This window comes from Apodemus sylvaticus, chromosome 4, assembly GCF_947179515.1.
Source record: "Apodemus sylvaticus chromosome 4, mApoSyl1.1, whole genome shotgun sequence".
NCBI classification, from domain to species: domain Eukaryota; kingdom Metazoa; phylum Chordata; class Mammalia; order Rodentia; family Muridae; genus Apodemus; species Apodemus sylvaticus.
Window position 1 is genome coordinate 62,406,709 of NC_067475.1, and position 262,516 is coordinate 62,669,224.

Consider the following 262,516-nt stretch of genomic DNA (forward strand, 5'->3'; position numbering starts at 1 on the left):
TTGTCCAGTTAAGATTTGCAATCTTTCAACTCCATAATGAAGTGGAAATGAGATCCACTCAGGAGAAACCACTCTGGAATTTCTGACCATTGATCTTTGGCTGTGTGACTGGCCAACACCATCATAGTCTGAAATGGTGGGCAGAAACCACACACCAGAGTTGCCAGCTAGTCCCAGTATCACAGGTAAGACCACAGTGCAGTGAACAGCTAAGCCAGAACTGGGAAGGGTAGGTGTGGTGCGGTATTGATGTATATTTTCAACATATTATGTGGGGTTTTTTTTGTTTGTTTGTTTGTTTGTTTGCTTGCTTTGGGGGGAGGGGAGAGGAGAGTACAACTCCATCATAAGTCAAGGACCATCTATCTAAATTGCCTTAAAATACAATTGTTTGTTTAGGTCACGGAGCCCTCTGTCCTGCACTCCCACTCAGAACCGTCGTAGCTCTGTGTGGTCTACCTATTAGCACGCACATCCCAGGGTGCTCAGCTCCCTCTGTAGAGGGAGGCCCCACGCCAGCCTCAGTGGGCCCAAGGTGCCCAGCTGGAGGGGGTCTCTGCTCCCCCCCCCCAACATGGCTTCCTTTCCCTGTGGCAGCTGAACTTCCAGTACTCGACTCCGCCTTTGCTTCTTATGCTCCTGTCTAACCTGGCTTTGCGGTCCCCGTAGGCGGGGCTTTCTCAGTTTCCTCGCCCTTCCACCCATGACAAGCCTGCTTTACCCTGGGAGGAACTTTTCAAGGCCTGTCAGGAAGTTCTGTAACCTGGGCAGGAAAGGACAGGCCTCCTGGCTCTTATCCTGTGGGAAACAGATTTTAATCTTCTACAGATGTCTTCTGCCTCCTTCCTGAAGTGCCAACCTCACAAACAGGCTGTAGAGCCAGATTATGAGATGTTTATTTGCCTGGATGACTATGGAGGTCACATCCACCAGACACAGTGTCTGTACCGTAATCCATGACCGTTTAATTTAATTTAATTTTGATTTGGTTTGGGTGTTCCCTTAAGATTTATATATACATTCAATTATTCTTATTGTTTGTGTGTGAACCTATGTGAGTTTATGTATACTACATACATGAAGTAGCCTACAAAAGCCAAAAAGAGTGTTAGATCCCCTGGGATTGTGAGCAAGAGCAGGAGATACTCTTACCCTCGAGCATCCTCTAAGCTCTCCCTTTCCCTGTAAGAGAGGGCATCTGACTGTGCTGCCCAAACCAGCCTCAAGGTCCTAGATTTAAATGATCTTCCTGCCTCAGCCTCCTGAGTTGCTGCAGCTACTGGTATGTACAATCACAACTGCACAATTCAGTGAACAACTGCAGAATTGCACAAGTACACACTGTTCGCATACAATGAACACCCTGGTGAGATGTCACATTGACCAGCTGAATAGCCAGTTGTGGACAGAACTGAGGTTAGACCTGAGGTTTGACCATCATGTCTGTGTCCACACCATCATGTCCACCCTACCCACTGCTGCAAAGCAACTGGACATGGGCCAGCATCGAGGCTTTAAAGTAGAGAATTGAAAGCTCCAGGAAGTCCAGACAAGATCACAAAGGCCCAGCAACAACTCGCTCCCCCTTTCCTCTCCAGTCTGAATTTACTCCAGAACTTTTTCTCCTATTCATCTGAGAGAGGCTCTCATAAATCCCAGTTCTTGAGGACACTGCTAACAATGGAGTGTGCAGACACACTCCCTCAGGAGACATGCTGATACTACTTAGGCCTGTAATTCCAGTACCACCGGAGCTGGGGCAGAATGATCATAAATTCAAGGCCTGTTTAGGCTACAAATTGATTTCATTGTATGAGGCCAGCAAATGCATGTACTTGAGTGTGCACACACACACACACAGACAGAGGTGCATATCCATGTGTATATCCTCCGTTTCTCAGCTGAGCACGCTCAGAAGCTACAGATATTACTTTCCCAGCCCAGCTGGTAGCACTTGTGGTCCTTGAGCATGTGGAGGGCAAAGTCCTGTGAAGAGGCCATTGTTCTCCTTGCCTTTGCTGATAGCATGATGAGATCAGCTATAGAACATGGCAGGTCTCCAGGATGGAGCAGCAGGGGCAAGAAAGCAGTAGGTATCGGGAAGCAGTAAACTGTAGGAGGAATCTGTAATGTAAGCAGCAGAAGGCTTGCCTTTTCTGGGAAATGCATAGAGTACTGAACGCTTGAGTGCCTGATGGGTTTTGAGGCCCCAGTGTCTGCGGATGGGAGCCAGGAGCAAACAAACCATTGCAGCAATAGGCCACTCTATCCACAACAAGCTCTCTGTTGAGAATGCCTGGACAAGCCTGATGATTGTTACCTGGGAGGTTCTGGGGCACGTCCAGCCTCAGTGGTGCCCGGGAGGCCATATTTACTATACATCTTGCTATTAAACACTGAGACAGGTACCTACACATCGTTACAGTGAGTCATCACTACACACTAATAGAGTCGGTTTGTTGTGCCCCTGTGATACAGACATCGAGAGTGAGACAGGGGAAGGTAAGATCATGCATCTACTAAGACACAACCCTTCTAATGACCCTTCCACAGGGGTCGCCTAAGACCATGGGAAAACATGGTCTTTACATTACAATTTAGGACCATAGCAAAACTACAATTATGTGGTAGCAACAGGAATAGTTTTATGGTTGGGGGTCAGTACAACGTGAGGAACTGTATTAAAGGACCACAGTATTAGGAAATTTGAGAACCACTGGTTTAGGAGATAGGACAAATTCAAAGTCTGTTTTATCTGTTTCCAGAGCACTTCTTTTTAAAATTGTATATATTCAGTATTATTACTTGTTTGTTTTTTCAAGACAGGGATTCTCTGAGTAGCTGGTCCTTGAATTTACTTTTGTAGACTAGGCTGTCCTTGAACTCGAGATCCACTGCCTCTGCCTCCCGTGTGCTGGAACTAAAGGCATGTGCCACCACCACCCTGCTCCAAACACTTAACTACTTATCAGCACATTTGGGCACCACTTAATACCAGGTGTCCTTAGTTAGAAGATGCCCTGCCTTGAGACAAGGAAAAAGAGCCAGAAGCCCCCATTCTCAGGAAGCATCCCGAGGAGGCTCCTTGGTAGAGGGATGAGTTCTTTGTGCATGCCGGCCTTCAAGTTTAAGAGGCTACTGACATATTCCTACAGCCTTCATGCAAGAGGTCCGAGTGTATAAATCTCATAAAAGTTCTAACAGTTCCCTCATGACACATGAGGGCATTGATCTCCAAAGAAACCAAATAATTAGACCTGGGTCACATGGCTAAAACGAGGCAGCCCTAGAAAGTGTCAAAGGTGAGTTGTTGACATTCAGAGACACGTGACCAACTTGTAGCCTGGCTTAGCCCTCTGCCTTAAAATAAAGAAAGTGAGTAAGGACAGGAAGCGAGAACGGGGAGTCAGGTCGGGAAGGCAGGAAGACAAAGTGGAGGAGGCTGACTATCGTCACCTCCTGCAGGTGACAGAAATACAGCCACTGCTGTCAGAGCAGAACAGGATCCTGTGCTGCCACCAGCCAAGGAAACCAGGGACATCTGTGGCATCTCCAGGATTTCTCAAGCTATTGTGGGAGCTCATCCACAGCCAGTCCCTGGCCTCCGGAGCGAAGTCCTAATCACTTCCACTACACTGCACCACAGAGCTTTTGTCTCCTTAGTAACCACAAGGCTATGGTCAGCGTCCAGCTATTTAGCACATGCCACCCTGCAGCCATCTTAGTTTTGTGACTTCAAGGAAACACTGCCCTAGTCATGTGAGCTTAAGAGGAATGGAAAATTCCAGGTCAGTGAACAACACACCCTCCAGGTATCCTTTCCTCTCCAGCCCTGCCTTCTGAGACTCTCAGGTCCTTTAGCCCCACCACCTGTTAATATTTCACTCTGGGGAGACTTTAGGGAACAAAGAACACGGAGCTGGCCTTGAGGGGCCAAAGGTAGGCAGCCCAGGGTTCAGCTCATAAATTGGAAAAGCACAAATGTACTTTGGATGAGAAGGCACCAACTCAGCCTCCAGGGAACGACTGGGCAGCTATTCATAGAAAAGCCTGCATGTGCCTGGCATTTGAATTAGGCTCACCTAACTGCCTTCCCCACAAAAGTGAGTCACACTCCTCTTTCACAAGTGGGGAGTGGTCAGGGGGGGAGCAAAGTAGAATGCTTATCTGGGTGGTGCTGAGGGAAATGTGGAGGTCAGGAAGGCCATGCACAAGAATGTCTCCTTCCCCCTGGCAAGGAAAGCCTTTGATCCAGAGATTCGTTTGAGAGTAAATGCAGCCAATCCCGTTTAGGTGCCTCCCTGGGCCCTTCTGAATGTTACTCCCAGTCCAGGCTTTTGATAAGCATGGGGGAGGATCCACAACCCTCCCCAGTAGTGATGTGGGCCTCCACTCTACTAACCCAGCATTTCCTGTTCCCAATACAGACTGCTGAGCTCAAATCCTGAAGACTGAGGGACTGAGGTTGCATGTGGCCATTCCTGATCAGCCCTCCACCCACAGTCCTGCTGCCTGGAGAGTCACAGCGGTCCTAGTGTGGTCCTGAGCTGAGGGCAGGTGAGAATCTGGGCCCGCCATAGTCCAAAGTGGCTAGGGCAGTGGTTCTCAACTTTCCCAATGCTGAGCCCCTTAAGTACAGTTCCTCACGCTGCGCTGACCACAATCAGAAAATTATTTTTGTTGCTACTTCATAACTGTAATTTTGCTACGGTTATGAATTGCAATATAAATATAGGTTATTTGAAATGTGACCCCTGTGAAAGGGTCATTCGACCTCCGAAGGGGTCACCACCCACAGGTTGAAAACAGCTGGACTAGGTAGGGTATTTAAGCCTATTAAACAAGGATCCTTGGAGGCAATGCTCCCAGGGCCTCACTAGAGACTCAGCTCCACTCCATAGAAGCCTCCTAAGTGATGGTACAGGTCCATCTTGGGCCCAGAAAAAGAATCCCAGCTCTGTACACAAAAGAAAGTGATCTCAGGAGTCTCTGAGACCTGCGCACCAGCATAGCCAAGGTTGGTCTCCCGGGGGCCTCTCTTTTTCCCTGAACTGCCTACTTTACTAACTGTCACCTACCTGTGAGCCCAGAGTGATCCGTGTACCATGATGCTAGAGCCGCGTCTCATACATCCTATCCCTCAGCTGCGGTGTGCTGTGTTTCATCAAGGAAATACCCAGTCTCATGGAAATAATAGTCTCATGGAAATATGCCATGTCTGTATTTTCATGGACCCATGTGTTAATGCACAGCCAACATGTGAGCACAGATTCCATGTGTTCTCTGCCCTTGAACATGTGTCTGGCTGCTAGTGTGATTCTCCAGGGCCAGAGACCGTGATTCTCTGCATTTCTGAAAGGCATTGCACTGCCTCTGACAACGGACTAAGCACGACACCAAAGCTATTGAACTGAGTTTTGAGTAAACTTTCTAAACAAGTCAAGCTGATGGTGTCATAGATATAGATGTGGCCATCTGCTGTATCTGAAATTGACATAAGTGGACAGGCTATGATATATGCTGTGATATAGGAGCTGACAACAATTTCACCCGCAGGAAACAACTGACCCATTTAGAAATGATATTTTTCAGCAGTAAAAGATATCCATTGAGTTGAGACTATGAGATAAAACTTCTCTTCTGAGTCTGGCAAACCACTGTTTCAATCTAAGCTCCCAGGTCTCAGTGTGAGATCAGCGCTCAACTCCATACCGAGTAGTCAAGCAAGGCCCCGGGTAGCCATGTATGAACCTACAGACTTAAGCTAGGGTCTAGTAAGTTGCCTAGGCTAGATTTGAACTCACTCTGTAGCACAGACAGGCTTGAACTCTCAGCCTTCAGCCTCCTAAGTGATGGGGTCATAGGCCTGTGCCGCCAGCTGCACTCCTCCTCAGAGAAGCATCTGCACAGCCTATCCTTGACAGCAACCTTAGAGGAGAGACTTACGCAGAGCTTCACAGAACAGCTGGGATACGTTCCAGAACCATATGTTGAAACCTTGGTCCCCAGCTTGGGACACAAGGGACACAGTAGAACCTTTGGGAGGTAGAGCCTAGTGAAAATGAATCAAATCACTGGGGTGTGTTCTCAGAGAGATGCTGGGAGCTTGGAAACCTCTTCCTGTTTCTGTTTCCTGGTCGCTGTCAGCTTCTCTGCAGCTCTTGCCCTGTTCTACCTCACCATAGGCCCAAAGCCACGAGGTAAGAATGAACCTCCAGGTGCCAGGAACCAAGCTTTCTTCCCTCTGCGCCGATTCTCTCAAGTGTTGTACTTTCTTACGGAGTCACACACAGCTCTAGAAGCCTGTCCCACACTCTCTAGGACCGAAGCGGGAGCAGTGGAAATCCCTCTCAGGTAGGAAAGAAGGGCATGGTTAGGTGTGCTTTTCCAGAGAAGACAGTAGAAGGATGGACAGACCCAGGGAGGCAAAGTAGCCCATGCTGGAAGGCAGTAATGAAAAGATTTGCTCAGTAATGAAGCAACCCCTCCTCGGGCCATTACTGTGGTAGGAGGCATGGTGGAAGTCCCAGGGCAGGGTGACACCTTTGACCAGGCCATTTGCTTCCATCTAAGTCAGTTTGTCCCAAGGACTCCCTGTGTCTGAAAATAGGCACCCAGATTCATTTCTCTATCAGTTCCAGAGGCCAGAGATGTAAGAACAGGCTTTGTCCACGTGCAGGGCAGAAGGTATAGTTGGGAAGCTTGGCCCGGGCTCAGCAGACCGCCTCTGGAGTCTGGCCCCAGGCCAGGCCCGGCCACACCCCAGCATCTGACCAGGAGAATTTAGACAGACCCTCTCTAGCTCTTTCTCCCACGTGACTGAAAACCTTATCATCTTAAAAGTTGTAAAACCACCCAACTTTAACCTTATTAAAGTCCCATTGTTCTGGTCCTGGCAACCCTAATGGGATTTTACAAGTTGGCCTCCACTAGAGTCCTTGACCAGTCCAAGCTCTGCCAGGGTCCATGATGGATGACCTCTGCCTTCAGGGATGGCAGCGCACACCCCCTCCACACACACACGTTCTCAGCCTCCCATGTCCATCCAGCACCAGGGTCACCGTGGCCTTCCATAAAGGCCTTCTATTTTGTTACTCATGGAAACGGAGACAGTTCCAGGATCCTGGGCCCTGGGGAGGCACATGAGTACGCTGTCGGCACTGACCAGCTGACGGTAGTTTCTTCTGGATTAATGAAGCACAGTGGAGCATTCAGCTGCTTCAGAATGATTAATATGTCAACTCAGTTTCACAGGAGGCACAAGCAGGAAAATGAAGTTTGAACTGAGAAGGACTGGCAGAGCCAAAGAAGGAGCAAAGGGAGCAGCAGTGCCGGGGGTGGGGAGGGCACCGTGTTCCTATCCTTAGGCTGGCATCACCAGGCTGAGAAAAGGGAAAGAGGTCTTCTGCTGTCGAAGAGAAGAGTCTGGAACAGTTCCTAGCTTAATCTTCCACATATTGGAGTTTGAGAGGTGTGGACTCCTTGGGCGTTGGGTTTTCCCCTCTCCCAAGGGGTGGGGAACACACAAATCGAAGTTTTGCTTCAAGGGTTGAGGTTCAAAGTCCCTAGCTCTCCAAAACCAAAGACAAAGCAGCTGGCAATTCTTAGGCCATGTCACCTCTGTCAGTAGTAACCCCTCTGTAACACTTTTCAGGGACAAGTTTGGGGAGGTGGTAGTGCTATCCTCTGCTGAGCCCTGTGGGGCCCAGTCCTCCTGTCTCCCCCTTAGGCTGTAGAGGAGGCAGCCCAGGATATTCATGTGCCCATATGAGGCACTGTGTGTGCTGTGTGTGAAGGTACAATAGAGCCACAGACATCGGTGCACTGAGAGACTGACGTCAAACTGCCAATAGGGATACTAGTGATGCCAACAAGTCTTCCAAACCTAAGCTTCCCTTTCCTGCTAATATTACTATCTGGCTACGTTACATTTCACATTCTGTGCAAACAACAACTGGTCCATGTGAATTCCACCGTTTACTGAAATTCAACAGGGCCCTGGACTTCCTTTCCACATTACTATAAGTCTCTAATCATGGGCCAGGATGACAGAGGCTACCTGTGGACATATGATTCTCTAATCAGAAAGAAAAATCCAAGTCCCACATGCCCTTAAATGACCTGTCATGGGAAATTGCACAAAGATCATTAACACTCTCTAGTTTATGTGATATGCAGAGGAAAGGATTGGCCAATTCATGAAATTTATTTCTGATTAACATTTCGTTTTAAAACAATTTTAAGTACACAAAAGATTGCAAAAGATTTACAAGGATCACAATAGCTAAAGGGTAAAAATAAACTGAACGACAATGGATGAACAGATGAAAACAACACCAGTAGAGTCACAGCGGGCTCCGGCTCAGGTTTCAGTGTGCTGACGTGTGCTGACACATGCCACAACATAAAGATATTAACATAAGGAAAAAACCCGCTAGCCACAAGGTTCCTAGAACAGGCAAGATCAAAGAGATGCAAAGCAGAGTGAAAACTGTCAGCAGTTAGACAGAGAAACAGGATTTAATGATTATGAACTTTCAATTTGGGCGGATTAAAGGGTACTGACTGGTACTCTTTATTTCAAAATAATCTGAAGATATTGTTACCCATGTCAGTTGGCTTCCTGTTACTGTAACAAAATACCCGAGAGACTCATACTGGAAGGTTGGTTTTGGTCCACAGCTGTGGGGGCCAAGGATGTCCTAAGTAATGTGTATCATGGACACAGGCACAGCCATGCCAAGGAGACTCCGCCTCAGACCCATGAGACCAGGCAAGGCTTCCTCTGGTCCAAGTCTGAGTGCATACAACCCATTGACCAGTGTGTGAAAACTAGGAAACTAGGACCAACATCTTCCTCCTCTAGATGACTGCAGCCTCAGACTGCTCCCCTGTAGAGACCTCCTACGGGGCCCACTTTCCAGTGCTGTACATAACAAACACACGAAGGCTCTGCATTGTTGGGCCTGGTCGGCATGCTCCATCAGGTTATACGCGGTCCATCTGATCCCAGCTTCTGTGTACATGTGTCTGTGTGTCTGTCCTTCCTTCATTTCCTCGCCTCCCACTCAGCTTTCCAGGGCCAAGCCAAGCTGGACACAGTGCAGGGCATCAGAGCTTCCTTCACGAGACCAGTCCACTTGGTCGCAAGGCTTTGGGCCTGTGGAAAGGTGGAACCTGAGGAGAGTGCACGGCAAGAGGCTGCTCACAAGGCTGGAGAGATGGCTCAGTGGTTAGGGGCACTGGCTACTCTTCGGAGAACCTGAGTTCCACCCTCAACACTTATGTGGTAACTCACAACCCACTGTAACTCCAGTTCCAGGGAATTCATACACTCTCTGGCCTCCATCAGGCATTCGTACAGGCAAAATACCCCCACACATAAAAAAAAAAAAATAAAGAAAATAAAGAAAAAAAAACCTCATAGTGATCAGGAAACAGAAATAAGAGAGGGTTAGGGTCCCAGTATCCCTTCTGATGATACATCTCAGTAACCTAACTTCCTTATATTAAGCTCCACCCCCAAAAGTTTTTCCAAGTACAAGTAGTGTCACAGACTGGGGACCAAGCATTCATCACAGAGGCCTTTAGGGGAATGTCCAAGAGCCAATCGAGGGTGCTATACATGTAGAACTGACTAAAGAGGTAAGTTTTATAGTCTACGTATTTACTACAGACATGCAAAAGTACAGAGACGTCCCTGTATTTTCTTCACCCAGCCCCTCAAATACAAATACATAACTACAGCATGCTTTGCAAACCAGGAAAAGATGTTGCTGTAAAACACAGCTCACTCTGACCTGGCCAGTCTTAACACATACACACTCCCATGTACACACAAAGAAAACAGATTCCTCTCTATGAATGCACAGTTTTCTGAGACTTTATCACTGTGTAGCAGTGGGTAACTACATTCAAGATTCACAGCTGCTGGGGCCATCATAGCGCCAGCTGTCCCATAGCCTCACCCGGCCCCTCTCCACAACGCCTAACTGCTAAGAGGATTCTCCTTCTCCATCTCTAGATGAATTTGAGCATTTCAGAAATATAACAGAATAAGACCATAAAGTGACTTTTTGAGACTGGCTTTCCTTGCTCAACAGAATTGCCAAGTTGCCCAATATGATAATACGTATATGTCATTATTTTGTCTTTTTTTTTATTGTTCAGTTGTATTTGATGAGATGGATGCAAATTTTTAATTATATTATTATATCCAAAATTAGCTTCAAAATTTAATTTTCTGCCCACATACAGGTCACTGGTAAAAAAAAAAAATTGATTCCACATGGCCATTGCAGGAGTCCCAGAAAGTCACCAGCGTGTCCTGGCCTCCACCCATACAACCTTTGCCTAGACCTCTGGTTGTTCCCTTGAAGAAAAGAGTGCTAAGGGGCAAGCAGTCCTGACTGCAGTCTTTCACCTGTGAGGATTCCACGGACAGGCAGCGTGATAGGATGGGAACCTGTTTAGGCGACAGTCTTTACTACCCTGATGACCCCACGTCACCCCCTGTCTTCAGTGGCAGAGCAACTGCCTAGTATGCACAGCACAGGCCCCAGTTCAATCCCCAGCATTTGTATTTGGAAGGAGACACTTTCTCATTCTCAGAACTGGGTTTGTATATTCCCACCACACATTACAGTCTGCGTCTCATTGTGCTAGGACTTAGCTGTGTCCCTTTCTGTGCCCTCCGAGTGCCCAGCACCCAGTGAACTCTGCTGCAGGGGGATGGTATTATTGAGGCAGGCAGGACAAGGCAAGGGAGCAGGGCTTAGAAAGATGAGTAAATCCAGCCAGCAAGACTTCACCTCCTATCAGTTAAAAGCCTGTTCCTCATTCGCGCACAGCAGGCTGGAGCCTAGAGTCCTCCAGACAGCAGCAGCGATGGATGCAGCCTTTCCCTCATCTCCTCACTTGCACCTTGCACAGCTCCCCCACTCCCCGGCCCCAGAGAACCCCATGTTCTGAGTAGTGTGGGGTTTCTTACTGCAGAGCAGATAGCAGGATGGGTGAAAAGGACAGGCTGGGTCGGGGCAGGGACAGAGGTGGAGAGAGGTAGGTCAAGGGACCTTCGGCCACCTGGAAATGCAGCAGCAGAATTAAGGCCCCACAGGCCACGCTGGTGCACACCTACAATCCCTGCATGCAGGGCCCCAAGACAACAGGATTGAAACGAAATAGCCTGAATTAAATAGTTAGATCCTGTCTACACAGGACAGAGGAGGGAGGGAAGGAAGGAGGGAGAGAGGGAAGGAAAGAGGGAGACTGAACACTCCAGGATCTTGGTAAGTTCCAGGCCAGCCTAGGCTACAGCGTGAAATCCTGTCTCAACAACAACAACAACAACAATAATAAACAATAATAATAATAATACACATTTAAATTACCCTCCCCCTAATCAGAGGAGGTGCTGGAGAGATGAGAACTTGTACTGCTTGTCAGGAGGACCTGAGTTCCACTCCCAGCACTGGGTGGTTCACAACCGCTTGTAACTCCAGCTCCAGGGGTCTGACAACCTCTTGTGAACTCTGTGGGTACCTGTACTTACATGTGCACATAGACAGACATATATACACACAATTAAAAATGAATATCTTTAAATGATAGAACGGTGGACATGGTGATACGTGCCTTTAATCCCAGCACTTGGGAGGCACAGGTAAGCAGATCTCTGAACTCAAGGCCAGCCTGGTCTACATAGTGAGTTCTAGAACAGCCAGGGATGTGTAAAGAGACCTTGTCTCAAAACAAAAACAAACAAGGAAACCCCAGAGGTTGCTGGGATCTTTCCTTTCGTCCTCCTCCTACCACCATTCGTCAGCTTCCCAACTTGCGACTCTGCTGTGGGCAACCTGAGAGCTGAGTGTCCAGTCAATATAGGTGGAGGTCCATAAGGGTAGATGCGGGGTTGGTACCACTGATGTCTCCAAACCTATGTGGCACCTTCTGGGTGTCTTTCATGAAACTTTGGTGGAGCATCAGACAATATGGAGATGGAGCAGAAGACCCGACACCAGTAAGGGCTGTCACTGTCCCATTGAGACTTTTAAGACTGTATCCTAGCCAAATTATCCAGGCATTCAACCTAAAGTTGGGTGTACTTGGCAAAGTCCTTTCTATAAACCCAGCTTTTCTTCAACACATTTAATATCCATTGACCACTATCTTGTAGACAAAACATGCCATGCTTCTGGGGCCTGGAGTGGCACGGGTTGGATGTGGCTGTGGGTCCGTGATACAGGGGCACATGGAGCCAGAGGTCAATGCTGGGTATTTTGCTCTGTTACTCTCCACCTCCTTTTTGGGGACAGGGTCTCTTACTGAACCCGAAGCTCACTGACTTGACAAGACTACCACATGAGCCTCAGGGACCCTGCGGTTTCACCTCCTTAGATCTGCGAGTCCAGGTGTGTGGCTCCATGCCTGGCTGTTTGTGGATGCTGGAGGATCTAACTCAGGGTCTCAAGCTTGCTTGGTGACCTCTTTACAGCCTGAGCCATGTCCCCAGGCCCCTGGGGCCTTTGCACTTGTTTAAAAGTCACAGAGCCTTTAGTCTCCAAGGCAGGCTCCAGCAAAGCCAGTGTCTGTCTGCAGCATGTTACCTGCAGAGTCAATTTTCATCCAGAAGAGGGCTTTGCCTGTGCTAACTTGTCTCCAGCGGAATGAAATATGAGCACTACGGAGTCTGGTTGTACGGAAGGTTGAAGGCAAAAGCCCATGGAAAGTCTATGTCTAAATACTTATCAACTCTTTCCTGGTGGATGACAGATCTGACACCCCACTTGGAATGTGTCACTTATGTCCCTGCCTCAGCACGACGAGACCCTCTTCTCATCTTTCAAAGTTTCAGGGTCACCATTTCACAGTGTCTTCTCCAACCGCCTGCTACTCTCAAGCAAGCAAAGGGACCAACGGGAGGAGCAAACACTCTTGACGGGAGGGAGATTGAGCTCCTAGGGACTGGCACAAGACCAGGATGGCCACCAGCGTGAGTGCCAGGAAAAGCTAAATGAGATAAGGCCGGAGAATAGATAAGGACAGTCTGTTCAGAACATGAGCCCTGGCGCACGGCAGCCCCCCCACCCCCATACGGAGCAGAGAATCCTTTGCTTGGGTCTTGGTTTAAGAAAAGCTGTCTGCCTTTGGGCAGCTGTAGCTGGCCTCCAGAACAAGGGGGCCACTGAGAGGAAAAGGAAGTGGTGGACAGAGGGAGAGGGTACCAGAGTGACAGAAGCTGACCTGTCACACCACACTAGGACCGAGTTCCACTCCTCCATTCCCTGGTGGCTGAGGAGGTTCCCAACCTGCCTTGCCCGCCCTCTCCTGCCCTCCGGTAGTCTGCCCTCCCCACCTCCCAGTACCTTGCCTTGTGAGTGGCTGCACTCTCCTCTGGAACATAGAGTCCTCTGTGACTAGATTCTGGGAGAGCTAAATGGCCAGTGGACTTTGTGCAAGATCCAGGCTGCACGTGTGGGATGGAGAGGGAAGTCAAAGATAGGAAAGGGGGAACATATTGTTATAGGCTCCCTCTCAGGCATTCGGGCCCTGAGCTCTGAGGAAAGGGGGGGAGGGGAGCTAAGTTTTGAAAATGGAATGACATCCAATCCTGTCTGTAGACTTGGGCCAGTCCGGACTCACTTAGACTTATCCTCTCCATGGCCATGCCTACAGCTAAGGCCACAATGTCCCTATCAGGCAGATACTATACAAGGACTGAAACACACACACACACACACACATACAGCAGAAGAGGGGATTTTGCTTATTTATTCCAGACAGTCCAAGACAAACTGGAACAACTGGTTACCCCAGCAGAAAATGCACCCCACAGGATACATGAGGTGTGGCCAAGACAGCAGGTGAGAAAGAAACGCCTTCCAGGAGCCTGGTTACCCCTGCTGCATTCAACTCCCTTCTTGATGGTACTGGGTGCCTATGCTGGTGTGTGTGTGTGTGTGTGTGTGTGTGTGTGTGTGTGTGTGTGTGTGTGCGTGCGTGCGCGCGCGGGAGTGTGCTCTATCCCCTCTAATTGCTTCGGTGGCTCTCATTCTGTCAGGCTTCTGGGACCTGTCTGTCAGGCTCCAGGAGTGAAGGTCAGCTAAGGACAGGCTGATTAGCCTGCCCTGTGGGGCCTTTCTCTTGGTGACACAGCCTCTGGCTCAGAACAAAGGCCCCTCATTAGGTGGAGATGCACATCTTTGACCACGAGAGTGCTGCCACCTGCTGTCTGTGTGGCTGTGCTCCTTCCTGCGGCCCTGCACAGTCAGCCTTGTCCTAGTCCCCATCCCACTACAATGGGGACCTCTTGAGAGGTACAAGGAAGAACCCTAGAAAGGCTGGCAGTCTGGGGCCAGAACACAGCTTGTCAAGGCCTTGGGGGTCCCAGAATTCGGACCCCGACTGGCACTCTTTGATTCATGAAGTCTCTGGGCCTGGATCCACCAGAGCCTGCTCCACCACTGTCAATTATTAAGTATTCAGGATTTTTACAGGTTGCGTTGTCAGCTTGAAATGGGTCTCAGCAGCACTATTTACATGATGGAAATTGGCAAATGCCCCAAGTCAGAGCTTTCCCCAACTCCCAAACTACTCCAGCTCATTTGTCAACACTACAAGAAGCCCTGTCAGCCTTCAAACAGGCTGAGGCCTGGGGGGAGCTCTGTGGTAGAAGGGCTTGCATGCACAAGGCCCTTAGCTGACCCCAGGACAAGACAGAAAATGACATTGCTGTTGGCAAGGGTATCTTAGACAACCACCAAGTGTGGGACTCCAATCATAGGAAACGCAGAGATTCCTTCTGATAGGAGGTAGGCAATATCTGTGCTGATTAGAGGGAGTTCACAAGGAAGGAACTGCTCCAGGGTCCTTAAGAATAAACTCCTGTGTAGTTGAGGGCTGTGGATCAGAGGGAATTGGAGTGGTGGTTCTCCTAAATACTAACTGCCACTGGGCAGATGGCCTTACCCTTTTAGCTCCCAGATCCCCTGCCTTGTGTTTGTGTTAGCAGCAAAGTGATGCATTGAAGGGCTAGGAAGTTACCAGGCCTAAATCAAGCACTTAGCACCTGTTAGATGTTATCAGTCATTGACTGGAGCCTCAGAAGCTCTGTAAACAAAGCCTGCCAACCCCCTCCTAAAACCAGTGTCACACCTGGTATAGTGGTGCATGCCTTTAATCTCAGCACTGCAGAGGCAGATGGAACTCAGAGTTCAAAGCCATCCTGGTCTACATAGGGAGTTCCAGAACAGCCAAGACTACACCGTGAGACCCTGTGTCTTAAAAATAAAACGAAAACAAAGATCAAGCCAGTTGTTACCCATAAATGTTTACCCTGGCCTCACACTTGGCTATTCCTTCTGTAGCCGTCATCCCCCATTTCCTCAGTCAGGACTTGGAACATTCTTCAGGACACAGAGATCACATGATATGCCGAATCATTAATTGAGAAACCATTAAGGAGCTTAACGGTACAAACCTTAGAAGCAACTCTGAAGATTTTCTGTACAGAAGCCATTAGTCACTTATGAGGTCCAGCTCACAAAGGGCAGTGCACACATCCAAGTTCAACTCAAGAACCTCTGTGCCCACTTTGAGTAGAGATGGGGAGTCTCACTAAGTAGCCAAATTGACCTTAAACTCACAGTGTTCCTACAGTACCAGCTTGCCTTAGACTCTATTGCTCCCAGTTGGAAGAGAGATTGCATCAGGTAGGGACAGATTGCCTAGGATCCAGGAAAACAGAAGTGTCCATCCAGGAGAAGGAGCCAAGGGGACATAAAGGACATGAGGTTTCCTACAAGAGAGGATGACTTTGTTGTGCACGGAAGAACACTGGAGAACTGTCTACAGGCTGCCATGCCTTAGTGTCTGTAATTCTCCCACCTCCAAGACTCTACACTCACACCTCAGTCTTTGGGTGAGTAACTGGAACTTTCTGGTGCTGAGACCGGTGGAAGATGATGTCTTGTGGACACAAGCATTTCTCTTCTGAGACAGTTTGGATGCGTGTCTGCCCCATTTCTTTGTGCTTTGTTAAATAGACTTAAGACTAGATTAATTTGGTTGAAGAAAGAAGACAGAAGCAAGAACAGCATCTCCATTTATTTTTCTCCCATGTCAATAAAGCCTGGAGCTCAGTACAGACCAGGCCCAGGAAGGCCGCATTTATTGCGAACTGGCATCCTATGGCTCCAGCATTCCAGGCATGAAGTTTTACCTCATGGCTCTAGACAGCTACGGAGTGCCAGCCACCAGCATCTGCCTTCTAGTCTGTGGGAATATTCGTTTCTAGAAGTCAGGTCATGGGCCGTATGTATCTGTGTCTTCATGTAGGTAGGTATAAGGAATACAGGAAGAATGCATATGTCTGGCTAAAATGTAAGGGTTCTATTTTTAAGAGAGTAAAGCAGATAGTGGGTCAGTTCCCCTAAGCCAGCTCCCAGGTCCCTCAGGAACCTCTGTACGACTCACTTCAGAGTTTCCAGGAAGAAAGGCACAGAGAACCAACCAGAGGAAGAGGGAGAGCCAGAAGAAGGGTTGCATGGGGAAGGGAGAGCAAGAGAGGAAAATGAGAGGGGAGAAGGACGGGAGAAGGGGGTGGGAGTGGGGGTGGGGGGAGCCCAGGGGCTCATTCAGGGAAATGCTATACTCAACAAAGTTTCGCCCCCAGAGACCCATTTCCTCCAACTAGGCCCCACCTTCCAACAGGCTATTTAGCTATGACTCATCAAGAGATTAATTAACTAATTGATAAGATTGTACCTGAAAGATTTGATTACCTCGAGGTATTGCTACAAACTAGGGATTAGGCCTCCAATCCATGATCCTTTTTTTAAGGATTTATTTTTAGTGTGTGTGTGAGTGTGTGTGTGTGTGTGTGTGTTAGGAGTGAGTACCTACAAATGCCTAGTAAGGTTAGAAAATGTCTTGGGATACCCTGGAGCTGGGGTTACAGGTGTCTGTGAGCTTCGTTAATATGCGTGCTGAGAACTAAATTGAGATCATGTGCAAGAGCAGTACTTGCTCTTAACAACTGAGACCACTCTACACACACACACACACACACACACACACACACACACACACTCACACATGCATGAGCCATTTTGAGCAGCTCTTTTTTATCCAAACTAACTGATCTCTCCATTGAACTTGATGGCCACTTGAAAAAGGCTCATGGATTGGAGGCCTGGAATTTCTGTAGTGCTGTCCCCTGGATTTTTCCAACTCCACACATGCGTCTTCAAGTGTGCATTACTCTCCTAGGACCCAAATCCCATCACTGTATGGCTCTGGTGGAGACTGCCAGTTCATGGCCCCAAGTCCAAGGTCCTGCAATTCTGGAGACTCTGACTCTGCCCCAACCCGTGGGTCACAGCTCAGCTCCGCCACTCGCACCTCAGCCAGTGGAGCACCTGTTACTTACCAGTGACTTCGCTGCATCTCTACTCCCGTGCCTCTGCCCAGGGCCTGGCACACTCTCTTTGGCAAAAACTCTGAACTCTGCCCACCTCACAAGGCTCAGCAGCAAAGCTTCTTCCTCCCAGAAGTGGCATTTTGTTTTTCTTGGGGCTGGATGGCAAGAACTTCTTTGTTCCCCACTAGAAGGCAAGTGTCCCCAGAGCAGGCTGCGCTCGCTGGCTTTCCCACAGCACCTGTAACAGTCCTGTTAGCACCAGCCTCCTCAGGGACTCAGAGAACATCCGAAGAACTGAGTAGCAGGGTAAAGGTAAGGGCGCCATAGACAAAACAGGAAAAACGTCAAACAGCCATGAGCGTGCATGGCTCATGACTGACTAGAACTCACAGAGTTGGCAAGGCTGTTTCCATCACCATGGGAACAAGCATTTGGGCTCTGTTTGAATATACAAATGTAGAGTCTGCCAACACCAGCCCCTTCTGCGCTTGTGTTTGGGGGAGATGGGAAGCTGGGAAGTGTGGAGTCGGTACTGGTGAGGATGGTTGTCATCTCTCCATAGTATTATTATTATTATTTAAAGATTTATTTATTTATTTTATGTATGAGTACACCATTGCTCTCTTCAGACACACCAGAAGAGGGCATCAGATCCCATTACGGATGGTTGTGAGCCATCATGTGGTTGCTGGGAATTGAACTCAGGACCTCAGGAAGAGCAGTCGATGCTCTTAACCGCTGAGCCATCTCTCCAGCCCTCTCCATATTATTTTTTTAGATCTTGCTTTCCTTTTTGAGAAAGGACCAGCTTGGGATTACAGCTCAGTTAATAGCATACTTGACTTACATAAGTGTAGCCCCAGGTTTAATCCCTGGCAGCACACAGGGGAGGCAGCATGTTCCTGTAATTCTAGAATGTAGGAGATGGAGTCAGGAAGATGAGAAGAAACTTCCTATCCTCCTCCATCATTGAGTGAGTGAAAGGGCAGCCTTGGGCTACACGAGATGTTGTCCTGAAACAAAGAGAGGAAATAAGGAGGGAAGGGAGGAAGGGAAAAAGGAGGGTGGGAAAGCAGGGGAAAGAAAGGGGAGGAGGGGAGGTCTCACTAGGTAGCCTGGCTCTGTCGCCCACACACAGGGTCCACAGCTAGGCAGTTTCAGTTGCGTCTCACCACTATGAATTTCTCTCTAAGGCTCTGTGTGTGAGCAGCCAAGAAAATTAGAGCTTGGAATAGTGGAAATATTCGAATTAAGTGATCAAGTCAAATCACTTTTCAGATGTGGACCCTGTCTTAGAGAAGGAAGATTATACAAGGTCCCATCCCAAGGTCACACAGCCAGAGAGGAGCGTGGACTCACAAGTCCCACTTACCACCTGACTGCTTGTCGACCTACTCCACAGCTCGCCAGGAAGGTATCATCCCACGCGAGATCACCTCTCACCCTGGGAGCTAGATCGTGAAGGTCACACACTGACAAGCATGCTGCTGAGCTCTGCTCAGTGCCTGTGGTGACTGTCACGCTGGAAAAGGAAGACGCGCAGTCAGTCTACAGAGTGGAGCTTTTGGCCTCTTCTGGTCACTCCTGCTTACTCTGAGGGGGGAACTCAACAGTGTCCGTGGTCACCCCTTGGGACCACGGGCTGTAGCAGCTCCAATCTCCCTCAGACTTACAAGGGCTAGATTGGAAGGGAAGAGATAAGATCTTAGGGGTTGAAAGGCCCTTTGTGTGGAGGTCAGAGGCAGGTCACTAGTTTATAGCATCCATCTTAGGGTCCTGCTCTCTTGAGTGGCAAGGTCAAGGCCTGGGGTGAAATGTCTACGGAAGGGAACAGGAAGCCAAGTAGGACTCTGCTTTCATTCCGGCCACTTTCACCTCCCTCCGCTGAAGGTTATAACTACAGCTCCGTTCGCCAGTGACTCACTCCAGGAAAATGACATGTGACAAGAACCTGGCTGTCATGGGACCGCTTGCCAGGGGTGCCAGGACAGTGGTGGCATTGTTCAGAGGAGGCTCAGGAAATCAAACATCTGGAGACAGTATGCAGTCAACTCTCCCACAGGCTGGGAGAGAACAGATTCTCCTCTCCATTGACCAATCTGTGTATTTACTTGTAAAGGGCACATGGAAATTTATTCCCTTAGGTCTCAAGTGTGAAGTTTCCAATGCACTAAGGTAGTAGGTAGAAGGGACCCTTAACCTTGAAGGTATTTTGTCTGATGTCACTTGAGAGTCCCAACAGCACTTGAGATAAGTGCTTATCACCAAATCTTATTTTGTAGCTGAGGAGATTTAAATACGCAGAAGAGAAAGCACTCGTCCAGGCCATCTGGCCACTGAGGATGCCATCCCGGGTCCATGCTGACAGGGAGGCACACTCCCAATGTCAGGAGAGCTCTGCCCTTCCCTGCTGGTGCCTGGCTTCCTCTGAGTGCTGACCCTAGCCACTGCTGGGTACCTGCACTTTCCAGTCTGTCTCTCCCAACACATCTTCTCCTTGACCGCTTTTGTTCGTCTGTCCTTCAGACCCCACTTGAACAGGTTTGGCCAGCCAGTCTCAAGAGAATTCCTGTTTCCTCGCCTCTACCTCTATAATCCCCTCTGATTACTCTCCTGACTTATATAAATGGTACACAATTCATATAAATGTTCATGAACATATGCCATACTCTAAAACACATCAAGGAATGGATAATGCTTTTTTGAGCCCTAGAATTCTTACCATAATGGAAAATACCAAGGAATTGTTGGTTAATGCATACCAAGAGATTACTGCAGAGACCATACGATGGCCCCATGATTCTGTTATCAAGACCCAGCAGGCACAGGGATGGCTGGCTAGCTCACCTTTGGCCATAGAACATAATCCTCTCCCCAGTCCTTCCCGGATAAAGGTGTGGACATTGCCCTGCCCAAAACTTCCCCTTGTCCCTTGCCAGCTTTAGGAGGGAAGCAGGGGCCAACCAAGTATTTCAGGTCTTGAGCAGGTTTATCTCTTTTCTTAGTATTCACAGCTCCTTCCCGGGCTCGCCCCAGACCTTAGTGATAACCATGCTCTCGAATCTCTTCTAGTGGCAAAAGCACCAGAAGTCTCCCCTCATCCATCTTATCCTTTTCCTCTCTGCGAGGTGGATCTTAGGGAGCAATGAAGATTCCAGAGTGCAGTCCCAGCATCCCCTCTGCCCCTCTGAGATCCTGGGACATTTGGTTCTGCCTGGCACCGCCCCTCATGTAGACTTGCCACTTCCTGCTTTTAGTTCTACATAGGCATAACTTTTTTGCAACCTAGTTTTAAGAACGGTTCAACCTCTCTAGCCCACCGCCCAGCAGAGGGAGTGGAGAAGTTGTTAGGATGTGGAGGAAGTGGACCTGCTCAGCAACAGTTCTTTGGTGGCAAGCTCAGTCTTCTTTGTCAGCAGTTCAGTCCCATAGCGAACAGCAAATACAGACCAGTCCTCTGGGCAGGCAGGCAGCACATGTGAACCGGCAGCTCCAGTCCAGTGCTTTCAGGAGGAAGACACCAGGCACGGACACCAACCAGCCGAAGGTGAGCCGCAGAAGTGACAAGCTGCTGCAGGAGCCTCAGGAGCAAGCTCCTCTCAACGGCTCACAAGTTGAACTCAACAATGCTATGTAAGGCGAACCGATTCATGCATGCTGTTAGCGACAAGTAGCAAGGTGGGGCCAACCAAACCAACGCCCGGGGCTCATCTTCCACTGTCTGTGAGGTCATATTTATACTCCTTCATCACAGGTGTTTTCACGTGTCTGCTTTAGCAAGACGTCCTTTCAACTGTGTGCCCCAGCAAAACATTGTTTGACATAACTTTCCAAAGAAACTAGAAGATTCCACTTCAGTCCTAGGTCCACCTAGTATTTAGAGCCACCTTTCCAGCTACTCTCTGTTTACACGTGGATGCCAGCCCGGGTTCCATGGGTCTATCCATCTATGTGCCTTCCTGCCCTCTCCCCATCCTGCTGTGAGGGCCCTATAGGTATGTTCTACTTTTATTCCTGGGGCCTAATATAGTCACACAGGTGGCCAGTCATTATTAATCAAATATAGAGATGATGGATGATCCATGACTCTGCTCTGCTCTGCTCTGAAAACATTTGGAGCTGGGAAAGTGCTCAGGACCTGAGTTCAGATCAAGTTGGAGACAGGAGTGAGTTCCAGAGCCAATGAGAGTCTCTGCCTCAGAACAATAATGTGTGGGCTGAGGCTACAGCTCAGGGGTAGTATGATTGGCGAGCTGCTTGTTTGAGGCCCTGGGTTCAATGCTGAGTACTGGCCGGAAGTAAGTTAAAAACGAGTGCCAAAGAGGAACATTGACAGGAGCAGGCATGGCGGAAACACACGAACACACAAAACAAACAAGAATGCTTTGTTTCTTTTAAAGACAGCTTAAAAGAAATAAAACATTCTGCATGTCAGTCAATTCAATGTGACACATTTTATTCTGTCTAAACAAGCCTCTGTACCAGACAGAACCAGAGCCTGGAACAGTCAAACCACTTCACAACAAGAAGAGGACCAGACCTGGTAGGTGATTAACATGCCTGACTCTGAGATCAACGAGGTGCCTCCTCCAGCTGGGGATCTCAGCCAGCGTGAAGGGGTGCAGCCAATGCACCTCCTCTTCTGCCTTAAGAACCCAAGGCGCTGTTTGGAGGCATCCTCGCCAGCGCTGTCCTTCTGAGCCTATTAACTCGTTATTGCTGTCAGAGCAAACAGCTGAGGCCTCATGGAAAATTTAGGACTTGCTCATCCCATGCTATTTGTCTTTGTTATGAGCAGAGGCTCCCTAGGAAACTAGGTCTCTGTCGCTAGCGGTTTCCTGTGTTGCTTCTGTTATAACCCACCTGGAGTCGCAATCCTGTCTCTGGGACAGAACAATTGGTTGCTATGGAAATGCCTACATCACCCAAAGCATGAGCCCGAGAGAAGCAATAGTGTGTACATGGGGGCAGGGCAGTGTGGGGTACAGTCGAACCTCAGGAACATGCTATAGCCAAGAGGTCTCTTCACAGTGTGTGGCAGAAAACAGAACAGACTGTGAGGAGAAGGAAGGGGAGGCAGCAAGAGGAAAGTTCTAGATCTGCTGAGGTTTCTAAATCAGGTCCAGCTGGACTCGGAGGTAACCACATTACAGGAAAGACTGAAAGGTTAATGTGAAGCCGGCTGATTCCCAAAGAGAACAATTAGGAAGGTTAAGGGCTTAATATTAGATTAGTCGCTATGAGGATAAAGTTCACAGCTTCCAGGATAGAAGTCTGACTCAGAAATAATTTTAGTTGATGGCTCTGGGTCTGGGCTTGTTGATATGCCTCTCTTCCTGGTAACTAAGGGGAAAAAATATCACTTAATCATGTACAATTCATGTTCCCTCCCTGCCCTTTCTCTACTGCTTGGAAATGTCTGGGTTCCTCCGGTCTTAGACAGGAGATCCTACCCATATTGGATCCCCCTGGAAGGGCTCTCCCTCAGTATAATCTGTGATGTCCTGAATCTTCATGGTGGATACATTCTTGGGACAAATCAAACAAATGTTTTCTCACATCAAGAGGTCAGCCCAGGAGAGATTTGGGAGTTAACACAGACTCGGAAAAGCAGCTTCCTAGAAGCGCTTTCATTTTCCTTGTGAGATTTTTCACGTGCAGATTCTTAGGCCAACTGAGACAGAATCTAGCCAGGAGCCGCACGGGAGTTTGCATACCCTGAAGCTCTTTGGATGACATCATGGCCAGCCTGGTTTGGAGAGATGACTTGCTCAGGGTCACGGAGAAGAAATGCAAGGCAAGGAGGGCCAGTGGGGTGTGGCCATTTATGTGACTTCCTAGTTCTCATCCTAGCAAGTGAGCTTCCCTAGTCTCACTTCACACTGTAATCCCCACAAGGGGTGCCACATGCAGTTTGTGGGAGCAGAGTTAATTTTCAAAATCCATTCCCTCCTCAGACCCTGAGCTAAGGGGGGCCATGGCTGCTCCTCCAACTGAACCAGCCCAAAGCAGGCCAAGCACAATTACACAGACCCGGGAACCCGAGGCCGAGAGAGTCCTTAGAGACACTCCAGCCCTGTCAGTTTTGAACTGTATCCCTAGGCAGCGTAGAGCTCCACAGGAACTCTCAAAGACCAGGGCGAGGAGAGAGCAGACGCTCGGTGGGAAGGCTGCTGTAAACGATGAGGGTTTTTTCTGTCACCGGGCTCTCCCAGAATAATGAATGACTTTGAGGCTCGAAATATATTTATAAACACCTTAGCCATAATTTTTGGTGTGTTTTCCGACTAGCTCAGAACTTAATGTCCCATTTATTCTGATCTAAGTTCTGCCACGAGGCAGGTTACCTCCACTCAGGTGCCATTAGTTCTCCTTCAGTTCAGAGTCAAATCCTCCTGCGCCTGGCTCTATCCCAGAATCCTTTCTGCCTACCGGATGTCCCGCCTTCTACTCTACCCTTTCCTATAGGCCATAGGTTCTTTTGTTTTGTTTGTTTGTTTGTTTGGTTTTTTTTTGGGGGGGGGACAGCTGATGCATGCATACAATACACAAGAAAGTCTCTCTACAGACTGTAGGCCTCCTCTGTCTCCATTTCCGCCACTTTGGGTATTGCTATAGTGATTACCTGTTGATCCATTCCCCAGATGCTGCCATTGCATCCCCAGGGCCTGGCTACTTTCCATCCAGTGTCCAACATGGCTGCTTGCAGACCTGAGGTCAGTCACGTCTGTCCAAGGTCGTCACTGTGGCCTGTGCATCCCTACGTGTTCTCTCCTAGCTATCTTGTCTTCAATGACGCAGGTCTCTTCCAGACTCATCTGTACCAAGCAGGCTCCCACCCACCGCCCGGGTACTTCTTCCTTCTGTCCGGAGTCCTCGCCTCACACTAGGCAAGTACTCTATTGCTGGGCTAAGTAGCCCAGGCTGGTCTTGACCTCACTCTGACTCAAGGCTTTGAACTTGCAATCTTCTTGACTTAGCTTCCACACCAGGCCCAGCGCTTTTGGTTTTCCTTATTGCCTTTTAGACAAAGAACCCACTCCAGGCTCACAGGCCTTTCCAAAGCAGGCAGTGAGGTTGGTGAAACGAAGCCCCTAGGCCAAAAACAGCTCCCAGCTCACTGCCCATTGAGCTGCTCATTACACTAAAATAAAGTTTTATTGAAACACAGCCATATTACATATATTGTCAGATCATTCACTGTCTGGCCCCTTATAGGAAGTTTCCCAAGCTCTGCTCCAAGTAATAATGTGACTAACTCAAAATATTACTGTTTAAAGGTGCTTCCCATCTGTGCTGGGTAGTTTCATGCTAACTTGACACAAACCAGAGTTATTAGAGCAGATGGAGCCTCGATTGAGAAAATGTCACTATAAGATTGGACTGTAGCCAAGCATGTAGGACATTTTCTTAACTGGTGGTCAACCGGAGAAGGCCCAACCCATTGTGAGTAGTGCCTGCCTGGGCTGGTGGTCCTGGGTTCTACAAGAAAGCAGGCGAGCAGGCCAGTAAGCAGCATGGCCACTGTATCAGCTCCAGCCTGCAGGTTCCTGCCCTGTTTGAGTTCCTATACTGAATTCTTCAATGATGAATATGGGATGTAAGGAAATAAACCCTTCCCTCCTCAGCTTGCTCTTGGTCATGAGGTTCATTATAGCAATAGTAACCCTGGCCAAGACACCATTCACCTCCATTTCTACTGGACGTCCTTTTGAAATTAGTACCAAGTCTTCTACAGAGGAGGAAACCGAGGCCCAGAAAGGAGACAGCTTGTCTAAGGTTATACAGCTAGCAAGAGGCAATACCGGAAACCCAACCCAGACATCAGCGCTCTGAAGAGGGCTTACCGAACAAGTGCAGCTGTTGCTGGAGCCTGGTTGTGCTTCCCATCTGCCCAGCAGCAGAGCAGCAGCAGCTGTCAGTGCTGAATGGGAGAGAGACACAGGCCCAGGAAGCAACTGCACATTGTGTAGATACCCATGAGTAATCTCAACAAGCAGAGAATTGTCACCAGGAGCTTTCTGTGCATAGGAAAGTAGGCTAAGTGACAGGAGGCTGTCCACTAAAGCCAAGTGTGGCTTCTGTAAACCTCTAACAGGTAGTCACACAACGGATCAAGCCACAGCAGTCTTCCCATCCAGGTTTGGACTGGCCTTTTCTCAGCTTGCCAAGGGGCTGCTCTAGAACCTGAACTGCTGCCACATCACTTGTGTGAGAGGGCCCTCTAGTGTCCATTTCTGGAATTGCCTCCCCTACCATCTGCTCTGCAGACAGCCCGGATACTAATTTTCCTTAGCTGTTTTTATAGGGCTATTGTCTTTGAGGAACTCCCCTAGTACGAAAGACTAAACAGTGTTGCTCTCTTCAAAGCTCTCTGAAGAGGCTGTTCCGTGCATAACCTAACAACGTTACCACTGCACATAGCCTGTTTGCAGGGTTTCCCTTCAGTCCTGGCCCCATGGCCTTTCATGGGCTTTGGAGTTCAGTCTGCAGACATACTTGACCTCCCACAACAACTTGACATTTGGGAAGCTGTCTCATCTGCCTCCGGCCAAGGTTTGTTTCAGAGAGTGTTTTGTGTGGTCAGTTTAGGCTAGTTAATTTTTGTGGAGATTTAAAAAATATTTTTATTCCCTTTTATTAATTTATTTCGTATTGTGGGGGGTATGCACGTGTGCTACCATGCTTGTGTGGAGGACAGAGGACAACCTGAAGTAGTCAGTTCTTGATATATGTCCCAGGGATCAAATCCAGGCTTGGTGCTAAGTGCCTTTTACTTGCTGATACACCTTACTGTCTTCAGTTCTGGGGAGGGTGGTGCTTGAGATCGGGCCTTGCTGTGTTCCTTCCACAGGCCTTGATCGCCCTCCGCTGTACCCGGTTAACTGGTGTGAACCACCACCCAATCTGTCTTTTTACTATAGTTTAATTGTTTATCAATAGCGTATACAGTGGGAGTGTCAGCATGGCTGGAAAGACCAGGTGACACTTGTTTTGAGTCCTGTGCTCAGAAGCACTCAGACATAGCCAAGGCCCAGGATCTGCTGTCTCTTTTGACAGGCAAGGATTCTGTAGGGGTAAATGTCCCCAACTTCCTGTTGCTGATAGTTTCCAACTTAATCACAGAGAATCATCCTTATGAGAGCTGCTGGCCTTCGGGGCAGGACCCTGCAGTGCTGAACCCCGTGTGCTTTGTTTCATGGGCTGAGGCAGGCACCACGATTCTCAATTTGCCAATGGGACTCAGAGTCTGAAGCTCTAAGCCGCTCGCCACAGCCCAACAACGAGCTGTCAGGTCTATGTGTCAAAGTGCCGTGGCCAGAGAGGCCTGGATTTAACCCAGAAACCACAGACATCTCCCTTTGTGCTCAGGGTTGCTCTGAATTCCAGCTATAAACCTGAACATCTTTTGAACAATGGAGTCCTCTCAGCATTTCAGGTCTTATGTGACTGATGCAAGAAGAAAACCCTAGGTTTTCCTTCGTTTCCATATTTGAGAATGGCCAGCCTCCACCTTTACCGTGAAGGAAGGCAATGGCGGATGGAAAACACATGTTCCCTTTGCTTTCTGCTGAACATCTTCTTTGAGAACCTTCTGGTGCTGGATGTCCTGTGCTCTGAGGTCCTCTGAAGGGCCTCAAGGGGCATAGCTTTGACATGGGGTCTAGCTCTGAACTCGAGCATTTTGCCTTCCAGATTCCTCCTCATCACCCGTTTGTCTGCACGTTGTCCACTGCTGTGCCCTGTGCATTTAACGGCTTTCCCTGGTGAGCTATTTGAGAGATAAAATGCTAATGAACTCATTTGATCTCAACCCTCATCTACTGCCATCCCCCTGTGGGAGGACCCATGTACTCCTAGAGACTGAAGGCCCATCTCTTTAAGGCCCCAAAGGCTTCCGGGCCTTTCCCAAGGCCCTTCATCCCTCTCCTACTCTACTTTCTTCCAGTATTTGCCAGTCTGTCTTCTAGTTCTTGAGACACTCTTGTCCCCATCTACTGAGACTTTATTAGTCCTGTCCTTAGCCAGAAAAACTCCCCTCCCCCACCTCCTACCCTCCTAGCCGGTAGCTGTTCTTCTGACCAGAGGCTCTGCTTAGCCACTACCTCACAGTTGTGGATCCCACCGGCCTCACAGCCCAGCTCAGTTCCCCAGAAGCCACGCTGGCACTCCGGGCCTCTCTTCACCTCAGGCCTACAAGCCTGCACTCCTTTATTTGATAACGATATTCTACCCTACCAGGCAATGAGGTCCCAGATGTCCTCAGAGAAGAGCTGTATCTGTTCCTACTCACTCTTGCACCTCTAGTGAGGGGCATAATTCAGTTTTGTAGACAGGGAGTAGACAGGGCGGGAGGGGGGAAGAAATTTCATGGACATGGTCCCTAGCTTATGATGATTCAGCCCAGGACTTTCCACCCACCGTGGTATGTGGTATGAAAACTGTCACAGAGTGGAAACTGGTCTCAGGGGGTTTTGCTCTTTTCTGTGGTACACTGTAGCCCAGAGTACACCATACAGCCGCAGTCCCGATGGATGGAGGTGTGAGTGTTGTTCAAAGGAGTGCACTGCTTGCACTTGGAGAGCCCTGAGGGTGATAAAACCAGTTGGTGTTTTGTTGTTGTTGTTGTTGTTACAATTACACTGTCTGCTGGGCATCCATATTTCTCAGATGACATCCAGCCAACCTAAGAAACTTTCTCCAGGCCGCCATTCCTACTCACTAACTCCTCAATAATTCCTGGGATGTCCACTGGCCCCTGGTTGGCAGGCGGGGTTGATGGGATGGCTTCAGGGGGCCTCCTGACTTGATGGCAGCAGGCACGTGGTCTGTGAGGCTGTCCCCAGCTTCTGCACACCCGGCACCTGCCATGGAAGAGGCCCCCTTCCCTTCACCTGCGGGTCATAGCCTGTGGCCATTCCAGATCTCTCTGCATTTAGTCCTAAGAGGTTCTTGTCATGGGAGAGCTGATGGCAGCAGGGCAGGGAAAGAATGTCACAAGAGCAGAAGCACTGATTACCAGGGCTTTCTGTGGCCTGAGCCAATAATGATGACTGTCTCTTGAGTGCACCACCCTTAAACTTGCTATGACAGTTACCTCCCTGTGATGACCAGCTGAGGGTGTGAGGCAACATCTGGGCGGGCTGTTCACTTCAGCTGACCAGATGTCACTTGATACAGTGACCCTTGCTAACATATGTGTTACCCCTCCCACCCCACCTGAAGCCCTGGGAAGCCTTATATGGCTAAAATCAGCCCTCTGGTCCCTTGAGCAGCCTCAGGAAAGTGCCACACCCAATGTCAGCACCTCTGGTCCTTCCCATTTTCCTTTCAACTCCCACTCAGGCCCAGCTTGGAACCCAGCCGCAAGCAGAGCTCTTACGGGGCCAGCTTAGATCCCACTGGGGACAGGCCTCTGGGTGGCTCTCAGGCTAGGGGCATGGAGTCGGGCACACTGGAGCTAAGTGATGTGTCTACACTAGCCAGATCTGACCTTTGCCCTGCTGCCTCCCATCTATAATTCTGCTTTCACATTGATATCAAGGACTGCTACTGTCAAGGCTTCCATCAGAAGGGCTGAGAGGCAATCAGTACACTTAGCTGGAACCTAGCACACAGCAAACTTGCAGTGTGTGTGTGTGTATGTGTGTGTATATGTGTATGTGTGTGTATGTGTGTGTGTGTGTGTGTGTCCCTTTTGAACTGACTGTACATTTTCATACCATACTAGTTTTTGTCCCATGGCTCATAATTTTTATCTTTGCCCATATTTTACACTTCTTTTATTTTCTAGCCTCTTTTCTACATTGTACACAGACCTTCTAAGGCTTTTTTTTCTTTTTTCTTTTTTCTTTTTTCTTTTTTTATTTATTATATATAAGTACACTGTAGCTGTCTTCAGACACACCAGAAGAGGGCATCAGATCTCATTACAGATGGTTGTGAGCCACCATGTAGTTGCTGGGATTTGAACTCATGACCTCTGGAAGAGCAGTCGGTGCTCTTAACCGCTGAGCTATCTCTCCAGCCCCTAAGCCTTTGTTTTCTGTTTGTTTTGGATGGTTTCTGATAGCAACAGATTAATATTTATTACCACCTAAGTCTCACCCTTCAGCACATATCTAAAAGTTATGATTCTGTGCAAATCAGGTTTTCCCTTCCTGCCTTATTTTCAGTGCTGGGGACAGAACCTGGGTCCTGTGCTAGGTGGTGAGTGCTTTACTACTTTTCTATTTAAAATATAAGATGCACACACCTCCTAAGTATTTCCACAGAAGCAAAAAACCTGTGGCTGTATGCATGAGGTGATTCTGCATTCTTGTTTATGGTGGTACGCAAGCTCTAGACAGAAAGGCAAACACCCTTCAAAAGCAGAGTGCTTGGACTGTTCTTCAGATTTTTAAGAGGATAATTTGGCAATGTCATCAGATGGTTTGAGAACTTTATAAATAATTGAGATCAGACCAAGTGCAGAAAACTTGAGTATAAATTTACTGCATTTATGAAGTCACGGGACCTTCCCCATATGTGGGAAGAATATCAGGATTGAGGCCATATTTCTGTCACGAGCTCTGTTAGCTGGACAGGCTTGGGCAGAGGAGGGCAGAAGGAAAGGAGAGGACAGAATGCACCGAAACATGTGAAATTCAAGCTCTAATCTTATTTATGAATAACATGACAGGTATAGGAAAGCCCATGTATCTATCTGTCTGTCTATCTGTCTGTTTCTTTGTTTTTCGAGACAGGGTTTTTCTGTATAGCCCTAGCTGTCCTGGAACTCGCTTTGTGGACCAGACTGGCCTCAACTGAGAGATCTCCCTGCCTCTGCCTCTCCGGTGCACCACTGCGTCTAGCTTTAGGTTCCCATCCCTTCGCCAAGATCTCAACACAGAGCCCAGATCTTCACTGCGAGCAAGTCTCTTTTGGGTGGGGATTGCAGCATCTCTCCTTTCATATAATGCCACGCCCTGGTGCCTGTGTGCCATTTCTGATTTAGCTTCTGTAGAGGGGGTGAAAGCGTGGAGGGCTCACGACTGCAGCATGGGAGCATCTCAGAGTGTGCTGGCTCCCTTCATCTCTTCGTCGTCTTGCCTACACCCCATTCGACAAGAATCTTTTTGGCATCTCTCCTCTAGTAAGTCTTTGTGAAGCTGTCAGCTCATCTTTTTGCAGAAACAATGCCTCCCTTTCTTTCGCAATCATAACTCACCAGTTACCTGACACGGATGAAAATAGAGGTGGCACAAAAGAGGCTCGGCGCACACGGCAGCAGGAAGAAGTCTCAGCTGCCTGTGGTGCTGATGCGGGCTGACTTCTGGCCTGAACATCCAGCACACCCACAGCAGGCAGCAATGAGTGTGCCTCACAGAGAGGGGGTGCAAGGTCATGTGACCTTGTGAGCCAACACTAGAAGCAGAACGTCACCTGGAAGCCCTGTGTGCTAGGAAGTGAGTCACTCCGAGTTCTCCCATACTGTCATGCTGTCATTGCCTCTGTGGTTGAAATGCACAACCTCCTGCAGTTGCTGGATCTTGACTATCCTCCAAAGGCCCATGGGTAGAAAGTATCGGGGCAGACCGTCTATGGCACTATTAGAAATAATGGAACTCTTAGGAGACAGTGCCTAAGGGAAAGTTGGGTCATTGGAGGTGTACGCTTGAAGTAGATATTAGGACATCCCTACATAGCCAAGACTGACTATGAGCTTCTTCCCTCTACATCATAAATGGTGGAATTACAGATGTGAGCCTCCATGCCTAGCTTATGTGCTGCTGCAGATCAAACCAAAGGCTTTGCATTTGAGGCAAGCATGCGACACAGCCATATCCCCAGTGCCCCTGTCTGCCATTTAAGTTCATTTCTCTTAGGTACTGTGTCATAGTAATGGATAGCTGACAAGCACAGTGGGTGTGGAGCCTGGAAATTCCAGTCTTCTTTTTACAACACACTGCACAGCACTTTGCTGATGAGGTACCTTTGGGGTAGGTGGCCTCGTGTGGATAGGGCAGACAAACTGCTTGCCATCCTGTCTTGGGAAAGGCTATACACAGTATAGAGATGAGACTCAGATCCCAGGTTAATGCTGGGTGGCTTTGGCTAGTCTTTCATACATAATCGCATTTGCCCCCTTGTCTACAGGATGAAATGACTCTATCTGACCCACCAAGTTGTTCTGAGACTCAAGAGAGGCAAGTGTTCTTAAAGGGATATGCCGCAGCAGCATGGCAACTGGGTTATTTGATACTTGGATACATCTGTAGCAATGAGAAGGAGCCAGGGACTCTACCCTGCCATGGGGTGCCATACTCCTGGGGAAGAACCCACAGCATGGGCAGGGACAAGGCTCTGCATATTGCTTTCATGGGGGCTTCCTGTTCTAGGTCTACACACTAAGATCTAAATAAATCTGACACTCCCTAGCTTCCATAACTATTTCTGACCCGAGTTCATATATCTCTCAGCTGGTAGAAAATTGGAGCCCAGACCTTTCTGTCCCCCGATCCCTGTTCTGGCATAGTGGATAAAGCTCTCATGTCATGAAGGAAAGTTCCTTGCCCTGCCCACATCTTCTGCCAGTCTCTATTGCCCCCAGGATATATTTGAAGAATACACATCTTTAATATTAGGAACCAAGAAGGAAATGAGCTCATGGCCACAGAGCAGAGCAGGCCTTGTTGGGAACTGCAGGGAGATGTCCACTGTATTCGACACTTCTCTCACTGCTGCGATCAAATGCCTGACCAAGACAACTTAAGGGAAGAAGGGTCTAGTTTCACTCACAGTTCAAAGGGATACAGTCCATCATGGTAGATAAGATGGCGGCGGGAACAAGAGGACATCTGGTTACACTACACCCACAACCAAGAAGCAGAGAGGGAGGAATTCTTGTGCCCAGTTCAATTTCTAATTTTTCTTTCAGCTAGGATTCCAGCCCATGCAATAGTACCACCTATGTTTAGGTTGCTTCTTCCCACCTGAATGAACCTACTACAGGAAATCCTTCACAGGCACGCTCAGAGGCTTGTGTCTTTGGTGAGTCCGGAACCTGTCCAGTTGATAACATTTGCTACTAACACACTCATCTAAACACAAGTAATAAGAAATGTTCAGCACTGGGGGAGGTGGTTGGCAAACTCAGCATGGTGGCAGAGCCTCCCTCCTCTGTGCTCTGTGGACAGGCCAGGACTGTACCCTCTGCACCCTCTGCAGGGCTTTGCAGGGAGTGCTCATTCATCCCTTAAACTTAGAGTTCCCTGCAGTCACCAGCAAGTCCTTATCCGCTCCTCTAGCCCTCCTCACTGGCTTCCCTATGTCGTTCTTCTCTGTGGAACTTTGCATTGCTGTTTCCTATAATGTTTAGCTTTCCTCACCAAAGGCAGCTCCAAAGGTAGGTTGTTGGTATTGTTGGACTTTGGGTCATTATATCCCAAGGATCTCTAAGAGTACTTGATACATGGTGGGTCCCTGGTGTGTACTGGGCAAAGGGATAGGTGAGTTCATCATTGAACAAATGAATTGGATTCCTTCCATCCCTCCCTGTGACACTGGTGCTAGCAGGGCTAGGGCTGGGACAAAGAGGAACACATTTGTCTTGGGCACAAGATTTAAGGAAACACCAAAAATCCTATGGGTTTTACTTATCTCGTGTTGCCCAGGCTTGTCTCAAACTCATTTTGTAGCCAAGGGTGACCTTGAATGTTTGATCCTCCTGCCTCTACCTCTGGAGTGCTAGGAACATAGATGTGTGTCATCATGCCCAGTTTCTAAGGTTCTAGGGATGGAACCAAGGCTTTTGTGCACTGTAGGTAATTACTATCTGAGCTACATCCCCAGACCCAAATGAGTAACGGTTTAATGCAAGCATTTTCTCAATAGTAGGTTTGAATTTACAGCTTCACATATGCTAGGAAGGCACTTTACCATGAAGCCAGATCCTCAGCCCTCTATCTATATTTTGGCTTGATACAGGATCTCACTAACTTTTCCCAGCTGGCCTTGAACTCAGTCTGTAGCCCTGGCAGCTCTTGAATTTCTGATCCTCCTGGCTCAGTCTCCTGAATTGCTGACAATACAGACATGGCCACCCAGCCTGTTGTCTCAAGAATTTTCTCCCTAGGCAGGAACAAGGCAACTCCTTCTTCCTTCTGTGATTCTAGTGACAAACCCATGTTGGATTCCACCAAAGTTGACCCTGGGGAACCCAAGGGTCAATGGGTTTGGAGCTTCTGGCAGGACTGTGAATGATCTTAAAGCAGCCACACCAGAAGACCTATAGCCAACATGGATGATGGCTCCCTGTGGCTGCACAGGTGGGGCCCCTTTCTTCAGACTCTCCACTCCCCAACCTGTATACTCTAACCTCTTCCCAAGACCCCAAGAGCACGTGAAATTAGGGCAAAATTGAATAAAAACAGCTGGGAAAGGTGGCTGAAAACTTAAGAAAGGGTCCAAAGACACTTCCTAGTCACACTTTCTACGAGGGACCCTTAGCTGTCGACAGCTGAGCTGTAATGATCTTTTGAAAGCAGACACAACTGAACTCACAAAGATGGCTGCTGTTTGGTTTGGAGGGTATTGCTGCATAATACTTGGTCATAATGTAACCACTTTTTAAAAAGGCACAGTGATTGCAATGAAAGATGAAGAAAAAATAATAAAATATCATTCAGAAAACTTGCAGTGGAGCGAAAGTTAATTAAAGACCATTAAACATCAGCACTTGGTCGGGAGAAATCCCCAAAGGTGGCAATGTTCTTAATTGATTAAATTAATTAAACCAAGATAAGCAAAGAAGTAGATATTGAAGTTTTTGTTAATGACTTTTCTTCCATTAATGTCAGGAAAAGTAGTATTTTAATGTATTCTGGTTTTGATTTTTAATAAATAAAATATTTAAATTTAAAATAATGAAGTTTTAATATACTTAATTTCAATATTTTAAAGCTACCTTAATATTCTAGAACAATTAACTATTAATAAGAGGCATAAAGATATGTTCGTGGGGGCATACCTATTTTTCTTTTGCTCCAGACACCAGGAGCTATCTGTGCTGGCTGGATGCCAGATCTCAGCAGCCAAGGGCTGATGAAGTGGTTTAATGAGCTGTCCCTCCCAGAAAGAAGGCCTTGAAGTGCAATGTTACATCACAGATGTAACACACAATCGGAGGAGAGTTGAGGGGACCTCAGAGGCTGGTGAAAGAGACCTTGAGGATTGGGTGCATTTCAGCAGTCTTTACATCCCCACGAAGGCCAGCTCCAACCAGCTCTAGCCTTCCTCTGGCTCGCTGGTTAAGTGCTCTTGGCTGCTCTTTCAGAAGACCAAGGTTTAGTTCCCAGCACACACGTGGTGGCTCAAAACTGCCTCTAACTCCAGGTCCAAGGGATCCAATGCCCTTATCTGGCCTCTGCAGACACTGCATGCATATGGCATACTTACATACATGCAAGCCAAACACTCATACACATAAAAATAACATCTTTAAAATATATATTTAGAAAATTGTTCTCCAAAACATTTTACTCCTTGGGTAAAACTTTTTCAATTGCCTTCTCTAACACTGTTTAGTGGAGAGCCAACAGGCTGATACTGCTTACCAAGAGGGTTCTTTGTGCTATTTATAGCTTGTAATATGGAAACAGTACCTTGGGAAATTACATTCAAGTACTAGTCCTCCCAAATAGCCCCTGTTCAAACCGGCAAGCAGAGATGTCTACACTGACAGACTGTACACCAGCCACCACGTACCACCATGTACCAAGCATTCGAAATGTGTCTATCATAAGACCAAGGACTGAAATTTAACTTCAGATGTGAGTGAGTGTGTGTGTGTGTGTGTGTGTGTGTGTGAGAGAGAGAGAGAGAGAGAGAGAGAGAGAGAGAGAGAGAGAGAGAGAGAGAGAGAGACTGTGTTGTTGTTGTTGTTCTTCTTCTTCTGTTCTAGAGGCAATATCTTACTATGTAGTTTTAGCTGGCCTAAAATTCACCATAAAAGCCAGGCAGGCTTCAAACTCATAGAAATTCACCTGCCTCTGCCTCCTGAATGCTAGGATTAAAGCATTCCATGCCACCATGCCTGTCTAACCAAAATGTAGACTTAAAATGTAAAAACAGGATTGTATTGTCACCACATGTGGCCACTATATAGAAAGGGGGAGCTTGAGGAAGCTGAAATCTGATTCGTAAATATGATCGTAGGATCCCAAAGTGAGGGACATGGTTCTTAGCTGCCGCCCACTACCTCACGGAGAATCTACTCTGCAGTGCTTCCTGTGGAGGAGAATTGCTCTGGCAACTTCTCTTTGGCAATCTTCTCTCCGGTGTGAGTCACCTGCCCCTCCCATTTTCATCCTGGTTGATGCCCTCTAAGACTTAGGGGTTTCTTGGTCAGTGGGGAAGGGCGGGCTGAGACCAGGTCACGGGTTGTTCACGGTGCAGGGCTGCCTCTAGTGCTCCAAGGGGATGGAGAGGCTGGGGAAGCAACGCAGCATAATTACTACACGCTTCAAGTCGGCGTCTGTCCGACTCTGTACAGCTCCCATCCCCCCACCCCCCAGGACCTTCACAGCCCTTCACCTTCCCCTGAAAGTGCAGCAAGTGGCAGGCAGGAGAGAGGGGACCTGGGCAGAGACTGGCTTCCGGCCAGAAGCAGAATATGTGTTGAAACAGACCACAGCCACAGGGAGGTATTGAAACCGGTCCCGGGATCACCAGGCTGTGTTCCCAAGTCTACAGAACACTCCGAGGCTCCAAGCACCGCCGCTCTGAGCAGGGCCCTGGCAACTCCAGACAACACAAGACAAAAAAGCTCTTGTTTCTTTTCAACTGCCTAAACCGTCAAACTTAAAATTCTTCTTTGAGACGTTTATTTTCTAGCCTTTGAAAAGTCAAGTTAAGTTTGAAATTAATTTTCTTCAGAAGCGTTTGTGCCTTTTAAAAACAGAAAAACACTGGTCACAATGACAAGTAACAGAGCAGTTGTGAGCAGCAGCCTGTGCCCTGAATAAACAGCACAAGGAAAGAAATGGAATTAGCCGGACTTATCAGAATAGAGACTGTCAAAACTGGGCAGGCTGCTTGCCATCCCAACCCTGGAGAGACTGAGGCAGGGAGTTACTACCGAGACCAGCCTGGGCTACACAGCAAGACCTTGTTGCAAAACCAAACAAACAAGCCACATATACTGGGGCCCAGAGAGATGGCGCAGCAGTCAGGAGCACATGCTAATCTTCTAGAGGACCTGGTTTGGTTCCCAGTACCCATGTTCTCTTCTGGCCTATGTATACATTCACATGTATACACACACACACACACACACACACACACACACACCACCAGCAGGGTTCCTACTTGAAATTTGCCCCCTTGATAAGATTTGTGTGTGCTGCTTTTTAGATTTATTTATTTTATATATATGAGTACACTGTATCTGTCTTCAGACACAGCAGAAGAAGGCCATCAGATCCTATTAAAGATGGCTGTAAGTCATTATGTGGTTGCTGGGAATTGAATTCAGGACCTCTGGAAGAGCAGTCAGTGCTCTTAACCACTGAGCCATCTCCCCAGCCCCCTTAGCTGTTGTCTTAACAAGTATTGAGGTTACAGTCAATCTATTTAGTGCCACACCTTTTTATATATGTTTATTATTTGTGTGTTGATTTTGTGGTTGTAAAACGTTCCTATGTGTGGTGTGGAAGCATGGCTAGCCCCTAACTGCATGTATGAGGCTAAGAAGGCATATGTGTTAGTCAAGCTTTATCCAGGTGGTGACCGTAGTGTGGTAGTGTGGCTGGCCGTGAGCTCATTACAGTAAGGCAATGTGTGTTTGGGTTGCTTTTCTCATTGCTATGACAAAATACTCGACAAAAGTAACTTCCAGAAGGAGGAGGGGTTTGCTTTGATTGACAGTTCAAGGATGCAGTCTGTCATGGTGAGGAAGGCATAGTATGGGGTGAAGCAGCTGGTTACTTAGCAACCTCAGACAGCCAGGAAGCAGGGAGAGATGAGTGCTGCTTAACTTGCTCTCTCCTTTTAATTCAATCTGAGGCCCCCAGCCCCGAGGATGGTGCCATCTTCAGAGTAGATTTTCTCATAAGCTTTTATGCATGTACTGCCTTAGACATATCACAGAGTTTGTTTCCATGGTGACTGAAATCCCATCAAGTTGATAATCAAGATTATCCATCTTTAAACAGAAGCATGAAACAGAGCTGTTGGGGCTCAGGGGGTGGCAAATGAATATGCTTTGATCGCAGGTTCCTGGGGATATAACCCTTAGGAGCAATGGTTCTGGGCTTACGAATTCTGTGTTCATTATGACTTTATGGGGCACAACTGAGACAGAACAGAGCTGTCTTAGTTAGGGTTACTATTGCTGTGATGAAACACCGTGACCAAAGAAGCCTGGGGAGAAACAGGGACTTGGGGTGGCATGTAACTTTAAGTTTTTCAAGCCTTATTTTTTTTTTAAGATTTATTTATTCATTATATGTGAGTACACCATAGTTGTCTTTAGACACACCGGAAGAGGGCGTCAGATCTTGTTACGGATGGCTGTGAGCCACCATGTGGTTGCTGGGATTTGAACTCAGGACCTTCAGATGAGCAGTGCGTGCTCTTAGCCACTGAGCCATCTCTCCTGCCCTCAAGCTTTATTTTTAATGATGGTTCTTAAACACTTTAACCTCCCTTGTAACCCACCACCCACCAGAGGTAGATACTGGGGAAGTGGACCTGTTTAGAAAGGTTCTTTGGAGCGACTCCCATCTGTGTATTCTGGAAGTCCACAGTTACAGGCAGAGGCAGCTCCATCCACTGGCAAATACTTCGTGGATTCACCAGCAGTCCAGTTCGGTAGGGTCGGATTAGCAACAGCGGTGACAGGACCTAGCAGAGACAGCCAGGCCTCAGCCGTGGCTCCAGTCTGCCGCGGGAGGGACCAACAGAAACACCAGAAGGGTTTTTTGGTGCATTTCTATGGTGTCCCGACGAACGGAGCTCAACAACACAATGTAAGATGGACCAATGCATGCGTGTTAGCCAAACATCCCTTTATCACGTGTCCTTTCACGTGCTTTGTTTAGCAGACCATCCCCTCTTCTGTGTCTGCTTCAGGGAAATGTTCCTTCACAAGTTTGCCTTAGCCTTTCACACTTGTGTCTACCTTAACAAAACACCCCTTCATGTGTTTACCCCAGCAAAACGCCATCCAACTGACTTTCCAAAGAACCCTTAAGTGTCTACTTCAGTGGCAGCTGAGCTGGTCAGCACGCCAGCTCTCTCTTATCCACACACTAGGTGAAGCGCTCCAGCCCATGTAGGTAGCTCAGTGCTACCACTGGCAGGAGGCAGGGTCAGCGCTCCTGCTCTCGTGTCCCCAGGCTTCCACTGTGCTGTCCAGTCAAGGCGCAGGGCTCACTCTCCAAAGTGCTTCAGGTTGTGAGTTCACACTCTCAGGACTGGTTCACCAGTGCCTCTGCCATCAGGGGCAGATCACACTGTGTTGCCCAGGCAAGGTGGAGGGCCAGCTCTGCCCAGTGCTTTAGCCAGAGAGGGGGCAGCAATAGCTTTCCCACTCTCATGTTCTCCGGGCCAGCTCTCCTGACTACCACAGGTGGCAAGTGGGGAGAGGGCATCATTCCTGCACCCATGCCACCTCACAGGCCATGAGTGGCAGAGCCAGCTCTACTGTGCTTATGCCCATGGGCTGGCTTACCTGTGCCCCTTCCATCAGGGCTCTACTGTGTGGAGGTGCAGGTGAGGTGCAGGCTCTGCTCTCCCGAGTGCTGGAGCCATGGGGGATAGGGCCAGCTCTCCCAACTGCTGCAGGTGGTGAGGGGCATGATGATGAAGTACACCACACACACACCACACACACACACACAGACACACACATTCAGACACACACAGACACACACACAGACACACACAGACACACACACAGACACACACACACAGACATACACACACAGACACACACACACCACACAGACACACACACAGACATACACACAGAGACACACACACACACACAGACATACACACACAGACACACACACACACCACACAGACACACACACACAGACACACACCACACACACAGACACACACCACACACACACAGACACACACAGACACACACACACCACACAGACACACAGACACACACACATAGACAAATACACACAGACACACACCACACACACACACACACACACACACACACATACAGACACACACACAGACATACACCACACACACACCACACACACACACACACACACACCCCTGCACCACCTCATTGCAGACAAGTGGCAGGGTCAGCTCTTCCTGACCTCAGGGTTGTCCCACCAGCCCCACCCCTGACTAAGGCTAGCACTACTGTGCTGCCCAGGTGGTATGTGTTTTCAAAGAAAGGGTCTCATTATGCAGCCCCAATTGTCCTGGAACTACTATGTAGACCAGGCTAACCTCGAACTCAAAGAGTTCTGCCTGCCTCTGCCTCTTGAATGCTAGGGCTAAAGGTATGAACCTCTTTATTCTTATCAATAATCTCATGATGCCCACCAAACCAGTCAATCTACCTAGCTAAATAATCCTCTAAGGTGTCCATGGATCATAACTGATTGGCCTGCCTTGGTGAAATGCAGCCCCCTCCCTTAATGGGTGTGGGTGTTTGCCTCTTGAACCACTTGTAATCCTGGTGTCTGAGGAGGACAGAAGAGCATTAGGTCCTCTGCACCCAGAGTTATAGACCACCATGTGAGTGCGGAGAATTGAATCTGGATGCTCTGCAAGAGTGCCCAAGCTCTTCACCACCGAGCTGTCTCTCTGGTCTCTGAAATAGCCCCCTTGTCTCTGGCTTTGTTCGCTACAGCGACTCTGACATAACGCTTCTCACATATGCATGGATTTTGTATGTACAGGATGATGGTCCAGGAGTGAGGCTAGGGTTTGCTGAATCAAAGAGCAAATCAATGTTGTGTTTTAATAAAAGCTGCTGCACTGCCTGCAAAGGAGATGCTACAGTTCCCATTTCCATTAGCGATGTCTGAGACATATTTTCTCTATGCCCTTTGGTTTGTGACTTACACTTAGCTACTGGCTACCGGCAACCTTTTGTTGCTATTTGAAGATATGCTTTTCTGACCTTTGGGCTGGAAGCATCTTCCCTGATGGTTTACATTGCCTTTCCCGAGCTCAATCTCTTCACATCCTTGCCTTGTCTTCTGTCAGACGCTTGTCCTTGTCTCATCAAAGTTCAAGAGCTCCTAGAAGATTATGATTTCTTTCCTTGTTATCAGTCTTAAAATGTTTTTAAATCCAACTCTGCCGGATGACTTTAATAAATGTGTGTCTTCTGCATAAAGTTTCTAAATAATCAAAATGTCTATCTGTTCTGGCTTGGTGTGGGAGATTGTGGGAGGAACAGGGTAAGAGACTGAGAGGCCAGTCAGCAGGTCAGTTGGGATACATAGTAAAACCCTGCCCCAGGAAAAATGTCTCTACAACACCCCCATTTTGATAGTTCATCTTACAAGGACTCATAGTAGAACTGCAATTCAATTTTTAACCTTTTTTATTTAGAAAATATGATTGCTGTTTTTATTTACACAGTTAATGAGTGAGAACCCCTCGGCCCCAGTCACAGACTCCTCTGGCAGTTTTCACCTGGGTCCTGAGGTTGTAGCTGATGGCTGCTTCCATTGCTTTAATCGATCCTGTATGGTACTTACTTAGGGGCAGGCTAATGGGGTTGAGCATGCCCCATGCGTATGTAGACAGTAAACGAGATGGCCACTGTCTTTATACTCATACAGTCTGAGTAGCCCGCTTCTTCCACCCAGCTCTGTAGAAATCCACTGCAGTGGGACTTAGGCTGAGTCCCTTCAGAAGGAATGTTTAACCAAGGAAGCTGCACAAACATTTACAGAGAGCTCACTATGTGCCAAGCACTTGTTCTAAGAGATTTACTTACCAACTAATTTAATCCTCAAAACTCTGAGAGTCAGTCTTATCCCTTTATTCATTAATCAAATGTTTGTGGAGTCCCTCATAGGTGCCAGGCACTAAAATAAGTGCTTGAGGCACACTAGTGAATGAGGATGGCCAACCCCTGTGCTCTTGGAGTCCACATGATAGGGGTCACAGAACACACGACACGCATGATGGGTGGTGTTACGTGCTGGTGAGAAAAACCATGGGGGAGGGTGAATACAAACGAGGGGTGTGTGACTGGGCATGGGTGACCCTCTGTGACTGGGCATGGGTGGTCCTCTGTGACTGGGCATGGGTGGTCCTCTGTGACTGGGCATGGGTGGTCCTCTGTGACTGGGCATGGGTGGTCCTCTGTGACTGGGCATGGGTGGTCCTCTGTGACTGGGCATGGGTGGCCCTCTGTGACTGGGCATGGGTGGTCCTCTGTGACTGGGCATGGGTGGTCCTCTGTGACTGGGCATGGGTGGCCCTCTGTGACTGGGTATGGGTGCTCCTCTGTGACAGGGCATGGGTGGCCCTCTGTGACTGGGCATGGGTGGTCCTCTGTGACTGGGTATGGGTGCTCCTCTGTGACAGGGCATGGGTGGCCCTCTGTGACTGGGCATGGGTGGTCCTCTGTGACTGGGCATGGGTGGCCCTCTGTGACTGGGCATGGGTGGCCCTCTGTGACAGGGCATGGGTGGCCCTCTGTGACTGGGTATGGGTGCTCTTCTGTGACTGGGCATGGGTGGTCCTCGGTGACTGGGCATGGGTGGCCCTCTGTGACTGGGTATGGGTGCTTCTCTGTGACTGGGCATGGGTGGTCCTCTGTGACTGGGCATGGGTGGTCCTCTGTGACTGGGCATGGGTGGCCCTCTGTGACAGGGCATGGGTGGCCCTCTGTGACTGGGTATGGGTGCTCCTCTGTGACTGGGCATGGGTGGTCCTCTGTGACTGGGCATGGGTGGTCCTCGGTGACTGGGCATGGGTGGTCCTCTGTGACTGGGCATGGGTGGTCCTCTGTGACTGAGCATGGGTGGCCCTCTGTGACTGGGCATGGGTGGTCCTCAGCAGGCACCTGAGCAGAGCCTGGAGAAAGCAAAGGTGAATCTGAGAGTATGGGGGTGGGGGTAGAACACCCAGAAGGTGAGAATTATCACATTTTAGACAAAGACTGTCTTAGAGTTTTATTGCTGTGACAAGACACCATGACCACAGCGACTCTTACAAAGGAAAGCAATTAATTGGGGCTGGCTTACAGTTTCAGACGTTTGGTTCGTTATCATCACGGCAGGAAGCATGGCAGTGTGGATGTAGACATGGTGCTGGAAAAGGAGCTGAGACTTCTACTTCCAGGTCAGCAGGCAGCAGTAAGAGAGCCTCTGGGTCTGGCTTGAGCTTCTGAAACCTCAAAACCTATTTCCAGTGACACATTTCCTCTAACAAGGCCACACCTACTCCAACAAGGCCACACCCACTCCAACAATGCCACACCCACTTCAACAAGGCCACACCTCCTAATCTCTGCCAAGTAGCACCACTCTTTAAAGTCCAAACATTCAAGTAGCCGAGCCTCTGGGGGCTATTCATATTCAAACCACCACAAAGACTGAGCTCAGAAGGGCCGTGAAGCTGACTGGACACTCAGCCAGCCAGGGGCACAGTGGATGGCCTGGCTCTGACAGTAGCTTTGAAGCTAAGTGGCTCCTTGGTTAGAATCATCCATGTCTTGGTTTATCATTTTACTGTCTGAGTTGAGAGTTGATGACTTCACTTCTCTCTGATGGCCAGAGGCAGAGATCTGACTGTGTCAGCCATATCACCACAGCCCCACCAGTTTCGGACCGTAACTGCAGCTATCTGCCCTCCTAGTAGGTTCAGACTTCCTGGAAGCTTGCCTCACGTGTACCCTTGGCAGCCAGTCTATTTCGTGAATGGCTTGTGCAGAACTGAGCTAGGAAATCAGTGCCCTTTGTGTTTTCCTTTTCTAAAATATTTAAAAGATTCATTTTATAACTCTGTGTATGTGTATGCGTGTGTGAACACACATAATACACACGTGTGAGCATCACAAGCACAGGTGCTCGAAGAGGCAGAAAGGCGCAGTGTCCCCCAGAGCTGGAGTTACAGGTGACTGTGAACCACCTGATGTGGGTGCTGTGAACCAAAGCCTGCCCTTTGGAAGAACAGTGCATATACTTAACCCGTGAGCCATCTCTCCTGCCTAACTGTCTTCTATCCAACTGAAATTTATTCTTTTTATTTATTTTTTCTTTTCTGTTTGTTTGTTTTTTGAGACAGGGTTTCTCTGTGTAGCCCTGGCTGTTCTGGGTCTCACTCTGTAGACCTGGCTGGCCTCAGACTTAGAGATCTGCCTGCCTCTGCTTCTCTGAGTGCTGAGATTTTGAGGTGTTTCCCTTTAGATCTGCATGGTCCACTGCAGCGGCCACTCACTGCTAGAGAAAATTGGAATAAGGTGTGAATGTGTAGGACACACCAGACTATGAAGGCTTTAACATGAAAGAGCAGACTAGAAAACCTCTCATTAACATTGTCTTATAATAACAACATGTTGAAAGAAAATGTTGTAGACTGATGTCTTAGGGTATCCTTTACTGTGAACAGACCCCACGATCAAGGTAACTCTTACAAGGACAACATTTCATTGGGGATGGTTTAGAGGTTCAGTCCAGTGGGTGGGAGCAGGGCAGCATCCAGACAGGCATGGTGCAGGAGGAACTGAGAGTTCATCTTCATCTGAAGGCTGCTGGGAGAAGACTGGCTTCCAGGCAGCTAGGATGAGGGTCTCAAAGCCAACACCCACAGTGACACACCTACTCCAACAAGGCCACACCTCCTAATAGTGTCATTCTCTGGGCCAAGCATGTACAAACTATCACATTCCACTCCCTGGCCCCCGTAGGCTTGTTTAAACACATGAGTCTGTGGGGGCCATAACTCCTCACAGCATAATAAAAAATATGTTTATTCCAAATTCCAAAGCCCCCATAGTCTATAGCGGTTTCAACAATGTTAAAAGTCCAAAGATCAAAGTCTCTTCTGAGATTCATCCAGTCACTTAACTGTAATCCCCAACGCAAGTCAAGAAACCAACTGGGCAAACTCCAAACTCCACATCTCCATGTCTGACGTCAAAGAAGTCTTCAGATCTCCAACTCCTTTTTTATCTTTGTTGATGTCAACAAACTTCTTTTACCTGGGCTGGTTCCACTCCCTGTTAGCAACTTTCCTCAGCAGATAGCCTACAGCCCTGACATCTTTAACATCCTGGGATCTCCAAGTCAATTTCAGCTTCTCAGCTTCTTGTTCCATTGTCTTGGATTCACACATAATCTTCTGGGCTCCTCCAAGAGGCTGGCATTTCTCCAGCTCCGCCCTCTGTAGCACTCTAGGCTCTGGTTGACCTCATCCACTGCTGCTGCTGTTCTTCATGATCATCCCATGGCACTGGCATCTCTAGTACACTGGGGTCTTCTGCTGCAACTAGGCTTCACCAATAGCCTCTCCCGGGCTCTCTTCATGGCGCCAACCCTCAACTACTTTGCATGACCCTTCAGTCCTGGGCCATCCACTGCAACTGAGGCTGCACCTTCACCAATGGCCTTCCCTGGCCTCTCACAGTGCCAAGCCTCAACTACTCTTCATGACTCCTTCATGCCTTCAAAACCAGTACCACCTGGGTGATTCCTACACATTACCAGGGGTAGCATGAGGTACAACCTTGGCTACCTCTGAAACACAGGTTCTTTGTGCTCTCAGAAAACATTACCCAGAAGATTTCACCTCAGTGATGCTGGTCTCTTCTCAATCACTGCTAATTTCTTAGCTCTAGCTAACCAGCATCAATTGTCCCAGTAGTCCCTTTTATTCTTGACTCTAAAGCCAGAGCTACACAGTAGAAACTGTTGAGTTCTGCTGCTTGCCGGGTCTGGAGCATGTCCCCTGCTCCCTTTATTCTATTAACAGATGTTTTAAACTTCCTCACTGTCTAAGCTTGGTTGTCCTGGAGCTTGCCCTGTAGATTGACCTTGAACTCAGAGATCTGTGTGGCTCTGTCTCCTAGGATTAAAGGCATGTACCACCTGGATTTAAGCGTTTCTTCACCTAGAATTTGTTCTGCCCCAGGCTGACCTTGAACTCAGAAATCCACTTGCTTTTGCTTTCTGGAGTTAAAAGCTTACACTACCTTGTCTGGACCTAAACTTAGCTGTGTGGATCTTGCCTCAAGGTCACCACTCCCTTAATTCACTTTTAATGTCCTTGAATGCAGGATTCAGCTCCATTTCATTTCCTGGTGCCCCTTTAATACTTGAACCATAGATTGTATTTATATTTTTCCTTTCTAAGCTTGTTACGCTTGTTCAAAAATGCTCATGAGACTTAACCAGAAAACAAAGTCCCTGCTGGGCTTTTTTGAGATTTTCTTTGTCAATGCAATTGATATAAATCTCTTTACCTTAACGTCAGGTAGAATCCTCAGACAAGGGCAAAAAAAGCAGCCATATTCTTCACCAAAAAAAAAAAAACAACACAGAAAACAGTCTCTACGCCACAACCTGAAATTCTCCTCTGAAACCTCTTGGGCCAGGTCTGCACAGTTCAAATCACTCACAGCACCAGCCTTCCACATTCCTACTAGGATAGCCCATTAAGCCCCACTTAAAGCATTCCTCTGCTTTCCAAATCCAAAGTCCCCAAATCCACATTCTTCCAAACAAAAGCATGGTCAGGCCTATCACAGCAATACCCCGGTCCCTCACCAACTTCTGTCTTAGGATTTTACTGCTGTGAACAGACACCATGAGCAAAGGTAACTCTTATAAGGACAACATTTAATTGGGGCTGCCTTACAGATTCAGAAGTTCAGTCATTAAGGTGGGAGCAGGGCAGCATCTAGGCAGGCATGGTGCAGGCAGAATTGAGAGTTCATCTTCATCTGAAGGCTGCTAGAAGAAGAAGGGCTTCCAGGCAGCTAGGATGAGGGTCTTAAAGCCAACGCCCACAGTGACTCACCTATTCCAACAAGGCCAGACCTCCTGATAGTGCCATTCCCTGGGCCAAACATATACAAATCATCACAACTGAGGTTAAATAAATGCGTCATTAAAATTAATTTTACCTGCTCTATAATATCTATCAGTATTTGATTGCTCTGTCCCAGCCTGGCCTTTCAAGACACTTAATCCCATCAGAAGGGTCACTTCTGACTCTTCCTGTGTTGGGTGGGAGCGAGCAGAGAGCTACAGCACATTTGGGGGAAATGACTCTTACAGAGCTATTTAAAACTCCATAAGGCTTTTAAACTCTACTCTCCACAGTCTGATAGACGGTATTTCAATACATTATTGATCATTCTATTAAAATCCTATAAAATCCCTGCTATTTTGTAGGTACCCAGTGCCTAGTTGGGAAACTCAATTGCGACTCATCCACGGAGCTCGGCCTTACTACCTTCTCGTTAATCGGAATGCTTTCTTCTTTTCTGACTCTATCTGTGGAACTTCTTGCTCTCTTCTCATTGTTAGTTGTTGTTCAGGGAGCTGAGCACAAACCTACAGGTCAGCCAGCTCAGGAAACCCAGGCACGTGTCGGAGAACCCACAGCCATATTGGAGAACACTACGTGTTTTCCTTTAGTTTGTAGTGCTGGGGAGCGAACCCAGGGCTTTGAACATGGCAAGCAATGTTCTTCCACTGCACTGCATCTCAGAGATGTTGGTAATGTTACAAAAATAAAGCAAAAACTTAGTAAGATCCTGATGCATCCATTTTCTGAGAACAAATCTATCTGGACCCCTCTGATGGACATGGAGGGAGAGTGTAATTTTATGCAGTGATGCAGAGAACAGGCGTGTGGTCATTTCAGTGACTTTAGGCAAGAGATTCTCTTACTTGCCCTGGTTTCAGTTTGATTCAAAGAGCCATAGACGCAGGAGTCATCAGCACAGACCCAAGCAAGAGCCGAAAACGGCGAGAGGTCGAGGTGGCAGGGAGTGTGTGTGTGTGTGTGTGTGTGTGAGTGTGCGTGTGTATGTGTGTGTGAGTGTGTGTGCGTGTGTGTGAGTGTGTGTGAGTATGTGTATGTGTGAGTGTGTGTGAGTGTGTGTGAGTGTATGTGTGTGCGTGTGCATGTGTGCGTGTGTGTGTGTGTGAGTGTGCGTGTACATGTGTGCGTGTGTGCGTGTGTGTGAGTGTGAGTGTGTGAGTGTGTGAGTGTGTGTGAGTGTGTATGAATGTGCATGTGTGCGTGTGAGTGTGTGTATGTGCGTGTGAGTGTGTGTGAGAGTGTGCATGTGTGCGTGTGAGTGTGTGAGTGTGTGTGTGAGTGTGCATGTGTACGTGTGCGCGTGTGTGTGTGTTTGTGAGTGTGTGTGAGTGTGCATGTGTGCGTGTGTGCGTGTGAGTGTGTGTGCGTGTGTGAGTGTGAGTGTGTGTGAGTGTGCATGTGCGTGTGTGCATGTGAGTGTGTGTGAGTGTGCGCATGTGTGTGAGTGTGTGTGTGTGTGTGCATGTGTGCATGTGTATGTGTGAGTGTGTGTGTGAGTGTGTGAGTGTGCGTGTGTGCGTGTGTGAGTGTGCATGTGTGCATGTGTGCGTGTGAGTGTATGCGTGAGTGTGCATGTGTGCATGTGTGCGTGTGAGTGTGTGTGTGAGTGTGCGTGTGTGCGTGTGAGTGTGTGTGAGTGTGTGTGTGAGTGTGCATGTGTGCATGTGTGCGTGTGAGTGTGTGTGTGAGAGTGTGCGTGTGTGCGTGTGAGTGTGTGTGAGTGTGTGTGAGTGTGCATGTGAGTGTGTGTGAGTGTGTGTGTGTGTGTGTGAAAAGAACGAGATCAGAGAAGATGACCGGGGCACCAGGCATGTTCCTCCTGGGCTAGCAGCACAGGTTGGATCACCACACACACGAGCCGCACAGCTCTTTCCTGACATTTTCACGGCCACATGTCATATTCAAACGACTGCGTCTGGATTTCACTCACAGGCTTGAGGTACATGGGTTAATTTGTGACTACAAAATGTGAGGAGCTCCCTCAAGTACAAGATTCCGGTCACCGCACAGAAGCAGCTATGGACAGTCTCCTGCACCCGAGCAGACTCCACCTGGGAAGAAGCCCATGAGAAAAGTGTGTAAAAGTCTTTTCTTGTTCTAACTCTGTCGTGGAGCTCTGGCTTTGGTAGTAAATAGGCTCATAAAATGCATTTGCCACTGAGAGTGTAAGGTCTACGGGAAGCTCCACAGCTTCCATGCGAGTGCCAATTCCTACTGTACAGAAGTTCATTAAGTTGTGTAGTCTTATTCCTACTGTACAGAAGTTCATTAAGTTGTGTAGTCTTAGAGTCTGTTTAATTTTGGTGCATGGTGTTTTTATTTATTCCCAGAGTTTCTTTTCTAATAAAGTTAATAATAATAATAATAATAATACTCAACTGTTTACTGTTTTCTAACACTTGGGGAAGGGTGGATCCTGTAACTTTCCAAACTTTCCTTTCTTCGCTCTTCCCAGGAAGGAATGTTTCAGTTCAGAGGACCCCAGCCCTTCGGCTCACACGTCCCCGCCCCTCTCCACAGTGCTCTAAGGCTTGGAATGGGCAATATAGACGCCTGGTTATTTTCTTTCTTTTAGTTTACAAGTCTCTGCAGCAGACAGAGCCAGCAATCAACGGGTGTAATCACAAATGATCAGAAGGCACATTGACAGGCACATCACATCCATTTAACAAAACGGGAAAGGCCTCCCCACTGGGGCCTCTGACCTCCCTGGCCATGGGCTTTTGCCTTGGTTTACTATTCTAGACTCAAGTTCCCTCCTGTGAAGCAGCCTTCAATCCGACCGGAACGCCACTAACTGCATCCTAACCATCACGCCCATCACACCCCGAAGGCGCATCTTCCTGGCATATGGCAGCACAGCAGCGAGGGCCCGTAGTCAGCTAGTGACCCCCCTCCCCCCACAGCACGTCCAGCACCTTCTCTTACTGCAGATGCCATCCATCAGGGAGGAGGGAGCCATCAGCTCAGTCCCAGTTTGATTTCCCGCAACCAAAACATGCGGTCTCTTCAACAGTCATCCTAGCATAGAAGCAATAACTGCAGCAATAAGTTTTATAGTTTATGGGACTTCAGGGGGCCTCCATGGCTAAGGCTTGCAGAGAGATTAACTAACCCTTGACATCGGGATTCCTGCCTAAATGTATGGGTTTTGAGACTGCCTCTTCCCGCCCACACGGGATGCTTCACGGGATGCTTTTGTTCAAACTCTTTAGCTTCTTTTCTAAATAGTTTTTGCTATTCTTTTTTTTTTTTTTTTTTCCGAGACAGAGTTTCTCTGTGTAGCCCTGGCTGTCCTAGAACTCACTCTGTAGAGCAGGTTGGCCTCGAACTCAGAAATCCACCTGCCTCTGCCTCCCAGAGTGCTGGGATTACAGGCGTGCGTCACCACCGCCCGGCTGTTTTCACTCTTCTTTCGGCTGCTTTCCAAATCTGCAGTGCACTCAAGTGTTAGCATTATGGAATGGAGCAGCTACAGAGTGCGGACGGGACCCTGGAGGCCACTGGTGTGCTCTGAGCAAGCACCTGTTGGTCTTGCATGGCTGACGGTCCAGGGCAGCGTGCACAGACGACGGCCACATGTTTCATCTCAAGAACAATGGGTGAGAGACACTGTCCCCACCCAGCCTTCCGAATCCAGTCTTTTCCCATGATGCATTCTGCTTCCTGTTTCCGGTGCCATTGCTCTTGTAGGGCTATGACGCCTCCCCTTCAGCCCCCCTGGCCTTAGTGGGCCTGGCTTATGTTGCCTAACCTAGCCCACTGTGACCAGCACTGTGCTGGACCCGGATCTGACAGACTCCAGCCCGACACAGTGGCTCTGGCCTTTCCTCTGGCCCACACCTAGCTTGTGGAAGAGCCCTGGTCGGGATGAACAGTCTCCACCCCACACTCCTGTACACTTGCCTTAGGGAAGAAATGTCTACCTCACACTTGCAGAGGACACTTGTCCACTCTTAGGAAAGCTGCGGGTGATTCCAATGGAGTAGCCCCTCTCTTCTGGCACTCACTTCCTGCGTTTATAATCCTGGGGAGTGGCCTTAAAAACCTTGAGTTCCTTCACTTCATAAGTCTTGTAAGTTGTGAGAGTTCATGGAGTCTTATCTGCCCCCTCCCTCCAGGATCGGAGAGGGGAGCCTCACATAGCTAGGCTTGCGTTACTATGACATTTATGTACTGTGTGAAGTTGACCGAGGCAGTTAACCTGTCTGAGCTTTGCTCTCTTTACCCGATAAAATTAACATTAATGTGCAAGGGCAAGCACCTTTAGCCTCAGGTACTTGGGAGGCTGATACAGAAAGACAGCTTAAGATCATAAGTTCAAAGCCAGCCTGGACAACACGGTCAGACTTTGGGGGAAATGGGAGTAGTGGAGGGAAGAGAAATGCATGGGAAGCTAGAGAAACCTTGATAGCTAAGAGCATCACTGGTCCTCCCGAAGACCGCGGTTTGGTCCCAGGACCCACGTGGCAGCCCACAGTCATCTGTAACTCCGATTACGGGGGATCAGATGCCCTCTTTTGACCTCCATGGGCACCAGGCATGCATGTGGTACACATACATACACGCAGGTAAAACACCTGTACACACAAAATGAAATAAACTTAGGACAGAAGATAGTGTCTATACAAAACATACAATAATGAGTCACTGCTACAAAGCAGTACTCACCTGCCCAACCCGCTATAACAGCTTTGACTTAAATTACTATTTCTAAAGAAAAACACAAGGCTGTCGGAATGTGGCTACAGCAAACCATGTGATGTGTGTCGTCTGAGAGTGTGAACTAAGCACAGATGGAGAGACGCTGTCAGACGCTGTCCTCTAACGCTCCCATTGAACATTCGAGAGTGTGAAAGAAAAAAAAAAACAGAGCACATCTGTGAGAGGAAACTTTTGAAAGAGGGAATCAGCTCCTCAGGACAAGGAACTCAGTCTGGACAGGGAGAGCACTGGCCAGTCTGGGCTCAACCAACCGAGTGACTGGGGTCAGCAATAGGCAGTGGCCTGGCGGTAGTGATGTGCACCTTTAATCCCAGTGTTTGGGAGGCAGGCAAATCTTGGAGTTCAAGGCCAGCCTGGTCTACAGAGTGAGTTCCAAGAAAGCTACAGAGAGAGAGAGAGAGAGAAAGAGAGAGAGAGAGAGAGAGAGAGAGAGAGAGAGAGAGAGAGAGAGAGAGAGAGAGAGAAGAGGAGGAGGAGGAGGAGGAGGAGGAAGGAGGAGGAAGAGGAGGAAAGGAAAGATAAAAAGAAAAAGAAAAAATACCCATGCATCAGCTTTATATGTCATATAAGGTATCATTTGGACTCTTCCTGTCTTTTATTTTTTTTAAAAATTATAATATAATCACATCTACCCCTTCCCTTTCCTCTTGGGAGCCCTGCCCATGTCTCCCTTTTTAGGCCCTCTCAAACTTGGGGCCCCCTTTTCTTAATTATATATATGTGTGTATATATGCGCAGGCATAACTATACGGATGCCACCTGCTGAGTCTGCTGAGTCTGTTTAGAGTTGCTTTTACATACGTGATTTCAAGGTGACCACATTGGTTGGTTGGAACCCCTGCTTGCCCCCACACAAGCTGAGAAACCCCATCTGCTCTTCTTCCCCCAACCCCACCCACACGGAGAAACTCCAGGCCAGCATGTGGCCACTCCTTGTCTCTGCCTTTCCAGCAACCCACCCAAGAGTCCCTGCTCAGGGGCTCAGGCTTTTACCATTGTGGCGAGCAATTGTAGCTCCTAGCTTTCACATCATCATCCCCGTGCCCAAGACTTATCAAACGCCGCTGCCTCAGCCCAGGCTGGCAACTCTACTGGTGTCGCCCTGTGAGATCAATAAACTTGCCTGAAGAGCTGCCTCTCAATAAACCTGCTTTTATTCCCCTGATTTGGCTGAATTGGCTTATTGCATTAATGGAGAAACCTATTACACAAGGTATTGGATAACCAATTAGAGGACTCATCTGTGAGGAAGACTAACTCCCCCTTCCTTTCCAGTTTTTAGTTGCCTATAGTTCTGTCTAGGGTGAGATCCCAAGAGATCTCCCCCTTGTCACATTAGGTTAGCATGTTTACTGGTATTGTAATTGTAATTGTCCGTGTCTTATTTAAGCAGCCATATTGTTGCAGCATCCTGAGTATAGCTTCCCTGTCATTTCTAGGAGACGCCATTGTAAGCACACTTCCCATTCCTCTGAACCTTCTAATCTGTCCACCCACTCTCCCCTGAGCCTTAGGTGCAGGGCTTGCTTGTGTTGTAGGTGTTTCTGTTGTGGCTGGGCACCCCAGGATGCCTCTCCTCTGTACTGTGACTGGCTATTATAGTTTCCTGCAATGGTCTCTGTCTGTTGCAAAGAAAACCTCTTTGATGAGGGGGAGAACCACATTTATCATGAAAAGGTGGTTCGTGAACCACACCCTTACAACTCTTAAGCTTTTGTTTCTTGCCCAGTTCAATCTGGGTCCTGTTGGGGTGTTGTGTGTTGGTGTGAAGTCAGTCAGTGCCAACCTGTGCCAGTTCTGCCTTCACAGCAAAGCCAGACATTTCTTGCTTCCTCCAAGGCGGGGCTAAGCTTCTGCTCATTTTGTACCAGCGCTGCTGCTGGGGCCCCTGCTCCTCTCCACAGGCCATTTTCCACTTAGCAATAGATCACACACACACACACACACACACACACACACACACACACACACTTCTTAATACATATTATATTGATAAATCAACATGTGTTCCTCCAGCCTGTTGGTAAAGACTCTGGGTACACGCAGGGTGAGCCCAGGGGATCCTTTGTCTCTTTCCCAAAGAAACCCTGTTCGAGCTCAGGCTGGCCACCTTGGCTGTGTAATGGGGAGAGGGAAAAACAGCAAGCAGCTAAGGTTATTAAAAACACTGTGTCCTTGAGAACAGCTACAAAGGAAACCTTTTCCAGCGGAGGTTACTGTTGCTTATTTCAGGAGATAAAAATGCCTGTGGCGGGAGCAGGGGGCTAGAAGCCCTTCCATGGCATCTCCCAGCTGACTCCAAGTCCATCTGAGAATGAAGTTTAAACATCAAGGAAAAGTACTACCTTAAGTGCATTGGTGTTAACTCTCTCTCTCTCTCTCTCTCTCTCTCTGTGTGTGTGTGTGTGTGTGTGTGTGTGTGTGAGAGAGAGAGAGAGAGAGAGAGAGAGAGAGAGAGAGAGAGAGAGAGAGAGACTTTTATCAGAGGTGAAGATACCAAAGGACACAGGAGTTAGGTAACTTATTCAAGTTTGTGACTAAGATGAACAGGGAGCCAGGGTCCACAGCTGGCCCTGACCACAGAGTTCAGGCCGCTCATAGCTCTGTTCTCGGATTCTGGGAAGGCGGGCTAGGCCCCCAGGGGACACACTTCTCATGGGACCCCAACGCTCAGCTGGGGTCTTCATTTACAGCTATGCAGAACAGATCCTATACACAGGTTTGCTGACTGAGATGACCTGTGAGCAGGTTCATGAATCCAAGGAGACACCATACAAAAGCTTTTAGGGTACAAGATTGCATTCTGGAAATCCCCAAAAAACTGAGTTCAGGCACCCATTCCAATCTGCCGGTGAAGAAGGCAGACAGGAAGGAAGGAAGGAAGGAAGGAAGGAAGGAAGGAAGGAAGGAAATTAAAACAATAAAAAGCAAAGGGGGACTAACTCAAAGCAGTCACACTGGGAAGAGGAACAAATAAAAGGGTCCAGTGACCCCCCAAGTCTATCTTTGGGGGTCCTGACATGAGGTTTAGTTTTAAATAGAAGGAACAGTTAAGCATCTTCAGCCCATCACTGTCCTGTTGACCTGAAACCTTCTCTAAGAGTCCTGTAAGCTCTCTCCTACTGTCCACATCATTTTCCCTAATTGGAAAGAAGTGTCTCTTCTTGACAGGAGAGAGCCTCAGGGCGCACAGGGGCAGCTGTCCTCCATCATCCTCGGTGGGGCAGGCTTTGTGGGGACACACTTGTCTCTGAGGCCCCCATGCTCCAGTAAGCCCTCATCTACACTGGGTGAGCCCCTAAGAAACTCATTCATTCACCAAGCTAGACTAGAGTGGAATTCTTTCTATGACCTACAGCAGGGCCTTGACTTGAGTGCATGTGGGACCAGGGGAGTTGTGGGGCGTCGGGGCGCAGTCCTGGAGCAAGAATAGGGTTGAGGAATGTCCAAACCCTAGAAATCCATCCTGAGATCAGTGGTAGCCGGGTTAACTTCCTTTCTTTCCCCTTCTAAGGCCATGTCTGACAGTATTTGAAATTTTCCTTCTGCAATGAGTCGTTCCCAGCACCATAGCCTCGGCTAGTGAAGTACTCTCACCCCGAAAGCTTCTACCCATTGTCCAAAGCTTGGGCCAGCCTTGTTTCCCCCAGTTAAACCAGCTTCGCAGTGAACCCGGTGGGAAGACCAGGGCGCGGGCATTTGCTCGCATCTCCCTGGGAATACAGCTGCCGGCAGGTGTTCAGGGATCTTCCCTACCTGTTCCCAGGAGAAGGCAGCTCTGAACAGCTGGTCCCACAAGGAAAGAAAACCACTTCTAAGGCTGCATTCATGTGGCCGGGTTCTAAGACTTGCTGTGGAGCCTGAGCCCGGAACAATGACTAGACAGTTGTCCAGTTGGGTGGCTGTCCTGGGGGGTGTGGTGGGGTCATTTGAGAGTCACTGCCTTGGGAACACTTGCTGGAGGATTGAGGTACCTTGGGAAGGATCCCCAGATAGAGTGAGTCCCCAAACAGCACAGGAGCTCAGTCCCTCTCCGTGAGCACACTGTAGCCAAGGGTTTCCTCCATGATGAATAATAGCCTCTCTGAAAAAAGGCTCCTGCCCACTAACCTTCCCTGCCCCTCCAGCAGGGATGGCCATCTGTTGGACATAATCCTGTGACCATCCGTCACACATAGGGCCAGGACCCTAGTGTTCTGACTGGACTCTACCCCCACAGTCACCTGGCTACAGCCAGGTTTTTCCCACCCCACAGTCACCTGGCCACAGCTAAGTAACCCAGCCCACTATAAAGGGGGATTCCAGGCCCACCCCTCCTAGCTCTCTTGCTTTTCTCTCTCGCCCTTACGCTCTTGTGCCCCTGTTCCCCTTCTCTCCCCAGTCTTCTCCCCTCTTTCCACGTGGTCATGGCCAGCTCTCACCTTTCTTTCTATCTCTTTCTATCTTTTCTTTCTCTCTTTACTTCTCTCCCTTTCTCTTCCTATTTCTCTATAATAACGCTTTGAAACTGTGGACTCTCTTCTTATCAAAACTCTCCCGCCGTGCAGGAGCCTGGAATGGACCTCAGCGCAAAGGACCAAGACTCTTCCCAGCCAGGCTTCCTCTACAGGTACAGGAGGCCCAAGCCAGAATGGCACCGCCTTCTGAGCAAAGACCTCCTCCCTGCTAGCCGGGCAGGCTCCCCTCCGCAGATAGTCGGGTGCCCGGCATCCCTACACGGGTATGAGCAGAGCGCGCCGCAGCTGCTGAAGCCAGGCAAGCGTCCCTCTGCAGGCACACAGGCACCCGCCATCCCCACACGGGTACGCGCATGCCCACCCGCTTTCCCTACAGTCATCCAGCGTGAACCCACCCAAACCCACTCACCCAGGAACCTCTTCCACAAGGGTGGATGTCACTGCCCAGGACGAGAGGGAAGTGACCACAAGGTGCCCGCAGGTGCAGCCAAGCCCTAGGCCAGCTGTGACCTTCAAGTCCCTGCTCTGCCCACACTCTCCCTCATTCTGAGTGAACACTATCCAGTCCCCTGCCTCCGCACCTTTTATCCCTAGCCACGGCTCTGTGCTTAGGCCCCACAGCAGGTCTTTAAACCCAGCAACATCTTCCTTTGAGGCCCGCAACTCCAGCATTTCTCCTTGGCCAAATGGACCTAATAAAGGCAACTAGACGTGGGGTCAGGCTGGGGCTGTTTCCCCCAGAGAGCTGTGTCCATGGTTCTTAAACTGACACTATGACAGGACGAAGGGATATATTCTCTTCCCCATTATTCAGTCTGCACAAGATAATCTCCCTCCTATTTTCCTCAACTATTGGAAGGGGCCCTTGGAGACAACTGCTAGAATGTGAGAGTTCCTCAGAATGCCTCATACAAGCTTCTTTTCTTTAATCCCCCAAGCACCGCCAGTAGCCTTGGTTTCTCTCTTCCATTGCCCTGTTACTGGGTCTGTTGTTTTGTAATGAGTGTGTGTATACCATGTGCATGCAGTAGCCCTAGGAGGCCAGAAGAGGGCGTCAGATCCTCTGGAAATGGAATCACAAACCTCTGTGAACCGCCGGTGCAGACGTAAGGAGTTGATCTTGGTTTTCTGTAGGAATAACAAGTACTCTTAACTTCAGAGCGCTCTAGCTCCCTGCTTCTCACATCCAGACAGGGTCTTTGGTGGCCCACGCTAGCTGGGAGCTTGACAAGTCATGAAGGGCCAACTAGAATGCCTGATCCTCCTGTCTTCCTCTCCCAAGTGTTGGGACTACAGACGGTTTTCTTAGTAACCCCATGAAACCCAGGGCAGGCAAGGACTCTGCCTGATGAGCTACATCCCCAGCCCTGTCTCCATCTGTGCTTCGCCTGTCAGACGCACTCTCTCCCTTGGGCTCCCACCCCACCCGTACCCCCTGCACCCCAGCCTGAAGCAGTCTGTTGATTCAGCTTCCACAGGCTTGGACTCGTCCATCCCACTAGACCCCAGGCCAAACTACTATTCTCAGACCTGCACGCGCCCTCAGATCCTTTCTCCTCCCTGGCTGTGCTCTCTCCTGCAGAGAGACGCATCATGCTTGACCCCGTACGGCTGAAAGAATGAGGGAACATTTATCCAGTGAGCAGGACTCGCTGCTGTCCAGGTAGACACCAAAGCACCATGTCAAGTTGTGAACATGAGGCGTGCATCTTGCAATCATCATCCTTACCATCAGGTGGGGGTGTGTGATCCTTGTACCACGTCTCCCCTCAGACTTAAAATCGGAAAGGTCTTTCTGTCAGTGAGTTCCTGGGCATTCACTGAAGCCCTGCCCAGGAGGCCTACTTTACATCACCTGTAGGTTCTGGGAACCAGGCAGGGGCAAGGTGTGGCTCGGAATGTGAGAAACTAATTCTCTCCCCTATCCTTGACAGTCAGAAAGGCAGTCGAGGGGCCAGACCACATGTACCAGGCAGCTGCCGGAACTTTGCCTTGGAGCTGGAAAAGATGTTTGCAGGGAAGGGCTTGGTAAGCATGTGACCTGGCTGGACGGAACAGGGTTGCTGGCTGTCTTTACAGCGAGCAAGCTGGCTTGGAGAAGATAAGTAGCTTGCCTGAGACCCGGGAGAGACCAAGCCTAAGGGCCCCCCTTTGGCCTACCCACACAGGAACGGGCTGAGATGATGGGGTTCTGGGACTGAGCTGCAAGAGCTGTCAGGACAGGCAGAGGCAGGCTGCAGAGAGGTCTGCCCCATCTCCCGGGGTGGGGGAAGGGCCTGGGTCATGCTCTCCATGTAGTGGCTGAGGATGGACGTGTCAGACCCTCTGTGTACCCTCTGACCAGTGAGCAGCGCCAGCTCTTTCATGAGGAGAAAGGCCGCGTTCGCATCAAGCATCTCCAGATGGATGTGCCATGGGCCCCGCCTAGCGGACTTCATGAATCAAAGTGGCTTCCGATGCCCGCTAGTGAATTCAGCAGAGCCGACGAGCTCCCTTCACACGCTGAGAACTGTCTCTACTCCCCTTTTTCAAAGGATTGCTTGGTGTGTGTTCATCCAGTGACTGGCGTTGTGTGGTCCAGCCGTCCCTTCTTGTCACTGTGGGTAATTGTGGATGTGAGAGCTAAGGTGACCCATGGAGCATGGACTACATACACCTTGTGGCATTGCCACTTTCTGCTGCCCAGGGCTTTAGTTTTACTAAACACTTGGAACTATAAAGTATAGGGATCTGGGACATAGTGACAGACATAGCCCTTATGCCCCCCCCCCAACACACACACAGACGGTCATTTTCCTCCTACACCTCATAGGCAGGTACATGTTCACTTAACCAAGGGCTTAATAGGGGTAATCTTACTACACAATACCCTATTTTCCTTTTTAAAATTTAGCTCTTGGTAGATATAGGGCATTTTGGGTGGAGGGAATCATGAAAAAATAATGCATAAGACTTAATGGGAAACTATTTTGTGGGTACCTAAGAAATAAACAGCCACGTTTTCACCTCATAAGCAAAAATAACGCATTTAAGACCGTGGGCACCTAAGGGACAATCAGCTGCAGTTTTAACCTGTGGCCGAGCGAGCAGCTGCAGGGAGGTGATAAGAAAACACAGCAAACAGGGCTGAAAGCAGAGGAAGGCCACGGCAGAGCCTCGGGGAGGCGGGGCCTCGGGGAGGCGGGGCCTCGGGGAGAGCCTCGGGGAGGCGGGCTGGAAAAGGGAGATGGGAGTGGGGGCAGGGGAAGGGAGAGGAGGGAGGGGAAGGGAACAGAGAAAAGAATGAGAGGGGGGACCTCTCCTGCCTTCTGTCCCCCCTCCTCTGTATGTCCTATGAACTGCAAAGACCCAAGTGTGTTCACTTCTGGGGCTTGCAATATTCCAATGTTTCTCAGTTGGCATCCATCAGCCACCAACAGTAGTAACTGGTGCCCAAGTCTCACTGCCTGGGACAGTCCAGCTCCTGTCCTTACGCCTGGCCAGGAAGTGGCCTGTTGTCCACTTCCAATTCATGAACATTAACGGGGTGTGGGCAGGACGGTCGGGTCTCGCTGCAGAGGCTCCAGTGAGCAAGAAGTCTGTCCTCCCTGGTGTCCAATTACCGCAAATCTCCCACCAAAGAAAAACCAGTCACATAACCCATAGTAACGTCAGCTTCCCAGTCTGCCTAGCGGGCCCCAGGGGCACCTGTGTTACAGCTCTGGGGCTGCACACTTACCCAGGTAGGTGTAGGGTTGTGACACATCTCAGCATGTAGCAAAAGTATCTTGAGAAAGTTTTTTTTTTTTTTTTATCATTTGTACAAAAAAACATAATTTAGGCTGGGTGAGGGCATGCATAGAAAAGCTACAGCTTGTAAAACTCGAATCTGGTACATCAGTGCCAAGAGCAAAACTCCAGGCCACCCACCGAGCAGAGTCCTACAGAAAGGTGGCTGGCTCGGAGAGGGGCAGGAGGACATCAGACTCCAGAAAATGTAAACAGCTTATTGTCAACATAATTTACTACAGGTCTCTGCAGTGTATATAAAACGTCTTTGTGCAGCGGCTTACAAATAGCTTCTCCTTTTAAAAAATGAAACAAGCCAACAGTTCTCTACTTCATGCAAGGATGGTCTTCTTAGCCCATCTCTGTCTTCGACGTGAACGCAGAGACACCATTGTTTGAAACAAATATGAAAACTTGCTACAGAAACACCCTGATGAGAAAGGGTGTGGCCATATAGTGTCCTGGGACATGCCTAGCACAGTGGAGATTCTCATAAATGTGACACTGGAGAAGACAGGTCAGAAGTCTCTAGTGAGTACTCTGAACTCAGAGGTCCAAAGCCCCAACAGACAATATGCAGTAAAGCCTTTGAGCCACTGGAGGGCGCCATCACCATTCATCTGACAACACATGTCCATAGAACCAGCCACAGAGGGTCCTAAGGGTTTTTCTTTTTTCTTTCTTTCTTTTTTTTTTTTTTCATAGAAAGCTCAGAGTTTAACCTTTGATTGCATACCCCAGCCCTGCAGAAAATAAACGCAAAAATCGGTTGTTAAAATACTGACATAGATTTCTTTGCTCCTTGTAAAAGTCTTGCAGTTGCTTCACATATTTACTTGAGTTTTCTGCTACTACAGAGCAGATCTGAAATCTTAATCCAGGCCAGCCCTCTGGTGTCAATCTTCCCTCACTGACTCAGCCTAAAACTCAGGAGTCAGCAATTACCCACCAAGAGCCCACACCCATGAAATGAAGGAACAGAACAAAAGACATTCTTTCTTCGTGACTGAGCCAATTTGGTCCCTCTGATGTGCCCGTGCAGCAGAAACGAGAATCAGCAGGGCAGGCACAGGAGGGATTATGGTGGCGCTGCCTGGACACTTCTCAGGGACCCAGAGGGCCGGGAGGGAGCAGGGAGGGCTGCCAGGCTGCATCTCGCCTCCCTCCTCAGCTCAGCGCCCGCCCCGCCCACACCTAGCAGACCCCTCCCTTAGAAGAATCAATACACTCCGGCCCAATGGCCTGGAAGTCCTGCAGCCTCTGGGTTGTGTTTATTGTCGGGATCAGGCTTTGTAGAAATCGCTCCTTAGATTTCCTTCCACAATCTTGGGTAGCTTTTTCCCAGGGGCTCTATCTTGGGACTCAGGATGCAAATTCCCCAGGGAAGGCGTGGCCGCTGAAGGATGGGGAAGGATGGGTTCATAGTGAGCAACCCGAGGCAAAAGGGAGGATTTGCAATTGATGAGGCAGCTAAGCACCTGGCTTAACCGAATGGAATGGAGGCAGTGGGGTTTGGCTTTGTGGGCTGAAAATTAAAAGCCACCAGTACAACCAAACAACCTGAACACACACACACACACACACACACACAGGAAAATGACAACTCCTGTTCTCAGCTGTCTGTTGAAAGAAAGGGAACAACAAGATTGAAAAGGGCTGTGCCGGGCCCCATCCTAGGACAACATCCCCAGGGCAATAAGGACACCCTCACGGCTCCGAGGAAAGGCTCACTGGAAGGAAGACAGAGGTAAGTGTTCCTCCAGCCTCCCAACATCAGGCTCTGAGACCCCCTCCCACTCCTCCACTCTGCTAAGCTCAGTGCAACAGCTCAGCACTGTCCACTGGGCCTGTGCACAGGGGCCACTGTGGCCAGAATGCTCCCTCCACTCAGGGCAGTCCCTTCCAGCTTCACTAGACATGTCCCCTTGAAAATTTGGCAAAGCACCTACAGAAGAAAGCTACAGGCTCAGGGGAAGTCAAGAGACTGCCCCGACAACCAGCCCCTCCCCCACCCCCAATCATTGCCTTTGATTGATACAAAGATAGGTATGCTCAGGGTCACCCTCAGAAACCGGGTGCCATCTGGATAGAGCCCTTGACCCATCCTCCAAGTTGCCTTGTTTATTTTTTTTGGCAAGGATGGAAACTGAAGCCCTGGCTGGCTGGCTGGCCACCGTCTACTCCTAATGGGGTTCTGGAGGGTTTCTTCTGCACATGTGCAGTCCTTTGAAGCGAAACTCAATTCTTTCATCTTGACTATAAAGTGGTTCCAATAACTCCGGCTGAGGGAAGAGATAAGATACAAATTGGGCCCACGCTACACATATTTTTCAAGTCTTGCTAAGAAAGTAAAAAAAAAAAAAATGTTTGGGTGTATTTTGATCCACGGGTGGCATTTTCAAATGTGCAAAAACAAAAATGTCTTGGAAGAGATTCCTTGTTACTATGAAGGCGTCTTCCTCTTGCTTATCAGTTGTGAGAGAAACTCTTCCACAACATTATGGGATCCAAATGGAGAGGACCAAAGGGGCTTAAAGGAGTACATTACACAGAACAGGAAACCCCGTAGCACCGATCTGAGAACAGGAGATAATCTGGCGAGTAGATGCGGCACCTGGAGCTACACACTAAGTTACCAAAACCAAAAACTAGGAACCTAGAAAGTTGGCATCACGACACCTGGGTGTGAATAGCTGACCAGAACCACCGCCCGGAGGCAGTCATCTCTGTGACCGGAAGCTTCCGACACGTTCCAGGTCTGACTGGTTCCTGCAGAGAAACTGCAGAGTTCGGGTGCTGTCGCCTGTCCAACCACAGAGCACGAAGCAATGAGGAGAAGCCCAGAGGGCTCCCCTGACCCGACCCTGCCATGGGCACCGTCTGCTGGGGGGCAGAGCCTCCTTAGTCTATGGCCCCTGGGTGGATGCTGAGCACAGGGGGCTCCAGGCAGGTCGGGGAGTAGTTGAGGTGCGGCTCCTTGATCCACAACAGGGGCACCCCGTTCTTCCCCTCTGAGTTCTTGCTGGAGTTCCGGCTTTTGAAGCGCACCAGCAGAATGGTGATGATGAGGATGCCAAAGATGGGGAAGGGGTAGAAGAAGACAAAGTAGAAGAGGGCATCGTTGGAGCAGATGAGCGACTGCAGTGTAGAACCTGGAAGGAAGGCAGCAAAGAACCGTGAGGGTGCAGCCGGACTCCATGGGCCTGCCCCCTGCTCCCCAGAGCTCACCCGCCCTCATGAAGCTACCCCAGACACCCTCCGAGCTGCCCCTGCCACCAGTGACCGGGAGACTTTTGCCTTGTTCTTTTTCTCACAGCACCCAACCATTCATGACTTTTAAGTCCAAATGGCGCAGTGCCTCCGTTCCCACTGATATCCATAACTGATATCTGCTGGGAAAGCCAGACACCAAAGTTGAGCTTACTGACGGTGAGCATGACTGTGTCTAGGGTCTCAAAGACGCTCGCTCCCACTCCTTCTTACCTCCTACGTGCTAAGAGGGTAGCTGACATGTCCTTCTGTGCCTAGTTCTACTTAGACTTCTATCTCAGGAAATCTAGCACCTTCCTTTCCTGTCCTAGAAAAGACACTCACTGAACATTATCAACCTACATTCCGTTGCGGGCCCCTGACGGTGTCCTGTGTCTGTGGCTCCACAGGGTGGCCTTACCGCTGGGTATGGAGGAGGGTCAACCCTGGAGCCCTGACAGCAGCTCAGCGCTCCTGTGTCAGCCTTGGCCTCTCAGTGATCCCTGTGCTTGTGAAGCTCAGTTAACTACAGGTGACACGGCGTGGGCCACGTGCGGCCTCAATACTCTCCCTCTCATTTCCAACATCAAATGCACATTTCTTTCAGGCTCTCCCCCCCTCCCTTCCGCTGTACAGAGGTAAACCGTCAGAACGACAGAAAGGCAGCACACAGTCTACTCTTACAGCTTGCTAATGTATCTCAAATTTCTGATGGTCAACCACTTTCAACCCATAAAAATTTCAATTTCACTTAACATTATAGTGAGGAGGTGGTATAGGCAAAGGCCAGCTGAGCAGCCCGGCCCTCACGCTGAGGTGGTGGGGTAGTGCATCTTGACTGGAAAGAGGCCGAGCACTTGAGTGTCTGCATTCTGACACTAGTAGACACTGACTGTGTCTACTAGAGCAAACGCCATTTTTTTGGCCTGATCTATATTTTGAAAGTTCCTCACAGGATGGAAACTGAGGTCGGGACCATTCGGACGGAGGGGACAGGTTACTCTTGAACCTCCCCTAGCTCTGGCCTCCTAGGTCCCAGTAACCAGGAAGATCTACTGCAGCCACCCGTGAGTGAGCCTCCAAAATAAAGTGACCCAGAAACAGGAGGGAATGCATGGATAACAGGCTTCACCCCTTTCTCCCTCACCCAGAGACGCTTCACGGCAGACTGACCTGGCATTCTAATGTGCTAAGCGAGGCCCTTGCACAGTGAAATCTTACTGAAATGGCCCCGGGCAGAGGTCAGGCTGATCACAGGGCCATATGGCATCTCATCACTCTAACTCCTAGCCCTGTTTTATTTTTGTTTTGTTTTGTTTTGTTTTTTAGGCCCGGGGAACTGAGGGTCAGCTATGTGGGCTAGTGTGTCAAAGTCTACATCTCAACCCTTGAGAACAAATGCCTATCACAGTTAGGAAAACTGCATATTAACCCACAGCCAAGCTCTGCATTTACGTCATAGACACCTTGGGGACAATGGTGACACCCTTTGTCTGTATCTGGGGAAACTCACTTGTGTCCAGAACCCGGATGCCAATGGGGGCAGACTCCTCCTCCGTCAGCCGGTACCACTCCTTCTGAGGGCTGGGCAGCCATTCCTCCACGTGGCAGGAGTAGTTGCCTGTGTCCTGGAGGCTCGCCTCAAGCACCGTGAGCCGGTACAGCAGGGGCGAGAGCCTCTGGAAGCGCAGCCTGCCCTCCCAAGGGCTGCCTTCTGGACCAAAGACAGCATCAGGCCCCACGCTCAGCAGGACTGTCCTCTCTGTTGGATCTTCAGCGTCCTCCTCTTCCGATACCTCCTCCTCCTCCTCCTCTTGCTCGCCAATGCCAAGGCTGCCTCTCTTCCCCCCACCTTTAGTCCTTAGCGAATACCAGGCCACAGCAAAGCGGGAGTCCTGGCTTGATCGAGACAGGATGCTGCAGTCCAGTTGGAAAGCTGCCTTCTCGGTCACGGTGGCATTGGGGACCACGGTGTCTACCTGGAGGGCAGCGTCTGGGGAGGGACAAGGAACAGAGAAGGAAGAAGGAGCTCATTCGTTTCCTCAGAGCAAACAAAACAGGGCAGAAAGGTGGCCCAGCAGGTAAGAGAGTTTGCTGCACTGGACTGACAGACTGAGTCCAAGCTGCCCCAGCACCCACGTCAGTAACCAGACACCCTGGGTCACGGGGGAAGAGTGGGGGGCCTGTCCTGGAGAAACTCAGGAGCACCTGATCTTGCCGTTTCCAGTATCTAAAGAGTAACCGACAACCACCCTTAACTCCACTTCCAGGTGATTCAATGACTTCTGCTGACCTCTGCAGGTACCAGGCATGTGGTAAACACACACACACACACACATACACACACACACACACACACATAAAATAAAACTTAAAAATTTAAATATACCTTTAATCCCAGCACTTGGGAGGCAAAGGCCGGCAAATCTCTTTAAGTTCAAGGCCAGCCTAGTCTAAAGAATTCCAGGACAGACAGCCAGGGCTACACAGTGAGCCCTTGTCTCATCACCTCCATAAACAAATTAATTAAGTAAATAAATAAAGAGAGGGTGGGTGGGAGGGAAGAAAGATGGAGGGCGGATCTAGACTGTGTACTGGATCTCAGGCTTGGGGCCTCATCGGGGTCACACAGGTGGCAAGATGGCAGACGCTTGCATCCACCTGGTTTCCTTTTGTGTCAGCTGTGAAGCAATTTCCTTCAGGATTCATTTTAGGAAGACTAAACATCAGTCTAACTGGCGGAAACCTAGGTGGTTCTCTATAAATGTCTGTCTCCTCCCATTCCACGGGAGGTGGGGGGTTAGGGGGTTACCCCGGCCATCTGTCAAATGGGTGGGAGTTGGGGCAAGTGTGCTCATCTGCACTTCCACAGGAAGGCAAGCAGCAGTCTCCAGGCCAGCTGTAAAGCAGCAGCAGCAGCAGCAGCAGCAGCACAGCACAGCACAGCCAACTATCACAGAAAATGATAATTCGGGGGGGGGGGGGAGGATGTCTCCTCCAACATGGGCAAGCACAGGTGAAGGCAATCGACGCCCCTCTCCCGAGACAGAGGTAGATGAACAGGACACAGCACAGCTGTGACCCCAATGAGTCACCAAGGGCAAGAACAGCTCCAATCAGACTTGGTGGCACAAGAAGAACTTGCAATGGTATGAGGACTGTTAGCGTGAACATCAAGACGCCCAGAAGACTCGAGGGAAAGCATTCACACTAACAGGTCACAAGTTCAGTTTCACTCCATGTCCTTTCTGCTGTGATAAGGATCAATGGTACTGTGGCGCTGCAGGACTCTGCTCATCTTAGCCCTAATTATATGTTAAATGTAACAATAATTGCACCCAGTAATTATCTGCATTTGCACACTTTAGAAACAGCAATAGAGACAAGAGGGACAAAAGGCCACGTCGAAAGTCATTTGTGCCAACAGCATTACCGGGCATGGGGAGCGGAGGGCGTGGGGGCTGGGGGGTGTGGGGGGTGGGGGGCAGAGTAGAGGCCAGAGGCGCTGCCACTTTCTACTTAAACAATCGATTCTCTTCCACTGAAACCCCAGGCGCATAACTTCTCAGCACATGGGTACGACTTCGAGACTTCTGTCACACCCGCCACCTGCTCCGACCAGAATGAATGCTTTAAAAAGAAAATGTTCTTGGGACCTAGAATAACTAATTGCTGGCTTTTATTCTAATTAAGAAACCTAATCACCTGAGGACAGAGCCAGATGTGCAATTTTCCATTCCTAGGGCAAACAAGCTGAGAAAGTTTAGACTACAAATGTGTAATATAAATGTTCATATGCTTAACTGCAAATAACTTCTTAAATAAACTCACATTCAGGACCGTGAGAGAGAGCTAATCTTCATTCCTGACTATAATGTCTGGAATCGCCTGGGAGACTCACTGTTGAGCATGTCTGTGAAGGATTTTCCAGAGAAGGATCCAAAGAAAACCCACCTACCTGGGATCTGGGCAGCACCTCCCTGTGGGCTGGGGCCCCGGACCGAACAGAAGGCAGAGAAGGAGAAAGCCACTAAGCACACAGTGTATGTGTCCCCAAGCACGACCTGCTGTCTCACTCTGTCTAATCAGCCCTTTCCCCCTTAAGCTGCATGTTAGGACCTTGGTCACTCTAGTGAGATACGACCTAATAGAAGCATCCAAAATAGTCTTAGTGTGGAGACACCGAAGGGCCTTACCAGGTCGCATGACTGTGACGGCCGTCTGTCCGGCTGTGTCCTCGGCCCGTTTATACCACACACCACTGGGGCTGGGCAGCCACTCCTCTACTCGGCAGCTGTAGGTCCCGCTGTCCTGCACGGCTACATTCTGGATAGAGAGCCTGTACACGCCGGAAGATGGGCTCTCCAAGTGCAGCCGCCCCTTCAGGTTGTTTTTGGCGGCCTGTTCGCCATAGTGGAAGGTAGCATCCCGGCTGAGGTGGGCCACCACTTCTCGCTCTGGGTGGTTGGGCTTCCACACGAACCACTCCACCACGAGCTGGGAGGCCACGCTGGTACGGTTGAGGACTACACACTCCAGCTGGATCTGCCGCGTCTCCAGGATGGACAGGCTCCCCTGGGCTTGACTGAGCTTCAGGCGGCTGTCTGAACAGGAAGGAAAGAGACATTGGCAAGACAGCAAGCAGTGGGCGGTACCCTGGAGATGGCGGCTGGACAGGCACTCCTGGAGCACAGGGGAACATCTCAGATGCTTCTCAAATATGGCAAATGTGTGTGTTGAACCCCTGGCCGTGTGGGAGCCTAGTGTCTGGCAACAGCTATCTCTGGTTCAGAACCCTGGGGTGGGGGTGGGGGGTCAGATGTTGGGAGTGGGGGGGATGTGAGCACTGAAAGACTAAGGAAATAGCCTCTGCAGCGCGTGTCTGATGGAAGAGAGAGCAGAGGGGCGGGCAGAGTGCCAGCTCCTCTCCCAGCAGGGGGAAAGCTGAGGTAGAAGCAGCTCTTGCAAATACCAGGCATGCACTATACTACTGAAGCATCCCTGTGATGATCTGAATGAGAAAGGTTCTCATAGGCCTTCATATGATATTTGAATGCTTGGTTCCAAGTTGGTGGATCTATTTGAGAAGGATTAGGAGGTGTCTTCTTGCTGGAGATGTGTCACTGGGGGTGGGCTTTGGGGTTTCAAAAGCCTACACCATTCTCTGTCATCTGTCTGTCTGTCTGTGTTTGTGTCTCCGTCTCTCTGTCTCTCCGTCCCCACTTCCTGGGTTTGTGGATCAGATGTAAGCTCTCAGCTACTGCTCCAGCACCGTCGGCCTGCCTGCTGCCATGCTCCCCACCTTGATGTTCATAGATTCACCCTCAGACCCTGTAAGCAAGCCCCGAATCAAATGCTTCCTTTTCTAAGTTGCCTGGGTCATGGTGCCTGCTCACAGCAATAGAACAGTAAGCAGTACAATCACCCACCCTTTTAAATTTGTGTTTTGAGACAAGGTTTCCCTACACTGCCCAGGCCAGCCTTGAGCGTCTGTGGCCTGGCAGGCTTTGGACTTGTGATCCCCTTCCTCAGCTCTCTGAGGACCAACGATTCCAGGCCCTCACCACCAGACCTGGGCTAGGATGAACTTTTAAGTCTGACCATGTGATAACAGGTCAGAGGGACTGCCAAGGAAAGCAGTTTAGCATGCCTGAGCACTGCGCCTCCGAACTGCTTCCTTTTCGAGGTATAGAGAAAACAATATGGCATCAGCGAAGACAAGACAGTGCTGATGGGGCTGATGTGGAGAGCTAAACACCTGTGGGCAAGGTTCCCCTCTGGAAGAAGCATCACGAGCCAGAGCTCCTGCTGATAGCATGCCTGTGACATCACAGAGGGTCCCTGTGAACCTCTCTGGGCCAGCAGATACTAACAGCTATGATAGCATAAACACACCAAAGAGCAGCGGGCCAACATCCCTGAGTGACTTGTGGGACATGCTGTCTACACTCCAGGGCTGTCTGAATGTTTCATACTGCACAGAAGATCACTTGCACATAAAAGGCCAAAAACAAAATGAAGAAGGAAACTTATGTTTCAATAGTTTGGCCAAAATCTACATGTAAAATATTAACTCTGGCACGCTCTCTGAGGGGGGTTTCATTGTGGGTCCCCACCCCCACTGCCTGCAAAGCCTCAGTAATATGTGCTTTCTCACCAGGAAAAGGGTGAGGGGGACAACGAACAGAAAAAGAGGAAGATGCAAACCATAAAATCAAGTGAAAAAGCCAAAGCTGTCACAGTGGGCGTCCTGTGAGTTTTCTGTGCTAAAATCCACTACAGAAGAGATGCCACCGCGTTCCCAACAGGGATCCTATGGCCTTCTGCCCTGTCTCCCTCAGGTCCACAGCAGCCTCGGGCGGGGAAACCCCTCCAAGAAACAGCTTCTTGGCACCAAACCAAAGGAGGAAAGGAAGAAGACCAGAGAGTAGAGAAGAGACCTTGGCATTGCGATCGGAGCACCAGGAACTGCGCTATCCTAATGGAGACAAACTGGGATGGAAGGGAGAGGCAGAGAGCATGCGTGGGCCAGACCAACGCCCTTAGCTCCCAGAAGCCCCACGGCAGCACAGATTGCAACCTCAGCTTCTTGGGGGCCGAGGCAGGGGGATCTCAAGGTGAAGGCCTGCCTGGATTGTGTGGTGAGTTGAGAGCAGTCTGAGATTTGCAATGTGGTCCGGCAGGCAGTCAGGACCCTGGACACGGTGACAGCCACAGGAAGCCCCTCAGAGGTGGACCTCCTGCTCAACGCCGGAGGAATGGTTATCAGAAAATGTCTCTGTGTGGCCAGAGGAGATCCTAGAACACAGAGTGAATAGAAGGGAATGGTGTCTGTGCATCCAGAATGGGTTGGGATTTCTGTCCCCGGTCCCATGACTTTGCTGGGAGTCTAGTGAAGAAACGAAATCCCTGTACTCACTGAAGAAGCTTCATCTAGTGTAAGAGATAGGCAACAAATATATGTCTGTGTGTGCGTGTATGTGCATGTGTGTGTGTGTGAATGTGTGATTGTGAGTGTGTGTTTGTGTTTGAATTGACAAATAACACATGGTAGCTGATAAGAGGGTTATAAAGATAAACATGAAAAAGTGCTCTGTAATTATTTACATATGAATAAGTAAATGGACAGGATGGGGTGGGGCTGTGTTTTGCAAAGGCAGTGGGAAGAATAACAGTGACAGGGTGTTACTTAAGTCACAATGATGTGGGAATGCCTCTGTTAGGAAGATGGGGATGCAAGAGTATCTTTACATGGTCCACACTGAAATAAGGTAGTACACAGGTCCTGGATTGTTTTTTTTTAAAAAAAAAAAAACACCAGAGCTGGGCGGTGGTGGCGCACGCCTGTAATCCCAGCACTCTGGGAGGCAGAGGCAGGCGGATTTCTGAGTTCGAGGCCAGCCTGGTCTACAGAGTGAGTTCTAGGACAGCCAGGACTATACAGAGAAACCCTGTCTCAAAAAAACCAAATCCAAAGAACCAAAAAAAAAAAAAAACAAAAAACAAAAAAAACACAAATTCCTTCGGCACCCAGTACTTACTAAGGATGCCATGCCGGTTGCTGACGACCCAAAGACACTCTCTGACCAAACCATGCTTATAAGTACTGCAGAAGACATGCAGATAATTACCAGACTGTGTTTAGAAGGGACTCTCCCTACAAGGATATAGAAGAAATCAGAACAGGCTTCCTGGAAGTGGTGTTAAGTGAAGCACTGGTGATACAACGAGGACAGGATAAATGGTAGGAGGGGCTTATCACAGGCACAGGGGACCACGAAAGCGACGGGATTGTGGTCCTGCGCCTTAAGGACGGACGAATGATTACAGTACACATAGGACACATAAAGGAAGATGGGTGGGCAGTGCAGCAGAGGCCACCCTACAAGAATTCAGAAGCCATGTTAACAAGAGCAGAGGGTGTGAGGGGCCCAGCCTTTCTATACTAGGAATGAAATAAGCAGGTTTGTCATGTATGGTTCTGGGGGCTGGAAGCCCGGGGGACAGCTAGCCAGGGCTGCCGACAGCAGAACTGAGGCTTGCAGATCAGCTCGGGGGCCTGGATGTCACCTGCACTTTGGAGACCTCAGCAGTTCACTCAAGAAGCTCCTGTGAGAGAAGTGAGGACGCTCCTGAGCCCCATGAGCTGCAGGACCACAGCAGGTTCAGTGACAGGCCTGAAGGGCACCAGAGCTGGCAGTCCACGCACCGGCAACCATACCCACGGTATCTCTGTGGCAGTCTGTGCGCCTGCGTATGTATGCCTGTATATGTGTTGGGGGGGCTGTATGTGAGTGAGGGGGTGTACAGAGCTCCCCCAGCCATAGAGTTTACAGGAAAGCCACAGGCCCACGATGGCCCCACCTCCCATTCTTACCTGGCTGCTTCACCGTGACCTCTGTGCGCCCTGAGACCTCCTCGGCCAGCTTGTACCAGGCATAGTTGGGACTCAGCAGCCACTCCTCCACATGGCAGTAGTAGCTGCCGCTGTCACTGACCTCGGCCCTCTGCACAGTGAGGCTGAACAGGCCCCCTGTCACATGCCTCTCAAACTGCAGCCGGCCCCGCAGGCCCTCCTCCTCAGCATAGGTCCCGTACTCGAAGGCCGAGCTGTGCGTGGTTTTGAGGATGAGCTTGCCGTCGGCGTCCGAGGGTTTGTGAACGTACCACAGCACGGCGAAGTGCGAGTTCGGACTGGTCTGGGACTTGACTGAGCAGTTGAGCTGAATTGGCCTGTTCTCCACCAGCGTGAGGGTTCTCTTGGATTTGCTTACCTGAAGCTTTGTCACTGTGAAAGCAAGAGGGCAACTTAGAAGCAGTGACATAGAGTCTGGGCCTGACCCGAGGTCACTTCCAGGCTGGGAGACTGGTTCTGTCCAGCAGGGAACAGAGCAGGGATGAGCACCCTCCAACACCCCCCCAGTGCCAGCCACCCATCTGCTGGCCTGCTGTCACATCCTGTGCCCTGCCCACTCTCCCCGTGCCACTGCCCGCACCCAGCCATGACACCAATCTGCCCAGAGCTTGACCTTACTTAAAATGCTTATTGGCTCCCAACTGTCTGTACAGTCTAAATAATAATTCACTCGGCTGGCTCGAAGCCCCTCAGAACTTGGCCCTCGCTCTGCTGTCTTGCCTTATCACCCTCGACTCCTCGGCTCCCCCGACCTACACACTTTACCCTGAACCCTAGCCACGGTCCCCATTGTTCCATCTTCTCTTCCCTCTCCCTGCCAGACCCTGCTTCCTACTCAGTCTCTGTCTCCCATTCCTCCACTGGTGCCCTCTGACGCCCGGCTGCCTTTCCTCTCCCCTAGACCCCGAGCTCCCAGGAACAGAGATGACGCTTTTCCATTCAGTCAGCTGATATTTCCCACCATCCCCTGTTCAGGGGACACCCAGAGAGTGGCTCAGTCTGGGCCTCACAGTGTTCACTTCCAGTGGACTTTCTCACTCCTGTACTGCATAGCCTAGATCAGTGCCAAGGCTTTGGAGAGCAGAACAGATCTCCCTGGGAGTTCGCTCTGATACTGAGATGTGGGGGCAGGCAGTTATAGGAGGCCAGTGTGGGTCCTGACGCAGTGAGGACAGTGATGGATGGAGCAGAGCCAGCACCAGCTCCCTTCCCTTACTCTCACAGTCCAGAAGCAAGCGGGATGGCCAACTCCAGATAATGATGATAGAGATAGCGAAGTCCACATGCTGCCCTGCTCAGAACAGAGCAAATGGTCAGCTTTAAGTTGCCAAGAAGCCAACCCTAGTAAAATGCATGTTGCTGGAGATTACTGGAGAATCTTCCCCTACATATCATTATACTTACTCGTGTTCCCTACTAACCTAGGAAAGGAGAAGGCAATTCTCTTAACAAGCTGGTATTGAGAACAGCAGCCCACCCTGCCCCCTCTCTTCATATTTTAATTCTGGGCCCCCTTGCCAGCCGAGGAAAAACCAGGGTATATGGTACAAGTCCCACAGCGAGGGAACAGCCAGGGCTCCTGCTGACTGGCCGGGCCCATCTACAGGCCCTGCTGAGCAGCCCACCTCCTTCAGACTGGAGTCTGCCTCTAGAATGTGTAGATACTACCTGGGTGTGTGACTGGGCCCTGGTTGTGCCCCGGGATTCTGGCCAGTTAGCTGGCCTGCTCTGTTAAAGGCTTGAAGAGATGAGACTCACGTGTAAGGAAGGAGAGTGCTGGACAGCTACAGACTGGTCCTGTGTGCCCAGTAGCACACAGACAAACGCTCAGGACAGATTTAAAGCATTAGCAAGAAGGCACAGGCTTCAGGTCCCACAGCCAGCACCATTACTATCAGAGCACCTCTGAGGCCCTGTCTCTCATGTTGCAGAGGCAGACTTTCCCTTCCTGGGGGACCTTCCTTAGAATCCACATGCAGACCTCAAACCACAGAGAACACATAGGGACAAACCATGGTCGACGGCCCACTGCTGGGACTGGCCCTGGCCTACTGGTCAGCTCTCCTAAGGGGACTCCTGTGAGCCCAAAAGAACCTGTTCCCTTTCCATCCTGTCCCAACCCAATGCACCACCTGCAAATGGGATCTCAATCAGTCCAGACGACACCACCTGAATTATCTGGTGTTTGGCCAGATGAACTGGGTTGTTCTGTGTAGAGTAGAAAGAGCTTTAAAATGTATTATTAATTGGGGCCAGATTATTTTTGCAACTGTTACTAAGGAAACCTCAATTGCTATAGTAACTGCATATGTTAAACTGGGATCCTATGACTCAACTTCTATTCAGTCACATGGTCAAAGAACCACAAGCCAAGGAAGAGAAATATTTCAAAGCATTTCCAGTTTCTTCTCTCTCTCTTTTTAGCCATCCCATGTCAAAATATTATGAAATGTTGGGGAGCTTAAGAGAGAGATACTTTCGAAAGTTGACATCTGGGCAGGGGGTCAGCTCTTAGTATAAGCTCTGCATTTCCTCTCGAATCCCAGGGGTAGGGAAGACACAGCCTGAAGCCTGGAGGAGTCAGGAGGCTCCACAGCTCATTAGGAAGCATCCGCAAGCCTGCCTCAGCACTGCCCCGGGCAAGGCGGCAAGGCGGCAAGGCCCATCCATATCTGCTAGCTTCATCTCCCTCCCCTTAGGAGAGCCTGGACTTTACTCAGGACCACTGCTTTCATCTGCAAGCAGGACCAGCAAAAGTGTGGCTCCAATTCGCCCAGAGTGGCCTGCAGACCAAATGCACTAGCTAGGAGGGGTTTAGTGTGAGGCTGGGTGGACCCTGAACAACAGAAAAGTTTTTGCTCTCCTCACTCCCTTTTGGTTTGTACTTGTGGTCTCAAGCTCAAAGCTCATAATAAGATAAGGTGAGACACTGACAAACACATTGGCAACTCAACTTTTTCTTCTTTTCTTTTTGTTTTTCAAGACAGGATTTCCCTGTGTAACAATCCCTGGATGTCCTGGACTTGCTTTATAGACCGGGCTAGCCTCGAACTCACAGAGACCTGTCTGCCTCTGCCTCCCAAATGCTCATACCCGACACAACTAAACTTACTATAATTCATTTTTTAATTTATATCCCAATCACAGCTGTCCCCCCAAACTTTTTAAAAGTACTGTAGACAGGGCCATCAAGATGGCTCAGAGGAGGACCCAGCTATACCACTTCTGGGCATATACCCAGAAGGTGCTTCAACATGTAATAAGGACACATGCTTCACTCTGTTCATTAGAGCCTTATAAGCTGGAAACAACACAGATGTCCTTCAACAGAGGAATGGATACAAAATGTGTGGTACATTTACACAATGGAATACTACTCAGCTATTAAAAACAATGAATTCATGAAATTCCTAGGCAAATGGGTGGAACTGGAAAATAGCATCCTGAGTCAGGTAAAACAATCACAATAGAACACACATAGTATGTACCCACTGATAAGTGGATATTAGCCCAGAAGCTCAGAATACCCAAGGTACAATTCATAGACTAAATGAAGCTCAAGAAGAAGAAAGACCAAAGTATGTATATTTTTCTTAGAAGGGAGAACAAAATACCCATGGGATGAGATTCAGAGATAGTGTGGAGCAGAGACAGAAGGAAAGACCATCTAGAGACTGCCCCACCTGGGGATCCATCCCAAATACAGTTACCAAACCCCAACACTATTAAGGATGTCAACAAATGCTTGCTGACAGGAGCCTGATATAGTTGTTTCCTGAGAGGCTCTGCCAGAGCCTGACAATTATAGAGGTGGATGCTCACAGCTAACTGTTGAACTGAGCACAGGGTCCCCAATGGAGGAGCTAGAGAAAGGACCCAAGGAGCTGAAGGGGTTTGCAGTCCCATAGGAGGAATAGCAATATGAACCAAGCAGTACCCCCAGAGCTCCCAGGGATTAAACCCCCAACCAAAGAGTACACATGGAGACACCCATGGCTTCAGCCTCATATGCAGTAGATGGCCTTGTCAGATATTAACAAGAGGAGAGGACCTTGGCCCTGTGAAGGCTAGTTGCCCCACTGTAAGGGAATACCAGGACCAAGAAGCAGGAGTGGGCGGGTTGGTGAGCAGGGGGAGGGGAAATGGTATAGGGGCTTTTTGGAGGGGAAATCGGGAAAGGGGATAACATTTGAAATGCAAATAAAGAAAATATCTTATTAAAAAAAAAAAAAGGATGGCTCAGAGGATAGGGTGTTTGCTGCCAAGCCTGGAGACCTGAGTTCAAACCCAAGGACCCAAGGAAGGAGAGAACTGACTCCCGACAGTTGTCCTCTAACCTCCATGTGTGTGCTGTGTCATGTACTGACTTCCTCCACACCACACATATACAAAATAAACAAATCAAATAGAATAAAATAAATTCTAGGTCAGCAGAAACAGCTCAGTGGATAAGAGCACTGGCTGTTCTTCCAGAAGGCCTAGGTTCAATTGCCAGCAGCCACGGGGAGGCTCACAACGTCTGTGACTCCAGGTCCAGGGCATCCAATACCCTCTTCTGGTACTAGGCACACATAAAGTACACAGACAGACATGCAAGCAAAATACCCATATACATCAAGTATTAATAAACAAAGCTCAAAAACTCCTAAGCACTGTGGATCGGCCGCATGAGGTCCACTGGGTGGATTTCTCAGACACAGACTCTCAGACCTGCTGCATCACAGCGTCCACTAGAACAAGGTCTGTGGAGAGCCAGACTTGCCTTCCGCCAGGGAAACCCTGGGTGTGGCTGCTCAGTGAACTTGGAGAACCAATGAATGCAGAGGAGAAGGTGAGTAAAGGCAGGCCGAGGCAGGCTTGGTCCACCCCTCACTCACGCAGCAGGGAGAGCACTTGCGGGGCGAGGCAGGAGGGGCCAGGCAGGCTGGATGGCAATGCTGGCCTGTGAGGTCCACAGTACACTGCGGCATCTGCCTTCCCAGCAGCCCCATCATCCCAGGGAATGCCCTTTCTTGCTGTAGCTGGACAGCTTTCTTCCCAGGCTTTGGATCAAAGCTAAGAGAATCTGTCAGTCCGGGAAAGGCTGCTTTGCTATGAGGCAGAAGTGGGCTACATGGAGGAGGGACTCAGCTGCAGAGAGCAGCAGCTGCGTCCCTGGCCAACCTCCCCAGCCTCTGGATGGGTTTTGCGTGCGTGCGCACTGCTCCTGCAGAAGGCACTTACTCCTTCAGGAAACGATTCTCCTTAAACTCAACCATAACTGCCTTACATCAAAGGCCATTTTAAAAAGGACTCCTCGTTTTGCAAATGTCTGGGCAAAAGAACTATGACCCAATCATTGCTAATCACATTAACTAATAGGTGACTGAATTAAAACCCAATTAATCTTTTAAAAGAGGGGTCATTAATTCCGACTGTGATAAAAGAGAGAACCTTGCAAAAAAAAAAAAAGTCGTGATCCCTGAGCTGGGCCCTGAGAACTGAATGAGCTGGGGTCCAACAGGTGAAGAAAGGAAGAGATCACCCAGAGCAGGCAACAAGGCTGAATTCTCAGGAGTGGTGGATGATGTCAGAAAGGGGAGTGGCTAAGACTGGGGGCGGGACTAGTTCTTGACCCTGCCCACTGTGGCTCCTGGGGAGGATTTGGAGGATGGCACAGCTACCTGGCAAGTTAGAACTATACTGGGTCAGAAATGGAGGTAAGCGTGGCTCCCAGGGACCTGTGGGACTGCAGGCGCTAGTGTGTGGCAGATTCTGTGCAGGAAAGCAAGGGAAGAGCAGAAGAGAGTAGAGGAGAGATCAGGAAAGAATCAAGAGAAGGGAGGGAGACTCCGCTCTTTCTAGAACACCTGACGGGAATGTCAGGAATGGAGGAAGCCAGTGGCTGGGGCAGAGAAGAGCCTTCAGGTGCAAGGAATCAGGTCAACCAGAAGACTCGGGGAGAAGGGGGAGCTCGGGGACCCCTCCCTCAAAATGCACACATACAGGCAAGCACACTTTGGGAAGCAAGTAGGAAAAGCACCTGTCACTCACAAAGTAACTGCACTTGAAGGGTCCATGTTCCTGTCATTCTCCCTCTGCCTGGCCATGAGCCACCTCCCCAGCTCCTAATAAGCAGTTCCTCAGACCTCAGCCTGAAGATAAGTCTTCCAGCCTCGGGCTCAGCCAGAGAGAGTGGTCACTTCCAAGCTGAGAGCGTGTCCCTGGGATATCAGTTCTCCGCAGGCAGACAATGCCCACCCCCATACAATCCCACCTCATCACAGGAATCTGGAGGCGGAAGGTCTTGTGGTTTTTACCTTGGTTTAGGGAGTGGGAGATAGTTAATGTCTCAAATTCTCTCCAATAAAGCTCTGCCCTGTGTCCTCTGTGACTTTCCATGGCATTCATGAGACTTCTGCCTTTCAGCCTGGAGCCTACTTCATTTTTCTAGTAAACAGCCCTCTTTTCTTTCTTTCTTCCTCATGTTTTTAATACATAGGGCCATCCAGGAGAGACCTCTTCTTTATCCTCTTCAGACTCTGTAATGGCGGTCACTCTGCAGTCAGGGACAGCCGCAGCCCCTCCAGCCATGACTGCACCCCTTGTCACTGTCCTAGCCAGGTGTGGAGGCACACGCCTCTAATTCTAGATCTTGGGAGTCTGAGGCAGGAGGATTGTGGGTTTGAGGCCAACAGAACCAAATGAAAACAAACAAAAAGTGCCACGGGAGGTTGGAGGGGATCAGATGGTGTTTAAAGATTATGTGATTAGGAATGTTACACTGAGTTTTATTTACTTTCAGGTTAGTAAAGACACACTGTCACTTAATCTGCCATTTTAAAGGCGCACAGGAGGCTGGAGAGACAGCGCAGCACTTAAGAGTGCAAACTGCTCTTGCAGAACTGTTCAGTTCCCAGCACAGGCCAGGGAACCACAACCACCCGGAACTCCAGTTCCAGGAGAACTGACACCATCTCCTAGTCTCTCCAAGTACCTGTATTCCTATGTGCACACACATAGACATGCACACACAGATGAAAATAAAAAGAAATTCTTTTAAAAGAGGAATATTAGCCTCATATGACCAAAGCCCAATTCCCCAGGTTAGGGTGCTCTGTCTTAACAAACATCCAGCCCAAGCTAGCTTCTACCATAAGATCTTCACACATATTAACTATGCGCTCCTCTCTAGTCCTACCAAGTAACTATTACTCCCAGTTTTACAAAGATCCTTTCTCAGTCACGGAGCCAGTGATCGGGTAGACTTGGACTGCCACCAGGCCATGGGGCTCACCCTCACCTTTGGCAAAAATGAACTGGGGCCCTCCCGGCTCCCTCACATCCATTCCTGGTGCTAGCTCACCCTCCATTCTGAGAAGTCGAACCCTGTTTCCATCCGCGGTCCACACTGCAGTGCTGTGTGCCACACCCACACCTGCAGTGCCAGCAGGTGCTCATACATGCCCAGGGGCATGGGCAGGTGGCAAAGGGAACGCAGCAAGGGTTGGGAGGTAAAACAGTGAATCGGGAGAAGCCCTGGCACACCCCACCCTGCCCAACCTGTCTGCAGACAGAGCAGTGACCCTAACTGACTGCCACCAGTAACTGACAGCAGGCAGACACCTGCTGCCACAACAGCAACAAGGCGGAAGCATGAATGGAGGGGTGAGACCTTCTCTCAGGACTCTTACACTCAGGCTTGCTCTGTCCTGCATAGACACGAGGCAGGCAGAACCCCTGTGGGTTGGAAGGAGAACCCAGGCTACCCAGGGAGAATGCGGGGCCACTTCTCTGGCAAGGACAGCCCATGCTCACATGCCCCAGACTCTTGGCTAGCCCAATCTGCCAGGTCAGCAGGGAACATGAAGAAAACAGATTTGGCAACATGCAGAAGGCATTAAATATTCATCCCGACTGCCCATCAGTCTGATCCCAGCAGAATACACCCACTGACAAGTAGTCTTCTACCACCGGACGCTGTCCGCCTGGAGGCTTGTTTATTGCTTTGTCAATTTTAATGCACAATATTTAATAGCTAGACCGAGGGATAGTCATAAACATTTGCAAAGTGAGGGCTGACATTTCCCTTATTGCTTCTGTATCTAGCCACATGAAATTGGAGGGTGTTTTTTGGAACTGAAGAAAATCAGAAGGAAGCAAGATGAAGCTTCACAATTAAAAGGAAAAAAATTTTTTGAATGAAAATGAAGCACACTGGACTGGCTAAATCTTGCCTCAATGCCCCATGGGACCATAGTATGGGATAAAGCTCGACTAAATCAAGGACAGAAAGGGAGGCTAACGATCGATCAATCGCCTTGAGGATCACAGGACCCATAGCTTGCCTATGGATTAGAAGTAGCGAATGATAAATCCACACACAGCAAGTCACTTCTGACAGCAAGGCATCCACACCCGCTAACCAGAGAGCTTGCTGAGGTGAAGAGCAGGCTGCAGGCCCCACCAGTGGCTCTGGCAGGAAGTAGTCTGGGTACAGACCGCACAGAATGTGACAGGGACAAAGGCCTTCTTTACAGCAGTGGAAGCCGATGATAAATGGACTGAGTTAGTCACTGGTGCCTGGACTCCTCATTGATTCTCCTCAGATAAGAACATTCACTAAGATATCTGTTAGGAGCAGAAGGCATCTCTTTGAAAGGTGCTAAGCCAGGCTTGGAGAGGCAGGCTCCACAGGGAAGGTGGGAGGGAAGGAGGCTGGTCCTGGTTTCCTCTGGTCCTAGAGCCATCTTGTGGCAGAAGTTAAAAAAAATAAAGGAACCTGAAAGAGGTAGACATTTGGTTCCATCTTAGTAACTTGTGTCTCAATGAAGCTCCAAATGCTTTGTGGCCTCAATGCTACAAAACAAAGACTCAGGGAACCCAGACGACAAACCAGAGAGGACACTCAAGGAAAATACCTGGTGCTTGGTATCCCAGGAGTAGATGCTTACTTGCATTCACAAAGCCCTGCATTCCATCACACACACACACACACACACACACACACACACACACACACACACACACCACACACACACACACACACACATACACACACACACACACACACACACACACACACACGGACAAAGACACACACACATACACACACGGACACAGGCACACACACACACACACACGGACAAAGACACACACACAGACACACACGGACACAGGCATACACACATACACATACATATGCATACACACATACGCATACATATGCATGAACACATGTACACACTATGCCATAGGCTGCCAGTGGGGAGAAGAAAGTATAAGTCAGTAACACTTTGGCTCACTGTCTACAAAGTATATAATAAAATTAGAAATTTAGCTCTGGGGCCAGACTGCCTGTTCGGACTTGAATCCTGGCTCTGCCACTCGTCATGAATCACCGGGTGACTTATTCACCCTGGGTGGCAGAGCCCTGGTCTGTAAGCTGCGTCAGGCACACACACATACACCCATTGACCCAGAATAGATTGAGGCAGAATCAAGTTATCAGAAGTAAGGGTTCACAATGCAGACAGCCACACACTGCTACTGTTATTTTAAATCCTACCCCAGCTGAGGCTCCGGCACACCAGGGGCCTGCAAGGGAAGTATGCCCCATAAAGGATGTCATGGGTGAGTGCAGAAGGAAGAGAATGAGATTACACAGTTGCAGAAACAGGGCAAAGTCTCTCCACTACCCGCACTTTTCACTAAAGCATGCCTGGGTTCGAATCCCAGTCTCCCACTCACTGCTGAGGGTGGCCGAGTTGGGGCGCACTGTTTGACTGCTGACTATCAGATGGAAGCTACATTCCTTCTTCTACTTGGGGTTACTGCAAAGACTTAGGGAGACTTAGGTTCAAGACAAGTACCCAATCCTGCCTCCAGCACTCAGTCTCCCTTCCCCCAGATGAAAGCACCTGTACTAGCTGTGCATTTGAGAGAAAGCTCTTTGGAACGTATTCAGTTATGAGTGCATAAATAATTAGCACAAGTCAGAGAGTAACACTTAGGGAGTACGCTCTCCCTTGTGCCTCTGCCGTGCTGGGAGTCAAATGGCTTTCCTTTGCTCTTCCCAGTCTCCAAGGGGCCAGGACCACCTGTGAGAGCAGGCCTCGTGAGGGCTACTGCCAGGACTCTTGCAAAGGAAGGACAATGCAACATCTCGCTCCCTTAAGGTCCCAATCACAAGCCAGAATTCAATCCTACCAAAGTTTGCCTGAAGAGCCAATGAGTTTATTTGGCTTACTGTCAGAATAGGCAAGGGGCCAATAGCAGGAGCATGACATCATCTTAGAGCAGCCACACAAGATCTGCGTCTAGCAGGGACGGTGGGTTTACCACAGCTGTGTAAATGGAGTCCACTCTCCTAAGTCCTTTGGCCACATATACGCTACCCTGTTCATGGACTACTTATAATTAATGCACAACTGCAATACAACTAGTTGGGAGGGGTATCAGAATACTAAGGTAAGGGTCCCATGACCCTTCCTGACCCCTCCCTCCTTCAATGAGAGAAAGTCAACAGCTGACAAGCTCCAGTGTGATGATCATTTGCAAGCAGCCCAGCAGCCTCCGGAAGGTGGTGGCAGCGGCTGAAAGCCCCCAGTGTGAACCTCTCCCCACACTCACTACCCAGTGAAACCGCATGGCCTCAGAGTCAGGGGGATGCTCAGGGACATGCTGTTGCTGGATTCAGCCTTCTCAATGGCAGTCCAAGTTTGCAAAGTGGGACCTGCCCTTTCCTGGACCCTTCTATCCCTGGACCCCTCCATCCCATGAGCATGAGACAGAAAGACAGACGGTCCTAACTCTGTAGTATGAAAGCCAATAAGATGGTAGAAAGGGCAGAGGTCAAGTCAAAAGAATCTGGGCTCTGCCACTTAACTAGCCTTTGTCAAGGCTCACAGTCCCCAAAGGTGTCATCATAAATCTGAATCAGAATCCAAACAAGGAGCACCTTAATGAGCTAGCCGTGCACACGTGCTTCAGGGCTCCAAGCTTAGATTCTGAGTAGTAACAGAAACAAACAGTAGGAGCTTATTCAGCAAGGCAATGACAAGCAAGGTCTAGGGGTCATGGTCTCTGCTACCTTCCCAAGCTGTAAAACCATGTGACAGGTACTGCTGCTCAGAACACTGACCCTGAGTGACAGACAAGACAACAGAAATGCACAGTCACCATCCTGAGGATGGACTCCCTAAGGCAATGCATCTTCCCCAAGTGCTGACACCAAATGGGGTCTCTGCTTAACCCCCCATTAACCCGAACACCCACTTAAGAACAGCTCCTTCTCCAGCATCCTGTTGGCCCAATTCAGCTCTAATTGGCCAGATAGAGTCTCAACATTTATAAATCCCATTTGTTCCAAATGTGGTGCAGAAGAGGCTTTTGTGACAGGGTCAGGCAAGGGGAAGGATGAACTCAGACACTGCTGAGAACCTCCCTGTTAGTGGCCCTTGGGCGTGACCAGGCTGGGCACTAATCATAGCTGTTAGTACAGGAGGAAGGCTGCTCAAAGCCTCTTTGCAAAGTGGGTGGGTCAGAAAGACCGGAGAAACAAAAACAAAAACAAAACAAAAGAAAACAAAAAACCCTGTATGGCTGAATCAACACCACTGGCTGATGAGGATGTCTGAAGGGACCTCCCCTACAGACTGTTCCCCAAATTAGCACCTTTTGGGCCTCTCAGCTTCCACAAGAGAGAGGAATTCAAATTCCACCCATAAGATAGAATCTAAGGCAAGAAAAGACTGAGTCCATGGGTCCTCCAAAGACCAGCCTCATGGCCCAAGGCTACCCTTTAATTCTTCCAGGGAATGTGAATTCTTATCAAATAGCTGATCTCGCCCACGGAGGCCACGGAGGCCACGGAAGCTGAACAAATGCCACTGTTCGTCCTTGCTCCTGTGAGTTCCTTTATCTAAACAAGAGGCAGTACAACTCAGGGTGCCGTGTGATCTGGAACGGAAGTCTCCTTGGAGTTGTTGGTGGCGCGCTTGGGTGAGGGGAGCACACTAGAGATCGAACGCCGCTGGGGGATTGTGGGTAATGAGACTATACACCAATGCTGAATTCCTGAGTGGACAATGGCGTTCTGGTTGGGTAGGACAATGTCCTGTTCTTAGGGGTCATATGCTAGAGCGTGTATGAATGCCCTCTAGTGCCCTCTACCTACTCCAGAATGCAGAGAGAGAGAGAGAGAGAGAGAGAGAGAGAGAGAGAGAGAGAGAGAGAGAGAGAGAGAGAGAGAGAGAGAGAGAGAATGAGAATATCCACACAGGGAGAAAACAGGCAGTAAGACATGAATGCAGGGGATCTGAATTTCTCAGTTGGGAAACAGAAGCTGGGCCAGGGCTCAGATATATTTTTCTTTCTTTCCTTACATCTCCCAGTCATGCAATCATATACCCTTCATGTCTTACCAGACCGCAGAAGCAGACATGGCTCATGTATCATGGAAGAACATGCCCTCATATTATACTGTGTCAGGTAAGAGCAAGCACTTGTATCTCATGTCATATGAACACACATCTTCATGTCTCATATCACACAAGCATGTATCTTTGTATGCCTCGTTGTGTTATATGAGCACACCTCCCTATGTCTAATGAGATTACATAAGCAGACATCATCGAGTCTCTCTGTGTCATTTAAGAACACACCCTCGGTCTCCCATTACGTAAGCATGCATCCTCACAGGCCTACCGTATCATGCAAGCACACCCTCCTGTGTCTTGTCATGCCATGCAGACACACATGGTCCGTACGGCAGAGAGGCCCTGCACCCACCTGGCTGCAGCACCCGAATCTCCAGCAGGTTGGACGTCCTCTCCGCCAGCCTTGTCCAGGTGTTGTTGTAATTCCTTCGCCACAGCTCTGCCACACACTGGTACTTGCCTGCCTCTGTGTCACTGGCCCGGCTGATGCTCAGGCGGACATTGTTGCTGGACTCAGCCTTCTCAATGGCAGTCCGAGTTCGGAAGGTGGATGATTTGTCCCCCCACTGAACCCCTCCATCTCGTGTGAAGGTCACCAGGTCATGGAACTCAACTGTGCCCACTGGCTGGAACCTCCACGTCACAGACACGGGGACTCTGGCCGGGTAGTGGGGTTTGATGATGCACTGCAAGTCAAAGGAGTCACTGTAGGTAACCCCCGGTGTCCGGGAGATAGCTGTGACCGCAAAGCCCGTTTCTGTAGGGAGAGCAGAGACATGAACCAGAGATAGCATCTGGCTTTTCTGGGGTAGTGTGCTATCAAATATGGTCCTACTGGCAGAGCCAGCAGACAGAGCAGAGGCTGGCAAGTTCTTAAGCCTTCTTGTCGCAGATAAACTATTACTTTGGGTATTGTGTTGGGGCCCAACTCAACAGTTTCTAAGACATCACACAAAATGGGTCCAGGCTGTTCCTCTGAATAATCCTGCCCCGCTCCTTCCCAGTGAGACCTGAGATCCTCATGCAGGTTTACAGTGCATCCTTCTCCAGGGTAAGACACCAGAGCCCTCTCTCTCAATGATTCATACCACATAGCTAGGATCATTCCTAACAATCCCAGAATTCTGTGCAAAAAAATAAAGAGAAAAAAAAAGTTCCAAAGCCAATTACCTTCACTGCATGCACCCAACACCCAGATACCTGTCCCTGGTCTTCTAGGTCCCTAGGTCCCTAGGTCTTCTAGTGCATGGCATCCTGAAATAGTCAGCTGGGGAACGCTGCCAGCCCCTCCTCTAATTCCCCAACAAAATCTAGGTTCAGATAGGTTTTAGGGGACATACAACAGGTAAGCCTAGTGTTCAGTGGCCAGATACCTGAGGTGGGGTGAGGCATTACTCCTACACTCAGGGCCCTGAAGTCTCAGTGAAGATATTCCTTCCAGGCTGGGAAGCACATGGGCTCTGATCATAAAAGTGATGGTGGCCGGTATATGTGAATGCTACATGCCAAACCTAGTATTGGATAGAGGCTCTGTTTTTATCCCCTTACTAAATCAACACTTGTAGGTCAGGCAGGCTTCTTATCCCTTTTGCAGGGTACAGAGAAGTCAAATAAACTGTCTGATATTAAGTATAGCAAATGATAGAGTCAGGCTACAGACCTGACTCTGTGCACCTCACTCTAGGCCCCGCCTGGGGCTCCTCCGCAGCCGTCACCTTCCTCTCGGGACACCTCCTAGCTCTGTGACACTAAGCCAGTGGTTCTTAACTTTCCTGATGAGGTAACTCCTTAATACAGTTCCTCAGGTTGTGGTGTTCCCAACCATAAAATTATTTTGTTGCTACTTTGTAACTGCAATTTTGCTACTGTTATGAGACACAATGTAACTATCTGACACACAAGATATCTGATCTGTGACCTCTGTGGGAGTCCTGACTCACAGGATGAGAATCACTGTATTAAGCAAATGTTCTAAGTCTACTCTGCCTGTGTTTTCCTTTCTGTAAAGAGTTCTTGAGAACTTGAGAAGGTTAAATGAGTGTGTGGTACATCATAATAGTCTAGAAAATAGGCTATGGAAGCTTCCAGACATTCGGTGAATTTAAGAATACTCCAAGGACAGATAACCGTAAAATTACTTCCAGGGAAACAACCCTGAATCACCCTTCCCTGGATACCCCTAATCTCCCAGGATGGGGGAAACCATATGCAGCGGATCCCAGAGCCATCTCCCAAGTTCCCCTGCCTGGGTCCACAGCAGTGCCAAGCATGGGCATGGGGACTCCGATCGACACTGGAGGGAGTTTCTAGAGACAGGAATCCGAGCTGTCTAATGACTATAGAAGGCAAGTCCTTCTTTGGTACGAAGCTTTCAGGAAGCAGATATCATCGCAGTGACCTGGGGGAGGATACAGAGGCTGCATCTGGGTTTACACGAAGCCATGTCCATCCCAAGTCCTAGACAGCAAGCCAGTCTAACCAAATGGGCGCCACGACAGAACACCAGGGGTCTGGCGCTGCTTCTTGTTTTCTGTTTGCATGCTTGTTTTTCTTTCGTTTTACTGCATGCCTTGCTTGGGGAGACACCTTGTTACCCTGAAAAGCACACGGATTCCTATGCCAGTGGCATGAGACTTCCCCCTTTGAGAAGCATCTGGAGGGAAGCCCCAGCATGGGGTAGGGGATTAAACAGCACGTGGATAATGTTTTTATCACCATGCAATTGAAAACAGACGTTTGAGAATTAAGCAAATGCAATCCCAATCTCGGAAGGGAGAATATGGACAAGGTCTTGAGCAGATCTACCCTGAGCTGCCATCTTTATTAGGTAGGCGATAGCACCACCAGTCCTATCTGAGGGAAGGCGGTAACACAATCTGGGCGAATGGAGACTGACAAAGCTTCCTGACAAATAGAAGGGCTACCATAATAAGATATCTTCCCAGGAAAGTAGCAGGCTGGCCTTTCAAAATGTAATAGACTGATTGTATCTGTTAGATAACACAAGCGGAAACCTCTTTGGATAGCCTGTGAGAAGCAAATCTAACGTTACTTGGTTTTAGCAAACCTCAAGTTATCTTCACTCCCTGGCAAATGAGGAAATGTTTTTCTTAAGTGGAGGCTTCACAGAGAAGGAGATAAAAACATAGGCCTAAACGGAACAATCGGGCTGAGTGCTAAGACTCAGGCAGGCGTGGGCCAAATGCTGTAACATTGGCAATGGGATCTCCGTCCTGTTCAGCCATACTTCTGCAGGCCTGGGCTGGGAGCAGCTGGGCAAGTCACCTTGTGAACAGGAGAGACTTGCTGCTATACCCAGTCACTCCCCTCCTCCAGGCCACTGTTGCCCCAGCCTTATTCCTGCTGGTTGGTGGTAATAGGCCCCCAATGTCACTAGTCCCCTGTGCTCCACCATCTGCTGTTAGCTCCCTCAACCCGGCACATATTACCACAGAGTCCCTTCAGTGCAACCCTCTGGAAGATACTATTATCTCTGTTCAAAATTTGTCTTTTTTGCTGTCTCTGTGTGTCTGTGTGTGATGCACATATGTATATATGCATGTTTGTATGTGTATGTTTGAATGTGTGTGTGTATATGTGTGTGTGTATGTATGCGTATATATATGTGTATGCCCAAGACTGTCATCAGGGGCCATCCTCAATTATTCTTCCATCCTACTTGCTGCAGCAGGGTCTACAAACCCAGAGCTCACTGGTGTAGCTGGTCCCGATAGCTAGCTTGCTCTAAAGATCCCAAGTCTGCCTCTGAGGCTGGAATTACAGGCGTGATGCCAAGCCTGCTCAACATCTGACTTGGGTGCTGTGAACCTCATGTCCAGATCCTCATGCTTGCCCAGTAAGCACTTTAGCCACTGACGTCTCCCCAGGCCTCCAAGCAGAACAGCGAGAGATGGGAAGGAGTCTGACACGAAAGCGTCTGCCATGGTCCTACTGCTCACTCACCAAGGGCTGTGATGGAGACCAGGGTACTGGCGCGGCGCTCTCCCACGATCTGCCACTCTCCATCCACGGCCCGCACCCACTCTGTCACGTGGCACTCGTACTGGCCCTCATCCTCCTTCCTGCTGTTGAAGATGCCCAGGCTGAAGGAGTTGGGCTGCACCTGCTCCATCTGGATTCCTCCGAAGCTGCTGCGCTCCCAATACGAGGAGCCCGGCTGCACGGTGCCGTCCCGGTCCAGCCACATGACATTGCTGCGGCGGTTCTGCCTATCCACGAGCTGCCAGATGACAGAGAAGCGGGCCTGCAGCCTGCCCACCGTGCGGACAGTACAGGAGAAGCGCAGGTCCTCACCCTCAAGGATGACACTGGCATTGCTGGTCACCTCCACGGACATGCTGCTTTCTGGGGAGAAGAGAGAGTGCCATACTGGGGGTTCACGGTCTCCATGTGCACCCTCCTCACGGATGACGCAGGGAGAAGGGTGCAAACCGAATCCCATGATTCTGACAGTGAAGCTCAACGGACTCAAAACACTCTGATTTGTTTTGAAACACAACTTGCTGTTGTGAGGTCTGGCTGGTTCAAACTGGTCACTTCTCCCTAGATCTGGTAGCCTAGAATGTTCTTCGCTTTGTGTCGTGGATTGGGATAATGAGGTACTAAGACCCAAAAGTAAATCAGAACCTGGAGAGTATGATGCAATGACATGGTGTTTATGACAAAAAAATGATTTATGGGTGACCTGCTCTCAGCTACAGCTCAGGGCTTTCGGCCTGGAGTTTCACATGAGGAACTCCCAAATCCTATTGCACCTCAATCTTCTACCACTTAAAGCTACAAGAGTCAAACAAAAACTCTACACATCCTTGGTGTGCCATTTGAATCCTTCAGGGAAATATTAGGAAGTAGAAAAAAATGTCAGGGAGTATTTAGAAGATGGCATATACGTGTGTGTGCAAAGTAGGGTACAGATGGTCTGGTCTCACAGAGCGCGTGGACAGCCAAGCTTCATGCTTCTGTTAACAGAGAGGAACGAGCCACAGTCAGCTCGCCCGTGAGACCCACTCAGCCTGGGCACCTCTGCTCTCTACCCTGATGGTGTGCCAGGCAAAGGTGGGGAGAAGAACTCCACCCCCTCCCTAGCTGAGTCCGGCCTCTGCCACTCCTTTGGTAGCTGATCTCATGGAGGGATGATCTAAACTCTACAAGGCTCAGCTTTCTCTTCCGTAAGATGCTATTTTTTTAACCCACAAAAGATTAAATAGCAAACAAGACAATGCACACAGATTGTGCGGCACACAGTATGTTTTTAAAATGTGGTACTCACGATCGTGATTGATTTTACCATACTTAGGGATATTTCTGCTTTCATAAACAGCATGGCTAACACTTTCTTAATTATGCATATGTTATTCAGTATAATTACCTATATTGAGTTCAACGAGCTCATAAGAATTAACACAATACACAGTGTCATAATCAATTTGGATCCAATTTTCTAGGCACCATTCACAATTGATTAAGTCAAACCCCAGATCGAGAGGCGCCCCCGATTACTGCAGCGTTTGGATCTGCCTTACTCTTCTCCCCTTCATTTTCCCCGCAGGCAGAAACAGGAGAGAGGAGCACAGGGTCTCAGCACCTAGCCTTTGTCACAGAGAGTACGTTGTGCTTGTTTTACAGGAAAGGGGTCTGGCCAAGGTGGAAACAGCAATCTTCAGGACAGCCTGCCCGGGACAAGGGTCTTGTAGAGCCATTGCCCACGGCAGAAATGGTCTGGAGCTCGGCTGCCCAGCCTTCTGACTGTGGAAGTTTGGTATTCTTACTCGCCAAGCCTCACTTATCATGTGCAAAGCTGAGATCCTGCTTGTGTCTCCTTAGGGTCGTGACACCGAGGGGATGAGGCAGGAAGGGGAGCAGCACTGGGGGCTGAACCAAAGGCTTCTGGAATGTTCTGCAGACACTCTACCGCTGAGCCCGGCCTGTGCTCGCCCTCAGACTCAATATTCTTCCTCACTGTTTTCACCTCAAGGTGAGAGACACGGAAGGCAATTTCAGCATCAAGGAAGAAAACCTCTCTGTCTGTCTTATACAGAAGAGTGGCCTGTAGGATATCAGTCATTTGCCCTCCTGTCACACCAGCAGACTCTTACGGACATTCTAGATGGCTATTTGGATAAAGTCTGGAAAACCTAGGTAGAAGAGAAGCCCTCTGGCAACTGAAGCACGGACAGACACAGATCTGGTGCTGTGTAGCCCACTGTAACTATGCAGGTTCCCAGGCTCGTAGAAAGGTAGCCTACAAGGGATCCTCCGGACTGAGTGAAGACTAGGACAGAACTAATGAAAATCTGCGTGTGTGTTCACAAATGAAATTTCCTATCAGGAGGCTGCTGGCGGGGCACAGGCTAAGCACAGAGCAGCGGGTTCGGAGTTAGAGCAAATGTTCCTAATGCAATTGCAAGCTCAACCACAAACTGAAAAACCGGATCAGACACTTCCTTGCGTGCGCTCTGACGTCTCCATTCATAAGATGGATGTAACACTGCCTTGCACAGGATTGCAGGATTGGGAGCAGAGAGATCATATATGCAGAAGCACTTTTGGATCTTAGGAGGAAAGGTGCCATTAAAGTCCAGGGCGTTATCACCATTAGCATTGATTGTAGTTCTTCAGTAGACTTACCCAAGTGGCCTTGGGGCAGGTTCTGGTGCTGCTGGGGGACTTTAACTACCCAGTTATCTGCTGGAAAAGCAATACAGCAGGCCACAGATCATCAAACAAGTTCTTGGAAGGGCTGGGGGGGAATCTTTTAGTACAAAAAGATACAGGAAGCGTACAGTGTGGCTGCCCCTCATGCTGTCCTTACGAAACAATGAGGAATTAGTTTCAAGGTACAGAGTCTGTGATTACGGCAGGCACAGGAAACAGGATAAAGAGTGTGGCATTCAGTCTGATAGTTCCAACTATACAGATATTTAGCAAGCACCTACTCTATGCCAAGCACCATGCATTGCGGGGAAAGCACAAGAAAGTGTTCACGGTTACGTGTGTGTGTGTGTGTGTGTGTGTTTTCAAAATATTATAAGCATGATAGAAAACAAGGCTCCTCTATTTTAGACTTCACACAACAGAGAAACATTTCAAATACATAAACGTGTAAATAAAAATGTAAAGAAACCATTATAAGGCTAAGAGGAGGAATAGTTCCAGGAGCTAAGAAAAGGTTAAAGGTTAGTTCTTAAACTGGACCATCTTGTTTAAAATCAGAGCATTGTAAGTTTTGATTAACTTTCTGCTAAAAATAGAACTGTGAGAGAAAGAAGATTAATAAGAGCATCTTGACCCTATGGATAGTTAAACACGGCATGCATACACACTGTTCATCTCTGGAGTCCCAGGAAAGGGTGCCACCCATCCAGACACTGCAGCGCACACGGAGGCAGAGTCCCTGGAACAGCCTCGAGAGGTTCAAGCTCTCAAAGCACATCCCAAGAAGACAGAGATCCCATTCACTGACTGCTGTATGTGCACATTAGGATGAACCTAACGCTGCGTGCACCTACTGGCTTTTAACAATGCAGTTTCAGTACAGAAGAGATCATTAGGGAAATGCCCACACTGATACCTGGAAGAACCCAGATGGCAAAGCCTGCTTAATAATGCAGTTGATGATGTCCAAATCCTCCCATAAGAGATGAGCTCTCCTTAAGTAAGATTTCAAGGCAGGCCTCTGCCCACTTCTGGGATTTAATTCCCCCAAGGTGCAAATGACTTCCTGGTCTTACTCCTAACTGAGCTGGCAAGGCTGGTGTTTATACTAGGCTGCTTGAGCTCAAGTGTGTGGGTACCATCTGCAGGCCAAGGCATGCCTCTACTGCTCTGCAGACCTGGGGCTGGAGGAGGTGGAGAGGCCCCCTCTCTGGTCAGCTTCACCCCAAATTCTGTCCCTTCTCCCTATACCTAACCTATTCTCTCTCCCACTTCTCCATGATGTCACTAGTCACCGCACCAGAAACTAGTAAGTGGCGATTCTACTTACTGAGGGGGAGCACAACAATGGGAATGTTCTTGGGCCGCTTGCTTTCCTTGTCGATGAACTCGCCAGTGACAGTCTTCTCTCGCTCAGTCACCCGGCAGTTGTATTTACCACTATCTTCCTGGCGGAGGTGGTATATCTTCAGCACGAAGACACCATCACTCTCTTTGGCCACCTTAAGCTGTCCCTTGGCTTCACGGTGGGCAAATTCGCTGTTGAGGATTGGCACGGCATTAGGCCCCATGGTGGCAATGAGGGAGCTGTTGAAGGCCCAGGAGACGGCGAAGTACCGGTCGGGAATGTTCTGAGCCTCTAGGATACATCTGAACTCCACTGGCTCACCCACTGTGTGCAGCCTCTTATCTGTTTCCAGACGCACAGTGAACTCTTTGTCTGGAAACAAAAACAAACTGGATGCATTCTGGGCAAATAAGAGCTTCCGGCCTACCAAGCTGCTTCAGGAGAGCCTATTCCCCTGACCTTCGTGACACTAACTACAGAGGAGACTCAGTACTCATCTTGAGAGAAAATCCAACTCCAGGCAAGGATATCTGAGGCCAAGCAAACCCATTAAACACCAGAATATCAGCCAAATGCAGGCAGTCTATCTATTCTTGCTCAGCATTCGCACTTAGACCAACGGGGCTCTGTCAGGACGCACTCACTGTGGAAGTGAGGGACAGGAAGAGGGATTGAGACTGGGAAGAAGTGGCCTCATCTCTCCTCTCCTTGCTGTGGGAGGCTCTAGCTCCTAACTCCTTCCACTTCTAGCTATGCTCCTTGCATAGAATATGGAGAGGAAAATCACATCACAGTGGTGTGTGAACTTTCTAGAGATTCATCAACCTCAACGGCAACAGCCCTCTGTCGGTGGCATTTCCAGGCTGTCACTATCACCTTCAGATCCGTGCTCCCCACCCCCTGCCATCCCCAACCAATCCCTCACACACTTCAAGCACATAGGAGTACTCTTCCTGTGGAGACAACCACGTGAGCCAAGTACGCACGTCTCTACCCCCATCCAGCTCAGCTCCTACGTCTTTTCTTTATCTCCTCCATCCTACACAGGCCGGTCTCTTGAGCCAGACGCCTCTTCTTGCCAATGACTAGCTCCTCCCTGTATTACCCAAACTTCCTGACAGATCAAAGCCCTCTCAGCAAGGGGTCAGGGAACCACTGATGACTTCCAAACAGCTAGCTTCCTCCACCACCTCTCTCTCCTTCTGCCTCTGGCACCAGGTCTCACCTCCCAGGCCACCACCAGGCCACCAGGCCACCACCAGGCTGGCCAAATGAGTTCTTTACAACCCTGTCTCTTGACTTCACACTCAACCTATCTTACCAATGTCCCCATGTCTCTTTCCTCCACATCTCTGAGCTCTTCCTCCTAAATTACCCAACCAGGTGGCTAATCCCTGACTAAAAATCTCTGTTCCCTACAGTGTGTGCATATCGAAAGTTCATCAAGAGGGAGTAAGGAGAGGGGGCCTCCTTTACTTCTTGTAAAACTTTCACTGCTCAATAGGGCAACTCTCTGGCTGAAGCAGGAGAGGAGCACACAGGTCCTCACACATGCACGTTATCAAGTGCACTCACCCTCCCCCCACCCCCACCCCGTGTGCCTCTCAGGCACACCCCCCACGGACCTCCTAAAGCTCCAAGATGAAAAGCTTGATGGCTCCTGGTCCACAAAGTCCAGCCCATGTCCCACCTCATAGCTCGCAGCTGCAGGGGCCCTTCTTCCTCCACTGCTCAATCTAGAACTCACCATCCAGCTGCCCGACTTTCTTCCGCCTGCCCACTGCTGAATGTCTGATACCCTTCCCACTTCCCAGCTGTCCGCTCAACTTGACACAGCCCTAGTCATCTGAGGAACTAGAATTCCTAGATCTGCTGTAATAGCCATCTTATCCAGAGAAAACAGAGAGCAGAACACTGTAGTCTTCAGTGTCCACATAGCTCTTAGTCCCTTAAGTGCACAGAGCGATGCCAGGCATCTTGGCATCCCCGAATGCCTCACACAACACCTTCAGGGTCGCAAAGACTAATGTCTATTAAAGTAAAAATGAAGAAACACACTCAAAGGTGGAGTTGCAACTCCCCAGTCTGAACTGGAACACACAGTGACATTATCGACTTTTTTTTTTTTATTTCCATTAAAGTTTTCCGTTCTTAGCTCAGTCTGGATACATTTACAGGGCAAATTCAAATGTCCTAATTCCAAGTTGGTAAGATTAAAATAAAGAAGATTAGCTGATGCAACCTAATTTAAAAGCATTAAGACTGGAAATTAGGCCCGGACTTTTTTTGACACTGATCTTAAAACCAACCAGTAAGGAAAATGATAAACAGGAACTAAAGCCTCTTGGGTAAATTTCTTAATATTAGAAGATTCAGAAGCCAGTAAGAGCTCTGAGTCCTAAGTGTGGATCAAACGTGCCCTCTCACCAAGACTCCAACTTCTTTTGCTCTCATATCCATCAGGTGTCCTGAGGTTCCTATAAGCCCTGCCCCCTCCAGAGCTGTGCTAGACAAAATATAGACAGGTGAAGAAAGGCCTGAGAATACTTCAGACACTACTTCCCAGCCCCGCCCCAGGAGTCTCTGAGCAGGGACTTCAGGGGTGTGTCGGAAAGTTTCCTATTTGGTGAATCTGAAGCATTGTGTCAAATATCAGGGTACCATGCCCAAACCGAGGCAACTGACCACCAGGACAAGGAGGACAAGAGACAGGTCAGTTCTGACAGGAATACTACCACCTGCAAGGTAAAAGCTTCATTCTCCTCATCATGAAGAAGCCCTCCAGCAGCTACCCCAGAGACTGTGTTAGGACTACACTCCAACCAAAGCCAGGCCCACAGCTTAGCCTGAGAGCCTGCCCCAGCTCAGCCAGTGTAATCAACAGCTGCTGTCCCTTCAAAACTGGAGCCCTGTAGGCACAAGAACTAGGGAAGAACATAGTCACAGGAGACCTCAAAAGAAGCTGTGGGAACTGCAGTGTGCCAGGCCACCAAATTAAATAATCAAGATGGGATAGAAAGCCCGGATTGGGATTAGAAATTCCTACAACCACCACCATTACCTCAGCTCTAAACATACTATTCTTCCCTCAGGTCTTCCCTTGACAAAGTGTCCACAGCAGGACCTGAGGCTCCACACCGGCCTCATGGTGCACGCTCTAAGGTCACACCACAGGGTACTATTCTGCATTCAGTGTGCTCACCCACAATGTGAGGAGGCCATTGTGACTTGCCTCATGGGCATGACAATATGTGTTAAAGCATTTTATAAGTCTCGTTTAAAATGGCAGAAATATTAATATAAAAATAAGGGTACATTAATATCTCCTTCGCTCACTGTTTCATGCATCCAACAGAAAAGGCTCATCACCTCAAATGTCCTCTGTAATTGAAACGTCATCAATCTGGTGGCATTCATGGCTAGCAGGAATAAGAACCCAGAGTCATAAGACAAAGATTTTCCATAAAATCACTCACTTTTAATTTTTTTTTTAAAAAAGATGTATTCATTTTATTTTCTGTGTGTTTTGCCTACATGTGTGTATCACGTGTGTGCTCAGAGATCAAAAGATAGCAAAGGAGATTCTGGTACTGAAGTTAGGAATAGTTGTGAACTACCATGTGGGAGCCAGGACTCGAACTTGGGTCCTCTGCAAAAGCAACAAATGCTCCTGACCACTAGACTATCTCTGCAGCCATATATATATATATATATAATTTTTTTCTTTTTTTTTTCAAAACCTCTCATTAAAAAAGTCTTACTCAAAATAAAATATGACACCATCTAGTAAAGCAAACCTGACAGTGAGCAGAGGCCAGTATGGGCCACTGTCTGCAGCTCACAGCAAGCTGGGTGTATGTGTCCCCTTCTTCAGCCTAGGTTATAACCACGTCTAAACTCACTCAAAACCCTACCATATTGCTCTGGTCATCAAACAAGGTGTCCCCATGACCTCCTAGCACCGGATTCCCCACCATGTCAAGGACAAGAAGCTGAGAGAGACTGACCAGTGGGCTGGATGTTGACCACGGCACCCTCGGAGCGCTTCCTGGTCATGGCGTACCAAGAGCCATCTGGATCCTGGATCCACTCGGCAGCCTCACAGTAGAACTCGCCCTGGTCGGAGGGCTGCAGATGGAAGATGGTGAGGCGAAAGGTGCTTCTCCCCAGCTTGTCCAGCCGCACCTCGCCCAGGCTCTGCCTCTGGGCGTATTCACTGCTGGAGTGCAGAATGAAGTCTCGGCTGAGGGAGATGACCTCCACGGGGTTCTCGCCACCCTTCTGCCGCAGCCAGGACACCGAGAGGTGGGTGTGCTGGACAGTCTCTGTGGCCACTTCACAGCTGAGCTCCAGTGGGTCCTGTTCCACTTTGTGCAGAGTCTGGGGGACAGCCGTGGTCTGCAAAGAATCTGGGATCACTGCAACACAGAATGTTCCCACAGAGGAAGGTTACAGTGCTACAGAATCTGAGACTCACTCCGCGCAGAAACCACTGTTAACGCCACAACACGGGCAGCCTCTGACAACTGATCCAGGGCCATACTCAACCCCAAAAGGCATATAAACCTAAATGCACTCTTCTATCGTGGTAGCTGAGATAATATTTTTGGCACTGACACCTCTGCTTGGTATTTTAATGACACTCAGAGCAAAGGTGGATTTTATTTTGAAAATGTATGAGAAGAGCTCCCTGAGAATACTGTGGAAGAAAAACTGTTGACATCTAATAAGACTCCGTGTTGGGTTTGTATCGCTTTGCGATAGCTCAAGCTTACTTCTGGCCCAGGAATGGCTCCTGGGCCTTCTGGCTTGACATTCCTATACAGCTCTTCCCTTTTCCCTTCTCCTTGACAGAATCTCCATCCCACCCCCCAGTCTTCCTCCTCAATGCACTGTCCTTAGAAGGCTATTTAAAATAATACTGGGGAGCAGGAATAGAGAATACCATTATCATTCCTTAGCGTCTCCTTGCACTGGGGCTAGAACCTAGGACTTTATGCGTAACAGGCGAATACTCTACCCACTGAGCTAGCACCCCAAGCCCCACCTCCTTAATTTGGAGACAGATCCCCGTACCTGCCCAAGAAGGCCTTGATCTTGTGATTGCAGATGGGCACCCCTGGGCCTGGCCTGCCCCTGTGCTTTTCACATATTCCATCACAGTAGCCCACGGCAGAAGGAGGCCGCAGGGCACAGAAGACTCAGGCCAATGAAGGCACTGCTCTGTGTCCTACCTCTGGAGTTTTGTTCCCACCTTTATCTTTCTGAAGACTAAATGCTGGCCCCCTCTGCTGTCTGAGAAAGGCACTCACTACGAGGGCTTGCTCGTCCACCGGACTCATCCCAAGATTGAGGCCTGATATCCTCTTAATAGGATACAGGCTTGTTACAAAGACAAAAAAAATAAACAAAGGAACGAAAGCAGCATCTTTATGGACAAAAGACCCACCAACATGCCCTGCTTAACTGTGAAAATTTAAAGGAGAGATCCGGACGTTGGCATAAACCGGAAGGGCCTGGCTGCTGTCTGCCCTTCCTCCCAGCAGCAGGTGGCCAGGGACGTCCATACTAAATGTTCCTCACTCTTCCAGCTTCACCTTCTCCAGCATACAGAGAGCATCGTGGGAGACAGGCAGTTCACAGCTTCCTAGCAGGCAGCCAGGGAGGTCTGGGTACCCAGAGTCCTACTCTCCCCCTGCACCTCAAAACCTGTATTTTATTTTATTATTTTTTGCTCTTTATTTCTGAGGAGTGGAGTCCAGGGAATTTCACCTCAAAATAGGAACTCTTGTTTGCTAATTACTTCACATTAAAGGACTTCACATAGTGGTGGATGCTTCAGAAATATTCTGGTGCCTGCCTACCCAAAGAACAGGCCTGCTGAAAGACTTTCATTCATTAAACTCTTATCCTCCGGCAAGGAAATTAAAGGACACAGCTGTACATGGGCAGCTTCAGTCACAGCTACTGTCTATCTCTGAGATCCAGTCAGTTCCCAAAGAACCATTACCACTGTCTGACACACCGCCAGGGTGGCTCACTAAAATCACCTGTGACACCCCAAAACGGTAGCACCCCTTGCTCCTTCTCTCCCTGCTCTGAGCATCTGGAACTCACTGGGTTATCTGAGCAGAAACTCTCCTGAGATTCCCCTCACACACATGACTCCACTCCTGTACCGATCCTCCTGTCCCTGTGTGTCCACTGTCGCCTCACGCTGGCCTTTGGAGGGGTGGGATAAATACCTTACTTGTATTTGGGGCGTTGCCTCTCTTCCTGCTGCTTTTCACCCACTTTACCTTCCAAGTCACATCTCCAATTATCAACCACAAATGCCCTTGTCACGGGGGAGTCCCCGGCCTCAGCCTTCTGGATACTGGGATTACAGGCATGAAGCTACCACCCCTGGGCTTGCCTTTATAAACTCATTCTACCTCTCACCAGCAAAGATCTGCTTAACCACTGAGGTTATAAACGTTTGCACGAGAACTTTCAAGTGTCAGCCTTAACCGTCTAGTGTTCACGAGTGTACACAGGATTCCTGGTCACTCGTGCTCCCTCGCATGGTTTTCTAAGATGTCTGGGGAATCTTTCTTATTGGTAAGCAACAAAAGAACATGGCAACAGAAGGAACTCTGGCCCGACACCGGCCATGCCAAAGCAGAGTCTCCTTACCCACTAGGTCCATCTTGGCACTGTAACTCCCAAAGTAGCGCTCATCGGTGTTAGGGGTGTGGCATTCATACTCGCCGGCATCCCGGGCCTGCAGGTCTGTGATGTGGAGTAAGGCTGAGTTCCCCTGGATCCTCTCCACGTAGATCTTCCCGCCGCGGACCCGCTGGGTGTAGATGGCATAAGGGAAGGAAGAGTCCACCGTGCTAACGATCTGTACTTCACGCTCAGGAGCAGAGGGCAGGTAAATGGACCACTGGAAGTTCTGCTCAGAGGGACCCTGGTAGCCACTCACATTGCACCAGATGCTGATGTGGGAGCCCTCTGTGCGGTACAAGGGTCCTTCCTGGACGGTGACCTGTCGCTGCGCTGACACCACACCTAAGGGGAGACAGATGCAAATGTAAAAATGTGCTTACTTTTCTGACGAAATGCAAAACAGACAGCAGTCCCCAGAGGGTTTGTTGTTTGTGTGACATAATGGCAGTATAAATAGGTTACTGGCCCTTTCCAAGGCACTCTGTGATTTATAAATATTAATTAAAACAGTGTGGTAAAGCTCTGTATCTAATTTGCATATATGGGAATTCGATCGCGCAAGGACGTGGCTCTGTTACTTATTCAACGCTGACCCTTGTGAATTTCATTTGGTCTCTCTGTCATTTATACAGCAGCTTTATTTCTATTTATTAATGCTGTTTATAAACTTTTTTAATAAAATGAACAGGAAAAGTTGAGTCCTTGGCACAAATCCAGGCAAAAACAAATAAAAGCAGCCGCCTTGTAATCTGGCTGAAATGAAATGTTTTTCCCATGATTAGCAGGGCTGGCCCAAGAAGGCCATTGAGCCTTTTTATTGGGGCAGGGGTTGGGAGGGGTGCTGGGTTTTATTTCCATCTCATCCCAGAGACTCATTCCCCTGTAGTAACAGAGGTAAGCAGATCGGGCAACAGCTTTCCAGTTTACAAGGAATGAACAGGAGTGTGAAGGCATGCAGGTTCCCACCAGCTCACAAAGCAGAGAGGGACAGTGCACAGGAAGATCTGAAACAAGGCCGGGCCCTGGGGCTCTTGGCACTGACTGGCCCTCCAAGCCCGGCCTTCTGGGATGACACAGCTTCCCAAGGTCACTTCTCCCTCAGCTTACGCTCTCCGTGTCCCTCACGCTGCATCCACTTGCAAAGGCAAACATTAAATATGGAGATTCAAATTTCTCATCCCATGTCATTTGCAATGCTTCTTTGAGCAAGGTCTAAGTGTGTCTCACAGGGGACATGCTGGAAGCTGAGGCCTTGGCGAGGTGAGAGGGACAGGACGGAACCTTTAAGAGGTGGAGACTAGGGCAAGGTCAAGAGGTCATTGGGAACACTGGAAGGGATCAATGCTAGTCGCTGGGATGAGTTAGCTTCCACAAGGTGTGTGTGTGTGTGTGTGTGTTTATGTGTGTGTGTGTGTGTGTGTACATACACATACATATCCTAATTCTCCATCCCTGGCTTCCTGCCTCACCTTTCCTGCCAGGATACCATCTACCTTGTTGTGACAGTCAAAGGGACCCTCACCAGAAGCAGAACACAAGGACCAACCAACAGTCTTTGGCCTTTGGCCATGGGCTAAAAAAATAAAAATTAAAAAAAAAAAAACCCTCTTTAATAAAACACTCCGATGTAGGTACTTTGTTACAGCACTAGAAAACAGATTTGACAATCAACGCAGCATTGACTATCCCTAAGCCGCTCGAACATGGGCGGGCTATCTCTCTGCTCCCTGGGCAGCAGCTGGGTGTGGCAGATGCCAGGGACAGCCATGCGAGCTGATTCAGGGACTAAGACACAATTAGTAACACAATAAAAAGATGCCAAGTCTCAAACAGGCTAAGGCAGCCAATGGATCTGCATCTGGAGACAGGTCCGGGTCAGTAGCTGCCCAGGAGCACTGCAGTAGCCCCCCCCCTCCCCCCGCCCCCGGAGTGCCACATCTCGGCTGCAGACGGGTGCAGCTAGTTTAGCAGAATCAATCAGTGAGCTCCAGGCTCCGTAAGAGACTCTGTCTCAAAGGCATTAAAGCTGAAAGCATCAAGGAAGACATTCAATGTAGAATCCTGGCCTCAAGTGCATATACACACAGGTGTGCACTTGCATGTGCATACGCGCAAAGAGAAACAAAGACAGAGACAGATGTCAGCCTTATGTTGTCTCTTTTTGTAGAGAACCAGTGAGGTCCCCAAATGAATGGACACATCTAACGGAAAGCTCTCGGCAGTTTTAAGCTCCCAGTTTTGAAGATTTCACAAAGTGCCATTCTCCTCTTTTTTTTTTTTTTTTTGGTTTTTCAAGACAGGGTTTCTCTGTGGAGCCTTGGCTGTCCTGGAACTCATTCTGTAGACCAAGCTGGCCTCAAACTCAGAAATCCGCCTGTCTCTGCCTCCCAGAGTGCTGGGATTACAGGTGTGCGCCACCACGCCTGGCTGCCATTCTCCTCTTATCCAAAGAAAACAGCTGAACCCCATCAGATGCAATTTGATAATGAACTTAACCAGAGGGCATTACAGCTCACAGACCTTACACAAGCATGGATACTATACTGTACACACACACACACACACACACACACACACACACGCACGCACGAACACACACACACACACACACACACACACACACACACACACACGAATGAAGGGAAAACAATGTTAAGTGGCCTGTAGGAGCCAGGGCAGCTTAGTCAAAGCAACTCACACAGACTAGAAGCAGATTACAACCATCCTGAAAAACAAACTGTCGGTTCTTAGCCACAGCCAGCCATACCCATTGACTGACTATCTCTGTCCTCTCCCTCCCACCCTATAGACAGCTCTGCATTCCTGAACCAGGGCTGTTCTTAGAAAGTGGGGTCTTTGTTTTGTTTTCCAGACAGGGTCTTGTTATATTTAAGTGTTGGTTTTGAACCTTTGGCCATCCTCCTGGCTCAGCCTCTCAAATGCTGGGATTCCAGGCATGCACCACCATATGCAACAGGGAGTGCAGCTTAACACAGAAATAAAGTGAATTTTCTTCTCAACAGACCAATTCTTCTTTCACATCAAACTCTTCAATGTCCTGGGAAGTGTCCACGATGCTAATCTCTGCTGCCTTCAGACAGACCAGGTGCCAGCTTTGCCCAGGCGGTGTCTGATCTCCTTAGTCCATAGCAGTAGGCTCCGCCCCATGAGGACTGTTTCTTTAAAAACTAGTAAGTATAACTTCAGACATTCTGTGCCCTTCAGGTTGCTCTGTAATAGGCAAATGTCACTCCTGCAGTGAGAAAAGACCCAGTTTCATCTGTAGAAAGGACTAGAAAGTAAACACTGGGCCACAGGACAAGTAATTTTATTTCCCTTTTCATATTGCACTCCCTCTGCAAGGCGTGTGAACTAAAGCTTTACTCCAAAATACAAATGATGCCTGACTGTTGTCTAAAACTTCTTCCATAGCTCCCAGTACAGTAGAAAAAGCATTTGCATGCAATACACGTATGCATATATACACATATGCATATATACACGTATGCATACACACACACACACACACACACACACGTATGCATATATACACATATGCGTAAGCTTCGCTTACACAGATGCTTGGCTTAGTCTACGCCCTTCGACCTGAGCTCCTAACTCCCTTGCAGTATTAATGACAAGACCATCTATACCCTGTGAACCTCTTCCAACAACATCAGAATTTGTGCTAATAAGACGACTCGAGGTGGTCCCTTAGAGTTTCCAAAGTTGGTCATGAATTGCAGGTTGGGAATTTCAGCTCCAACTCAGACCTACAGGAACAAGAAAGGGGCTGGAGACTGCGTCTGATCACCAACAGCCACTGATTCAATGAGCATGCCCACTTAACAAAACCCTACACAGAACCGTCAGTGATGGCCATGGTGATCCACACCTTTAATCCCAGCACTCTTGGGAGGCAGAGGCAGAAACAGGAGAAACTCTGAGTTTGAGGCCAGCCTGGCCTACACAGCTAGTTCCAGGCCAGTCAGGGCTATACAGTGAGACCACCTTAAAAAAACAAAAACAAAAACAAAAAACCATTAAGAGGAGGAGGGGTTAAGAACCCCTCAGTGGTGGGTTTATGAACACACTTCGCCAGAAGGGTGATACCCAAGGCAGGCACAAAGGCCCTGCACTAGGGCTCCATACTTTGCCTGGCATGCTGAGTTCAGCCGACCTGTGGGGACATAGGAAATGCAGAAACCATGTACTTGGTTTCTGAGGGTGAACCTGCCTGCTTTCCCAGACCACATAGTCTGTGTGAGGACATCAGAGCAGCCAGATGGGGGCCACCTGAGGCTTGGTGCCACCAGCCTACACTAACCTGTTAGCAGCGGACAGAGCCACCAAGGGTGGATCTTCCAACCCTAGTCAATCTTTCCCATGCCAACTGGTCCTCCTGAGAAGATCTGGGCTGTTGCTTCCTGGGAGCCCCCAAGCCTGAAATACCACTGAATTCCTGAGTCACAGAGACACCCCACCCCCACCCCCACCACTGCTCTGAAATATCGACATTTGTTGTTATTAGAGCTAATTCATCCTGAGCATGCATACACACACACATATATAACCCTACACACACACACACACACACAAAACCTCCCAAGATTAAATGATAACTGCATCATATGCATACTTATATATTCTAGGGGGAAAGCCCATGTATTTCAAAAGACCTTCAAAAGAATTATTCAAGGCCCCAAAGAGCCATGGTCTGTGGGCAGGCGAAGCTGTCTGCCTCAGCTGTTACCAGTCACCTAATTAGCTTCACTATGTTGAAGTCCTAGTGAGCCTAGCTCAGGGTGACATGATTCAGCAGTTCATGACCAGGGAGCAGCCAACACACCTCACATTCATTTCTTAAAACATGCCTCAGGATTCAGAGACATACGCCTCTTATTACAGAATCCAGTTTTTTATGTTCAAGCACGTATTCAAACACATAGGCCATGGGAATATGGCTCTCACGTGACCGTGACAGCTGTATCAGTGAAATGTTTGCGGTAGCACTCCAGGACCCGAGTGCCAGCCCCACTCTTAAAATGCTTTTCTTCATGTGACTGAGGCACAGTGATGAACCAAAATACCTAGAATATGGGAACAGGGTTCAGGTAACGGCTCAGCAGGCAGAGTGCTTGTCACTAAGTGTGAGGACTCAGTTTTGATCCTCAGAGCACACATTTAAAAAAAAATAAAATCTGAGCCGGGTGGTGGTGGCACACGCCTGTAATCCCAGCACTCTAGGAGGCAGAGGCAGGTGGATTTCTGAGTTCGAGGCCAGCCTGGTCTACAGAGTGAGTTCCAGGACAGCCAGGGCTACACAGAGAAACTCTATCTTGGAAAAAAAACAAAATCCAAAAAACAAAAACAAAAAAAAATAAGAATAAAAATAAAAATCTGAGTTCAAAGTCAGCCTGGTCCACTGAGTAAGTTCCAGGACAGCCAGGGCTACACAGAGAAACCCTGTCTTGAAAAAACAAAAACAAACAAAAGGCTGGTTACAGAAATGCCCACTTTAAACCCCAGCTCTGTGGACAGAGATGGGCAGCTCGCTGGGCCTTGCTGGCCAGACAGTCTAGCCTACTTGGTGAGCCACGGCTGACGGGGTCAGAGAGCTAGCTCAGTAGTTACGAGCACTGGCTGCTCTCTAGAGGATTTGGGTTCAATTCTCAGCATCCACCTGATGGCTCACAACCAACCATCTGTTAAGTCTAGTTCAGGGAATCCAACAACCTCTTCTGACATCTGCGACACCAGGCACACATATGGGGCACAGATACCCATACACATAAAAAAAATTAAATAAAAAACAGAAAGGTTGGTGGTGCTTGTGGAACCTGAGGTTGACTTCTGACCTCCAGGTGTGCACATGCGCACACACACACACACAGACATGCACCTGCACAGCACATACATACATACATAATATACATATAGAAATAGAATATGGAGATGATGTAATGCACCATGTACCAGTCTCCTGGGGAACTCTGGAGAGCAAATAATACTTGGAAACCAAGAAATGAGTATTTTAAAATTTCATCTCCTACCAATATGAGATATTGATCTAAAAATGGGTCTCATGAAAGCTCTAAGTATAGAAGTATTAAAAGGAACATTAACATTTAACTTTGGGTTAAAGATGCAAAAGGCACACAGTGAATACGTACACAGGGAAACTGTGTTGGAGCCCTGTCCCTGGAGCGTAACAAAGCTCTCACGATTCTGTACTGAGCTGCTGAGGGGCTAGGGCAGCGCTGCCTCTCTCTGTTACAAGAACAGCAACATCTCCTGGTCTCCATTTTCTAGTCTCCTTCCCCCCCCCCTCCCAGTTTTTAAATTAGCAAGTATATGGCACTTGAAGATGAAGATGAATGAGGCCGGTGAAGGGCCCTGCCCTCACAGCTTTGCACATATCACCTCACCTGGACTCGTCCTCGACTGAATGAGGTCGATTTCATTATAGCCACACTTACCAGAGGAGGAAATGGTCTTCAAGGTTAAGTAACTTTCTCCATGACACCGAACATGACTAATGGCTTTCCCTGGCGCCGTGGCTTGGTGAATCTCCGAGATAAGTGATAAAGTGTCCATCTGCCCTGTAGCCTAGCTGGCCCTGAAGGAAATGGTGGGGCACTCAGAGAGTGCCCAGGTGTCCAGGGGAATCTAAACCAGGCCAACTTCAAGACACACAGTCTCCAGATAGCAAAGCACATGAAGGGTGTTAAAAACAACACATCCCATTGGTGACGGCATCTGGGGAGTCTCACCTGTGAGCCTTAACCAAGGGAGGATCGGAAGTGCGTCAGACCCCTTCCGGGTCAGGGTACAGGCAGACATACACATGTCAGCTGGCCTCACTGAGCCCTGGACATTATGTGACACTGTTTTACATACTCCGCACAGACCCGCACAGCAAGTTATGAGTTACACGCCCTTGGTAAGAGGCAGAGCCTGAGGCAAGGACTGACTGGATGGTGAGCCAAGTGGGGTTAAAGACACCTGCATTAAATGAAGTACATCAAAAATGAGGACCATGGCTGTGCCAGTGCTGTGTCAGGCTAACTAGGCTCTAGACATGATACGTGGGGTACAGAGAGGCAAGGATCACTGTGTAACACCACAGGCACATGGACCTGTATGTGAGCTCACAACTGTCCCTTCAGAAGAGAACAGGAGCGGGGTAGGTGAGACGAAAGAGGGTACTGGCATTAGGGGTGACAAGTATGATACAAGTATGAATTGTATCTCCCAGCCTAGACTCCTACCCAGCTAGGGCCTCAGCCACGCCTACTGTGCTCAACCTGAACTTTCCAACCCATGAACTCTAAACCTAACCTGGTGGCTGTTCTAAGCCGCCAAGTCTTGGAGGTGTTTGTTATGCAGCAAAGCTAAGCAGTGCGCACGTTTCTCTCTCCCTCACTGTGGTTTCAGAGCCCATCTTGTGATGAGCACCAAGGCACTGGCATGAGGAAAGGATAAATAAAATGGTTTCAGCTAAGCTGGTATCCCCAAAAGAAATGACAGCCATTACTACACTCCGACAGGATAAGACAGGTGAAACCCCCTCTGCCTGGTCCAAAAGCTTCACAGAAGCTGGGAGGGGGGTGTGGTGTGCATCTGAACTATGTCTCAAAGGATGTCGGGTGGAACTTGACACACTGCTGATCACTGCTGTTCCAGGCTGAGCAGGAAGCCGGCCCAGATCTATCCTGCGACTTCAGGGCACTTCCATTTCAGTTAGGAGAGGGCACTGAGAGACCGGGGAGTTGAGGGAGGCACTGAGGTAAACAGGGAGATGGACCAGATTCATATTTCTGAATCATTGCTCAAGGGGCAGCTAGAAGACAGCAGAGGGCGAGGCTTTAGAAGCAAGGATACCAAATTAAGGGTGGAAGGAACCAACAGGAGGCCTGTCTGCTGAGAGGCTCAAGGGCAAGAGTATCATCCATTCATCTTTTCAGTCTTAAAAAAAAAGTGAATCTCCTCCAGTGGGTACCCAAAATAGAAATGGCCTAGAGATGATTAATAAATGTTAAATTATTAATGTCCCATCTAAGAAGGTGTAACCACCAATGATTCACTTTGCCCCAGATGACTTTATGTCCGACACCTGCACTGCTGAGGGACCCTGCTCTGCTCCTGTTTCTGGGCTGGGAAAGTCTCTGCTTCCAATGCTGAGGCTGCTAGAGCCCAGCTGGGAAACACTGGAGACGCCGAGCTCTCCACTCAGGCCAGAAGACCAGCTTCGCTCGGGGTTTTCGTTGATTTTTTTTTTTGTTTTCAGTCAGAACATCACGAACTCTTCTGATCATTATACTAACCCCCATCCCTGAGGAGATTTGTGTCATCTCCTCAGTCACAAATGAACCTCAGGGGCAACTCTCTCAGACTTTTGATAAAGGGCTGTGTGTGCGTAACCAGTAAACACACAGTGTTGGTCAAAGCCTTTACATAACTATTGTACTTTAGGGGCTGGAGGGAGGCTCAGCAGCTAAGTGCGCGCGTTGCTCTTGCAGAGGACCCCAGTTGAATTCCTGGCATCCACGTGGTAGCTCACAACCAGCATGACAACAGTCCGAGGGGATCCAGCACCCTCTTCTGACCCCCAAAGGCACCAGACATTCATGTGGTGCGCAAAATAAATCTTAAAGCATTTAAATAAATATACTTTATATCGATGCATATTCCTTTATACAGCTATATAGTATACCATCATAGGGCCATGTCTGATTGATGAGTGCATATATATATATGCATGCATTTTTTTATTACCGACAAACTCCTTTTTACATTCTTGTCTTCTCATCTGAATTAAGAGGATTCCCTCACTTTTGTCTCACTGACCACTTAGTGTGTGTTCCAGTATGATTTTGTCTTAGTGACTACTTAGTGTGTGTTCCAGTACAAGGACTTTGCTGCTCAGGCTTGCTTCCAGAGGCCCTCACTCTTTCTTCCATGACAGGCTCAGCACCATAGAGCCCAAAGGCCATCTCCCTCACTATCAACTCTGCCCGTCCTCCCTCCCCCTCCTGAGGCAGCAGGGAAAGCGGTCCAGAGCCCTACTTCCCCTCCTCCCTCTCCCCATCTCTCCCTTTCAACACCCATGTTAAAGATGGCATGAAAGAAGCTTCCAGAAGGATGGGCAGCCTGTCCTAAAACCCAGCTGCCACGGCCACAGGGCAGATACTTCTCTCCACCCCACTTGGAGTCAAAGCAGCTGTCAATCACAGTGTTTCTGTCTGACTGTAAGATTCTGAATGCTTTCTATTTTCTAGATGGGAGGAAATTAAAGGACAGGATCAGATTACTTGCCTGTAAATGCTCGCCTTATAATTACCCTGCCCACGCTTTCTCTGTCTGGTCTCAGAAATGACAGAAAGAGACAGGGTTTAGGCTGCTTGCTGCAAAGGGCAGCCTCGTGGCACCACAATCTGGGCGTAGTGGACCACAGGCTTAGTGTGAGTTCCTGTAAAGGACTGCTACAGAAAACTAACACAGGCCAGGCTCCCCATCACAGTGCATCCGAGACTCCTGCTGCCACTATTTCAGCCCCCCCACCCCCACCCCCAGTCTCCTGAGATTCTCCATCTCTGGCAAAGTGTTTACATGTCTCTGCACCTTCACTGGCCCTACCACCCCACTCACACAAGGATGCTCAGAAAAACTAACCCCACCTCATCTTCTGGCATTTAGTCCCTTCCTGTGTGTCCTCCCAAAAGATGCAGGGTGTCACCTGCATGCCCTCGGGGCACGATGCCTCTAAAGGAGGCTGCTAGGCTGAAAACAAGCTGGGGTGCTTCCCTAGGCAGGGAGAGGCAGCAGAGCAAGAAGGGCTTCTCCAATGGCCAGCAAAACAGGGCCCGGCTCTGAAGGAGTTCCCACTGCTCTGAGAAACTTGGTCTGCTATATCCATCAACATGCTGTCTTCACTCTGCTCCGCAGTGCCCAGGCAGTGGAGTTAGAAAACGGGGTACACAGCCCTCAAGGAGTCACAGGCTTTCAGGAGGGAAGGCTGGAAAAGTGGAGTCTTTCCTGCTCCGGGAAGCCCCTCTGGCTCTCGACCCCACCCCGCCCTCATGCTCAGCTCCAGTGTTCTTCTTACTCCACTGCAGGCTCTGGGGGCCCTGCCTTCCTCACAAGGTTCCTCCGGTCCCCTGGAAGGGCTGAAGTGGGCTTCCCAGTAGTCAGGCGGTGTGAGCAGAGATGTGTCCACACTGATGAGTGTCTGAGGTGAGGGAGGAACACAGAGGACGAACAGCAGGCTGTGCATAGGAACCGAGGCATGGCGGGATTTCAGAGCAGCCGGAAGGATCAATGCCACCTGTCAGCTAGGTGAGGAAGGAGAACTGTACCCCTGCCCATCCAAGGGTCTGTCACCTTGTCTCCCCCATAAAGGTGGCACAGCTTAGAGAACCCATTGGAGGAACCAGACTGGTCAAACACTCAGGGTTATTTGCTTCACGGGAAGAAAACCACTGACACCCGGTTGCTCAGAGGCTGGAGTGGACGTTATCTGACAACCTGGTGGTCTTTTCTCTAGTCTGTGGAGCCTGCCTTCCCGAAGCCTCCTGAGCATTGATTAGGCCCCGAGCTTTGTCTTTCAGTGAGAACCCTCTCATGAGAGAGGCCATCCCCCGTCAATAGACTCCATCCTTATGCCTTCTTCGCCCCTTTCCCTGAGCAAGGCTTATCAATCAACAGAACACATTCTTACCCAGAGGTCACACAGGTGCTTTGCAGTTTGCTACTTTACTTTGCTGGGGAGTTTCTATGCTGCTGTACCTAAAGATTAGTTGTGATAATTATCATGTGGAAACATCCTTGCAAGGTTTTACTGTGCTTAAATGTATCAAAAATATAGACCGTGAGGTGAGACTGGAAGTTTTGACGCACATCTGCTGACGTGGTGCTGACCCAAGTTTCGTTAGAGTCCCTGCCAGCCATGGTGTTTGCCGGCCCTCAGCCTTTGCCCAGCCAGAGCCTGAGCTCCAAGGGCTCAGCTTACGTCATTGTCACGTGCCATCATTGCTGCTCTCAGTGCACGCGTGAATGTGTGTGTGATGTGTGTGGGCAGGTGTACTATGGCCCATGTGCGGAAGCCATGCGTCAACTCTGTGAGTCTGTTCTCTCCCCCACCATGGCTGCCAGGCTCCCAAGCTTGTGCAGCAAGCACCTCACCCCCTGAGCCGTCTCAATCGCTCAGTTCTGGGCTCCCCCAGCCTTTTCTTTTAAAACGCTCCTCACTGTAACACATTTGGATCCGTTTATGGTGTGGGTTCATTCTACCCAGGTTGAGCTGTGGGTGGTCAGTCGGGCACCTGGAGTCTGTCATCCAGACTTAACTGGCTTAGGGCAGTGACTTAAGCATGGGTGGTCAGGCCCCTGAAACACATCCAGCATTTTCCTGAGAGCAGTCCCTGCACTCAACTAAAAATAAATAGCTGTGAGCATCAATCCAGTCCCTGGGGATTCCTCTCCCGCCCCCCCCCCACATCTGTCCCTTGTGGTGACACTCCTCATTCCTCTTTCCCTCCCTCCCTGGTGTTCACTATTGGTGGTCCAGGCTGATGTGCACTGCCCTCACCTGTGGGAAAGCCCTGGGGTTGCACGACTCAAGGAGGGCACACAGAGCCTGACCACACATAGGGAGTGACCTCTGGGTTGTTCTTCCGAGGAACAAACTGTAGTCAGCATCACAGACACACAAAGTAACCCTGAGGCAGAGATAAATTCTGCAGAAATCCAGACAGGAGAGCATGGGGCAAGGACGGGTGGATGTGGCCGACTGTACTGTGGGAAGATCTCACTAAAAAGAGAGGACGAAGAGGAGGAGGAGGAGGAAGAAGAAGAAACAACAGATCAGACAGGCTTGGCGGTACACACAGCACTTGGGAGACAGAGGCAGAAGGATCAAGAATTTGAGGCCAGCCTTGGCTGCATAGTGAGACCTTGTCTTGAATCCTTAGAACAAAAAAAGCAAACCAAAGAGCGTATTGAGTAAGTCATAGCATCTCCTCACTAGCGAAGCATTATCTGGCTATTAAAAACCACAGAAAAGCTACTGGGGGACTTGGCTCTGCCGGAGAGGGCTCTGCAGAGTTGTGTTAGAAGGCTCAGAGGGGATCAACATGGAATTGAAAGTTTAATAACTCAGAAAATAAGGAGTTTTCAGAGAAGTAACAGCATTCAGACTCCCCACCAACCCCCCCCCCAAAAATCAGAGAAAAATATAAACATCTAAAAATGCTTAAAGCATGTTGCCAAGTCAAAGGAAAAAGAAGTTATAAAAGAAGTTGAAAGTAATTTCTGAAGACAACTACTCCAAGTGCATGGGGAAACCCTGGTCTTTTTTTTTTTTTTTTTTTTTTTTTTTTTTTTAGCATCTGTGGTGAGCATCCCTGGGTGGCTGCAGTCCTCCCTGGCACTGTATATTCCAATTCCACACCGTGCTGGTCACCTTAGGATCACAGCAACGGATCAGGCCAGTTTCTCAAATCACCTGCTTTGTAGAGCTCACAAAAGGCGTCGGGGTGGGGGCAGTATTACGGTGCAGACCACTCTGAGGCTGTGTGAGTGTGAATGTAACAGGGATTGTGACCAAAGGTGTGCGGTGGGAGCTGGGAACAGAGATAGGAAGAACAGGTTGTCTGGAGCCAGCACGGCCAGCCAGCTGGGTAAGCCGGGCAGGCTGGGCAGGTGAGTGGGTGTCAGTGGCCCTCTGGGGAGTGTGGGTGTCAGTGGCCCTCTGCTTCAGAGTCTAGCTGCTGCCTGGAGGGACAGATGTGACCTCATTTACTTATATTTTTTAAGCCCAGTCACTTTCCTGAAAACTCCTTATTTTCTGAGTTATTAAACTTTCAATTCCATGTTGATCCCCTCTGAGCTTTCTAACACATCTCTGCTGTGGACATCTCCCAGTCGGATGCCTCCAGGCAGCATTAACAGACGCCAGAGCCCGGATTCAGATCACCCTTCCAGGGCATAGAGAGGACACCACGATGGAAGATGGCCCCCCAGAAGCCTGAGGAAGCAGAAGCTGGAGTGCTTATGAGCAGGCTTCCTCTGACTGACTCTGACAGGCCAAGGATGGGACACACTACAGTGAGGGCCCTGCAGCAACAGAGATTGCAGGATTTGGGCTGTGAACATCTACAGCAGGGGCTGACCCAGCAGTGAGGGTTCAAAACCTCTGCCCACCATGATGCAGATTCGGAATCTGTGAGGGGCTCCCCAATGTGTACCCTCCTATTTCAGAGTAGTTTAGGCCTTCTCTAGACGACAACAAAGGGATTGAGAAGCATTCTCTGAAGCAAGCCACCCTCGCCAGGGTTTTGTTTGTTCTTGGTGGTGGTAGTTTTTGTTTTGCCGGGAATGGGACTTGTTTTCTGAGGTGGGATATAACCAGGTTGGCCTCCGGCTCATAGGAATCAGCCTGCCTCGGCCTCCTGAGGGTTAGCTTGAAAGAAGTGAGCCATGCAGCTGGATCCTAAAAACCTGACTGGGGAAATGAGGGTACTTAGAAAAGACACACTCCGACATAGCAACACTGAGATAGGACGGGCCTGGCGCTCCTATGGAGACACACCAGCTGCAACTCAGAAAGACTCATTGGTGTGACTCTGAATTGAGTAGAGTGACTTCTACAGGGAGTGAGGAGGCAGGATGGGGTGGGGTGGGGTGGGGTGGGGTGGGGCAGGGGTCTCTTCAAGGGCACATCTCAGGCTGTGAACATCCAGGAGGAGTAAGCTGCGGTGAGATTCCTGTACACAGTCAGTAGCTCTCCTGGAACCAGGGAAGGCTTGGCCATAACCACGGGTCCAGGGCACTGGGGTCCTTCCCATGGCTGTGCTCACGACCAAACATCCTTTCAAGACTTCACCCACTTCCTCGAGGCGTGCCCCACCTCGCCCAGCTTAAGGTTTTCCCCAGGAGAAATGGGGCCTGAGGAGCTGTCATCCCAGGCACCATCCAAACTATACTAGCACTTCCACAGGTGCCTCCTCCTCACTGCATAAGCAGCGTGTAGAAAAGTATGCTGCTCCCATTTTACAGACTGACTCGACTCTAGCCAGCCCAAGCATGCCAAACATGGCTCTCCCCATTCCCTTTCTGTGGTGGTTTGAATATGCTTGGCCCAGTGAGCAGCACTATTTGGAGGTGTGGCCTTGTTGGAGTGGGTATGGCCTTGTTGGAGTGGGTGTGGCCTTGTTGGAGTAGGTGTGGCCTTGTTGGAGGAAGTGTATTACTGTGGGCGTGGGCTTTGAGACCTTCATCCTAGCTGTCTGGAATTCAATCTTCTCCAGTTTACTTAAACATTGAACTCTTAGCTCTTCCTACGCCATGCCGGACTGCACACTGCCATGCTTCCTGCCTTGATGATAATGGTCTGAACCTCTGAACCCATAAGCCAGCCCCAATTAAATATGGTCCTTTATAAGAGTTGCCTTGCTCATGGTGTCTCTTCACAGCAATGAAACTTTAACTAAGATACTCTGCCTGGCTAAAAACCATTAGGTAACACCCCTAAAGCTTGCTGCCAAGGTTTATTCCCTTATTTAGTCACTTCCTCTTCCTGAGGGTGCTGATCAGGGTCCAGCTACTAAAGTATTAAAATCCAGCAATCAAAGCCCCCTTTGGCAGCCCTAATTAACAGGCCCAATTAAAAGTAAACACCTCATCCAAACATGGGTTCTTCCTTTACCCTTATAAACTGTCATTTGCCTATGAGCCACGGCTGTCTCCTCTCTATCCAGATTGCCCTGTCAGGCCTCCCGCACTCCCAAGCTCAGTGCATTCAACCTACAAATAATTATGGTGTCTCTTCTCTGCTGAACAAGATGCTAAGTGGTCAAACTACAAGACCATATCCTCGGTCTATGAAGGAGAAAAGGTATATAAACGGTGCTTTGAAGGACACATATTAGACTAAGTGAGGAGTCCTTCCCAAAGTGGGGGTCAGAGTCAAAAAAAGGGGGTGGCTGAGTAGGGAAGGGGCAGAGTCAAAAAGGCCTCACAGAAGGGTTGGTATTTCCACAGAGACACAGGATCTCAAGGCAGCCTAAAGATAAAGGAGCCACACTGGGGACATGGAGGTCCAGAGGACAATGGCTTGTATTGTTGAGTGGCAGGTACACACAGGCTTAGAGGAAAAGCATGAAGCAGCAGGGCATAGCAGCCAGATCTAGGGGCCCAGGATGCTGGCTGTCTGTGCTCAGGAAAGGACCACTGAGGAGGAAAGGGGGTGGGGGCACCCCAAATGGTCTTAGAAGAAGGTTCTACGGAGGAATGATCAAGTCTAGAGCTGCTGGGGTCTCAGCTAGAGCAGTCAGGGCTGGAGTCAGGGGATTTGGAGATGGGCAGTCTGCGGGGGAGATGTGGCAGAAGTGTGGTCAGGAGACAGGAGTCATAGGGATGCCTTGAGAGCTGTGGGGAACTCCTCCCAGGCTTTGAGAGAGAGACCACTGCAGGGAAGCAAGCGATCCACCCGGCCTTGTAGCTCTAAAAATCATCACCTACAGCCAGCCCAGCGCTCCGCAAGGCGGAAGGGGAAGAGACGACAATCACAGGCTGGCAGGCATTCCGACAGCAGGTGCCCTCACAGCCACAGTCACCTGCCCATCGATTGCAGAAGGATGCCAGAAGACAGGCAATTCAAGGCCACTTTAAAATACCTGCCATTCGATCCCCTCACCTTCCCTATCAGCTGCAGCTGCATACCCTGAAGCTCCCACAGAGCTTTGCTGGCCACAAAGGTCAAGACCGAGAGGAAGAGTCTCCAAGGCGGGGGCCTGTTCCTGGAAAGCAGTGGACTCCAAATTTACACATTCAACCAAGGAAGGGCTCAGAACCCTCACTGAGAGGAGGCATTCAAGCTGGAAAATAGCCCTGCCAGGAGGGAGGGGTGGGCTTCAGTGGCAGGCCATGTGCCTAGCCGAGGGGAGGGGTCTGGGTTCCTGTACCAGCAACACAGGGCACACCTTGCAAAAACAGGACAGGGAGAGAAAACAATCCCACGAATGACTGACAGCTGTAAAGGTTGATGCTCTGACAGGCTGCACATCTGAAATACCTTTTTGAGAACCAAAACTCAGGACCCCCAGAGGACTCCTACTCTATCTGCTGCAGACTGAAGAAGAAAAGGAGCTCTTTTGTGTACAGCAAGGTAAGATAGGGATCTGAGAAGGGGGCCAGCATCCTCCGCAGCAGCAAGGCAGACTGCTATCGGGCAGCGCAAGAGAGATAGGATTGAAGCAGCATCTCAGGCACCAGCTCCAACATAACTGCCACCTAAGGCTTCAGCATTCATAATGAGCAGCCCCGGGGCTGGGGGGGGGGCTTGGTGTGGGGTAGGGGAGCAGCCCAGACCCAAAGAGCAGTGAATGGGTATGTGCCTCTCAAGGGTAAGTTCAATTCTCTCATTCCTTTCTCCAGAATTAGGAGAGACACCAAAGGAAGTTCGGCTCTAAAAAAAGTTCGGTGGTTAAAAAAAAAGAGAGAGAGAGAGATTATGCCCATTAATTGTTGCTGACCCTGTCTGGCAGGATTAGCTGGCTAGACCTGTATAGCCACAGGGCTCAACCCCAGAGCATGGGCCCAAGCCCAGGAAGATGAAAGGCCACCGTGAGGAACAGACAAGGCCACAGACAGAAGTGGCTTGGGAGAAGTTCACAAGTGTGTTTACTGGGTATTTGATTTACTTGCCAAGGCAAAATTCCAGAAGCGAGAGAGAGCCTGGGACCCGCGTAGAGCTTCCCACTGCCGCAATCCCCGCCAGGCTCATTGTAAAGTAATGAATTTTGTGGACGCTTGCAGAGAAAAATAGCTTCCAACGCTCTGGATCGATGGTGCGCACTGCAGAAGCAAGACTCTCGGCTTCCTCGAGCTACTTTGGGGTATTACCCAGAGTTCAGTGGCATTCTGTCCTTTGAAGGCCAGCTAAGAAGTCAGCCCCGGGCCCAGGCAGGGCACACAGTCCCACAATCCAGCCACGGTGGGTGCCCAGGCCTCAGGCAGTCTTCTCATAGCTGAATCAAGCGTTTCCCTCCTCTTCTAGGGTATTGGTTGTTGGGGGGAGGCAGGGCGGAGAGGGGCCTCACAGAATGTCACAATCTACCCCATAGTATTCACCCAGGGTTCCTTTGAGTTTGAGGGCATTGTGTGTTGCAGGGGGTGGAGATTTGACATTATAATTTCCTTTCTAGGGATGAATTCTCTATATACCAATTTAAGGAAAAAAAAAAAAAAGGAACATAGATAATCCTTAAAATCTCATCTGAGCTCCAAGACGGTGTGAATTCCAAGAACTGAACTGTGTGATTCAAAGCACCTGTGTTTCCTAACTTACACACTCCTCTCTGCCAGAAAAAGACACTCCCTTACATGATGGGAGTGGGGACGTGCCGACTCATGGTCTCAGGATCGAAACGACGCTGAGAAACCATCGAAAGCCAGATGAAGTGCAGCGTGGAAGGATCTGACTGGAATTAGAAGCAGCAGCACTTGAAACTGCAGGTTTCAGAACGGCTGGACAGAACCCAGAGCTGAGGTTATCCCTGAGTCTGCAGGTTCTGCCGTCTCTGAAGATGGGTAGCCTGGTCTGGAGGGGATGCCCATGGCCAGGCCTTCACACTATGTGCTATGCGGGCTGAGCCCAAAGGTTCAAGATGGGTTCAGCTCCGGCGTGGGCGGCTCACGTAAGAGTTAAAACCGGTGGAGGACATATACAGAACCCAAATGTTGGGGGAGTCGGAAGGGCATGAGAAGCTGACTAAACCCAGAGCTAACTACATTTTTTTTTTTGAGGCAGGGTCTCACCATGCAGTCCCTGGAACTCGTTATAAACCATGCTGGCCTTAAACTCATAGAGATCCACCTGCCTCTGCCTCCCACGTGATGGGATTAAAGGTTTGTGTCATCCACCCAGCTTTCTTACACTCCTTTTAGGTAAGGACGTATGCATGCATTGCCTACTCAAAAATACATGAATAAAAATTCCAGCTAAAGTAGACCAGGGAGATGGTAAAAACAGGCAAAAATAATTTTAAACTTTTTCTAATAAAATACTGCTTTAAAAAAATTTGGGTAACAAGACAAGAAAGAAGGAAGGAAGAAAAGAAAGGAGAGAGAGAGAGAGAATAGAGGTTGAGGGGTGGCTGGAGCAACAAAGAAAACACTAGAAAGCAAGAGCGTGGTCTGAGCCAGCCTGCCTCCTCCCCCTCACTTGCCCACATCAAACACCCATGTCTACCCTGGCTCGTGCCCAGACGCCTCCAGACTTTCCTCCATCCCCCGCACAGCCCTGGGTCCTCTGCTGCTTTCCTGTCTCCTCAGCCAATGCCTGGCGTTTTTCTCCACCTCGAACCATGCAATGAGGCAGCTCACCTGCTCATGCCAAGTCCCTACCTGAGCCAAGGGTGTGCTTCTCAGGCCAGTCCCAACAATGCCCGCTTCCTCGCCCAGCTGACGGGTGACACTGACTCCCACCGGAGTGGTGGGCTCCGTGCAGTCTGATGAGCTAGGATCCCAGCAGAAGTAACACGCTGGGACTTCAAGTCTAGATAATAAAAGTTATACAACTCCTGCAGGCAATCTAGGATGCTCGTCTGCAGCTGGGAGCTGCTGTGCATACTCCGAGGAAGCCTGAGCCAGCTCCAGTTCCCAGGGTCCCCAGACCTGTCTGCAACCTGAGCCAGAACCAGCCTGTGAAAGCCACTAAGACTTGAGGTAACTACAGCCTCTAAGCAGTGAGCCTGGAAGCCCCGTTCCTTTCCCGTCCCTTCACTGAGTCTTACTGGACTCAAGGCCTAGTCGTCGTCATCATCATCGTTGGTCATCGTTATCGTCGGTCATCGTCCTCGTCGTCATCATCATGGCTTCCCCTTGCTCTCTTTCTGGCCCCTGGGGAATCAGTTACGGTCTCCCCTCCCTGACCTCACTCAAGAATCGTTCCTAACTCTGCTCATTTCTAAAACCTGGCACCAGCCCTGGCCCTCTCTCTCCCTCTGTCACAGCCGGGCCACCTCCCCAGGCGCCTGCACCTGGGGCTGCCTTTCATAACACCACCCTTTCCAACTCCCCACACACAGAGAACTAAAAAACCAGACACCCACAATGTTCCAGAAAAGACTTAAGGCAACGGCTCACGCACCAAGAATTCTCCTCTTCAACACCGTGACGCCCGTCCTTTGGGAGCACTGAACTATAGACCCAGCATTGCAAGAACTGAATGAATACCCGCCCTGCCTGTGGAGCCTCTGGCCTGCATCCACAGCAGGGTGGGAACTCAAAGCACTTGAAGTCCTTCACCTGGGACAAGGCCTGCTCTCCACACTTCACCTAGCTCATGGGTAGTTAACAATTTAAAGCTCTCCTGTTTACTTGGCTGGGAAACTATCTGCACCTCCTCCCCCAGGAAGTCCTCCAGAGCTGTGACTCCACACTACACTGAAATTTCCCTCCATACCTACTCACTGTGTTGAAGAAGGCCACCCCCACCCAGAGCCTTACCTTACCTCATCCTCTGTCCCCTCCGTGCCTCAGGAGGTCAGTATCCAATATAAATGCTTTTGAGATGAATCACCAGCCTTTCTCCTGCAGCCCCCAGCCCAGTGCACCAGCAGTACAAACAACAACAGCACCCCTGTCCCAGGTCCTCCCTGAAGGCATCCTATCAAGTCCCTAGAGCCCTGGGAAAGAGCCCTTCCCCAGCTAGCTCAACCTTTCTCTGTGTCACAAGTGTACCCGGCTATCCACATGTCAGTATCGCTTCTTTCCCATGAAGGCTTCAAACACATCAGGAGCAAAGGCTAGAGACTTCTGAGCTCAGGTCCTACGTCTGAAGAAATGTGCTTAAATCACTAATAAAATATGTGGCATGTTGGGTCTAAAGGCTAGAAAAAATACTAGTATTAGATCCCAAGTCCCTAGGGTGTAGTGTCTCATAATAAGAGCTCAAAAAAAAAAAAATCAGTTGGTTGAATGAATGAATGAATGAATGAACAGTCATCCTACTTTAGAGAGGATGAGGTCTGCCCTGTCCCCTCTGCACCAGGCACTATGGTAATCACCAGCAAGCCCACGAGGGGATAGCAGGTCCCTCTTCCTGGCCACACAGCACCCTCCTCTGATCAGCCCTGGATTTCTCAGCGCCCACTTCTTCCATGATCCAAATGTAGGATTCCATGGGAGGGGCTGGACAGCATCCAGGTCTATTTATCTTCCAGGCTTTAAAACAAAGTGTGACAAATGGCGCTGCAGATCTACTGGGCCGCGGTACAGAGCAGATGGAACTACGATTCACACCACTAGCTCAAATTCTATCTAATACTCTTTCAAATTAGGGCATTTCATCTAGAAATTTTATGGAAAGCATTGTTTGGGGATAGGATTACACTTGTAAATTTGCCAGCTGCCCTCACTATCAAAGAGTTCTCTCAATCTCCTTCATGTCCCCTGACCAAAAAGCCTAAGCCCCAAAGAAGGATGGGTTTCTAGGGTGCAGAGTAGTAAAGTAACCACACCCACCCTCCAGCCCCCACCCCAGCCCCAACCCACCCCACCCTCTACTCCCCACCCCAGCCCCCACCCCACCCCCACCCTCTACTCCCCACTCCACCCCCACCCTCTACTCCCCACCCCACCCCCACCCTCTACTCCCCACCCCACCCCTACCCTCTACTCCCCACCCCACCCCTACCCTCTATCCCCCCACCCCACCCCCACCCTCTAACCCCCACCCCACCCCACCCTCACCCTCTACTCCCCACCCCACCCTCACCCTCTACTCCCCACCCCACCCCCAGTCCCCACCCCGCCTCCACAAGCTTGACTGCCCTGTCTGTATAGACATCTCTCCACGAAGGTGAGGTCTCTACAGACCACAGCCCAGGTGAGGAGCTCTTCCTTTGGAACTGGGGAGATATTGCTCAGTGGGGTTTTTTTGTTGTTGTAGTTGTTTTGTTTAGTTGGTTGGTTGGTTGGTTGGTCTTTTGGTTTTTCAAGATAGGGTTTCTCTGTGTAGCCCTGGCTGTCCTGGAACTCACACTGTAGACCAGGCTGGCCTCGAACTCAGAAATCCATCTGCTTCTGCCTCCAAGTGCTGGAATTAAAGGCGTGCACCACCACTGCCCCACTTTTAGTGGTAAGGAACTTGGTTAGCATGTGTAAGACCTAGGCCAGGTTCCAGCCAGGGAGGGAAGGAGGGAAGGAAGAGGAAGGGAAAGAAGGGGGGAAGAAAGGATGGGAGGAGAGGCAGGGAGGGGGAGGGGAGGGGGAAAACAAGAGGCAAGAGGAAAGAAATGGATAGAAGAGAGGATAGGGGAGGGGAATAGGAAGGGGGGAGAGGGGAAGAGAAGAAAGTCCTCTTTTGAGTCGACACCAACAGGGCTCTGAGGTCTTGGATACGGGACAGGCTCAATCTCATGTATCTATTCAGTGGGTAGCAGCTGAGTGTGCCCACCAACAGGATGCTGGCACCGGTACCAACACTCCAGGACATCATGGGCACAGTCCGCTCTTACAGGCCAGCCCCGCTCCCCACCTCTTACAAACAGGCTCCAGCCTGTGCATGGCCCTCAGTGTGCTGTCAGAAGTGCGTGCTGTTTCCCCCTAGGTCTGACTAGGATGGAGCCAGCAGACCCAGAGATCTAAGACAGCATTGTTTGGGGACTCTATTGCACAGGCGATGCCTGCCAAGTAAAACCCTCCATCTATCCCATCAGCCCCCACCGCACACAGGGTGTGCATCTGGATTCAGAGTCCAACAGACCCACACCATCGGCCTTTCCCCTTCTTGCCAATCTGAACAGCAGCTGCCCTTCTTGCTTTAGAATCATACAGATAAGGACTAGGCATATGGCCTGGTGCAGAGCACTCAGGTAGCATGGTGAGATTCTGAATTTAATCCCCAAGACCATGAAGACCAACAGATACAGACAGACAGACAGACAGACAGACAAACAATCAAATTAGTACAATTCCTACTTTATCAAACTTACTAGAAAAATGCAGGCAAGAGTAAGACTCCCTTGACACACCAAAACAATTCTGAAAACCTTCCTTCTCTGCAGTGTTCAAGGTCTTACTGTACTGTGGAGGTGATCCTCACTGGCTCCATCAATTCACCCCACAAGTCACTCCCAGGCAGGTCCAATATGGAAGGTATAAACATCAAGTACAAACTTCTTGTCTGGATACTCAAGGCCTTGATTTTTTTAAAAAAAAATAGTATGTCATGTAGCACAGGCTGGCCAGAAACTCATGATATAGCTGCAGATAATCTTGCCATCGGAGCCTCTAGGTAGCTGGGAGGAATGATTAGTACACAGATATGCACTAATACACCTGGCTCAAGGTTTTGATTTTCTGGCCCCTCTCCATCTCTGCTGTCCAACTCCCATTGTCCCCTTCAAACACTATTCTGTGGCCTGGTGAGCTGAAGCCATCACCCCCAAGCCCACCACTTATAAATCATAGCTCTAGGTTTTTCCGCATACTGTCATTGGTAGGCAAACAAAAACCAAGAAGGAAGAGAAAAGAAGGGATGAGATACAGAAGGAAGAGAGGACAGAAGAAGGAGCAGTGGGGGAGACAGCAAACGGCTCTGACAGCCCGGGCCCTCCACTAAGGAAAGGCTCTACACGGGACTGCTTTCAGCTTCGCTACCGCCATACATGTAGATACCACGAGTCCAGCAGGGCCAGCCTATCTGCTCAGGGTCCCACAGAGCATGTGCAGCCTGAGCCATTCCATCTCCACCCACGTGGCTTCCCAGGGAAGTCCCGAGAAAGGAGACAAGCATGGGATTAAGGACAAAAGCAGAGTTGGTGCCAATGTACGACAGGAAGGTGGCTCACTCAGGAGACACCTTGGCCAGAGTCAGGAGTGAGCAGGCAAGTCTCGCAGCCCAGGAGCAGGTACTGGGGAGCACCATTCCGTTCTACATGATGGGCTAGGACCCTTGTGGAGCTAGGGACAACAGCGCAATCACTGAGATAGGGTGTGGGGTCTGCTGGAAGGGGGTGGATGTAGGAAGCGGCAGAGGTGAGCGGACAGCCAGGGAGAGGCCGGGTAACCCCGTTAGAGACATCATCCTGTAACATCTATTCAACACTTCCTTCTTACCCGTCCAGAGCCTACTGTTCCTCAGCCAGGCTCAGCTCAGCCCCATTTCTTCCACAGCCATCCTCCCCACTTGTGTGCAAACCACAGGTGTGGAGACAGGTGTGAGCCAACTGTAGGTGACAGACAGAAGCCGCCTTCCAGCTCCAACTCGCAGAGGCCTGGAGCACTCCTGGCTCGGCCTGGAGCACTCCTGGCTCGGCCGTCTGTCTCCACTGTTCCTACCTTCTCCAGGGGGAAAGGTGAAAACCCGGCAACGAGGCTTCCCCAGACCACCAGGCTGTGTAGCTCTGCTCTCTCCGCCCCTTGATACAGACAGCTAGGAAATACCTGGAGTCACGGGTCTCTAGGAACTCAGTACATGCCAACAAATCCACGAGCTACCCTTGGGTGATAAAGAAATACGATTCCTCAGGACCATCAGACCAAAAGACACTAAGTTATCTAACTTCAGCCTAGAGAGTAACACCAGAAGACACAGTGACCCCCCCCCATCATCCCCCTTTTGGAGATAAGGGTCCCCTACATTACTTCTTTTGATCAGGCTGGTCTTAGATTCACAACTGTCCCACCTCAGCCTTCCTCAGTAGCTGAGACTACTATAGCCGCATGCACCCTACCCACCCAGCAGCCATTTCAAGCCATTTATTTTAAATTTTTTATTATGTACGTATGTGTGTGGGTACATGTGTGGAGGTGCGTGTACATGGGTGCGTGCAGCACATGACACAGAGCATGGTGCTAGAGGACACTTACAGGAGTCAGTTCTCTCCTTCAATCGACTGGGTCCTGGGAATCAGACTCTGGGGCATCAGCTTTAGCATCATGGACCCACTGGGCCATCTCACTAACCCCTATTTATTTAGTCAGGGTTTGGTACGTTGCCCAGGCTGGCCTGAAACTTCTTCCTCTACCCTCTGAGTAGCTGGGACTATAGACAAGCACCATTATACTTGGGTTACTTTTTCAACAGGTAAGATTTTAAACATTGAGAAAGTATAAATAACAAACACCCATGCACACCCATGGTGTGCCAAGCCCTGACATTTAGCTCCCTTTGCTCTAGGCCAGTGATTCTCAACCTTCCTAATGCTGCGACCTCTTAATACAGTTCGCGTTCTGGTGACCCCAACCTTGAAATGATTTCATTAGCTCTTCATGTATCTGATATGCAGACGGTCTTAGGTGACCCCTGTGAAAGGATCATTCAACCCCAAAGGGGTTATGGCCCACAGGTTGGGAACCGCTGCTCTAAGCTTTGTCCCCAGGAGGAAAGCACTGTAGATTTGGCTCAGGTCCCTATTTTGCCACTTTCCCAATCCTGTCACTCCCACCTGCCCCCAGAGCAGCCTCAGTTATCAGACTCACACACTTATACTTTTACTGCATGATCATAAACAACACAGAGATTTGCATGTCTTAAAACCTTCAGAAATTGGCATCACTCTGCAGGTACCGTTCTGCATCGTTCTTTTTTGACTTGAGGAAGCATTTTCTGCAGTAATCCTTGTTGACACAAGCCAAAGCATTTGTTCCAATTGCTGTGTGTCAGAGCCTGCTCTACCAACAGTGGGTGCTGCTCAGTGAACTCATTTTCCAACTGATGAACTTTCATCTGGCCCAAGACTTTCTAGTGCAATCTAGAGTCTTCTAATAGTCCCCGAGAGGCCACTCGCCCACACCAGGCATTGTTCAGATCTCTGCAACTATGCTGCACTGATTTATAGTTTCCAGACAGCATTCCAGTGTTCTGAACTTGTGCCTTCCACAACTGCAACTATTGTTTGACATTTCCACTGATCTAGTGGGATTGAAAGGTTACCTTCTTGTTACTCTGAAAATGAATTTTTAAGTGAAAAAAATAAATGCCTAATACATTCAGCTTAACTGACAAGAGTTTTGAACAGTTCATAGGAATACACTAGCAGACCTTGTATTTTCTTGGACATCATATGGGGGTGGGGGTGGCGTATGTAAAACAAGTTGAGCCATGAGCTGACAACTGTGAGAAGCAGGCATATGGAATTTCACTATCTCACCCCCACCCCACCCCACCCCACCCCTGCCTTTGGTGCCCATTTGACATTTTCCACAGTAGTAAAGGAGGGAACGCTGTGATATATCTGCCCAGACTGTCCAGCGAAGGCAGTGGTGACTTCAGGAGGCACAGGCTTCTCCAAGGAGAGGTGGTGTCTGCAGGTGAGGCTAAAGGGCAGAAAAGGGAGGCCAGGAGGAGTTGGTGAGTTGAATTGTGTTATGTTTTCACTCAGAAGTTACCAACACTAGCAAACTCACATTCCTAGTGACCCTGTACAACCTGGCAACACTCAGGATAATGTTTTGAGATGTTTTTAAAACCTTTAAAGCTGGAGAGGTGGTTCAGCGGTTAAGAGCATGTGCTGTTCCTGAGTTTAGTTTCCACTGCCCACATTAGGCAGCTCACAACTACAGCTCCACTGACTCTGATACCTCTGCCCTCTATGGACACCTGCATTCTTATGCACAAGCATCACACACGCACACATATACACACACACACATACAAAACTAAAAATAAAATGAATTTGAAAACTAAATAAATATTTTTTTAAAAAAATCACTAAAGCCAGGGATTGTGACATACACCCTCAGAGACAGACACAGGTAGATTTAGGTTCAAGGTTAGCATAGTCTACAAAGTAAAATCCTGGAGAGAGAGAGAGAGAGAGAGAGAGAGAGAGAGAGAGAGAGAGAGAGAGAGAGAGAGAGAGAGAGAGAGGGAAGGAAGAAGAAAGGAAGTAGGTAGGTAAGAAAGAGAAAGAACTCAAAATTTTAGCACTAAAATGTTTTATTTGAAATACAGACCATTTAATTTGTTTTTATATTCTGCATTTTAAAAAAAATCTGTCTGAATTATTATTTGAAGCAGAGGCCAGAGAAATGTCTCCACATGTAACAGCGCTTGCCACACAAGCCTAGCAATCTAAGTACAATCCGCAGAGCCCGCAGTGTGCTGGGGAGCGTCTGTAATCCCAGCACTCAGGCGGAGACCAGAGAATCTCCTGGAAGCTCGCAGGCCAGCTCCATGCATAGGGCAAAGCAGCAGACATGGACACAAAGAATCCACTGTCCTCCAAATGGAAATGCAATAATGGTCAAGAACACCAGAATTCTGGATCCTCCTGGCCTCTGAGAGGGAACCTTTTCCAGTGAAAGGGGTCCAGGAGCTGGAGTTGGTCAGGACTCCCAGCAGGAGCTGGGGACATCAAACAGAACAGCAGAGCGAGTGTAGTGAGTCGCATCAGTGACCCAGGACTGAGAAGAGGAACTGAGGTAGGAAGAATATGAATTCCAGGCCATCCTGGGCTACAGAGTAGTAAAAAACAACCAAAGAGAGTGGGGATTCAAGGCATTTGCCCTGGAAGGAAACAAAAGTTCTTCTCGCACCAGTAAGTAGCACGATGGCTCAATGGGGCAAGAAGGCACACAGGGAAAAAGCCCTGACAGAATTTGAGCCCTTGGACTGGAACAGGGAACACAGAGACCATCAGCTGGTGTCCGGAAGCCAGGGCCCTGGCATGCAGCAGGCACGGCTCAGGGCTGCTCTGCAGAAGCACTTCTGTGACAGTACCATCCATCACTTCTCTGTGCAAGACCCTGGGAGCCCAGGTAGCAGATGTCAGCAGGGCCATCGTCGGGGCCACTCGCCAAGAAGCTATGGACAAAACTGCTTAGCAAAATCTTTCTTGGGCGCCTCTACCCAGTGTGGTCTGAGAGCATCTCCCTACCTGGACCTTCTCGGTCCCGAAGTGGGCAGTGCTCGACCCCCACCTGTGCCCCTGAAGTAATTATCTACTAACCACAGGGACTTCCCACCCAAGAGGCTGCAGAGGAGGCAGCACCACTCTGTAGCTTTACTCCCTGGTGCAATGAGATCATAAATCCTGTTCTCTCATCTTACAGAAAAGGAACTGTGAGCCCAACCTCTGCAAGGTCTCCCCGCCCGTCCTAACTCCTCAGAGGACCAGGAACCTAGGTTTCCTGTTTGCCTCTGCTCTAGAGACCCATCTAGAAGCCACTCCCCATGTGACATCAAGCTATTTCTCCCTAATACTTCCAGGCCAGTTGCAATTCCACACCTGCCTATGCTCCAAGGCAAGTAGGGAGCTCGCCTGCCGAAATCAATCCTGGGCACATCGTCCTCTTGGATGGACGGGCACAGGGACCAATGCGTTACAGGGAGAGACAGGGGGTGGCTTTCTGAGTGCTGCCTTTGCCTCCAGTTAAGCACGTGCTCGGAGACAGGGCCACCTCTAGATGTCACACTGGCATATAGGTTCAAAGGCTTCTTCTGGTATGACACATCCTCTCTTCCCTTGTGAGACTAAATGGGACCTCTATCCATGGTAAGGAAGGCAAAGTCTGGAAAGGTCAGATCAGTCCACAGTTTCTGGTGCTGGCAGGAACAGGGAGGGGCCAGGAAGAGCTTTCTATCTCGGGTCTTCATCCTGGCAGGCAGGCAGGCAGGCAGGCCAGCTCATTGGCTCGCCTCTGTCTTTCCCAAACATGCACTGGTTTGGTGAGGCTGCTTCCAGATGTGCACACTGCAGGATGAGCTACACAGTAGGCACACTGGCCGCAACAACAGTCCTTCAGAAAACAAGGCTTGTGCTTCCCTTCACTGGGGCCTCTGAATCAGAGAGAACCTAATTATCAGTGGGGGGCCCCCTCGGGAAGTGCTGCCTCAAATAAGGAAAAAAAAAAAAGGTAAATCTAACCACGTATTCCTGCATTCCCTCTCCTTTTTAGACTCCACACTGAGCAGAGCTGTAACCTGATAGCGCCCCTGTCTGGTTTTGGCTCTTTCAAAACACAGGGGACCTAGCAGGAAAGCAATGCAGGAAACTACAGTCTGGCTGCCAGTCAAGAGGAGCCCTGCGCAGGGAGAGCCAGGCCTGAAATGGGCCATAGAACAGGGACAGCCCTTCACAGCCTGCACACCAGCAAACAGCACCCCCTACACACACACACACACACACACACACACACACACACACACGCACACATGCAGCTACAGAGGTCCTAAGGCAGCGTCCCCAGTGTCCCACAGTTTCTTTGCTCGGGTGTCTGTAACTCCATCTCTGGCCAGGAGCCAGCATCTTAGGTGTCCACAAAAACAGGGGAAGGATTGTTCCAGTGTCCACAGAGTACAAGGGGGTCCCCATCTGAGCAACTCCACCACTTAATTATGACAGCTAAGGCCATAACAGAGTAGCGGGAGGGGGCAGACTTTGGGGAAAGCAGCCCAGTCCGGGCTAAGGGTTTCCTCAAGGAAATATCTCCACCATCAACTGGCTCTCCAGGGGTTCACAGTCTCCCTGATACCCTACATTAAAAGGGAGGCTCACAGCACAGGGACACTCATCAGCCAGGGACACTGTAATTTTAACAGGAGAGGCTCTGGGTTCTAAGTCAGATTTCAGGTTCTTTTCTCAAATAAGAAAAAAAAAAGGACTGGCGACCGTGGGGGTTGGTATGGCCACTTTGGAAACCAGCCTGGATATTCCTTATTAAGTTAAACATAAACTTACTGGATGGCAGCAATCACACCCCTAGGCATTTACCCAAGAGAAACAAAAACCTACGTCCACTCAGACACCCAAGGGCCACGACGGTTTCATTCTTAAAAGCCACAAACTGGAAACAGCACAAATGCCCAGCTGCTTCTGGATGGAAAACACATGGCCCAGAAGCCACGGACTTGGGAAAACCCTGGACTCAGGGAAACCAAGGATGTGGGGAAACTGAGGACACATGGAAGTCAGAAGTCACACGGAAGTGCCGCTTGCTGGAGTGTGGGGTGCAGGAACAGCACAAAGCAGCAGTTTGGTGGCAACAGCCCGACCACTCTACTCAGGGTCAACCACCTGCTTCAGCATCTCATTTCCTGGACCCTTAATGAGCGGCTGTGTGCTTGGCCTGCCCTGCCCCCAAGTGACACACAAAGTTCCCTTCATTACTCTCTGTGACTGCAGCTCCATCCCCTTGTTCTGTTTGACCCCTGCGGCTGTACCACGGGACAAGCAGTTCTGCCATTTCCCACACGCGTCAGTGCAAACAGAGTACTCCTTGGTCCAGCCTTGAATGGAATGCTTTTTTTAATCTAAGAAGACAGAGACTTTTGGGAGATGATCCCAAAACAGAATGGCTCCAGACACTTCAAGAAACTTGAAAACCTGAGGACAAACGAGTTCACACACAGCCAGAAGCAGAGCTCCTGCCTCTGTGCACAGCAAGACTTAACAATCAGAACAAGGGAAGCGCTTGGCTCACCGACAGGTAATTTCCTCACTTAACTGAAAGGGAGCTGGGACCAGGTAAAAGTAGTATTGAAGCACAACCCAGGGGTCCCAGATGGCCAGGGGCAGAAGTGAGTGAATTGTCATCTGTGGCACTCAGAGGGAGATGGAGCTCAGCTGAGATGTGAAAGAAGGCAGAGAGGACATGCCTGAGGCCACTGCCACCAGCCAGGACCTCCCGCTGCCGGGCCTGCCTCCTCCTATCTCCTGCCCATACTGCAACTCTATCTCAGGCAGAGTGACCCTCCGCCCACCTCCCAGTGATCAACCAGGTACTTTCCCCAGATCACCTCTACTAAGTGTTCTAACCCTGCCCTACACTCAGGAGGGCCATGCTGGTTCCAGCCTCGCACACAGCCTAGGACATGAGGGGGTCAGTCCTGTTCGAAGTATACAGGGAGAATGGCAGACAAAAGACATCCTCACCACCATGCTAAAGGGCAGGACTGCCAGGAGCCTGGCGAGACAAGGAAGGGTAGAAGTAGAAATGGTCAAGTGGCAAGTGCTCAAAAAGGTCCCACTGAAGGGCGGCAGAGGCCCCACAGTGACGCCAAACAGAGATGCTGAGGAGACACCTTGGTGCGGCCTGTACTCACCTGTCACATTCTGGACTGGCAAGCACTCAGTGGCCACCAAATACGGTCTCAGTCTTCAGGAGAGCGGTCACAATGGCCTTATCAAGACGGAAACAAGAAAGGAATCCCAAGGGAGGTAGCAATATGATCAAAGGTCACATCTTTATGGCTTGGAACTATGTACTAGGGCCTAAATCCAAGCTCCCAAGAGCCATACCATGCTGAAGACAATGTGGCTCATCAGCTGAGGAGGGCGGCAACCCTGGCCTGGCCAATGCTAATGCTGTCTATCACCAACAAGGGCAGGAGCTGTGCAGCAGGGCCAGTACCGCAGGCCCCAGGCCAAGGGCTTCCCCCCACCCCGCCCCCAGGGCTCCAGCTAACTCTCACCTACATGCTCACATCTCCTTGTTTACCAGCTAGGAAAAGGGGCTCAATAATTTGCCCAAATTCATGCTACCATTTCTAAATGTTTACTGAATGCTAGATGGGTGGATGACTAGAAAGACAGGCAGACAGACAGACAGACAACTGAAAGACTAGGTGGGCTGGTCATATCGTCCGATTCCAGGGATTAAACCTAGGCAGCACGGGCTGTCAGAAGAAAGACAAAAGCTCAGGGCATAAAATACGAGTGGCTGCCAGGGAGCAAAATGGCCTTGACAAACACTCATGATGCTCTGGGTTACAGGAGAGTAGAGGGAACCGCGCTCATCAGGAAGATGGACTGTGCTGGGCCCGCCTTTACATTTTTCAACTCAGAGAGGAAAGCTCCAAGTGTATGAGGACATCTGTCTCCCCAGCCCGAAGGGTTTTCTTCTGGGTGCTTCTGGAGTCAGCAATGGGAGCTCCCAGAGTCAAGGGTGAGAAGGCGAGGGGCTCGCCTCTGCCTGAGCCCCTCTCCTTCCGCTTTGTTTAGACAAAGACTGTGTTTAGACACAGACTCCCCCCACGTGCACTCACTTGCTGCCTGATGAAAACCAGATGCCAAGTCCACCCCCCCTCCCGGCACTCACGGGGCCCTGTGCTTTTAGGAAAGTAATGGGAGCCTGACAGCAGACAGATTCCATCTTAACTAAGTGTGGAGCGCAGGCTGACAGACAGCACCTAGCTCTGGGCTCCAGACCCTTGAACAAAGGGTGCCTTTTGGATGTCTTCAGAGCAGGGAAATACAAAATGTGAGTGAGAATTCAGCCTCGTTGGGACTAGATGCTCCACATCTCACTGACTGACAAGCCCAGCATGGTCACTAAGAGACACTAGTCATCATGTGGTGCCCTCTGCAAGATACTTGACTTTCTACTGATCTATGGAGACGGCAGGCATGTCACTCATGGACAAGGATTCCCTCCCAGGATAGCTGAAGGGGCCTGAAGCCAGGACACAAACCTGCTGTCCAAAACCATTGAGAATCCCAAGGATAAAATGAAGTTGGCCTGTAAGCTCTAGCCCATTTGCTGCAGAGCCCTGAGGAAATCCAGACAGCAGAGGAAAACAACTACAGCCTGAAGACCACGTGCCACCCAGACCCTGTACCAGCAGCTGCCAACAGTGCCCTCCACAGTTCAGCATGTATCTACAGATCCGTGGTTTGTCACGGCACGGTAGCTCCTGGCCTCTCATCCAGAGTCTAGTTCATTGTTTCACTGAATTCAAGGTCTCCTTACTTAGATCTCCCATCATGATCTCAAAGCCCCAGTGGCCAAAAAAACAAATACCATCTCCCTAAAATCCACCTCTTCCAAATTTCCACAGCATGCCATTTTCCAAGTCATTTCCCGCATGCCCCCAGAGTCAGCTTGCGGGTTTCACAGTCCCTCAGCAGCCAAGTCGCAGTTCAATGGCTGCTCTAGCCCTTTACAACCTTCCTGGGCTATCTTCACCACCACCCCTATTCCCTACACCTCCCAACCCAGAACTCACCCCTGCGAATGAATGCTTCCACTGGCCACTTCACTTAAGACTCCCCGCCCCCCTTCCAGTCAGCCTAGTTCACAACTCCTTAATCCTACTCTCACCCTGGGGTCCCTGCTCACTAGCCTCTCCCCTCCCAAGGGCCCACAACACTTTCACGTGTAACTCAAACATCAAAGTCTACACGCACAGTCTGAGGTACTGTAGCATCCCGATGAAATCGGGACCTGATGCCACTTCCACATCCATGCCTGTCTCCACGGGTCTGCTCACACTAGCCCGCTCCTCAGATGCCCCCCTTCCTCCTGTTCCACACAAATCCTAATCCTTCTTCAGAATCCACTCCAGATGCAATCTCCTTGCTCCTGTGTTCCCTGTCAGCGCATTTTCCGCTTCTCTTTCCGGCTTACCGCAGGGCTGAGCACTAGTTCCAAACAATATGCTTTTTGATGACAATCTGAATGGCACTGTTTTATGAAAAGAAATCCCATTTCATGCTCACTCAGGGAGTGTCTGATATAGGTTGCCTCCAACTATGAGCAGTCAAAAATATCAACTCGTCTGATAAACATGGAGAACAGAAAATGTGGAGGCTGGACTGCTCGGTCTCAGAGACCTCAGTCAAGCACCACAATCCCTTGCAGTTTCTCCTCTGCCCATCTTGACAATTCTGCCTTCCTCCTAGTGACAAAACAGCTGCCTCATCTCCAAGCATCTAGTAGGAGGAGTTTTTCCATTTCCTATGATTCCTATGAGAAAACGTTTTTTTCCCAGAATCCCTCAGCAGACTTCTCAAGTCCCACTGGCCAATTTCATTGGCCAGACTCTGAGGGACAGACGGCTGTGACTAGCTTAGATGGATCAGTACTTACTCCTGAGCTCAAAGGAGGATCATCTTTCCTGGAGCGGTATGCAGGGAGATGCAGCATCCAAACCAAATTAGGCCCCAGCAGCAGGAAGACAAGCAAATAGCAGCTACAGGAACAATCAGTTGTCCCTGTACCAGCAGAGGCCAGGTCAGACATCTGCGCCTCCCCCTCATGCTGCAGCCCCATCCTGTGCTGGCACAGGAGGATGCTCGGCAAATAACTGTGGGCTTGAGCAGAACTAGAAATTACCCCGTGTGTGTGAGGAAACGCTGAGCATTATAGCATGGTGGTACAATTGGACATTTGTGTACAGAGACTACAAAGACAGCCATGAAATCCTAACAGATGCAGAGACGTTCTCATAAGAGAAGGTTGGGGTAGCTCTGATCCAACTCTAGCCCGGGCCCAACTCCCAGTTCCACAGATAGGAACTGGGACCCCGGCCAGAGCTGGGCTTCCAACAGGCCCAGCTGGGCTTTCTCCTCAGTTCAACCCTTGCCTCTGATGGACTAGAGGGCCCCAAGCCAGCCCATAATTCACCACACCTAAGTTCCAGGCTCAAAGGAGGCTCATGAGGAGGACCATGAATATCCATCAAGTACCTGGGCGTCCTGCGTGGACCTGTCGGTTCTCCTTTTCTGTGACAAGATGGTTAAAACAATCAACTTGAAGAAAGAAAGGCTCCTGGGAGCTCCGGATTTCGGATTTCACGGTTGCTTGGTCCTTTTGCTTCCTCCAGGCTTGTGGCAAGGCAGAACACCATGGTGGGGAGCAAAGGCAGACCCAAGGGGCTAGCCTCATGGGGCTACGAAATAGCGGCAGGAAGAAGAGCATGGCTCCAAAGACCTAACTTCCTCCCACTAAGCCACGCCCCCTACAGGGTCCCATGGCTTCCTAGTAGCTTCAAAGGCTAGTGACCCAATCTTTTATTATCACCTGGGCCTTTGAGGGACAGTCAAGATTCAAACCTCAGCTCTGTGGCCACACAAATCTGCCAGAGAATGTGCAGGTACAGAGTTCTGGCCTGGAGAAAGCTCCTTCAGTCCCGTCTTCGCTTTTCTCTGCCCAGGCCAGCTAACCAGTCCCCCACCTTCCAGCTCAAACTTCCCACATACTCTCCAGGTTCTCTGGCTATTGAGCATTCCAGACCCCAAAGACACCTGTCCCCACTTGGGGCTACACAGGGACCTAAAAACTTCATGGGAAATACATAGAAAGCAAGGCTCTCCAGCACCTCTTCCTGCTGGCATGAACCCAGGCTACATCAGAAGATGACACATTCTAGCTACTTGAGGTTTAGGGGATCCTTTCTAAATACTGTAGCTGACAATTCTTTGGCTAAAGAGAGTTGCAGGAAATACTAAGATGTATACCATCAGGCCTGTGCAACCCACACCCCGCAAGACTATGGCCCAGCACAACATCACAAACTCATTTAAAGCTTTATTAAACTTGACTGTGCCATTTTCTGGGCTCACCTTTGTAAATGACAAGGTCACATTGCAATATCTAAAGGTTGGACACGCCTGGATCATGCATTCAACCTTCAATACATATTAACCGAGCAAGTACTAGGTTGAACCCTATGGCCCTGCTGATACTTGGCTCTATTTCTGACCTTTGAAACTGGTAACATCATACAGTTCATCTTAATATCAACCCTGTGCCAGGCAAGATCAAGAATCTTGAGACGCTACAAGAAGTAACAGATACAGTCTCTGCAAAAATAAGGGTGTACAGTCTAGTGTCAAGCCATTAATTACAAAAGTCACCCACAGTACACTGGGTTACTGGAGCCTTGGTGCTGTCATCAATGGCAAGTGCGCCAATCATCTATAAATGGTATCCTGAGGACCGCCTGCTAGGCTGCATAGGCTGGCACTGACAGCTGAGTCCCCTCCATATGCAGACACACTGCCAAGCACACAGAACATTCTACACATGCGACAAATGTATTGGTTTATATCGTGACAAATATAGGTATGTGGACGCATTTGGAAGGGAGAACTAACCTAATCTTTAGGAGGCAAGGATTGGAGGCATCACTAACATGAAATCTCTGATACTGCCGATATGGTTGAGTTATGTCTTCACAATACAGATCTTAACACAGCATATAAACTACCCGCATCCGGGAGTTTCACGGGGACTATTTAAAATACTTAGGAGAACAAACGGTTCTCAGGCACAATCTAGTATCACAGAAACTCCATTTGCATCAACAATGGGTCTGCTAATTGCAAATCATTCCTACTTCTCTCCTATAGTGGGTCCCCCAAGGATCTTTATTAGGCACTCCATTAGCCTAGTCTGAGTTACAATATTTACTTACAAGTAATAACGGTGAATTTCTTGAAAAATATTTGGTAATTCAGGCATTTCACTAATTTGAACTAATCTTCCTCATTAGTCTGATTGTTGGGGATTCAATCATTTTACCAAGAGAAATGACTAGGGCTGGCTGCACCCGGGGTCTTGGCCACCAAATCCTTTCAAAGGGTACCTGTGTTAGTGGGACCGTGAGCTCACATTCAAAGTGGGTGGAAACAGAAAATCAATACATGACAACTTAGAGAGCCACTGTGATCCAATTTAGTCTAGCACACAGCATCCATGTGAAGTGACATCCAAACCATAAGCTAAGCACATGGAAATGACAGATCCTGCCCTCTGATGGTTGATGAACCCAATCTCATTTGTGGGCAGTGGGCCTCTCATGTGTTTAGCTGCATCTTCTGGAAGCCAGCTCCAGACACACACTGCAGAATCATGAGAGAGCTTCACTCCGGTTTGGCTCCTTATTGTTCTGGGACCGGCATGGAGGATTAGAAGCACGCTGGTCCCGTCCATGGGGCATCCTGACCTCTCTTGACATGGCAAACGAACATCAGACCTTGTCCCTGTGCCAATGACATGCAAAAAACCTGCCACCAGAAAGACACCCAGCCTTTCCAAAGAATGCCAGGCCCTATCTATCCATCCTCCTCTGCAGAGCCCATACAAATCTCCCAGATGCAGGCCGGATGCTCATGGGCTGGGGAGATTATGTTTTGAATGTCTTAAGAGATTAGTTACTTAAAATCCTCTCTGTGACTTCAGTCATCCCTGCCACAGATCACGGAGTAAAAGCCTCCTTGATTAAAGCCAAATGCCTACGCACGGGCAGAAGGGAAAATATGCAGAAGAAAACGAGAGTCGGATTCCTGATGGGCACAGCACCAGCTCCAGGACGGGCGCTGAATAACAGAGACAGGCAGGCATGTATAGAAATCGTATGTTCAGCAACAATGCCAGGCTCCTGCATTCGCCTCCTTTCCCCCAAAACAGAGATGTCAGAGATGGAATGAGGATTCATTCCCAAATGAGGCCCTGTTCTCCCCAAAACCCAAATATGGGAAGCTCCTCTGTGGTGGGACTAAGAGCGGAGAGGCAGTTAGTTGATCTGGGATGATGTTTTAAGTACAACAAAGTCGACATGCAGAAATGACGTCAGGGGAATTTTCCAGATTTGCTTCCATCCCTTCTATCTCCTCCCTCAAGACCACCACCAGTCTTTCCCTCAGCTCTAGAATAATTTACCCCTATAATTAAGAGGACTGCATAGGAGATCTGCCAGGATTCTTTTAAAGTAAATTCAAGTCTAGGAACACTTTAGTTCTGGGTTTACCTTCTCCTTCCCAGAAGCCCACTGTTCTAGTCTCCCAGCCAGAGACTATCACCGACTCTCCGAGAGGCACAGAGGACGCGCCAGGCTGGGCGCTCAGAGTGGGATCTTGCTTTTTCTTCATAACACAATACCACAAGACAGCCCACCAGACTGCCCAGTGTACAATTTTTTATTCTTAAACACCAGAAGACAATACAAAACTGTCCATCAAATCACCTCTAAGCAGAGTCAAAAGGAGCTGTCTAGTTTGGGGGCAATCCTGGAACACATGCGTGATGCTCCAACCTCCAACAAAATAACAAGTGTGTGTGCATCTGCACAGAAGAATCCCCACTGCCATAGAAAGCCAATGAGGGAAACCAGAAAGGCCTCAGGCAAGCATGGTCTCAGTGAGAGAACAGATCTGGCACTCGGGCTCTCGGGGGCTATGTTGGGCCACAGCCATGTCCACCAGTCACAGTTTAAACAGCTTGAACTTTCAGACTTAGAGATTCCTGGAGGAGAAAGAAGCCCCTGGCTACCCTGGCGTCCAACGTGAATGCTGGAAAAGTGCAGAGGAACGCCTTCCAAGAGCTGCCACAGGCTGTAAAAGCATGGCCAGCAAGGGCGGAGCCAGCAGGGCTGTGGCCATTCTAACAGAAGTCCCATGGCAGACTGGGACAGATGGAAGGTGCCGAAGAGGAACCAATCCTACCACCAAAACTCTAGGACATGGAGAAAGCTGGGTGGGTGTGGCCACTGTCTCCCATCAGATGCGAAGCCTGGTATGGGCGATGTCTCCCATCTGATGGGAAGTCTGGTGTGAGCACTGTCTCCCATCTGATGGGAAGTCTGGTGTGAGCTCTGTCTCCCATCTGATGGGAAGTCTGGTGTGAGCACTGTCTCCCCATCTGATGGGAAGTCTGGTGTGAGCACTGTCTCCCATCTGATGGGAAGTCTGGTGTGAGCACTGTCTCCCATCTGATGGGAAGTCTGGTGTGAGCACTGTCTCCCATCTGATGGGAAGTCTGGTGTGAGCACTGTCTCCCCATCTGATGGGAAGTCTGGTATGAGCACTGTCTCCCATCTGATGGGAAGTCTGGTGTGAGCACTGTCTCCCCATCTGATGGGAAGTCTGGTGTGAGCACTGTCTCCCCATCTGATGGGAAGTCTGGTGTGAGCACTGTCTCCCCATCTGATGGGAAGTCTGGTGTGAGCGCTGTCTCCCCATCTGATGGGAAGTCTGGTGTGAGCGCTATCTCCCCATCTGATGGGAAGTCTGGTGTGAGCTCTGTCTCCCATCTGATGGGAAGTCTGGTGTGAGCACTGTCTCCCCATCTGATGGGAAGTCTGGTGTGAGCGCTGTCTCCCATCTGATGGGAAGTCTGGTGTGAGCGCTGTCTCCCCATCTGATGGGAAGTCTGGTGTGAGCGCTGTCTCCCCATCTGATGGGAAGTCTGGTGTGAGCGCTATCTCCCCATCTGATGGGAAGTCTGGTGTGAGCACTGTCTCCCCATCTGATGGGAAGTCTGGTGTGAGCGCTGTCTCCCATCTGATGGGAAGTCTGGTGTGAGCGCTGTCTCCCATCTGATGGGAAGTCTGGTGTGAGCGCTGTCTCCCATCTGATGGGAAGTCTGGTGTGAGCGCTGTCTCCCCATCTGATGGGAAGTCTGGTGTGAGCGCTGTCTCCCCATCTGATGGGAAGCATGCCTCTTTTCTACTTCTCTTTTATTCTGGTTTCCTAGGAATTCTGAGGCAAGGGTGAAACTCTCAGTTCCTGCAAGAAAGATGGCATTCTTGACAGTCAATAAAACGTCAGTCCCCCTCCCCCATGGAAGAGTTAGGGGAAGGACTGAAGGAGCTAAAGGGGATTGCAACCCCATAGGAACAACAATATCAACCAGCCGAGCCCCTCGGAGCTCCCAGAGACTAAAGAGCATACATGGGCTGGTCCAAGGCTCCAGATACATATGAAGCAGAGGACTGCCACATCTGGCATCAGTGGGAGGAGAGGCACTTGGTCCTATGGAGGCTTGATGCCCCAGAAAAGGGGAATGCTGGAGAGGTGAGGTGGGAGTGGGGAGTGGGTGGGGAAGCACCTCTTAGAGGCAAATGGGAGGGGGAGCGGTGGGTGGTTTGCGGAGAGGAGACTGGGAGGAAGAATAACATCTGAAATGTAAACAAATAAAATAATTAATTAAAGTCAGTCAGTCCCCATATCCAGACAGCATCCCCAGTAGTCAGTAACAACAGTCAGTCCCTATATCCAAACAGCATCCCAAGCAGGCAACAGGAAGAGTTTACATATCCAGGGCTCAAGATACTTACAAATTTTCAACAGGAAGAATTTCCCCTGTGTCATCTATTACTTCCATCTCTCAACAATCAGCAATATTCTAAATCCTTTCCCTACAGGTCCTTTGTCACGGCTGCGCTGGGTATTAGTAATCCATTAAAAAACTGAGGGGCTCTCTTTATATTCATTTTAAGCATCTAAATAAATTGCTGTATTGTGCTTAATGTAAAAAAAATGGGGGAGGGAGGCTGGAGAGATGGCTCCGTGGGTAAGAGCACTGACTGCTCTTCCAGAGGTCCTGAGTTCAAATCCCAGCAACCACATGGTGGCTCACAACCATCTGTAATGAGATCTGATGCCCTCTTCCAGTGTGTCTGAAGACAGCTACAGTATACTTACATACATGTAGTAATAAATAAATCTTAAAAAAAAAAACTGAGGGGAAAAAAAACAAACAAACAGGAAGTAAGGATGTCAAAATGACAGCCAAAAAGACCAGGCTTACTTTAGCGATGGAGAAGTGGGGGGAGGGAGAAGAAAGGGAGGTTGAGAGGTGGAGAGAGACACTGTGTCAGTGTTTTAAATGAATCCCCCTATTATTATCGATTAAAATACTTATCAGGTGACCACTGAGAATGTCCACCAAGGTGCTAACTTTAATTCTGTAGCATTGGAGATAAGGGGACAATGAAGACGGAGCAGGCACTCAAATGTCTGCTGGGTGGATGGATAAATGGTGTCAGGGAGTCTTACAGTAGGTTCTAACAGAAAAGGGCTCCTCCGGTGGTCTCGCCTTTGAAGGATGAGAGGTCAGACTCTGATGTTTAAGAGTTTCCACCAGGATATGTGAATCCGACAACCATCCATTCCTCCAAAACAGCAGCTATTTTTAAGGCAGTGGAAAGGTGAGCCAGGCTCTGCAAAGTCCTACCGGTGAGCCAGGGAAGTAAGTCATGCTCTGAGGCAGAGAAGACAATGTCGCAGCAGCAGAAGGTCTCTTCCTTGGGTGAGCCTTTAGTGAGGGGCCATCCACCACCCCGAGCTTGGAGGCCCGTTGCCTTCATGGTAAGTTGGAGTCACGTGAAAATGGAAAACTCATTTTTTCCCAGCTCCCAAACAAACAAGAACATTTGACTGAGTCGGATGCAAAACCCAGTGTTTACTGCTGTCTCCTTAACAAATTCTCAACGGGTTTCATTTTAATCTAACATTATTTCAACATTATGACAAACTGGTCAGTAAAACATGAAAGTACTTAATTTGTCAAATGTATGTGTTTTTCTGAGGAGATATTCAGGATAAACAAGTCGATTACTCTCATTAAATACACTAACGTCTAAGGCCAGTGTTTTTATTATGACTCTTGGTTGCCTGATGAGGGGGGAGACGAAATTATTCCGTTGTATAGCTACTGAATGAGTTCACGATTCCCCAGTGACTTTACAAATTACAGCTTCAGCTAGCTATAAAATAAGCAAATCATTTCTGATATGACTATAAAATTAAGCCTGAAAAAAAAGGACTGAGGTAAATCACCCCTTTAAAATCATGTTGTGGAACAGAACGTTCTGTATGGTTCCATTTCTGTAAGAAAAATGTGCAGTTGAGTATACACAGCAGTGTCTCCGAGACTATATACTAATCATAAAGAAGATAGATCAAAACCAATAAGGGGTGTGGGACAAAGATTGCAATATCCACATTTTTAATTTCTCTCTTTTTTTTTCTCTTATTTCTCCTTTTTTCTCTTTCAGTGTTAGGGGTGACATTCAGCCACCCTTAAAGCAAGTGGATAGCACTGGGCCAGCCCCCAGCCCCTATATATCTTAAAACAGAGTTATGTTCTTGTTACCTCTGCCAAAAAACAAAGACTCAAAATTAAAAAAATGATAAAGTAAATATACGCTATCATCTAAATTAAAACCAGTATCTCATCTTCTTACTTTTATATAACACTCTAGCTTACAGCATTTTATTAACAGTTTTAAATTATGGCTTAATTCAAACCAAATGCTCTGTTTAAAAAAACAAAAACAAAAACAAAAAACAAAGCTCAACATTTCCCTCAGGGCGGGTCCTAGCAAAGAGACAGACATTTCACTCTCTGAAAGTCTCTTTCCCTTTCTCTCCTCGCTTCCCCTTTGGACAGAAGGAATAGTCACAAGTATTTACGGAGCCCTACTTGGTGTTTTGATTACACAATGTGTACATTCTCTAGAAGTCTTTTAGCAAACAGTAGGAGAGTCCTCAGGGCAGGGCAGGGCAGGGCAGGGCAGGGCAGGAGCAGCGTGACCTGAAGCCCAGGTGATAACTCAGCTGTAGGCTCCTCTCCCTCTCTCCACGGAAAGTGCTTCCTGGCTAAGTCAATCAAGGTCAGTAATATACATAAGGGACACACACGATTGACTTACCCCAGGTCCTAGAGGCCTCGAGCTGCACTGTGGTCAGGTTGGCCACCTTTAAGGTGATTTCAAAATACTTGAGAGTGCCTCCACTCCAAAACCAGGACCAAGATGCCAACACTCCCATATACAGGTGCCCGTAGACATTAGCCATCTCTGCTGCCCACAGCAAAGGCCTAATGGCAGGATCATATGAAGGTGAGCTACCCTGCTAATTTTCACAAAGGAAAGGTACACTAATTATTACTGAATAGATGTTGTCTCTGGGAAAAAAAGATTTCAGAATGGGAAGCTCTCTCTCAGAAATGAAGGAATGACAGAACAGGACCCTTGAGAAATACGGAGGTCGGAAGCCTGCTCTAGACCCAGGTTCTGCAGAGAACAGGGGTCACCACACACAGGAGGTGGCAGAGGACAGCACTCTGGAGTGTCAGATAATGGTGCTACAGTCAAACACTGATCTGTATGCAAAATAACACCAACCTAAGGCAAGGCCGGGCAAAGAGCATCAGAGAATCACCACAAAAAGAACATAGAACCAGAATCACTTTGGAACTTATTTTTCCCTGTTTCAATAGTGTTCATTTATATGAGCACCTGCAGGCAAGGGGAGCACGGTGAGGCGCTACCTTCTTTGAATCCCCAGTTTTGCTGGCTGCCTTTGCTCTGGTTATCCAGAATGAACCTTGAGCTCCGTCTGGCTCAGGGGCAGGCAGGCACCTTCCCTCTACTTCTGGCCTCCTCCAGCTCTGGCGACCACCTGGGAACTAACTCCCTGCCTACTCCTCTCAGTGACCCACCAGGATTCCCACTGACAACTTTCTGGGCTCTTCCACCTGTCTCTGACCCCAAAACCCAGTTTCCATACGGATCGTCTGCTCCAATTCTTACCAACTGGCACCACGAGGACTTGGCTCACTGACAGTCTTCCCTGCCCTCCAAGAAGTTCCCACAATCCTGCCAGAAATGTCCCTCCCCTAAAATGTCAAAAATGTAAGCTGTTTCAGAAAACATTTCCAGATGGAACAATAACCAGCTTCTCCAGCGTCTTCCTCTCCTGAAAGAAGTTTCTTTGCTGCTCTTGAAAGGCACACACCAGCCTTGCTTCCCTACCCCCAACATAAGATGCCCACCCTCTCAGAGTGTGTGAGGTCAGTATTGGCCAGTCTATTTGCCAATCAATTTACCATTTCTCTGGTGGCCTTTGACCAGTGGTTCTCAACCCGTGAGTGGAGACCCGTCTGGGTCACATATCAGCCATCCTGTATATCAGATATTTACATTATGAGTCATGACAATAGCAAAATTAAAGCTATGAAGTGCCAATGAAAATAACTTTATGGATAGGGGTCACCACAGCATAAGGAACCGTATTAAGGGGTCACAGCATTAGGAAGGTTGAGAACCAGTGCCTTGGATTATCATGTCCCAGAGGACTGGGCACACTCAGCAAAGCCTCACCTGGATGGTGGAGAAGACACTATCCAGTGAACTTAATTAAAGAGCTGGGCAGAAACTTCACCTGAACTCTCATTATTATAAAGCCTATTATGAAGCTTTTTTTAAAATGCATCTGACTACCTTCAAGTCGGCTAGAGTTGATAGGATTCAATCTTCGATTTAGGATCTTGCAGGGTCCAAACTCATCACTCTCTCCTGCTACTATAACTACAGATGCAAATTATAAGAGAGACTTATAATTGTATGAGTGGACAATGGCCTGGAAACTAAATTGTCTAATATGCCTCTAGCTTGTAAGTTTTGCCCTTCTGAAGGCAGAGTTAAAGAATGAAAACAAACTCTACTTTGGGGTGGGGGGGGTGGTAGGTCCTCTGCTAAGGTCTTTGTTGAGTACCTGCCTTTGCGGTTCACAATTAGTTACTTAATAATGGGTTCTTGGTGAGGGAATTTGGCAACATGTGATTTTCAACAACTACATGCTTGATTTTTAGGTAACTGTTCATTTCTTTGAAAATCAGGGGGCATTCACACGCAGGTGTCCTAAATTTCCTTAAATTGAAAAATCAACGTTTTATAAGAATTTGCTGTGTCTCACTGTGAAGCAGCAAAGAAACAGGTGTCTGCTTGTGGCAAATGCTGAGCTCCCAAAGGAAGCTAAAACTCTGGGCCCGGGAGTGATGCCTGGGACACCTCGGGGCTCACCTGGGACCCCTTCTCCCGCCTACTGAGAGCAGACTGGGCTCTGGATTCTAAATCCAAATCCCGAATTCATTCCAAGCTACAATCATCCTCTTTCTAGCATCATCCAACCTAAACCGGAAGCTTCCACTTCCACCTCAGGTCCCGGGGTCATCAGCCCCTAAACTATCCTCCCCATCGACATTGTAACTCCTGTCCACCCCTCCACACCTCGCCCATTCTAAACACCGGGAAAGGCCCAGCATTAGGGAGGCTTTGAAAATCAAGGAGGCATTCATATGCAGGTGATCTAAATTCCCTGAAAGTGCAAAGCCAACCTTCAGGAATTAGATCAGCCAGGTTTCTCCCAAAGCCAGTGCTACACAGCTCGCTTGGTTGGGCTTGCTTTAGAGCCCTACCAGCCTGTGGGGAGAATTCAGCAAGTATGTAAACCTGAAGCGGGGAAATTGCATCTTTATTCTCACTAGCCTCTAAGTGAACCTTAACAATCCCTTTGATTGCCCCAGTTTTCTAATGTTTCCAGAATCAGTGGTTTCTCCAAGTACAAATCACATACTTTCATACTCTGAAGTAGAAACACCCCCAAAATACCAAACATTTGTCACTATACCTACACTGACGCTTATTAGACCCGCTGGTAGGGGTTGTTAGTTTAATAGTAGGCGTGCTACTATATCACATAGTTCTTTTTAAACATTTCGATAGCTCTATTTCAATATAACTGCCTTTCTTGGGATAGGGTGGGACTGCCCAAAGGATTCTCGCAGAACAGATAAGATCCGGCAGCCACTTTTGATAGATTGTAGGCTTGAGTGCCACAGTCCAAAACACCTGGGTTCAAATCCAGACCCTGCCAGCTTCCAGCTCTTTCTAGAGCAAAATTACTTCCTCTCCCTCAGCTTTGAATTTCCTCAGTGTGAGCGTGGCAGCAAATGGGAAAACAGCATTTACTGTGCGAGGGCTGGGAACACAGCTCAATGGTAAACAAAGCACCTTGGGTGTCCCAGGCCCTGGAATCCACCCCTAGCACTGCAAAGCTAACCAAACTAAAGCATGTGTATTTACCTTGTGAACCCACTGACCAGAATTAACTGAACCTCTACTTATTTGGTGGCAGACACAAGACAAGACCAACCTTAAGCATTTTATACTGGAGGCTATAGTACGGAAACTATTAGCTCAGGTTGACCTACAAGAACACTATGAACTCAATGACCAAAAATTAAATGAACTCTGCCCTACGAGCACACTATGAACTCAATGACCAAAAATTAAATGAACACTTATTTGGTGGCAGGCAAAAGACAGTTCTGGGGCTCATGTACAGGCGCCATCCTTAAGCATTTTATACAGAAAGCCACTGTACTGGAAGTGTTGGCACAGAACACCCTATAAACACAGTACTCGCTTCAAACGTCACAAATGTTCTTTGTAATTACATGCTGGCTTATGTTGCTTTCTCGGCAACAACTGTTGGTTCGTCTAGCTCATGTCTTCCCAATAAGGCTCCTTATTGGCCAGAGTCTGGGCCTCATTCATAGAAGGTACTGCTTGTTTAATAAAAGAACACAGGATTTGATACTGACCCTCCTGGCTTCAATACTCTACTCTGCCACCTTCAAGCTTGTGGCTATGGTAGAGGCTGATATTTGTCAGGCAAAACCTGCACTGTCTTTAAAGCAAACCACCCCATGTTATAAGCATGGGCCCAGCACTTAAAATGAGCATACTTCCCAGCCTGCCTTGCAGTTAAGAATAGCCATTATGTTCAGGTTCAAGCCAATTAAGAATATAAACAGAAATGTACATACCTTCCGGTAAGTATTCTCAATATACAAATTTCATCATGAATCCTCAATTAATCCTTTCTTCCCTCCTGATGGCTGGAGCTAGAAGGGCCATTTTGGACCCTGAGGTAATACTGGGAGTAAAAGCCATGCACAGGGAACAAGCCAGAAGGAGCCTGGGGCCTAAATGCTGTGCAATACATTAACCTGGCCAGCAATCCATCTTAGGAAAGTTAATCTCCTTGGACTTCAGGATCATCATCTATAAAAGCATGGGAATGTAAGGTGCCTATTGCCTAGGGTTGCTTTGGAGACTCAGTGATGGGTTTGGTTCACAATAAGGACTGCGGTTCAGAGAGCTGATATTACCACTGCTATAGTAAAAACTGCAGCTCTGCTGCAGTGGACACTATAGCAAAAGGGGCAGAACACAGCCCTAGGTACAGAGAGGTGACTCAACCATTATTACAGTCTAAAGATGCTATATTGTTTGGATCTTGAATGACCCTTATACATCCAAAGGTTTGGGGCGCTGGGTGGTCGTTTTGGGAAAAGATGGCACCTTTCAGAGGCAGGGCCTAGAGAGAAGTCTTGGGGTCACTGAGAACAGGCCCTTACAAAGTACAGTACAGCCCAGCTCCTCCTCCTCCTCCTCCTCATTCCTCGGCAATGAGATGAGTGTTTTCGCCTGCCCCTCCCCAAAACTGCTCGACATCGTGATACCCTGCCCGAAAGCAACACAGCCAACCCTTAAAACTGTGAGCCCTGAGTTAGTCATGTCAGAAGTCTTGTCATAATGATAGAAATCAGGCTACCACAAGAGGCAGCTTAGCCAGCCCTGGCAAGAATTCCTTTCTCCAGCACCTTCATCAGATAGTCTTAGGAAGCAAAGTGTACCACCTTTTCAACGGTGTTAGGACCAGCAGTGCTGGTTCATCCATTAACCACGCCACCCATCCCGGCTACCCCCACCACTGACATAAACCCCTCCTCTGTCATTGTGTCCTCCTTCTCCTCTGCCTTTGATCACCTTGATCCTGCCTCTGAGCTCATGCCTATCAAGACATCAAAGTTTCCTTCCATCTCTTTTGGAAGGACCCTCTGCTCTCTGCCTAATCACTGGAAGTGATAACTTGATCCCATCCTGTTCAAACACAAGGCTTCCCAAACTCCATAAACTGTGTGCGGGGGTCACTGAAGAAGAACACAAACACCCACTAACCATCCCGAGGTTCTCCTCCGGGGATCATCTGGTTTGCAATATCTGCCCTGGTCTGGGAGGATGGCTCTTCACGGTACTCAAAATCAAACCACGCTTTCTGCATCCACAGCCTACACACATCTTTCTGGAGTGGTTTCTTCCTGGTCAAGGCGACACAGCTCCTTCCTTGTTCTCTCCTGCTGCTGCCACACTTGCCATGTCACATTTCCACACATGGGCTTCACCCAGGCACAGACATGGTGCCAGTCCCCCCAGCTCTCCTCCCACTGCATTCCCTCTTCTTCACACTCAGATGAGTGCTTGCTCGCTCTCTCTCTCTCTCTCTCTCTCTCTCTCTCTCTCTCTCTCTCTCTCTCTCTCTCTCTCTCATCTTCTGCCCCTCTGGCTCCATCCATTCCAGACAGGGGAGACTCTGCTGTTCACCAGCCCAGGCCTAAGATGCCTTTGGAATGGAAATGAGGGTGGTGGTGGTAGCCAATGGCTGAGCCTGGAAGAGCCACCTGGGACTCCAAAAGGACGGGAGACTCAGCAGTCAGGAGAACAGGGACAAAGACTTGAATTATCAGTGTCCTAAACAGGCAATAAAAGAGAAACCTGAACCAAACTCCAGACACCGGCAAAGGAAGGGAGCAGAAACAGACAAGCCCGAGGTCACACTCGTCTCACAGATGCACCCAGTGGTCCTCCTCACAGGGTCACAAGATTTTCTAGCTCTGATCTGCAGTTTCAGAAAGGTCATTTCCTCTATTTGTCTCCCTTTCACAGCGCTTAGCCTGACTCAACTTTTATACGATTTTATTCCAGGTATGTGGCCCACACGGGTTCAAACCCTTGGGCTTCTTTATTACTGTTTTAAATTCACACTGTGCATTAATTCACATCACACAGCAGGAATGCTGACCACATGAATCAGACTATACCAGGAGACTACCAGACTGGAGTGTGTTTTTGTTCTCTCCCCAAGCACACTGTGCTTCTCCCAGGTTAAGACTAGTACGAGGCAGGCCTCCCAAGCCATGTTGTCAGCGCTCAGACGACAGGCCATGAGCTTGAACATCCTTCAGAGGGGCTCAGAACGGGGCGGGCATTCGTGTGCCTGTCCCAGGTTCCAGCCTCTCCACTGTCACACAGATCTGGGCTTCTACCCCAAGAACCCTTTCCAGTCACCTGCAGGCGCAGCTTCCTCCAGGGCCTCTCTGGGGTGGGTGGAGTGGGGTGGAGAGAAAATGACTACACTCCCTGGGTGCCAGGGTCCCAGCTCCCCTCCACAGAGGGACCTGGAGAGGGGACAGCAGGGAGACCAGCAGGCAGTCTCACATTTCCTCAACAGCCAAAAGAGAAAAAAAGAAAGAAAGAAAAGAAACAAAAGACACAAATGTCATAGCTCCCTGTCGTCCCATTGGCGGCTCCTTCGGCCCTGAGCCCCACCCTCAACCACACAGCCAAGCCTGGGAAGTGTGGTGCGGGGGCGGGGCTTTCCCAGTTTGTGTCCTTTTCAATCTCCATGAATCACCAACTGCTGATTCAAGCTGAGACACAGTGACAAATACTGTACAACACATATAAATATAGACTCATAAAGAGGCTGGCCAAGAGAAGCCCAGCTCCTGATTTCCTTTACCTGAGCGCACAGGAGACGTGGAGATTCTGTACCCTAACAAAAGGACAAACTGACCAACCGCACAGACACACGTGTGTGCCTGTGCATATGTATGCTGGGCAGGGAAAGGCTGGCACTAATGAACTCACAATCCAGAGAATTTGGTTTCACTGTTCTGAGGTGGTTGCCAGAATATTAAGATTTTTTTTTTTAAGATGCCTTAAAGATCCCAGCCTGTACCTAAGTTTGAGCACCTCCTCCGAATGAACACATTGACTGAAGTTTCAAACATGCTGCAAGGCAATAAAGATTTTTTTTTTAAGGATATCTTACATCCCTTAAATGCAGACTTTGAATGTCTTACTGAGACTCACATGTGAATCAAGATGAAGGTGAAATTAAGGAATTCGAGGCTAAAGTCCATTCTCATTCTGGATGCCAGTTAATGTTTGTAACGTGCAGATAATTCAGAGACGCTCTCCATGGATAAATTCTATAAGTGCAAAAAACCTAGAATGGGGAAGCAAGAGTCCAGCAGCAGTAACTTCTCTGAATGCAGAGGATGGAGAGGCGCACAGAGAAGGTAGGGGGTGTGTCCATTCTTGAGGTCTGAGGGGAGAATGCACCAGGTGCCAGCTATGGAATTTATGATAAACCAGAACACTGGAAAAACACAGTGGAGATTGCTCGACATCAGGCCAAGAAGAGTCAAGAGGATGGAGGCCTGCACGGAGGAGTGGAGGGGGGGGGGGCTCACTTCTGAGACCACAGCTTCTTCCTCCTACTCTGAGCCTTCAGACTTCTTTCTCTGAGGGCATGGAAACCAGCCCTAACACACCCCCTTGCCAGGCAGCTCACTGGCTGCTTTCCCTCCTGCAAGGACTATGAGCTGCTGGCCTTCCTTAGTGAGGAGACACAGAACTAGTGTCTTCAACACACACTTAGCCTATAGACTTCTTAGGCAAAACAAAGCACCCCTTCAGCCCCCATCCCACCCACTCCCACCTTCCCCCTCCAAAACCCAACAATAAAAAAAAGCACCATCATTCACGAAACCACGGTTCCCAACACAGTACAAATTATGTTGTAACTCCCCTGGAACCGATGCAAACCAACACAAAAGTAAAGACACTGGAAGCCCTCTACCCACACACCATTCCTAAGCTACGGCCTTGCAAGTGAGGGGCTTCATCCAAAGGCCCAGGACAGCTTTAAACCAACCAGTAATTCCACCGTTCTTCCTGGGTCAGAAACAAACGGACTCTCTTGGTACTTTAATCCACTCTGTCACACTCTGGCTACCCCCTCTGCCTCCCAAAACCCAGTGTTGATGGGAGAGAACCACAAGGAATTAGCAATGAGATCGGGTTAAACTTTCACAGCTATAGAACTGATAAGCAGTCACTTACCCAGCACAGCCAGACAGCTCAACACTGGGAAAAAGCACTTCATGTCGGCGGCGGCTGCGGCGGCAGCAGGAAAAGGACACAGTACAGGGCACCGTGCTTTTCCCACCGCCTAATCTCTCATTACTGCCAATCCACTTATAGCTCCAGGGAACAGTTTGGAAACAGAACTTCACGGGGGAAAATGAGAGCCAGTCAAAGACGGAGTAGTCAGAAAGAGGGAGTTGGGGGCAGGGGAGGGGAGTGGCGTGTGCAAGAGTCCTCTATGCCTAAGGCAGGGTCCAGAGCAATTCCAGAGGCGCTCTAGGTTTCTGCCACATTGTATATGCCTTGCAGTCTCCACCGGAACTGTGGATTCTGGTGGATTAATCCTCGAGGAAAATGGGAGGAAAGAGAGACTGAGAAAATCCTTTCATGCGCTGATTATACAGAAATGTCCTTGGCTTCGCAGTGAAGGTGTCTGAGATTTCTCATTCAGATCCCCCAAAGGGAACCAGGCAGGTTTTGTCAAAACCCAAAACAGCCAAAACACCCTGACTGATAAAGACACTTCGGATTTCTTCATCAAAAAGTCCATCTCCATCCATGGTGATAGGTCACAGTGCCGTCACCTGCCCCAGAACCTCCCAGGGCACGCGAAGTAAGCTGGCATTTGGTAGCTCCAGAGTGGTCCCACAAAAGCCCGCAGATTCCTAAAACAAACACAACAGACATTTATCTAAGGCCAACACAACCCCCGCAAAACCGAGAGAGGCCAAAGCGCCCCGACTGGCCAGCCCAGCCAACTGGGTCCCCTCCCTGGGCGAGGGCAGCTCATGTGTGCATCCTGACCTTGTACAAATCTTACCCTCCGTGCCCTACGCCTCAGTTTCCCCGCCCAGAGCAGGGCAATTATGATTGTTCTCAAAACACTTTCACCAAATGCCTCTCTCACTCGCGGGCTTTTTCCATCGCGGTCTACGAAGTGGGGCGCGGCGGGCAGCCCCACCCTCGGCAGCGCGGGTCGCCACGGGGCTGGCGCGGGGCCGCGACTCGGGGCGCCGGCCGTGGGAGCCGGGGCGCGCCGCGTCCCAGGTGGCCCGCTATTGTTTTACCTCCCCGGCGTTTGAGTCTGAGACACTGGCAAAGAAAAGGCTCCGAAAAGGGGGCTCGGAGCTCCGCTTGTGGCAGGCTCAGCCTGCTCCGCGCGATCCGGGTCCAACGGAGAAAGGGGCTTGGGCCCGGGGCGGGACGCCGATCGCCACGCCACGGTCCCCGCGTCCCCGACCCCGATCAGCGCCTGCCCGCGCTCACCTCGCCCGGGGCCCCGCAGCTCCCAGCAACCGAACGTTCGCCCGTCTGTGTCCCGCACGCCTCCCAAGACGCGCCGCTTCCTCCTCGCCTCCCGCAGCGGCTCAGGCCGTCCAGCTCCCGCCCCGCCCCAGGCCCCGCCCTCCAGCTCCGGCCTGGCCCGCAGCTCCCCGAGAGGCGAGCAGGGGCGAAGGCGGTGGCCTCACGGGGACACGCCCCCGGCACGCCCCGCCCACCGCCTCGGAGCTCTTTGGCTGCACCCGCACACAGCTGCGGACCACCTGGGATGAGCTGATGGAAAGTTAACCCCGGGTTCGCGCACCAAGGGCCCTTCCCAAAGCCTAGGCTCCAGGGGGACGCGTCTTTTGCCCGATAAACAATAGCAAAAAAACGCTTCGTTGGAAACTTGAGTCTATTTTTATAAGGAACCTCTACATTGTGCTTCACTCTAGCATAGAATCTGGACCCCAGAGACAGCCTGGGTTCGTAGCTGTGGTGTTAGCCTCTGTGTTGCTTAACCTCTCTGTGCCTCAGTTTGCTCATCTGTTACAAAGAGTAAATAACCTCTGATTAATAGGGTTGTGTGAGGTGTCCATGTCATACTTGTAAAGCACTTAGCGGAATGCCTCATATGTCAAAAGCACACAGTTAAAAAAATGAACTGTCAGTATTTTATAACAGTGCTAGCTGTACAAATGCCTCCATATTTATTCAATATTATCAAACACAAGGTGTTAAAAACGACTCGTTATAGGAGCAGGAGCAGGTTGGATTGCACTGCCCTCACAGAACTTGTGTTCTACTGGGGAACACTAACAGTAGGCCCTGTGTCAATGGTGTGGAGGAAGGCTTCCAACCCTAGGGTGTTCCTGGGGTGAAATGCTGGGCAGGGTAAGGCCCAGGAAGCCTTTCTCCTTCAGAAAAGGAGTATAAAACCATGGGACAAGGGGGAAGGAGGTACAGGGGACAACCATGGCCCCCAGAAACAGAACTTTATATGCTCAGAGAGGAAAGACTCAGTACCTACGAGGAAAAGCCCTGTAGGGCCTAACTAGACTGGAGGAAAGACTGACAGGAAGAGCTGTAACAAAGCCAGAGCGGCTAAGGGCTGGGCCTTAAGCTTACCTCCGAGAGAAAGCCCCAGAATGGTCTGAATAAAGAACTGTGGCAATCAGAGCTGCATTTTAGAAAAACCACTTGACCTAGGAATAGAGGGTGGGTGGGAGAGTTTTCCGGAAGACTGGAGATACTGTGGAGCAGGGTAGTTGAAAAATCCAGGAAATGGAAGTAACCACACAGGCAGCTCCGGGGACAGAGAAGCCTTGGTGGCCGGGGGTGGACTCCACAGAATGTCTAGGTGAGCGTGAGAGAGGTTTAGTGTCTGAGATCAGGATTCAGAGGAGACAGAAGGATGAAGGTTGGAGTTTGAGGGGGTCCAAGCCCTTTATTTGATTGACAGCCATGTCCAAAGAAACAACCAGAGGATTTCAGAACTCGGAGAGGAGCTCACAAAGTGTTTTCATCCCATTGGACTGCATGACAGCGAAACACTGAACTGAAAGAGTACATTGATGTGCCGGGGAGACGGCTCGTTTGCTAAAGGGACTGCCATGGAAATGCGGGGGCCTGAGTCTGTCCCCAAAATCCACATTAAAAACAAAACAAGTTGGGCGGTGGTGGTGCAAGCTGTAATCCCAGCACTTGGGAGGCAGAGGCAGGCAGATTTCTGAGTTCGAGGCCAGCCTGGTCTATAGAGTGAGTTCCAGGACAGCCAGGGCTATACAGAGAAACCCTGTCTCAAAAAAACCAAATTCAAAAAAACCAAATAAATAAATAAATAAGTAAATACAAAACAAAACAAAAATGTATCTGGACCTTGAAGGACCATGCCTGAGGTTGTTGTCCTCTGGGTTCTAACACTTGGGCATATATATGGACACACACACACACACACACACGTATATATACACAAAATGAATATATTGATAACTCACTCATCCCCCAAATTCAATACCTCTATTGTACAAGACAATGAAGGTCTCGCCATAGGGGATGCCCGGATAACTGAGAAGTCTTTATCTGCCCTGCCCTCCCCTCCCCCCTTGGCTGTAAATTTCTTGAAGGCAGTCTGCCCTATAATTATCATGTATCCCCAAACAACTCTTGGCATTTGATCTGCATATGTAATGGAACTATAAATACACCTATCATATCAAAGTGAATATTTATCACATATTTAAAGTATTGTATTTAAAAACCTCCTCTTGTATGTTACATATTCCCTTTGCCCCAAGACAACAGTGGCCCTGGTGTCTCTCAGCTCTTGCCTGCTGGACTCCTGTGTTTATTTCCTAAATATCTGTGTGTGAAGCAACGTCTCTGTTCTCTTAGTACCTTCTTGTGAGGAACAGAGACAATGAAACAAACATGTAACACAATGGCATGCTGTGTGTGTGTGTGTGTGTGGTGTGTGTGTGTGTGTGTGTGTTTAGTGGGTGAGGTGGGGAGAGAAATTCTATTCTAGGTAAGATGGTGAAGGAGGATTTCTCAGAGAGGTATTAGAACAGAAGCCTGATTTAGAGTCAGGGAGGAGGAGAAAACAGCAATCTCTGAAGGAAGAGCCCCAGCTGGAGGAGACAGCATGGGCTAGGCCGGCTAACCTGCTCTGAAATTAAAAGTATTTCTAACATAGCATAAAGGAGAATTGGGAGGAGTGTGATCCGAGAAGCCCAGAGGAAACCAAGACCCTGAGACCTTGCAGTCTGGGAAGCACTTCTTCCGGGTCATGGGCTACTGAGAAAGCAGCTCAGTGGGAATAGAGAGGAAGGGTGTTGGCTGGCAGAGGCCTTGGACACGGTGCGGGTGAGTTAGGTGAGCACCATCGCTCGGCAAAGGGAGTACACTGTGAAAGTTGTAACAAATGGCTGGAAGCCTTTCAGTTGCGCTCTCTGAAGAACTAAAGAGAGGAGAGAGCACATGCTCAAGGAATCTTCTTGAGGGACCATCTCAGCCAGCTTGTTCTCTGCCCTATCAAGCTGCCCTGCCCCTCCTCAAAACTCAGTTTCCAGGGCCTTCTCCCTGGGCCTGCAGTCTTGACCCTCTACACTCCATAATTCCTTGTCTGTTCCTGGGGTTTTTCCTTCTTGATCTGCCCATCCTCTATCACCTGGATGCCAAGCAACTTTCTCCTTCAGCCTTTGGCCCGCACCACCAAAGCAGACTCCCGGGACTGGCTTCTTCTCACATTCCACATGTAGGATTATGCAGAGAACTGTGCTAACTGCTGGACAGGGAGAGAAAGGCACAATTAAAAGAATTCCTTTGCCTCCCAGACACAGAGGCAATGAGATGAAGTCAGTGTGAACTGGAACCTGGTGGTCCCTCCAGATCAGCAGCAGGTTCAGAACTGAGCTGGGCAGGGTTTTTAGGGAAGCAAAGACATCAACAGAAAGGAAGGTACAGAAGACCCGTCAGCAAATCCACCCTGTGCCACCACCTACCCACCCCATCCACCTACCACACTCCCATCTGCACATTAGTGGCTTGCTTCACAACACTTTACAATTCAACTTCTGAATTGGCCTGGAACAAGGCAGGTATTTTGTGAGTCATGGAAGACCCCTTAATCTCCATCAGGGAACTCAACTCAGATGGAGCCAGATAGAGAAATCGCAACAAGGAGGGCTGGGGTGGGGTACACTGAAGACAGCCCCTAAGAGTCCTAACCCAGTACTACCATTGGGCATGAAGGATCCTGGTCCCCGAATGCCCTACTTCAAGAGAATCAGGAACTCTAGACATTCCTAGAATTCTTCCTGATTTCTAATTCTTTAAAGCGTTTATTATTTTGTGTGCATGTTTGGAGATTGAAGGACAATGTATAGGAGCCATTTCTCTCCTCTACTGTGTGTGTTCTGGATGTCAAACTCAGGTCATCAGGATTGGCAGCAAGTCCCCTTGCCCATTAAACCATATCAACAGCCAAATGCTTCCTACCTTTATCAGCTGACAATTAGCATGTTCTCTATTGTTGCTTTGCTGATCCTGGGGACTGAATAGGGCTGCCTACATGCTAGACAAGAACTCTGCCACTGATGCACACACACAGTCGGGATGCTAAGTTACCCACTCTGATCTAGAATTGCCTGAGCCTCCTGAGTAGCTGAGGTTACAGGCTTGCCTGCATCACAGACCCAGTGTTTAAATTAAATGCTGTGGGGAACAAAATTCATTATTGGAAAGGTAGGACCAAAAGATTCTATGAGTTTGAGACTTCCAGACCCACAGACAGTTATAATCAAAAGGATCAATTATAAGCCAAAACAGAAAAATGTTCAAGTTTTAAGGAAAAACATAAACAGTTGTCTACCAAAGTCACCCTGTCACATGAAAGAAAGCTGAGGGCAAAGCATTTTGCCTAAAGATAGCAGGCACAGACTAAGCCCCACCCCATCGTACCCCCACCCCTCCACTGTTAGTCCGGACTGCTCTTCAATGAGCCAGGAAGTGTCCTGTGAAAAGAGCAGAGCCTCCCACTGCACAGCTCAGCCTAAGCAAGGCTCGAGGTGTGTGCCGAACAGTTCTCCCGAAAGCCAACCTTCCTCAGTGATTACCCTCCTACACAGACAAGGATCCCGGAGCTGAGACTAGGAATAGCTTACACTGGCTGCCATCTGTCTTCAAACACACAGAGACTATAATATCTCGAGACCAGGGTAGAGAGTGGGTAGTCCCCAAAGGCTTCGCCCACAGGTGGCTGCTCAGAACCTGCGATGCGCCACCTAGCGTTACAGAAGGGAATAGGTTTGCCTCCTGGAGCTCAGATGGCTGGATTAGCCTAGAGGGGAAAGTCTGACTTTATTGAGAGAACATTCTCCATTCTCCACAAAACTGAGTTGCTTCTTTCATTCCAGATAAAGAACGGTGGTTGTAAAAGATAATGCAGGTGCCCAGGCCTGTGTTTATTGACACCTAACTCTGTGCCAAGCTTTTATGTTTTGTTTTCTTTTGTTTTTGAGATAGGTTCTTACTCCGTATCCCAGGCTTCCTGGAACTATGTGGTCCATGCTAGCCTCGAACTTGAAGCAGTTCTTATGCCCTGAGTGCAAGGATTTCGCGTGTGAGCCTCCATGCTCAGCTATTTATCGTTTGTTGCACAAGGTTAATCTTTAGAAATGTGGGTTACAGTAGAAGCCACCCGCAAGTGAGGTCGCAAATGTTAGTGGTCTGTGGAAAGAACCTAGCCAAATGCCTCACGAGCTATTCTCTATACTAACGTGTACTTACAATCTCCAATGTGCAGTGGGCCCAGAGTCAGAAATTCCAGCTTCCCATCCAGACATTGATCCTTAAATGATGCTCTAAGAACCCTCTGGAACCCAACTTCTGCAAGATGAGGTTGGTTATAATACTAGAAAGTCTTAAACTGACTATGTGTGAGCTACTGCAGACACAGTTAAAAGCATAGGTTCAGTGGGCAGTGGTGGCACACACCTCTAATGCCAGCATTCAGAGGCCAGCCTGGTCTACAGAGTCAGTGCCAGGGCTGCACAGAAAAACCCTGTCTCATAAAACCAAAACAAGTACAGGTCCCCTGGCCAATCTAGAAGATTCTATGTCTCAAGACCTGCCTAAAACTTGGCTTCAAAAGGCCAAAACGTTGGGATGTACTGGCTATGGTTTGAATGTGGTTCCAATGGCATACTGTTAAGAGATGATGGGACCATAAAGAGGTGATTAGATCATGGGCTCCACCTCTGCGAGGGGGGGTGTCACACTACAAGAAGGAAAGCAGGCTGTGTAGGGCTTGTGGCTCGCCCTCTAGCTCAGTCTCCCACACAAGCGTTCTGGCACATCCACAGTTCCCTTCTCCTTTGCCAACATGTCATAGGGCCCTCTCTCGAAGCCCATGTCAATGCTACTGTGGTTTAGATCCCCTAAACCACAAGCTAAATGAAAATTTATAAATCACCCAGTCCTTTTTTTAATCCTCTGGTAGTGGTGGTGGTGGTGGTGGGGTATATTCCTCACTATATAGACCAGGCTGACTTCAAACACAAAAATTCTCCTGGCTCTGCCTTCTGAGTTCTGACAGCCCCATGCCCCACACCTGGGATTGAAAGGAAAACATATTCTTATAGTGTTTCTGTGTTTTTGAAAGCAACCAATATTTTGAAATTGTCACTACAAGTGTGTATCACTTAGCCTGGTTTTAGGAGGTATTTTACAGCAATGGAAAGACTAAAAACAGATTGCCAATCACGTCCTCTCTGCCTTGACTAAGGAGCCTCTAGGCTACATAGCATCACCTAGAGTCAAAGAATCAGAAAAGCCAGTGTTAATCCCGAGTATGGTCTAAAGAACATCCTTGTTCCCAGGCTCAAACACTGAGCAATTGATTCGTCCCTTTTCCTGGACCACAATCTCAGCACATCCTCTTTCGTTTTGTTTGTAACCTAACAGCCTTGGATCACCTCCTTCTTATACCCGGCTCTTCCTTTTGTGAGATTCCTCCCTTTGCTAGAATATTGAGAGGCCCTGGAGGCTCCGGGTAGGCTAGATGCCACGCTGCTTGTCATGTCAGAGTGACTTCCCGGCATCAGATTGGCTGATCCCCAAGCTTTCTCTTGCTCCGCGTTGCTGGGCTGCTGGGCCAGGTGCCCAGGCTGGCTGCCACTTTCAGCCATGCTGTGGTCCAGGTGAAGAACTCTAAAGAATTTTATCTTGGTCCCTCTCATGAAGAAAAAATGTTGGATCACAATGCTGTCCTTGTACACAGGGAGGTGTATCAGCACAGGGCTGAGATTCTAAGAATCCCAACATTGAGCACAAAGCCTAGCAGAGCCTTTAAATGGGGTGATTTTTTTTGAGACATCTGTTACCTCATGATCACCATGGCTGTCTGGGCTGATCTGCCTGGCATGCTGCCTCCCCCCCGTAAAAGAGTGCAAAGACTTTGGCAAAACCTCTCCCAAATATACATGAGCCTGGCTGACAGTTTCAAAGTTCACTTGCAAGTTAATTATTTGGAACCCAAAGCATATTTTCCCATAACAGTAATATGATAGATGCCGATTATATTTCCAGAATGACAAGCAAGTGTGCTTAACCCTTCACATTCCTAAATGTTGCCTATTGAAGAAGGGGGGGAAGAAGCAGTGAACCAGCAATGCAGTTGAAACATCAGGTATTCAATAATATTGGAAAATAACACAGATGCAAGATATGCATCTTTTGAAAAGGAAAAAGACTAAATATTCAGTTTACTGAAAGCAATGCTCTATGTCTTGGGGTGTGAAAGAAGTAGTCGATCACTCAGCAGTTAGAATCACTTGCTGCTCTTACAGAAGACCCCAAATTTGGTTTTCAGCACCTACATCAGGCAATTCACAATTACCTGTGACTCCAGCTCTAGGGGATCTAATACCTTCTTCTGGCTTCCGTACCCACATGCATGCAGCATACAGACACAGAGACACATATATAGATGAATAGAAATAAATCTTAATGAAAACAAAACAAAACAAAACAAAACAGAAAAAGGTTGTCCTGATTTCTATCCCCACGGGATTCTGTTTCTGTGCGCTTCTCTGTTTGTTGTGTCTTCCCAGGAGGATGGAAGCTCAGAGTAGCTCCCTCTACCCTGCCTGGCTCTCCAGGGTGTGCTCAACACTTAGACTCAAGGCTAATGCACAGCCTGTGCTCAATAAGTACTAGTCAAATGAATAAGTAAAATCTAGCTGGAGAGAGAGAGGACAAGTTAGCAAAGAGAGATGTTGGTTGTGGTGGCATCCAGGAGGCAGAGGCAAGGGGGTCTCTGAGTTCAAGGTCAGCCTGGTCTATAGCAAGCTCCAGGTCATCTGGGCTATAGTGAGACCATGTATTTTTTTTTTTTAAAGAGAAGATCAAACCATGTTCAAAGAAACACAGACCTCTACTAGGATAGACGGGGCGCTTTCAATGGCTAAGAGGAAAATTGAGAAGGCCAGGCTTGGCCTGTTAGAGAAAGTTAGAGTGGTGGGAATGATGGAGGCAGGAGGGAGGTATGGAGAGAAGGCAAAGGCAGATCAAGTGGCTCTTGGGGGATTCTGGGTTTTGTTCTGTGTGGGGATGGGGATGGGGGCGGGAGGAGGGACCATGAGCTACTTCTGAACCACAAAGTGACAAGGCTTAATTTATGTTTGAATGTTCACTCTCTTCTATCTGTCCTTCCAAAGTATGCATCTTATCCCAGGACTCCAGGCAGTTGAGGCAGTAGTACTGTAAGTGCCAGTATAGGCTAGCCTCGGCTACATAGTTAAGACCCTGACTCAAAACAAACAAAACCAAAACAAGACAAAAAACATCCCCCAAAGGGTGTACATGTTTCTAGAGCGCCCTTTAGACCGGACCCTTCTGAGCACCTCTCCAGGCTCCTCGACTGCTCTCCGACTTCCCTATGCCTTTGGTTCTGCCTGCTATGAACTGGAGTTACCAGTAAGCCGTGTTTTCCGAGCTGTGCCTGTGTGCGCCGAGGTGCTCTGTGAGGTGAGGGCTGCCTTCTGCAGCTGCTGCCACTAGCTTGGCAAACTCTCGCCCTTTTTATGAGTGGGAAAAAAACCTCACCTCTCCTCCCCTTCTTCCGGAGTGAGTTCATGTCTCCACCAGCTCTGAGCTCTGTAGAGATGTCCAGGGCCACGCTTTCCCACTGACTCAGCTCTTGTTTTAACGTGTGGTTTTTCCTAGGAAGTTTCTGGGGGTCAGAGACTGCCCACTGTGACTGTGTAAGCATGCAGGCATGCAACGGAAGCATTACAGAACGGATTCGGGATAATTAATGGAGCCATGAACGAATGCCCTTGAACTCACTGTCACCACAGAGTGGGCCACTAGCTCCTGGGCTCTATGCTGCTTAGGTAGCTGGAGTGAGGAAATCTCCTAAGTTTTCAAGTTGGGTGACTTGAGCACAGTCTCTGATTCTCTCCTTAACAGCTGTGGGAGGTGATTCACACAGACCCTAGTGATCAAACTTTTTGTTTTGACTTGTACAAAGAATGTTAATTACCGATCGCCCTCTTTAGTTCATCTATCAGAGCTGGGAAGGACCATCTGCTGGGGATCTCCAGATCCTATACCAGCCTAGTCCCAGGGGCACTTGGGAAGCAACCAGCAGCAACCAGCAGCAACCAGCAGCAACCAGCAGCAACCAGCAGCAGCAGCAGCAGCAGCAGCAGCAGCAGCAGCAGCAGCAGCAGCGGCGGCGGCGGCGCCTCACCCCACCCCAGACTCCATGCTGCCCTGCGCTTAGGAGCCCACACGTGAACCTTAAGCTCAAGGTGCAAATTATCCCATATGGATGCCAACAAGCTTTCCCCGAGGTCACTTGTAACTTTCACAACACCCAACGATCCCCTCATCTTCCCCTTCTCTTTACTTATGATTTGCTATTTCTGGATGAGGGCTGGGAGCCACAGAAAAGGAGGAAGATTGCTGGGAAAAGAAAGGGCAAACCAAAGGAGAATCAGAAGGGGCCAATACAGAGCATCAGAAGGGAAAGAGAGAAGAGAAGAGAAGAGAAGGGAAGGGAAGGGAAGGGAAGGGAAGGGAAGGGAAGGGAAGGGAAGGGAAGGGAAGGGAAGGGAAGGGAAGGGAAGGGAAGGGAAGAGGAGGAAGAGCAAGGGAGAGAGGGAGAGAGAGGGGGAGAAAGGGAGAGAGGGAAGGACGGAGGGAGGGAGGGAGGGAGGGAGGGAGGAAGGGAGGAAGGGAAGGAGAGAGGAAAGAAGGGAGGGAGGCTTGAAGTAACCACGGATATTTGTGAAATATGTCTGAAGTATTTCATACCCAGCAGGGACCTCACAGCAGATCTTCCACAATTAATTGCCCAGAGAATCCAGCGCAGAACAAAGCCATTTTTTAGCGATCACTCATATGATAACCCCAATGCAGGAAACGCTGTTTTCCTCCAGACTCTATCAACTACAGCCATCTGTCTTGGTCCTGAGCTGTTCAAAACCATTTTTTTCCTTCACATGTGAGTGAGTCTCTCTCTCTCTCTCTCTCTCTCTCTCTGTGTGTGTGTGTGTGTGTCTGTGTCTGTGTCTGTGTGTGTGTGTCTCTGTGTGTGTGTGTGTCTGTGTGCTCGCACAAAACACCCTTTACTACAGTAATGGCTGCCTTGTGGAATTCCTCAGTAATTCCCTTGGCCTCCCCTGACCACCAGATGTCAGGCAGGCAAGCTGGCCTTCCTTTCATCCTCACCTCAGAGCCATTTTAGCTTCATGGTGGAGGGGTTCACAAACATTTGTGGTTTCCACCACAAATGAGGCCTGCTATTTTGAGTGAGGCCTGATCTTGCCTGAGGCCTGCTATGGGGGAAAGAGAGCAGAGTCACTGAGAGTAGGACTGGACAAGGGGAGATCTGTGCCAAAGGTTCAGTGGCTGCTGCTCTGTCCGGGAGAGTGGTCATTGTCACCAGAAAAAAATGAGGAAGAACACGATAGCAGGACCTGTGTGGAGACCTGTCAGCAGAGGACGAGGAGGAGAGCAGAGACCAAGGTTCCTTCCCTGGTTTGCTATGTGTTTTTTTTTTTGTTTTTTCTCAGCTGTACACTAGACCCTTACGATCCTAAGACATCATCCCTTCAACCAGCTTCTCCATCTTTTTCTCTTCTGATTTCTGTATGAATGCATGTTTTCCCTCTCCCTCTCCCTTTCTTCTTCTTCCTTTTCTTTTTTTTTTTTATAGTAACAGAATCAGAGCGAGGTAGTCAGATATCCTACCACACAAATACACTTATATTAATCAGAGGGCCACAGAGCTGGCCATCCTTTTGCGAGGATATGAAGAAGGGACAGATGAAGACAGGTGACATTATGCTCAACAGTTAACTCAGGCGACACTTCCTCTGTTAACTATCAAATCGACAGATTCCTAAACTGCAAGGCCAGCCTCTAGCCAGCCTCCGAGGGAGCATCCTTCTTCCCTCCTCCCTTCCTTCCCCTCTCTCACTATGTAATCTTGGCTAGCCTGGAATTTGAATTGCAGACCAAGTTGGCCTTGAACTAACTCACAAAGACCCAGATGGCTCTGCTTTCCTCCCGAGTGCTGGAATTGAAGACATTTGCCCCCTCCACCATGCCTGACTGGGATTATCCTGATTATGTTAATTGGTGTGCAAAACCCATCAGAACTGTGGCAGGGGATCCTGAGCTGTGTGAAATGGGAAAAGGGAACTGAACACCGGCACCCACTGGTCGCCCTCAGTTACTTGACTGGATTCGCTCTGACCAGATACTTTAAGCTCCTCCGGCTTTGCCTTCCCCACTGAAATGCCTTGAACTGGGACCCAGAACAGACCTTTTCTTCCTTAAGCCCCTCTTGTCAGGATATTTTATCACAGAAACAGAATGGAAAAAAAATTAAAACAACTAAGATATTCTATTTCACTGGAGGAAGGGTAAAAAGCATTTCTTTTGCCCCTCAAAGGTTCATTGAAATGCATCAACAATAGACAGATTAATAGAAAGAAAAGGAATATAAATTCATTAACAGGAGGAAATCACAGTACGTGTAAGCTCTAGTCTCCCCCAAGGGCCAGATGGTGAAGGCTTAAGTAACTTCTGAGCTGGAAGGCTGAGATGCAAGAAAGGTCATCTTATTATGCAGATGACGTCTCGAGAGTAACCTTTCTGTCTTGGGGAAGAACTATCAGATGCAGGTCTAGGGGACTGGTTCTAGGGCTTAGATACTTCCTTCTCTTTCTAGGGAGACTTAAGCTTTCCTGGTTATTCAGTGAGATTCCTCCAGAGCAGACGGAAGACAATTAATTACCTTTTTTTTTTTTTCCTTCTGGAAAAAGCTTTCCAGTCATACAAAGGAATTCCTGAGAAAGTCCCTCCCTGCCTGTGGTAAAGCTGGGGAAAGGCCGGCCAGAGAGAGCTTGACTCTGAGGCAAACCCCAACCCTTTCAGCAGGGCCAGAGAGGGTCAGTCTGTGAAGCGTCATTGTCTGTGGTCTTCTCATTGGTTGTGTAGCCTCAGAAATGTTGTTTTGATCTCGGTGTTTGGAGACAGAGTTTCTCTGTGTAACAGCCCTTGTTGTCCTAGAACCAGATCTGTAGATTAGGCTGGCCTTAAATTCACAGAGATCTGCCTGCCTCTGTCCCTCCAGTGCTAGGTTTATGGTGTGAGACACCACTGCCCAGCTAGAACTTTTTCTTTCTTTCTTTCTTTCTTTCTTTCTTTCTTTCTTTCTTTCTTTCTTTCTTTCTTTCTTTCTTTCTTTCTTTCTTTCTTTCTTTCTTTCCTTCCTTCCTTCCTTCCTTCCTTCCTTCCTTCCTTCTTCTTCTTCTTCTTCTTCTTCTTCTTCTTCTTCTTCTTCTTCTTCTTCTTCTTCTTCTTCTTCTTCTTCTTCTTCTTCTTCTTCTTCTTCAGATTAATGGAACTAACATGTGGGAATTGGGAACCAAACCTGTGTCCTGCAGAAATAAAAACCAACAAGTGTTCTTAATTGACGAACCATTTCTACCCACTTCCTCACTTAACAAAGATTTATTTTAGCTTTATGCATTTAAACATGTCTGTGTGTATGATTGAAGAGGTTGAGATTCATTCAGTATGGACACTGGAGACAGAACTTCAGCCTCTGGAGGGCCAGCAAACACTTTTAACCACAGAGCGGTCTTTCCAGCCCCTGTGAGAATGATCTTAGTCAGCCTGAGAGGAGGTGATCATCTGCAGAATAAAGACCAGAACATCTACTTTATCATGAGCAGGGTTAGAGACATGGCTTGTTTTCACTGTCAGCCTGACTTGGAGTTACCTAGGGGACATCTAGTGGTGCGTCTCTGAGGGGGTTTCCTGAGAGTGTGAGGTGGGAAGCCACACCCTGAATACGGGTGACACTGATTCCTGCACTGAGGAAAAAGAGGTGAGCTGACCACGGGCTTCACCTCACCCTGCTTCCCGTGGGCAAGCACCCTGAGCAGTCAGTCATAGCCTGTGCCTGCAGCCATTGCTTCCTGATACAAAGGAGCACAACCCGCACATCCACCTTAAGTTGCCTTTGTTGGCCATTTTGTCATGGTATTGAAAAGAGTGACTGATATAGTTAGCACGGGAAATAACAGCATACAGGACATGCTCAGGATCAGCCATTTAACAAATGTGGTTTTGTGCCTGCTAAGTGCAGTGTGTTCTATTCCAGGTGACGCTGAAATAGAAGAGACAGAAAGACACCCTGCCCTCACAGAACTAACACTCCACAAGAACCAACGAGCCAACAAATAATTGAAATGTGTGACATATTAAAGGAGAAAAAACCTAAACTATAAAGCACACAAGATGATGGAAAAATGCTTTGAAAAGAGCCACAAGGGGAATAAAGGAACACCATAGTACTTGGCGTGGGGCTTCCCGGGGCCAGCGTGGGTGGTAGAACAAAACCGTGCTTGAAAACAAAACAAATCTAGACTAAACTAAAGTGGAAACGTAAGGGTTCTTTGGAAAGTCAGTTGTGTCGGATGGTGTTTTGCTGGGGCGCACACATGGAGAAGTGCTTTCCTGAAGCAGACACAGGTAAAAGGATATTTTGCTAAAGCAAGCACATGAAAGGACCTGTGACGAAGGATTCTGTGCTAAGGACACGCACGTATTCATCTGCCTTACATTACCTTGTTGAGCTCCATTTGTCATGACTCCATAAAATTCTGTTTCAAAAACCAAACCAAACAAACAAACAAAACAAAAACAAAAACAAGCAGACAATGACAAAAAAAACCCTCATGATCTGGTCACAAAATCATCAGCATTCTTGATGCAAGTTGAGTGTGAGTGGAGACTTGCACTGGGGGGAGATAAACTTCAAAACAAGCCATCTTAAAGCTGCTGATGTATCAGGAGGCGGATAGGTAACGGGATTAAATGACAGAGAACAAACTCTAAGCATGTAGACTGATCAGGCCTGATGTTGCTCCCTTTAACCCCAATGCTCAGGAGACAGAGGCAGGTAGATATCTCTGAGTCTGAAGCCAGTCTGGTCTACATACCAATTTGCAGGCCAACTGGGCTACACAGCGAGATCCTGTCTTGAAAAATACAAATGTCAACACAAAGGAAAATAAAAAGTCCATGAAGCCCGAGGCCCCGTGGGCTGACCCTCCTCCTTCTGCTCCTGTCTACAAGAGTATGCTTTTCCTCTAATACAGTCTGCTTGTTCAGATTCTGTGGGTCCCAGTGAAAGCCTCTCAACAGAAACATAGGATTTGAGGTGTCCCCAAAGCAGATGGGGGCTTGGTGGTTGTAGTGGCTTGAAAGAAAACGGCTCCAGCGGGCTCAGAGGGAGTGGCACTATTAGGAGGTATGGCCTTGTTGGAATAGGTGTGGCCTTGTTGGAGGAAGTGTGTCAGTGGGAGCAGGCTTTGAGGTCTCAGGAGCTCAAGACAGGCCACTGTCTCAGTGACTTCCTGCTGCCTGGGGACTAAGATTTAGAAGTCAGCTACCTCTCCAGCACCATATCTACCTGCATTCTGTCATGCTTCCCACCATGATGAGAATGGACTAAACCTCTGAACTGTAAGCCAGCCACAATTAAATGTTGTCCTTTTTAAGAGTCATAGTGTCTCTTCACAGCAACCTAACTAAAACAGTGGTGGAGCAGAAGATGGCAGATGTTAGCAAATTTTCTTGGACTTTGTGAGAGATAATTAACTTTACCAGCCCCTCCAGAATCACTCACTGGGATCTATATACTGGTGTGTTACTTTGAATGCAGCCTTTAATCGTGTGAGAACCTCTGGCTATTCTGCTGGAACACCAGTAAAGGAAAAGAGGAGGCAAAGGTTACGAGCAGGCAAATCAAGGGACCTCATAAACCACCCAGTCCCAGTAACTGCTTCAGAGGACTTCTTATGTATGGGTAAAACCAGGGGAGACCAGAGTCATGGAGCCAAACCAAACCCAATTTGTCACTAAAATTCACACTGTTTAGTAGTCCTAAGTAACTGGTACAATAATGTGACATTTGAGATGTTAGGTGGACATGTAAAGTAAGGTACCACGTGGGCAGATGGTTGACTGAGTTTAGAATCCAGGAAAGATATCCAGACCGAAAAGACACATTGAAAGTCCTGAGCATATGGACAATATGCTCCAAGGGTGATGCAAACACTGAGGAAGGACAAAGCCTAAGGCAGAGACCTGGAGCACAGTAGCGCCTGAAAAGGAAGGAGGACTCTGCACCTGTGACCACCCAACAGGTAAAACACTAGGCACCTGTGAGAACAAAGTACCCAATGAGTTTCTGCGAGAAAGGAGAACTCATTGTATTGAAAAATCTCTAAGTAATTACCTAAGAGACCGTGATGACTAATCTTCATCATCAACTTGATTAGACTTAGAACCACTGTGGAAATTCATTTCTGGGGTGTTTACGAGGGTGTTTCCAGAAAGGCTTTACTGAAGAGAGAAGAGTCACCCTAAATGTGGGTGGCTCTGTTCCCCATAGACTGGGTTCCTAGATTGACTACAAAGGAGAGCAGCCCACAGGCATTCATCTCTGTCTGCTCCTTGATTGCAGATACAACGTGAACTTTCAAGCCTCATGCTTTCCCCACAGTCACGGGCTACATGCTTTCAAACTGCCAGCCCAAATAAACCCTTAAGTTGCTTTGATGGGTATTTTTACTGAAATAGGTGGGGATCAAGAGCAGATCACTGGACTTGTCCAGTGAATGATTTGGTGCTTTGAAAGTTTCAGTAGAGCAAGTGTGGAGGCCTGCCCATGAGAATTTACGGAAAGGAGTGAAGGAGCTAGAATTAAGATGACGGATAACCTTCAAGAAATTCTAGACATTTCCGTTTTACAAATGGAAAAGAGAAACGGTTCATAGCAAGAGAAGGTTGTGAGGTTAAGAGAGTGTTTAAGGTTCAGAGCATGTTGTCTGTGGACAGAAGTCAAACAGGCATTTAGAAGCTTCTTTCCTAAACCAAACCAACCAAATAAAAACATCGAGTCCCTTGCTTGGGCCCACACACAGCTTACGTAACTAAACACAGACGAAAGCCTGGCACCTTTGTTGGGTGTCTGGAGCTTTTACTTTGGCTCACCCACTTATTTCTGCAGGTCAGCATAGTCATCACTCAAGGAATGTGTTTCTGGGCCTGCCCCACCCCTTCGAGGCTACAAACACAGAGATCAATCACCTTAAACTTGAAATTATCTTCAGTTCCAGGTAGAAGAAAACTTGGCAGGATGGACCATCCCCAGTTGGGGGCAGTCATCCGTGCTAGGGAGGTTGTGTCCTGGAGCAGAAGTGACCATCTCGGAGCAGCCCCTCAAGTAATGGCAGGGACAAGAACTTCTTGGAATCGATCACCTTGCCAAACCAGAACAGAGACAACAATGGGCCATACCACACCACCTTTACCAGGACTGCTTAATTGTGAGACTTCCTGCTCCCTTTCCTAATTCTTCCCCTATGAAGCCTAAACCTCAGGGTAGCATACCCCAAAGACAGACTTGGGGGGCTGTACTCCTTTATTTGTTTTTTCCCCAATATGACCACATTGACTAAATCTCTTGGATTTTCTTTTTTTGTTTTTTTTGTTTTTGTTTTGTTTGTTTGTTTGTTTTTTTGAGACAGGGTTTCTCTGTGTAGCCCTGGCTGTCCTGGAACTCACTCTGTAGACCAGGCTGGCCTCGAACTCAGAAATCCACCTGCTTCTGCCCAAGTGCTGGGATTAAAGGCATGTGCCACCACAGCCCAGTGGATTTTCAATGTTACCTCTCTCTCTCTCTCTCTCTCTCTCTCTCTCTCTCTCTCTCTCCCTCCCACAATAAAGACTTATCTTCTCCAATAAGGCCATACCTCCTAATCCTTCCCAAACAGTTCCACCAAATGGAGACCAAGCATTCAAAGACATAAGCCTATGCTGCCATTCCCATTTAAACCACCACAAGCCTACTCTTGTTCAGACGAGTGATGGGCATGGGCTTAGGCTAATGTAATCTTTTTTTCCTGACCAAAGCTGTTGATCCTGACTAATGTGAGTTGATCAAAAGAATTCTAGTTCCCGAGCCAGGAATGCATTGCATTTCTGATCAGTAATATACAAGTCTTCTGGCTTGTTTTTGGTAAAGATAAAAAGATAGTCCTAGAAGTACTGGCTTCTTTGCTTTTCACTGCTGTGTACAAACAGAAACAAGACTTGCAGCAACTACAGTGTGACCAAGGCTGGCCATTAGCCTGGCAGTCTTTAATGATGTCACTGAATGTCAGGTGCAACCCTGGAGCCTTCCTCCCTCCCAATCTCTTTATATGTTACATTTTTTATATGCTATGGTTACATATTTTTCACACTGACAATGCCCTTTTGTATTGACTGATGTGTGATTTGCAACTGGAAGAATCAAGATACAGGATGTCGGCAAAACAAATTGCAGAATCCAGTCTAGCATCACTGAGGACAGAAATTGAATTTGGTATAGACAAAATAGGAGCAACATGCCAGACATGGTCTAGACACAGATGAGCAAACCTCCCTACCATGATTATTCTATACAAACGTTTGTAGCATAGAGTTGGGATAACAAAATGTAGAAACAGAAAAAGCAGAACATGTTAGGGATCTTGAAAGCGATTTGAGATGTGAAAAAAGCTGTGCGGTAGTGTTTATCAAGGGAGCGGGGGATCCCTAGGAACTGGGACATGGCAACAACAAATGTAGGACCAAGTTTATGGGTGCTCTGGAAAAATCAAGTGGTCAGCCCAGTGTGGCCAACCGACAGCCTTGGTACAAAGAAGCCGTGGAGATAACGGCCCAGAGCTGCTAAGGCTCAGGATTGGAGAGGCCTTAAAGGCTACACCAAGAAACCAAAGAAAGCTTGGTTTAGATTGGAAACAGTGACTGGGAAAGATTTTGTTGTTTTGATTTTTGAGACAAGATCTTACTATGTAGCTTTGGCCGGATTTTTTGTTTGTTTGTTTGTTTTAAGTATAGAAGGAATATAAGCTGAGCTGAGCATGGTAGAAGGGAACAGGAGGCTCTTCTTTGTTATCCAATTATAAATAATTGTTTTAGACATTAACCACACCCTCAGAATTCACAGATGTGGAAGCTAGACACACCTAAAGCCTCAATGAGGGTAAACAGAACAGAATTACACTTTAGACCCAAGCAGTGGGAGGGAGCAACGGGGTGGGGGATGAGGTAGGACTGAGAATTCGCCTTCACCTCAGACAAACCCTTCCAGCCCTTTTCTCTGTATCTTACCAGCTCCAGCTTCATACAACCCTGTGGTTCCCATTCCCACCAGAATCTGCTCCCAGCCCAACTTGCTCAAGCGTTTTCATATCACAAGCCTGTCCAATCAGTTACTCTGCCCTTGCAGAGCACTGTGCAATTCTGATAGATTCACGTCAAGCTGTAGCCTATGAATTAACACAAAATTATATATTTAGCACCTTTATGCTTAAGTTGCTTAAAAATTTTATATTTAATTAAATTTAAAGACACTAACAGACAATATAAAACCACAACCATAAGCCCAAACACCTGTCTATATTTAAAAAAAAAAAACAAATCAATCTGTCAAACTGAGCACGATAGGTTGGGTCTGGTTCCATTAATATTCATTTGCTACTTGCTAATTCTCCTTGTCATCTGGCCAGTGGACAAGTAGTAACAGGTGCCAAAGATTTAATAAAAATGTAGTGAGAAAGAACACTAAAAGCAGAAGAAATCCTATCCATTAACTTAATTTTTCTGGGAATTAATATATTTCGTCATTCACTTGGAGATTGATTGAGCAGTTACCACGTGCCAGGCACCAAGCCAAACACAGGAACCAGTCTGGAACCAGTCCTGACTTCCAGAAGAGCTCGAGAAGAGCCCAGTCTGGTGGCATAGGCCTGTGATCCCCACTGGAAGCAGGGAGTACCTTTGAGTGGCTGCCTGGTCCAACTGGAGTTCAAAGCCACCTTGGGTACGTCTGTGAGTCTCTGCCTCAAAACAAATTCTGAAAAGAGAGCTGGCAATGTGGCTCAGCAGGACAGCACGGGTCAGGCCATGGGTTCTATCCCCAACAGTGACTACAGAATCCCAGGAAGGGAGTGCTGTTCTCTAGGGGGAGAAATACTGGGGCCTGAGGAGCAAAGGGGCTGGAATTAGACAGGGTCAGAAGGCTCAGAAGAGGATGAGTCAGAAGACTGTCTGTCTAAGCCAGTGTTTCTCACAAGGGCTTACACAAACCAGCCCATTGTCCATGGAGTTGGGGGAGGGGCGCTCAGGGCCAACTCAGGGTTATCAATTTTTTGCCATTTTGTGGACCATTCACTCAAATGGCCATCTGTTATGAAGGAGTAAATGAGGATGATGAAGTAATCAATGAAGGAGTCAGTGAACACGGACATGGTATAGAATAGAGTTTATTCAGAATAAGGGGATGGGAGTTAGTGGGAGAGAGAGAGAGGTAGAGAGAGAGAGAATGTGGAGGCCGGCCATGACCACGTGGAGAGGGGGGAAGAGCCCCAGGGGCAGAGAGGTGAGAGTATGTGTGAGAGCGGTGAGCAAAGAGAGAGAGGAGGAGCAAGTAGCCCTTCTTATAGTGGGCCAGATCTCTGGGGCGGGGCATACCTGGCTATTGCCAGGTAGGTGTGGGGTGGAGCTTACACAAAACCCCAACATGTTAGGGTCACAATTTTAGAGACAAAAGGGCATTTTAACATTGTCAGAGGACAAAATTGAAGCAAGACCAAAGCCTTCCCTTTGCTTCGTGATTTCAGGCACCTTTGCTACACAGAGTAGACTGTGTTCCAACGGACTGAGTGCAGTGAGCTTGGTTTCCTAGAAAGGAAAGGCAGGAGAAAACAGAAACGAAGCACAGAAAGCAATTGGCTGTTCCAAAGCCCTGGTCTTGTAAGGCAGAGCTGAGACAAAGCAACAGAAATATAAGGAACTCATTTACTTCAGGTAGCTTTGTGGGGGAGGGGGCGCTGGGATTAGGGCACAGTAGCCTTCATTATTCTGCTGCCTGAACCTGGCCCAGCTGTGAGTTTGGCTATCATCTCTGTCGCCCTGATTCCTGACAAGGTCAGATAAACAGCTTAGTCTCACTTTGGTGACACGGAACTTCATTTTAAACGACTCGTTTTTTATTTTTAGCCTGGTCCGTCGGGACCTTCTGCAGGAGGTTATGCCAAAACAGCGTCTCCTATCACTTATATCTCAGCACTGCCAAAAAGAGAAACAAAATATTAAAGGACATTACTTTGGGAAAAAGAGCTGTCCTTTAATTGTCCTTTTAAATGCAGCTCTGTGCAGAACCCACCACACCACACCAGCCCGGCTCCTCTCCTTTAACTCAGATGAACTGGGAGGGGAGCTGAGGAGGTGACTCAAACACAGAAGTCAGGGCAGAGGGCCCCAGGCACCCATCCCCCATATTTTTGTGGTTTGATTGGTTTTGTTGTTGTTGTTCATTTGTTTTTTGAGGTCACTCTCTCTTTGTAGCTCTGGCCATCCTGGAACTGGCTTTGGAGACCAGGCTAATCTTGAACTCAGAGTGCTGATTGCTTTTGTCTCCAGAGAGCTGAGATTAAAGGTGTTTGCCAACATACTCGGCTCCATTTTTGTTGTTGTTGTTGTTGTTGTTGTTGCTGCTGCTGCTGCTGCTGCTGCTGCAGCTGCTAAGGTTCTAGTGTAAGACTCTGGCAGCCTTAACTTACCGGAGACCCCTGAGTGAACAACATGGAGACAGGGATGGATGCAAAAAGCAAGAGGAGTTTTATTTAATCCAACATGCTGGGGTCGCCCTACACATAAGACAGAATGACCACACGCAGCCCGCCCAGCAGGTCCAGCAGGCCTTTATATAGTCCTTAGGGCAGTAGCCATTAGGCACAGTGTGATTGACAGAACAGTGTGACTTTTAAACTGATTGGTTGCTAGGGAATGAGGGAGGTGGCCAATGGTCGCGGAATAACTCTGAGCCTCCCCTACCGGAAGAGACCTTCCTATGGTCTGAGTAATGTAATCAGCCCTTCCCTTCCAGAGGGTGGGGGCTGTCTATGTTCTTTATGATCTTTCTCTTTCAGGAGGGGAGGGGCCTAGTGGACTTTTCCAAAGTTTCTGAGCTGACCTCTTCACTAGGAACCCCAAATTTGGGAGGAAATGTCAGGGGAATGGAACCAACAGCCTATCCCCAGGTTGTATACTTTGTTTGAAGTGTGTATGTGTTAGAAGTGAGCAGGGCTTTGTGGGTAAAACTAATAAAAATAGTATGTGCGCACTGGTGTTTTGGAAGACCTTCAGCCCACCATGTTTTTGATGTGTGACCCTGTCCGTCATGTAAGTCATCCCTGACAGTTCTAAATTTTAGGCATCAGTCAGTGAGTGGTGTGGCTAGGATCCCCAAGAGGCTTTGTGTAGCAGAATCTCCCCCAAACCCTGTGCAGCCCACAAAGAAGGACAGGTACTTGGGGAGCAAGGAACACAGGAGAAAAGGCTGAGGATCAAATCAACAAGATGCCACCGAGGTACCCACAGATACACATGGCTGAGACTCAAGCTTGGCCAGGACTGGTTGTCCACAGGGCAAAGGGCTCCTTGCCAATGGCTGCTGGGACAGGCTGCCTACTTCTGGCTCTGGGGACTGGAAGCAGCAAGGACCTGCTGTCTAGAAACTGCCAGATGGCCTGGCATTCTGGACAAGGCCTGATCTACATTTTATCAGCCAGGGCCAGGCCACAACCCAGAGCCCCTCCTGCCTTACAAGCCAGTTCCCTCTGTGGATAACTAAGGATTTCAGTTAGTCTTTCTGACCTAGGCTTTCATGCTTCAGGGGTCTGGTCTGTGTGTGGTGAATAGGTTGCCTATGAGATCAACTTCTGCTCAAAGCAAGTCTTATCTAGGATATATGCAGCTGAAGGGCAGGAACCAAGGTCATGTAAAAGCATTGGAGGAGCTCAGTGGTGGAAAGACATTAGGGACAGAAAAGGAGAAAGGAGAAAAGAAGGTAATGAGGTAGAGAGGAGGAGGAAGCAGAAGGGGAGGAGGAAGCAAGGAGACACCTAGAAATACACAGCAGGAGCCTCGAAGGTTTTGCAGCCTCAAAAATTCATGCGATACATAGTCCTGGGTTTTGTACTTGACCTAACAGCGAAGTCTAAAGATACTCACAGGGTGATGAAAAGTGAGAATTAACAATCGTGTGTGATGACATCTTCATGAAACCTATCACTGTGTATGCCAATAAAATTTTATATTAAAAAAAAGTCAGAGTGAAATCAGACAAGATCAGGTGCTTTCAAAGTGGTTTGGCCACAGATGGCTAAGGGAATCAGAACGGGGAAAATATGTCTGATTATAACAGTGGCTCAGCCGGCAAGCTTAGTTTTTTTTTTTCAATCACTGTTAAATCTCTTCCAACTTCTTATGAATGAAAAGATTCAAAGCTTCAGAAAACATGGAGACTGGACAAATACTGTGTATTCCCTTCCAGAGTGTCATAGTTTACCGACCTTCACTTAGGATTTCTATTGCTGTGAAGAGACACCATGACCATGAAACTCTTATGAAGGAAAATATTTAAATGAGGCTAGTTTACAGTTTCAGAGGTTTATTGCATTATCCTCATGGAGAGAAGCATGGTAGCATACAGGCAGACATGCTGGAGCAGTAGACACGAGATCTACATCTGCATCTGCAGGCAGCAGGATGAGACAGAGAGCCACTGGGCCTGGCTTGAGCTTCTGGGACCTCAAAGCCCCGCCCCCTAATGACGTACTTCCTCCAGCAAAGCCACGCCTCCTCTAAAAAGGCCATACCTCCAAATAGTACCAGACCTTATGGGTCTATGGGTGCCATTTTTATTCAAACCACTACACTGTCCTTATCCTTTGTGCTTGTATGACATATGTGTTGTGTGTATGACCCGAATACATACATGTGTATGCACATAAGTAGCCATGTGTGTAATGTGTGTTTTTTTTTTTTTTTTGCTAAATTATTTCAAAGTAAGCCACATACATTGTGACACTTCACTATGGAGCTGCTAAAAATAGGTCTTCATTTTTAAGATGTATTTTTTAAGCACTCAAAAGACAGAAGCAGGTGGATCTCTGTGAATTCTAGACCAGCCTGGTCTACAAATAGAGTTTTTAGTCAGCTAGGGCTACATAGTGAGACTCTGCCTCAAAGGCTACAATAATATTTTTATTGATGTGTATGTATGTATGTATGTATGTATGCCTTGCTCATTCAGGTGCCCAGAGGCCAGACAGGGCACTGGACACTGTGAGCTGGAGTTACAGGAGGCTGTGAGATTGTCCTACCAGCGATCACCACGAGGCCTTCGTCCTGTGGGAAGCCGGTTGTGACTGAGCTCCTGTCCCAGCCATGTCCTTCTGTGGCCACCTCTGTGTCATCTTCTGGACTCGTTTCTCAGCTCTCAGTTCAGTGCTGGAAACTGAGGTCCTCTGGAAGGACGGTGAGCACTCTTAATCATGGGACTGTCTCTCCAGGACCGAATAAGAATATTTCTAAAAAAATAAACTTAATGTTAATGCAATAGTATTCTTTGATGTAGAGTCCAACTACCTAAAATGTGTTTTATTTCATTTTTATTACTTACGACAATTTGGCTGGGGTTTTTTTTTTTTTTTCATTTTTTTTTCAATCTAGGAGAGCTACCCCTGGATATTTTTTTGCTTTGTTTTTTTTATTTTGTTTTGAGTTATCTGACTGGCTAATGACACTGCCATTATATAAAGAGTCCAGCAGCTGTCTCAAAAGTCCCACAGTTTGTCTTTTGTTCATTGATTTTTCATGATTACACTCAAGGTAAATGACTGAGGAAAGCATATGAGAAAGGTGGGCGGTACTCCGAGGTGGGCGGTACTCCGAGGTGGGCGGTACTCCGAGGTGGGCGGTACTCCAAGGTGGGCGGTACTCCAAGGTGGGCGGTACTCCGAGGTGGGCTGTGTGCTGGCTCAGCATGGGCAAGGGCATCCCCTCCATCCCCTGCACCACAAAACCCCAGAACAGCACTACAGTAAGACAGGAAAACACACAACAACAAACCAACAAAAACTACTGAAAATGAAACCAAAATACTCTCCTGGATGATACAAAGGCGAAGCTCTCCCCTGGCCCCTGTCTGGAGGGCTCATGACGTCATTTCCCTTCACACTTGAGATGCTTATTCCTGTGTGTGTGTGGTATGTTGTCCTTTGCTGTTTGTTTGCTTGAGAAGATTCTTGCTAGGTGGTCCAGGTTGGCCTTAAATTCTCAATTGTCCTGACTCAGATTCCTTCTGCAGAGTGCTGGTCCCCCCACCTCATTTGGCTAAGGCTGTGATCTTCAGATTTCTCCTCTGTGGGTATATCTTTATGCCTTTGAAATGAATAGTTGACACTGCAGGTGTTAAAGTCTGCCGGCCCCACCCCCACTCCCGGGGAAAACACCAGCCACCTTTTTAGGGAAAGCCTCCTTCTTCCCTTATCCCTTCAACACCCCAACGGAATGACATTCAGAGAGCTCGCCCAGCATCCGAGAGGCTGCTCCTCCTGGCATGAGGATTTGCAAAGGTAATAATTAAGAATCATAGCATTTCCTAATGTTTTCATACCATTTTACAGTTTATAGAGCATCTTCACACATACTGCTGCTTTTGCTCTCCCTCTAATTTTCTCTTCCCTGTCTAGGCGTGAGCCCATTTAGATCATTCATTTACTCAGTCACCGGGTCCTGTGCTGAGCACCTAAGAGGCACTGGGTTAGCAGCAGAGGTCCCTGATATCATTGGATACAGGTGAAGACAGCAGCACAGCTCCCTCCCCAGACTTTAGCGGATACTTGGGTGGAGAAGGGCCTGTGTGGAGATCCTGGGGAAGAGAAGAACTAATTGAGAAGAAAATCCTAAGTTGTGTGTGGTAGCACACGCCTTTAATCCTCAGCATTGGGAAAGCAGAAGCTGGAGGATCTTTGTTGAGTATGAGGTTAGCCTGGTCTACATGATGAGTTCTCTGGGACAGCAAGGACTCTACAGTGCGAAACCCTGTAAAAAACAAAAAATAAGTAAAGAGGGCATACACACACACACAGGCACACACATACAGAGAGACACACACAGACACACAGACACACAGACACACAGACACACACACACACACAGATACACACACACAGACACAGACACACAGACACACACATACACAGACACACACACACACAGTAGACACAGACACACACACAGAGACACATGGGCACACACACAGACACACACACACACACACACAGACACATAGACACACATAAGGGGTCTGGTACCTGCAGCTGATGTCCCCTACCTGGTGGGCATCCTAACATGGCAGGCATGGGAATTAAGAGCCCTGAAGTGAAATGATTTTTTCCCTATGACACTTAGCGTATATGCGTCGGTGTAGCGCTTGGCTACAGCTCTCCTTTTGTTGTTTGCACACTATGGTGTCTCATGGGGGATATGCAGGGGAGTCCCAGTGGGAGCTGAGCTCCTTCCGAGATAGTCCTCATCCACACACAGGGTAGAGACAGCAGGACAAAAGGAAGATGCCTTGTGGCATCCCTCGGTGGCAGCCAGAGAGATGGAAAGCCATTTCATTAAGTTCAGTGTGGTTCACCTGGACGAGGAGTGGGTGGGTGTCCCCAGTTAGTCAGCCCAGACAGATGAGCGGTCTGTCTGAGGCCGCGGGGTGCCATGAATAATTCTCCCCTGAGCAAGAATCCAATGTCCAGGTTTCAGAGGGGCTGACTGAACGTGAGAAAGACAGTCCAGGGCACAGGAGCTAATGGAAGGGAGGAATCTATTGGGGTTGAGGCCAAAGTGAAGACAGCGTAGCCAAGAGCGGGAGACTTGGAGCCTGCTGTGAATTTGAAATACAGGGCCAATTAGGTGTGAGCTATTTGCAGACAGAGGGAAAAGGTGGGCCAAACTGCTCAGTGCCTCATGCAGCTGGATGCTGAGCCCTGTCACCATCAATAGAGGTTCTGAAATGATGCTGAGGGGGCACTCTGGGCCCAAAGTCAGAAACACTTAAAGTACACCTACTGGGTTTTAAAAGAGACATCCTATACACGGGCCAACAAAGAGGTCACCATTTCTAAAACCGTGTCTGCTAATTGTCCCCCTTCACCTTAAGTAAATTAGCTACAGAATGCTAACAACCTGTGTGTGTGTGTGTGTGTGTGTGTGTGTGTGTGTGTGTGTGTAGGAGAGAGAGAAAACTATGGCTTTTGTTGTTGTTGTCGCTAGCATTTGCCTTTTTTTTTTTTTTTTGGAGGTCCTCCTCCCTCCTCTGCTCTCCACCCCTACAATAAGCTGAGCCAGTGTAAGTTACAATTTATTAGCTGGTTGCCATGGGTTACGCCAGTGCTCCACAGATATTCCCTGCAGAAATAGTAACATTTAATGTAATGTAAAACAGAACCACAGCGTCACCACTGCTGGCTTCTGCTGCCTTGCAATATTATATCCTTCCCTGCTGGGACAGAAGCCTCAGGAAATTAACTGGTCCCCTTATTTTATTATGAAGAGGGTGTCTTGCTTGCTTCCTCCCCATTCACAGAAAGGGGAGCTTGCCAACCAAGGGCACGTGACGATCTGGGGCATCTGCTTGGGAGAGGGCACATGGTGCCCCAAACCAACATTTGTTTCATCCGCTGCTTTGTAATTTAAGGTGGGTTTCTCAAAAAGAGTCCCTGCAGGTACCTGGCCTGCTATCATTTCAAGGAGGCTAGTTGTAACTGCTGATGGGTTTTATTTATTTTGCCATCTGGATAATATTCGTGGTAAGCAGGTTTAACAAAAATTTGTGGGCTGGCAAATTGGTAGGATAGTATTTAGCTTCAAGGGTGATTTAAACGAGAAAGCTTGGGCGACGGGGACCTCTGAGCCTGGTCACTCAATTTGGAACAGATATAGTCTTACACTGATGTTTCAGGATTGCTTCTGTTCTCTCCTCTCTGCCCTTGTCCTGGCACCCACTCACCTGGTCACTGTCCCTCGCAGAACACGTTGCCCTTCTGCCTGCTGCTCCTGAGGAGGTGTGCTCTCTCTTATCTGTCGGTCACTGGGTCAATCTATTTGTGTTTCCTACACATCTGCATACTCCTACTGAGGTGAGGGAATAATATGGGCTCCCCAGCCAGGCTGTGGGGATTCAAAGCCTGGCTCTGCCACTTTCAGCCTGTGATGCAGCCAATCCCTGGGTACTTACAGCCTTGGCTTTCATATTGTAAACGGGGTGAGCTTATTCATCTTCTATGCACATAGTAAGAATTTCCTGGGGAAACGTATATGAAATCACCTCTTGCAGATCCTTGCTAATCAGAGCCACTTCAAAAGAGGTCCAGCTTACTCTGGGACTGGGCATCTCATCTCTAACCGAGAGGTTAGTGTCTAATTCATCCACCTGCGTAACACAAGCTGTTTCCTGAAAACAGCCCTTCACCCCTCATCCCACCTTCCCTCGGTCTGCTCCATCTATGCCCAGCCAGTGGGGTGGCTTCTTGTGCACCCCCCCTACACAAGCCTGCCATTCACCCTGCCAGGCCCTGCCCTTGTCTTCCCCTCCCTGGCCTCCAGGGCTATGATGAGTTAATATTTGTTGATGAGTTGACTGGATTGGGACTCACCTGGCAAACACACATCTGAGCATGTCTGTGAGGGTCTGGAGAGGTTTAAAATGGGAGAGGAACCCCTGAATGTGGGAGGAGCCATTCCATGGCCTAGAGTTCCAGATTTAGTAAAAAAAAAAGGGGGGGGGGCGGGGCAGGGCTAGTGAGAGCTAAGCACCAGCATTTAGAAGAATTCCTGCTTCCCAACTGCGATGTAATGTGACCAGCTGTCCTAGACTCCTGCTGCTGCTATGCCTTCCCTGCCAGTCATTGGAGTGTGTCTCTAAAATGTGAGGCCCTTTAAGTTGCTTTCATCAGTTACTTTGTAACAGAGGTGAGAACTAATGCAAGAATCCTTCTTTAGTCTTTCTTTATGATGAATGCCGGAACATTCATTGACGGATGAATGAGTGCTGGATGTGTGAATGGCACCGAGGAACCAGTGTATGAATTCCTCTTCACTTGACATGACACCTGGCAGACAAAGCTGATGGTATCCCCTCTCCAGGCATTACAGCCACCAAGGGACATCACATGCCTTTGGTTGTCACAAGGAAAACCCGCCTGAATGGCTTAAAAGTAATGACATTTCTTACACTCTATAACAAGAGGAGTCCGGGTATGGAAGCTCCAGGCCTAGTTAGTTGAGTTCCTCATGACACCCCAGGACATTCCGTTTCTCCCAAGGTCGGCTATCTCCATCAGTTTGGAATTCGCTTCCTCATACTTCTGGGGGAGGAGGAGCTGGGTACAGCCATGCACCAGACTTCTGCTAGGAGGGGAAAGCAAGGCCTCTTGAGAGCCCTGCCCTTACCCAGTGTATTTCTATTTGTGCTTTTGGTGTTGGCTCAGGACAGGGGAGCATCATGGGTAGTTTAGAGAGAGTGCTGTGAGTGGGGTGCATTTCCAGATAGGATGGAGCTCTGGAAGGAACAGAGAATCTTTGGGTGTCTGCCTGGGTGTCACCACTGAACTTTCTGCTCTGCACATTGCCTCCTTCCCCTCTGTGGGTCACCGATGGGTGGGTATGTACTGAGTGTCTGCCACATGTCAGCCCTGTGCTGGAGGTTATGTGCAACAGTAAACATGACAAAAGAGCCTTCTCCCCTGCTGGAACTAACCTCCCAAAGGGAACAAAGCCAAGAACTTGTAAACAAACAAACGGGCTAATTACTGGTTAGCTATAGCTTAGATCTGAAGTGTTTCCAAAAGGCGTTTGTGTTGCTTGGAACTAGGAGACCATGGATGAACCGAGAGGTGAGACCCAGTGGGAGGCTTCAGGTCTCTGTGGGCCACACCCTTGGAGGGAACTGTGTAGACTCCCATCTCTCCCACCTGTCTCTTCCATGTTGGCCATGGGGAACAGTCTGACTCTATTCTTTAACCATCATGTTCTGCTTTATCACAGACCAAAACCAGTCATGTTCAGAAACCTCTGGAAGGCACAAGAAGAACCTTTATTCCTTTCAAGTTGATCAACTCAAGCATTTTATTACAGTAACAGAAAGTATCCAACAGTGTCCTGTGAGTGCAAAACAAGGCAATCTATACTGCCGAGGGTGAAGAAGGGCTATTCTAGAGGTAGTTATAGAAGGCTGCCTTCCGAAAGGCAGCATTGGAGGGAGTAAGGGAGTCAAGTGACGTTCAGTGAAGAGGATTCCAGGTAGACAGACAAACAAGTGTAAAGGTGCCAAGGCAGGAATGAGGTAGTTGGGGTGGCTGGAACGTCTCCGTGCCTACGACTGATCAAAAGTCGCTCATGGCACCCAGCCCAGCTCCAGCCCCAGGCTCCAAACATCACAGCCCTTGATTCCAGAGTGTCCCCTGCCCAGACTTGCAGCTCCACTTGGGGCACAGACACAGCTGTGAGACCACAGAACAATGGGCTTGGCCCTGGGAAGTGGAGAGAAGCTACCATGTTCTAACAAAGGAACTCATGAGTGGGTCAAAGGCTTTTTTGAATACCGTCTACTCTATGTAGCAATTTCTGCCCCTCCCCAACCCCCACCCAGCTAGCAGGAAATATAAAAGGACCAAGTAATGGTGAAACTCCTTTCTCTCTGTCACCTTATACCTCTCTCCCATGGTCTTATCCACTCTACCTCCTCTACTGTGGTAGAGCAGGAACAGTAGTTCCTGTTTCATCTGGAGGCAGGGGAATACCGCTGCTGAGGGTAGCAGTTCTGCCAAGGCCCAAGGAGGAGAGCTGGACTCCTTGCTGTGTGGGTATCACCCCTACCACCTTTCTGCAGCTGGCTGCCAGGGTGGGCATTAGGTTGATTGACTCACTCTGTTCCAGGGTTTGTAGATCCTCTCATATACCACACAAACCTTTTGCAGAGGCACAACCTGTTCCTGCTGGGACAGAGAAAGAAAAGACCAGGTCTCACTAACTGCTTCAAGGGCACTCCCCCAATGATGTCATCTGCTCCCTGACCCTAGGCCCTAAAGGTAGGTTTGTCCCCTACTACCTAAAGGTTCAGCCAACTTAGTGCCACCACATGTTGGTGGGCAAACCTTCAATACATAGACCTTTGGGAGAAACATCTACAAACTATAGTGATAGGGTGTTTGTTCATGTTTGAGACAGGGTCTTACTATGCTGCCGAGGCTGGCCTCCCACTCCTGGGCTCAAGCGATCTCCTCCCCTCAGCCTCCTGAATATCCAGGGTGACAAGCGTGTGTTTTCACTTCTGGTACTAGATTCAAATTCTTCCCTCATCCTTTCCTCTCCCTCCCATTTCCTCTCCTCAGTCCTCTTCTTCTCTTTTTCTCTTATGCTGACAATTGAATGCTGGGGTGGTTCTACCACGGAGTTATGCTCTAGTCCCACCAAATTCATTTCAGATCCTTTTCCCTTGTGGCACCTGTGAAACTAGTAGATCATACACACGAGGCAGCATCAGTCTAAGACCCTCTCCTCTACTCCAGGTCACCAACATGAGAGTGTGGCCCAGTCTTCTGTGTCCCCTTTGCCGTGAGCCCTGGAGACATCCTTCTTACACCTGCACGTAGCTGGCCTTCCTGGCCTTTGGCTCTTGGCTGTGGGAAAGTCTACAGAACTAAAGAGCTTCTGCCCTCAACATGACAGAATGTCTGGGTCCTGAGGCAGGGTTGTTTGTCATTCAGGGTGAGGAGTTTGGACTGGTTACTGCCAGGGTGGCTGGTGGCAGTAGGGATCATGAAGTTGGGCTTTCTCAAGAGGGTCCCGGTTTGGCTTCTGTCACCAGTCTCCTTACTCCTCTCGTCTCTGGGCCTAGTCTCAATTATGAACACAGGTAGAGGTGGGGGAGGGGCTGGAAAGGCATTGCCCCACCTTTCAGACAAGTCTGAATCCTGGCTCTACCCAAGCAGCTTAGGAAATCAGCACTAGAAGGGATTGGCAGTCATCAAGCCAACCTCATTGGCTTGAGAAAACAGAGGCCAGAAAGGTGACATGGTTGCATGAGGTCCTGGACTCAGAATTCAGAGTGGGGTGGTCTGAGTCATCTGGGGCTCAGGTGGCATTGCCTCCGTCACTTCTGAATCTTCTAATTGTCTTTCACTCCAGGGTGCTCTCGTCCTGCCTCCTCCCCACTTCTGACAAGGGACCTAGGCTGTGAGTGGCATTCTTGATTTGTGTTAAAGCAAATGCTGCTTCCTCTTTAAGTACAGATGGAGGGCCAACAAATGATTATTGAATCAATGAGTGTCGTTTCCCACTCTGTACTTACCCAGTAGCATATAAATAGGACTTCGGTAAAAATAAAAGTGCATATGTTTGGCTCCCATAATTAGGTAAAAGCAGCTTCAGTGGGTGTTTGATGGTAGGACTTAGATCTTACCATCGGTGGGATGACAGTCTGGCTGTGGTCACCTAATGGAAGCCAGCAACAGGTAGACTCTGTGTCTTGTGCTGTGTAAGAGCTCAGGGCAGATGTGTGGAAGCCCCCTCCTGAGAGGGGCCCCTGGTCTGCCGTGCACCTAGAGATTTGATTCATCATAGGGAAAGTCTGCTACAGAGCCCAGTCAGGTCCCTACTCAACCACACAGGGGCATCTAGAGTGTCTCCCAGTTCCTGGAACAGCGGGCAGGGGATAAGGCACGTATTTGGCCTAGGAGACCAGACACAAAACAAGCGCTGTCTTCCTGCAGACGCTTTTCTGGCGTTTTCTTTAAGTGGTATTTAGACTGTAGGATAGGGTTAAAACATTGAATTTCAATTTTGTACATCCAACCCTAAGGGCCCTGGGGCGATGGGGGTGTTTGAAATGAGCCCCGGCCCTAGGATTCTACCTGCCAAGTGTTCGATTAAGCTGCGTAAGTCTGTTTCCCCCACCCTGTCTTTCAAATATTTATGTGGCAGATTATGGGCAAGCTTCAAAGGCAAGGAAATGCAAATCTGTTCTATAAATCATCGAATAACACAGCTGCTGTCTTCCTCAGAGTGACAGCTATGAACACGGGCATTTCTGCCCACAGAAGAAGTGGTGGGAGGTGGCCTCTCATGTGCAGCTAGGCCCAGAGTATTTGTGCCATTGTGTGTGTGTGTGTGTGTGCTGTCTGTGTATATGTATACGTGTGTATGCTGTCTTTATATGTGTGTGTCTATATGCACATGTGTTCATTTGTGTGTGCACGTATATGTGCACATTTGTGTATGCTTGTCCATTGCAGTTGGGGAGGGAACAGGAGGTTCCAGTGATATTTTTATTTTTGCAGAACAGCAGATTAATGATAAAAAACTTCCCAGCAGTTAAAGAGTTAATTCCCCCTCCCTCCTGCGAATCTTCAAAAACTGTGCAGAGAGAAAGTACCACCTGATATCCGAGACTCTTGAGATGTTGGGGGACTGGAGACAAAAGTGGCTTTAGATTTGGGAAAATGTACCCAGGACTTCACCCCAATGGGAACTGTCAACAAGCAACTCTGAGAATTCCAAAATGAATTTAATTTAGCTTGAGTGAATAAAAAAGAAACTGTGCATTGCAAATAGTTATGCAAATTAACTTCTGCCCCCAGGGTCTCAGCAATCTGCCAGTGTAGGCCCCATCGTGCCAGCGATGAGGCTTCTGTGGCTCCCTTCTGCTGTTGCCATGACACAGCCATTTGGTACATTGGTGCCCAGTGACACATTAACATCCACCAAGACTAACACTAGAGTTGATGGTCCTTGCCACCAGCTGGTCTGGGCCTGGCGGTGTCCTGTGGGAATACCTGGGGGATGGCTGCAGTACAAAGGGTGGAGGTCGGAGGGCAGGTGGCACGGGGCTGGGGACCGTGCAGGGAGAGAGTTGCCAGGCCTTACTCAGGATTCTGTGCAAGTGACACAAGCACACTTAGGCAATAGTGGGGAATCTCTGGGTCCTGGAAGGGACTGTTGAATAACCAATTCATGGGAAAGGAAGGGATGGAACTGGGCTCAGAGTAGCTGGGTGAGGACGGGACTTCTGCCAGGGCTCTTGCATCACCTGTCTTTAATTGTTCTTGGTGCTGGTTTCTAAGACAACTGCCAACAACCAGCAGATTTTGTACCTGATAACTTTTGACACTGACAGATTCCTAGTTGACTAATTCCAGGGAAGAAATATATTTGGCTGAACTCGGATCAGATGTCTACACCTAGCAAAAGGGCGACGAAGCTCTGAACAGTCCTGGAAACTGTGTCCTCTGGCCTAAAGGAAGCTGGGTAAAGAGAACAGACAAAGCAAGGGAAGGGGCCTGGGACCACTGGGACCCACGAGTTACAATGAGCTGTCTTTGAAGCTTCGTATTCCTCAGAACTTAATGACAGTAAATTCCCTCCTGTCCCCCTCCCTCCTCCCTCTTCTCCTTCTTTCTCCCAGGTCTTCCCCCAGCCAGCCCCAGCCCCAGCCCCAACCCCAGCCCCCAGCCCCAGCCCTAACCCCCAGCCTCCAGCCCCCAGCCCCCAGCTCCCAGTCCCAGCTCCTTCTCTGTGTACTTGATTGCTCTGGACCGTCATCTTTTCTGCACTGAGAATCTCCTCAAACTTGCAAATACTTGCTTGCAATGGTTAAAAGAGAGCTGGTTCGATGGTTAAAAGCATTTGATGCTCTTACAGAGGATCAGGTTCTGTTCCCAGCACCCACAAGGGTAGTTTATAACTCCAGCTCCAGGGCATCTGACACCCTCTTCTGGCCTCCAGGAGCACTACACACATATGGTATACATACATAAATTCAGGCAAGGAACTCACACACATTAAAATAAATATCAATTTAAAAAGATTGTAAGCTTTTTGTTATCTTGTCTTGTGTTAGCCAACTTTCTGATACTAGGATACAATGACTAAGGAAACCAGTTTATAAGAAAGAAAGGCTATTTTGCCCATGGTTTCAGAGGTTTCGGTCCATGGCTGGTTCACTATTACGTTGGAGGCTGTGGTGAGGCAGGAGAGGCATGCTAGGTGCTCACCTCAGGATTCTTGGGGAAAGAACGAGGTCCCCAGATCTTATTCAAGGACACAGACTCATGACCAGACTTTCAACCAGGCTTAAAGATTTCCCCAACATCCCAATAGCACAGAGGTGAACCTCAAGTTTCTTCCACACAGGCTGTAGGGGTCAGTCAGGATCCCGCACCACAGCACATCTCTACAAGATGCATGACGGACAGCCTCTTTCCAGCTGCATGAAACCACTCTCTGGCAGAAGCCCCTGCACCTTCCACTCTTGGGTTTTCATTAGTCGCTTTTAGTATCTTTCTGCAGAAAATGTCCCCAAGAATCACCGAGGAGCTTGTTAAAATGCAGAATGTGGGACTGTGGAGGTGGGTCTGCGGGCAAAGTGTTTGCCACGCAGATATGGGGACCTGAGTTTGATCCTGAGCCCCAGGTAAGAGACAGATGAGATGTGCCCTGGGTGAGAAACACATATTAGGATCCGTTTTCAGGATGAGGTGTGTTTAAAACATACCAGAGAAGCATAGATAAGCAGAGGCACTTGGCCCCTGCCTCCCTAGCTGGCTGCTGCTTCTCTATGTGTCTTCTGTTCATCCTAGGGCCGAAAAGTTCCAGGCAGCCTGCTCTGTAGTTGAGCCTGTATCAGAGAAGGAGGGAATCTTGAGCCCCAGAATATACGTTAGATAAGGCTTCATGTTGTGAACCAATAGGAGGAGGAGCAGGAAGAGGAAGAAGAAGAGGAAGAGGAGGAGCAGGAAGAGGAAAAGGAAGAGGAAGAGGGAGAGGAAGAGGGGGAGGAGGAGGGCAATACTGGACACCTCCTTAAAAAACTCAGGCCAGTAAAAAATTCTGGGTTCAGAAAATGTGTCTTGTCCCAACCCAGCATACCAGCCATTTTTATCTTTTCTCTACGCTGACACTGGACTTTTGCAAGGTCAAAAAAACTAACTGCTTTGCTTTTGATACTGAAGCCCCAAGTACTCCTATTTTTTTTTTAAAGATTTATTTATTTATTTTATGCATATGAGTACATTATTGCTCTCTTCAGACACACCAGAAGAGGGCATCAGATCCCATTACAGATGGTTGTGAGCCCACCATGGGAATTGAACTCAGAACCTCTGGAAGAGCAGTCAGTGCTCTTAACCACTTGAGCCATCTCTCCAGCCCCTCCAGTACCCTTCTCATAAAGGGAGGATCGTTGTTTCTTACACCTGTAACTAGCACTGTTGAGGCAGAAACTGATGAATCCTGAAGCTCTTGCTGGCCAGTGTGAGTTTAGCCAAAATGGTGAGCCCCGAGCTAGTGAAAGTCCATCTTAAGATTCAAGGGGACAGTTGAGCTGGCAAGCTGTCTCAGTGGGGGAAAGTGCTTGCCACACCGGACCGGGGATCCGAGAGGGGTCCTGGGAACCATGTGTGTGTCCTCTCCGCACTCTCAGACTGAGGTGGGAAATGGACACATGAGGACTGCTTGAGGGCCAGCTAGCCTGGCAGGCACAGCACCACAGAGACAAGAGAGACCCTGCCTCAGTAAGGGGGCAGGGGAGAACCGACTCCTAAGACTTGTCCTCTGACCTAAAACATGTGCGTTTGGTGTGCTAGCACACACTGAAAAGAAATGATTAGTTTGAAACTACAATGGAGATTGATAGAGGGAAGGACTTGAAATCAACCTCTTGTGTTTACATACACACATGCAAACATGCAAGTAAGCACACACATGCACACCACACACACACACACACATACATACACACATGCACACAAGCACACAAGTTCTAACACACCTACACCACACAAACACATACACAAAAGAAAAAAAAACCAGATGTAGGCTGTTGTCTCCACACATGTCTGCTCTCACATCACTGACTGAGAACCTGCGTTCTAATGAGACATCAGGGCTACAGGCTGGAGAGATGGCTCATCCATTAGGCGCTAGGCTCACAACCAACAGTGTATGACATCAGAGCCAGGATTTGGGAGGCTCTCTCAAAGCGTCAGCAGCAGAAGCTTATCTTTAGTGTAATGCTGTTGAGGGGGTGGGGCCTTTAAGAGATGATAAACCAAGGAGGTGGGACCTCTGAAAGGGATTAACAGTTGTTGCAGGGCTGATGGGTTACCCCAAAAGAGGGACCCTGGATACTTCCCACCTTCTTGCTTCCGGTTCATACACAGTCTCTTTGCACACGGCCCTTCCCACTGCTGTGCCCCACTGAGGTAGACCCGGCCCTTCCCACTGCTGTGCCCCACTGAGGTGGACCACGGCACTATGCTGCTTATCCTTTGTAGACCACAGGCTTGTGCCCTTTTCCCGTACATCACTGAGCATTGGTTATTTCATCATAGCATCGGAAGACAAAGATAACCAGATGGTTTTGAAGCTCATCAATTTAAAAAGCACTGGTCCTGGGCACAGTGGTGCACGCCTTTAATTCCAGCACTTGGAAGGTGGAAGCAGGTGAATTGATGAGTTTGAGGCCAGCCTGCTGTACACTTTGAGTTCCCTGTTTCAAAATAAAAATAAATAAAATAAAAATAAAAGCATTGTTTTAAACATTTACAAACGGAACTTATAACCTTTGTTTACAATGCCTGAATTGATATTTCTTCACAAATTTCCCATCATAAGTAGGGCAATCCTATCTAAGAATCCAGGCTTTCCTATGGTTATTACCCCCGACCAATCCCCCACCAAGGTTTAGCTCTCCCTTCCACTGTCTCCTTGGTTCTCCTTTCCTAACTAGTTAGCCTCCCTGCCTCTGCAAATGCACCTGTCAGGGAGCCTCCTCATTTATAAAGTGGGTTAAACAAGACTTATGACGCCTCATTTGCATATTTACACACCATCCAACTTTAATGTATAATTATCTTCTTTCCAGTAGGACCAGTTTTCAATGGCGGTTTTGTGAGGAATTGTGAAGGATGTCGCAAGTACCCTATTATTAATTATGAAGTGCTATAATTTGTAGGCCATTTATGTTTTTTAAAGAAATTAGAAGGGATTAAAGATTATTTCTAGAGTGACTCTGGTGTACCTGTGTTCTAATATGCTGTAATGAGGAGTAGGGATCATGGAGGCCTCATGCCAAGTGGGCTGAGAATTGCAGTAGCAGTAGGTTATATACAGGCACTCGACACCGTGAGGTCAGCAAACCATTTCTGTGCGGACCAGATGTTATTTAAGACTTTGTGGGCCATATGGTTCCTGGCCTAGGTACTCAGCTTTGCCATTGATGTGGGGAAGCAGATGACAGCTACAGTTCAAACAAGTCTGAGGGTGTGTGTGTGTGTGTGTGTGTGTGTGTGTGTGTGTGTGTAGGCCAGAGGTGTGTATATTGGGTGCCTTTCTCAACCACACTGCACCCACCCCCCCTTTTTTTATTTAAAGACAGAGTCTCTCACTGAACCAGAACCATGCTAATTTCAGCTAGACTGACTGGCAGCGAACGCTCAGAGTCCTCCTGTGTCTGCCTGTGAATGTGGGGTTACAGGTGCAGGAGGCCATGTTCAGCTTCTTACGTGGGCACTGGGGATTTGAACTTAGGTCTTCATGCTTACAGAGTAGGTGCTCTTATGCGCTTGAGCATCTCCCCAGCCCCCAGACAGTGTTTAAAAAGAAAAGGTTCTGAGGGCTGGAGAGCGGGTTCCGTTAAGAGTGTGTACTGTGTCGTAGAGGACCTCGCTCCATCTCTCAGCACCCATGTGGGGCGGGCGCCTCTCGGCTGTGTTCCTCCCGCTCTGGGTTCCAATGCCTCTTTCTGGCTTCAGAGAAGCCCTGCGTACTTGTGATGTTCACTCACTGAGACATCACACATACGCACAAATAAAAATAAGTGGGGGGGGGAGAAAGAGAGAGAGAGTGAGAGAGAGGGGGGAGAGAGGGCGAGAAAGAGGAAGAGAGGAAAGAAGGAGAGAGGGAGAGAGGGGGAGAGGGGGAGAGGGAGAGAGGGAGAGAGAGACTGTTGAATCTGTAGATCAATTTGGGCAGAGCTGACAGCTTAATAATACCAAGTTTTCTGATTTCTACATATGGCAGATCTCATATTTTTTTCAGCGGGCTTCTATGGTTTTTAGTGTACAAGTCTTGTTTGTTTTAAGGTTTATTTATTTGGGTTTTTTTTTGGTGTAGGTGAATATAGGAGCTTTACCTGCATTGAATGTATGTGTGCGGGTATTTTCCTGCATGTATGTGCATTGCACATGTGCTTGGTGCTCACAGAAGTCAGAAGACAGCATTGAATCCCCTGGGGATGGAATTACAGATGGTTGTGAGCTACCATGTAAGTGCTGGGAATTGAACCCTGGTCCTCTTGAAGAGCAGCCAGTGCTCTTAAGTGCTGAGCCTCTTCTCCAGCCTGCCATTAGAAGTCTGTATGTGCTTCATAGAATGTTCCTGGGTATTGTATCACGTATTTTGTTGCTATTATAAAAGGCATTTTACAGCTTACTTTCTACTTGTTTCCTGCCAGTGTTGAGAATGCAATTGATTTTGTGTATTGATCTTGTTCTCTGTGATCCTACCAAGGCCACTTATTAATCTCATATCCTTTTTTGGTAAATTGATTAGTATTTAGTAGGTACACAATGTTGTCCTATGAGAATAAGAAACAGCTTAACTTCTCTTTGTCTAATCTGTAAGTCTTGTTTTTCCAAGTCCTATTTATTTATTTACTGGCTAAGGCAGGAATATAAGATTAAATGGAAGAGAATAAGTAAATATTCTTATCTTTAAAAAATAATTTATTATATTTAATTTATTTTGCATATATATGTGTGGTATGCATATGGCACCAGAAGATAACTTACTGCCTTTTTCCTTCTACCGTGTGAATCCCGGGGATCGAACTCAGGTTCTCAGGTTTAACAGCAAGCATCCTTACCTCTAAGGCATCATGATGGCCCAACATTATCACGATCTCCCTATTGGTGAGAAAGTGTTTTGCATTGCATATAGATTTTAAATATATAGGAAAGAATGTGAATACAATTAGAATTACAGAGGTTTGATTTTCTTAAAAGTTTATTCTTACTAAATAGACAAATGTTTTTCATTATCAAAAGTTTAAATTTTTTTTCCAGGGCTGGGAGATACCTCTGGATAAGATGTTTGCCATCTAAGTGTGAGGCCTGGGGTTTGGATCCCCAGAAACCCCATAAGCAAGGCAGGTGTGCTATTTGCTAGGTTAGCTGGAGTCAGCAGGCTCAGGGTTCCCGGAAGAGACCCTACCTCAGTAAGCAAAGAAGAGATTGAATGAGGAACATACTCAGCCTCAACTTCAGGCCACGAAAATTATACACACACACACACACACACTAGACACACATATGCATGCAAAAATAAAAAGAGAAATAAATAAAGTAAAACAAAAGATTGCTAAAGACACTCTTTTTTTTTTTTTTACAAAGTTTTAAATTTTTTCATTTGGGAGCTGAGATTTACTCAGTCTTTCACTAAAAATATTCTCACAACTTTTCAGTTATTTCCAATTTTGTACTTAAAACGTTGGGGTCGGGGAGACATGGTCTCTCTGTCTAGCCTTAGCTGTCCTGGTGCTCACTATATAAACGAAGCCAGGCTCACTCACAGAGATCCACCTGCCTCTGCCTCCTGAGTGCTGGCATTAAAGGTGTGCACTACTTGAGTTTCAGGTGGTTGTGAGGCACCATGTGGGTGCTGGAAATCAGGTCCAGGTCCTTTGAGAGAGCAGCCATTGCTCTTGACCGCTGAGTCATCTCTCCAGGCCCTTCTGTAAACTTTTGCAGTCACGTTTTGACTGTATACTCAATGACTTTGCAATGTTTTCTGTAGCAAGGCTGGAAGGAAATGCAGTCTTCCCTCAGGCATGTTGGACCTGGAGCTCATATCTTATGATCTTTCATGAGGGATGCAGCCACTGGTCTCCGTGATGCTGGGGATTCTAGCCCTAAAATGGAAGGTGTGATGAATTCTGTCACCTACAAGGAATAAAGCTGGAACAAAGACAGTGGGCGTGTTGGTACTCACCTCTTCTCCCAGCACCGGGGAGACTGAGGCAGCCAAGTCCAAAGTTACCTTGGGCTACATAGTGAGACCCTTTCTCAACAAACAGGCAAACAGACACACAGACCTGTTGGGAATTGTTTCCTGTATATTTCCTAAAGGAGTATGATGAAGATTAGCATTTTTTCTTCCTTTTAATTTTCATAGAATTCATTATTTAACCTACCCAGGCCTTGAGTTTAGCAGAATGTTTTAAACAATGACTCTGATTTCTTTAATGTATTAAACAGTTCATAAATCCTGGTTGATGTTTGATGTCAACTCGATTCAGGCTAGAGTTATCTGGGAACAGAAACCTCAGTGGAGAAATACTTCTATCAGATGGCTGGTGGGCAAGTGTGTAGAGCATTTTCTTGATTAATGACTGATGTGGGTGGGCCCAGTTCACTGTGGGCAATGACAGCTCGTGGTCATGGGTCATAAAAGAAAGCAGGCTGAGCAAGGCAGCAGAAGCAAACCAGTAAGCAGTGATCCTTCAAGGCCTCTTCTCCAGTTCCTGCCCATAGGCTCCTGCCTTGGCTTTCCACAATAGACTAAGGCCCAGGATACATAAGCCAAAGAAACCCTTTCCTCCCCAAGTTGCTTCCGGGTCACGGTTTATCACAGCCATAGAAGCCTAGCTAGGAAATAATGACCCTGCCATTTTTCCGCAATGACTGTAAGATCTGTAGTTCTGTCCTCTGGATGATTATTGACATTTATTTTTATGTTTTTGTCCTTTTCTATTTTCATCCATTTAGATAGTTTATTTCATTGATTTTTTTTCAAACAATGACCTTTTAGATGTATTCTCTTTGCTGTTTTCTGTTATAGAAGATTTCCTTTCTTACCTCCTTTTCTTACCTCTACTTACTTGAGGTTTGGCCTGCTTATTTTTCTTCCTTAGTTTTGTTAAGTCAGAGCCTAAATTGCTGATTTTTATTTTAATTAAAAAATTTTTTTTGAAACTCAAAAAAAATTTTTTTGGAGGTCTAGACTGGCTTCTAACTCCCTGAGATCTGCCTGCCTTTGCCTCCACAGTTCTGGAATTAAAGAGTGTGCTTCAACTCCCAGTAAGATCATTGACTTAAGCCATTCTTCATTTTCTAATGTTGGCATTAAAGTCACAAATTTCTTATGAGGCATGAGTTTATGCACCATCTATCTATCGTCTATCGTCATCTATAGATGATCGATCTATCAATCACCTATCTGTCTATCTATCTATCTATCTATCTATCTATCTATCTATCACCTATTACCTATTTATCTATTTAACCTATCTATTATCTATCATCTATCATGATTATCATCTATCTATCCATCTCTACCTACTTACCTATAACTTTGCTCAGCATACATTTTTTGAAAAAAGATTTATTTATTTGTTTGTTTTTTATTTATTTAATGTGTGTGTGTGTGTGTGTGTGTGTGTGTGTGTGTATGTTTGTAAGACAGAGGAGAGCTGAGGGAGTTGGTTTTCTCCTCCTGTATGTGTTCCAAGGATTACACTAAGGTCATGGAATTTCGCAAGCACCCTTACCTGTTCAGCCATCTTGCTAGCCTTTCAACTTGTTTATCTATCTATCTATCTATCTATCTCTCTATCTATCTCTCTATCTCTCTATCTATCTATCTATCTATCTATCTATCTATCTATCTATCTATCTATCTATCTTTATGTTTGGTTGGTTGGTTGAGACAGGGTTTCTCTGTGTAGCCCTGACTGTCCTGGAACTTGACCTATAGACCAGGCTAGCCTTAACTGCCTGCCTCTGTCTTCTGAGTGGTGGGGTTAAAGGCGTGTATCACCACTGCCTGGCTCCAACATATTTCTTAACTTCCCAAAATATCATCTAAATTGACCTGTAGGCTTTTTAAATGTCTTTTGCTTTGTTTCCAAATATTTGTGGATTTTGCAGATTTTCTTGTAATTGCTTTCTGACTTAATTTAATTATAATCTGGTCAGAGACCATGTTTTACATGCTTTGAGTATTTTAAATTTATTGAAAAGTTGATTTATAATCCAGTGTATCCTGTGTCCTCTGAGATAAAGATTCCTTGAAGAGAGCATGTATTTTTGCTGTTGTGTGGAATGTTCTAGAAATATCAATAGAATTGATTGGTTGATAGTGTGATTTGAGGCCTCTTTATCCTTAGTGATTTTCTGTCTCTTTGGTTCTTCCAAGTTCTAGGACAGGAATGTTAAAATACATAGATATAGTTTTTATATTGTTTACTTCCTTCCTTCCTTCCTTCCTTCCTTTCTTCCTTCCTTCCTTCCTTTCCTCCCTCCCTCTCTACCTCCCTCCCTCCCTTTTCTTTCTTTCTTTCTTTCTTTCTTTCTTTCTTTCTTTCTTTCTTTCTTTCTTTCTTTCTTTCTTTCTTTCTTCCTTCCTTCCTTCCTTCCTTCCTTCCTTCCTTCCTTCCTTCCTTTCTTTCTTTCTTTCTTTCCTTCTGTAGACCTGTAATTTCTTTTTCTTTGTATTGTCAAGCTTTGTCACTGGATCATGTATGTACCCTGTATTCCATATGTAACCCTGATGGGCTCACCCTTCTATCATAACAAAATACCTCTCTTTATCTCTGGAAATATTTTTTTCTGTGAGTTTGTACTTTGATATCTCAACACTCTCTTTCTCTAGCTTTCTTGTAATAGTGTTTGTTTGAAGTACTTTATTTTTACTTTAAAAGTATTTATTTCACTTTCAGTTGTGTGTCTGTGCGTGTCTATGTGTGAGTGTGTGCTTGTGTGTTTGGGTGCTGAGGCTGGAAGAAGGTATTGGAGGTCCTGGAGCTGGGCTTGGTTGAGGGCCACCCAGTGTAAGCCCGGAAAACTGAACCAAGTTTCTCTGCAAGAGCAGCGCAATCTCTGATCCACTGAGACATCTTTCCAGCCCCGCCTTTACTGTCTACCACACAGGTCTGTCTTAGTTAATTTTCAGTTGCTGTAACAAAATCTCTGAGAAAAGAGAGGTATTTAGCTTAGAGTTCTGGGAGTCTACAAACATCCTACCATCAACCTGCCAGGTACCTGGTGAGGACTTCATAGTGGGAGGGTGTCACTTGCCGGAGTGTGGAAGATCATGTGACTGGAGAGGAGTCAAGAGTGTGAGGTATGGAAGCTGCACATGGCAGTAACCATTCTCATAATAACCAGCCCACCTCATGGCAACCAACCTATTCTCATAATAACCCTTCCTTCCTTCCTTCCTTCCTTCCTTCCTTCCTTCCTTCCTTCCTTCCTTCCTTCCTTCCTTCCTTCCTTCCTTCCTTCCTTCCTCTTCTCCCTCTCTCTCTCAATTTATTTATGTAGTTTATGTATATGAGTACACTGTAGCCATCTTCAGACACATCAGAAGAGAGCATCAGGTCCCATTACAGATAGTTATGAGCCACCATGTGGTTGCTGGGATTTGAACTCATGACCTCTGGAAGAGCAGTCAGTGCTCTTAACTGCTGAGCCATCTCTCCAGCCTCAGAAAGTCTGTCTCTTAAGTACTCTTCCTGTACTTCCGCCCTCTGCTCCACTCTCCCTGGAAATCCTGTCTCCCGAGCACTGGGCCTCTGCATTTCTCTTGGCCTTCCCCTCCCCGTGTGCCTTGATTTAGAAGTTCTTCATTGTCTTCAAGCCCACTAACCTTTCCTACAGTGTGTAATAGGCTTTTGGGCTGATTGCATTTTTTTATATCAGAGACTAGAGGGAGTTGTTGAACGTTCTAGCTTCAGTTTGTGGCCTTATTGTCATTTACTCGGGCATCACATTTACGCTCAGTCATTAGACTTACGCTTTCTCTTAAATCCTTAACACGCCTGTGAACATATTTGAGTCTCTGTCTGCTCATTTCATTGTCACCCTCTCTAGATTTGCTTCTATTCGCTGATTCCCCCTCCTTTATCATATGCTACATCCTTTGGTTTTGACATAAGTAATGATTTTGGTTGAATACTAGACATTACAAATGTTATAATGTTGGTCTAAATTTTTTGGGTCCTTTTAAAGATCATTCATTTTGATGAAGAAGTCAATTTAGTTTCAGATCAGCTCGACGTCTGACTTTCAGCTTTTTAACCCTGTCATGTCTGAACTCAGATTTCTTTGCCAATCCTGGGCAAACTCTAGGGTAACTAACCTGGTAGCTTCCTGGGTTTATCTCTCTTTGATAGTTATTTCCTGGACTTACAGGGTTTTTACCTATAGCATATGCATTTTATAGTTCATCCAAGGACTTGGAGATTTCTAGAACTTCTTCCAGGTTGCTTTTCTAGTCTGTCAATCAATTCCAGTGGCCTCAGTCTTCTTGAGTTCTCTGTCTGACTCTGCAGTTCATCTAGACTGCCATATCCTGCCTGGATCCCTTCATCCTGGTGCATGCCGGGGCAGACTGTGTTGACATGAAGGCTAGGACTGTGGGAGCTATGAGGAGGGCTGTAGCAGGGCTGGGGTCTCAGCCTTGAAATGCCTGCTTCTTAAAAGCTGAAAATACCCCATTCATCCATTTTGCCAGCTTTCTAGTCGTTTACTCTACTTCATACTAGTTGCTTAGGTCTGGCCAGGAATAGTCCTACTCCGATGTAACATTTATGTCTTCTGCGTGAATACTCTGTCCTAGGCAACTTAAAGTGTTTTTCTATCCCCATATACAACTGAATGTCCAGTTAACTCTTTTCAGAATGGGTTTTTTATGCCTTCACTGTTAATAAAGCTTTCTCAAAATTCACCTTTTCTAAGAGGTGATAGATTATACCTGTAGTCCTAGTACTTGGAAAACAGAGGCAGGAGTACAAATATGAGGTCAGTCTTGGCCAGGTGGGGATCCCTGTCACAAAAACTCAAAACAAAACCAACCAAATGAAAATCTCACCTTTTCCAGAATACCCCCTTGATTAATTAATTTGTTTAGGCGATAACCCTTTGTTGTGGTCTATAATTAGTTTCTGCTAAGTTAAATTGCACTGTTGGCTATATGGTATATGAAATGTGTGTATGTATGTGTGTGTGTGTGTGTGTGTCTTCCTGTTTGTCTATTTGTAGGTCAGATATCAATGATCACTGTTGAGTGTCTTCCTTAGCTGTGTTGCATCTTAGTTTTTGGAGACAAAGTCTCTGTCTTAGTGTTACTATTGCTACAATGATGCACCATGACCAAAGGAAAGATGGAGAGAAAGGGTTGATTTTCTCCCTACAATATGCTTGTAGTTTGCTCCCTACAATGTACCGTAGTCCATCATTGAAGGAAGTCAGGACAGAAACTTTTAAACAGGGCCAGAAACTGGAGACAGAAGTTGATGCAGAGGCCATGGAGGAGTACTGCTTACTGGCTTGCTTCCCATGGCTTGGTCAGCCTGATGTCTTATAGTACCCAAGACCATCAGCCTAGGGACAGCACCACTCACAATGGGCTAAGTAAGCCCTACCCCATCAATCACTAATTAAGAAAATGCCCTATAGGTTTACCTACAACCTGATCTGATGGAGACATTTCCTTAATTCAGGTTTCTTCCTTTGATGACTCTAGATTTTTTCAAGTTGACATAAAACTAACCAATACAGTCTCTTACTCCACCTTGAGCTCACCTGTTTGTTTAGACTTGCTGGCCTATGAGCTTCTGGGAGCATCCTGTCTCTGATCCTTCCATCCTCAGCCTTGGGGGTCTCAGGTATACATCACCATATCTGGCTTTTTATGTGGGTCCTAGGGATCAGAATTCAGATCCTTACATTTCTGAATTCATTAGGGTTCTCTAGAGGTACACAACTGATTGAATATGTGTATGTATGTGTATGTATGTGCGTGTGTATATATATATATATATATAATGTAATAATAACTAATTATATGAAGCATATATGTAATTTATTATAATGCATTACAAACTGATACCTAGCTAGTCCAACAATTCTGTCTACCAACAGAAAGCTTAAGAATCCAGTAGTTGTTCAGGCCACAAGGCTGAATGTCTCAGCTGGTCTTCATGCCAGAATCCTGAAGAAGTAGGCTCCAGTGCAGGGGAAGGAATGGACTTCCCAGCGAGAGCTAGGACAAGCAGGCAAAGAGCATAAACTTATTTCTTCCTTGTCCTTTATATCAGCTGCCATGTGAAGGTGGGGCCCACATTTAGGGTGGGTCTTTTGACCTCAAATGATCTAATTAACTGAAAATCACTCACAGGTGTGCCCAGAAAGTTGCTTTTTGATGAATTCCAGATGGAGTCAAGTTGACAACCCATAATAGCCATGACACTTGCTTAGTAAGCGCTTTCTCCAGTGAGCCATCTCTGGCAGCTCATGGCCATGTATTTTTATCAACACTCAGGGCAGTATTTTTATGTGTGACTTTGCTGATGATTCTAAACAGAAGTTTAGAAATAGAAACAGCCCATCTCCTTTTTACTCCCTTGGTTGAAACCCCACTGAAGACCGGATGCCTCTTCCTCTTTACATGGGCACTGACTGTCTGTGGTAAAGTTTGGCATGGATGCAATGTCCTGTGAAACAAACAAAGGTGAATGGCAAAGGTTCATTCAGCACTTTCCAGGCTTGGGGGAGGGATCCCACATATCTTTTTATGTGGGGGTTGTGTCTATTTGTTTATCTTTAATGTTTAAGTTTTAGTTTTAGTTTTTGTGCCTTACTGTTTTGCACACATGTGTGATGTGCACCACCTGTGGGCCTAGTACCCTTGGAGAGCAGAGAGGGGTATCAGATTCCTGGGAACTTATATTACGGGCAATCGTGAGTTTATAAGTGAACAAAGGACAGCTATTCAAACCATAGTGAAGTGAGTTCTTCTCTTTCCACTTTGGGTTATTTCCAGCCAGTCTCTCCTTGGTCAGATAATTTGGGCTGGCAGATCGAATTATATGCATAACTGTGGAAAGTTGAATTGGTGATGTCCTTGGGCATCAGAGCATTGGTTCTCAACAGGATGACTCTTTCTCAGGGGTCACCTACGACCATCAGATAACACTGATATTTACATTACAACTTGTAACAAATTACAATTTGAAGTAGCAATGAAAATTTTATGGTTGAGTGTGGCGGTTTGAATGAAAATGGCCCCCACGGACTCATAGGGAATGACACAGCGAGGAGGCGTGGCCTTGTTGGAGGGAGTGTGTCAGTGGGGCTGGGCTTTGAGATTTCAGAAGCTCAAGCTAGTCTCAGCATCATTCTCCTTTCCTGCTGCCTGCCAATCCAGACGCAGAACTCTCAGTGCCTCTGCAGCACTATGTCTTCCTGCATGCTGCCATGCTTCCCGCTGTGATGATAAGGAACTAAACTCTAAGCCAGCACCAATGAAATGTTTTTCTTCAGAAGAGTTGCCATGGTAAGAATACTCTAAGCCACTGGGTTCAGCACAGCAAGAGGAACTATAGTAGAGGGTCACAGCATTAATAAGTTTGAGGACCACTGCATTAAAGGGAGACATGCCTGTAGTTTCCAGACATGTCCTTGTACTGTTGCTACCTTGTTCCCAGATGCTGTGTAAAGGACTTTTCTTACTGCCCTATTGTGGCTTGAGATGTCACTGAAGCTCAGGTTGGTAGGTAGCTGATTGACTTTTGGAATAGTTTGCATCCTGGGAGCTCTGATCTAAGCAGTGACCAATCCCTTGACGATGCCTAATGTGATGGCATCCTTGAGAGGCAAGCTGCAGGGAGGAAACGGGTCACTGGAGGCACACCCTGAAAGACATGCCTTCCCCAGCTTCTTCCTGTCTGTAGCTCTCTACTTCCTGTTAGCCGTGAGGTGAACAACTTTGTTTTCCACACAGCCCTGCCTGCCCACCATAGCCCCGAGACCACAGATTCAAAATCAGTTGTCCTCTTCTGCTATTTATTAAACGTGGGTGTTTTGTTACAGCAACAATACTGTGGCTAATACATACCTACCAGGAACACTTAGCTAGGGATATGAAAGGAGCTGTAAGACCAGAGGGAATGCAAATTTGCCCTTCAGTGGACATCCAGGGAGAGGAGAAGAACTGTCTAGCTGTGCAAAGCCAGAAGCTAGTCTGTGGAAGTCCCCTAATCCAGACATGCCAATTGAAAGTGAAGGAATCTGTTCCATTCGGTTCCTAGGGAAAGAGACTGTGTCAGGAGCAGACTATATGCAGTGTACAAGATTATAAATGGCCCACGAGTTTTCTGTTTGGGAGATATTTTTGCAAAGGAATTCTCTCAGAATTCCTCTTTGTTTAGGGCATAATCCCAGGGAGGAGCAAATGGGGGGGGGCTTGTCTGTCATCATTGTAATTGCTTTTATTAAAAAATGAATTTTAAAAATTGATAACACAATTTTTTGATTAGTCAAGTTAGAGGAGGCCTGAATTATTTTGTACTCTCTAGAAAGCATTGTAAAGTGGGGTTTTTGTTTTTGTTTTTGTTTTTTGTTTTTGTTTTTGTTTTTTTCGAGACAGGGTTTCTCTGTATAGCCCTGGCTGTCCTGGAACTCACTCTGTAGACCAGGCTGGCCTCGGACTCAGGAATCCGCCTGCCTCTGCCTCCCCAGAAGAGTGTGTGCCACCTGGAACTGAAGAACTGTGCATGGAGAGGCAGCTCAGCAGCTAACTGCCAGAGCAGAGTAACCCGTGGATTTGTTTTGCATAATTTTCTACTTTTGACATTTTTAATTGGTCTTGATATCTGTAACTATTTACTTGTATATTTGTTTATTGAGACAGGGTCTGGCTGTGTGGTCTTCCTGGCCCTGAGCTGGAGGAGATCAGAAGTCATCTGCCTTTGCCTCTATCCTTGGTGCTAGGACTAAAGGCCTAAAACTTACGGCTGCTTTGTCACTGGGTCCTGTGGATCTGGGTCTTCACGTGGAGGGAGGCGGGAGGGAAGCTTTGCCACGGCTTGTGTAGCCTGGCTCTCCATGAGTGTTCTGCTCACTGTGTCCTTAGTGACAAATGGAGACCCGGGGATTTCAAATGCTGACTCTATGGCCACCGCTCTAGCACTGAGCATCCTTCGCCACAGCCAGTCTCAATTCATTGTCACAACCAAAGGCCAAAGACATGTGTCTTAGGGTTTTCCTGCTGTGAGCAAACACCATGACCGAGGCAAGTCTTATAAAGGACAACATTTAATTGGGCTGGCTTACAGGTTCAGAGGTTCAGTCCATTATCATCAAGGTGGGAGCAGGGCAGCATCCAGGCAGGCATGGTGTAGGAGGAGCCGAGAGTTCTACATCTTCTCTGAAGGCTGCTAGTGGAAGACTCACTTCCAGGCAGCTAGGATGAGGGTCTTATAGCTCACACCCACAGTGACACACCTACTCCAACAGGACCACACCTTCTTATAGTGCCCCTCCCTGGGTAGAGCATATACAAACCATCACAACATGTTTAAGTTAGTTTATGTGAGTTGTTAAAAGCACAGGCCATGGGGTCTCCCCCCCCTCTTGGCTCCTACCCCCACTGATGTTTTACGCAACTGCACAGCAAGGCCCAACATCCTGTCCAGGAAAAGCCGTGTCCAAGGGCTACCTATCCGCACAACCAAGTTTCCAAAGCAGAAGACATCTGGGACACAAAACTCCCAGCTTTAAGCAGACTGAGAGGAACAAATGAAGGATGCACAGAGCAGGATGTACTTAGCTCGGACGTCTGTGGGGGCCTTTACCTGTCCACAGCTTTACCCTACCACCGCTTCCCTTCTTGTATTTATTCTTTCTTTTTGAGTCAGGGTCTCTAGCCCAGGTTGGCTTCCAATTCAACTGCCCAGGAGCTAGCCGGGGAGAGGCCAAGCAGTGTGCTGGGGGAGTAGGAGATGTCCAGGCTCCCAGCTCACCGTCGCTCATGGCCGGCCCTGCTCCAGCCCTCCTTGTTTGCTTGCATGAATCCACAAATTCGTCATTGCTGGAGCTTGTGTGAGCTTGTGTGGAGCTGCATTGCTGGAGCTTTTTAAATTGGGAGTTAAAAAAAAAAGTCCTAAATAATGTACCAGCAAAGGCAGCAAAATTACCGAGCTTGATAAAAAAAAAAGAGGCAAAGATGAATAGGTAATTCACGGGAACAAAATAACCACAGGGTCCCAAATGTGCAGTCCGGGGTGTCTACACAGCAGGGTACACAGCATCCTGGGGCCCTGAGGAGGGAGGCTCTGGGATTTAAGTTCCGGAAGATCCAGGCAACTTTGATGATTTCACTGTGAAGGCAGAAGAGCTGCAGAAGGGAAGGCGGAAGGCGTTCCTTCCTCAGAGGAGAGAGCTATGAGGAAGGAGACGAGAGACTCGGGAGTCGAGGTGTGACGCCCACGTGAAGGAGGCAAAATGAAAGGAGCACAGTGCTCCTGGGGATGGGTTGAGAAGGTGTAGTGTAGATAAAAGGGAGAACACATCTGGAAGCAGCTGGAAGGGCCCAGACTGAACTGAGCCATCAGAAGGGGAGGGAGAGCGTGCAGGGAAGAGGAGAGATGGGGAGAGGGGGACTGAGAGAGGAGCTGTGGAACAGGTGGCCAAGCCACAAAAGATACCAATGGAACCAAAGTCTCTCGGTTATATGGGGAAGCAAGACTGGGGAAAGGGACCCAGTACAGTCCCTGGGATGGCCAGTTTAGGGAAGGGGGCAGCATATGCCAGCCAGGATGACCCTAGAACATGTAGTTGCTGAGGACCTGGTGGCCAACATCTGCTTTGGTATAAAACAGTGACCTCAGCCATTTGTCCTGAGTTTGAGGCCTAACACCGTGTGCAAAGCCACTCACCCTGGGGGTGGAGAAAGAAGAAGAAGGAAACTGTGTCGACTCTAGGATGTGTGGCCACCTGGAAGTCACCCTAAGGTGTTCCTGTTAGGAGTCACAGCCCAGATGCTACGTAACTGGGAGTAAGGTCAGAAAGCCAAGGTCCAGACATGGAGAGCTGGTTGGCCATGGCAGCAGGCAGCCAGGCAAAGGAAACAGGAACCACATGGAAGCAGATGGATTGGTTTTCAACCAGATAAGTGAGAATTCAAAGCTTATAGGGAGCAGAAACCAGCACGTAGACACAGGTCCAGGCACCCAGCAGCAGCAAGTGCCCCCAACCGGAAACCAAGGCAGCTCAGAGGCATGACCCTCCCTCTGATGACACATCTATCTGTGCAGACACAGCAGCAAGATAAGAGAAGGTGACTGGGAATTCCATTCTACTAGAGTGGTGGTTCTCAGCCTTCCTGATGCTGTGACCTTTAACACAGCTCCTCATGGTGTGGTGACTCCCTAAACATAAAATTATTTTCGTTGCTACTTCACGACTGTAACTTTGCCACAGTTATGAATCGTAATGTAAGCATCTGTGTTTTCCAATGCTCTTAGATGGCCCCCGTGAAAGGGTTGTTCAGTCCCGCACAACAGTGTTGTTGAACTCACAGGTTGAGAACCATTGCCCAAAGGGACTCTGACCCACAGGTTGAGGACCATTGCCCAAAGGGACGGTGACCCACAGGTTGAGAACCGCTGTGCTAGCATCAGGGCTTCTGGGGGAACAGTCCCCATGCTGACAGCTTCATCTTTCATCACAGGAAGAAAGAAATGAGAAAGTCTGGAGTCTGGAGCCAAGGCCAGGCATCCTGTTCAACAGGAACTCAACAAGACCTGGCCTTCACGTGACATGCAGGTCAGCAAGCTGAGAGGCCGGTCCTATTTGAAAAAACAGGTTTCAGAACATTCTGGAAGCACTAACCAGTCAGAGTTTGTGAGAAAGGAGTCTCCTTTTCCATGAGGAAAGGGGAGGGGGCTGACTTCATTACTCCTCATTAATAGATGACACCAGGACAAAAGTGCGCCATCCACTGAACTGTACTTCCCGACTCCCTTCCCAGAAGATAAATCCTCAGACAGAGAAAGACAGACAGAGCGGAAGACTGCCTGGAACAAGCCATGGCCAGGAGTAGAGCTGGCACACTGATGGAACACCTTCCTGTCCCAGCAGGATCTAGTCTGTCAGAGCAATCTTTGAAGTCCCTCTGGCTACCCGGCTGAGTGCTGACTGCCTTCCACAATCTTTCCTGCCACTAATGAGTTCTGCTGTGTGTCTCCGGTTCCTTCAGGCCACTGCCAGCTTACCTACTGCTGCCATTTCGAGACAAACTCCAGGACAATGGCCACCACACTGCCATCTGTCCTGGCCTTCCAGATAGCTGGGGCTAGTCAGTCATCCCTATCCACAGATGCACAAGCACAGAGCCCTCTCTCTGCCTCCTCCACTTCTATGGACCTATTTCCATGGCCTAGAGCCAGTCTTCTGATGCCTTTGTTTTTTGAAGCTAATTGGAGTTTATTAAGAAAAGGTTTTTAATGTAGATTTAAGCATGAGCATTAAGAACCAGCATGGACTTCTCAAGGGAGAGTTCAAACCTCTGACTCTTTAACAAGTCTTTATTTAATGTTCAGAGTAGAACAGTCCACCAGATGTGCGTGCATTTGTGAAATCTCGGCCCCTTAGAGTCTGAGGCAGGAGGATAGCAAGTTTGAACCTGAGAGCCTGAGGTAGAAAACTGTGAGTCTGAGGCCAGGTTGGGCTACATAGGAATCAGTACCATCTAGCAAAAAGGAAAGGAGGGGTGAGTAGAGAAGAAGGCAGAAGAACTGAGAAAAACTACTGTCAACAAAGAAAAACAGAAGAACTCTCAGGGTCCCTGGTCTCAGATTTGGGGGCCTCTGGACCTATTACAAATGCTTGCTATCCCCTAGGGCAGGTCTGTGGCTTTCCAGGTAGAAGATGCCTTCATGATCTGTGGCAGCTTCCGTGGGCTCTGAGTGGAGAGCATGTCCTCTCACTGATCTGACAGACAGGTGCATTAGGGCATCCTACTTGGTGGCCAGGCCCCACGGGCAGAGGGCTGGTTAGTTGGGGATATCTTTGTGCAAAGAAAGGGTCATGCTAGTTTTCCAGCTGGGACAGTTCCCACTTGGCTGGATGAGACCTGGTCCTTGGACACATGGCTTTATGTTGCCCTGCTGGCTAGGTGCCTTTGTTCCATATTCAAGCCACATTGTCACCCTCCTGGGCTCCCATTCAGCCACCAGCTGACCTGAGCCCAACTGCCCCTACTGCCATGGTCAGAGTCAGGACCATACAGTCTGGAATGCCAGCCTCACCCCTGTAAGACCCAGAGGAAGCGAGGAGGTCTGAGGCCTACCCTCTTGCCCAAGCGTCCTGTTCTGCTCGCCTCTTTGGTGATGTCGATGCTACCACTCTCCCCCAAGCCCTAGTCCTCAGCACAACCTGTGATCTCATCCTGCAGAGCACAACAGTCCCCAGAACTTCAGAGTCGTCTGTCTTCACTAATGCCATGTGAAGGACCTAACCCTCAGGTCTAGGCTGCCCCCGATGCCCCTTAGTTCACTTTCCCCATCTCTTCCAGGGAGAAGAGGATATTCAGCGTGTGTGTCCATCCACAGTCCTCTAGGCTCAGCTCTCACAAACAATTGCTCTGGTGGAAACACTCAGCTCTGCAAGAATAAGCAAATACTGTAATTCACTACATTCCTACGGAGTTAAGAAGCATAGGCCGCACTCTTGGAATGCGAGAGACTCAGAGACCACAGCTCCTTCAACCATTTACAAAAACACGCACTGCCGAAACCAAACACTCATCATCCAAACCTAAAATCACCACCCAGACTAGAGATGGCTTCCTGTGTTCTGAACAGCATGCTTTGTGTATAGTTTTGTTCATAACGACAAGATCCATGATGCAGGACCCCGGGGAACCACCCAGACGGAATTCCAGTCATTGCCTTCTTTGTGAGCAAAAATGGATGCAGCTGAGGCGTCTCCTCTTCCCTGCTTCCTCCTCCCCACCTCCTCTTCCTCACCCTCCCTTGCCTCTTTTTCTTTGACACAGGGTCTTCCTATGTAGGCCAGGCTGGCCTCGAGTGCATGGTCCTCCTGCCCCAGCTTTTGGAACACCTGGATTACAGATATGCAGTACTGTGCTAAGCTTGATGAATACAAATGGAAGTTTCTTCAGCTTCCTACTTGTGTGGGTCCCAAAGAAAACAGCGGGTCCCAGCACCATCTTTGAAGGAACGGCTAACAGCTTTGAAAGCATCTCTTGTCAGAGAGGGTGTCACATTTATCGAGTGTGGAGAGATTTTGACCCGTGAGTTACTGAGCTGCAGCAGTCTCCTCTGAGGGAGCGTGGCGAGCTGAGCTGACCCAGGCCAGACCCAAGAGAATATTCTGAGTGCAAAAGACAGATGGACATAAGTTCTCAAAAACTCAGAGCAGCCGCTTTATAAATCCTAGGGCGTATGTATGGAGGAATTGTTTAAAGGGGACTTTATAGCTACCCACAAAAGGAAGCTGTGATCAGTAGGAGGCAGTGAGGATTCATAATATTAGAGTAAATTAACTTTTTCTTTTATTTTGAGAAGATGTTCATACTCAAGGGATTCTGACAGCGTGCTTGCTTCAAAGAAGGGCACGGGCCTGCTTTCTCCATCACTGGCTCTCTAGTGGCCATGTGATTGACGTGCCTCTGTGGAAGAGAGGGGTGTTCCATTCACCTCAGCTCAGCCAAGGAACTGCCTTCCTTATGGGCACATGAGTGGAGGTTGCCTGTCACCTGGTAACCAGTGGCTTTAAGGGTACCACGAGAGGCCATGTCCTAGATACGGTCTCCTCTTCAACCTGGATCCTGGGGTAAGAAAATATGTGGAACAGAGTCATTGATGCCAGTATATATCAGGGGCGGAAACAAGCTGCTTACATGAGTGGCTGGTATTTGGGGTCTCTGTTGCCACCAATAGGGAATCTGGCTCTTGGACATCCCTGAGAAATTTAGATGTAATGACGCTGGTCCTGGCTTCTAGCTTCCCCCACACCTGCCTGCCTGCCCTTTTCACCACACTCCAAATGTTGCTGTGGCCTTCTCTATCCCCCCCGCCCTCGGATGCGAATTGCCTCTCACAGCGTGCATGGTTTGAGAAGAAAGGCTATTTCAGTCCTTTCCCCATCTTTGGACTCAGCACTGGAAGCCGGAGCCCAGGTTCCCTCCTGGCTCAGCTCAGGATTTTTGCCCATTCTGAGAGGCCTCCTTCTCATCCTCGGCTACTGTTCCGCAGGGAGGCATGTGACAGAAACGAGCCTTTTGTTTTCTGCTGCTGGCAGCACATGGTTCAGAGAAGAGACACGGACACGGGGGAGCCTCTAAGTGTGCTCAATGAAACAAGAACCCTGGGGGTCTCCCGATAACCTCCAGGCAGGTCGGTCGGTCCAAGCCCGCTGCTAGCGTCTCAGCCATCTTCCTTGCTCCTTCCAAGTAGGGAATGGCAGCCCCATCATCTGAAATCGGTCCAATTGTCCATATACCCCAAATGTCCTTCCTGCCACCCCTCAATGCAACGACCGTCAGTGCTTATGTTACAGTGTGATAGACCTGGTGTCTGCAGAACCAAACTACTTTGGCACCAGTTGGACCCTACAGTCCCAGGCATACTCAAGGACCACAGCTCAAGTCAGAATGGAGACATCCCTCAGGACCCACTCATTCTCTGTGGTGAGAACACGAGGCTCCATCAGGGTCTAAAGATTTGATGCTTGAGGTCCCTGTCTTCTGGGCTCACTGTGCAGGAAACCAGACTCAGATGGCACCCACGCCTTACCTGATGCAGAAAGGGTAAAAAGCGCAGGCTCCGCTTGGCTGGCATTAGCCCATGTGGCATGAGCTATCTTGCAGCAGTTGGGATCAGAACCACCCCCAGGCATGTCGATGTGCTCGCCTCACCTGGCCTCTAATCTCACCTCCGAGCCAGGTCAGTTTACAAGCTGCTGTCAGAAGAAGTCTCATAAACTGCACACGTGTTCTGAGCTGGCTGGCTTGGACCGCTCTTGCTCAGTTCCCACTGCGTTCAGGATGGAGTTCAGGCAACAAGCAAGTCTGTTCCTGACCCAGGCCCACAGGTCTTTCTGCCCTCTCTGCCACTCCCTCCTGCCCTGAGTTCATACTGTGACTGACGGCCTGGGTTCCTCCCACCCACCAGGCTGCAGCATGTCGCCTGCCCTTCCTTATGCCAGGAATACCTACCCCTTCTGGGTTCTTCTGCCAAGTGTTGTCTCCTTTGGCTAGCTTCCACTGGCTCCTTAGGTGAATTTTTATGCCAAGTCCTGAGATTCAGAGGATTTGGGTTCCCTGGGTTACACAGAAGTTCTAACAATACACTGTTACTGTCCTTAATCTCATCTATCCAGTGCCTGGAGGGCTGGGGCAACTCCTGCCTCAGTTCCTGTTGTCTATGGTATCAAATAGCAGTACCAGGGCTAGAGAGACAGCTCAATGATTAAGAAAGAGAACTTAGTACTTTGGAGATGCAAATTCTGTTCCCATAACTCCAGCTCCAAGGGATCTGGCACCCTCTTCTGGCCCCTGTCAGTACTACACCCAGGAACACACACACACACACACACACACACACACACATGCATGCACTCTTGCACACACACAAGACATCCACATGTACACATAATGAAAACACAAAATCTTTTTTAAAAGATGTGTTTATTCTGTTCTGTTCTGTGTGTATGAGTGTTTTGCCATATGTATGCATGCGTATCACATAGATGCCTGGTGCTGGTGGAGGCCAGAAGAGGGTGTCAAATTCCTAAGAACTGGAGTTCTAGATGGCTGCCAACATGTGGGCACTAGGAATGAACCTCAGTCCTCTGCAAGAGCACCAACTGCTCTTAGCCACTGAGATATCTCTCTATCCCTCAAAATAATATCTTAAAGGTCAATAATGATTAGGAGCCAGAGAGATGGCTCAGTGGCCAAGAGCACAGGCTGCTATTTCAAGAGGACCTGGGTTTAATTTCCAGGCAACCACAAGGGTACTCACAACTGTCTGTATCTCCAGTTGCAGGGGATCTGATACCCTCTTCCTGTGGTGCACAGACACACATTACCAAATCCTGCACAGCTTGGTCCTGGAACCCTGCCTAGTAGAGAAGGAATGATAAAAGACAAACTCTAAAGAAATGGCAGACAGGCACATAGAAAGGTTGGGGTCAGGTATGCAGTGCACACTCTGATAGAGTCTACGAGCTACTAACACAACCGAGAACCTCACTACATTTATTATATGCAGCATGGGGGAGGGGTTAGTTACAGTTGGTAGGGGTGCCTATAGGCAAGCACTCTCGAGGCTGTAAACATATGGGAGGAGGAAGCTGAAACTGCGGTTTTTGTACACACAGGTCACATAGTTGGGTAGAGGAAGGCTTTGCCTTTCCAGAGCTGCCCTGGAGGAAAGACATTCCCAGTTTCCCTAGGTCCGATTCCTCAGTCCTTGACATGGTCAATAAGGTCCCACAGCACCCAACATGGCCAAACAAGGTCCCACAGCACCCAACATGGCCAAACGAGGTCCCACAGCACCCAACATGGCCAAACGAGGTCCCACAGCACCCACTCCCTCAGAGTGTCAGTCTCTCAGGACTTCACACATTCCCTATATATAATAGATGCAGGGAAAGTACCCACAAATGTAAAATAAATGATTTTAAGTGATTAACAATAAAAGTTTCAGAAGTAAGCACCTTATTTGTGCCTCCTGTTTTCTTTCTTATCCCAAGCCAATTTCCCCACTAATCCTCATGTACAGACTCAGAAAGACAGCCCATGGGATGGCAGGAAGAGGCGGGGCCCAGATAAACTGTTCCCAGCATACCTCCCTGCACACTTCTCCCAATGAGCCCCCCAGGTCTCTACTGCCCCCCATTACTCCACTCACCTTCTGAATCCATCACTGTTCATGTCCCCTGTATGTCAGAGCCCTAATCACCTCCCCGTCTCTGCAGGCAGCCTACAGACATACTTAGGGGTGCCATCCTAACTCTGTGTCTCTCAGTTCAATCGAATTTGTAATCAAGATTGTCTGTGTCAGATGATATGTACTTCAAAGAAAAGCATAATTCTGCTACCTATGATATGAATTCACCAGTATCATATGGATACTGAGAACTTAGGTCCTCTGGAGAGCGTAACCACTTAGCCATCTTTCCAGGCCCAAGAGTTTGCTTCTCGTTTATCCACAAGGCTGTTGCTATGTTGTCAGGCACCAAACCTCCAGTCTTGTGGCTTCCCTATTTACAAGGAACTCCAAATCCTTCCTACCAAGCAAGCAGTCATGAAGTGAGAGAAAGCACAGAAGGGTTTGCTAGGCGTTTGTTTTGGTTTGGTTTTTGTTTTATTTTTCCTCAAAGACCTTCCTGTCCTCATATTCCAGAGCATCCCTTTCTGTCATGGCTGAGTGGGGAAAGCAGTCACATGGTCGCCTCTGAATGTCAGGGAACCTGGCTGAGTGGTTGCCTCCAGCAGGAAGGCCCATCAGTGACCGGCATTTTAGTGGCCCATGAGCCACCTCTGCGTCATGGTGGACGGGTGTGTGGCAGTGTGGGAGCTCACGGGAAGCAGGAGTGTCTGGGGGAGAGGGATCCACGGGGATCTAGCAAAGTATAGGGTAGCACAGTTGTTGGTGGGCAGCTGATGGAGGTCTCTGCAAGTCACTTGAAGGATATAGGGTATTTCTGTGAACTAGGGTGCCTTTTGTGGGCTTTGAGCATTGATAGCAGGAAGGAGAGATCATGAGAGGACCATTGAGACCATGAGATCATGAGAGGATCATTGATGGCAGGAAGAAGAGATCATGAGATCATGTAAGGAGCTACTACAGGAGATTGACGTGTAGGAGAAAAGTGTGGTGCCTATACCCTCTGTGATAGCTAACCCTGGTAATCAACTTGACTACATCTGGAATCAGCTGAAACCCAAGCAGCTAGTCATGGGATATTTTCCTTAGTTTGATCATTTGAGGTGGGAAGGCCCACCATAAAGACGGATCACACTTATTAGTAGCAGTCCACATAAGAGGCCTTGATTAAAGGAAGCTTTTGCTTTTATGCCTGCTTGCTGTAGGCTTAGATTTTTCAAAGCCTACTTTACTAAGAGTCCTTAAATGCTTCAACCTCCCTTTTAGCCTGCCTACCAGAAGAGGGGAAAGAAAGGTTAATAGGGAACAGGGTGGGGGTGGGGGACATGGAGCTGTTTAGAAGACACTCTCTGGGGTGATTCTAATCTTCATTGTCAGGATATCAGCAGTCCAGTCCAAAACATCAAACATGAGTCAGTAGCAGTGGCTAGATCCAGAAGAAGCCCTGAGGCTCTGCTGAGTTGGCATGAGTCTGTGTAAGGGGCATGAAGCAGCTGGAGCACCACCAGCTTGTTTCTGTATACACAGTCATGACAATCGAAGGCCATGGAAAACCCGCAAAGTGTTGCAAGGTGATCCAAGGCAAGAGCATCCTCTTACTCTCTGTGAGGTTATATTTATATTTCTAAATACCACGTGCCCTCTCAAACATCCACTACAGTATTACATCACATGCCCTTTCACAAGACAACTTCCAGAAAAATAAACAAGGGAGTCTCCAAAGAAACCAGAAATTTCTACTTCAGCTTGCCATCACTCTCTTTAGCAGGTATTAGAACTCACATTCTCAGGATTCACACTCTCAGGATTCCAATGTAGACTGAAGACCAGCAGCTCTCTAGGATTCCCTGGGACTTCAGTACCAGACCAAGACTCCTGAGACATTTCAGTCTCTCGGACTGAACAATTACTGGATTCTTTCTGTCAGGAGACAAACATTGTTAGATGAGCCAGCAACAGCCTATAAGCCATTGTAATAAATTCTTATTTAATATATATGTATTCATTCCACCAATTTTGTTCCTTTTTAGAGAACCCTGACTAATACACCTTCCCATAGAGGAACACAGCACAGCCTGAGATACTATGCTGCCTACCTATCACCTGCCATGCCAGGGGCCAACGTACGATCTACCAATGGTCATCTGGTTGGTATTGTGGAATTCGCAGGCTATAAGGCATTTGCAGCAACCACCCAGCTCTGTTGCTGGAGTGCGAAGACAGCCATGTCAGTGAGTAAGCATGGCTGTATTCAGATAAAAGTTTATTTAGAAAAACAGGCAGCCTGTTGCAATCAAAGGTTGCTGATACTTGATAAATGAGTCCTGGTGTGTGCTGTGGTGGTTTTCTGTCACCATTCACTTAGTCAAGGCGTTGGTGGCAGTCATAAAAAACAGCCAAGAATTCAGGACATTGTCATTTCTTAAAAGTTTGTGCAACAGCCATTTCCCACGAATCGAATTTCTTGTAGCAACACTTGTGGTTTGAGGATGAATCACAGCTTCCCACTGTCTGTAAGCAAGTTGTCTCTTGACAAAGGAAACAGCTCCTGGCAGGGCCTTTTTATGATAGTTCAGGCTCACCAGCTATTCTTCTAGAACTAAATACCTTTATTATGTGTAATTAGGGCAACAACCGAGAAAAGATGCAAATGTGTTCCGTACATCTTCCTTGCCACAGCTGGGAGTGTTGTGACCTTTTCAAAGAGGAGGTTTGCACAGAAGCACACTTCACATGTGTGGAAGGGGGGGAGGAGGGGGAGGGAGGGAGGAGAAATGGAGGGTAAAGGAAGGAGCAGAAGGCCGAGAGGCCCACAGGGTCGGGTCCGGGCATTCAGTTCAGCTGGTGCTCACCTAGCAATCCTCTGTCACCAGGTAAAGAGGAGCGGATGGTACAGGTCACCAGCTCCAACTTCCACTGGCCCTTTATTTTCTGGAATTTCTTCCATCCCTTTGCAGGGTGGAGCTGATGGTTTAATGAGGCAAAGCAATAGTAATAAGAGAAAGAGATGGTAGATGAAGGGGTTGAGCTTCACCTTTTCTTTTTGACAAGGAATGGGAGCCCACAAACGTCATCTTCTAGAAGTTTCTTTTATGTTGAAAATACTGAAGTGTGGTCACTGACATGCACCTAGAGTGACTGAAGAATGAAATAATTCCTCTTTCTCTTCCTCCTCCTCTTCACCTTCTCTTCCTTCCTCTTCCCCCTTCTCTTCTACCTCCTCCTCCTCCTCCTCCACACAGGGTCTCATTATGCAGCCCTCCTTTCCCCAGAACTTTCGATATAGACTAGGCTGACATTGAACTCAGATCCACCTACCTCTGTATCCCCAGTGCTGGGATTAAAGGTGGGGCAGTGTTGTGCCTGCAGGATGTTGGCTGAGGGCTTGAGTTCGTGAGTCAGCCTAACACTGGTCCTTCCCACTCACCGTGGGCAGGCTAGCTCCTGATCGATCAGCACCGGGCCTGACTCCCCAGTGGGTGCTACTGTGCCAATCTCATGGAGTAGCTATGAGAAAGAGGGGAGCTGCTGGAGAGGACGCAGCTGCACAATGCTCTGCCCAGACAGATTTCTGGCTTCCCAGAAATCTACCCCATGATGCAGAAACAGAAACAGACCACAGAGTTGTGTGCTCTGCTGTCACCCACAGCGGTTTCCTTGCTTCTAAGGGACACTACCTAAAGGGACTCAAGGAATGGACAAAGTAGGAGCAGAAGCACACAAAGACCACCCACTAGATCCCCATCTCCCTCTGACACTTCCTGGGCTGCTAAGTGCCCTTTCCTTGTTAGGTAGCAATGAACCTTTCCCAGGCTGGCTTATAGCCCAAGTGCTTGTAAAGACATTGTTAAATGTAATTGCATTTTAGGATCATCAAGAGGGCCTGTGTCTGTCTGTTGTTCGTATTTGTTTGCCATTTGTCCTTCTGATTTCTGAACACTTCCTGTCTGGAGTGTGGACACAGTGGCTGGAATTCCAGCAGCTTCGAAGTGTCCTTATGGTTAGGAGCAATACACTACTGATGACAAAGAAAAACAATATAGATGCCTGGGCTAGCAGACACCACAAAACCAACAGACCAGCCCAGGACTGCACAGCTCCAGACTTTCACAGATAACTAAATTTCCATGTCATGGTTAAGATATCGCACTCTTTCTTTTCCCTCTCACACAGCGTCTGTGAGCAAGGTATTCCCAAGTGATGGTGAATCCACAGTTCCACGCTCTTCTGGAAAAACTCAGGCGAAACAAAGGGAACACAAGTCCCTTATTGTACACCCTGACTGCAAAGCGCTGGGAAACCTGGGAGCAAGGTACAGGGCTTAGGTTTTCTCAAACATTTCCCTCCGAGTTTTTATTTGTTTGTTTGTTTGTTTGTTTGAACTATTCTTCATTTATCAGGATCATTTATTGTTTTTTTTCTTCCATGGATCTGCAAATGAGTTTTTCTACCATTGGTTATGTTTTTTAAAGATTTATTTCTTATTTTAATGGTTATTTAATTTTTATTCATAATCATAAACTTAACTCTGCAATCCATCTAAACTTGGAGGGGAATGAGGAAAACATGGAACCCCAAGATCTTCAGTGAGAGCAGAGATTCCAGGGTATTGCGAGCAGATGAAGTGGGGGCTCTCTCCTGAGCTAGAGAAGGAATGGTCCAGCCGTAAGACGCCCGATAGTCCAAAGCATCAGAGTTGTTGGCAGTCGGAGATGGCCATCTTCCTTCTGGTCTTGCCATTCCCAGACTCAGCGCGTTCCGTGGCTTCCACAGTCCTTATACCTCCTTTCACCTTCCCAGAGATCATGCGCCTCCCATCAGGTCCCTCAGCCTTGACAGAACAGAAGGAAAACTGGGAACCATTTGTGTTACCATGACAAGATGCCAGGACCTGTATGTGCCATCCTCAAATCTCCCCCTGTAGATGGACTTGCCACCAGTGCCTTTATGGTGTGTGAAGTCACCACTCTGGCATACAACTCCTGTAGTAATTCTGTGCCAGGAGGAACCCTTATGACCAAATCCTTTCTCTCCTGTGATCAGAGTATGAAAGTTTTCTGCCATCTTTGCAATTTTGTCTACAAACAGCTTGAAGGAGACATGGCCCAGTGATAAAGTATGTGGTGGGATTTACCATGCTGCAGCAAGAGGTGGGGGATAGCAGCATCTGCAGGGTTAGCTTTATTTTTAATTATGTATGAATTTGTATGTGTGTATGTGTGTGTATGTTTGTGTGTATGTGTGCATGTATTTGTGTGTATGTGTGAGTGTATATGTGTGCGTTTGTGTGTGTATGTGTATTTGTGTTTGTGTGTATGTATGTATGTGTTTGTGTGCATGTGTGTATGTGTATATGTGTTTGTGTGTTTGTGTGTGTGTATGTGTATGTGTGTGTGCGCGTGCATGTGTGTGTGTGACCTTGAGTGCAGATGCCTTTGGACCCCCCTGGAGCTTGAGTTACAGAGGTTTGCGAGCCATCTGACCTGGGTGACTGAGTGTCCTGTTCTGTCCCCTTCCCCGTCTCCATAAAAGCATAAACTGCTTAGCCATCTCTTCAGTCCCATCATTGATTAAGTCTTATCTATTAGATCCCTTCCCATGTCTTTCAGTTTTCTGGGACAAGATCTTGCTATATAGCTCAGGCTAGCCTCAGACTCCATCTTCTCTTGCTTCGTCCTCCTCAGCTCACTGACTAGAGGTGTGCCACCAAGATGGGCTGTCTTGCTTCCCGCTTAGGGATGGTGAGGTGGCTCAGTGGTTAGAGCACCTGCTGCTCTCCCTCTGGTTCAGGAGGCTCACAAATGCCACTGGTTCATCCTGCTCCAGGCTCTCTACCGCCCTCTTCTGGCCTCTGAGGGCACCTGCACTCATACACACATACAGCACAAAGACAAACCCATACACATAATTAAAACTCAAACAAAACTTTAAAAGAAAACTACTCAGCAACCACTGAACATTTTCTCCTGGGGGACTGCCCAGCACAGATTGGGGGGAATTCTTCTAAGAAAGGAGATATCTGATCCTTGCTGTCCTGCCCTACAACAGTTAGATGTGAGCATACCTCCAAATTACCAGCTGCGTAGTTTCCCGTGGGGTTTGCCCAGTTACACAGAGAAGTCAGAAGGCTTACAACTCACTGGGCTGTGCAGTGGTTTTCCATGTTCTGGAAGGGAGGTGCCAGTGGAATCAGATGGCCCTAATTGCAGATTGTGGTTCCCATTTCTTCTGTTCCCGGGTGACTTTTCTCCATCACCCTCTCTCTGTTTATGCTTGGATAGTGAGCCACAACATGTTACCCCAGTACCGCAGGGGGCTGACAGTGTGGAAACCCGTTCTGGAGTCTGCATAAGCCTTAACTTGCTGCATAGGCACTTTTCATTGAGCTTTAAAAACATTCGAAAACAACTTTTTCTATGGTTCTGTTTCTAATCTTGTGGACCCTAAGAACTGTTACCATTTTTCATGGGAGACTCCAGAATTTATAGCAACTTGGCTCATGTAGCGTCAGGAAGAACTTCCCAATGAGGGTGCACATCTGTCCTTGCTGCATTTAGCCTATGGATGTGATGTCTTGAGGAACTCAAGTCAACCTGGAGAGATGGATGGTCTAAAACACACAAGAATCCCAACTTAGGGTACTGAGAGGGCTTCCCGGGTTAGGGTGCTTGCTGTGCAGGCCTGATGACCCATGTTTGATCTGCAGACCCAGGTCGAGGTAGGAGAGGAGAACTGACTCCAGAAGTTGTCCACTGTCTTCCTCATGCATACCATGGTACTCAAGACGAGACTCTATTTTAAAATTATTCTTTTAAAGTTCTACTCCTCTAGAGGGGACAAGAAGACCCAAGCAGGATGGAAAGGGGAAGTGAGGAGAAGATACTTTGCTTTACTATATTAATGAATGATTTTTAGAATTTATTTTTATTTAATATGTTTTATATTATATTCAATATAACACACAACATATAATTTAAGATAAAATATACTGTAACATGTATAATTATAATATGTATTCTTATATGCAATATATAATATGATGTATATTATATTGACTATTTATATTTAATTTATATTGATTAATTATTTTAATGCCTTTGGAGACAGGGTTTTACTCCATAGTCCAGGCTCTCCTGGAACTCAGATCTTCCTGCCTCAGCCTCCCTAGTGCCAGGATTTTAGAAGTCACTAGAGCTCTACTCTCAGGAGGAGACATTGAAATGTTAATGAGACAGCTTGGCCCTTTAGAGCAGCAACCTGGTGAGGCCATCATGGCCACACAGAAGCTAACCTCTCTTGTGCTCCAGGTGGGAAGGGGCTGCAGAGGGGAGCGCTGGGGAGGTTAGCTGAGGAGGCAGATGAGGGAATTGGTAGAGGCCATGTCCCTTTTAAGAATGCTCATGCAGGGATGTGAGAACTTGTCTTTTTATTCACTGAGAAGAGCACTCGCTTTTTAAAAGGATTCTTCTCTCTGAAGACAGGGGGACACGGCTGGGTTTGGGGCTGCAGGAACGGGGTGCAGTTATCACTTCTTACAACGTTGGGGAGCTGTCGTGCCATCCCACACAAGTTAGGGCATTATCCTCTCTGGTTCCCAGAGATCAGTGTCCTCCCAGGCTGCCCCCAGATTGCCAACACTCAGAATAACAAACACTCAAATGCATTTGGAAGGCCCTTCTAATGGAAGAGAGACTCATCTGACGGAGGGTGGATTTGCCCCCACTTCTGAGAATGCATCTGTCTCACAAAGAGACATGCAACAGTATAAGGGTTAACAGCAGGCATCCAATGAAAAAAAAAAGAGGCAAATAATAGAGGAAGTGTGGTTAATTAATGCAGTAGGAGCCGAAACCCTGCAGGAACAGATGAACACACACTCCTGGAATATGATACAATAAGCAGCTTCATTAGGGAGACAGTTTATGTGGCAGAAGAGATAATAGCACGCGAGACGGGAAATGCAAAAATAAATTAGTCTACGGGAAAACACCAATTTGAAAATATTTCGTAATGCTTGATTTGTGTGATTTGTGAGAAACTTCTCCACGGCCAACAGGCATGGGATTCTCTCTTTAGGATACCTTAAAAATAGGTCAGGTCAGTCCCGAAGGACTGGACGGGTTTAGGTGTGAGTTTCTTCTGTGGAAGAGAGCCCAGCTGGGCATTTTCGGGTTCTCCCATTAGCCTGTGAGCCTAAGGTCCCACTTGTGGGCGCTTTCTATGGCTGTCATTTTTTAAAGCTGGTTAACTCAGTGGCTTCATTCTTTCCCCTCCCCTCACAATTCCCTACGGGGTGGTGGGCTGCTAACTGAATCAGACCACATTTGGAGCCTGTGTTTCTTTCTGGGCAGCACATTTTAACAGGATATTGGCCTGTTCCGCCTTCAGAGAACAGAGCCCAGACAAACGGGTGGAGATCGCTCAGAGGTACATGTTGACTCCATAGAGAAAGCCTTGTCCCCCTTCAGCCCTCTGCTCTCAGGCCCTCTCACAAAGCCAGGGTTGCTTTGTGAGGCCATTTGCACCCAGGGACTGAAACACCGGAACATGGGTATTTGAACAGCTGTCAACGTCGTTCCGGAAGAAATTTTTTTCCCTGAAGTTTCCTTCTAGTTCTGACAGCATCTGATTGATTGATTGATTGTCTGATTTCTTGGGTGTTTTACCAAGTCAACAACTACTGTTTAGTTCTTTGATCTTGATTATAACCTTTCCCTGTTCCTATAAGGAAGGAAAAAAGTTGGCAAAAACAAAAACAAAAACAAAACCCATGGAATGACAGTATTCATCATGTTTCTTATTTCTGTGACCAAATATATAGCACAGGCAACTTGAGGAAGGCCCCACAGGCTGAGGGATACCATTTGTCACGTGAGAGAGACACGGTGGGAGAGCGTGAGGTGGGAGGTCACACTGATCCCAGCATCAGAGAGATGGACGCCATGTTTAGCTTCTTCTTTTCCTTATTTTTAGGTACTGTGGGATCCCAACTGATGAGATGAGGCCACCCCCATTCAGGGTGGGTCACCCTTCCTCAGGTCTACCTCTCTGCTAATGACCTCAGTGTCACACCCAGAGGTGGACCTTCTAGGTGATTCTAGGTGAGGCTGACAGTGGAGATTAACCGTAATACCTCCCATCCATGCTTAGTAACAGGGCTTGACCTCGGGCCTGTCTATCCTGGAGGCTACTCACCTTCCCAGCTTCCTTTGCGTCCCAGCCCCACCTTTGTCTTCCTGGTTCCAGCTCTCCTAACCTTAGCCCCCCTCCCCCTTTGCTGTGGTCCTCAGGCTGTTGTTTGCCCCTCCGCCTTGCTCTTCCTGCTTGCCTTGGCTTGGAAGGTTCATGCCCCTCACTCCATCCCCCCTCCTCCGTCATCCCAGGCTGGTGGCACTCGAGACCCCTTGCTACTGACAAGATCACATCTGCCTACTGTAATCTTTTCTTTTGTAATGTAATAAGAGGAGGTGGGTTGCCCTGACGATTGAATTAAATCTATTCCTAAAATTCTCTAGCAGGGAACAGGTGAGCCTTTGGGCCACTGGAAGACTGTACAGGTGTGACTTAGAAAAAAAAGCAGACTTCTCATGTGCTGAGTGCCAAGCACTGTGGGTACCGAGCCCTTCGCAGATGGGCCTGCTGCTGCCTTAAAAAGCAAGCCTTTGCCGCCTGTCAAAACTCTGGTCATCAGCAAAAGCAAGTACGGAGCTCTTTAGAAGCCTTCATGGTCGATGAGGACGGAGTTGCTCCCTCTTCATAGTTGAGCCTCCAGGACACCTTCTCTGAATGCCCACCATTATTGCAGGCACCACACCGTGTGTGTGTGTGTGTGTGTGTGTGTGTGTGTGTGTGTGTGCATACCCACGTGCACACCTGCGTTATCCTTACTTGGCAAGGAGCTCTTTGGCATCTAAGCCCTTGTTACATGCATACCCTGTCATGGTACCTGGTTATATTAGTACCTTGCAAGATCCAGAAATGAACTTTTTTTTTGGAGCAAAATACACCTAACTAGTCTGTTCACCCAGCAAGCTTCTGGCTTGCTATCCTTCAATTAAAAAAAAAAGTGACATCCTTGTAGGTGTGCTTTAGGTAGGGAAAACCTCAAGAGAGGGTCCTGGACTCCAGATTGCTAATGAGGAGGAAGGGGTGAAGGGGCAGAAGGTACCATGCTGAAGACTGGCAGGATCTTCCTCTTCCTTTCTGCTGAAAGTTGGGGCGTGGCTGGAGGTAAACCGGTGTGGGGTGGGTCATGAGAGTGCCATACTCAGTGTCTTCCCGCTGTGCGCAATTACCTGACAGAAACCGTTTAGGGAAGAGAAGGTTTATTTTGGCACAGGCTTCAGAGGGATTTCAGTCTCCCGTGGTGGGGAAGTCAGGGCAGCTGGCCGGCGCTCTGCTGCCTCCGGAGCCTGAGGCAGAGGCTTCTCACAGGTGGAGAGCACCAGGCAGAGTTTTCGGGCCTGAACCCTCTGAGCCTGCCTCTAAGCCTTTCAGAGTCTTAAGGACTGAGTCCAACATCGAGGCGGCACTCGGTTAAGGCTCTGAGACCTTCAAACAGCGTCACCAGCTGGGAACAAGAGCTCACTGCAGAGCCTGCGGGAGTCATTTCACTTTCAAGCTCAACTCTCTTGCTTAGCTTAAGAACGCTGGGCCTCCCCCCTCCCACCTACCCTCCCTCCCTCGCTCCCTCCCTTTTCCCCTTCCTCACTCTCCTTCCCTTGCTTGGTTCGTTGAGCTCAGGAAACAGTACCACATGAGCACCAGCTTGAGCCAACGAAGGGCCAGGGCTGTTCCTGGAGCCTGTGAAGGTCCTGTGCTCTGGAATGCCTGAGAACCAAAGCAGCTAGCTAGCGTGTCCTCCCAGTGTCTACTCCACTTCCCTCAAGTTCTGCTTACTTTTTAATTGCTCCATTTCTTCCCTTTGTTTTCCCAGTTAAAGGCCACCAAAGAGTGGAATTGGATATTTCAGCCGTTTGTGGTCACCGTTCATTTCACGGTCCTCTGCATTTAGTAACTCTTATTTCCTCTCTATAATCTCCCTTTCCCCTGATATTTGTAAAAGCGCATCTTATTCTCCGTAATTGCATTGCTGGCGTGATCTAATTCCTATTTTCCCCTTCCGTATCTTTGCGCCCTAGCTTTAACTGGTGCTACGGTCTCTGTTTTTCTCTCTTCCTCTTTGCAGACACAAATGTTACTTCTTTCCCTTCAGATCTCTTTCAGTCTTCAGGGAGGTTGTGTTGATTGTATTTTGCTTCTCCTTTAGTAAAAGTCCCCGAGCCAAACAAAGCGACCTAGTCCCTCCGGTCCCTCCATAGCAGGGGCAGGCGGCTCTTCCGGTTTGCTGCCTGGGGCAAGAAGGAAGAAAGAAGGCTGCGCTGTCCTGTGGCTTCCCTTCAGCTGCTGTGCACAGACTGGGGTGAAGCTAATGACAGAAAGATCTAGATGCCTAGCGGGCTCCGCTTGCTACATAATTAGGGGCTCGTCGGCACTGACAAGGTCACCCAACTTGCGTTTGTTGGTAGCCGTCCGAGCACCCATCTGAATGCTGGTCATTTTGCCATCTGCGACTCAAGCTGCCGCAACCACAGCACCCCTGTGTGTTTTGCCCATCCTCTCATTTTGCTCTGGTCCTGTTGTGACCCATGGCTATCCGCGTGTCTCTTTTGCCTGCCCAAAACTTAATCCCTCTCCTTGCTCTTTTGCAACATAAATGAGTTTTGGATTCCATGGTCCCCATTGCTATTTGCCTGGTTACCTGTTAGTCTACAAGCATCCCTCTCCCATCCCCACCCCTCCTTCAACCTCCATGTGTGACAGCCACTAGCTGGCACCTACCGTACCCTGCTTCCCGCTCACATCCGATATCCCCAACACACACCCCAGGCCAAGGTCAGCATGGGGTGGCCATTCCTCCTCCCGCAACTGCTACCCCTGGTTTCTCTCCCCATTGTCCCTACCTCTGCCACCTTTCCCCACTCCCAGACCCACTGCCACCCCTGTCACCATGCCTTAGGGAAGCTGACTTTGTCTGTAATCTAGGAACACAGGTGAGGATCAGACAGATATAGGCGTCTGAGTTCTGTCTTCCTTGGGCCAGGGTGAGCGTGTGACTTACATAGTTCAGGCCAGTCACACTAGAGAGGGCATTTATTGCAGATATCTGGAACAAAAAGCTTCCATATTGTAAACATAAAAGCTCTCACCTTGGGAGGGAATAAAAGATACTTTGCCAGCCTAAAATCTAATCTCAGTGACCCTGGTGTTGGGACATGGATTCAGATGGCCTTGGACAGTGCGTTCAAATGAATGAAAATGGTTTCATAGTTACCAAACAACAACAACAACAACAACAACAACAACAAGCCGTAGGTCAATTGTTGAACACGTTGGTGGAAATTCGAGGCAGACAGATTCTAACAAAACAGCTATGTCTCTGTTCTAGGTTTCAGATGTTGTCTGAGGTCTTTCTTATCTTTTGGGCTGATAGATGCTAGCAGACTATTAATTCATTCCAGCCTGTGTCACCGATAGTCGCAGGCTGTGAGGTCAGAGGTAAGCAATAAATAGCTATTAAATGGGCTGAAGACAGCCCAATATAATTTGGTCCTGGATTTGTAACATTCCAACTCTCCACAGTCTCTGGCTATCAACCAGACAGAATCCGTTACACAGGTGTGGCTGCCCCACCCCCACCCCCCAGGAACTTCAGATCACACTTGTCTTCTGAGCGAACTTCCAGACAGGTCTGAGCTGACGGTGGACATCTTTAGCACCGTATTCAAGGAGCTGAAAATGAAGTCAGAGTGGAACAAATCAATAGACGCAGGAGAACAGAGCCTTGATCGTCTAGCTTGCGTTCATGTCACACCCGAACCCCTTCTAGACCTCTGCCATGCGCACACCCCGCGCCTCATCCACAGGCTACCCAACCCAGCACCACCCCTGACCCCAAGCTCTCCCCACATCTGATGCCACCTTCCTAATCCTCCCGCTCAGACTCCATAGTAACCTGCATAGGGCTCTCTCTGCCTCTACCCTTATTTCAGAGTCTGCCAAGTGAGGCTTGAACACCTGAAGTCATATGAGACCGCTATTCTCCTTAGGCCCCTAAAGACACTGCGTTCATCTCCAAGAGCGGTACCCCAACCCTCAGCCTCTGCCTGCTTCCCTCTGAGCACATCTACTACCACACCCTGTCAGCTTGCTCCATCCTCACTGGCCTCTTAGCTCCTGCCTCAGGACCTTTGCACGTGCCATTCCATCTCTCAGCTGTGTTCTTCCACAAGTATGTCTGGCTCCCATTTGCCTCATAGGCTTCGGTTGAGCCATTGAAATCATTTCTGCCCAACATGGAACTCTCTTGCCACTCAGCCTGCTGGCTTTGCTCTGTCTCTCTAGAACACCTTACCATTACCGCGACAAACTCACATTTACATCGATGTGTCTATACCAACCCATCAGCACCCTTGGAACATGTGGGCTTGTCTTCTTTGCTAATAAATATAGAAACTTCTAGAACACCTCCTGGCACCAAGCAGGCACTCAATAAAGCACTTTCAATTGATTGGTTGGATGAATTAAAGGCTCTTGTCCTTATTTTGAGTGAGGCATTTTAAAGTGGGTTCCTGCCACAGGCAGACAAAAGCTTTGCTCTACGGAATTCAGTTAGGATTTGCTTTAAGCGTGGGCAGATGAACAGCTTGGCTTTGCCTGGGTTGTAAGTTGCATCTCCATAGCAGACTCCAATGCACCTGCCCGGTTGAGTCCCAAGGTTCTCCTAAATCCCTGGTCTCCTTGGATCCTCACATGGTTTTGCAAGACAAACATAGTCCTTGCTGCCTGCCCCTCCCGTGACAGGGCACGTGAGTGTGGTCTGGCTGAGCAGCAGAGCCCCTGTCGCCTCGCATCCCCAGCCCACAGTTCTGTTTCTGCATTTCTACCCACAGTCTCACGGTTTCACCATGTGGCTCTTCCCACAGCCCTAGGGGAACACAACGAAACTCTGTCGCTTACAGTCTCTATTTATCTGGCATTTCCAATCCCCTCTCCTCTGAAAGCCAGTAACATTCTGGTTTTTTTTTCCCACAAGAGATTGTGGGCTCTTTGGGAAAGAGAAAAACAAGCAGATGGTTCTCAGGAAACCGGATCCGCGCTGTGAGATCAAAATTTCCCCTTCTGTAAACCAGCCCTTTGCAGAACGTTCTTCAAGCCGCGGACAACAGACATTCGTGTGCTCCAGCCTTAAGTGACCACAATATGCGGCAGATTCCTCTGCCAGCCCCTCGCTCCCAGCCAGAGCAGCTTTCCTTCCCCGGCTATTCCCCGCAGGCCACATGAGCTCTTGTTTAAATTCCCTCCCCTCACCGCACTTCCCAGTCCCCAGTGGGCATGCGCAGGCTTATCTGCTTTCACGCGTAATGGTGAGAACAGCAGGGGCTTCTCGCTGGAAACTGGTTTCTAGGCTGCAAAAGGCTACAGAAAACCGCCAGCGCTGCCAACATGGTTCAGAACTTATTAATACAAACTTGGCAGGAGCTGGCACATGACCATGACTACCCCATGACCATGGAGGGCGACAGATGACAGTTCTCCTTGGTGGTGGGAGGTTTAGGATGGGACCCCTTATCTAGGGGCTTTCTGTATCGCTAGTTCTTCCCATGAGGCTCAGTGAGGCACAAGTAGCTTCCACATGAGGCCACAACGTCAAAGATCGTTAGGGTCCCCTCTGACTCCAAACTAGGGTCTACAATAGACCCAAGTCACACTTTTGGGGGTTTGTTTTGGAAATCAGGACAATCTGTTAAGGAATGGCTTTATGCTGTTTCATAACAATAAACGATGAAACGGTTTCTCTTAGCCACCCCACAGAATGCATCTTTGTAATGGGGGAAAGAAAGTTGTGTCTGTGCCCACAGTTATAAATCTGCCTCACTCAGCCCAGGCTCAGCTAGAGATCTCAGTCCCTCGCCCCAGGGCTCAGGCGCCTTAACTATTGATAATATGCCCTGTCTCTCTTGAGAGACAAACAAGGCTCACACCCACATTCAGCAGGGTTTTCAATAGTTTAAGTTTCTGTGATCGTAGTTTATGTTGAGTGGTGGAATCTTCCAACTTTTATCTAGATTGTTTTATTTCTTTGCTTATTTATTCATTTCTTTGTCTTTTCAGGACAGAAAGGAAAATTTGGAGCTCTCCTAGAGTCAGGGTGGATGCATGGTGGGGTGGGGCCTCCTAAGGGTGCCGAGAGACTCAGGGGTCCCCAGAGTTCTCACTTTTTAAGAAGAGGATTTTGAAAGAGCTGAGAACAGGAGCCACCTGCATTATCTGATAACGTGTGTTTATGGGTAAACGAGAGAAAACAGATGGGAAAACGCAAAGGGTAGACTGACTGGGGGCAGGGACGGCTCGTTGGGTAAAGCTCTTGCCTTGTAAGTATAAAGACCGGAGTTTGGCCCCCAGAACCTGGTGGAAACACTGGATGTTAATGCGCGCCTATAATCCCGCTCCAGGGAGGGAGGCCTGGGGCTGGCCAGCCAGCAGACTGCCTTACTTAAAGAGCTCGGGTAACCTAGAGACTTTGTTTAAAGTGGGCAGATGGCTTTCCTGAGGATAGATTCCTAAGAGTCGTTCCCTGGCTTTCTCATGTGCATGCACATACATGCACACATGCATTTAAAACAATCCCTACACACAAAAGAATCCAGTACTTGTTTCTTAGCCTGTCTAAAAATGTAGGGTTGTAAAAAGCATGAGTTCAGAGAAAGTGTGACCCCCAAAGAGGCGACACCACAGAGCAAGACTAGAGAAGCAACCCCAGGACATTGGACCTCAAGGGGCTGGGAAGAGATGGCTCAGTTACTAAGAACCCTAAGTAGTTTTTAGAGGACCTGGGTTTTGTCCCCAGCACCCACATGGTGGCTTATAACCATCTGTAATTCCATTCCATTGTCATAGCAGGGGTGGAGGGAGGTGTACCAGGTAGCCCATAGCAGACAATGCTGGGCAGAGCCCTTGGTGCTCTGGGGGCAAACGTGTGCCCTTCCTCTCAGCCAAAGCTGTGTTGAGAACCAGACACCGCCATCCCAGGTGAGAGAGCTGCCTGCCCCTTGACCTTGATACAAAGGAAATGCTAAAACCTAGATCATACAGTTCTCAGAAAGCTAAACCCCCAGGGAAAGGGCTCACACACATACAGACTTTCTTTCTTTCTTTCTTTCTTTCTTTCTTTCTTTCTTTCTTTCTTTCTTTCTTTCTTTCTTTCTTTCTTTCTTTCCTTCCTTTCTTCCTTTCTTCTTTCTTTCCTTCCTTCTTCTTTCTTCCTTCCTTCCTTCTTTCTTCCTTCCTTCCTTCCTTTCTTTCTTTCTTTCTTTCTTTCTTTCTTTCCTTCTTTCTTTCCTTCCTTCCTTCCTTCCTTCCTTCCTTCCTTCCTTCCTTCCTTCTTCTTTCTTTCTTTCTTTCTTTCTTTCTTTCTTTCTTTCTTTCTTTCTTTCTTTCTTTCTTTCTTTCTTTCTTTCTTTCTTTCTTTCTTTCTTTCTTTCTTTTTGTGGAACCAGAGATCAAACTTGAGGCCTTGCAGCCTCCGGGCAAGTGTTCCCCCACGTAGCTCTCCCTCAGCCTACAGAGACAGTCTCCCTTGGAAAGCAGATGAGAGCTTCCTTTTTAGGAGCTCGCAGTCACTAGAACAGAGGCTTGCCTGGCAGGCTTTGAATTCCATCCTTGGCCCTCTGCTGTGGGCAGGATGGAATGAAGACCACCTCTTCCTGGTCCTTCTCCTGCACCGGCTAGGTGCCAGGTGTGACGTTGTTCTAGAAAATACATAAAGCAGGATTTCGTTAGACTTAGTAGCTCTTGTGGGAGTTCAGTGCTAGCCTTCAGCCTCCCTCACACCTGATCCCACATTACTACTCTCCTGCAGGACAGGGGCCAAGCATCCTCCTTCCCTTGGGATGTGACGACTATCAGCTGCCAACCCTTGTACTAGGAGAATGACTCCAAAGTCCCCCGAGACTTCTTTCATGTATTTCAATCGAATGTGGAAATGGACGGCTAGGTCCAGGTCACAGACTTTGTCAGGGCTTTGAACATTCTCATGTCTTCGCAGAGCCACCCAGCCAGCATTTGCCGCTGTCTTCGCCCACTGTCGGGACCTGATGTTTCTGGTGTGACCGAGCACATGATCGGGAGCCAAAAGACCTTTATGTGCCACTTGGCTCAAGTACTAACTTTGCAGGAGGTGAAAGCAAACAGACTTTCAAACACCTCAGGGCTCTGGCTGAGGTTTGGGTAGGATGGAGGGGTGGAGGGCACCCAGTCCTGTGGCACTCAGGGCCGCCTCTCTGACACGATTCCCATCAAGGAAGACGCCAATCCCTCTTTTCTCCGACTTGTGCTCTGTGACCGTAGACCACTGGTGTAGTAGGAGAGATGCCGTGGCCTCCAGAGGCGGAAGTCACAAAAAGCCAGACAGCTCAGCTGCTTCTCTTGGGTGGCTCACCCGTCTGGCTGCCTGTGCTCTAGACATTTCTTCTGAGGGGAGAGCCCCACCCTACGGGGAGCCACAGCCCAGTCAGAGAGGCCTTGTGGGATATGCGGATCAAGCCTCCAGGTGCAGGCATCAGGCACATCAGTGAGGCCACCATCTTCCAGGCTCAGCATCCAGTCCAGGCACCTAGTGCCTCTCCCAGCAGGAAAGTGGAAAGCCAGAACTCCAGAAGTCTCCTGGTGTGTCCGTGTCGGGTCGCTGTGTGGTGGCCTGCCCCTTAGGATGGGTAGCCAGCGCACACTCAAAGTGTGATCAGTGTGTCTTCCAAAAGCCACATTTCCTAGTCCCTGACCCCTGTACTCCCTGCAAGTCTGTTAGGTCTCCAGGGTTAGACTGGGAGGCCAGCTTTCTTTTCATTGTTAAACCCTCCATAGCAACCCCGTCTAAGTTGCCCCTGTCGTGTGAACAAGGTCTCTCATGAGCCCTCCTCTCCCACCTGCCTGTCCCTCTGTTGCTTTCTGAGCCCCCCCTTCCTCCCTATCTGCACGTCTCAGCAACGATGGATTCTTCTTTGGTCTGAAGATACACCCAACATGGTCTCCTGCCTTACTTACTCTCCTGAAGGCCTGTCACTAAATATGGTGTGAGTTCATGTTGCTCATTATAAGCCCCCTCTAGAATGTAAATTTAAATATTGGTCGGGCTACTTCCCAGGGGTCTAGAAGAGTCAGACACAGGAGTCCTACATGGTCAGTAAATATTCACTGCACAAATAAAAGAACACCACGCCATAACAACTGTTATCCTACAACACAACAGTATGCTTAGCTCTAAAAATGCTTGCCAAATGCCCCGGGGGAAGATGTGTGCAATGACAGCGTCTCGGGGCCTTTGGAGGGGAGCACAGGACTCCCTGGACCCGCCTTGAGCCTCCCTCTCCATCCTGCCTGCCTCTTCCCTCCGGTGATTGGAGCACACATCCCTCTCTTCCATGGGGCTCCCTTGCCTAGGACGCCCGGAGCTGGCTCAGGCACAGCTCTCTCAGCTTCAGTATTGTATCTGTCTAGGCTCATTGATTGCCCTCCTCACGGACACCAGATCCCCGGGTGACTGCCTCACCTCTCTCCTCAGCCTGGAAAGCAGGAGGATGTGTTCCCCCGGTGTCTCTGCCACTCCTGACTTGTAGCCGGCTGTGGTAGGTACAGGTGGGTGTGAGGAGTTTGTGGAATGCGGTGCAGGGGTTGGGGGACATAGCGGGTGTTTGGATTCTGTTAATTTTGAGAACTAGTTCTAAGAGCAGTAGGATGAATGCATATACCACTGAGATTGCAGAGAACCTAGATCTCAGAAACAGAAGGCAGAGCCAGGACAGGCCTCCTGGCTATGTCTCTGTACAATGCACTTAGCGTTTCCAAGCTAAGTGTCTTCTTTATCTGCCAAACTGTTTAGCCAAGGCTGGGCTTGAACTCCTGATCTTCCAGTTTCCTTTTCACAAATACAGGGATGATAATGTTTTTGTTTTATTTTAATTTTTTTTTATGATGGGGTCTTGTCTTGCTGTCTAGCCAAGGATATCTTCACAGCAGTAATCCTCTTGTTCCAGACTGAAAGTGCCGGGGTTACGCATGTGCCACAATAGGCTGCAAAAACATGCTTTTTAAAGAGAGAGGAAAATAGACTGAAAACCACAATTCAAACGAAGTTTGAGTGTTCTAATCCCCCCCCGCCCCCCCCCCCGGCAGGGAAATTAGCAAGGGTGCAATTCGGCTTGTTGCCAGAGGGTGGCAGCAGGAGACAGGGGCTTAGCCTGAAGGTCTTTTGAAACAAAGCGGTCCTGAAAGCCGCAGGAGCCGGCAAGAAGGAAGATTGTGGTTGCTGGAGAAACGTGCTGGCTCACTGCCTTCTCTCCTGCTGTGGAATCAGGCTACTGCTGAGCCGAGCCAAACCTAGCCGCTCCCTTCTTGAGTGACCGACTCGCTGACCCCTGGCGGTTTTCGCTCTTTATTTATTTATTTTTTAAGCTTTATTGATTCTTTGTGAATGTCACATCACGGACTTCCGTCCCACTCATCTCCCTGTCTCCACCCTGGCAACCTCTCTCCAAAGTAAAAATAAAAAACAAACAAACAACAAAATCCAACCAAACCCAAACTGCCTCTGGTTGTGGAAGCTGTAGTGCGTCACAGTGTGTCTGTCACACAATATACCCAACCTTTCCCAATCCGCTTTACTTGCAAATGTTCATTGCCTGAGTCAGTGGTTTGGTTCAAGGCCTCTGGCTTCTGCTCCACCATCAATCCTGGATCCTCACCAGGACTCCTCTTGGACATCCTGTTGTTGCCTGGTGTTATGGAGATCCGAAGCTTTGGATCTGCAGGACCTGCCCTTTCTCACGCTGCAGCAGTTCATAGACAAGGTCGATTCTGGGGTTGGCCAACTCAACATCCTGAATCTGGGCCTGGGCAGTAGCTGAGTTGGTGGCCTAGCGCTGCCCTGGCTAGGCTGGCTCACCCAAAGCCATGGCTGGTGAGGGCCAGGGCCAGCTCTGCAGCGCTCATCCCCTGTGTGTGTGGGGGGGAGGGGATGGGGGCGTGGCTCACCAGCGAGGGCGGGGGTGGGGGGAAGGGGTGGGGAGAGCGGGGAGGGGTAGGAGCTGGGAGGTGAGGGAGGGGGTAGGGAGGTGGGGGAGGGGGTAGGGAGGTGAGGGAAGGGAGGGAGGTAGGGGAAGGGGAGGAAGGGGGAGGGAGGGGGAGGCGGGAAACACACACACACACACACACACACACACACACACACACACAAACCAGGGCCAGTTCTATTGTGCTGTCCAGGCAAGGTACAGGGTATACCACCTCTGCACAGCCCTTGGACATCAACAGACTCAAGCTGGAACTCAGACCATGGATGTCCACATGGCCTTTGGTGATAATGTGAGCCACCAACCACCAACACCAACATCAACACAGACCCCTGCTGCTGCATGGCCACAGACCCAGGCACGGCCCTCAGTAACTTTACCATGATCTCAAGTGGCTGGGCAGGCTACTTACGTCAGGCTATCCGGCATCGGGCGTGCCATGCAGCAGGGCTGCAGGCCATGCCACAGGTAGACCATGCATTGGCGGGCCGCTGGGTGAAGAAGCATCTTTTTCATTCTTGTCCTTGAGCTCGCCATATTGTTTGGCAATTTCTGGTGATTTTTGTTGTTGTTGTTACTGCTATTGTTTTTTTTAATTGTTCTGTTTCATTTTAATTTAATACTTTTATTAAATACTTTTATTAGTTCTTTGAGAATCGCATTCAAACATGCAGCTTCTGATGTTTGCTTTTAAGACAGGGTCTCTCTCTGTTGCTTGCAACTCGACTCTCTGGGTGCTGGGTCACAAGTGCTCATCTCCTGCTGCAGTGACCTCACCTAGCGATTACCTGAAACTTCAGAGACAAATTGAGCAGGCAGAAATGTTTCCTCCTCCTCTCATCTCAGCACTTTAATTAGGAGGAAAGAGAGGCACGGAGAGGTTGCTTCCAAGATCAGAGAGACAGCAGACAGGAAGTGTGAAACCCCATCGACTGAACCTGCATCTTCTAACTCCTATCCTGTCACACTGTCCTTCTGAGAAGCCACACACTTGGGCTCCTGCTGCCTGTCCACTGAAGATCTGCATGGCTTCCGGCATGGTGGCCACTGCGGTCCCCTCGGCTAGCGGCACCAGCATCCCCTCCCTTCAGGCAGGAGCCTCAGCGGACTTCCCTCCACCCAGACAGCAGTAGCGCCGCCTCCTCCGCGAGCTGCTCCCACGTTAGCTGTCGAGAAACACCCTGTGCCTCTGTGTCATGTGTGCCTTGGGCTTTCAGCTCACAAACTCACAGGCTCTGCTGGTCTCACAGCCGAGCAATCCCGAGATATCACCAGGAGGAAACAAGAAGCAAAGAAAAGTTACAGCTACCCAAGTAGTCTTTAAAGTTTCTTGGTTTACTTAAGGAGCTGGGCTGGATCCCAGGGTTCCCAACGGCCTGGCCGAGGCTGAGGCGCCACAGTTGAGCTGCATTTGCAGCCCAGACTTCCCTCATTTTTTCTACTCCTCACCTCAGATGCTTAAGCCTTAGGAGCGTTCCCTGGGTCACCCTCAGGGTGAAAATCTCAGTCTTCCCCCTTTCCACTCTCTTGAACACCCCTGACCCCTGCTTCCCTCTTCACAATGTCAGTTACCTGAGATCCAACACAGTTCCAAAACCTTACATGGAAACTTCCAGCAGTAATGAATTTATGTATTTTCCATAACTGTTCTCATAGCTTATTGCCACAATTGCTCAATTTTGTCATTAGTCCTTATTAATCTCCTATGGTACCTAATTGGTAAACAAAACTTGATGACCAAAAATTAGTTAAGGTGTGTGCAGGGTCAGCAGTTCCCAGATCCGGTGGGGTTTTGTGGGATGACTATTGTAGGCCTCTCCACAGAGGCAAGAGGAAAGCAAAGTTGACAGACACCAAGGCTGTCTTAGGGTCTAGACACTGTGGGACATGTCACCTCATCTGACCCTTGCAATGAGCCGGAGGAACTGAGGCTCAAGGACATGCATGTGCACCCGGCTCTGGAGTCACACATGTAGTGAATGATGGGGGGGGGGCAGTGTTCCACACCATCACATGACTGGCTATTCAGCCGATGACAGAGAAATTTGTCTTTCTCACTGAGACACATTTACCCTGAGGGCACTTCCAGGTTTGGTGACTCTAGCCTCAGGACCTGAAGTAACCTACGGGTGGCCACCGCAGGAAGAACAGGAAACTCCGTTGGTTTTCCTCAGGGAAGCAAGCTAGCTGGAGGGCAGACCTGCAGGCTGGAGGCGGTCCATGGAGAAGGAGCTCATCACCTGTCGCAGGACACGCGGTGCTGGCCAAGCTCACCCAAACACATTGCCTGGCAACAGCGGTCCCCACGAATGAAATGCAGCTGTGGTCGCTGACAGACGGGGCCAGTCAGATAGGACCACGCTAAACATCAACAAAAGCCTGGCCACAAGCAGGCAGACAGTGTGGCTTCCCCGGCTGATAATCACTGAAACCATGGTGAGTGTAAGTTTTGCGTAAACAATGTTACGGGCTTGGCTCCTGGTTTGGGTTTTTTTGCCTGAGTGCGAGCAGGGCTTGGCCAGAGGTAGAGGCAGAACTGCCCTTGAGAAGCTGAGAGACAGCACTCGGTGGCAGCCTTAGGACAGGAGGGAGAAGAAGTTTCCAGAGTTTAGAGCCCAGCTTCCAGGCACTGAAAACCAGATAAAAAATAGCTTCACCTAACAGGGCAGATACTACCCAGAAACTCCCTGGATTTAGAACCCTCAACTGAGTGGCCAGTGAAGACCAGATCTCTCTTGAGTTCTTCTAAAATCCCACAGTTCAAGCAATCCAGTAGGATATGAAATTAGAAATATTGTCTTGGTCACTTTGTCAACTTGACCTGAGCCTTGTTTGGCTCTCTCCCTTGTCCCACAGTGAAGGGAGCAGAGTGGGAGGCCTCGGCACTACAGGGAACTCAGCCGAGGCCCCTGGGACGAGTTCTCTCTCCTCCTCCAGTTCACCTTCTCTTTCCGTTAGTCTACCTCCTCCCCCAGGAGCCTTAGTTTGAGCAAGAAAAAAAGAGTGGGGAGATCAGGAGATCAGCCTTGGACTGTAGGGAATGTGTTAGGAGAAGCCGGAGGGAGAATCCACCAGCCATGCCCTGGAAAGCCGCACAGCCAGAGGCAGAGGCTGCAACCCTGGAGCTGTGAGAAGGGGTAGGGCCACACTTAGGATGAAGACTCAATCAATCAAAAGCAGTGCGTGTCCAAGGTCAGAGTATTAAAATAGCCACAACAAGCAGAAGAGCAGCCACTGTCCCCTGACACAGAGGCTCCTCTCTGAGGGCACCCCATGCATGGCTTCTTATGAAATAATAAGTTTATGTGGTTTTGTTGTTTTTTTCTTTCATAAAGGGTACCAAAATATGCCACCCCAAATCGAGCCTCGTTGGGATGCAGATTATTTTATCTAAATGCTGTTGAGTACAAGCAGAGTCAAAGAAAGGTCCAACAAATAAGGTGCCAGGCTTCCTTTGAAAGGGAAATTAGCATGTACAAAGGAAATATCTATTTGTGGAAGATGTTTCCTTTTCCTCTACTCGGAAGGCAGGAAGAGGAGGTCTCCGAACTCTGAACTCCTGCGGACTGACCTTACTTGTCTGCAAACACACCTCCTGCTCCTCGCACTCAGGTATAGTTCCCGTCTTGGTCACCCTGGGACTGGCCGGCTGCATCTGAGAGCCTTTACTTCCCTTCCCTTTGCTGGTGCTAAGGTAGTAGATGAGACCAGGTTCCACCTGCCCACTGGGTGGCTTGTTGTAGTAAGAATTTTGGTGTCTTTAAAAACCCAGTTACGTGAATCTGTTTTTGTTTTAATCCCAGGCGTGGGATACGGGATACGGGGTTGCTTCAGCTTGTCCACAGCCATTAACTGTGATTGTCTTGTGCTCTAGCAGGGGCGTGGTTTTTGCCAGCTGCAGATAGTTTAATTCTGGGGGCTCTGGATAAGGAATAAATGCTAGCGCCCCAGGAGGGGCAGAGGCGCCCTGGAGGAGGAGGAGAAAGAGGAGGAGGAGGAAGAGGAGGAAAAGGAGGAAGAAGAAGAGGAGGAAGAAGAGAAGGAGCAGGAGGAGGTAGAGGAGAAGGAAGAGGAGGAAGAGGAGGAGGAAGAGGAGGAGGTAGAGGAGGAGAAGGAGGCTGCTCCTGGGTGCTCTTTTTGAGGTTTGTCAAGTGGTTGGAGCAAAGAGACAAGAAGTTGGAGATTCCGTAACTACGATAAAGACTTGGCTTAGCCCCAAGAAGCTCAACAGCCCTAATCAGCAGAAGTAGTTGAAAGAGGTCTATGCCCCCTTTCCCCTCTAACCTTTCTCTCCTTCCTAGTGGTGGGTGGGGTTGGAAGAGATTAGGGTGGAAGAAGTATTGAAAGGGAGGTAGATGCATAAGAACCAGATAACATAATGAAAACAAACACACCATGGCCTGTAACCGAACTCTTCTTTGCACAAGCTGACCCCCTTTAAGTTTTGTTCTTTTATTTTATGTGTATGTTTTACCTTTTATGTGTATGTCTGTGACCATGTGCAGTACCTGTTAATGTTGGGTTACCTGGAACTGGAGTTACAGATTGTGTTGTCATGTAGGTGCTGGGAATCGAACCTAGGACCTCTGGAAGAGCAGCCAGAGCTCTTAACTATCGAGTCATTTCTCCATGCTGCGGAGCTATCTCTCTCTCCACAGAACTGTAACAGTAGCTCTACTTTCATTTTCTAAATGAATACTGTATCTCTGTCAAGACAATGTCTCTTTATTAGTGACTACGTTTTACTATCAACTTTACTTTTACTATTAACTGCCTTTTCACAGATTTGCCATTCATTGGACCTCTCCCTTTGTGAATCATTCTTTTAAGAACCTTGACCCGTTTTATAGCTGTCTATTTCTTCTTACTTTTTATAAAAAAATAATTTTAAGGGTATTAACTTTTGTCATGGATCTTGTCAGTAATTTGCTTCTTTTATTACATAGCCTTTCAATTTTAAAAAATAATTTTTTTTTACATAGGAAAGTTTTACATCCTACAGAATCAGACCTGTCCCTCCTCTGGTCCTCCTTTGAAGCTAGCTGATGGCTCAGAACTGAAGTGGATGCGGAAAGAGCAGAGTTAGCCTTGCAAATCAGGGGGGAGGGTCCTCGGCTCCCCATGGGGAGCTACAGGAGAGTGAGAGGAAGAGGCAGCAACCTGCTCAGAGCAGAGGCTGGTGTGTGCTTCCTCTCCCCATGGCTGCTGGACAGGTGGCCAGAGACTACAGCTTAGCAGCAGAGATGCCACATGCTAATTGTTTCTCAGAAAGGGATGTCTTACGAATCCTTTATGCAAACAAGGTTTTCATTGTAAAAGCAATGTGATCCAGGTTGGGGTGAATGCACATGTGCACACACACACACACACACATACACACACACATACACACACATACACACACATATACACACACATACATACACACACATACACACACATACACACACATACACACACATACACACATACACACACACATACACACACACATACACACACACATATATACACACACACATACACACACACATACACTCACATACATACACACAAATACACACACATACACACACATACACACACAGACACACACATACACACATACACACACAGACACACACATACACACATACACACACATACATACACACATACACACACATACACACACACCACACACACATGTCCACATACATGTGCGCTAACATACCCACAGACACACACAGTATTTCTTTGATAAATCAATATATTTTCCCTATTTTTAAAATGCTTTTGTTAGTGATTGATAAAGACTACTTATACCTTTGACTGGGATGTAGTTCCGGGGTTGAGTGCCTGTTCAAAGTTCCATCCTCAGCACCCCAAAGGCAACACAAGAAATGAGGCTTGCGTCTTAGATATTAACAGTTTTCACACATTGCAAATATCTTGTCATGACTTCTCATACGTTTTATTAACCCTTCAAACATGCATAAATTCTAGATTTTTATGTGGCCTGTAATGTCCATCTTTACTGTTTCTGAATTGTGTAGTATATATAGGAAGATTTTCTATACTCAAGAATAGAAATTCGTTTATGCTTCCTGTTAAGTCTTATTAACTTGGGTTACCCCCCTCCTTGGGATTAATGTTTTAACTCAACTGTAATACATTGTCATGGCTGTTGTGAGTACCTGAAATGGAAAAATTATGATATTGAAGTCCTTTTCTCACTGAATTCTAAAGACTAAAAGACTGAATGTTCACTGTATCTCTTGCCCATGTGACCTCTGTTGTCTTTTTAGGGACATCAGTCCTTGTATCCCTGACTCTCTCCCAGACCACAAACCCTGTTCTTTTCTTCTCTCTCCCAGTTCTGATTCTCTCCATCTCCTTAGTGCTCTATACTGTTAATCACCCTGGATATCTTGAATTTGGTTGTTCACTATTCTTTTATAGTCTGAGGACCAGAGAGATGTCTTAGTACCTAAGAGCACTGGCTGCTCTTCCAGAGGACCCAGGTTCCATTCCCAGCACCCACACAGCAGCTCACAGCCGTCTGTAACATCAATTCCAGGAGATCCCATGGCTTCCTGTGACCTCTTCAGGTGTCATGTGCGTGTCTCAGTTACTTTTTAGTGGCCGCGACAAAACATCATGACCAAGGAACTTACAGAGGAAAGAATTTATGGGGTCTTACTGTTCCGTGACCATCACAGCAGGGAGTGGGGCCACAGGCAAGAAGCGCAGTGCTGGAGCAGTGGGGGGAGGGGGACTTACATTCCGATCCATGGCAGGAGGGGGAAGAGAGAGAGAGAGAGAGAGAGAGAGAGAGAGAGAGAGAGAGAGAACTAACAGGACCTCAAGGGCTTTAGAGACCTCTAAGCCCATCCTCCAGTGAAACACCTCCAACAAGGCCACGCCTCCCAATCCTTCCCAAATACACACATCTGAATTCTACTCCCTTGTGACCGGTAGCCAGTGAGTCTGCTTGGTCCTGCTGAAGGCAGCAGCACTGAGTGGACAGCTATGTTTAAGCCCTTGTTTATAAAAGGATAGCTCTGGCAACTGACCTCTTAGTTCCTCCTCTTCCTCTGTGGGGTGCTAAAACCTGACACCCTAAACTGTTTTGCAAAGATTAGAATGTGGCACAGACACCTGTTTCGGCTAAAGAGGGCAGCAAACGCGTGGGTTGTTCGCTAGGGCCCATGGGTGTGTTTTCTTCCCTACTGTGAAGAGCGAGCATGAGAGCGAGGCACGTGGTTAGGTCGCTGGGTGTGGCTTCTGCCAGCCTCACCACGGTCCGGACAGAAAGAAGAACTCAGAGTCACCCCTGGGAAAAGAAGTCTAAAGATGAGATGTAAACTCCTGGGTAGTTTCTTTCTGCTCTTCAGCCTTTCCAGCAAAGGTAAGCATGCTTGCGGAGCCGCTCTGGAGACCTCGGAGTGGACACGAGAGGCCAAGGTGGAGATTCTCCGTAGTCCCAAGGCCTCAGAACCCATCTTACTTTTTTGTTTTTTAACAGGGGCAGACTGCAAAGACAATGGGATCATCTGGGGAGTCTTGGGTCAAGGTGTCACCCTGGACATCCCTGACTTTCAAATGACTGATGCTATTGATGAGGTGCGATGGGAAAGGAGGAGCACCCTGGTGGCAGAGTTTAAAAGGAAGGAGAAGGCTTATTTGAAATCAGACGTATTTGAGGTCTTAGCAAACGGATCCCTGAGGATAAAGAAGCCGATGACCAGAAATGACAGCGACACCTATAATGTAACGGTGTATGGCATAAATGGGAAACGGTGGCTAGAAAGGGCGCTGGACTTGAGGATTCTGGGTAAGTCTTCATTCCCTAAAGTTTTTCATTTTAGGACGGGTGCTATGTAGCAAGTTAAGGAGCAGTGTTTCTGTACCATCCCATCCGACACTTCTTGTGTGGCCCACAGTGAAGACGCCGGTGGGTGAGGCTGGCCCTCCAGCCTGTCCTTCATTCTCTCTTTGGCATGGCCAAGGGGCTGTGTAAAGACTCCCAGGTTCCAGATGGGCATTAATCAGAAGAAGGCAGGTTAGCAGAGAAAGAAGGTGGACACCCTCGATGGCTGACGAAGTGGTAGCTAGACAGGGTGTCAGAGGGTGCCCTGGAGAGCTACGTTCAAGTCAGCGTGCTCTGTAGGAGATAGAGGGCAAGATAGGGCTGGAGATGCTGAGCTGAAGGACCAGCAGCTTCTCAGTTTAGCCTTCTCAGCGTCAACACAGTGAAGGTGGGTGGCGAATTTGCTCGTCCCTGAACTAAATGCACAAGGTGCGGCTTTGTCTCTGTGTGCACTGAGAGGACGTGACACTGAGGGGGAACACGAGAAGATCAGCCAGGAAGCCTCTTCTGTGACCCAAGCGAGGCCAAGCAGGTGGTCTTACTCTTAATAAGAAGCAGCAAGAGAGGCATAAGAAGGGAGTGATGCCCAGGTTCCTGCCATGGAACCCGGGCGTCAGTGGCATCTGTAGCGTTCCCAGAGCTTCTGCTGAGCAGTTGGCACGGATAGCCACTGGCCTGGAGTAAAGGGCGCCTGAGAGAGGCGGAGGAGTGCAAACATGCCGGGTGTGGGTATGAGAGGAAGCGAAGGAAGCTTGGGTGGGTGAGAAAGAAGAGAACGAAACACGGGTGGCACCGAAGCTGAACGTCCAGGGACAGAGGGCAGCTCGCACCAGGGGGCAGAGGGGAAAGCCGAGAGTGCCCTGCCCAGCGCAGAGTCAGGAAGCACCAACTCTCTCAGCTTCAGGCAGGAACTGCAGAAAGGGCTGCCCTCATCCCACCTGCGGTGTCCTTCCTGTCCTGTCCTCAGCACCTGGGCCTAACACCAACCCCTCTCCAGGGCCCACTGTTGTTAGCTCCTCTGTGCATGACCCTTCCCAGACCCCATCCTGTAACTTTATCTAAAGAGAATGTTCCAGAAACGGGGTGGGCACCGAGAACGGTCAGAGTCAGGACTGCAGACTGCACTGTGCTAGGTCCTGCTGTGACACTGAGCTGTCCCGAGCCCTGTATAGAAGCCTATTCATGTGCTCTGTCACTGTCACCTGGGCTGACAACGGCTACTGGAGAGAAGTCAGGAGCATGTTAACCCGGTTTTTGTGGGCAATCCTGAGACCTTAACTCTATCCATCTATGATAAAATAGGCCTGGCCAGAAGTGGCTACATTCTCACTGTTTGACAGGGACAATGTCAGAATTCCAGCCCAGGCCTTGACAAGGATGGTGATATCCTCTTCCAAACAAGCTCATTGTTATAGAAGTCACACACCACACGGCTTGCCCATTTGCCATGCACAGTTCAACAGCTTTCTGCGCAGTCACAGGGTTATGTGGTTATCACCATAGGCAACATTTTCCTTACCCCCTAAAAGGAAACCCATACCCCTTAGACTAAAAGCGGTGGCTTCACCATTGTATGCAAATGCCACTGTTACACAGTATGCTGACTCAACCTGAGGGCCTGTCACCATTATATATGACTGTATATTACGGAGCACTGGAAAATTGTCCTCTGACCCCAAACCTGATTACCCAGTGCAGGTTATATATCACTTACTCAATGAGTTTGGGATTAGAAGCATTTAGGATTTGGAGCTTTTTAAAGATTTCAAAAATGTGTGTGTGTGTGTGTGTGTGTGCTATATCTTGGAGATGGGACATAGGTATAAACACAACATTCATCCGTGCTTATATATACTTTATACACACTAGTCAAGACAATTTAAAACAATATTTTAAGTAGTTTTGTGTAGGAAACAAGGTCTCACAGCATGAGACTCCATGTGTGGTACTGAGTTGTGGCTTGACAAATTTTGGAACATTTCAGATTTATCAGGATGCTCGTGAGGCCTATACTATCCAATGAGGGGTGTCTTGGGTTGTGAGTGTGATGGCGCCCTATGTGCTCCTAGATTTTACCTTCCCTTATGAGACAGAACAGTTCAGGGTCCCTAGACTCCTGTGGAGGGGAGAATTGCAGAGGCCCAAGATTAAGGAGTCATACCTCGTCAGGGAATGGGGGCCTATACCTTTAATTCCAGCTCTTGAGAGGGAAAGGCAGGTGGATCCCTGTGAGTTAGGGGCCAGCCTGGTCTACAGAGCTAGTTCCAGGGCAGCCAGGGTTACACAGAGAAACGTTGTCTTGAAAAACCAAAGCGAGTGGGGGACAAAGTCATATCTAGGAACACCCCTCTCAAACCGTCCAGGTCACTTTCAGGAAGCCATTTTATGTGGAGACTGTCTACAGAAGGTTGCTTGCTACTGTGTTTGCCTGAGTAAAATACAGGAGTGCATTTGGAAGCTAGTGCTTTAGCAGCTTAAGGACCACCACTTAAAAAGTTGACAGAGATGTCCATTCACTGGTGCCCATGAAAAGGGACCATAATGGCACAATTTCACAGTAAAAGATCGAAGGCAGGTTACGAAGTCCCATGATCCGGGGGCTGGGGCATCGTGCAGTGATAGAGCTTTTGCCTTAATGCCTAGGGTCATGGGTTCAGTCCTCAGCGCAGCTCTCTGACCCCCAGGTACATAATCCAGTTTTAATTTGAAAAATTATGTTATGGATTTATGCATAGAAAATATCCGATAAAGATATGCATCAAAGTGTTAATAACCCTGAATAACAGAACTGTAGGTGATCTCCAACTACCTTTAAAACCTTTTAAAATTCAATCAGTATTTCTCCAAATAATTGGATCTTACTACGAAGAAGGTTTTTCACTCTAGAAAGCCAGGCAGTCTGCGCCAGGCAACCCCGAGACTACACGCTGCTCTGCTGGATGGCGATGAGGCTATCCTCTCTTTATTCTGAGATACGCAGACTCTCAGCGTGGAACGGAAACTACATTTCTGCATGCTTGTATGTTGGGGCGGAAATGGAATTAGACTAGGGAGGCCTATGGGAAAGACACTGTGGTCTGAAAGCTAGAGAGAGGGGAAGTCGGAAAAATTCACCGTTGCCCTGTGTGACAAAAGGAGTCCACCGAGAGGAGAAGATGGCAGCCTGGGTCTCCAGGTGGGGAGTGGGGAGCTGGGTACTGGGCCCGATCTCACTAACGCCAAGGGCGGGGGCAGTTCCCCCTGGGATGTTAAACAGAAGGGGTGTGGAGTTTGCAGTGGGATTCTAAGAGCCAGCTCTGGTGGCTTGTCCAGGGCTTGGCCACACTCAGGTTGTCTGGTTGGAGACAGGGAGGGAGTAACTTCCCTGTTCCTTAAAGCTGCGGTCCTTCAAGGCCAGACGTTAACTCAGAGCCTTGGGGGAACAGCAGTCCTGGCTCCTGCTGGTGCTTTTACTCTGGTAAGTGTAGGCTTCTCAGACCACCCCCCCACCCTCCCCATCCCCAGCCCCCCAACCCCCCCACCCCCGTGCTGGGCCTCTGCTCCCTGGACACTGCTGGGCAGCAACGAGCTAAGGCCGCAGGCCTCTCCTGTAGTCATTTCTCCAAGCTGGGATGGTTGACCAACCTCATCTACACTTCTGGACTTGGGAATCCTTTGTGGGGGTTCTTCTGGACTGACATATTTTTAAGAATTAATTTTATCCCCCCTCTCCTCGTGTGTGTGTGTGTGTGTGTGTGTGTGCCACATGTGTGCAGCTACTGACAGAGGCCAGAAGAGGGGTCAACTCTCCTGGAACTAGGCAATAATGAGCTGTACAGCATAGGCCATGGAAACCCAGCTCTGGTTCTCTGGAAATGCTGCAAGCGTCCTTCACTGCTAAGCTAACTCTGCAGGCCCTGACTCGTCATATTTAATAGTTACCCCAACGCCAGGCATTGAAGGTCAAATAGCTTTGGACATCTCATGTGCAAAAGGGAAGACAAACATGAGCCTTGCTGTTAGAACCTAACGATGCCCCTCCCCCACCACGTGAAAACACAGGCGGGCACAGATGCTGTATAAACACACGTTACCATGCCTATTTTACTCATATCCTGTGTCTATGAACTTTACCAGAAATGACTGTATTCAAGATGCTCTATCTCAATTGAATATAATTATTTTCAAAAGAACTTCAATAAAATGTAGCTTAGTTGGTAGGATGCTTGTCTACCATGCAGAAAAACCTGGGTTGGTCCATAGCACCACACGAAACCTGGCGTGCTGGCACACACCTACCTCCCAGGTGCCAGGAGGGGGAGGGGGAGCATCAGGAATTTAGGGGCATCCTCAGCTACTGAGCATGAGACCCATCTGAGCTATGTTGAAGCATTGTCTCTTTTTTGGTTTTTTGTTTTTGTTTTTGTTTTGTTTTTTTGTTTTTTTGGATTTTTGGATTTGGTTTTTTCGAGACAGGGTTTGTCTGTATAGCTCTGGCTATCCTGGAACTCACTCTGTAGACCAGGCTGGCCTTGAACTCAGAAATCCGCCTGCCTCTGCCCCCCAAGTGCTGGGATTACAGGTGTGTGCCACCACTGCCCGGCCTGAAGCATTGTCTCAAAAACAACAAAACAAAACAAACCAGGGCCGGAGAGGTGGCTCAGTGGTTAAGAGCACTGACTGCTCTTCTAGAGGTCCTGATTTCAGTTGCCAGCAACCACATGGTGGTTCACAACCATCTAAAATGTGATCTGATGCCCTCTTCTGGCAGGTAGGTGTACATGAAGACAGAGCACTCTATATATTAAATAAATAAATCTTTTTTAAAAACCTAAAAACAAAAGTAAAAACAAGACTAAGACTTTTGAACTTCCCTGGCCCCAAAACCAATTCGATTTTAATAGGCATATTTATTAAGACTAAACAGACAAACAAATCCCTGGTTATTGTACATGGGAGCATGGTTCCACAGTCCTAGCTCTCAGGGGGTAGAGGCAGAAGGAAGATGACTTCTAAGCCAAACTGGTCTTCAGAGTGAGATCTAGTCTTTAAAAAAATTATCCACTGCTTGCCTAATAGAAATAGGATCTTTCAGCTGGGCGGTGGTGGCGCACGCCTGTAATCCCAGCACTCTGGGAGGCAGAGGCAGGCGAATTTCTGAGTTCGAGGCTAGCCTGGTCTACAAGAGTAAGTTCCAGGACAGCCGGGGTTACACAGAGAAACCCTATCTCGGGGGGTGGGGGGGGTGGGGGTGGGGGAACAAATCAAGAAATCGGATCTTTCTTTTAGAGATGGTCTCAAAGCCAGTGATCTATTGGGAGTGCAGCAATTCAACCCTCACCTGTGAGGTCTCCGAAGGGACAGATATTGAACTAAAGCTGTATCAAGAAAGTAATCATCTCAGGACCCTCCAGCAGAAGATCATGAGTTACCAGTGGACCAACCTGAAAGCACCATTCAGGTGTGAGGCGATAAACGGGGTCAGCAGGAAGTTTAAGATGGAAGTTGTCAACTGTCCAGGTACGGAGTGGAGCAGGGTGGGGGGTGTAGGGTGGGAGGGGGTTGTGGGATGGCCCACATGCGCTACAGAGCTGGGCTGGGAGGCCAGTCTGGCACAGGACAGGAAGTGAAAAGACACTTATTTCTCCCTGGAACCGTTTGGGGAGGTGGGTTCCTGGCTACCCATTTTGACAGTCCACTTCAGACAGTCAAGGAGCCTCCTTCAGAAGAAAGGATTGCAGGGCTGAAGAAGGCCCTTTGCCAGAGGGACCATGATTAGCCTAAGGAAAGGCTTCATGCCGGACACCTGGTGTGGAGCAAGGTTTCAGAATGCCTGGGAGGCAGGGCAGGGTAGAAGAGAACTGGAGAGCAGAGAGGCACACCCTTCCTGCCACAGGAGCCGGTGCTGCTCTGCAGTGGCTCCCGTCAGCCCTCAACACCAAAGGCCTAATTGATCTCCAGAGCCTGAAGCTCCCAGAGTTTGTCTTTCTTTTGTTTCAGTCTGCTTTGCTTTTGGGGGAGAGTCTTGCTCTGTAGCTAGCCTAGGCTGCCTTCCAACTTGCAGCAATGCTCCTGCCTTAATCCCTTGCTGGATTACAGATGTACATCACTGTGCCTAGCACCCAGCAACAGTATTTGAGGAGAAGACTGCCCAAGTCCCAGTCTGGAATGTTTCAGTTCATCCGACTGTAGCTGGTATGACCCTAACAGAGCTCCTTCCCCTCAGCGGGATTCCTATGTTCCACAGAGAAAAGAAGCCCTGGCATAGGAGTATTGGATGGGAAGGAATCCCTGGCCTCACTCTGTTTCACTTGAGTGGGCCTTTGAGCTGCCTTACAACATGGTGGCTAGGTTCTCAGAGCAACCCGAAAAGCAAGAGTCAGTGTTCCAGAGAGAAGGGACAGCCCTTTAGAACTTTATCTCAGTTACTTCTGTGCGTCACTTAAAGATCTGAGTGTAGCTCACATATGCTCAGAGGGATCAAATGGCAGTGAAACATTGTGTGTGTGCATGTGCATGTGCATGTGTGTGCATGTGCGTGCATGTGTGTGTGTGTGTGTGTGTGTGTGTATCTGAAGGCACAGATGCAGAAGGATTTTATTACCCTCCATGCTCTAGGTTCATGGGCAGTCTCCCTCTTCTGCCTCCCTGCCCCACCCTCTATTTCCCAATCACAAAGGCGTGAGAGGCAGAGTGAAGCTGCCTCTCCCTGACTCCAGAATGTTTTCCTCTTTCAGAAAGCCCTGAGTTAGAGACACCAGACTTAGTCAGTGAACCCTCAAAACCTGGTCCCATCTATTGATCCTAGAAATTATTCATTGTTTATTTGAAATTCAAATTTAGCTGGCTGTCTTGTATTTTATCTGGCAACCTCATGCTTCATATTTAGTGTAACTAGATCCCTCCAGAATAAAAATCAGTATTTATCAAGGAGGGCGAGGCCTTGGAAGGCAATAATGCTAGGTTTGGGAACAGGGGAGCATGCAGCTCCCTTAATCTGTAGTTCCCAGCAGAAGCTGAAGCCAGACCAGGGAATGGTCACGAAGGAGGAAGAGGAAAGTCCTCCCATTCTAAAGGCCAAGGCAGGCCTAGCTGTAGGCTCAGATAAAGCGAGAGTGCGCTGGGCTCCTGTGCGCTGGGCTCCTGTGCGCTGGGCTCCTGTGCGCTGGGCTCCTGTCTGCTGGGCTCCTGTGCGCTGGGCTCCTGTGCGCTGGGCTCCTGTGTGCTGGGCTCCTGTGCGCTGGGCTCCTGTGTGCTGTGCGTTGGGCTCCTGTGCGCTGGGCTCCTGTGCGCTGGGCTCCGGCGAGGAGGAAGCAGCTGGCCTGGAGTAGTGCTCTGTCACATAAGCACAGGAACAGTGTCTCCGATGGGAAGCATGGGAAGGATAGACAGAATGAGCTGCTGCAAGGACCTGTGACAGAGCTACAGCTACTGATGTCCCCACCAGGGACACCACCAGGCACCCAGAGCGCTGCGATGGGCAAACCCGAGACCGTACTGTGGACGGCGGACCTGCTTTCCAACAGCATCTGGGGAAGGGGTGGAGGTCCTGCCTGAGGACCCGTAGGAAGGATCTGTTAGAGATTCAGCTTGAACAGGACGCCTTGTCTGTTTACCCCCGCTCACACTCGGGAGCTGACTTAGACATTCCAGAACCTTGGCAAGCCAACAGGGCCTGAAGGTCTCTGAATTCATCCCTGAAGCAGCTTCAGGGGTTGCCGAGGGATGCCCCTAAGCAGACAGTGCCCAGAGAGGTTCTCAGATGACAGGCAAGGACTAGGGGAGGGGAGGACTGGAGGGAAGGAGGGAGCCAGCATCAACAGCTTGCTCTGACCCTCTGCCCTGCTCGGTGGACCTCCAGCGGGCCCTGGGCCCGGCTCTGGTCAGGAGTGCTAACAGTCTTTGGCCTCTGTGAAGCTGGCCTCAGCTCCCGGTCCTTCTCCCCACGGTCCTCTGAGCCCCTGCTCCATGCTCTCTGTAACTGCTATCGATTCACGAAGAGCAGATGGTTTAGCCCCCCTCCTGGGAAACAGCTACCAGAAAACCCCAGGGCAGAAAGGATGGCAAGAGTAAGACCTCACTTCTAAGTGTTGTTTTACAGTTTACAAAAGCACTTTTCCATCCATTATCTGATCTGACTTCCGACAGCTACTCTGTGATGTAAGGTGCATTTGTTTCCATTGTACAAAGAAGGAAACAGACTCAGAGAAGTGGGGACATCTTACCAAAGGTCACACAGCCCTTACCTAGAAGAGCTAAACTAAACAGGAGCAACCATGGGGCTGTTTTCCTCTCTGTTATCCTTCCTTGCTGTGGCTGATGAAGGGATCAGAACTTCAGATGCCACTGCTAACCACTGAGTATCTAGGCGGCTTTCCTGAACCCAGGAGGAGTCTGGGAGGAAGAAGAGCTGACCTCTGAAGCTGGGGGGTGCTTCACTTGGAGAAAGGTCCCACAAGGCCCCGGGCAACTCATCTTCCCTCTCTAGGGCTTGGATGCTCTCCTCGGTGGGGGATGGGGTGAGGTGGGCAGGCACTGCTGCTCAGCCCTCACAGACTCACATAACACTCCAGGCCCAGAAGCCAGCCTCCAGGAGGTAGAAAATCCCCGTGGAACTCTTTCATCCGTGTGATGTAGGAGGCTGGGGCCTGGGCCATAGCAACAAAGGAAGGGACCACTCTGCCCAAGACCTTTTCCTTAACCGTCTTTTCTTCTTGCAGAGAAAGATCTGCCCCTCTATCTCATAGTGGGGGCCAGTGCAGGAGGACTCCTCTTGGTGACCCTTGGGGGGCTGTTCATTTTCTGTATCTGCAAGAGGAAAAAACGAAACAGGAGAAGAAAAGGTAAGCACGCCCACTTCTTCGTCACTGTGGGCCTCAGTGAAATCCCCGTGGGAACGTCCCTGCTTGAGTCTGTGAAGGGAAGAAAGGGATGGGTAGAATCAGAACAGCAGGGTTGGACCCGGGGGTTCTGGGTGGCTCTGTAAGATTGATTTCTGAAGGAGAGTTCTCAGGGGTAACATCAAAGGCCCTTTGAGAAGCTGCAGTCAGGCTGTCTATCTTCCCAGAATCCACCACATGAGGCTGCTTTGGTGAAAGGCTAGTGGGGAGGTCCCTGAATGGTCCACAAACTTTCAGAAGGATAGAGCAATTTCTACCCAAATCCCATGTCTATGAACAAATGTCTTGGCCTTGGGTGGCTCAGAGATGCCTTCAGGGCCAAGCTCTTGGGAATACAGATAAAACTATCTCCGGCCAGGAGGCACTCGAGGTGGGTCAGTGTAGAGTGCTCAGAGTGAGAGGCTCTAAATTTGATTCCCAGAGCTGCAAGAAAATAAAAGCCCAAATCAGGGTGATGGCCCTTTGTTTCCTGGCTGGATGTTCAGGAAGTGGTGCTTTCAGGTTGGGAGTATGGTTTCCTTGATGCAGACTTATCCTGCAGCCTACAAAGCAGAAATTCATTATTGTGATCCTAAGCAGAGAGCTGGCCACCCAAGGGACGATATGTCAGGGACTATGTTCAAGTGTCACTACAGATACTGGGGTAAGGGCAGCCTTTAGTTGGACATGCTAGTGGGTGGGCATGTCTCCAGGGTCCTGAGAAATCTCAGACTCACACAGGGCTGGGTGCCATCCCTGCAGGTCTCCGCCTAGAGGAAGCCCTGTGATGTTTCCAGCTCAGCCTATGGGCAGGGTGTGCCCACACCCCACAGTGCTGGCCCTTAGCCCTGAGCCCCAGAGGGTTGGTTTCCTTCTTCACACCTCAGTGTTGCCCCCATCCTCCCTTGAGGCCAGCATCCTCATCTGTCTTCTTGTGTACCACTTCCCCCACCCGGGGCCGGGGACATCATTCTCTCTGCACCTTCCCCGTCTCACATCCCTCCCAGGACGCCATCAGTACAGCTTGGTGGCGCGTAGAGCCCTTGACCCTGGCTTCCTTATTGCTGTGCTCTGCTCATCCTGTCTCCGTCCTCCTTATAAAGTTCACTCTCACTGCCCAGTGGTCAGACACATTCCTCCAAGGCGGAGCTCAGGTGTCACAGAGACATGGCAACCTCTGCTACCACCAAACTGAGAAGAGAAATATGACAATAGCTTACACGAATAAAGTGGCCTGTCCCAGGAACACAGTTGAGTTTTTTCAATGCACTACCATGTCCCTCTTCATGATCTTAAAGGTAGACATCTGCACAGATGTAGAAGCTAGCTTATCACCTCAGATCCTACAGCCCATAGGCCGAAGCACGTCTAAGCAGAGGCGATTCCTAGCACTTGAATTTTAAGGCAGTTTTATCTTGTTCTTACATAACTCCTCTTTAAATTTGACATCTATGGGCCTGGTTTTCCTCACCCGCATCAATAACCTGAGCTGAGTCATCAAGAGACAGTCTTAAAAGAAAGAAAAAGAACACGAAAGGCTCCTGGAGCAGATGTTTAGGCAGTGGTGGGCCTTTCTGGAGAAGTTGTTCTGGGGCCCTATGGTCCTGCTCTTAACAGGTGGGTGGCATAGGTCGTAGCAAGTGTATAGCTTCCCCAGAGCCAGCTTGCTGCCCCACTCAGTGTAAGGGCTCAGCGTCTGGTCACACCTCCCCCCTCCCCCTTCTCAAGTGGTTCTTTGCACCTTCTAGTGGGTGGAGGCTGACAATGGGATGTGCTGTCTGGCTCTGTCACTCACTGAGGACAGCACTGCTGCCTGAGTCATTACTGCGGCTTAGCAGTGGGCCTTACACATAGAGCATGTGAGAAAACACAGGAAGAAAACAGTGCCACCAAGCACAAGAGCCAGCAGAGAGTCACAGGAGATTGCCACTGTGGATGAAGGGTCACCTGCTGGACCCAGCATTAGGGTCAAAGTCTCACCTATACCCCTCCAAACATGACCGCAGGCACTTCCGGGGCACCGAACATGGCGTAAAGGACATGTTCTGAATTTTGGGTGTCTTTTTATGTATGTGCTTAGAGGATGTACCCAGGTCACTCAGGTGTCCAAACCACCTTGTTTGACTTTGAGGCTTTGCATTCGCAATGCATTGACAGTAGCCAGTGTGTCAGCAGGGGTCCGTAGGTCAGCCCCCTGGTGATGTGGAGATATGCTTCTCAAGACACATGCTCTATAAAGGTACAAACGACCATTCATTTACCCCACAGAGAAGCTCCCCCTGGCGCCTTGAGGATGGCCAAGGCTCAGGGATTGGAATACCAAGAATGTGTCCTGAAGGAGCCCAGCAGTGCCTCCAGGCCTCTGGCAGCTGCCTGTTCCCACAGATTTCCTGTGTGATTTAAAAACAGTGTAAGAAGATCTACACAGTCCCAGGCTTGTCTTCCTGGGTGGAAGTCACACACAAAGCAGAAAATCCCAATGCATGAGGAAAGGATCCATCTTCCCACTAAAGCCCAAGAGATGGGGCTTGCTTATGAATTTGGAAGGCTAGTCCATTTCTAAGGGCTAGATTGCCCCTTGGAGGGCACTCCAGTTTCTTTTCAGAATATGACTTGTGTGACAATCAAATTGAATAAAAGGCAGTCCTACTCTAGAGACTCCACAGAAGAAGTATAGTCACTAATGGCCTTCATGACCAACCACTCAGAGCTGGATTACAGAGGCCTCAGGCCATGAGGGCTGTTGCTTAGCAATCTTGCTGATTACCTCTAGGCAACATTCAGCTAGAGCTCCCAGATCCAGTACTCACTCTACACTCTGCAGCCTTGGCACAAAGCTCTCTACCTAGGTCTCTCTCCCCTCATATTTTTGGATTCTAAAGAGGCCTGGGGTCTCAGGGTATCTGTGGCCAATGTTTCTCTCTCCCCTGACATACCCAGAACTTGAAGAGGGTGGGAGTGACTTCCCTTTCCTTTTTACATCTCCTGAAGCAGCTGGTCTGATGCCTATCACATGAAACACGTTCAATGGTCCCATCGTGGGGCTGGGGAGGCAGCCCGATTAGTAAAGGGCTTATTTTTCAAGCCTGGGGACTGAAATAGAATCCTTGGAATCCACATATAAAGGGCAAGGTGGTACTTTCAATCCCAGAGCAGTGGCTTCGCACACACATACACGCTTACCTGCATATGTACACACACACACACACATTTGCACACCCATGTTATATTGTTCGTTATCATCAGAACGAGCTCTTAAAAAGTCTTGCCATTTCAGATGAAGAACTGGAGATAAAAGCTTCCAGAACGAGCACTGTGGAAAGGGGCCCCAAGCCACACCCAACCCCAGCTGCAGCAGCGCAGAATCCAGTGGCGTCCCAAGCTCCTCCTCCACCTGGCCATCATCTCCAGACACCTGGCCATCGTCCCTTGCCTCCAAGCCACCGTAGCCGTGAGTACCAGCAGAAGAAGAGACCTCCTCCATCAGGCACACAGGTGCACCAGCAGAAAGGCCCTCCCTTGCCCAGACCCCGAGTCCAGCCAAAGCCTCCCTGTGGGAGTAGAGATGTTTCATTGCCACCCTCTAATTAAAAAGGCAGGATCTGTCATTTCCAATAAAAAAAGCTGTGTGGATTCATCTTCTCCCAGTGAGCGTGCTCACTCGTCCATCGAGGGTTTTATACAAGGGGGTCCCGAATGCCTCCCAAGGCTTGCAGGACACAAAGTGATTCCTTTTGACTCAGCCATGCAGCCACTCGGTCTGGCCTCTGGCATCTGTGGCCTCTTCTTAGATCTGTCATGTCAGAAGCACAGAGACTGTAAGCGTGTGGATGTAAGGATGTTGGACAGGAGCATAAAGGCCTCCCCTTCCTCTCAGGGCCTCTACCCATGTGAGCTACCACGTGGCCACTGGCTCGTGTTCTACAGGTAGTTATCTGAGCAGAGGCTCTTGAGTTCCCCAGGTACCCCAGGGGACACCGGTCACTTAACCCTGCTTGTTTTAGAAAGGAGACCAGGGTCTGAGAGAGGAAGCTGCAAAATGGGAAAGAGGCTGGTTGCGGTGACAATGATATCAAATCTGGTCCACTCAGGCTGCTGGATTGATTATAAGGAGTCATCACCTCTGACCAGAACCGGCACCTGTGTGTTAGCTGCAAAGGGTCCCAGCATCCTGTGTAGACACCTCTTTGCGCACACCTTAACAACAGGTGCCTATGGAGGCTCACTCTTTTGACCACTCAAATGGGCTCACAATGGTCTGTAGCATTAATAGTGTAAAGAGGGGGGTCTCTATAGATACTGGAGATAGCAAGATCCTATCAGGCAACATCCAAAGGGCAGGCTAGTAGGCCTCTGACTCCATTCCTGAGTACTGTAGGTGACCCTCCTGAGCAGGGCAAAGCAGTCCTCACCAGCAGTTATAGCAGACTTGCCTCTGGAGAGACCGGGGTTGAGGGAGGTGTTCAGTTAAAATTGGAAACTCATCTGCCAGAGGCACCTGCTTTACAACATAGGGCATGCTTGTGGCCTGGTCTGCCCACGTCTCCTTGTCTTCTTAGGCATGGTAAGCCTGGGTAAGAGCTGGCAGGAAGCTCTGGGGGGTAAACCACAAAGATTGAATATACTAAGGACTTCCTGTGAGGGCTCAGTTACGTTTTTCCTTTCAATCTGGTGTCTCTTGTTTAGAACCCAGTAAATGACTAGGGCAAAGACAAACTAAGTCTATGCCCCACTCCCTTTTATTTTCAAGACAGGGTTTCTCTGTGTAGCCCTGGCTGTCCTAGAACTAGCTCTGTAGATGAGGCTGGCCTACAACTCACAGAAATCTCACCCTGCCTGTCCAGTGTCAGGATTAAAGGTATTTACCACCACCACCCGGCCTTGTCCCATGCCCTTCTAAACATTCAAACATTAGTTCCAGTTACAAAACAGTCATCGCAGGATCTATCCAGGAGAAGAGCAGAGCGTTTCTGATTTGAGGATTTCACTTCCATCTCAGTCCCAAGCAATGGACTCGGAGTCCACTGGCCATCCTGATACAATAGCTTCCCTACTTCCATCCCTGCAGAAAGCCTTCCTTCTTTTCCATCCCCTTGCCCCGCCTTTCTCCCACTGTTCTGTAACATTTGGTATGCCACAGGACACATCTAGCATGCGATGTTTGGTCCTCTATGACAGTCCCTTTATTCATTTGATAGTCACTGAACTCTGCTGTGAATCTGTGTTAGAATCTAGAAGAAGACACTAAAAGCAAGAGGCACAATGACATCTGTGTATCCAGGCAGCTCAAGAGGCAAGGCAGGCAGTGGGCCAATGACAACACAAACGGAACCTGTAGTGGCGCACACAGAGCAGAGGCAGGAAGGGAGCCCAAGAAAAGGCAGACTGGGGAGTGGGTCACTAAACTGGGGTGGCATGAGAGCTTCCAGGAGGTGGTGACATTTGAGGTAAGCTGTAACAGGCTAGGACAACTAAACTAATAGATGCTAATGGACTGGAGGAGAGAGTGTAGAATGACCCATGTCGAGGAAAGTGCTATTCTATTGCTTATGCCGGTGCCATAGTCCTTCCCAACTGGCATGTTTTGCCAAACTACAAGGTTGCCTGAACTTTTCCTGGGAGATGTACATGTCTGCTTACTACAGACAGGTCAACAGCCTCAGAGCACAGCACAACTCCGCCGAAGTCCAACATGGCAAACCAGGGAGTTTATTGGACTTTCTTTTTTTTTTTTTTGTTTTTTTTTTGTTTTTTGTTTTTTATTTTTATTTTTTTAATAATTTTTTTGTTTTGTTTTTTTTTAATTTTTTTATTCTATATAATTTATTTACATTTCAAATGATTTCCCATTTTTCTAGCCCCCCACTCCCCGAAAGTCCCGTAAGCCCCCTTCTCTTCTCCTGTCCTCCCACCTACCCCTTCCCACTTCCCCGTTCTGGTTTTGCCGAATACTGCTTCACTGAGTCTTTCCAGAACCAGGGGCCACTCCTCCTTTCTTCTTGTACCTCATTTGATGTGTGGATTATGTTTTGGGTATTCCAGGTTTCTAGGTTAATATCCACTTATTAGTGAGTGCATACCATGATTCACTTTTGAGTCTGGGTTACCTCACTTAGTATGATGTTCTCTAGCTCCATCCATTTGCCTAAGAATTTCATGAATTCATTGTTTCTAATGGCTGAATAGTACTCCATTGTGTAGATATACCACATTTTTTGCATCCACTCTTCTGTTGAGGGATACCTGGGTTCTTTCCAGCATCTGGCAATTATAAATAGGGCTGCTATGAACATAGTAGAGCATGTATCCTTATTACATGGAGGGGAATCCTCTGGGTATATGCCCAGGAGTGGTATAGCTGGATCTTCTGGAAGTGAGGTGCCCAGTTTTCGGAGGAACCGCCAGACTGATTTCCAGAGTGGTTGTACCAATTTGCAACCCCACCAGCAGTGGAGGAGTGTTCCTCTTTCTCCACACCCTCTCCAACACCTGCTGTCTCCTGAATTTTTAATCTTAGCCATTCTGACTGGTGTAAGATGAAATCTCAGGGTTGTTTTGATTTGCATTCCCTAATGACTAATGAAGTTGAGCATTTTTTAAGATGCTTTATTGGACTTTCTTACGGAGCGTGAGGGAGGGAGGGATAACTCACAGGAGGAGCATGAAGAACTCCAAAGAAGTCACATTCATGGAAGCCTCACTCTGGCATAGAAGAGGATTTCTCCACAGTTGCACAGATGAGCCCCTTCAGTCTCTTCTCCGGAGACTTGTAGCTTGGCAGAACTATACACAGATGGGAGGATGGTGCAGAAGGGTGTGGCTGAGATCCCAAGTGAGGGCCTGATAACTCTTACCATCCTTCTTTCTATAAGCGGAGGTCAACCAACAGCAGTGGAAATAACCTGTATTGTTTTGGGGTCCTCTCTGGCCAACAACTTTAGGGAGGTATCTCATCCCTGAGCCTGGGTGTTTTCAGAGGTTACTACCTCTGCATTTTGAAGCATCTTTTCCCACCTTTTGCTGGATTCCTTTTGCTCATCCTTTAGCCATTGCTGCAACATCAACAGGCACGGGCTGTTGGGGGATTTTCTCAATCACCTTAATGAGTACCATCTATGCCTTCCTCAACCACAAAGCTCCTGAGAACACCAAGCGATGCCTGGCCCTTGTGCCCTTGTGAACTGGTTTCCCATCCTTGCTCCCTTAAGTGCACCTGTTTTCTTTCAGATGATTTTTCTAAGTCTGTAAAACACCTGGAGGCTAACGTCATAGCATCTACATAACGATGAATCATTCTTAGGAAGGGTGGCAGGATCTCTGAAGACTACCACCATCCATTCCAACAAGGGTCTCAGGAGACAGCAGCTAAAGAAATAGCAAAGAACGGGATTGGCGAGGTTCATACATGAACAGATTGTATTGTCTGTCTTAAAGGACCATTGCTGGCCACAGTGGCTTGGATGGAAGGTTTTATCCTAGGTCGTTCGCCACACTTTCTATGAGCAGCTAAGCTTCTCCATCCTGGTGAACTTCATGGGGATCTTCATGCATCTCCTCCACTGCTGTGGACATCTCCGGGCCAGTACAAACCGGTTGCTTGGCCCAGAGTCAAGAAGGGGAGTCTTTGGCACATTCCTACCATGTACTCCCTTTCATTTTAGCCCCTCCCACCTCCTGCCTCTACTCCAGCTATAAGAAATGGCAAACCAACACCCCACCTTATCTCATCCTTCATCCAATTTGTCCAGCAAATCAGAGGTTAGGGGAGAGCAGCACCCACACATTTCTTTCATATCACAAGTCATCCCTTACATGGCCAGATCATCTGAGTGTACAGCCCAGCCTGCACTGTGTGTGTCTTAACTCCCATAGCAATGCAACGTCTGGCAGCTTCCACAGGCTCCTCCTTCAGGTTTACTATTGTAAGAGACTGCAGTACATTCTTGGGGCTATCAGCTATTCTCAGGATGACCATGTTCTTCCTGGACTGGCCACATTCATCAAGGAGAATGACCCCATAGGCTCATATATTTGCAAACTTAGTCCCCAGTTGGTGAACTGTTTGGAAGGATTAGAAGGTGTGGCCCTGTTAGAGGAGGTGTGTCCTGGGGGGGGGGGGTTTGAAGTTTCAAAAGTCTGCTACAGGTCTAGTATTTCTCTCTCTCTCTCTCTCTCTCTCTCTCTCTCTCTCTCTCTCTCTCTCTCTCTCTCCCCCTCCCTTTCCCCCTCCCCTCCCCCTCCTTCTCCCCCTCCCTCTCCCTCTCTCTCCCCCCTCCCCCCTCCCCCTCCCCCTTCCCCTCACCCCCCTCTCTCTCTCTTGCCTCAGGACCAGGATGTAAAGCTCTCAGCTGCTTCCCCAGCATCCCGCCCGTCTGCATGCTGCCATGCTTCACACCATGATAATAAGGGAGTAAGCTTCAGAAACTGTCAGCAAGCCCCCAATTAAATGCTTTCCTTTATAAGAGTTGCCTTGATCATGGTGTCTCTTCACAGCAACAGGACACTAATGCACTACCCCATTTAAAAAAAAAAGGCCACCTCACCAGTCCTCTGTGTCCCCCCAGCTCTCCATCTCCATGCCCACTGGGCTATGATTACTCCATTTCCAAAGCTCACTGATGTGTTTGCCACCTCACTGTACATGCTGCTCCCACTGTGCATGTGGTTCCCTCTCCTGCACCATTTATACCTGTGGCTTGATAATGGGTAACAACTATAAATGGTTTAGTCATCGGAAAAGGGTATCACCAGTTATAAATTAATCAGTAAGCATTCCCTAAGGTGACACGTAGCCTGCTCCGAGTTGGATCTACCTGAGTCAGTTCCCTAACATTCACCACCTCGAGAGATCATGCTGGAGGCATTAGAAGCTCAAGAGACAACCCCACAAGGCCTAGACTGAGCCACTAGCCTGCTGCCCCTGCCCTGCCCTGCCCTGCCCTGCCCTGTAAGCAGGATGATTCTGATAGTCCGTCTGGACCTCAGTCTTCCAGGCAGCCTGCTGCTTTAGTCACAGCTACACAGAGTTAGGGCTAGGGGCAGGTCTGATCTTTGCATTGGCCAGTCTGCTTACTTGGGGTATCACCACCCACCCATCCTGGTCAGAGTTAGCACAGGGGAGGTGCTGGCAGCTAATGACTAGAGGTGGGTTATTGACCTTCCTGGATTTGAGCAAACACTCAACCAGTTCTAGGGAGGTCAAAGGAACCAACCAAGCCAAACCCAGACATATGGACTGAGGAGGCCATGTCTAGAAGTAGAGTTGTCCTCAGGCCAGAGGCAGGACAAGGCCAACAGAAGGCCAGGAATTTCCCAGTGAAAGCTAGGGAGTCACCCAATGCACCAGCTTTTACTGTCCCCTGAAGCTCTACATATTACATTAAACTCAACAGACACAAAAGGCACGAGCCACAGGAAAGGAGGAATAGGAAAAACAATAGCATTTTGGGGAACTGGAGAAAGCAGATGAAGGTTGGTAGCTGACTAAGAGATTCTAAAAGTTGAGTCAACACCATTTTAGTTAATTCTCAATTGCTGTGAGAAAACACCAGGACCAAAGCAACTTATAAAAGTAAGCATTTAATTTGGGGTTCACAGGTCCGGAGGGTGAGAGTCTATGACCATCATGGCAGGAAACATGGCAGCAGGCATGATACTGGTGCAGAAGCTGAGGCTTATATCTGATTCACAAGCATGAGGCAAAGAGAGCATGGGCTTTTTCAAACCCCAAATCTATACCCAACTCCTTCAATAAGGACACACCTCCTAATTCTTCCCAAATAGTTCCACCAGCTAAGATCAAGCATTCGAATATATTAGCCTACGGTGGCCATTTTCACTCCAACTCCTACAAATACCAAGGCAGCAAGGAAAAAGATAGCATAAATGAGTTCATAGCATTAAATACTGACTGTTCATAAGATCGGGAGTCACCATTAAGAATTGGAAGCACCATGTCCCATATGGAGGATAGATGGGGCTACAATGGAAGATCGGTGCAAGATCATTTAAAGGAGCAGTTAGGGTCAAACACAGTACACACAACTGGAATCCCAGTGCCCAGGAGGCTGAGATAGGAGAATCGTAAGTTCAATGTAGGAGAGCCAGAAGTTGGGTAGGAAGATAGGGAGAGTTACACCCATTTCTGTGCCCTATAAGGATCGATTGCTGTCAGTAGAAGCCTTTTTGGTTCTTCTCCAGAGATGGTAAAACACACGGTTCCTGGATTAGAGGATGCTGGAAATTGTTGACAGCAGGGTATACATTAAATATGAGAGGTTAGATAACCATTTTCTACTGAAAGTGAGGGTCCAGGTGGCAGAGATCAGGTAGAATGTTCATGATAGGGTTTCAGGCAGACTATTGGAAAATGACCCACTAGCATCAACGTTTTATCAGCTGGAGAGAGAAAGCCTGACAGCATCAACACCCGGGCTTCCCAGCTCCGTGGCTCTGGGGTACACTCTGAAGTCACTGAGCACTGCCTCCTCGCTGAGAGTTCAGCCCCTGATGCTCCCCTCTTAGACACCAGCAGATGGTCATGGACCCTGATGGAGATGAAGGAAACAATGGGAGAGGCGATGGTTCAAATGCACAGAAACAGATGCAGGGGAGAACGAGGTGAAACCACACACAAGGCTTAAAGCCTGCAAAGGATGGGGAACTATTTGTTCATGAGAAAAATAACAGAAAACTCCAAAAGGGGAATGTTTACAGAACAAAGACTGTCCTAGGGAATTATAAATATAATAGCAGAATAAGACAAGTGTGTTCAAAATAGAAGGAATAGACATTTCAGAAGAAAGGGCAGAACAGAAGGTTTATTGCCCGTGAGATAATTCTAGAACACTTTCAGAATGGAAGGACATTATCTCCATATTAAAAGGTCTCACTAGAGTGTTAGGATTTCTGGTTCCTCATCTATGAAGCTAGACATCTCCATTGTATTTTAACAATTAAAACGCTGAACAAATTGAAAATTCAGACAAGTAGTCTCTGCCTCAGGAGGGCTCAGGCAGGAAGATCATGAGTTCCTGGTCATCCCAGGATGCTTAGTGAGACCCTGTCTCAGTAAATAAATTGAATAAAATTATAAATAAATAAACAAAAACCATAAACACAAAAATTTTTTTTAATTAAGAGAAATAATAGAAAAGAAAATTCAGCCATAAGAGATGGAGTCACAAAGCAAGCGGGTGCACGTAAGTTGGAGATACAGAGAACTGTTCTTTACCACAATAAAGCCCCAGGCACAGCCCCAGGGATAGCTGCTCAAGGGAGGCCCTCAAACTGTGGACTTCACTGCCATGAACTTGATGACCAGTATTTCAGAGATGTTTGAGGGGGAAAAAAATCTCAAACATCTTGCCAGAGGAGAGAAAACACAGTCATTCTGAAAAATTTAGAATACTATGTTTTTCAAATCAAAATCTTTCCTCAGGAGAAATTTGCAAGATCCTACCCTGCTGGAGTTTGCTCATAATGTAACTGACCTAAAAAAAGAAAAAGAAAAAAGGAGAAAGAAAGAAAGGAAGGAAGGAAGGAACGAAGGAAGGAAGGAAGGAAGGAAGGAAGGAAGGAAGAAAGAAAGAAAGAAAGAAAGAAAGAAAGAAAGAAAGAAAGAAAGAAAGAAAGAAAGAAAGAAAGAAAGAAAGAAAGAAAGAAAGAAAGAAAGAAACAAAGGTCCACATTCAGCCCACACGCACACGGCTCATTGGTCCACCCATAAAGGGTAAGAGAATGAGAAGCAGATGTGGGATCCACACTCCAGAGGAGGGAGCTCATTAAGAGGCCAATGACATTGGGATTTCTGAAGGACAGAAATCCTTACACAACCTACCACTGACTGACTTTCGTTCAGTTTACCCAGAATGACATGGTGGATTATCAAGCATGGCAATCAAGGAAGCATCACGAGGGCCAGCTGCATGGCTCAGAAGGTGGAAACACTTTCCAGGCAAGCTTGGTGACATGAGTTTGATCCCCAGAACCCATGGAAGAAATCGAGAACCAATTCATGAAAGGCATCCCCTGACCTTCACATGTGCACTGTAAGTAACAGACACATAAGCACATACACATGCACACATGCATGCGAGCACACACACACACAAGCATTTTAAAAAAGAAAACACCACAAGACCAGCTAACAGAATAAAGCAAAACAAACCACTAGTTTTAGTCCATGATGGTCAGAGAGGATGCTGGGAATTATTTCAATTTTCTTTTTATGTGTTGAGACTTGCTTTGTGTCCCAGCGCATGGCCTGTTTTGGAAAATTTTCCATGAGCTGCTAAGAAGAAAGTATAATCTTCTGTAAGGTTAAGAAGTTCTGCAGCTTTCTGTTAGGTCCATTTGATTTATGGTATCATTTAACTCCAGAATTTCTCTGTTCAGTTTTTGTCTGGCTGATCTGCCTATTGGTGAGAGTGGGGTACTGTAGTCACCCCTACGCCCGGGTGAGGGTCAATCTGTGATTCTAGCTATAGTAGTGTTTCTTCTTTTGAACTTGAGTGCCCTGTGATTGGTGCAAGAATGTTTAAGTTGCAAAACCTTCTTGGTGGACTTTCCTATGCATGTAGCATCCTTCCCCATCTCTTCTGATTACTTTTGGCTTGAAGTCTCTTTTGTCAGATGTTAACATGGCTGCATTAGCTTGCTTCTTAAGCCCGCTCACTTAGAATCTCTTTCATCCCTTTACCCTGAGGTAGTAATCTCCACCCACAATGTTAAGATGTGTTTCTTGGATGCAGCATGAAGGTGGATCTTGTTTTCTAATACTGCGACTATGTGTCTTTTTATTAGCAAATTGAGACCCTTAATTTGAGAGTTATCAATGAGAAGTGTCTATTGATTACTGTTGTTTTCTTGTTATGGTGTTTGCTTTCCCCCTTATCTGATTTATTGTTTTGCTATTATTTTATTGTTGTTGTTGTTTGTTTGTTTGTTTGTAATGTTCTGTTATTGTTTTTGTTTTTTCAAGACATCGTTTCTCTGTGCAATCCTGGTAGTCCTGGAACTCTTGCTGAAGACCAGGCTGGCTTTGAACTCAAACCTTTGGCTGCCTCTGCTTCCGGAGTGCTGGAATTAAATGTGTGTGCCACCACTGCCCGGCTCCTGTCCTGGGTTTATTCCTCATGTCTTCTTGAGTGGAGTTAATCTGTTCAGACTGAGGTTTTCTTTCTAGTGCCTTTTGTAGAGCTGGATTGACTAATAGAAATTGTTTCCATTTGGTTTTATCATTTTTTTCCTCTCCATCACTTGTGACTGATAGTTTTTCTGGGCATAGTAGACTGGGCTGGCATCTGTGGTATCTCAGAGTTTGTGGAATATCTAGCAGGCCCTTCTGGTTTTCAGAGTCTCCATTGAAAAGTCAGGTGTTATTTTAACAGGCCTGCCTTTATATGTGATTTGGTCTTTTCTCCTTGTAGCTTCTATTTTTAATATTTTTTCTTTGTACTGTACATTTAGTTTCTTGATTAATATGTGACGTGTGGACTTCCTTTTCTGGCTCAGGCTGTTTGGTGTTCTGTAAGCTTCATGTTCATTGGTAGGCATCTCCTTCTTTAGACTGGGGAAATTCATCTCCGATTTTGTTAAAAGTCTTTTCTGTGACTTTGTCCTGGGTTTCTTCTCCATCCTCCCTTCCTCTTGTTCACAGGCTTCCTCCTTTCATACTTCATGTGTGCTGTGCACCTGAGATTTCTTAGGTTTCTTATTCTCTTTGACTGAGCTATCCACCTCCTCTACTTTGCCGTCCCTGAACGCCTCTCTTCCGTGTCATCTGCTGGTGAGATTCACCTCTGACAATGTTTGGATTTACTTTTGTTTTTTGCATCCTAAGTTTATCACCTCCAGGTTTGTTTCTGTTTGGGTTCCTTTACTAATTCTAACCCTTTGCTACGTTCTCCTTTCGTGTCTTGAATTGTTCTTGTTTCTCATCATTTCGCTCAACGGTTTGTGCTTCCATGGTCTTCATTGAGGCGTTTCTTCAGATCCTCTTTAAGGCCCTTGAACAAACTCTTAATTGCTATCTGAAGCAATTGCTAACTTGCAATTCTCAGGGCCTGGTGCAATAGGGAATTTGGCTTCTGCAGGAGGCACAGTGTCTTGTCTGTTCGTGTTTGTGTTTTTACATCTAGATCTAGGCTTCTGGAGTTGTGACGCTTGGGTGTCTCTTGATGTAGATACCCGATCTTGTCTTTGCTGAGCAGGTGCTCTGTACTTTGTTGCTGTCACCCAGTCTGGATTCAGGGCAAGTGTGGTGGCCCTGGGGTCCTTGGTAGAAAGTGCTGCTGAGGGTCAGTGGGACACAAAGGAATGGCGATGGGCCAGGAGAAAGGCTGAGGGGGGCAGGGGGAAAGAGCTGGGAAGACTGGACTTCTCGGGGTACAGGTAGGGTGTGAGCAGGGGGCCTGCAGGCAGGCTGCTACAGAACTAAGACTAGTAGGTCTGCAGAGAGCACAATGGAAGACTCAAGATGAGAATAGTCTTCCTGCTTCCAGGCCCAGTGTGGCCACTGGGGGTCTTTGGTAGAAAGTGTTTCCAAGGATTGGTGGCTAACAAAGAAGGTAAGGCTGAGAGCAGCAGCCTTGGTGCAGGAATCGTACCAATTCTCTGACATATCCCTCAGAAGAGAGAACCAAGGAGCACTTCCCAGTTGTTTTTAGGAGGCCACACTGGACAAGACTTCAGAACAAAAGAAAGCTACAAGCCAGTATTTGTCATGAGTACAGGCATAAGAACCTTCAAAAGACCTCTGTATCCAACAATGTACAAAAAGAACACACCATAGCCCAATGGGATTTATCCTGGATGTGCAAGACTGGTTCAATACTTACAAATCAATTCATATAATCCATCACATTTATCAACCTAGGAAGAAAAATTACAAGATCATTTCAATAGATGAAAGATATTTTTTAAAAGATATTTTTTAGCCAGGCATGGTAGTGCACACCTTTCAGTCTTATTTATTTTAGTGATTTATTTATTTTTAATTTATGTACATTGGTGTTTTGGCTGCACGTACGTCTGTATGAGCCACATCTGTATGGATCTATTATCCTTTGTAGGGTTGGATTTGTGGGAAGATATTGTGTAAATTTGGTTTTATCATGTAATATCTTGGTTTCTCCATCTATGGTGATTGAGAGTTTTGCTGGGTATAGTAGCCTGGGCTGTCATTTGTGTTCTCTTAGGGTCTGTATGAGATCTGCCTGGGATCTTCTAGCTTTCATCATCTCTGGTGAGAAGTCTGGTGTAATTCTGTAGGTCTGCTGCCTTTATAAGTTACTTGCCTTTTTCCCTTACTGCTTTTAATATTCATTCTTTGTTTAGTGCATTTGGTGTTTTGATTATTATGTGCTGGGAGGACTTTCTGGTCTGGTCCAATCTGTTTGGAGTTCTGTAGGCTTCTTAGCTGTTCATGGGCATCTTTTTCTTTAGGTTAGGGAAGTTTTCTTATATCATTTTGTTGAAAACATTTACTGGCCCTTTACATTGGAAATCTTCACTCTCTACTATACCTATAATCCTTAGGTTTGGTCTTCTCATTGTGTCCTGGATTTCCTGGATGTTTCGGGTTACAGGCTTTATGCATTTTGCATTTTCTTTGACTGTTGAGTCAATGTTTCTATGGTTTCTTCAGCACCTGAGGTTCTTTCTTCTGTCTCTTGTATTCTGTTGTTGATGTTTGCACCTATGACTCCTGAATTCTTTCTAAGGTTTTCTATCTCCAGAGATGTCTCCCTTTGTGATTTCTTTATCGTTTCTACTTCCACTTTTAGGTCCTGGATGGTTTTGTTCAGTTCCTTCACTTGGTTGTTTGTGTTTTCCTGTAATTCTTTAAGGGATTTTTGTGTTTCCTCTTTAAGGGCGTTTACCTGTTGACCCATGTTCTCCTGTATTTCTTTAAGAGAGTTATTTAAGTCCTTCTTGAATCCATCTATCAGCATCATGAGATACGATTTTAAATCCAACTCTTGCTTTTCCAGTGTGTTGGGGTATCCAGGACTTGCTGTGATGGGATAACTGGGTTCTGATGTTGTCAAATAGGCTTGGTTTCTATTGGTAGGGTTCTTGTGCTTGCCTTTCGCCATCTGGTTATCTCTGGTGCTAGTTGGTCTTGCTGTCTCTGGCTGGGGCCTGTCCCTCCTGTGGGCCTATAAGTCTGTGTCCGTACTCCTGGGAGACCAACTCTCTTCTGGCAGGGTCTGTGCACAGAAGGCTGTGGAGCCACCTGGCTCCCTGGTGCAAATGGTGGTAGGAAGACTTCCATCCCAGCTGCTCCACTGATTGTATATACCCTGTGTCCTAACTTTAATTTTAAATGTAGCATTCTTTTAATAAACATGACAAGAAGAATTCCAAAGGGATCTCTTGGGTGCATTGTGGTCCTCAAATTTTTTTGGGTCTCCCCTTTTTGAGGGCTGGAATATAGGTTTTCATTTCTCTTTTATAACGTGCCTTGTCAGCCTTCCTATGTCTTCATGTTTCTGCTTTTCTTCAGCAGACACGGTTCCCACCTCTCAGACTTCTTAGAGAACTCTGAGGAGCTGACAGGGCACCTGGTTCTGCTTCTGTGCTTTTCCTGGCAAGTCTGCACAAAGACGCATATGAAGACATTTGTCTCTTGACTTAGGATCTCCTTCACCCAGGTTTTCCTCCATGAGGCACAGAGCTGCCCAGGGCCAGTCCAGCTCTTGCATGCTCCAGTGCTGCATCTATGGAGCTGCAACATCCTGCTGTGAACAGCTGTGAAAAAAAAATAACTTTCAAAAAATAAAAAGACAGTTTTTGTTAACTGAGACTGGAAAGAGACTTCCTTAACAAAGAAATCTACAAAAAAAAAATGTACTGATAACAACTTTCATAATGGGAACCTAAGGCTTTTTCACTAAGACTGAGAGCACAGTAGTGAGATTTGTTCTCCCCGGATTTCCTCAGCATCACGCTGGAACTCCTTGTGATGCCAAAAGAAAAGAAGAGAAAAAGAAAGGCACGTGGGTTGGGAACAAAATAAAAACAAAGCTGTGGGTTTTTTTTTTAATTTTTTTTTTTTTTTTTTTTTTTTTTTTTTGCAGATGATACAAATCATCTATGTAACAAATGTGAAACAATGAAAACAGAAACAGGAACAAGAAATTGTAGCAAGGTTGCAGAGTACAAGATTAATTACCAGAAAGTACATTACTCCCTTGTATGTACCTATGTGAAGTAGAGTTTGAAACAGAAAATACAGTATCATTTATATTAGCACTAAAAAAAGAACCCCTCCCCCAAAGGGAAATACCTGACATATATACACACAGCATCTGTTGGGAGGAAAATACAAAACTCTGATAAAAGAAATCAAAGAAAAATTAAGTAAATGAAGAGATAGTCCATGTAGTCAAGATGTCAGTTCTTTGGAGTCTGACCTACAGTGTCAGCTAAACGCTATAGAGGTTACTCTCTACTATTGTTATAAAACACCCTGACAAAGGCAAATTATGAAACAAAGCATTGATTTAGGCTTATGATCCCAGTGGGTAAAATTCTTGATGATGAAGCGAAGGCATGGTGGTGGGTGTCCAAACATGAAGAAGAGAGAGCTAGCTGAAACCAGAACAAGGCTTTCAGAACCTCCAAGTCCACTCCCAGTGACAAACTTCCTCAGTCAGACCACACCACACCCCCTAATCCTCCTTAAATAGCTACCAACTGAGGGCCATGTATTCAAACGTCCAAGACTCAATCAAAGATGTCTCAGTTAAACCACCACAAACACCAAACAGGATCCTAACTAGTTATTTTGTGACCATTTCAAAGTTTATGAGGAGAGGCAAAAGACCCAGAAAAGGTGACACAATATTGAAAGAGGTAATGGTGGTGATGAAGGTGGTGGAGAAAGTGGAGGAGGAGGTGGAGAAGGAAGAGGAGGAGGTGGAAGAGGAGGAGGTGGAAGAGGAGGAGGTGGAAGAGGAGGAGGAGGTGGAGGAAGGGATCTCATACTGAATTGCCCAATTTTAAAACAAACTATAAAGTTATAGCTGTCAAGGCAGTGTGATATTGATGAAAACATAGACAAATAGATAAATAGAAGAGAATAGAGAGCCTGGGAGTAAATGCATACATCAGTTCTTTAACCTGATGACACGGCAAATGCAATCCAATTGGAGATATTACTTTAATACAAGCGATCCTCCAAACAACCAGATATACACATGGAGTTAAACCTAGATGAAGATCTTATGAGCTCCACAGAAACCAATTCAAATGGATTACAAACCCGAGTTTCCAGTGTAAAGCTGTAATAGTCCAAAACCACAATGGCCTCAGCTGTCTTTCTGGTGTTGCTGTATAAAGTCCTCTGGCAAAGCATCTTAAGGGAAACACAGTTTCTTCTGTCTCACAATTCAAGGGTGCACTGTGGACAGCAGGAGTTTGCAGTCGCTGCTCACACCACACCCACAGTTAGCAGAGAGCAGTGACTGGGAGCTGTTCAGGTTCCTTCCGCCATCTCCACAGCCAGGATCCCAGCCAGAGAAGAGTGCCACCCACAGAGGGTGGGTTGGCTACCTCACCTTAACCCAGGTAATCCTCAGAGGCATCAGAAGCTCATCTCTTAGGCGATTCTGGATTCTGCAAGCTTGGCAATTATTACCAGCCAGCACAGTAACACAGCAGAAAATCTAGATGACCTTGGCTTTGAAAGTTGTCTTTTAGAGATGGTCTGAAAGAGAAAGTTATAGAAAAAAGTTGATAGTTTGAACTCCTTCAAAATAAAGAGTTGTTGTTGTTGTTCCGCAAAGGACGGGCGAGAGCTGGCAAGGACAACCTCAGGTTGGAGAGCATATTTGCATGGTATCTGTCATCCCAGTTATCCCGAATACACAAAGAACTCCTAAACTTCCACCATAGGGGCTGGAAAAATGGCTCAGAGGTTAAGAGCATTCACTGTTCTTGCAGAAGAGCTGGTTTGGTTCTCTGCATCTACAACCACCTGTAACTCCAGTTCCAGGTTATCCAGCACCTTCTGCACTTCTCAGGCACCTAAATGTACATGGTATAGGTACATACTCTCA

General features: G+C 48.4%; 2 protein-coding genes across 3 annotated transcripts; one reads left to right on the forward strand and one right to left on the reverse strand.

Moving 5' to 3' along the window:
* Positions 1 to 59,629: 59,629 nt before the first annotated feature.
* Igsf3 (immunoglobulin superfamily member 3) lies at positions 59,630 to 148,966 on the reverse strand. 2 transcript variants are annotated; one of them, XM_052179630.1, is made up of 12 exons: positions 148,863 to 148,966; positions 147,573 to 148,261; positions 98,195 to 98,572; positions 95,527 to 95,937; positions 91,502 to 91,891; positions 90,145 to 90,204; positions 87,460 to 87,861; positions 83,849 to 84,253; positions 71,039 to 71,449; positions 66,858 to 67,265; positions 64,175 to 64,654; positions 59,630 to 62,564 (listed from the first exon to the last, which is right to left on the reverse strand). In XM_052179630.1, exons 2-12 carry the CDS (start codon positions 147,613 to 147,615, stop codon positions 62,314 to 62,316), a joined length of 3,639 nt encoding a protein of 1,212 aa, XP_052035590.1. In that variant the 5' UTR covers positions 147,616 to 148,261; positions 148,863 to 148,966; the 3' UTR covers positions 59,630 to 62,313. The 2 variants fall into 2 exon arrangements, with proteins under 2 accessions (XP_052035590.1, XP_052035591.1); XM_052179631.1 differs by lacking the exon at positions 90,145 to 90,204.
* Positions 148,967 to 233,971: 85,005 nt separating this feature from the next.
* Cd2 (CD2 molecule) lies at positions 233,972 to 247,091 on the forward strand. The gene is made up of 5 exons (XM_052179632.1): positions 233,972 to 234,129; positions 234,247 to 234,555; positions 239,860 to 240,090; positions 243,291 to 243,413; positions 246,727 to 247,091. Exons 1-5 carry the CDS (start codon positions 234,075 to 234,077, stop codon positions 247,038 to 247,040), a joined length of 1,032 nt encoding a protein of 343 aa, XP_052035592.1. The 5' UTR covers positions 233,972 to 234,074; the 3' UTR covers positions 247,041 to 247,091.
* The last annotated feature ends 15,425 nt before the right edge of the window (positions 247,092 to 262,516 follow it).

What these genes read in the sequence shown, in the direction of transcription:
- Cd2 (XM_052179632.1), top strand. Translation starts at nt 234,075, where the DNA reads ATGAGATGTAAACTCCTGGGTAGTTTCTTTCTGCTCTTCAGCCTTTCC. An exon ending in GGAAGTTGTCAACTGTCCAG is followed by an intron (nt 240,091 to 243,290) that starts GTACGGAGTGGA and finishes TTCTTCTTGCAG; the next exon opens with AGAAAGATCTGCCCCTCTAT. An exon ending in ACGAAACAGGAGAAGAAAAG is followed by an intron (nt 243,414 to 246,726) that starts GTAAGCACGCCC and finishes TTGCCATTTCAG; the next exon opens with ATGAAGAACTGGAGATAAAA.
- Igsf3 (XM_052179630.1), bottom strand. Translation starts at nt 147,615, where the DNA reads ATGAAGTGCTTTTTCCCAGTGTTGAGCTGTCTGGCTGTGCTGG. An exon ending in TGCCAAGATGGACCTAGTGG is followed by an intron (nt 95,938 to 98,194) that starts GTAAGGAGACTC and finishes TCTGTGTTGCAG; the next exon opens with TGATCCCAGATTCTTTGCAG. An exon ending in GGTCACGGTGAAGCAGCCAG is followed by an intron (nt 67,266 to 71,038) that starts GTAAGAATGGGA and finishes CTTCCTGTTCAG; the next exon opens with ACAGCCGCCTGAAGCTCAGT.